Below are 281,765 nucleotides of genomic sequence, written 5' to 3' on the forward strand. Positions count from 1 at the left end.
GGCCCAAGACCCGAGCGCCAACTAACCTGACTCTCCCACGCCAGGGAAAACAAAACAAGCAGGAATGTTCCCGTGTAACTCTCAGCTCCCACCCTCCTTCTCCGTGTCCCGTGCCCCCCCACCCCGCCAGGCAGACTCGCCCCGACTCGCCCCCTCTGCCTCCCCGGGTGGGCCCCACCGAGGAAGGAAAAAGGAAGATAAGCTTGACAACAGTAAAAGGGAGAGAGAGAGTGAAAAGGAGATTAGTACCAGGTCCTGGGCATTGCCACACAGCACAGAGTGCTTAAAATTGTGCTGAGCTGAGGGCGCCCCATTCACAAGGCCCAAACTCAACCCTGGGATTGATGGCGGGTGGGCAGAGGTGGCTCCTGTGCATGTGCAGAGTGCACAGCAGAAAAGCAAAGGGGGCCTTCCAGAAAGAGTCAGCATTGCTCAACTCAAATGCGTTGAAAAGCCAGATTTGAGAAGTCAAGTGAGCTGGCCTTTTCCAATCTTAGTTTTTATTTGTTATTTGTTTGTTTGTTTGTTTTCAATTTGTTGCTTCTCTCTCTCAAGGAAAAATGTGACATGGGTATCATTCTTTAGAGACACCCAGAGTTGGCTCTTCCCCTTTCTCATTCGTGGGATTGTAAGAAGTTGGTCCATCTAGGTCAGTATTGTCCACACTGGCTGGCAGCGGCTTTTCCAGGGTTTCGGGCAAGGGATATTCCCAGCCCGACCTAAAGATGCCAGGGATTGCCAACCAGATGCTTTGCCACTAGACTCCAGGCCTACGAGCCCTTGCCATAAAATAAAAAATAAAATAAAGATCCCAGTCCTCATGATTTTAAACAAGAACCTAGGAAACAGCCTTCTACGAAGTCAGGCCATGGTTGTACTTAGCTCAGTATTGCCTGCACGGACTGGCAGAGGCTCACTGGGGTTTAGGGCAAGGGGGAGGGTGCCTTTTCCCAGCCCTACCTGGAGAGGCTGAGGATTGAATCTGGGAACCTTTGCAGGCAAAGCCCAGGCTCAAAGACAGAGCGCTGGCCCATCCCCTAAAAATAAATCAAGACTCCAGCCCTCATTGTTCCAAATAAAGCACTGATTCACAGGGGAGCACAGGAAGCTACGTTACTCCTAGTCGGACGCTTGTTCCATCTCTAGGGCAATACTGTCTTACAATGACTGGTAGCAGCTCTCTATGGTTTCAGGCAGTAGGGAGGGTGTTCGCAGAATCACAGAATTGTAGAGCAGGAAGGGACCCGAGGGTCATCTGGTCCAACCCTCTTCAACACAGGAATCTTTCGCCCAACATGGGGCTCGAACCCACACAACCCTATGAGTCTCATGCTCTCCTGACCGAGCGAAGAGCCTTAAACTACCCCAGACTGGGGAAAAGAGGCGGACTGATCCTGGCATGGCAGAGCCCCCAGATAGTGAATGCCTGTTAGGGGTCACTTTTGCCACCGGGATGCCAGAAAGCTCTCCCCCAAGCAACTGTCGGCAGGAGAAAGGGCAAACATCACCCACAAGAGAGGTCCAACAAGCAAGGACAGGCACCCAGGCCTCCGGGCATCTGTAGGGCACAAGACCGGGCAAGACTCTCTGGGAAGAGAGAGAAAATAGAGGCCAAGGCAGCAGTCAGGCCTAAAGAGGTTCCGCCAACCCAGCCAAACTCTGCCACCAATGCCACGCCAACCTAAGAAAATGTGTTTTTTTAAAAAAGCCTGGCAGACTCTCCTGCCAGGTAGTTCAAGGGGGAGACACCCCCTTCCTCCCCACATTAACTGGATGAACAAACGGCCAGCTGGGGGGCGGGGAAGAGAAGAAGGGGGGCAGAGGCGAATTTTTTATGGAGGGAGATGGGGGAAAGGGGGACGGCACCTGGGAGGCCGCCAGACAAAGAGATGCTGAGCGCGCAACATGAAGCAAGCTTGGAAAGGGGAGGTGGGGGAGGAGAGGCAAGCCCCTCACCCATTTCTTTCTCTCCCCCCCTCCCCACAAGTCCCACCCCACCGGCCTCTTTAACCAAATCCTGCCCAGGAAAAAACGCGTTTAAGAAGGGCCTGGGGCGCGCGGCGGCGAAGCCTTACAGGATCTGAACCCCATTTTTTGGGGGGGGGGGTAAGAGACAAGAAGGAACAAAGTAGGGAATCTGCACCCCTCTCTCCCGTCGAACAACAGCAAAAAAGAGTCCCGTCCAACAAACCGCAAGCAACGATCCAGAAAACTTGAGGATCTAGGTTGTGGGAGGAGGGGGTGCACGGCGGCAAAGGCCCCCCAGGGGCGCAGGGGCCTGGAGGTGGGGCAGGCGGATGCGTTTCTGGGAGGGATCGGGGCGCAGGTGAGGCCTAAACGGGGATCGAGCAGGGATGGGAGCCACTGGATCTCTCCCTCCCTCCCCGTCTTTCTTTTCTTTTTTAAAAAATACTTTTGGTGCGGCTGCGTTACCTGTGGTTGCTGGCGTTCCAGTAGACGCTGTGGCGGAGGCCCCGCACCTGCTGGCCCAGCAGGGCCCCCCAAAGCACCAGCAGCAGCCCCCAGGGGAGCGCCCCAGCCGGGCGCATCGCTCCTCCGCCGCCGCCCCTGCCGAGCCCCCGGTCGGGGCAACTGGACGGACTGAGCGCGCTCGATCGGCCGGACTAGGGAAGCCGAGCGAGGGGAGGCGAAGCCAGCGGGGGAGAAAGTGGTGCCGCGGCCACGCCCCCAATCACGGCCAGCTCTAACTTTCCACCAATCAGCGGCCGGGGCTCGGCGCGGAAAGTAGCAACTCGGAGCAAAGGAAGAATGAAAAGAAAGAAGAAAGGCGAGGGGGGAGGAGGGAAGTTCGGAGTGTTAACCCCTCGAGGCCCGCGGCGCTCCGAGAAAGCCCCCTTTTTCTCTACATCTCTCGCTTCATTCGCCCGGCGGAAGTCTGGATGAATATGGGCGGGAGGGGTGGCCAACGTTGTCGGCTCGCCTCTGCTCCGGTGCTTTCGTGCTCGACGGGCAGATATTCCCGAGCGTGGCACCCCTTTTTGGGGGTGTTTGGTGCGGGGGGGGGGGGAGAACGCGATTTCGGGGCATCACCCCCCCACACACACACATATACAGGGGTGCCAACTTGAAAAATAAATAAATGGCGGACCAGGTAATCGATCACAAGACGTGGCACACGAGCACCATTGGTATGGCAATGCCCATCAACTTTGGGGGGGGGGCGGAGCCCTCAAATATTTGGGGGGGGAGAAGGGGCCTCTGGGGTCCTCCTTATTCCTCCATCCCTTATTTAAATCGTAATACACCACACCTCGGGATGTAGCCTTTGCGGCTACTGTATATCGATTCATGAGAGGAGTAAACCGGGGGGGGGGGGGAATCCATACCTGCTCCCTTGCAGGATATCTCTGGAAGAGAAAAAGCTAAGGAGTAAACCCTGCACAAATCCGGAGTGGAGCCCCTAAAACAGTTGGGTGGGTGGCGCCTTGTATGGCTCCTTCCTGCAACTCTTGCAGCTAAGCTGGTGCCAAACGTCTTGCTCTGCTTTCCTTCGGGAAAACGGCACCGAGATGGGGGTCTTCTTGTCTGGGCAGCCCAGGACCTTCATGCACATAAACCATGTGCATAAACTTCCATAAACCAGGCCGCAATGATACCTTTCTACGCCCCCCCAACCCAATTGTCCTCCTCATCAAATCATCATTTTATCACCACAGGCGTAATTAATCCTCCAGGCCAAGCGGAAAATTCGGAGTGCTTTTGAGACTGGTCCTGAGCACAACATATTGGAGTGTTTAGTGTGATTTAAGTTTCTTCTCTCTTCCACAGGCCCAAACTCTCAGCAATAATTGAGCCGTGCGTGTCTGTCTGTCTGCTCTTTTCCCTTCTTCCTCGACTCCATTATAGTACAGTATGCAGCAACCCCATCTTCTGTTACTGGGGAAGCTGGGCTGGGGTCTCCTTCCTCGCATAAGAAAGTAAGAATAAGAGCCTACTGGATGAGGCCCAAGACCCATCTAACCCAGCATCCCATTCTCACAGGAAGCTCACAAGCTGGTCCTGAGCTCAACAGCTTGCGATCACCAGGCATCGTTTTATAAACGTTGATCGTGTTGTGACTTATTTGCCTTTTCCCTCAATTAAAAAGTATTTAATGCTGCGCTACTTTTTTCTAATAGGGGAGTCGCTCCTCGATAATTTTGCTCCCCTTTTTCTGAACCTCTCCCTGCAGCGCATAACTCGTGTCCCCCTCCCGTTTTATATACAGGTAACTTGCTGATTTTGCCCACGCGATTGCAGGTTTGCACGGGTGGCGGGAAATAAATAAGGAAATGGGAAGTGAAAATAAATTTAAAAAGGGAAGGAATTCACCATTCACCACTCTCTTTTAATTATTCCCACCTACCCATATGGGGTTTCCTTGCAAGGATGGGCTGTTCCAGAGATTATTGGGTTTATGAGTTTTTGCACTTAGGTGTGGACCCCCGGAACAGAACCCCTGCATAAGAGGCGAGTTAATCTATATTCACAAAGCAAGAAAGACATATACTCTCATTAGGAGTTATGGCAAAGATCAGGCATCCCCAAACTTCGGCCCTCCAGATGTTTTGGACTACAATTCCTATAATCCCTGACCACTGGTCCTGTTAGCTAGGGATCATGGGAGTTGTAGGCCAAAACATCTGGAGGGCCGAGGTTTGGGGATGCCTGGCAAAGATGAAGGACCTGTTGCCCCACCCCCAGATGTTACATTGGACTCCAGCTCCCATCAGTCCCAGACCCTAATCACTGGCCGTGCTGGTCAGAGCTCAGCAGCAAATGAAGGTCCACAGCTGTGCACCAGGACATAAATTGTACAGTGTTCAGTTATAATCCTCTGTATAAATTCTTTATTTCATCTGGAGCAGGAAAGGATGACCTCCCTAGATCTGTCCATTAGGGGCAAATCTAGCCAGTGTGGTGTAGTGGTTAAGAGCAGTAGACTCGTAATCTGGGGAACCGGGTTCGCGTCTCCGCTCCTCCACATGCAGCTGCCGGGTGACCTTGGGCTAGTCACACTTCTCTGAAGTCTCTCAGCCCCACTCACCTCACAGAGTGTTTGTGGTGGGGGAGGAAGGGAAAGGAGAATGTTAGCCGCTTTGAGACTCCTTCGGGTAGTGATGAAGCGGGATATCAAATCCAAACTCTTCTTCTCCAGGGTGACACACAGTCTATCTCCATATACATGCAAGACGTTTTGTTACGCCTACGCTGGCTGGGTTGCAGGCAGGAGACGTTCCCAGTCAGACCTGGAGGCTGGAGCTGCTAGGGATTGAAGCTGGGTCCTTCTGCACTCAAACCAGATGTCCTGCCGCTTCCCAGTCGCTGAATGGAGAAAACAGCAGGCGTGGGCTTAGAATCTCCAAATCCTTCTTGTAGGTTTTTCCAAAGACAACTGTATTGGGCCGGGGGGGGGGAGGACTCCAGCCTTGGACCTGTAAGCTATCCAGGACTCTCAGACTTTCCCCCCACGCCCATGCCACACCCTTTAGCTGGACTTCTTCAAGTGCTTTAAGCCAGGGTAGAAGGTGTCTTCCAAGTGTGATGACAATGCTTGATTTTCTGGATGGAGAACAGGAGTTTTGTGTGTGTTTTGCACAGTCGCAACGTCAAAACATCGCCTCCTGCAGAAAATAAAGGGTTTCCTCTTGGGGTATCTGGCTGGCCCCACAGCATGGGGCTCGAACCCACAACCCTGCAATGAAGACGCTTGTGCTCTACCGGCCTCTTCCATATTTCTTTTGGCAGTTCAAAGCTGGGATCGATTATGATTGGCATGTCCTGCGGGACCTGGAACACAGCCCGGCGGCCCATAGAAATTCCAGGTGTTGGAGAATGCCCTGTCATTAAGAAAACCCTTCTGAGAGTTTTCCCACGTGGAGATCACGTAAGGAGGCTAAGGAGCCGGGTGCGAAACACGGTGTGCTCCATTACCAACACACACACACACACAAGCCTTTTTGATGGGCAACCTGTCCCTCCCTTCATCCCCCAAATATACCCACCCCATCCCAAATCCAGAGGCTTCAGCAGAGCCTTGCCAGCGCCAGCCATGCCAACGGCCTCCTTCCCAAGCTAGCCAGCACATGATGTGGACTGGCAGCCGGGGGCTCCTGTTGAGAGTCACGTACCTGGTGAAATTACAGGGTTGGGAAGCCCCATAAACATGGATCCGCGTGGCTGGGCAGGACAAGGGAACCTTTGTTCTCACGGGGGGGGGGGAGGTTTTTGAACCGTGGGACACACACACAGAGAGAGAGAGAACTTGTGCCAAAGTGCAAGGTCAGCACGCATTTGCAGTGCGGGCAACAGGCCCTGATCCCCAGCGATTTCAATTTCACCCGAAGCTCACACAGGGGTTGCGTGGCAGAGCAATCCCCCTTGCCCAAGTCTCCTTCCGAAACTCTTGCACGTCCCGTGAAACGCAGCCCGTGACTCAACCTCCACGTTTCGCCACAGGATGCGTCCTGGGAGGTGAAACTCAACAGCGATGGCAGCCAGGAAGACGCCACCTCCGACAGCAGCAGCGTAAGACAAGGGTGAGGGAGCCTCAGGCCCTCCAGGGCTCTCTGTCCGGCCCTCGGAACTCTCCCCAGGCCACGCCCCTTTCCCCTCAAGCCACACCCCTCTCTGGCTCTGCCTTGTTCTCCCTCCTTGAGTGACCTTGCTTGCCTGGGGTTATGCCTTTTGCCGGCCTGGTTGGGGGATAGAGGGGGGGTGGGAGCTAGCCCACGGACGCGACTCCCCAGCGAGGTAGGGTGGCAACCCTTGGGAGCTCTCGAGTTTAGAGAAAAAGCAGGCAAGAGGTGGCATGGCATAAGTTTATAAAAACAGGGCCTAGTTAAACTGCGGAACTCACTGCCACAGGGACGGCCACCGACTTGGATGGCTTTTAAAGAGGATTAGGGGCACCTAGCCACGTGATGCACTCATATACTAAGTAAAGAAGGAAGGTTTACTGTCTTTCTCACCTCCCCCCTCTTCTTCTTTTCTCTATTTTCTCCTCCCCTACCCCGCTCTGCCCCCCTCCACCCCTCAATGCCTACCACAAAAATGTCTGAGAACGACTGTAATTGGCCTGGATTCTACGATTTGAAAACAGACACTGAATGTACCTTGATTACTTAGGAAAGTCTGTTAATACAAATGTTTTTTTAAAAAAATTTAAAAAAAGATTAGGCAAATTTGTGGAGGACAATATGGCTGCAAGTGTTGGCTAAGCTCTTACCCCTTTTCTCTCCCCAAGCAAAGAACTCAGTGTTGCCATCAAAGCTTACGTACACATTACGCCCCAACAGAGGTCCTTGCAACAGAAGCCTCTGCTACTACCTGCACTGCCCAGTCTTGAAATCTCTAGGAACAAACCAAGTATGGATATTTAGAACTTTTGCTGGGGGGTGATGGGCTCCTAGGCTGGGCTGCCACCTAGTGGCATAGCAAAGCAACCACCACTTGCTTGCCAAAAGGTGGAGGACACAGAGCTAGGGACACAGAATTATCCAAGGTAAAACAGAGGTGGCCATTCTGAGATTTTTTTTGGGGGGGGGGAGATGGTGGGCTCCTGGATCCAACTTTGTGCCTCCTTCAGGCATTTGCAGGACTCAGACTCCTTATCAACCCCTGCCAGCATGCACAATCGTCAGGGGAGTCCAATGTCGGGGGTCCAAAATATCTACGGACAGATTAATCTGTTAGTTTCACTTTCTCCAACTCTTGTTTTCTGGCTGTCTACGGCAAAACAGACGCTGGACTAAATGGGCCCTTGGCCTGATCCAGCAGCCAAACGGTTCTTATGCTCTATAGCAAGCATCCCCAAACTTCGGCCCTCCAGATGTTTTGGACTTCAATTCCCACCATCCCTGACCACTGGTCCTCTTAGCTAGGGATCATGGGAGTTGTAAGCCAAAACATCTGGAGGGCCGCAGTTTGGGGATGCCTGCTCTATAGATAGATTGCTGGTATTTTGGTAAACTTTACATCAACTGGCTTTTGTTGTTTGGTTTTTATCTGAATCTTCTAACTTTTGCTTTACATAAACCGCTCAAGAGGATTTCATTCATTCGGGCAATATGTAAATCTTAGAATCACAGGACTGTAAAATAAATGTCTAAATCTTGTTAAATGAATGAACATTCATCGTCAAGATCAGACCGAAAAAGTCCCCCTTTCCTATCAAGACAATTGAGTCAAACTCCACCGCTGGGAACATTTTATCTAAACATGAGCGGCTTCGACGTGCTGTGGGCACCCCATATGGCTCCGCAGCATGCCCAAATATGATCACATACGCCTGATTCAGAGCAGAGCTCTTTCACCTCCTCTCCCCAAAGGCCTCACCTTTACCAGAAACACATCAATAACACCTGCATCACCTGGAGACATGCAGGAAGGAGGCCCTGGGGAGAAATTCCACCCGGACTTCATCAACTTCCCCCCTGCTCCATCCACCTGAGCCTGGACCAGTCCACAAAACAGGTTGCTTTCTTGACAACACTGCGGAGCTACGGGATGGGCACATAAAGCTTGGTTCTCACCTGCTCATGCACACTGGTTAATTCAAGACTGGATTGCTGCAATGCACCCTAGGTGGGGCTTCCCTTGCGCTTGATCCAGAAGCAGCAGTTAGCATAAATGGCAGGGACGTCTGTCGGCATATAACTCCTGTGCTCAAGAAATCTGCACTGGCTGCTGATTTTCTACTGGGCCAAATTCAAGGTGTTCCTATCAGTAGAAAAAGCCATTACCAGCTTGGAACCAGTTAACCCCCTTATACGCCACTTCTGTCTGTGGAGCTGGCCCTGCTACAGGTCCCCACATAATACCCATTCTGCATTTGTAAGCAATTGATCTTTCAGTGTGACAACAGTTAACTTTGGAACTCCCCGCTGATTGATATCATGCAGGCATCTTCCCTGTACAGCGGTACGTCAGAAGCTGTTCCAGAAGTCCATTCGACTTCCAAAACATTTGGAAATCAAGGCGCAGCTTCTGATTGGCTGCAGAAAGCTCCTGCAGCCAATCGGAAGCTCCATCAGACATTCAGGTTCCAAAGAACGTTCGCAAACCAGAACACTCACTTCCGGGTTTGCAGTATTCGGGAGCCAAAACATTCAACTCCCAAGGAAGGCGTTTGGCTTCCAAGGTACGACTCTACTCTTTTTGGTTCCTGCTGAAATATTTTTTGTTCACACAAGCGAAACCCAGGCATGTAGAATGTACTTGGCATATGTTTTAACCCGGTTTTTAGCTTATTGCTGATTTTAATTATTTTTTGTACATTCAGAAAAGTTGTTTCTATTGGTCCTTATTGACAATTTCATCGCTTTCTTTTCATAAACCGCTCTGAAGGTTCCACTTCCCCCGCCCCCATTAAGCGGTGTAAATTTTTACGAAATGAATAAATAAATATAATTTGGCACTTCATCCCAGAAATTCACAGATAGCTATGTGCTATGTCCAAGCTAGACCACCCAAAGCTCTGGCCCGCCAACTGAGATCCGCAATTCCTGTTTGAACAAGACTCTTAGGTTCCAGAAAAGCACGATGCCTTGTGCCAAGACAAACGCAACCATGAGGCAAGACCCACAAATACGAAAATATACTAATGTACTCCAAAGAAACAAACATAACACGAAAGGAACAATGGGCGACAAAAGCTACAGAACAATTGGTTATAGATCCGTTTCTGCTCTTAAGCCTGTTGCAAATATGTACCAATTAGTCCTTGGGAAAGGTTTTCTAAACAATCTTCTTTGGGGAACGTGTCCAAATGATTCCTCATGTGCATCAGCTTCCCAGGACAAAAGGAGAGTCTTGGTTATGACAATTTTTTTGTCAAAAAGGGTGGGTGGGGGGACCCAACCTGCCTCTCAGAGAACAGCCTCTCTGCAAAAAAATGGTTCACCAAAACAGGCTTCCAATCAGCCGCTTGATGTGCAAGAATAATTATTATTTGGACACATCCCCCCCCAAAGAAAACTGAACGCAAAATGAATTCTGAATGCAAAATAAAATTTCTCACTACAGTTACACATAAAGCAGGTGGGTTCCAAACATTGCGCCAAAGGCAATAAGGAAAGGTGACAGCATTTGGGAATTTTTCGTAGGCACACAACAGGAGACATGATAGAAGTTTATACAATTATGCATTTCACAGAGAAAGTGGATTTTTAAAAAATTGCTTTCCTCCCTCTCTCATAACACTAGAACTTCTGGGCATCCAACATTCAGTTCCACTGGAAGATTCAAAACAGACAAAATAAACGACTTCTTCTTAATGCAGCACACAGTTAAACTGTGGAACTCCCTGCCACAGGAGGCAGTGATGGGCACCAGCCTGGATGGTTTTAGAAGGGGATTAGGCCAATATAATAAATAATACATTATTTGTACCCCGCCCATCTGGCTGAGTCTCTCCAGCCACTCTGGGCGGCTCCCAATCGAATATTAAAACAATAAAGCATTAAATATTAAAAACTTCCCTAAAGAGAGCTGCCTTCAGATGTCTTTTAAAAATAGGATAGCTGCTTATTTCCTTGACATCTGTTGGAAGGGCGTTCCACAGGGCGGGTGCCACTACCGAGAAGGCCCTCTCTCTGGTTTCCTGTAACCTCACTTTTCGCAATGAGGGAACCGCCAGAAGGCCCTCGGTGCTGGATCTCAGTGTCTGGGCTGAATGATAGGGGGTGGAGATGCTCCTTCAGGTATACTGGACCGAGGCCGTTTAGGGCTTTAAAGGTCAGCACCAACACTTTGAATTGTGCTCGGAAACGTACTGGGAGCCAATGTAGATCTCTCAGGACCGGTGTTATGTGGTCCTGGCGGCCGCTCCCAGTCACCAGTCTAGCTGCCGCATTCTGGATTAATTGCAGTTTCTGGGTCACCTTCAAAGGCAGCCCCACGTAGACCGCATTGCAGTAGTCCAAGCGGGAGATAACTACAGCATGCACCACTCTGGCGAGACAGTCTGCGGGCAGGTAGAGTCTCAGCCTGCGTACCAGATGGAGCCTGATAGACAGCTGCCCTGGACACAGAATTGACCTGCGCCTCCATGGACAGCTGTGGGTCCAAAATGACTCCCAGGCTGCGCACCTGGTCTTTCAGGGGCACAGTTCCCCCGTTCAGAACCAGGGAATCCTCCACTCCTGCCCGCCTCCTGTCCCCCACGAACAGTACTTCTGTCTTGTCAGGATTCAACCTCAATCTGTTAGCTGCCATCCATCCTCCAACCATTGGCCGCATTCTGGATTAGTTGTAGTTTCCGGGTCACCTTCAAAGGCAGCCCCACGTAGAGCGCATTGCAGTAGTCCAAGCGGGAGATAACCAGAGCATGCACCACTCTGGTGCATGAGGCCAATGAATGGTGGAGGACAAGGCTATGGGTGGCTACACTTTGCCTCTACAATGGTGCTCGGGTCCTGCTTGCCAGTTTCCTACTGAAGCATCTGGTTTGCCACTGCGAGAACAGGATGCTGGACTAGGTGGGCTGCTGGTCTGATCCAGTTTGGCTCTTCTTATTCATAAGTGAAGAAAACAGCAACCAGGGATGCAGAGGCGTTTTTTAGGAGGTGGGACTTTGGGCACAGCTGCCAAGTCTCCCGTTTTCCCCGGGAAACCCCCGTTTTTACTTACCTTTTCCCGGTGGTCCCCCGTATCACTTCGTCTCTCGTTTTTCTCCGTTATTTTCTCCTGCCGGCGGCCATTTTTTTTCCTTTCTGATTTGCCCTTCTATGGGCACAAAAAATGGCCGCCGCCGGCTTCAAAAGTCGCATCTACGCATGACCGGAAGTGCGTAAATGCGACTTCCGGTGTCGGCGGCGGCCATTTTGGTGCCCATAGATGGGCGGGGTGACACCAGAAGTTGCGTCGACGCACTTCTGGTCATGTTTAGACGCTACTTTTGAAGCCGGCGGTGGCCATTTTTGGTGCCCATAGAAGGGCAAAGCGACACCGGAAGTTACGTCGACGCAACTTCCGGTGTCACACGGCTGCCGGTCCCGCATTCTGCAGTCCGGGAATTGGAAGGTAAGGACTTTGGGACTCAGGCTCTTTTCTGCTGGGCACCAGATCTCCTACCACTTCCCAAACACCCCCTTAAAAGAAACAGACACCACTTTTTCCCTTTGCTTACACGGCTGCCGGGTATAGTGCGAGAAAGACCCTGGACTGTCCGACATCCTAACACCAACTGGGGATTTGTGGCCCAAGTACCCAACACCACAGCTGCTCCGACAGAACGGGACGGGGTGGCAACTCCCCTGCCCCGCGGGTACATTTGCTAAAAGATGGTGGCGCCTTCAGATGGAGCCTGAGGCAGGCCTTCTCCCCATACCTGCCAAGTTGCTGTCAGAGAAATAAGGGACCGGGCAGGAAATAGCAGACCGGAAGTAGCGCTGCGGCCATTTTGGAGCTGGGCGGAGCATGCTCAGAAGTGACTTTTGATGCTGCTTTGCCAGTTCCAAAATGGCCACCGCGCCAGAAGTCGCACTGCAGCCATTTTGGAACTGGGCAGAGCAGCATCAAAAGTCGCTTCTGAGCATGCTCCGCCCAGTTCCAAAATGGCCGCCGCGCCAGAATAAACCGGGGGGAAACAAAAAAATCCGTTTTTTCAGCTAGGAACAGCTGGAAAAACGGGGATTTCATGGGGAAAACGGGAGACTTGGCAGCTATGCTTCTCCCTGGTGGTCAGCCCCAACCTGGATAAAGAGGGAAATAAAGAGGCGCTGAAAGAAATAAGTGGAACCAGTCCGTTTTTATTACGAAGAAAAGAAACGGGCGATTTCCAGCCAAGATTCGTGAGGGGAGGATTCCCTTAGGGAATGACATCCCTCATAAACTCAGAATGTCACACACACACACCCACACACACCCACACACACACACACACACGACTTCTCTCTTTCTCTCTCTCTCACACACATACACACACCTTCGCCCTCCTTTTTCACCAGTGCAAAGACTTGCTCCCTTTCCCCCCCACCGAGTTCCTTGTGTCCAGGTTCCGAAACCAAAAGCAGGGACTTTTGAGCCAAAATGGCGGAGGTTTCCAGCCAAGCTAGGAGTGCGACTTCTGGGCAACAAAACGGGGGTGGAAACAAAATGAAACACAGCCCTGCCTTCGCAAGGGTGCAAAGCTGCCCTCCCGTAAATCCGAAGCAGCCAGCGAAGCGAGTGCCAAGAAGGGGCTGGGGTTGTCGCCCTCATCGCCTGTTTCGGGGCGCCGCAGGAAGAGTCCGTGGGCCTGGCCAAGCCCGGGTTAGATATTGTGGATGTGTAATGACGGGCCGGACACCATGGGAGGAGGAGGAGGAGCTGGCCTGCGTGGGAAACAGAGAAAGAAGGAAAGGTTCGTGCTGAGGCGTACGTGTCGGAACAAGTTCTTTTTTTAATTAACTTCACTAGAGCAGGGCTAGGGAGCCTTCCAGATGTTGCCGGACTACAACTCCCATCATCCCTGACCATTGCCCATGGTGACTGGGGGCTGATGGGAGCCAGAATCCAGTAATGTTAAGTTACAACACCCCTGCACTGCATTTTTTTTGGGGGGGGGTAAGGTTATTTTTTAGTTTGTTTCTATTTATTTGTGCATTTATCTTGTATTTTTATTTTGTGAACTCCTGAGATCTTTCGATGAAGGGTGGTATATGAATCCTAATAATCTTATATATATATATATATATAAATGTAAACTGGGTATGTTCGTTTGTCTCCAATGTTCAACAAAACCGCTTGACCGATAGTGTTGAAATTTGCACACAAAGTCAAATGTGACTACCCGAGTGACCCCATACTGTTTTCAAAGACAGATGTGTCACCTACGCCAGGTAAAACCCCAAACCCTTCATGTTTCAGAACTCACAAATCATACGAAAGTGCATGCTGGGAGCACAGGAAAGATTGCAACACAGCGCCCTCTAGTGACGGCTACAATGGTACTGCACCTAGGAAAGCTTCCCTCTCCACAGTATCTCGGTTTGGCTTTGCAGACTAGGCCGCTTTCCAGACTAGGCCGAGTGGAGGGGCTTGCCTGGGTGGGGGATGGGGGGAAGGGACAGGATAGGTCATGGGTCAGGACAGGGTGGGCCTAATCACAGAGATGAGCAGGTGGGGGGGGAGGAGGGGGCGGAATAGGTAATGGGTCGGAACAGGGTGGGGGGAGTTACAGGGATGTGCCTGTGAAAACATAACACACATAAAACAGGGGGACTCTGAAGGTGAGGGGAGTCTGAAGGGGGACTCTGAGGCTCCATTTAACACACTGAGCCCCAGCAACGCGTGGCAGGGCCAGCTAGTAGTACCGGTAGTATAATAATAATAATAATAATAATAATAATAATAATAATAATAGAATTCCCAAGCACATTGGGTACGAGGCTACTATGAAATGAACCATTATTGCCACATTTAAGCAAATCTAATGCACCATCAAATATAATGCACACTCTAATTTTTGCAACGTAATTTGTCCAAAAAAGGTGCACATTACATTTGAGTAAATACGGTATTGAGAACATCTAAAACCACCCGCAGCACCGTCGAAAGGGAGGGCTTCCCAAACCTGGGTCCCCGGTTGTTGTTGGACTACAACCTCCATCATCCCTAGCTAGCGGGACCAGTGGTCAGGGATGATGGGAACTGTAGTCCAAAAGCAGCTGGAGACCCAAGTTTGGGAAGCCCTGGTTTAAGCAGGCCCACCACCCCTCTCCTCCAATTCCCCGCAGTTGGAAAAGAAACAGCCGTCTCCCTCTTGGCCTCTCCCACCCCAGCCGCCTCCCGTTCTCCCACTCACCTCGATGGCAGCATCTGGACCCGTGGGTCATAGTTGGGAACAGCGCACAGCTCGGCCCGGGGGGGATCCGAAGGGAGCGGTTTCTGGGGAGGCGGAGGCTTGGCAGGGGGCTGAGAGGAAAACAGAGGAAGCCTGAGTTAAGGGAGGCGGGTTGCGATGCGTGCTCAAAACGCTTGCGCACCACCTCACGCTAGCAAGGGGGCTGAGGCCGGAGAGGTGCGAAACATTTATTTTTAGACTTTTCATTAAGTGCGTGGGTGCGACATCACACACACACACAAAATGCAAAAGTAACACTTGTGTACGAGCAATTTTTTTCTGACATCTTTGCGAGGGGGCTGCCTGCCGCTCACTTTAATTAACCTTACAAAACGGTCAAGGATTCTCTCATTTTTCTGCTTGCTTTGACGTCAACTTAAGTACGTACGTAAGAAGACTGGATCCTGTTCCCACAGCAGCCAACCAGGTGCCCCTTCTGGGAAGCCCAATGAAAGAATATATCTGTATTTCCATGCCTGGTATGAAGCTAAATGATGCTCAGAGAGGGAACCACGCAAATGAGCTCTGTGGGCCTCTCTTCACTTGTGGGCCTCAGCAGCTGAATAGTGTGGAGCTCTGCGCCATTACAAGTTTCACTTCTTTTCCCCGGGAAAAGGGATTGTTACCCTACTCTGGGCAGGGAATAGAAGGGCCTGCTAGCAACTCTCAGCGCCCTGGACAAGAAAACAGCTCCCAGAAGTCTTTAGGAGAAGCCATGGCTGCTCGAAGTGGTACACGGGGTTTTAAACACCACTGACTGGTTGTTGTGTCCCGTGCCTAAAATTTGCCTCAGGCCACATTCGCACCATGCATTTAAAGCACTTGGAAAGCCCAATAAACAGCCATGGCTTCTCTCAAAGAATTCTGGGAGCTGTAGTTTGTTATGGGTGCAGAGAGCTGTTAAGAGACCTCCCCATTCACCTCACAGAGCTACAATTCTGCGGGTGGCTTAACAATTAATCCCTCTTCCTGGGGAAACTCGGGGAATTGTAGCTCTGTGAGCAGAACAGCTTTCTTCTCCATCCATCTGTCTAATCCTCTTTCAAAGCCACCCATCTCGGTGGCCCTCTCTGCCTCCTGTGGGAGTGAGTTCCACAGTTTAACCATGTCTTTCCTTTCGTCTGCTTCGAACCTCTCGACATTCGGCGTCCCTGGATGGCCGCAAGGTTCCAGTATTGCATGAGATGCTAAAGAGGGCTGCGTCTCACTCACGGCAACGCTAGGCACTCATGGGAGCTTCCCATCAGCCGCACTTCCCAGAATGCTTTGCTCTATCGCACTGCTCTATTCCAAGAAGGGCAAGTGGCACAAAAAAAAAGCACCAGCTCTCCAACAGCTTTCTGCTTTTGGCCCACAGCAGGGTGAGAGCCAGGCAAGGTGAAAATTATGGGATAAAAATTCTTCCCCATTGGACGGGGAGGATAGGGCTGGCATAGGTCTGGAACTTCCTGGACAACTGGGAAATGGATTTCAGGTGGAATTTATCGATATTTGGATAAAATGTCCGGCTGTATGGAGAAGAGGGATCGTTCCCTGTTTCCGGAGGGGGAACTGGGGGAGGGCGTTCCCCCAGCCTGAACCGAGACCTTCCCATTTACCCCCACAGCTGTTCCCATCCACCCACCCTCCCCAGACAGACCACCCTCCCCCCTCTCCGAAAAAAACACACACCACCACCAGGAATGGCACCACGGTGCCAGTTACCTGAGCATCTTTAGGAATGGGGTCAGCAGGCAACGGGCGCGTTGGGGGCGCTGGCCTGTCCTGGACCGAGGCCTGGGCAGAAAGAGGAGGTACAGCAACAGACAAGACATGCTTGGGTGAAGAAGAAGAAAAAGAAGAAAAAGAATGGGGAGGGGTGTTGTATGTTGGGGGAGCAGCCCTGGAAGAAGCTTGGGAGGGCCTTGCTGTTTACTAAGAGCAGGCAGATCTGGTTTAAGGGAAGGGATGTAGCTGAGAGGTAGAGCATCTGCTTGCATGCAGAGAGTCCCAGGTTCAATCCCCAGCATCTCCAAGCAGGGCTGGGTGGTCTTACTCAGCAGCAGGCAGCTTCCTATGTCTGTATTTGTTCAGAACCATGAGGACTGGAACCTTGCATGTTTTTAAGGTTTGGCTGAGACTCAGAAACAGACCATGCAGAAGGACTCCGTTTCAGTCTCCAAGGAGGGGTGGGAAAAAGGCTCTCTTGTCTGAAAAACTGGAGTCAGCTTAGACCAGGGATGAGGGAACCTGTGGTCGGTTTTTGCTGGATTCTAGTCCTAGTTTCTTGTTTAATTTTTTTTAATTACAGATTTTCTTGTGCTACAAAACAAACGAATAAACAAGGAAAAGTGCACACAGTACCTCCACTTTCTATTATTATTATTATTATTATTATTATTATTATTATTATTATTATTATTATTATTATACCACCCTATACCGGAAGGTTTTAGGGCGGTTCACAGAATTCATAGGGACTTTTTTCACAGTCTGTTGACATTCAGTATGAGACACAGTTGTCAGACATTGTGCAGATGGGGGAAAAGAGGGGGGAGAGAGAAAAATAGGGAGAATAATGACCTTTCATTCTATTGCAGTGTTTGGGCAGGGATTTTGTGCCAGCGTCACATGGGTAGGTCTGTCTATCTATCTATCTATCTATCTATCTATCTATTCATTGGCACTGCGAGAGATTGAAGGGTCCAGAGCTTCTTGGTTTCTTGCGTTCAGCTGGTTGCAGTGTCATTTGTTGGTGAAGGGGGCGCATTGATGGGTCAGATTAGTCATATTGATTCGTATGCTTGGGGGGGGGGGTAGGTCACTGTCTTGTTGTGCAGTGTGTGTAATAAAGGGGGGGTCAAACTGGGGAGGGGGGAGGCATCCTCCTTTGCTTGGCCTCCCCATGCTAGTTTAAGTTTGTTGGCTAACTTTTTAGTAGGGTGGTTAGTCCTCATGGTTCTGCATAAAGCTCCGATTTAAAGAGGAAGCCAGGAAGTGTTTTTGTTTTTTTTTAAATACCAAAGTTAGTCCATTGTGTCTATCTAGCTCAGCACTGTCCACACGGACTGGCAGCCTCTCTCCCAGGTTTCAGGCAACATTTAGCTGGAGATGCCACCCGGGATAGAATCTGGGACACCTGCACACAAAACACTGATGCCCTGCCATTGACCGACAACTTTTCCTCCCGTCGCAGAAGACCATGCAATGGGGTCAAGGAAGAAGCTGGCCCTGCCCCCCTCCTTCCTCCCACTCCATTACCTGTTGACCCTTTGGGATCGGGTCAGGCGGAAGAGGCTTGGATGGTGGGTCAGGTCGAGAGGCATCGGGGGCAGCAGGCTGCAGAGAGACGGAAGGGAGCGCCACAAGGAAACCAGAGAGAAGATTGGAAGAGATAGAGAGAAAGAGAGAGAGAGAAAAAGATAGAGAGATAGAGATAGAGATAGAGATAGAGATAGAGAGAGAGAGAGAGAGAGAGAGAGAGAGAGAGAGAGAGAGAGAGAGAAGGTGTTATCATTCCGGCCTGTGGCATGCATGGCTAGGGGTACATGAGAGGCAGGCACACATATTCATGCAAATGCAACCGTGCAAGGAGAAAAGAGAGACAGACAGAGAGAGAAACAGGCACCCCGAAATTTCTCGTCCATTTAGGAATTAAATTCTGAGTCTTAGACCGGTCCCGGCACATGTGGCAGAGGCTCTGCCGCAAACACCTTGCGCGAGTAAGAAGAAAGGGGTGTCCCAGAGCACGTACAGAGTGCCTTGAGCTCCACTGGGTTAAACTGCCACCACCCAGCCTGAGGCTGGTTTGGGAGGCTTAGGAAGGAGAAACTAAAGGGCGTTCCAAAATTAAGGAAGGGGGTCTTCTTCTAGTCACATTTTAAAGAATCCCACTAATCCTCAGGAATTAAAAAAAAAAGCATTTAGAGGTCATATCCAGCCATGTTCTACTCAGAACAAACCCACTCAAATTAATGAACCTAAATGAGTCACATCTATTCTGGCTTAGAACCAGGTTTCTACAAATCTGGCACAGGATTTGGGTGAATTATAGAGCATTTAAGTCCAGTAACGGCAGGGCTGGGGAAGATGCGGCCCTCCAGATGTGGATGGACTATGACGCCCATCATCACTGGACACCAGCGCTGATGGGAGTCGGAGTCCCACCTTTGCAGTAAGCCTTTACTGTACAGTGGAACCTCGGTTTATGAACACCTCGGTTTATGAATTTTCGGTTTATGAACGCTGCGGACCCATCTGGAACGGATTAATTCATTTTCCATTACTTTCAATGGGAAAGTTTGCTTCAGTTTATGAACGCTTCAGTTTATGAACAGACTTCCGGAACCAATTACACCCATGCTTCAGTTTATGAACGCTTCAGTTTAAGTACTCCGCGGACTCGTCTGGAACGGATTAATCCACTTTCCATTACTTTCAATGGGAAAGTTCGCTTCAGTTTATGAACGGTTACTCCGCGGACCATCTGGAACGGATTAATTCACTTTCCATTACTTTCAATGGGAAAGTTCGCTTCAGTTTATGAACGCTTCAGTTTATGAACAGACTTCCGGAACCAATTGTGTTCATAAACCGAGGTACCACTGTACTGAGGAGGTAGCACAAGCTGTAGTGACACTCTCCAGCCACTTGAGGGCGCTCCTTAGCCAGTCCTATCTACACGTCTACCTGTTTTTTCACAATACTGTACCATAGTATCACCAGGCAACACCTCCCCCTTTTTCTGGGGAAATTTTCCATTCTGAAGGTTTGCCTTTTATTCAGGGCCATGTTCACAGGGAGAGGGGGGTCTGTGGGTGATTCAGCTCCCTTATGGACGCACCGGGCCCTCTCTTCCAACTTAAAAATTAAATACAGTGGAACCTCGGTTTATGAACACCTCGGTTTATGAATTTTCAGTTTATGAACGCCGCGGACCCATCTGGAACGGATTAATTCACTTTCCATTACTTTTAATGGGAAGGTTCGCTTCAGTTTATGAACGCTTCAGTTTATGAACAGACTTCCGAAACCAATTACACCCATGTTTCAGTTTATGAACGCTTCAGTTTAAGTACTTCGCGGACCCGTCTGGAACGGATTAATCCACTTTCCATTACTTTCAATGGAAAAGTTCGCTTCAATTTATGAACGGTTACTCCGCGGACCGTCTGGAACGGATTAATCCACTTTCCATTACTTTCAATGGGAAAGTTCGCTTCAGTTTATGAACGCTTCAGTTTATGAACAGACTTCCGGAACCAATTGTGTTCATAAACCGAAGTACCACTGTAAAGGGGTTGTGCAGCAACAAAAATGTTGCAGCACATCCCCAGCTCCTAAGAAAGAGCACTCCTGTTCAGGGCTCCCAGCCAGCCAGCCACACCGCTGCTTCTGGGACACTGAATTCCATGCCCTCTACCAGGATACTCCATTGCAAAGCCCCCCCCCTCAACTTCCTTTTCTTGTTTTTAACCCACTACTTGGCATTTGGAGGGCAGGCCCAGAAAGTTAAGCCCTGTTGGCATTTCAAACTGAGAAAATTAGAATATCGTCGAAAAGTGCATTTATTTCAGTAATGCAACTTATTATTTTTAATTTTTCTTTTAATTTTTACAAATGCTTTCTTTTGGAAATTCCACAGTAATAAAACAAAGTTACAATAATACAAAAATAAACATTGCTATTACATTTCATTAATTACATTCCGTTTATAATTGACCCACCTAACGGCAAATGACAATGGCAACAAATAAAGGCTTGACATATCTTGCTTTGCAAGTCATGCATCTATCTCATATATTGGTTTCACCTTTTAAGTTGCGTTACTGAAATAAATGCACTTTTCGACGATATTCTAATTTTCCGAGTTTCACCTGTATGCAGCTGAGTTTATATTAAAATATTACATTTAGCAACAAATGCTTCCGGGCTAGCGGGGTAGAAGGGAACTTCTTTTGGTGCAAGGGGTAATTGCTTCTCTTTCCCCACTAATCCCCCCCCAAAAAACCACCCCAAACCCACAAAAAAAACAAGGTAACACTCTCAGGATGTAACAGGATTGAATGATCTGTAAGCCCCGCCTCCCAACAGTAACTGACCACTCCCACAGCCAGCCATAGCAACAGTTTCTAAGCCCCGCCACCTGTCAGCAACAATTCAGCCAATCACCCGTGGCAACAGCTCAACAGCCCCGCCACCATCCATGACCCATAGCAGCAGCCTAGGAGACAGGCCCCAAGCCTCCAGTTACCATGGCAACCAACACACAAACGGACCAATTATAATCAGTGAAAACTTCAGAGCAACCTATAGCTGATCTAGACAGATATAGATCTAAACATGCACACACGCGGTACACAAATTGACTAAACACAAATTTACTAAACGTTTTATCTGCAACCTTGGAATTCAGAGTTTGCAATGTCCATGAGGCTAGATAGTACAACTTATCACCAGGAAACAAAATTTGACAACTGGGTGTGTGGAGACTATGCGTAAAAGAAGATTATTAGATTCTGGCTTTCTTCACTCTGCACAGCTGCCAGCTCCCCGGTTTGGATCCATCGTATTTAATAAGTTACTTTTTTAAAAATAAATGTAATAAATATAATAAAGAAGAACTGGGAGAGGTAATTTTTCTTAATGCTAAAATAAAATAAAATTGTTGCTCTTGGGGTGGAAGGGAGAGAGTGCTTCAGTTCAGTAATTTTAAAACCTACCTCCTATATATATTTTTTTTGGGGGGGGGAGGGAATTGTTGCTAAAAACACACACTAAAAATTCCCCTATTATTTCCAAGTTCCTTTTGCGGCACTAAAACACCTTCCTCTCATCCAACAAAAATGCAGTTACAGTATCATATAACTACATCACACACACGTAAGCCGAGAGCCTGCATGGTGCGGTGGTTGTAAGCTGTGTGTCGGACTAGGACCTGGGTTCAAATTCCCACTCAGCCATGAAGCTCACTGGGTGACCCTGGGCCAGCCACTGCCTCTCAGCCTAGCCTACCTCGCAGGGTTATGGTGGGGATTAAATGATGAAGGGTGAGAATCATGTACTCCACACCCTGGACTCCTTGAAGAAGAAGGTGGAGGTATAAATGTAATGAGGGACGTAGGTGGCGCTGTGGTCTAAACTACAGAGGCTTGGGCTTGCTGATCAGAAGGTCGGCGGTTCGACGGGGTGAGCTCCCGTTGCTTGGTCCCAGCTCCTGCCAACCTAGCAGTTCGAAAGCACATCAAGGTGCAAGTAGGTAAATAGGTACCGCTCCGGCGGGAAGGTAAACGGCGTTTCCGTGTGCTGCTCTGGTTCGCCAGAAAGCGGCTTAGTCATGCTGGCCACATGACCCAGAAGCTGTATACCGGCTCCATTGGCCAGTAAAACAAGATGAGCGCCGCAACCCCAGAGTGTCTGCAACTGGACCTAACGGTCAGGGGTCCCTTTACCTTTACCTTTATAAATGCAATAAATAAATAAAATATCCCACCCTAGCCCTGAAGATGGAAGTTTAGACCTTACATCCAAAATAACATCCAAAGAACGTACGTTCCTACCCATCAGCAAGGAAGGCGATACGCAGCTTGCGTTAACCACAAGGTTTTATAGCGTTCGGGGAGCCCTCTATTCATTTTTAGCCATGTGCATGAAAAGGAGGTGTATCGATTCGTGGCAAAAAGGTCTTGGTGCTTCAAACCTTGTGCCAAGTTTAGTTAGTCAGTCCCCACCTCCCAAACAAGTGCTTATTTGCCAGACTTTATTGTACCACTTTGTCAAAGCGGCACCCTTCCAAATTCTTCTGGTATCTCCTTATTACAAGTACATACCCTCCAACATTGCTCCGATGAAAACAGGGACGTCCCATTCCATAAAGATATAATTTTACTATTTATAGCCTGCCCAGCTGATTGGGTTGCCCCAGCCACTCTGGGCAGCTTCCAACATATATAAAAACGTAACACAACATGAAACATTTTTTTTTAAAAAACTTCCCTACACAGGATTGCCTTCAGACGACTTGGAGCATGGGTAGGCAAACTAAGGCCCGGGGGTTGGATCCGGCCCAATCGCCTTCTAAGTCCGGCCCATGGATGGTCCGGGAATCAGCATGTTTTTCCATGAGTAAAATGTGTCCTTTCATTTAAAATGCACCTCTGGGTTATTTGTGGGGCCTGCCTGGTGTTTTGACATGAGTACAATGTGTGCTTTTATTTAAAATGAATCTCTGGGTTATTTGTGGGGCATAGGAATTTGTTCATTTTTTTCCTTCAAAATATAGTCCGGCCCCCCACAAGTGGACAGTGGACAGGCCCCTTGCTGAAAAGGTTTGCTGACCCCTGGAGGGTCGGATAACTCCATACCCTCCAACATTTCTCTGATGTAAAAAGGGACGTCCTAGGGAAAAGTGGGAAATTCCGGGATCAAAACAAAAACCGGGACGGCTTCTCCAAATCAGGAATGTCCCTGAGAAATAGGGACCCTTGGAGGGGCTGCAAGTAAGGGGTTTGAACCGTAAGACGATATTGTAATAATCTAACGAATTAGGAAATGTAAGAAATGCAGCGACCACAGGTGTCACAGCCAGGCGACGCCCACGTACAAAGGTGGGAACCCATCACTTACCTTGGAAGCCGGCATGAGCTGGAGTTCGGTGTTCTGCCTGAACTGTGGGGGTCGGGGGCGCTCTGGGGGGGCTTGACTGTAGCTCCGAGGCTCCGGGTGTGTAATCCTGATGGGGAGGACAGGAAGGCCTCGGCCTCGGTATTAGGGGACATATTACAGGCCAACACACACATATACACACACAGAGAGAGACCGACACGCTTTTGCCCCTGGCTCCACCCAGCGCTGGAATGCGGCCCCCCATATGTCATCCAGAAGGGAATGCGGCCCTCGGGATGAAAAAGGTTCTAGAGTCTTCGAGCAGCCCTCAGGCCCCCAAGGACTTGGATTTCGCCCCAAAGGAGAGGAGAGAGAGAGAGAAATATATTTGCGTAGAAGCACCGAACCCAGGCAAAGCACCAATCCAGCACCGGGTAGGAAGGGGGGGCCTCCACCATTTCATTCACACCCAAAGCTCAGCTGTTGCAGGAACAGCCATATTACCCTCTTTGTTCAGCTGGGCAGATGAATCGCACCCGGGACTCTGCCTCAGTGCTGCAGGGTGAGGGGAGCAGAGTTAGTGTTGCACAGCAGTGTGCGACATTGGGGAGAGGGCGGGGACAGAGGTCCCTTTGTGGGGCACGGGATGGGTGCATGGGGACAGAAATAGCCAAGAGTCAACACAGTGTGAGGAAACAGATGGAAGTTAGGGTAGGAATTATTATTGGATGGCATCCAATTACACTCTAAGTAGGCCCATTGAAATTACTGGACCTAAGTTAGTCATGTTGATTAAGGAGTCTGCGGGGGTGTAGTGGCTAGAGTATAGACTGAAGACCTGGGAGACCAGGGTTCAAATCCTCCGCCCAGTCGTGAAGCTCACTGGGTGACCTTGGGCCGGTCACTGTCTCTCAGTTTAAGCTACCTTGCAGGGTTGTTGCAAGGATAAAATGGGGAGAAGGAGGAGCTGTGCATGCCACCTTGAGCCGCTTGGAGGAGAGGTGGGATGAAAACATAATAAACAAATAATTTCAGCGGGTCCACTCCGACTAGGGCTAAAGCGGGATACAACCCACCTCCACAAACAGCTATTTGACTTCTCCATTGCTTGCTGCAGACAAGTCTCCAAGCAACTTCCAAAAGGTTCAAAACATTAAAAGAAATCATAAAAATAAGACATTCTGATAGAGCCATTGGAGATAGCTCATAAAGAAACCCACTGAAAACATTTCTGCAGCAAGAATATATTCCCACCATGAAGGCCACCGTCCAACACACTCCACTAGGAGACCTGGAAGGAGAGGGGAGTTTCAGCCTGATGCCAATAAAAGAGGAACGATGGCAGCAGGCGGACCTTGGCTGGAAAGAGCACTCCCCAACAACAGAAAAGGCCCCGTTCTTTGGTCGCCACCCTCCAATACTCCTTCAGAGTGAGGAGACCTGGAAAAAGGACTCAAATGAAGACCAAGGGGGGAGGGGGGCGGAATCCAGATAGGGTCATATCGGGAGAGGTGCTATGAAAGATATTGTGGCCCTGAACTGAAAACCAGCATTGGGAAGGAGATCCTGGCATGACGGCTTTGATCCACCTCAGTAATAATAATTTAATAACAATAATTTATTATTTGTACCCCGCCCATCTGGCTGAGTCCCCCCAGCCACTCTGGGCGGCTCCCAACCGAGTGTTAAAACAATACAGCATTAAACTTTAAAAACTTCCCCAAACAGGGCTGCCTTCAGATGTCTTTTAAAAATAGGATAGCTGCTTATTTCCTTGACATCTAATGGAAGGGCATTCCACAGGGCGGGTGCCGCTACCGAGAAGGCCCTCCGTCTGGTTCCCTGTAACCTCACTTCTCGCAATGAGGGAACCGCCAGAAGGCCCTCGGCGCTGGATCTCAGTGTCCGGGCTGGACGGTGGGGGTGGAGACGCTCCATCAGATATACAGGACCAAGGCCGTTTAGGGCTTTAAAGGTCAGTACCAACATTGTGCTCGGAAAGGCACATTTTGGCCTTTAATGGGAAGGAGGGAGGGAGATTCATATCTTTGCTAGGGCAGCCATTTGGAGGGGATGTTGGGGGGAAAGTGGGGGGGTCATTTCACGGGGGCACCGGTGGCAAGCAGGGCAGGGAACAAAGGTGCGGGGCAAGGAGGGTGTGCCATCCGTTACCTGTACTGGCAGCTGGTGCCCTTGCCGATCTGCCAGAGGCGCTTGTGGAGGCCGACCCGCTTGGTGCAGTAGATCCCGAGGCAGAGGACCAAGACGAGCAAGAGGGCTGTCAGCACTAAGGCGGTCGAGGTGGCACTGCCCCCTGGGAAGGAGGGGGGGAGGGGAGAGGAGAAGAGTGTTATTCAGTGCCAGGCAGACACACGGTCCACAATGCCCCATGCCAGGCTGTATATTCCCCCACTTGCATTCCCACTAACAAAAGAGGCCTTGTTCCCAACTCAAGTCACCAGCTCTGAACGCCCCACGCTGTTGTATACAATACGGAGCTATCCACCCACCCGGCAGGAGGAGAGGGGCTGGGGGCTTAAACCTCCCTTCCCAATAGGCTCGAAGCGACTCTCCTCTTCCTTAAGCCGAGAGAAAAGACAACTAAGAGGTGGCACGATGGGAATCTATAAAATTATGCGTGCGTGGAGACAGTTGTTCTCCCTCTCTCGACATACGAGAGCTGGCAGGCGTCCGTGGGTGCCGAATGTTGGAACATTCGGGACAGATCAACAGAAAGTCTTTCTTCACGCAGAGCAGTTAAAACTATGGAACCCTCTGCCACAGGAGGCAGGGATGGCCACCAAATTGGATGGATCTGAAAGCTGATTAGATGAATTTGCGAAGGACAAAGCTGTGCTTGGCTGCTAGCCACAATGGCTGTTGCTCTGAATACTGGGAGTTCCTGGGAGTCACAAATGGAGAGAGCTGCTCTCGCACTCGGGTCCTGCTCGCAGGCTTCCCACAGGCATTTGGTTGGCCCCTGTGAGGGCATGATCCTGGGTCGGATGATGCCCCTCCTTTGGCCTGATCCAGTTGCACGGCTGTTCTTAAGTTCCTATGAGCAACAGTGGGCTCTTTCCTTTACGCCCTGCCTGTGTTCTTCCTGCAGGCATCCAAGTGGCCACTGTGAGAACAGGATAGTGGACTAGATGGGTCCCTGGCCTGATCCAGCAGGCTCTTCCTAGGATCTTATGGCTTATTCCCTAGAATCTGGCCTTGATACTGATCTCCTCTTGCTATGATGCACTAGGGGTTCCTCCAGACAGGGGTTTGCATCCACTGAAGTCAAGTGACGCAACCAACTTAGACAAGAGTTATTTAAAGGGGTCTACTCTCTGTAGGACTTCGCTCGGGACAACCCTGGGCTGCTGTGCTTTGCAGCTGTGTTCTGCAACATTAAGAACGTGAGGCGAGCCTGCCTGGATCTCCTTACGTTCTTCTCGTCAATGAAAGAAGCATGCATTCGTGGCGGATTTTTACCCGTCCCCCACGCCATCCTCCTTTTAACATTAGGAAGAGCTTCCTGACAGTAAGAGCTGTTCGGCAGCGGAATTTGCTACCAAGGAGTGTGGTGGAGTCTCCTTCTTTGGAGGCCTTTAAGCAGAGGCTTGACAGGCATATGTCAAGAATGCTTTGATGGTGTTTCCTGCTTGGCAGGGGGTTGGACTGGATGGCCCTTGTGGTCTCTCCCAACTCTATGATTCTATGAGCAGTTCTGCAATGCTTCCCCAATGGTATTGCCACCTGGAGGGGGGAGTCTCATGCTATTATACCGTTAACAAAAGCGGGACATAAAAGAGACGCAAACAGCATCAAGAGCAGGATCGCACCCAAAACCGTCCTGATGCCATCAGGAGCACAAACGGTCAGGAATGCAAGATAAAATGTGTGCCTGGAAGGGATGCTAGGGAGATATAATGACCAAGTGGCTGGTTTGTATATGCATGAGTGTCCTTCAAGGCTGCGTTGACCTTTCACTGGGACCTGCTTTCTGGGTCTAAGAATTATGTGCACCTTCAAGTTTTTTAATTTGGAAAAGGAAAGGGGAAAAAAGCCAGCCTCGGGCTACAGCACATTTGGGAAATCACTGTTGTAAAAGAAAGCAGGAGAGAAGAGCAATTGTCTGCCTCCTTTTATGGTATTTTCCATTGCTGTTACTGATGTTTTATTTTTAAAATGGTCTTGCCTTGCAACTTTTACGGCTTCCAGAAGAGGCTTTGAAGACATTGCGTTTCAACACATGACTATGATTTAAATAATGGTGATTGGGTAGATAATAAATAGTAAGTAATAAAATAAAATAGAAATAAGTGATAGAAATAAGACTCCTGGCTAACCATGCCTTTCTTGAGCCGACCGAGTTTTTAAACAGGCCCAGAACGGGTGTCAGATAGGAACGTAAAAACAGCATGGCTGCTGGATCAGGCCAAAGGGTCACCTGCTTCAGGATCCTGTTCTCCCAGTGGTCAACCGGGTGCCCCTAGGGGAACCCTGAAAGCAGGACTTGAAAGCAGCTTATCAATGGCAGCAATGGAAGCTAACGCCTAGAAAAATAGTTGAAGGCCTTTTCAAAGGTTTTGAATGAGAGAAGTTTGTCGAGTCGCATTTAAAGCACTGTGATGCCACTTTAAACAGTCATGGCTTCTCCCAAAGATCCCCAGGATCCGGGGTTTGATAAAGTTGACGAGAGTTAGGAGCAACCCCTATTCCCTCCAGAGAGCTACAATTGACCGTTCAGCCTCTTTGAGAATTGTAGTACTGTTTAACACCAGCAAAATTAGCTAAAATGTATAGGATGAGTAATAAAATGTGCTGGAAATGTAATGAGAAGGAAGGAGATTTTTATCATATGTGGTGGAAATGTGAAAAAGTTAAAAGATTTTGGGAAATGATATATAATGAACTGAAAAAGATTCTTAAGTATACTGTACTTTCCCCAAAAAACCAGAGGCATTCCTATTAGGAATTATTGGACAAGAGATTGCAAAGGAGGACTATACAGTATTTTTGTATGTGACAACCGCGGCTAGGACTTTATTAGCCAAAAAATGGAAAACTCAGGATTTACCAACGATTGAAGAGTGGCAGACAAAAATGATAGACTATGCGGAACTAGCGAGACTGACTAGCAGGATCCGGAACCAGGGGGAAACATGGTCCCAAAAAGACTGGAGTAAATTTGTGGACTATATGGAAAAGAATTGTAGAAGTTTAAAGACACTTGCAGGACTGAAATAAATCCTACGAATTGATTTTATATGGATGGAATAAAGGAACTGCGAGATAAGAGCTGAATAGAAAACCAAATGAGGGGAGGGAGGGAAGTCAAGCTCGGCAGAGCATTGAGAAGAAGAAATTTGGAAAGAATTGTTAAAAAGATAGTTGTGTGTGTTGTATTTGTTTTTGAATGTTTGTTTGTTTTGTTTATTGTCTTAAATGTGTTTATTTGGAAAATTCAATAAAATGCTTTATAAAAAAAAGAGAGAATTGTAGTACTGATCCCCACCCACTGGGCCCCACGGCTACTTACTTGACTCCGTAGCAGCCGACCCGCTGTCTATGCTGCCCCCCGACCCACTGCTCAGGCAGTTCGGAGGGGCCCAGCCAGACTGACAATGGCAGTGTCCTTTGCTGTTACATACCTGCAAACAGGGAAGAAGGACCCACAGATGGAGGTGACTTGGCAGAATCGGAAAAGGCCAGAGCGCTTTCTTTTCCCCCCTTCACTTCCGCCACATCGTGGCCCATGAGCATCCATAAAGGGGTTGCCCTCGAAGGCCGCAATCCGCCTCTATGGGAGACGAGGCTGCCGAAACTCAGCCTCCATCCACGCAATACAGTTAAATCAGTACCATACCACTTTAAATGGGTCACAGCTTCCCCCCGAAGCATCTTGGGAAACTGCAGTTTGTTAAGGGGACTGAGAGTTGTTAGGCAACACGCCCCGCCCCCCATTCCCCTCACAGAGCTACAATTCCCAGAGGGGTTTAGCAATCTGTCGTCGCAGGGAACTCTGGGAATTGTAGTTCTGTGAGGGGAATGGGGGGGGGACGGACTCCTGCCTCCTAACTCCCCTCCTCCCATACAGTAGAGTAGTGGCAGGTTCAGAGGTGCAGAGGTTCATGATAGTCACTGCCACACCCTTTCCCAAGATTGTACATTAATCTTACAATCCTACTCTGGCTGGTTTCCAACAGAAGAAAAACACAGCAAAACATCAAACGTTAAAAACTTCCCGATACAGGGCCGCCTTCAGGTGTCTTCTAAAAGGCATATAGTTATTTATCGCCTTGGCATCTTACGGGAGGGCGTTCCACAGGGTGGGCGCCACTTCCAAGAAGGCCCTCTGCCTGGTTCCCTGTAGCGTCACTTCTCACAGTGAGGGAACCGCCATAAAGCCATCGGAACCGGACTTCAGTGTCCAGGCTGAACGATCAGGGTGGAGATGCTCCTACAGGTATACAGTCGTACCTTGGAAGTCAAACGGAATCCGTTCCGGAAGTTCGTTCGACTCCCAAAACGTTCAAAAACCAAAGCGTGGCTTCTAATTAGCCTTTCAGCCAGATCTACTATTTTCTGTGCATATTCATGGGCAAATAATTTGGGGTGCTCCGATATCTTCTTTCAGAATGACTTCAGTTGCGTTTTCCCTGAAAGTCCCATTGTCCACAACAGAACATGCACGCCGCTCTCTCGAAACTGAAGCGCCTTGTGATTTCAATGTGTTCCTAAAAGCTTAGCTTTGGAGCATATACAGAACAAACCCCCCCCCCCTCAGTGCTCAGAGAGCCAGGGTGGTGTAGTGGTTAAGAGCGGTAGACTCGTAATCTGGGGAACCGGGTTCGAGTCTCCGCTCCTCCACATGCAGCTGCCGGGTGACCTTGGGCTAGTCACACTTCTCTGAAGTCTCTCAGCCCCACTCACCTCACAGAGTGTTTGTTGTGGGGGAGGAAGGGAAAGGAGAATGTTTAGCCGCTTTGAGACTCCTTCGGGTAATGATAAAGCGGGATATCAAATCCAAACCCTCCTCCTCTTCCTGAGCACCTTTTCCCCAGAGTGACCCTGGGAGCCCATCCTCAGAGGCCGACTCCCCTCCCTTCACTCTGATTGGCTGCTGTCAGCACAAAGGGTGAGAAGACTTCTTCCCAGCGGCTAAAAAGCTCTCCTTTCATGTTGATTGGCTGGCTCTAGGATCCTGGAGGTGGGGACTGGGCTGCAGAAATCCCAATAGGTTCTTCAACAGACACACACAAACCCTGCAACCCCGGACCACTACGGCTCTGCCCCCCAAGTCCTTCCACTTACCCCATGGCCGTTGCACTGGCATGCTGGCAGCTTGAGCGAGGAGAGATTTCGACACCGTTGGTCAACACACACCTGCAGCCAGAGAGGGAACATACGGACCATCTCAGAGGAGGCTTGCCCACCTGCCTTGGCATTCCAAGCAGTTTGCAGGGGGGGAACCTAGCAAGATGCACCCCCTGCGCCCACACGATGCCCACTCACCTTGCCAGCCCCACAGCCTGTGCCGGGCAACACCATGGCCAGATCCAGGATGTCATCAACAGGAGTCGGGGTGTGATGTGGGCATTCGGGAGCCCTGGTCGTTCTATTCTGTTTTCTAGCATTGGAGCTGCTGGGTTGGCACTGCAGCCGCCCACACAGGGCGTCCCTGCCAGAAAGGGATTGCAAGTCTTTCACACACTGGTTGCGCTTTACTCTCTCCACGTCAAGTCTCTAGCCCTCAAGTTTTTTCAAGTAAATGAAGCAAGACTTCTAGTGTCACTGCGGTATAATAATATGGGGGCTTCGGCCATTGCAGAGGAAATAACTCCTATATCCCATGTGTTTCTATGGGTAAGGAAGACTCGGGACATTTCTACGCCGTTCAAATGGGATTTCATTTCTTACCTATCAAACGTAGGAAAACTCTCTCCCTTTCATGGAAAGCTTCCATAATGTCTTTTGTTGCTTTTATTTTTATTATCTCCTCTCTATTTGGAAAAATACAACCTCTGTACTGCTCCCATGTTTGGTAACTTCAATTCTGCTTTTGTTTGTCTATACCAGGCATCCCCAAACTGCGGCCCTCCAGATGTTTTGGCCTACAACTCCCATGATCCCTAGCTAACAGGACCAATGGTCAGGGATGATGGGAATTGTAGTCCAAAACATCTGGAGGGCCGAAGCTTGGGGATGCCTGGTCTATATACCTTTGAGCTTACATTATTACTACAATTTTTTTAAGGGCTTGGGGTTTGACCTGCAGCATTTCCAGGTAGAACTATATTGGAGAATAATATATATGATAAGAATAATATTGGAGAAAACTGGGTATTGAAACTTGCTTAACCTAAATCATATATCCCAGTTTCCAGCGGCCCTTTAAAGTACGCTTCATGCAGAGTATACGCAGTCAGAAGTTGATCTGGCTAAGAAAACACCACCAAGAGCGTAGGGAATTATCTCCCTTATATGAAACCCCTTATTAGCTGCACACTTGTTAAAGTATGCAGATGAAAATACAAATGGTTGGGTTTCTTTAACTGAAATACAAACTGACTCTAAAGAGACTTTAAACTAAAGATAAATGCTTTCTCTCTTAGCAACATTCCAACTTTCAACCCATTCCAAACCTCCCACAAACTCCCACATAACTCCCATTAAACTATCCAAGAATTAACAGCAAACTAGCTTTATAACTAAGCAACTCTCATACTAAGATTCAACTGGGAATCTCTTAAACTGAGAGAGTGATTTACTTAAGAGATGAATCAAACTGAAAGATCTAACTAAGAGATGCAGAAGGCTTTCTGGCAGAGCCTTATATACAAGGAGCAGAGCCCACGCCTGTGGGCAATTAACAGAAATCACCTGCACCCGTTTCTCTTAAACAGACAGTATTTACATTAGACTGGCTCTAAAGTAACTTGACTATTCAAAAAATCCAACAAACTAGGAAAGTTATACCTGCCAAAAAACCAGGGGAGCTAGTCTCGCCTGCCTGTACAAGGGGCGGTGAGCCTCAGGCCTAGGGGACAGAATCTGCCCCCCCCCCCGCTTGATCTGGTCCTTGGAAATCTTATCAGGCCACACCCCTTCTAACAGGCACGCCCCCTCACTGGCCCCCATCCTTACAGGGAAAGCACTCACTTCTCTGAACACGGCAAATAGGAACCATTGCCTTGCTGACCACAGTGCCCTTCCAGGTCACCTCTGCCATTCAAAGAGGCCACACAGGCGTCCGAGACAGGGACTGAACCTGCCAGGGGAGACAGAGAGAGAGAGACAGTCAGGACAGCCAACGACAGCAGCAGCATGATGCCATTTTAATAGTCACGGCTTGAGAATAAATGGAAAAAATTAATGGGCAAAAGAACCAGATAAATCTTTGTTAGCAACTACGAGGGAACTTTCACCCAAAATGGTGTATGTGTGGTTATTTAACACTGAGGAACCTATCCGATAGCTAGATAGCTCAGCTGGTTAGAGTGTGGTGCTGGCAATGCCAAGGTTGCAGGTTCAATTCCCGTATGGGACACAGACCTGCATTGCAGGGGGGCTGGGCTAGATGACCCTCAGGGTCCCTTCCAAATCTATGATCCCGGGATAATAACGAGGGAAGCGGAAAAGAAGTGCACAGAAGCAGTTTGAGCCCGCTTGGGAAACATCCAGGAGAGGAGGAGCCTTGGAAAGGGCGGAAGGCAAGGAGCATCAGTCCTGGCAACGGGTTCACGGGGGGGGGGGGCAAGGCCTACTGGGAAGGGTTGAAGAGCTGGACATTTGTTTCCTTGGATAAAAAGTTAACTTCACTGACAACTGGCTCTGCTTCTTTGTGCTGACCTGCATCTGACTCCAGCCCTGGAAAAAGGGAGAGAACTGGCGTGCTCGGATCCTGCCTGCAGTTTCCCCAGTTGATCACTGTGAGAACAGGATGCCGGCTATTAAGATGGGCCATTGGCCTCATCCAGGAGGCCCTTCTTATGTTCTTAACTGTTCTGAATTATGGATTTTAAAGTGGCGTAAGCATGCTTTGAATGCATGGTGCGGTTGAGGCCAAGAAGCAGACCGGGCTTTCTTGGGCGCTTGCCCTAGCCCAACCCTTGAAAAAAAACCTCCCACCTGCACAGAGCCCCAAACACCAGCTCACCTGGGCCCCAGAGTTCTTGGCACTGGCTCAAGTAATTGGGGCAGACCCCACCATAGCAGACGGCCTTCCCGTCCCCACACGGCGTCCCGTCTTGCTTGTGGAAGTTGGCCCGGCAACGCGGGGAGGTACCGTCGCAGTATTCGGGGAGGTCGCATTCGTTCTGGGCTTCCCGGCAGGGAAATCCTGCGCTGCGGAGCTGCCAAAGGGACGAAGATGGTGGGAAGAGGGACACAGGTGTTGGCAGGGCCTACAAGGGGGGAGGGGTGCGCCACACCTCTGGCCCCAGCCGCACCCAACATTTAAAGCGCTATGAATAGTCATGGTTTCCACCCAAAGAATTAGTTAAGGGTGCTGAGAGGTGAAAAGAGACCCTCTCATCCCTCTCACAGAACTACAGTTCCTGGAGCAATTTAACAATCTACTCCTCTTCACAGGGAACTCTGGGAATTGTAGCTTTGTGAGGAGAATCAGAGTTATGTGGTGAACTGCCCTGAGATCTGTGGATGAAGGGCTGTATACAATTGCTATTAGTAGTAGTAGTAGTAGTAAGCCAGAACACAAAAATTTTATTTCTCGTTGTAACTGATTTTCATACTTGCAAACTGCTTGGAAGCCTATTGCAACATTAAGCAGTATAATAAATTAGTGCAATAAATCAAGTTTCTGGCCATCAAGGAGGTGGACAAATCACAAAAGTGCCTGTTAGGAGTTGCCTGCTGTAAATACACCCCTAAATTATTATAATTCATAAAACTTATTTGTCAAAAAAACAACAACTCAAATACAGTGGTGCCTCGCTTAACAAATGCCCTGCTTAACGAAATTTCCACTTAACGAAAGGATTTTTCGAGCGGAGGTTGCCTCGCTACACGAATTCGTTTTACGAAAACTTTGTCTAGCGAATCGCGGTTTCCCATAGGAATGCATTGAAATTCAATTAATGCGTTCCTATGGGCAAAAAAAAAATCCAAAAAAATTCAATGCATTCCTATGGGATTCGCTAGACGAATTTTTCGTTATAAGAAAAGACCCGTGGAATGAATTAAATTCGTCTAGCGAGGCACCACTGTAATGTACTACATCAATCAAATAATATTGACATCAAAACCGTCACACAAAAGAGAAAAATCTGGAACACATTCAAAATTTTAAAAGGTAGAGTTAGAACATCGCATGCACACAAAGAGGCTACCGAGAATTAAAAGCTGAAGGCCTGCCGGAAAATATATGTTTTTGTCTGGGGTCTAAATGTATGTATTGATGGCCCCAAGCAGGCCTCTCTGGGGAGAGCATTCTGCAAGCGGGGAGCCACCACTGAAAAGTCCCTGCTCTCACACATGGGACCTCTCAGGGAGGGGGCACCCAGAGAAGGGCCTCAGATAACTATTGCAAGATCAGAGTTGGGGGCTCAAAAGGGGGCCTAAGAGAAACTTGGGGTCAACATGCCTTGTCAGTCACAGGTCTCCCGCATGGGTCAACGACATATACAGATCTTTAGGTGGAACATGCAACTGTGAGCTTTCACTGAACAACTTACCTTGCACTCATGGCAACAGGCTCCCCCCGTGGCACATTGGGCTCCGGGCATCAGCTTGCAGGAGCTTGCATTGCAACATGGGTCTCTACAATCCTGAAAAAGGAGAAAGGCATAAGTTCAGTGAAAAACCCACTGGGCTGCCCCAGATCCTTGCTTAGGCTTCACATGCACAGCTATACCGGGCCGCAGTGAGATGAGCAAAGCCAAAGCAGGCTCTTAGCAAAACGTAGAGGATGCATGCGTCACACCAATTCCAGCTTTCTCACCAACGCTAACTTACTCCTCCGCCAATTACACAGGAGAACTCTCTACTTCAAGGGGACCCTTTTCGGCCTAGGCTTCTGTGCTGAGGCCTCTATATGGACGAGTCATACATGAGGGGACTTAACCTCAAGGCGGCGTGCCTTGGAACAACCCAGTCAGATAGATGGGGTACAAATAATAAAACTTATTATTATTATAAATATTATTACTACTACTACTACTACACAGCTAGGGCATCTGGAAGCTGCATGGGGCAAAGCTGCTGACCTTTAAAGCCCTAAATGGCCTCGGCCCAGTATACCTGAAGGAGCATCTCCACCCCCATCATTCAGCCCGGACACTGAGATCCAGCTCCGAGGGCCTTCTGGCGGTTCCCTCCCTGTGAGAAGTGAAGTTACAGGGAACCAGGCAGAGGGCCTTCTCGGTAGTGGCTCCCGGCCTGTGGAACGCCCTCCCATCAGATGTCTAGGAAATAAACAACTATCTGACGTTTAGAAGACACCTGAAGGCAGCCCTGTTTGGGGAAGTTTTTAATGTTTGATTATTTATTGCCTGATGATGATGATGATGTTGGGAGCCGCCCAGAGCGGCGGGGGGAAACCCAGCCAGATGGGCGGGGTATAAATAAAAAAATAAAATAAAAAGAAGGAGAGGAGGAGGAAGAAAAAGATGGGGAGAGATGTGCCCTTCGTACCACCAGGAGGCCGCAATCGCACTCCTCCTTTTCCTCCACAAGGAAGTTCCCGCAGCGAGAATCCACCAGGCGCCCTGGATCCGGCACATCGAGGAGGCACCACACCCGGTCGCTTTGCAGGATCTGCTGGAGCTTCCGGTGGCTGCAGCTGCTGAAGGCTAAACCGGGCATGAAGCTGGCAGAGAAGAGGGAAGTGGTCAAAGGCGGGGTGTCCTCGAATCCCCTGCGTTTCAGCAATCTACCCAGCCAACCGGGGGGCGGGGAATCCCACGTGCGTGCAGAGGCTCACCCCGTCAGTGGCTCCATGATGCAGCTGCGACCAGGGGGGGAGTTAGGGCCAGAGCCGTCACAGCTGCAGCCAGCGCCATCGTGGTCGAGGCCCAGGTTGTGGCCTAGTTGGTGGGAAAGAGTCGAGGCAATCATCAAGGGGCTGACCGAGTGGTCCTGGAAGAGGGGGAAAGACAGCTGGAGATTGTTCTGCGACTCCCTTTGGTTCGCATTTTTAAGCAAGCCAACCCAATTCGCACTCCTCCTTTATTCATTCATAAAAACGCTTGCATATACCGCTAACTCATAAAGAATAAAGATCCTTAGGTAAGGGCTGGAAAAAAAAACCCTGTGGGAAAGGAAATGGAAGGACACAGATGGATAAAACGACAGACATAATCCGGAAAAAGAGAAAACACATGAGAGGGGAATATATAATCCATGAGAAGAGATGGAACTGTTTTGTGGTCTATTGGAAAGAGCATTGTGTGGAGAGACTAGAGATTTGTTCATCTCGATTATGTACTTGTTTTTCTCCCTGCTCTCTCTTCCCTTTCTGTAGTTCAGTGTACAAGTAAAAAAAAAATTATGTGCAAACTACGGAAGGTTACCTTATATATGTAAAACGACATAAAAAGCATACAATAAAATAGAATCAGATAAACATTGTGGAAAGGTGTCTTGTTAACGGCCTCCATAAGCTTGATGAAACAGAAAAGTTTTCAGCAGGCGTTTAAAAGCTGAATTTATTTATATTAGAAGAAATTATATACTTCATTTATTCTTTGTTTTTACTTTTATACTATTCTTCCCAGATCACTCCGCTGGTGATCTTGAAAAAGTGTTCTGCACACTTTGTATAAATTACTTTTACATTGCAATGTAGCCAAAACAAAATGTTAGTACTTGGCCAATAAATCATTATTCTATTCTATTCTATTCTACTTCTGCTAAGCAGATCAGGACTGTGACCCTTTCTGTTTTGTTCCATTTCTCCATAATTCACCCCAAACTCAAAAGCGTATCCATCCATCCATCAATTTATTACGGTCAACAGGCCAAAAGAAACACACCATATGAAACAATCTTGGAGCAAAACAGATTGTAAAGTACTGCACAATGTAAGAACCATCCTATACAGCTACAATAATTGCACATTAGTCCCTGAAAAAAGGCCCTTACAGTTTCAGGCGGCGAGATGTTCCCTTGCTCCCAGTGTTACTGTCAGAAATTCAGCCACTGCCAGTGATATCTTGGGGTTTTCCTTCCATTAAATATCTAACATAAAACTGAACTGAACTGACCTTCCCGGAAGTTTGGCCAGCAAAAGGCCAATTGTCTCCTGCCGAGCTCCAGCATCTAAGTCACTTAAACAGAAGGACAGCTGTCTATAGGTCCCAGCTCCTGACTATTACAGGCCATAATACCCTTAAGGAAAGAGGACCACCAGCATCCCTGCCCTGAAGCACTTGGGTCGAGAGGATATTAAATCCGGCTGGAACAAAAAGCTCTGCAACATTTAACAACACAAATGAACACAAAGATGCAAACTAGGTCAAACGTCTACACAAATCCAGAATCCTGATACGCCTGGTGGGTCAGTCCCCCCCCCCAAAAAAATATCAGAAGCGCTGCTCCACAGCAACCCCAAGCAAGGCTTTCAATGAGGCTGCTCTGGTTCCGTGGAACAGATAATAATACAACGGGCACCCGCTTACCTAGGCCTCCCAGAAACATGCCGCTACCCCGGTCTCTGAGAAAGCAAGGGGCACTATTGGAGGCGGTTTTTCTCTGATGGCAGAACCACGAGACAAGAAGAATGGCATAAAACACTCCAATAAAGGATTTATTTTAGCTATACAAAAACAACAAACATAAAGCGTGTGGGTCAGGCATCCCCAAACTGCGGCCCTCCAGATGTTTTAGCCTACAACTCCCATGATCCCTAGCTAACAGAACCAGTGGTCGGGGATGATGGGAATTGTAGTCCAAAACATCTGGAGGGCCGAAGTTTGGGGGTGCCTGGTGTGGGTGTTCTTTTCCTGCAGGCAAATTCAAACTGCCACTTCTCCTTCTTTTGTACTCATCACCAGCTGTAACTAATCAGCTCAGAACTCACACCCAGAACTTAGAAATAGTTCTTTAAAGTTACAATCATCTTTTCTGTTTCTTTGCAGGTTGACTCCTAACAGGCACAAGCACTCACCATGCTGACTCCGCCGGAGCGATGGGAGCAAATCGAACCCTGCGTGGCCGTTCCTATTGAGCCTCCTGTGAATGGAGATCCCCTATGGGGCAGGGCAGGAGAAAGAAGTGTGGAAGAAGATCACCAAAACGGGGCATGGGGGGGGGGAGATAGGTTTAGCACAAGACAGAGCCAAGAACACATTGGGAATCCTGCCACAGCTGAGTGGGCAGGCACGAAGGGGGCAGGCTTCTGGATAGCCCCGCCCACAGCCCTGGTTAGTGTCAATCCCTGCCTATCAATAGTGCAGGCCACAATCCCTGCCTGGCCAAACACACAGCACCCATAACCCAGGCTAAGCCCCTGGCACTCCTGGGGCAAGTACCCAGTATACCTAAAGGAGTGTCTCCACCTCCATCGTTCTGCCCGGACACTGAGGTCCAGTGCTGAGGGCCTTCTGGCAGTTCCCTCTCTGAGAGAAGCCAAGTTACAGGGAACCAGGCAGAGGGCCTTCTCGGTAGTGGCACCTGCCCTGTGGAACGCCCTCCAACCAGATGTCAAAGAGAAAAACAACTACCAGACTTTTAGAAGACATCTGAAGGCAGCCCTGTTTAGGGAAGCTTTTAATCTTCAAGAAATTAGTGTATTTTAATATTTCTGTTGGAAGCTGCCCAGATGGGCAGAGTATAAATAAATTATTATTATTACTACCCAGAATGCACCAAACGAAGACCCAGGCTGCTGCGGCTACCTCACTTCACCGGTCCAACCCCTCCAACACTCCCCCACTAGAGATTCTCTGGAGCCCTTCCTAATAATAATAATAATAATAAACAACTTTTATTTGTATCCCACCCTCCCTGGCCGAGACTGGGCTCAGGGCGGCTAACCCCCAGGCTCCTTACATGATAAGCTGGATGCTGTCGTGTGGGATCCGAGGAAGCAGTTCCTCCTGCCTCCACCGCAGGAGCCGCTCCAGAACCGCCCGGGGGGAACCGTCCACAGAAACACGGTTCCCCTTGTTCCAGACTTCGAGGCCGACGAGAGCCACCCGCAGACCAACCGTCCGGTAAAACTGGGCAGGGGAGGGGAAGAAAATGGGAGAGAGAGGGGTTTTTAAAGGAAGGAAAGGGAAAAGCCAGAGAGCAAGAGAAAAAATTCATTCATTCATTCATTCATTCAAATAATTATTAATTTTGCAAGGCGGTACACAGACAAAAAAGTACAAGATCATCATAAAAGTGTCAAGCACATCAGTCAAAGCTGCTTGGCAAAGATTTGCACATTCGAAAGGCCCTGTCTGAATAATACAAGAGGTTTCTTTTTTTAGAAGACATCCAAATACCAATCAGAGATGATTCCTGTCGAAACTAGTGGAAGGGATTTCCACAGGTTGGGACCCTGCCATACAAAAGGCTCTGCCCCTGGCAAAGACGAGCCGGCCCTCAGGAGCGTCAGCCATCAAAGTGTCCCCTCAGAAGACCTCAGCCCAGAAGGCAGAGCTGAAGAAAACAGCAACCCTTAAGGTTCTTGGGTCCTAAGCTGCAAATTTCCTGCCGAGCTCTCCCCCCAAAATTACTCTCCGTGCGAGGTAAACACTGAAGTATTTGGAGAAATGTCTTTTAAAAGCAAAAGCAAAGACAGTTCCCCAATATATATGAAGCTGCCTGGCATCAGGGGAGACAATTGGCCAACTTAACATAGAACTGCCTAGCCAACCTCCCCTAACCTGGAGGATTTGGACTACAACTCCCATCATCCCTGACAATCAGCCAGGCTGATGGGAGCTGGAGTCCAAGGACGTCGTCAAACTACACTTCCCACATGCGCCACCCACATCCGCCTAGGGCAGCCACTCACCCCATCCATGTGGCTGGCGATCTCTAGCATCCGTGTCTGCGTCCAGTTGAGGTCGGGGTTCAGCTCAAACTGAAAAGGAAACAGAAGCGGAGGTGGTGGGAAGGGACTTCTGACACTGGGGGCCAAGCTCAGCCCTCTGCATCTCTCTGTCTGGCCCTCAGAACTCTCCCCAGGCCACGCCCCTCCTCAAACACTTCTGCCTGGCAGCAATGTGCGCATGAATGCTGTTCATGCCTCCTGCTGCTCTGCCCAGAAGGTGGGGAGTGTGCAAGTACAAAGAAAAACCTCAGATTTCCTGCACGACAAAGTTAAGGCCCTATCCTGTGCCACATGTTTAAAGCCCAGATGCTGGAACAGGTCTGGGTTCGCTATGGAATTCCTGTATTTATATACAGTGGTACCTTGGTTGTCGAAAGGGCTTGGCTCCCGAAAAAATCGGCTCCCAATGCCGCAAACCCGGAAGGAATTGTTCAGGTTTGCGAATGTTTTTAGAAGCCGAACGTCCGACGCGGTGTCCAATTGAGTGCAGGAAGCTCCTACAGCCAATCGGAAGCCACACCTTGGTTTTCGAACGGTTCCGGAAGTCGAACAGATTACTGGATTGGATTAAGTTCGAGAACCGAGGTACCAATGTATACATATTTTAAGTTTTTCAAACATTTTCACAATAACCTTCAAATCAAATAATTACATTCCTTTGTTAGTTGACTTTCTGACCCTCATCTCCACAGTGTTTTTACTCGAACCTTTTCTACTTTACTTTTTATCTCCAATGGAATTCCTGTAATTTTATTTATTTTCTATAATTTACACACCGCTCGGTTTAAAAACAAAACAAACAACAACAACCCACCTCAAAGCGGTTTACGGAGAGAATAAAACGAAGGAATCATCAGCATAAATGGTTAAAAACAATTTTAAGCACAGAAATGAAACCTGCAATAAACAGGCTAAAACATACATTAAAAAAAACCTCTAGGTGTCTGGGTAGGAACGCCTAAGCAGAAATGTTTTTAGCAGGCGCTGAAAAGAGTCCAGCGAAAGCGTCTGCCTGATGTCAAGAGGCAGAGAGTTCCAAAGTTGCTGGTGCTGCTACAGGAAAAGATCAATTTCTTACGAATGTGGAGCGGGTATTATGTGGCACTTGTAGTTGTGCCAGTTACACAGCTTGGCAAGTGGGCACGTCTGGGGCCACACGATCGACAGGTAAACTGGTCCCAGTTGTTAAGGGCTTTATAGCTTGAACTTGTTGTTGTTGTTTAGTCGTTTAGTTGTGTCCAACTCTTAGTTGTGTCCAACCCCATGGACCAGAGCATGCCAGGCACTCCTGTCTTCCACTGCCTCCCGCAGTTTGGTCAGACTCATGTTGGTAGCTTCGCAAACACTGTCCAACCATCTTGTCCTCTGTCGTCCCCTTCTCCCAGTGCCCTCAGTCTTTCCCAACAGGGTCTTTTCCAGGGAGTCTTCTCTTCTCATGTGGTGGCCAAAGTATTGGAGCCTCAGCTTCACGATCTGTCCTTCCAGTGAGCACTCAGGGCTGATTTCCTTCAGAATGGATAGGTTTGCTCTTCTTGCAGTCCATGGGACTCTCAAGAGTCTCCTCCAGCACCATCATTCAAAAGCATCAATTCTTTGGCGATCAGCCTTCTTTATGGTCTAGCCAATCAGAAGCCGCGCTTTGGTTTCCGAACATTTTGGAAGTCAAACGGACTTCCGGAACGGATTCTGTTCGACTTCCAAGGTACGACTGTACTTAGAGCAGCTCTGTATGCCACGACTTAAAGACCTATAGATTTCTTTACCTTTTCAACCAGTCACCTTACCAGATGTACCATCTTTCTGTGTACCACGACTGCAATAGATTTACCAAACGGCAACAGATTTAACCATCGGAAACATTCAACGCAGATTTTCCCGGGGATTTGGTTTCCGGTGGGGACGGTGAGGGAATGAAGAGAAAGAGGGAAACCTCTCCTCATTGAAATCTGGCAACTTGAGGAATCGGACCATTGGGAAATGTCCCTCACTGGGTAAAACTGCAGATTTGTGATCCGTTTTAGAAGAGACACACTTCCTTTCTGGGAAGCTACGAGGAATGTGTTTGTGTTTGTGTTAAAGGCTTTGCCATGGAGGGCCGGGGGGTGGGGGCCGGTAGGAGCATCATCTCACCTCTGCCTGGTCAGCCACCATCACCAGCTCCACAAATCCACGTTCAGGCTTCGCCTCTCGCTTCGCCTGGGAGACGGGGCAAAAAACACTGTTAAACACCTGGATTGCTACTGCCGGTCAGAGTAAGCAGCACAGGGCCAGCGGGGCTGATGCTCTGGCCCAGGTGTTCAAAACGTACCCTTTGTAGCCAGCTGCGCTCGGGCTGAGGCCGCGGGTGGAACTGTCCCCGGGACAGAGACACCAGCACACATTCCCCTGTCTCTTGCCTGACCGACTCAAGTCTGTAGGCCCTCGTACCCTGATTCTCTTCTGCGCTGGACTCCAGGCTGTAGCTTCTGTCGCTGGACACAACCAGCAGACCACTGGGAGGGCGGAAAGGGGAAAAAACAAACCATCAACTTCCAACCCCATTTTTGCCCACGGAAAACCACAAGAGGGAAAAGAAGCTGCTCAGCCGCTCCTCATACCTTAGCCCAGAGCAAACGCAGACATTGGCCCAGGAGTCTCGGTAGCCCTGGATCTTGCCTCGATAGCAGCAATTGCCCTGGAAGACGGAGAAAGCAGGGAGAATAAGCACAGCCTCCCAAGTTTGGCATTATCAGCCCCACCCCCCGTCCCCATCCCCTGCTTTTCTCACAGGAGATTTGCCCCATCCCCTTGACCACAGTGGCCACATGACCTGGGATAGCTCAGTCGGTACAGAAAGAGACTCCTCATCTCAGGGTCCCCACATTTGGGCAAAGGATTCCTGCACTGCCGGGACCTCTGCAAGTCTGTAAACACCTGCACCATACATTGTAAAGCACTGTGATGCTGTTCCATGGCTTCCCCCAAAGAATTCTGGGAGCTGGAGTTTGCTAAGCGTGCTGAGCGTTGTCAGGCGGCCTCCCTACTCCCCTGAAGGAGCTGCAATTCCCAGAAGGGTATAACAACAGATTCCTCGTCTTCATAGGAAACTTTGGGAACTGAAGCTCTGTGAGGGGATCAGGGGTCTCCTAGCAACTCTCAGCACCCTTCACAAACTACACCTCCCAGAATTCTTTGGGGAAAGCCTGACAGCTTAAAGAGCTTTAAATATAACCCATAACCCTTCCCAGCTCCAAAATAAATAAGCTTTTTTTGAAATACAACAACCAGAACGGTACAGAGTGTGGTTGGACTATGAAAGCTGCCTTTTCCCCAACGTGAAATCTGCCTTTTTCAGAGTTTCCGCCCGCAGGCCGGACCTTATTTCCGCAAACCCTCTGCTGCCGTGACCCCAATCTCTCTTTCCTGGCCAATCGCTGCCCGCTCAGATCCCAGCCTGCTGCTCCAGCCCTGGAGCTGGCACCTCCGCTGAAACTTCTGCATCGTGGCAGAGTCCCAGCTGGCAGAGGAGGTGGGTTCAGGAATAAACATTCCCCAGGCCCCGGATCTCGGAGGGGATGGGTGCCAGCAGAGGAATGGGCTACGCAGAGCCAGAAAAAAACAGATGCCCACCTCCGTGCTCGTCGGACGCGTCGCCCTCTCCCCGTTGGACAGGCAATAGACGAGTCCTTGGGTGCCTGCCAGCAGCTCCCTACGATGGAAGACATACAAATCAGCAGGGACAGACCGTGGATTTGGAGGACGCAGGAAGGTTGCGGGGGAAAGATGGCAGCAAAGCTCCTTTTTTAATAATTCGCCCCTTGAATCAGAACCACGAGGCTGGAAGCTCAATTGATTTTTAGGCGAGGGAACCCTAGCAGAGAACCTGCCTTGCATGCAGAAGGTCTCAGGTTCAACCTCCAGCAGCATCTTCAGACAGGGCTGGGAATATCCCTTTCTCTGAAATGCTGGAGCACCACAGGTTAGATCAGACTGAGCTTAGATGGCCCTTTGGCCTGATCCTGCAGGGATCTCGGGTGGTTACTGCGGCTCTCAAGCTCTTTTCTCCAGGCCACACTTTCAGAATAAACATTTGCTCGTGCCACACTGAATTTTTCAACGGTAAAGAAATGCAATGGAAAACGAAAAGATCGCAACTGGGTTTGTCCTCAACGTTGCTCGACGCTCTCAGTTTGAGAAGATATCTGGCCATATTCTGCAATTTTTATTTTATTTTTGATACTATACAGGCAACGGCCGTTTTGCACGGGGGTTACAATCCTGACCCTTGCATGTGTTGGAGGAGCATACAAAAGCCCCGGCCTTCCCCCTTTTCTGGCCACTTATGGGTTTGTTGCGATAGTCACACACATATTGGACCAGCAAAAAAAACCCAGCTGTCGCCTGTACTACACTGAAATGTTTAAACATTTCTCTGATTCTCCTTGCCTCTCCCTGCCACACTTGACACCCTCTGCGTGACACCCTTGGAGAACCACTGGATTACACTAAGATTTGGGGAGGGGGTTAGGATAAAATGGTGGACATGACCCCCTGCTTTATTTCCTGTGGGTTGTTTTAACAATGTGATGGTGGCTGCGGAGTATGGAAGCAGGAGCCAAAATAATTCCAGGGGCAAAGCTAGAGATTTCTTGTTAGAAGGCCCTCATCACTTCTGCCAATGATGCTAACTTGAACTCACCGATTCTGTACCAAGTCCAGGAGGAGGCGATTTCCCTCGACCTCCAGCGCAACCCTCAGCCGAGCTGGGAAGCCCTGAGACCCCTGAAAAGGAGAGATGCCCAAAGAGGTGATGGTTGGCAAAAGGAGACATCATGTTTTTTTCTGTGTGGACAGATCCCACCCGCCCCTGCTTAGTAGGAAGGAATGGAAAGCGTAATGCTGGTGGTCAACAAAAGAGGTTTAAAGATTGTCTCAAGGCAAATTTTTTAAAAATGTAGTATAAACACCGACAATAGGAAAACACTGGCCTGCGAGTGCTCCAGTTGGAGAACAGCCTTTTCCAAAGGTGTCATGGGCTTTGAAGACACTCGAACTCAGGACGCAAGGGAGAAACGTGCTAAGAGGAAGGCACGCTTGGCAAATCCACACCATGATCAACTCCCTCCTGGAAGCCAATGTCCCCACTGTGGATCCAGAATTGGCCTCCACAGTCACTTACGGACCCATTGTTAAAATCGTGTTTATGGAAGACAATCTTACTCGGCTACGAGTGATCGCCAAAGAAAGAAAGAAAGATCGCTGTGAGCCAGAGCAAGTGACTGAGACCACCCACTTGTGCCAGATCTCTGCAGGCTAAACTCTTTCCAAAACCTTCACCAAGGCCAAACCTAGGGCAGGGGAAAAAAAAGCTCCTTTTGTCCCCTTGATGGCAGGAAGCGCCTCGCCCAGCTTAGCTCATTGTCCTGCAGGCGTGAAGGGGAGCGGGGGGGGGGGGTTGTACGCGACCCAGCATGCTGCACAGGGGTGTCTGCTTCCCCCCACCCACCCCCACCCAGCCTTTCCTGCCCAGGAGTAATACCCGGAAATGCTTGGAGGTCAGGCATAGGACTGGGAGGGCAGGCCGAAGGCTTGGAGAGAGGGGGAGCCGAATGGCACCGGTTGCAGAGCACGATGAGCTCATTTGGCCAGCTCAGCTCGAGGTCACGGCGTCACCGCAGCTGCTCCACTGCCCCCCTTTCCGACTGCCTCCAGCTTTTTTCTCCCAGTTAACAGATCTCTCTCCAGCCAGAAAGCCGGCAGGGAAACTCACCAAGGCTGCCTCCTTCAGGCTGACAGGCTGCCCACCCTGCAGGATCGTTGGTGAGATGGGCCACGAACAGGTCCTGTCATCCCATGGCCGCTGAGTCCCAACATCTGAAATTGGGAATGGGCAACGGGTTACACTCTAGTTTCATCTTTTCCTGCAATCTTAAATTTGGCTCACCACTCCAATCTACGATTAATTTTTTTTCAAGCTCTCGTGGAACTTCACCAGCTTTTCAGCATCAATTTCTCCCCACGAGGTTTTGTTTCACTATACAGTGGTACCTCGGTTTGAGTACACAATTGGTTCCGAAAGTCTGTACTTAACCTGACACGTACTTAACCTGAAGCGAACTTTCCCACTGAAAGTAATGGAAAGTGGATTAATCTGTTCCAGACAGTCCGTGGAGTACTTAAACTGAAGCATACTTAACCTGAAGCGAACTTTCCCATTGAAAGTAATGGAAAGTGGATTAATCGGTTCCAGATGGGTCCGCGGAGTACTTAAACTGAAAGTACTCAAACCGAAGCGTACTTAAACCGAGGTATGACTGTATAACACATATAAAACCACAGGGACTTAACAAGTGAAAAATGAAACCACAAAATAGGCACGTAGAATGAAATCTAGTAGCACATGGGTTAAAGCAGGCATCCCCAAACTTCGGCCCTCCAGATGTTTTGGACTACAATTCCCATCTTCCCCAACCACTGGTCCTGTTAGCTAGGGATCATGGGAGTTGTAGGCCAGAACATCTGGAGGGCCGCAGTTTGGGGATGCCTGGGTTAAAGCAACAATCAAGAGTATCACCGTTATCTGACTATCAAGTTCCAGATTTGCCAGGAATGAAAACGATGGTTTTGCCGCATGCGTGATAAAGGGGTGCCATATCACATAAAAAGTGTCTGGAGGTTCTCATCCTTGTTGATTTCAGTGCTAATTTCTCGTGCCTGTTTTTTTGGTATGCAATTTCACCTATTATTTTTGCAAAACGGCCTTTTCCTAAACACAATGCACTGCGCTGCATGCCTTTTTGACTAATGTGTGCATTTTGACGCCCACTATGTCCTGGTATATGTATTTGAAGACCCCGTAACTCAGCTGGAGGACGGAACTGCAAAATTTGGAGAGCTGCGCATTTCAAAGGAGGGCGTTCTGGTGTGCAGATTGTTCTGGGAGGTGCAGATATGGCAAGTTCCCCTTTAAATGCAAACGGAAACAGATTTCTTCTGCAGTGCCACATGGAATGCCAAAAAAACAAAGCTTTCGCCGCCCCCCCTTCCCTCTTTGCTCCATCCACTTGAAAGCCCTTCCCCCCCCCCCCCGCCCCACCAGCTTTTATGCCCAGCCATGTATTAAATCGGTATCTTGGAAAGTCTGGATTCCCCATGGTGAAAGCTTGCTATGCCGTCACCTCAATGAATAATGCAAATGGACACTGTTATAAACAGTTGCAATGCCTAATTGGTTCAGCTTCTGAAAGGCGTGGAAACAGTCGCAGGCAGAGCTTCGGCCCTGCAGATATTGCTGGGCTCCCCAACTCCCACCGTCTCTAACCACTAGCCATACTGGCTGTGAGGCCGATGGGAGGCAGAGCCTTGAGTGCTGGTGGTCCGACCTTTGGAGGGGGCCACAAGTCCCCTAGATCTGCCCTACCTTCTGAGTCTCTCTGCAGACTTTGAAGATCTTATGGACTAGAAACCTGTGTGGTGTTGTGCACAGGTTTTTTTTAAAATTATTACTACTCTTTTGCACGCACGAGCAGCCTTAGAACTGAAATACAAGCAAGATTATGCCACAATACACTTCTCCCTCCCCTCCTTCCAAGGAACTAAAGAAAGGACTTCCTTTCTTTGTGGGGTTCTGCTGAATCACTTGACACAGTGCATTGCCAGCCGAGGTGTGCAGCAAATGAGCCTTTGCTCAAACAGGCTTAAGGGCTTAAATGGTGCTGGAAAGGGGAGGGTGGTGAGTTGAAAGCGGGGAGTGGGGGGGGCAGAACAGGTGACTAACATTACAAGCCCATGCATGTTTATTCAGAACCATCCCCTGCCTCTATTCGATGGGGCTCATTCCCTGGTAAAGGCGCAGCTGATTGCTGTTTGACCTGACATGTAGGTGCACAGATAAAGGAAAACGTCTTTCTAAATCAATCTTTGACCCGTCAACATCAGGATTGATCACACTAGCCTGGGAATTTGGGTGGACTAAGCTCCTTCCTACCCTGTTTCTCCGAAAATAGGACATACCCATAAAATAAGCCGTAGCAGGATTTCTACGCATTTGCGCAATATAAGCCATACCCTGAAAATAAGACATAGTGATAGGCGCAGTTCTGGAGGGCGGCAAAGAAGAGGCTAGGCTGGCCATGGAATTAAAAAAATTAGACACCCCCTGAAAATAAGCCACCGTGGTTTTAAACAGGAAAAATAAATATAAGACGGTGTCTTATTTTTGGAGAAACACAGTACCATCTATGAAGCTGCCTTATGCAGATTCAGTCCATCAAGTGCAGTATTGTCTACACTGGCTGGCAGCAGCTCTCAGCGATTTCAGACAAGAGTCACTTTCAGATAACGGGAGCTGAACGCTGTGATTCTGCAAGCACGCTGCCGCCGAGTTCTGGGCCTCCCCTAGAAATGACGCAAGACCCCAGCCCCCATCGCTCAAAACGTATGGCTGAACAGGAACCTTGGAAGCCGCCTTCTGCGGAGTCAGAACGTTGTTCCTTCTAGCCGAGTCTTGCGTACACGGGCTGGCAGCAGCTCAACTGGGATTTCAGACAAGTGCCTCACCCCACACTACCTGGAGATTCTGGAAACAGAACCTGGCACCTTCTGCATGCAAAGCAAGCGCTCTACCAATGAGCTACTGCCTGTTTGCTATACTATTTAAGGACTGTGAAGACTGTCTGAGTGAAGGTTAATAAAATAGTTCAGTTGGTGAGAGCATAGTGCTGACAACGCCAAGGCTGCAGGTTCAATCCTGGTAAAGGACAGCTGCATATTCGGGGTTGGACTAGATCAGGGGTTCCCAAACTACGGCCTGTGGGCTCCCAATCCGGCCCGCGACGACCCCCGCCGCCGCCGCCCGCTCTTACGGCTCGCAGCGCGGCGGCGCTCTTCCAGGTCGGGAAAAAGCGCCGAAAATCCTTTGTGTGCATGCGTATGGGCCTCTCCCAACCCAGAAGAGGTCATTTCTGGTGCACTTCCGGGTCGGGGGAGGCCCATATGCATGCGCACAAACGATTTCCGGCGCTTTTTCCGACCTGGAAGTGCGGCGGCGCGCCAGTAAGCACCCGTGCGCATGCGCACGGGCGCACACTCCCCCACCCGCTGGCCCGCACGGACGCACACTCCCCCGCCCTCCGCGTGATCGGCGCGGTGGGAACCGGCCCAAAGCCCGGTAAGTCTGGGGACCCCTGGACTAGATGATCCTCACAGTTCCCTTCCAACCCTACAGTTCCGTGAAAAGCACATCAGAAGGGCCCAGCTGGATCAGGCTAAAGGCCCACATCCTGTTCTCACAGCGGCTGCTAGCCAGATGGAAGCCCGTATTCCTCTGCTCACTTTGACATCTGGCCCTGCCCACCCCTGGCATCTGGCCCCCAGAAGGTTGCCTGGAAGGCAATGCAGCCCAGGAGCTCAAGAAGGGCAAAGCCAAAATCCATTGTGGAGGCACCAATTAAAAAAAATTAGCAGGTGGCCAAGGAGAAACCACATGGATTTCTGTGCAGCACTTAGGATAAGTTGAAAGCCAGAATGAGGATCCTCTTGGACAGGCATCTCCAAACTTCGGCCCTCCAGATTTTTTGGACTACAATTCCCATCATCCCTGACCACTGGTCCTGTTAGCTAGGGATCGTGGGAGTTGTAGGCCAAAACATCTGGAGGGCCGAAGTTTGGGGATGCCTGCTCTTGGGAGATTGCATCCAATCGAGGAGAGCACAGTAACGTAAACAGAGCGTTGTTATTGGAGAGGCACTAGAAGCTGAGTGTGTGGACACACAATGCCCCCATCACTTCCAAGAGGGTCGAGTAGATTTTAAGGAGTGCAGTAAAAACCTCTACCAGCTCCCCCTGATTTCTTAGCTGCCAAAACCATAGATGTTGGTTGGACTCCAACTCCCATCAGCCAGTGCATCTAGTGGTCAGGGATGATGGGAGTTGTAGTCCAACACTTTTAAGAGGGTCGCTGGCTCCCCGCCTTTGCCCATCACACGTCCCAACCAATTGGGGATCACAGGTTAACTGCATTTACTTAACAGAGGTGCGAAGCAGGGATGGAGAGCCCCAGCCTTCGTGACATTGCTGGACTCCCGACTTCCATCAGCCGCAGCCAGCAATGGCCCACGGGTCAGGGAAGGTGACAGGTGGAGTTCAGCACCATCTGGAAGACCGCAGGTTCTCCAGCTCTGCTTTTTAGGATCCTAGGAAGCTGCCTTAATCCAGATCAGTCTCAGAATCACTTATCCTGGGCTTGGCAGCAGCTCTTTCACACAGGAAAGGGCTGGACTGCCGCCTTCGTTCTTTGAGATCTCCAGAGGAATCTGACTGGCCACTGTTGGGAGAACAGACAGATAATGGTCCAGAGATGGGAGTTTTGCTCTGATCCCACAAAATTCCTCTTATATCCCTAGGCATAAATTCTGAAATGCACCGTGCGCAAAGCAGCCTTTAACCTCCCTTCATCCTAAACTTCTCGATCCCCCACTGTTTTGGAAGCGGAGGACCAGGCTTGCCAACTCTCAAACAGGTAACTATAACAAGGAGGATAGAAGACAATGGAGCCTCCAGGGTCAGAGGCGGCCAACCTGCCGAAAGAGCAGCCACACCCAACCTTGGTCCCCAGATGTTGCTGAGACTACAACCCCCTTCATTCCCAGCCATCGTTGCGCACGGTCAAGGGATGGGAGTTCTGGTCTCAACTGAAGTAACCAAGGATGGGCTAGAGATTAACGGTGGGGAGAGGGCTCTTGGATTCATAAACTTGTTGGAAAACAAACTCATGGATGTTTGGTTTAGGGTTGCCAACTTCTGCAGCTGCGCCTTTAACAGCAATTTGACCTGAACAGGTGATCGTATTCCTTTCCATGTCATGGAAAGTACACCTGCTGATTTCTCCATCTCAAACCACTGTTAAAAAATGGAGACACACACACGCACCCGCCAGGTCCTCCGCACCTGTCTTCTCTGGCTATCAGCAACCTCCACCCAAGATGGGGAGAGGAATATAGGCAGCTGCCTTCTTCCGAGTCAGGCCCATCAAAGCTCAGTACTGCCTACACTGACTGGCAGCAGCTCTGCAGGATTTTCAGAGAGGGAGTCTCTCGCAGCCCTACCTGGAGATGCCAGGGAGGAAACCTGAGACCTTCTGTGTGCAATGCAGTTGCTCCGCCACTGAACTATGGCAAAAACTGGCTCTTTCAGCTGCTGATTCAGAGGGCTAGGGTAGACCACACACACCATACAGGAAGCCCAGACTCACACAACCAAGGGTGCAGTCAGAAATCAGTGCCAACCCTGGCTTTCTAGATGAGCAAGACACGTTCAAAGAGGCACCTGTCTATAGCGTTTACTTCAGTTAATTTTCCAGGGCAGGGCAGTTAAGGGCTGCAATCTTATCATCACACTTACTTAGGAGCAATCCCATTGAACGCAATGAAAACATGTTTAAACAACTCAGTGCTTAATTTGTAAGGGGGGTTTAAATATGTTATCAGTGACTCCCCACTCCGTCCATTTGGGAAACTTTCCCTCTAATATTTGATATGGGTCTAATTTACTGCGTGATAATGCAAATGCTCTCTGAACATGCTCAGGGGCACCTTCATCTTGTCTGACAATCACATACTCCAATGAAGAGGGTTGGCATTAGATCCTGGGCCAATGGCTCCATGGTGGGATAAATTAAACCACAGGCAGAGATGGGGAAGCTGTCACACTCCAGATGTTGTTTGGCTCACATCAGTCCCAGCCAGTTTGGCCAATGGTCAGGGGCATAGGTGCCCAACTCCCTGGGGCACTGGGTGCCCGAGCACCCTCAGAATTTCCTATGAAGGGGCTGGGCACCCACAAATTTCGGAGCCGGGTCATGCACACTGCATGGCACCCATGGTCAGAGATGATGGGAGATGTAGTCCAGCAACATCTGCAGGTCTACAGGTTTTCCACTCCTGTCCTGGACCAATCATGTCCTAACCCAGGCATCCTCAAACTTCGGCCCTCCAGATGTTTTGGACTACAATCCCCATCTTCCCCGACCACTGGTCCTGTTAGCTAGGGATCATGGGAGTTGTAGGCCAAAACATCTGGAGGGCCACAGTTTGGGGATGCCTGTCCTAACCAACCAGGGATCACATAAAAATTCATTTACAGAGGTCAAAAGGATGTGGCCCTCCAAATGATGTCGGGCTCCAGCTTCCATCAGCTCCAGCCAACACGGGATGATGGGACCTGGAGTCCACAAACATTTGGCAAGAGAGAGAGAGATACACAGGTTTCTCAACCCTGGTAAAACAGCGTAGAAGAGAGGCTGCAATTCTATTGCCACTTACCATCGAATCCAACGGGATTTACTTCTTTGTAGATATGAATAGAACTGCAACTTGAGTCATCAGGAAATTCCACTCCTACCTCTCCCACCTCACTACTGACAAGCTGCTGTTTTCTCTGCAACATGCAATAACGCTGCCCTGATTTATTATTGTGAGCACCTGCTCTGCATGCAAAAGGCTCCAGGTTAAATCCCCAACATCTCCAGGTAAGCTTGGCAATAAAAACACTTTTGCTGAGAGCTGCTAGGCAGCCAGTGTGGACATACAGAAGATGGACCAATGAACTGACTTTAAATAAGGAAGCTTCACAATAACCCACCTACCTTGCAGGGTTGTTGTAGCAGCGGATCAAAACAAACCAAGCTAGGCTTCCTCTTTTTTTTATATAATGCTGCAAATCTTCATGCGTGTTCCCAACACTGCCGCGGGTTTCTCGCTTCCCGGGTCAGCCTGCGTGGTAGCTGACTGCAAACGGACCCGCGCTTGGGAAGAAGTAACGTGTGAAGGCGGCCCCAAGGGGTGGCGGGGAAAGGGGTAAACGGCATACGCCTCTCTGACTCACCGTCCTTCCGTGCTGTCGAAGTGCCTTCGCGCCGCTCCGGCGCCGCTCCGGGGGAAAAGCCGCCAACCCCGAAGGGAGCGCAGGAAGCCAGAAGTACCCCGACCCCCCAAATCAGCGCCATGCGTCTCTCGCAGCCGCCGGGGAACCGCGGGAAGAGGCGCCCCGACGGTGCGCCCTAGCGCGCAACAACCGCCGGCTCTTTGGAGAGGTCCGTGCGCCCTTGGCGCCGCTTTCCGGGCGTTCGCTTGGAGAGCAGCCGGAGATCGGGGCGGCCGGGAAGGGGAGCAGCTTGGCTCCGGAGCAGCAACGAGGGCAGCAGCCAAGGCTCCGGCTAAATCCCTCCCCGGGGCCGGGCTGCAACGGATCAGGGGCCGCCTCCTCCTCCTCGGCCCCGCCGCCTCCGCCCGCCCTCCCGCCTCGCATTGCAGCGCAGCTGCTGGGCCCGCCCGAGAACTGGAACTTCCTGCCCAAGCGACCTTCAGCCTCCGCCCGGCTGCGCGTTGCCAAAGCCCGGCCCGAGAAGCCGCGGCGCGCCCGCCCTGCGCAGCTCGCCCTCCTCCCCGGCTGGCGCAGAGCCTGGACGCGCCCAAGGAGGGCGCACCGGGCGGGCGAGACGCCAGCTTCTCCGCCCGGCCAAAGAAGGGGCTCCGCTCCGGTGCTGGAAAGCGGCGCAGCTTCCGGAAAGGGATTGGCACCGAGCAGCAGCGGGGAAGGGGGGCGGTGGAGAGCTTCGGGATTTCCCTGCCCCAGAGGGAAGGACAAGGCATGACATTTTGGACCTGACAGGAGTTGCCAAGCATCATAATAATAATAATAATCATCATCATCATCTTACTTGCGAAATCGCCTTACCCCAAACACGCCCACTCCGTTGCTCCAATCTGCAGAATTGGCCCTGTTGCAATCCTCGCATAACACCCTCATAGTCGTCGTTCCACATTTGTAAGAAGTCACCCTTTGGAACTCCCTGCCTATTGATGTCAGGTCTTTTCCGGCACCTGCTAAAAATATTTTTGTTCAAGCAAATCTACCCAGATATGTAGAACGTTGGCCGATTTTTTTAATTTGGTTTGTTTGTTTGTTTTTTAGCTTACTGTTTTGCTTTTCAGCTTTTCATTTTTACTGATGATTTTATTCTTTCATTCTTCTTGTAAATTGCTTCGAGGGCTTTATGACGGGTAAGCAGTATATAAATCTTGTGAAATGAATACATTAAATAAATAAACAAACAAATATTAAAAACCATAGACCACACAGCATGAAGCCTTCAAATTGGTGTACGGAATGCTGGCTCCACATTTTGCGAGGCTTACATTCCTGGGTACTGCGCATATTCGTGAAATTTGGTAGGAGCACTGCTGGAAAAGCCTGTGAACACCCTCTCAACCTCTGGAAACGATTGAAAAACCCTTTAGAAAACCAGCAGCACGTACCAGACTCCCTCCAAACCTCCTTTTTCAAACTCCAACTCTCCCCAGGCTCCTGGGATTGCTAATCGCTCTTTTTTGCACAATTTTCGCCATTTTCACGCACTTTCCGGGCCGTTTTTGCGCCATTTCTGGGTTTGAATTGAATTGTTTGTTTGTTTCCCGATGCCATGCGTACGTATATGCAGTCACCTCAATCACACCTAGGTGGGGAGTTGCCTGCATCCAGGAAATCAACAGCAGGCTTTAGCCCAGGGGTCAGCAAACTTTTTCAGCAGGGGGCCGGGACTATATTTTGAAAAAATATATAAACGAATTCCTATGCCCCACAAATAACCCAGAGATGCATTTTAAATAAAAGGACACATTCTACTCATATAAAAACATGCTGATTCCCAGACCATCCGCAGGCCGGATTTAGAAGGTGATTGGGCTGCATCCGGCCCCCGGGCCTTAATTTGGGGACTCCTGCTTTAGCCTAATCATATATATATATATATATATATATATATATATATATATATATATATATATATATATATATATACACACACACACACACACACACACACACACACACACACACACTGCATCTCTCCATCCAGGCAAGCACCATTATAAAAGTCCAAAGACTCATCCCAGCCAGACCAAAGGCACTTGTGGAAGTCATGGCCTTGGAGAGTGGGTGTGGCCTGCAAAGAGGCGTGGCCTGGGGAGAATCCTGAGGTCCAAACAAGGTAGCCTGGAGGGCCACATTCAGCCCGCAGGCTGGAGGTTCCCACACCCCTGTGTTAAGAAAAAAATTGAGATTAGGGCATAACATCCAACTTTCAAATTGGGAAAGGTTATGGAAAATGGATTTGAAATTATCAGCGTGCTGTACATTGAAAGAAAACTATATGAAAATGATGTACCAATGGTATTTGACTCCCAGTAAGTTAACAAAAATGTATAAGACAGGTACAAATATCTGCTGGAAATGTAAAAAGAAAGAAAGAGAGAGAGAGAGAGAGAGAGAGAGAGAGAGAGAGAGAGAGAGAGAGAGAGAAAGAAAGAAAGAAAGAAAGAAAGAAGGCACCTTTTATCATATGTGGTCTTGTAAGGTAATAAAAGCATTCTGGGAAATGATATATAATGAGTTGAAAAAAATGTTGAGATTAACTTTTATTAAAAAACAAACAAAAAACCCCCCAAAGGCTTTTCTATTAGAAATTCCAAGGGAGCAGAAAAGACTTTATGTATGCGACGACAGCCACAAGGATGCTATTAGCTCAGAGATGGAAAGAAGATAAAGTCCCTACCAGAGAAGAATGGCAAATTAAACTGTTGGACTATGCCGAAATGGCGAAACTGACTGGAAATCTCAGGAACCAAGAAAACCAAACTTTAACAAAGAATGGGAAAAAATAATAATTTATCTTGGAGACCACTGTAAGCAGATGAAAACATTAGGAGGATTGCAATAACACAGGCACCCCCAGACTTGGCCCTCCAGATGTTTTGGGACTACAACTCCCATGATCCCTAGCTAACAGGACCAGTGGTCATGGATGGTGGGAGTTGTAGTCCCAAAACATCTGGAGGGCCAAGTTTGGGGGTGCCTGCAATAACACTTGTAATGTAGCAAGTACTATGGAGGTAATGGCGTTATATAAAACATAAAATATGGACTATTAGAAAAGGTTTAATAATAGGACCCATGGAGGGGATGGTGGGAAGCCTAGAGATTTGGAAAAATCCTTAAATGTGGATGTTGATGGTTGTATGGTTATAATTTTATATTTGTAAAATCGAATGAAAATTATTTTTTTAAAAAAAGAAAAATCAAGATTAGGAAAACGAACAACCAAACCAATCATTTAATAACAAAACAAACAAACAAACGGGGTGGGTGCTGTTTTGACTGCCTCAATCTGCGTAGCCCGTCTGGTCCTCGCTGCTGTCGTCGGAGGACAGGAGCTCCTCGGGGCTGCAGGCAAAGCAGACCCGCCCCATGTCCTGCCAGCACATCCGGCAGTAGAGGGTCCCGCACTCCGGGTCTGGGCACAATTTGGAGTTGCTGGATTGGGGCAGGCCGCAGAGGATGCAGCGCTTGCGGAGAAATCGTTGGAGGAACGGGAGCCAGCGGCCCAGCCTGTCCAGGAAGGGCTTCTCCTGCAGTGGGAGGAGAGGAGGGAGGGAGGTGCTCAGCCCCAGCCAAAAAAGGAGCTATTCACCTACGTTATATCATAGAATTAGAGTTGCAGAGTTGGAAGGGACCCCAACGGTCATCTAGTCCAACCCCCTGCAATGCAGGAATTTCCACTGAAGGGAAAGTTGTTTTGTGTGTTCGCCACATGTTTCCAGATGCCTCTTAACGATATCCTTGCTAAGGATTTCACACAGCAGTTCCTGCAATCAAAGGTGTGAGTCTTCTTCTATGTTTGGATACAATTGGGCGCCATTTTGAATCAAGATGGCCGACCGAACCTTTCAAAACGGCCCTGATTTTAACCACCAGTTTCAGAACAGCACAGACTTTTTTGGGTGTATTTCTTAGAATCCTTCAACGAACGCCTGGGGAAGGAAGGAGACTGCTGGCTGGAAATATAACCAAGTCGAGAGGGTGCTGCTGTTGACATCAACATTAAATTACACAACAAAATCGACAACCTTCACCAAAATAAAAATTGAACAACCCATTTCAAAAAGTTGGCATTTGACAGTCTCTTTTAGGATCCAACTTCCAGAGCCATTTAAAATGGCATTTCCCCCCCCACCCCGCACCTGCAATCTGAAGTGGTACAATCCATGTGGAGTTTGCTTTCCCCCTCTTCCCTCCCTGCGCCTTTTCCTTTTCTGTGTCTTGTTTTTCGATTGTAAGCCTGCAGCCAGGGACAATCTTGCTTGCATGTAAGCCGTTCTAGGAGCCTCTGGCTGAAAAGCGGGGTGCAAATGCTCTAAAAAATAATAATAATGCCACCCCTCCATTCCCCTGCAGGTAGAGAGATTGGCCCAGGGGCCAATTGAACCAGCATTTCGTATAGTCGCAGTTCAGAAACAGAGCCTGAATGGGCCTTGTTTTTCAGCCAAGCTCCTAGAATGAAACTATCCAACGCTTGCCCTGCTAAATCATCAGGTGCTTAAAAGCGCCCGGCTAGGCTGCTGGTTTACTCAGTGGTCCCCAGTGGGAAGGGAATGGGCGGAGGCCCATCAGCTGAGCCAAGAGGAAGCCTTGCCCCGAGGTCCCCGTGCAGCAGGGGAGGTGGGGAGGTAGGAGGCTCAAGTGGGCAGGAAACGGGGGCAGGGTGTTGCCTCCGTGCAGAGATTTAATGGATTGCACAGAACTGCCCAAACACTCATGCGCTAGATGGACTGGGGGCAGAGAACAGGTGCACACAAGCAAATCCGCACTGGGAGCAAGCATGTTTGGGGAAAATACTTCCTTTTATTCAATCAAAAACATATTTTTCAATAGCACAATTGAAATAAAGAAGAAGCGAGATAATATGAGGAACGGCGGATGGAGTTGGGTATGCCTAACCTGGAGTAGAGAAGCATGGTGGGTGACATGGGAGCCATATCTAAAGGGCTGTCACATGGAAGATGGAGCAAGCTCATTTTGGAGGACCCAAACCAATTGGCTTCGAACTGCAAGAAAGGAGATTCCGACTAAAGGTCGGGAATAACTTTCTGACAGCGAGAGCCGTTCCAACGGTGGAATGGACTTCCAGGGAAGGACTCTCCTTTCTTGGACATTTAGAAGCAGAGGTTGGACCTCTGTTTGGGATTCTTTAGCCGTGGTGCCTGCAGTGCAGGGGGCTGGACTAGATGCCCCCTGGGGCTCCCTCCCGACTCTACAATTCGGCAAAGCTGCCTGTGTTCTTCCACTCACCAGTCTTTTGCGCTGCCGCACGCGCAGGATGATGCGCTTCCGCTGCACGATGATGAAAGCCATCCTCTGCCGGAGCATCTCGTTGTAGAGGAAGAGAATGCGCTTCTTCTCCCTCTGCCAGAGAGAGAGAGAGAGAGAGAGAGAGGCAGGGCGAATGTGGGGCTGGGGAGAAAGCGCTATTATTATGCCGTCCGGCCGTTCTGGCTGCAAATGGACGTCACCCACCCTGGTAGCCAGGGCTGGATTTAGATTTGATGAGGCCATAAGCTAAGGTTACCAGATTTTTTTCAATGAATCTGGGGAAACACTTCAACTTCAATGGATTTTGTATGGGGACGGTTTGTAAATCCAGGGACTGTCCCCGGGAAATCTGGTAACCTTACCCTAAGCTACTGAAGGTAATGGGGCCCTTTATATGTCCAACTGTCCTTTGTCAACAACAAATTGTCGCTATTTTAGGGGTTGTTTTTAAAAGCCTAGAACGGATTAATCTGTTCTGCATTACTTTTTATGGGAAAGCGCGCCTTGGTTTTGGAACGCTTTGGTTTTGGAATGAATTTCCGGAACGGATTAAGTTTGAGAACCAAGGTGCCACTGTATATAGCAGGGGTGGCCACCTCCCAAGAGACTCTGATCTACCCACAGTTAAAAACTGGGAGTGATCTACCCCCTTTTGGGGGGGGGTTCAGGTCAAAGCTGTTGAGTTTTTTTATGGAAGGGAAGCCCTGTTTTTTGGGGTTTAGGTCAAACTCGTTGAGCTTCTTTTAGGAGGGAGGGAGGCCCATTTTTGTTTAGGGCTTCAGGTCATAGTTAAGCTTTTTTTTAGGGAGGAGGAAAATTTTGGGTGAGCTTTTTTTAGGGGTGCCAGTGATCTAGCAGTGATCTACCACAGACATCCAGTGATCTACTGGTAGATCACAATCTACCTGTTGGACGTGCCTGGTATATAGAAATGAGCAAACCAGTGATATTTTAGGGAGCAGGCCATTACTTACATCATAGGAGCCTACACAACACAAAACACTGTTGCTGTATGTAGGTTTTATTTTATTTGTTTTTTATCTTATATTTTGGAAATGTACACCCTGGTTTTTTCCCCCTTTAGACTTTTTTGGGGGGCCCCCAAGAGCGTGGGGCCCTGAGCTATAGCTTGTATCTTATACGTAAATCCAGCAGTGCTGGGAGCCCTCACGGTGCAATGGAGAACATTTCTCGTGTTGGGCAGGGTGGGTGCATTTAATCTGGGGCCCGGCGTCCCAACCTTGGGGAAGAAGAAGGCAGCGATGACGCGGCGGATGCGGAAGACGTAAACTTGCGCAATGCACAGCAGGATCAGGGCGCCCAGCGGGGTGACGCAGCTCACATACTGCTCCTTGCTCATTCTATGCGCTTCCGGCAAGCAGTCTGTGGAAGAGAGAGAAAGAGAGAGACGGGCAGGAGGAGCAACCATTGGCAGAGCGCAATAGCCATAGTCAGGCAGCCTTGGCTCTCCAGATGTTTTGGAACTACAACTCCCACCATCCCTGACCACTGGCCCTGTTAGCTAGGGATCATGGTAGTTGTAGTTCCAAAACATCTGGAGAGCCAAGGTTGCCTAAGCCTGGCCATGGTCTTTTTCAGTCCCGGGTGTAGGCATGCAGGGAGCCTCTCTCAGCCCAAACACCACATTGCCTTCTGGGAAGACTTCCGCTGGGCAGGGCCAGGGGCCAAAGTGGACAGGCCTCTCAGGGGCCACCTGCTGCTAGATATTTAGACCCATATGCAAGTGATTCATAGGCAGCCACTCTGGAGGCTAACCCCTGGACCATGGGGTCTTATCCCTCCCCACTTCCAGGAAGACCGTGCAGAAAATATTCCCCCCCCTCCATCTTATGGTCTCCGTCCTCTGCACGGCGCCCTTGCCTGGACTCCTCCCCAACTTACGCAGGTTGTTTGTCTCCATCACCATCTCTGAGGAGGTGTTCAGCGCCCCGATGGTGCTGCGCAGGAGACGGGCCATCATGGTGTTCCCTCCGACTATGACTTCCAAGTGGTGGCTGCCTGCGGAGAGGAGCAGGAGAAGGGATTTAGCTAGTTAGCTATCACCCGCTCTTCACCCCGGCCATCCCAGGGGTGGCTCACAACATTAAAACACAATGTTTTTGTTTTGTTTTTTTAAAAAAAGAAGTTAAAACAGCTTGCGACCACAAAAATAGTAAGCGTCAAACGCCGGGGTGAAAAGGGGCGTCCTCAACATTTGCAAGAAGCTGCGTAATGAAGGCGTGAGACATGTCTGTGTGGAGGGAGTTTTGGGGGCATAGCTGTCAACCCTCCCTTTTTTTGCGGGAAACTCCCTTATTCCAAGCCACAGCTGTCAGCCTTCCCTTTTTTTGCTGGAAATTCCCTTATTCCGGCGCCGTTTCCCGCTGCTATCCTGGATTGTTAGATATACTGTAGACCAGGCATCCCCAGACTTCGGCCCTCCAGATGTTTTGGCCTACAACTCCCATGATTCCTAGCTAAGAGGACCAGTGGTCAGGGATGATGGGAATTGTAGTCCAAAACATCTGGAGGGCTGAAGTCTGGGGATGTTTTGGCCTACAACTCCCATGATTCCTAGCTAAGAGGACCAGTGATCAGGGATGATGGGAATTGTAGTCCAAAACATCTGGAGGGCCGAAGTCTGGGGATGTCTGCTTTACACTGTCCCCAGGACAGGTGAGGCTGCTGCTGATCCCTTATTTTCAAATCCGAAAGTTGACAGCTATGTTTGGGGGCCACCAGGGAGCAAGCCCTCTTGCAGCTCACCACCACCCCAGGGGTCTGCAGGTGGAGGAATGACCAAGAGGGACCCCTCTGTCTATCACAGCACCCGAGGGAAGAAGGCAGCCTTTCAAGGTATTTGGGGCGTGAGCCATATCGGGCTTTAAACACCAACATAAACACATTGAAGCAGTGGCATAGCGTGGGTAGCAAGCGTCCGGGGCAAGGCGGGGAGGGTGTAGGAGAGAGGGAAACAGATGGGGTACACATGTGCATTCAACTGCCCACCATCCGTGTCACCCAGGAGATTGCAGCCACAGGAAAAAGAAGAAGAAGAGTTGTTTTGCTGTTGGGTGGGGTCACTTCCTGCTTCACACAGAGAAGCCATTTTCAACAGAAGCACGCAGCTGTATGGAGACAGCACCAGGTGCTGAAATTTTGTGACCCTAAGAATGTTGTGCCCTGGGCTACCGCCCCTGTGCCCACCCACCCCCATGCTACACCACTGCCTTGAACTGGACCTAGAAACGAACTGGCAACTGGTGCAGGGGTTATAAAGGGTAAAGGGACCCCTGACCATTAGGTCCAGTCGTGACCGACTCTGGGGTTGCGCGCTCATCTCGCATTATTGGCCGAGGGAGCCGGCGTATAGCTTCCAGGTCATGTGGCCAGCATGACAAAGCCGCTTCTGGCAAACCAGAGCAGCACATGGAAACGCCGTTTACCTTCCCGCTGTAGCGGTTCCTATTTATCTACTTGCACTTTGACGTGCTTTCGAACTGCTAGGTTGGCAGGAGCAGGGATTATACAAGATCTAAATGGAACCCCAGCCAGGAATCTGGTTGCTGCCTTTTGGACCAACTGATGTTTTTTGAGTCGTCTTTGACGGCAGACCCAGGTAGAGCACATTGCAACAGGGCTGTTGATTTGTATCCCGCTTTTCCAACAACAAATGTTGCGCTCATAAGACCTTCCTGCTCTTAAAATGACTCTGTGCCTGGGAGTGGTGCTGAATTACCACACAGTGGTACCTTGGTTTATGAACACAATTGGTTCCGGTAGTCTGTTCATAAACTGAAGCGAACTTTCCCATTGAAAGTAATGGAAAGTGGATTAATCCGTTCCAGACGGGTCCGCGGAGTACTCAACCTGAAGCGTACTTAACCCAAAGCATGGGTGTAATTGGTTCCGGAAGTCTGTTCATAAACTGAAGCGTTCATAAACTGAAGCGAACTTTCCCATTGAAAGTACAGTAATGGAAAGTGAATTAATCCGTTCCAGATGGGTCCGCAGTGTTCGTAAACCGACAATTCGTAAACCGAGGTGTTCATAAACCGAGGTTCCACTGTACAGGCATGTGCTGAGGGCACCAGCTGAGCAAGACCCCCGAAAAAAACCTAGAATGGTATTTATTTTAAAGCATTAAAGTAGGGGGTGTCCCACCAACACACATCAAAGCAAGGCAAGGAAATCAGATCCAATTGTGTGTTGCAATAACTTTCTTCTGAGTTATACACACTTGATTAGTTTCTTTCGCAAATGCATAAAAAGAGCGTACGTCGTGCAATTTGCTCTTTTATTTCAGATAACTGAGATAAGAGGCAGGATGGAACGTAACCAATGCCATTTTATTTTATGGTTCAGCATAGAGGCGGCGGCAGACAATTGCCCGTTCTCGGGTCACCGCAGGTTTGCCTTGTAGTACATGAACGGTTCTCCCATCCTTGTAGTAAAATAAAGGAAATTAATAAATATTTGCCCGTTTGATGTTTTCCAAATATCCAGCTGGTGTTTAAGGCAGGGCTGGAGAGGAGGGGAAAGGGGAACCTCCCTTCCGGGGTCATAAAACTTACTGCGGAAAGAATACTCCACAAAGGAGTGGTGTCTGATGGTGCTGAATATGGTGTACAGCAGGAAGTCAAGGACGCAGGCAGTTATCACGAAGAGCGATGCAGGCAAGCAGCCCAGTAATTCTGACATCTGGAAAGAAGCAGGGTGTGTGTGTGTGCGGGAGGAATAAGTGTGGGTCAGTGACACATATGGGGCTGATCAGCCCCCAGATAGAGGACATCGCCCATGTTTTACAGTAAACAGCATGAAACACCTACATGAAAAGCGTTCAGAGAAATCTCGAGAGGAGGAGGCTACCCCCAGCAATAGGAGTCAGGTTAAGGAACTTGTTGTCCGGCTTGGGCAACAATTAATAACAGAGGTCTCAGGGCGGTTCACAACAAGACCACAACATATAAAATCAAACCAAAAGCAGTAACCTAATTAACCCCGCCCCCCCAAAAAGCCATATTCTAAAAGGGTGTTGGATGCCAATAAGATCAACCAAAGGCCTGATTAAAAAGGAACGTTTTTGCCTTCCTCCCCATTTCTCTTCCTCCCCATTTTATCCGCAAAAAAAATCCCGTGAGATAGATTGGGCTGAGACGCAGTGACTGGTTAAAGGTCACATCCAGTGAGATTCATGGCGGAGTAGGGGATTTGAACCCTGGTCTTAGCCCGGCAATCTAACCGCTATTCCACCGCTGCCTCTCCAAAGAAAGAGGGCACCACTGGACATATAGAGCTCACAGGGAAAGCTGCTGAACTTGGACAAGGTCATGCGGTCTCCCTCGAGATTTAAGAGTCTGGATTTTTATGCCTGCTTTATATTGTACATCTCTGGGCAGTGCAAAATTTGAGGGGTATCAGGCACAACCTATGCATCACCTGTGTTTCCCTTTGGAAAGGAGGCGCAGTGCAGACTGTGGCATCTCTATGATATATGGTTTATTTACACATATATACAACCTGGTCCCAAGAGGGTCTTATTTCCCCCATAGCTGCAGCCCTGGATTCTAATAGACATCAGACACAGCTCTGACCCTCTCTCTAGTTTGCCGCCTTTACCAAACTGAAACCTTTTCTCTCCCAATCACATCCCAGCCAATGCTAAAACTCCAAACCCTGGTTTTCGTTCTTCTAACTAGCTCTGAACTGAAGGAGGGGCCCCACTCACCTGCGTCTGGCACAGAGCCATCTTAATTGCTTTCTTAATGGCCCATTACTTTCCTTTTGTTTTCTTAATGGCTCATCTCCCAGGTGATTACCTCATCAGGAGACTAGCCTGGGTTATATTTTAACCCTTGCTGGATCCAGGGGTTCAGGAGGCTTGGTTAAATTCTAACATCTACTGGATCCAGGAATTTAGGGGCGTCTGGTACCCAAAAACGCATAATGATATATTGTAAAGGTCACATTTTTGTTTTTGTTTTGTATAATTCCTATGAATATTTTTATGTTAGTATGATTCTGCTTGGCTACAACCTTCATTTGGTTGCCTTATTAATAAATCTGAAGTTGGTATGAAAACAGCGATGGGGGTGCGGGGGTAGACAAACTCACAGGGCCAACCCCAGGATGAGAACTGTAGCTGTGTGAGGGGAATACAGTGGTACCTCTGGTTGCAAACTTAATTCGTTCCAGAGGTCCATTCTTAACCTGAAACTGTTTTTAACCTGAGGTACCACTTTAGCTAATGGGGCCTCCAGCTGCCGCCATGTGATTTCTGTTCTCATCCTGAGGTAAAGTTCTTAACCCGAGGTACTACTTCCAGGTTAGCAGAGTCTGAAACCCGAAGTGTTTGTAACCCGAGGTGTTTGTAACCTGAGGTACCACTGTACAGGGGTCTCCTGGCAGTTATCAGCACCATAGCTGCCAAGTTTTCCCTTTTCTCGCGAGGAAGCCTATTTAGCATAAGGGAATTTCCCTTTAAAAAAGGGAGAACTTGGCAGCTATGATCAGCACCCTTGACAAACTTCAGCTCCCAGAATGCTTTGGGGGAGAAGCCATGACTGTTCAAAGTGATATCATAGTGCTTCAAAGGTATGGTGCGAATGTGGCCTAAGAGAATTTAAATGGACAGATCCTGCAATCCCTAATAAGAATAGACCCACTGACATCAATGGACCTAAGTGAGTCATGTCATTGACTTCCATGCGCCTACTCTGAGTAAGGCTGGCACTGGATACACAGCTCACAATTATTAAAGCATAGCAGGATCCCAATCCTCCGGTTTCCTGCCTCGGTGCCTCCCTCTAACTCCCACCACCCCCAACTCTGCAGGTCTCTGCCCCCAAAGCCCACCCACTTACCATAGTTTTGGTCTCGGGCGGCTGGAAAGCGAGGCGGAGGGGGTCGATGAGACCACTTTGCTCGGCACGCCGCAAGGGCAGAAGCGTCCGCTTCTTCTGCAAGGTTTACAGGGAGGGAGGAGGCAGTAGGAGGGGGGAAGAGTTGTCATCACCCTGTTGCCATCACCCAGCACATTACATCCAGAGGTCAACTGCCTCTGGATGTGGAGGTTCCATTTCAGCTCTTGTGACTGAAAGGCTGCTGAGGGACGTATCCTTCACGGGTCTGAGAACCCCACAGGGGCTCTGCTTCCTTCCCCCCGAATGCCCTTTGACCTCTGCCGCCTGCAACCACAACCCCCTCTGGCTGTGACTGCTGACCATCACCACCCAGCCATGTAGCCAAGCCGCAAACTCTGGCTGCTCCTACCTGCTTCCGACGCCGGGCGTCTATCTGCCGGAAGTAGCGGGATATGTAAATATTGTCAAAGCGGATGTCCTGCGTGTAGCTGTTTGTGTAGGAGAACGCCCTGAGGGAAAGGAGGATGGAGATGGGCTGGGGAAGAATGTGGGGAGGGTTGTCTGCCTAACCCACCGAGCCCCACTCCCAACCCACCACAGCCCACCGCAAAAGCTCCTGCCAAGGCCTGTGATACAGCCTCTTTGTTAAAAAAAACCCACACTCAACCAATGACACAGCATGCAACTAGTCCTCAACATTCAGATCACAGCTGCCTAAGGCTAAAAAGCCCTGGGTCAGGACTGCTGCTGGTTGTCAGCTTTGGTGGCCAACCCACCATTGGTAGAAATTCAAAATCCATCCCCATTGCACACCTGCTTATTGCACACCCCCATTGCACACAGCCGATGTGGAGCACCACATATAATTCTTCTTGCACAAGAGGGGAACTTGTGGCCAATGGGCAGGGGAGGATGATTCTAATCAAGCAGCTTCTGGAGGGCCACAGGTTCTCCACCCCTGTCTTGGACACACATCCCAACCAATCAGGGACCACATGTTAAATGCCCTTGCAGAGGTGTGAAGCAGGGATGGGGCCCCTGCAGCCCTCCCGTTGTTTGATGGTACAGTGGATGCTCGGGTTGCGAACATGATCCGTGTGGGAGGCACGTTCGCAACCCGCAGCGTTCGCAACCCGCAGCGCTGTGTCTGTGCACGCGCGGGTCGCGATTCAGTGGTCTGCGCATGCGCAAAGCGCAATTTAGTGCATATGCGCATGCGCAAGCGCCCAAACCCGGAAGTAACCCGTTTGGGTACTTCCGGGTTCGGCGTAGGATGCAACCTGAAAAGACGCAACGTGAAGCGTCTGTAACCCGAGGTATGACTGTACTAGTACTCCCATCAGGGATGACGAGAACTATAGACCGGCAACACCCAGAGGGCCACAGATTCCCCTTCCTTGGCTTCTTTCATTTTCATGCACGGAATAATGACAGAACACGTTTTCATGCTGCAGTCAATGAAAAGCCAGGTGTCGAAAGCTCGCCCAGAGGCTTAGGAAGGTCGGTAGGCAGGGCAGAGACATAGTTTCTGTTATTATTGGCTCCTGCTTCTACAACAGGGGCGAAGGCCCTATAAATTAGCAAAAATTTATCATGTGCATGATAACTAATGCTGGAAATGTAAAGCTGTGGAAGGAACCTTTTACCATATGTGGTGGACTTGCCCAGTAGTAAAGGACTTCTGGGAAAAGATTTATAATGAATTAAAGAAAGTGTTGAAAAACACAAATATTAAGAAACCAGAGGCCTTTCTATTGGGCATAGTTGGAAAAGAAATCCCCAAGAAAGATGTTACTTTTTTTCTGTATGCCACAACAGCAGCAATAATATTGATAGCTACCGGTAAGAATTGGAAAACACAAGAAGTACCAACTGTGGAAGAATTGCAAATGAAAATGATGGACTATATGGAACTGGCTGAACTGACCAGGAGACTACGCGATCAGGGAGAAGAGTCGGTGGAAGAAGATTGGAAGAAATTTAAAGTATATTTAAAGAAATATTGCAAAATTGATTAGTATGAAGTGATTTGGAAGTGTATAGAAACTGTAGGTTTCAAATTTATAGGTTAATTTTTGAGGAAAGTTTAATATAAACTGTGTATGAGTTAAAGTTAGGATATAGAAATTGCTAAAGATGATTGTTAACGAAGCGCAGATAGGGGGGAACTCGAGGAAGTCACCCCAAAATGTGAAGAAAAGATTAAGAATTGAGAAAGATATATTATTTTGTTTTTTTGTGTGTTTATTGTTATGTATATGTTATATTGTGGTTGTTGTTTTATTGTGTGCTAAGTATAAAAAGAATAAAAATTATCTGGGGGGGACAAAGAAAGAAGGCCCTACGGCCCTCAAGACGTTTGAAGGTTGCCAACGTGCCGAAGGCTGCCCAAACTAGGGCCTCAGGCTTGCGAAGCGTTTGCTTGGCACAACCCAAGTAGGTTCCCTGCCCCCACCCAGGAGCCGCCGCGCCCCCAGCCCAACTCACGAGGCAAAGACGATGATGAACATGCAGGAGAGGAGGACTCGAAGCACAGACATGGAGGTGCTCAGGCGCTCGCCCTGCTTGGCCACCTCTTCGTTGACTTCATCCACCAGGTGTCTGTGGGAGAGGTTGGCACCAACCAGCATGGTCTGGTGTTCTTCCTGGACAGGGGGAAGGTGGGGGAGAAGAAAGGAAAGGAATATCATAAACACCCAAAAGATCTACACTGGTTGCCGGTACATTTCTGAGCACAATTCAAAGTGCTGGTGCTGACCTTCAAAGCCCTAAACGGTCCCGGCCCAATATACCTGAAGGAGCGTCTCCACTCCCATTGTTCAGCCTGGACACTGAAGTCCAGCTCTGAGGGCTTTCTGGCGGTTCCCTCCCTGCAAGAGGTGAGGTTACAAAGGACCAGGCACAGGGCCTTCTCGGTAGTGGCACCTGCCCTGTGGAATGCCCTCCCGTCAGATGTCAAGGAGATAAAAGAATTATACAGTGGAACCTTGGTTTATGAACACCTCGGTTTACGAATTTTTGGTTTACGAACGCCGCGGATCCATCTGGAACAGATTAATTCACTTTCCATTACTTTCAATGGGAAAATTCGCTTCAGTTTATGAACACTTCAGTTTATGAACAGACTTCCGGAACCAATTACACCCATGCTTCGGGTTAAGTACGCTTCAGGTTGAGTACTCCGCGGACCCGTCTGGAACGGATTAATCCACTTTCCATTACTTTCAATGGGAGAGTTAGCTTCAGTTTATGAACGCTTCCATTTAAGTACTCCGCATACCGTCTGGAACAGATTAATCCACTTTCCATTACTTTCAATGGGAAAGTTCGCTTCAGTTTATGAACGCTTCAGTTTATGAACAGACCTCCGGAACCAATTGTGTTCATAAACCAAGGTACCACTGTATGGCATTCAGAAATGAGCTGAAGGCAGCCCTGTATATGGAAATCTTTAACGTTTGTCATTTTATTGTCTGTTTGATATTTTGTTAGGAGCTTCCCAGAGTGGCTGGGGCTTGTTTATTTTTTTAATTGTTTGTTTTTTAATTGAACTGTAAGCCTTGCTAGGGGTCATAGCTGCCAAGTTATCCCTTTTTTACAGGGATTTTCCCTTATGCTGAATAGGCTTCCTCGCAAGAAAAGGGAAAACTTGGCAGCTATGTTAGGGGTATTTTCAGCTGAACAACAGGGCGGAAGTGCTTTAAATGAATAAATTGACCCCTACCGCATCTGCCATACGCACCTTGACCGCTAAACTGGCTGTGAAGTCCTGGTTCAAACTGTCCACGGAATCGTTCACCCGGTCGTAGGTTTGGCCAAAGTTCCCTTCCACGGGAATCTTGTCACGGCACCAAGTGTGCATAACTGCAGAGGAGGAGGAATAGGTGGAAGAAAGCAGCTGGAGAGCAAAGCTGCGTTTCAGAAGGAGAGTTAAGTGCTCAGCAAGGATGTGGGCAGGGATGTACCACTTCAGACGGCCAGGTGGGGGGGGAATGTACCACTGCTGGTGGCAGGTGGGGACTCCCAGGATGGGATGCCCAGCCTCAGGGACCCTCTACTGGAAAGCACGTGGCTTGGATCGGGATTTGAGTCTGACACGCCAGTCTGGTTCACACAGTGTGCTGAGCCAAACCTTGGTTTAGGGAGGTCCAGCGTGGGTTCCCCTGCCCACCAAATATCCCTGGGAACTGTAGTTCAGCCTAGGCAGCAAAGCCGTTATCAAACAGCCCATTAGCCACACAACAAGGAGCCCCTACTAGAGCAGCAACGGCCTCACAGCGGCTTTTCTTCTCTTGTCCTTGGCTGGAACTCACGCTTGGCAAAGTGGCAGAGGAAGCTGAACTTCATAGGGATGCAAAGCAGGTGGTTGATGAAGGGCACGGCAATTGTCCGCATGCAAGATGCATGCTTCATTGCAAACCAGCTCTGGCAGCGCTTGATGGCTTCGTCTATAATGTCTAGAAGGGGGGAAAGGAAAGTGTTGACAGTGTTGTTGTTGTTGTTGTTGTTGTTGCTGCTGCTGCTGCTGCTGCTGCTATTTTATTTGCTAAACTTCTTTGAAAATGCAAATTGAAAATAAATCAAACCAAACAAATGCAAGGGGCAAGTCATTCATGTAACAGGCTTAAGGCAGCTATTCACACTTAATACTTCTTTTCCCTTTTACAGTTTCTGTAACAGGGTTTTCCTCGCTAGATTTTTCTTTACAGGGTCCGAGAAGAAGAGATGACTTTAAAGGTCTGCAGTCTAGGAGGTCTTCAACTGGTGAATCGACATCCCCTCGTGGGTCACGGCCTGGTCCGAGGTGGGTTGCGACAGGAGCACTCACTGCCATGCAAATATTTGGTGAAAGGTTCAGAAATGGGTCCACAAATGAATGTTTGGGCTCAAAGTGGGAACTGGAGTGAAAAGTTTGAAGAGTAGAATCATATAGTTTGAAGGGACACCAAAGGACATCTGGTCCAACCCCCTGCAGTGCAGGAATCTTTTGCCCAATGTGGGGCTTGAACCCTGAGATTAAGAGTCGCACGCCCTAGTACAGCAGAGCTTTCCAAACTTTTCATGTTGGTGACACACTTTTTAGACATGCATCATTTTGCAACACAAGTAATTCAGTTTTACTAGCAAACCAGAGGTTAAACTAACCCCTTTCCAGGCCTAGGGAGAGCATGGGGAGCGTCCGCACACTGCAGCCGACACACTGACGCGTCGTGACACAATTTGGAAAGCTCTGCTGTGCAGTCAATAAATGCTTTCCATATTTTCTCAGATGGGGCCTTTATCCGTTGCCCCCTGGTTGCCCTAGATTTTTGCACAGTGCCAAACTTTTCGATCCCAGGTGGCGCTGTGGTTAAACCACTGAGCCTAGGGCTTGCTGATCAGAAGGTCGGCGGTTCGAATCCCTGTGACGGGGTGAGCTCCCGTTGCTTGGTCCCAGCTCCTGCCAACCTAGCAGTTCGAAAGCATGTCAAAATGCAAGTAGATAAATAGGAACCGCTACAGCGGGAAGGTAAACGGCGTTTCCATGTGCTGCTCTGGTTTGCCAGAAGCGGCTTTGTCATGCTGGCCACATGACCCGGAAGCTGTACGCCGGCTCCCTCGGCCAATAATGCGAGATGAGCGTGCAACCCCAGAGTCGGTCACGAATGGACCTAATGGTCAGGGGTCCCTTTACCTTTACCTTTAAACTTTTCGATACCACTGTTCAATATGTATGCATCTTCCAGTTCACTCAAGTAGCCGAGAGTAAAAGACTCAACAGCTCCTTATGGTTAAAATCTAGATTTCTGTTCAAGAACATGCTTAGAATCATAGAATCGCAGCGTTGGGAGGGACCCCGAGGGTCATTTATTCCAACCCCCTGCAATGCAGGAGTCTCATCTAAAGCATCCATGACAGATGTCCATGCAACCTCTGCTTAAAAACCTCCAAGGAAGGAGAGTCCTATTTAGTAGAACAAAAGTCAGAGATGGACACATCTGTCGATCTGAGTAATTTCACTCTCAGCTGAACCTACCTCACAGGGTAAAATGGCTAGGAGGAGAACTATGTAGGTCACCTTGAGCTCCTTGGGTACAATGTAATCAATCAATCAATCAACCAATCCCACCCCTCATGGGTGGATGTACCAACTATAAAACACCCTCTCCAATATATAGGGGAAAGATTAGGATTTATCAGGAATAACTTCCTTGGTGTCCACTGCCATTTTTTATTTGATGTTGTCAACTTTTTAATGCTCTATATTTTTACATTTTCTGGGCGGCATCAACTAAGTTTTACTTGCAGTAGCCCCAATGAGATGAATGAACAAAGACGGCTTAGAGAGACATTTGGGGAAAGCCATGACTGTTGAAGTGGTTTAAGAGTGATTTACAGTAAATGGGTGGTGTGAATGTGATATTAAATGCAGGTTTGAATGCAGAGTTAAATGTGGGTTTAAATGCATTAATAATAATAATAATAACCTCTGACAAAGGTGGAAATGGGACAGAATTGATGGTGAACACAAGCAAAAGGGATGCTGACCAGATACTTGATCCTCACGCCCACCCTTAGAATAATCTGTGCTCACAATACGTGTCCCTTTCCCATATGCTTACGGGTGCAGCGCATCCGGGTCTTGGCCTCGTAGATCTCCTGTGTGGAAGGGTTGGCTTTGTGCACCGCCGACCTCACCGAGCGACCCCCAAGGCCTGCCTCGCTAGCCACTTGCTCGTTCAGCTCCGAGAAGGAACGTCCGACGTCCCTAGTTTCGGACCTCAGGGTCTTGCCACTCCTCTGGTGCAGAAAACAGGGGTGGGGGCAGAGGGGGTGGACTAGAGATGGCAGCCCCACAGATGGAAAAGATCGCCTCGTATATATTTTCCCCAAAGCAGCGGGGACAGCTAGCACGATGGGCAAATTGCAGGGCTCCCGTTCTACCATTCTCACGTCGCATGAGCGCAGGAAGTGAACCCTGATGGATGGGGCCAGTTGTCCATGTAATCTAGGGAAGAGGGGATCTGTGACGGCCCCCCAGGTGTTGCCAGACCACATGTTCCATTATTCCTGGCCATTGGTCATGCTGGCTGGGACTGATTGGAGTCCAGCAACACCCAGTGGCCAGGCAGATGGTCCAAGAGAACTAGCAGCACCCCAGCTTGGAGAGCCAAGCCATTCCTGGAAAACTATCCCCTCTGTGTTGAGCTGCTTTCTTAAGCCTCTGCCTAGACTCCTTAAAAGGCTTAAACGTCTCAAGACCGCAATACCTCAAAGACCACCTTTCCCCATATAAACTGTCCCCGGACCCTGAGATCATCCTTTGAGGCCCTTCTTTGTGTGTATCCTTCCACGTGAGGTCTGGAGGGTGGAAACACGAAAAGGGCCTTCTCCATAGTGGCTCTAATAATAATAAATTTTATTTATACCCCGCCCTCCCCAGCCAGGACCGGGCTCAGGGCGGCTAACACCAAATATAAAACAGTTAATTAAAATACAGCTTAAAAACAAGATTAAATACAACATTTAAAATGCAGCCTCATCAGAAAAGGAAAAAGGGGGAGGGGATCAAGTTGATTCCAGGCCAAAGGCCAGGCGGAACAACTCTGTCTTACAGGCCCTGCGGAAAGAAATCAAATCCCGCAGGGCCCTGGTCTCATGAGACAGAGCGTTCCACCAGGCCGGAGCCAATGTTGAAAAGGCCCTGGCTCTGGTTGAGGCTAATCTGACTTCCTTAGGGCCTGGGATCTCTAAGGTGTTGCTATTTATGGACCTTAAGGTCCTCTGTGGGGCATACCGGGAGAGGCGGTCCTGTAGGTACTTTATATGATGAGTTTTGCGTTTTTAACTTGCATTTTTATACTGTGAACCTCCCTGAGATCTTCGGATGAAAGACAGTATACAAATTTAATAGATAATAGTATATTATTAATCAATCACACCAGGATTTCTCCCTGCCACTAGCAGTACTGCCAACCCTGGGCCCACCCCACCTGGCGACCTAGTGAACTGCTTCTCACCACCATGTCCTTGAGAATCTTGCGTAGAGGGGACAGCGACACCTTCCAGGCACGCTTGGCATTGTCGATCTGCATCTCCACGGTGCAGCTGATGGAACGCACCACTTCGCCCAGGTTTTGCCGGGTATTTGCCACCGGGCCTTGGTGGGGAGGAGAGAGTGTGGCAGGAGGAAGGAGACAAACATCATGCAAGAAAGAGGACTGCTACCCTTTGTGCCAAACCACCCAGGAATGCGGCAGAGGCCTCTGCTGTGGCTTTCTCGGCACCGGCAGCAGAGTTGGCACCAGAAGTTAGGCTGCTTACCACAGCCTCTGTGGGTAGCCCTCTGGTTCAGCCAGAAAGAAAAACTAGGGATGGTCAAACTTGCCCCTGTTAATAATCTTTACTGGTCATATTCACCCCATACACTCTCTTTCTTTCTTTTTTGCATACTATCAGCAACAACACAAACTGCAGCATGACGACATCCTTACAACCTTATTATATAGTAAGTTGTATTATACAGTGGTACCTCGACTTATGAAGGCGATCCGTTCCACGGCGCTCTTCGTAAGTCGAAACCTTCGGATGTTGAAGCGTCCATTTTGCGCATGGGCGAAGCACGATTTTGCGCTTTGCGCATGCACAGAACGCACGTGCAGCGAAAATACTTCCGGGTTTGCCGACTTCGTAAGTCGAAACCTTCGGAAGTCGAAGAATTCGGAAGTTGTACCACTGTATACACACAAGCGCACACACATTATCATGCTGGGTAGAGGCGTATAAAAATATATTCAGTATAAAATGCACTGAAAACAACAATCAATAGCAACTAAACACTACAGCCCAGCTACTGCAAAAACCCTCATAAATTTATACAGTGTGAGATTACTCCTTTCCCTTTCTCTTATCCTGTACAAAACAGGGCCCTCAAAATACAGTAAGATCACAGCATGCATTTAAAGTGCTCCTCTTTCACAGCCATGGCTGCTTCCCCTCAAAGAATCCTGGGAACTGTAGCTTGTGAAGGGAACTGGGAAACTGTGGTTCCCAGGATACTTTGGTAGGAGCCATGATTCTTAAAAGAGTCGTAAGAGTGCTTTAAATGTATGACGTGAGCATGACTATTGTCTCACTATTTTTTTCTGACAGCCCAGATAGAAAGGACTGGAAGGCCACATTAGGCCCTGGTGCCTGAGGCTTCCTAAACCTGCGCTAATAGAAACACCCCGTTAAAAATTTGCTGACGAAGGATCCAATGACAGACCAGGGCAGGAAGATGAGAGTTCCATGGTGGGAACAGGGAAAACAAGGTGGGAAGGTCAGTAAGACTCTTAGGAACATTCGGAGACACTGCCTAGATCCGGTCAATGGCCCATCCTAGTCCTGCATCCTAGAATCAAATGATTGTAGAGTTGGAAGGGAGCACGAGGGTCATCTAGCCCAACCCCCTGCAATGCAGGAATATGGGGCTTGAAACCCACAGGAGTACTTTCCATAAACTATACAGTGGTACCTCGGTTTCAAGAACAGTCCTGTTTACGAACAATTCGGTTTACGAACTCCGCTAAACCGGAAGTAGTGTCCCGGTTTGCAAACTTTACCTCGGTTTAAGAACGGAATCCGAACGGTGGAAGGCCTCATTAGGGAAAGTGCACCTCGGTTTAAGAAAAGTTTTGTTTTAAGAATAGACTTCCGGAACAGATTAAGTTCGTAAACCGAGGTACCACTCGATATCCCCGAGTTTTATAGTGTTACATGAGGAGAAAAAAAATTCTCCATTCACTTTCTCCATATATCAAGCTTAATTTTACACATTTCTCTCATGCAGTCATAGATAGGAGTATTAATTGTACCATCAAAGACCCTTGCCAAGACATAGGTGAGGATGTAAATCCGTCCTTCTTTCCCCAGGAATTTGGGTATCACCAAGAGGCTGGCACAGCGGAAGTGTGGGGACGTGCCCCAGCCCAGGGCAGCCACACCTAGGGGAGGGAGATGGGGGAGACTGTCAGTTTTTATGCTGTGGGGTGCCCCATGCTCTTATTAGCACTGGGGATGAATTAGCTCGATCTAAACCACAGAGCCTAGGGCTTGCCAATCAGACGGTCGCTGGTCCCAGCTCCTGCCAACCTAGCAGTTCAAAAGCACGTCAAAGTGCAAGTAGATAAATAGGTACCGCTCTGGCGGGAAGGTAAACAGCGTTTCTGTGTGCTGCTCTGGTTAGCCAGAAGCGGCTTTGTCATGCTGGACACATGACCCGGAAGCTGTCTGCGGACAAACCCTGGCTCCTTCGGCCAGTAAAGCGAGATGAGCAGGGCCGGCTCTTCGTAGACCCCCGGTGGCGCAGGGCACCATGGCGCCGGCCCGCCAGGAGGGCACCGCGAGCTGCGCCCGCCCGCTGGCCAGCCGGTCCGCTGGTCCGCTGCGCAGCTGCGCGCGGCGCCCACCTGCCCACCGCGCTGGGAAACAGGGCGGGAGGGCACCGGAGAGATCGCGCTGTGCCTGCCCGCCCGCCGCGCAGCAGCGCCGTGCCCACCCGTCCACCGCGCTGCAAAACGGGGCGGAAGGGCGCCAGAGAGATCCGGCGCACCATGGCGACAGGGGCGCTTAAGACGGCGCTGGAGATGAGCTCCGCAACCCCAGAGTCGTTTGCAACTGGACTTAACTCTCAGGGGTCCTTTACCTTTTTTAATTGCATACACATTGCACTTCTGAAGAAAGATGGTTTGTTTAAACCACTTTTTGGAATTTCAACACACGCACCCATGGCATGTTCATTTATTTATCTTAAATTTACCACCTGCCCTTCACCAGCAGATCCCAGGGGAGGTTCAGCAATTAAAAAAACTAAAAGTTAGGAACAGTAAAAGCAGATTACAATAACGGGAACAGAGTGGGCGCTGAAAACTTACACACACACACACACACACACAGAGAGAGAGAGAGAGAGAGAGACAGACAGACAGACAGACAGACAGACTCAGATTTATTTGAAAACCATTGAAAGTACTCAGTCATCTGAGGTTATGCCCCCTGGAGAAGCCTGTCCCCCCAACCCAAGCCTGTCCCATGTCCTCTTTTGGGGTATACTGTATATTTACCCATGATTCCCCCCCAAAAGGCTCAATAACCGGGGGTGGGGGCATCTCTTTAAAAAAGCTCAAGAACTTGGGCTGCCCCCCCTCTAACAAAAACTCTGGCTATGCCCATGCCACGCGCCCTGTGGTAGCCATTTTGTGTCCTGCCCCGTCCCCGTGGGAAACATTGCGAGTTAGCATCATTTTACCAGCAGGTCCCATGAGCGGGGGTACAACAATTCAAAATTCAAAACCAAAAACAGTTGAAAACGATTACAACCGCAGGGACAGCGTAGGCCAGGCTTCCTCAACCTCGGCCCTCCAGATGTTTTTGGCCTACAACTCCCATGATCCCTAGCTAGCAGGACTAGTGGTCAGGGATGATGGGAATTGTAGTCTCAAAACATCTGGAGGGCTGAGGTTGAGGAAGCCTGGCATAGGCCTTGCAAACATGCACCTCAGGTGTCAAAAGGCCTGACACACCCCGTCCGTGGCGGCCCTTTTGTGCCATGCCGCGGCCCCCACGGCGATTTCTCAAATCTCCAAATATGCCCACTGGCTCCCAGATAAGCATAGCTGTCAAGTTTTCCCTTTTCTCGCAAGGAAGCCTATTCAGCATAAGGGAATTTCCCTTAAAAAAACGGAGAACTTGACAGCTATGGATAAGCCTCTTCCAGTGTTAGACCATGCCATGTTTTTGGTTGTTTGCATGTAGGTTTTGGGTTACAGGGGTATTTGCAGAAAGCCAATGGGAACCAGGGGCCTCTGCTAAAAGGTCTCCCAGGACAGTGGGCCCTTTACGAATCCTTCCGCCGCCTTGGCACCTCCTCTTTCTCCCCAGAGCCTCCGCCGTCCCTCCTCACCAGCCATGCCACACATCAGGTCGATCTTGTGCTCTTCGGAGATGGACATGGGGAGAATCAGCATCCTGGAAAGGCCTGGGAATCAAGACAGGCGCCTGGGTCACAGGTGTGACACCTGCAGCTCCTCTTGCTTAGAGTTCCCCAAAGTGAAAATCCTGATTTATTTATTGATTGATTTTTTTAAAAAAGCATTTTTGTAAAAATAAATAAAAATCCCCCTACTTGACATACGGCCAGGTTTCCCTAGACATTTTGCCAATCAACAAAAATCTGTGCGGACGCCATTTTGTCAGCCCAGTTCTCGGATGTATGGCAGCCCTCCTCTGTCTTGCCCTCCTCTGTCTTGCTTCTATCCCTTTAACGAACGGTGCATCGTCTTTTCTGGTCCCCCCCACCCTTGGAAACCATATTTATTTTGGTCCCACCACCCTCTACCATTGGCCACATTCACACCATGCATTTAAAGCATTTTGAGACAGCTTCCAACAGCCATGGCTCTTGCCATATTTCAGAAAGTGAAAATCCAGTTTTGCCCAAAGTTGTTGAGCTGAGTATCCCCACAGCTGACAATCTGCAAGGGTCTATCTCAGCCCCCCAGGCCCTATAAACTCCTAGCCTCAGAATATGCTTGTCTGATAGGAGACAGGCGACTTCCTCATACCAAGTCAGAGCACTGGTCCATCTACCTTAGGAATGTCAACACTTCATGCTCTGCTACTGTGGTACTGTGTGTCTAAAAATAAAGTTAAGAGTCCAGTCCTCATGGTTGTTTTTTTTAATAAAGGAGGTGATTTTTAAAAGGAGCACAGGAGCTGCCCTATACCAAGTCAGACCAATTGTTCTTTCTATATCAGTTCTGTCTGTGCCAAGCAGGGTTTTAGACAAGTGCTCTACCTCTGAGCTACGGCCTTGATTATAAAGATACCAGTCCTCATGGTTCTGGATAAAGGGGTGACTTAAATGGCAACATACGAAGCTACCATATACTGAGTTAGGTCCGTGTAGCTAAATGAATGAATGAATAATCGTCTTCCGAAGCAACTACAGTACAGTGGTACCTCTACTTACGAATAACTCTACTTACGAATGTTTCTACTTACGAACGAAGCTCCGTCTGCCATCTTGGATGCGGTTTAGATAGGATTTTTTTTCTACTTACGAATTTTTAGATAGGGTTGCTTCGACTTAGGAATTTTTTCTCCCAATGCATTCCTATGGGATTCGACTTACAACTTTTTTCGACTTACGAATGTGCGTTCGGAGCGCATTAAATTCATAAGGAGAGGTACCACTGTACTCTATTCCGAACTTAAAAATGGAAAGCGTAATGCTGGTGGTCAACAAAAGAGGTTTAAAGACTGTCTCAAGGCAAATCTAAAAAAAATAGTATAAAGACTGACAACTGGGAAACACTGGCTTGTGAGCGCTGCAGTTGGAGAACAGCCTTTACCAAAGGTGTCATGGGCTTTGAAGACACTCAATCTCAGGTTGCAAGGGAGAAACGTGCTAAGAGGAAGGCATGCTTGGCAAACCCACACCGTGATCAACTCCCGCCCAGAAACCAATGACCCCACTGTGGAAGGACGTGCGGATCCAGAATTGGACTCCACAGTCACTTACGGACCCATTGTTAAAACTGTGTTTATGGAAGACAATCTTACTCGGCTACGAGTGATCACCAAAAGAGCTAAATACTGTCTACCTTGTGTGGCAGCAGTTCTCCAGGGTTTCAAACAAGGAGTCTCCCTCAACCCTATCTGGAGATTATTATTATTATTTCCTGAATATATATACTGTACCGCCCTATACCCAGAGCTCTCAGATGATGTCAGAGATTGAACATGAGAGCTTCTGCAAGCAAAGCAGGTGCTCTGCCACTGAGTTATTGCCCTTCTTTGCTTCTCTAGAATGCAACATTTGCCTCTTATGGACTACCCACCTGCTTCCAAACTGTTTCATGGGACCCTGATAGTTTGGGACCCGACGTTGGCCGAGACCATTTCAAAATGCACATATATACCTCAGTCTCCATTCACGTTTCCAGCCCTTACTGGATCAAAGTGGACTCACCCAGAGCATACAAGCTCCCGATTCCAGCCCCCAGGAAAAACTTGGCAGCCCAGAATTCGTCCGGCTGACTCCAAAGGAACGTGATGCAGAAGCGAGGCAGGAGGAAGCTGAGAGCGCGTTTCAGAGCTGCAAGAGAAGTTTATAAAACTACGCTTGGCACGGAGAGGGTGGATAGAACTCATGGAAGTACAATGAAGCTGAGTGTTGGACGATTTGGGACAGATAACAGAAAAGACTTCTTCACACAGCGCAAACTATGGAACTCACTTCCGCAGGAGGCCATAATGGCCACCAATATGGACAGGTTTAAAAGAGGATCGGACAAATTAATGGGGAAGTCTGCCAATGGTTACTAGTCCTGGTTCCTACGTTCTTCCTCCACTGTCAGACCCAGTGAAGGGTATGGCCTGGGGGAGAGGGAGCATGGCCAGGAGAGAGTCACTAAGGGCCTGAGAGGGAGGCTTGGAGGACATTGTTTTGACCCTCGAGTGTGCGTACCCCACCTCTCCTCCGAGGCTCGAGTGGAGGCAGGGGCTCAAAGGGGGGGAGACTTACTGGTGTTGGGGGGCTTTTGCCTCCGGCCCTTCTGCTTCGTCACTCTTTGGTACTTTCCTTTGCCATCTGAGTGCCCCATAGCACCTGTCTCCTGATGCAAAAAAAGGGCAGGACGTTGTCGAGGAAAATTAGAATGGTCAGGGTGTTGTTGTTGTTTGTTAATTATATGCAAGAACCTCGTGCACAGTAATTAACTCCAACAGGCTGTCAACTCCCTCCACTGTCATCTATCAGCAGTTGGGTAACAGCCGGAGTGGCAGAAAGTCCCACTAGCCTAGCCTTCTTCCTGACAGGCTAGATTTCTAAGTGCAGTGATTCTTTTATCTTATTTGTGCAGATGAGCATTCCATTGAAGGGGGAACCCCTCCCCCCAACACACACCAACAAGTAACCTGAAGCGGAGCAGCTCCAAACACAGCTTGACCCCTTCCGTGAGAATTGTGTCATCACAATCTGGGTTCTACGTTGCCGTGCAAAGTGTGTTTACAAGGGACAGGAAAGATGCACTGCCTTCTCTCTCAGAATTTCACCTCTGCTGAGTCATCTGTTGAGATCATTGGATGAATAGAAGCAAGGTTGATTAAGTTGCAAGAGCAGAATTGATTTGAGTTGATTAAGCTGGGTTAATGCGGCAGCCAGACTGGTGACTGGGAGTGGCCGCACCGTTCCTTAAAAGACCTGCATTGGCTCCCAGTACGTTTCTGAGCACAATTCAAAGTGTTGGTGCTGACCTTTAAAGCCCTAAATTGCCTCTGCCCAGTATACTTGAAGGAGCATCTCCACCCCCATCGTCCAGCCTTCTGGCGGTTCCCTCCCTGCGAGAAGTGAAGCTACAGGGAACCAGGCAGAGGGCCTTCTCAGTAATGACACCCTTCCATCAGATGTCAAGGAAATAAACAACTATCTGACTTTTAATGTTTTTAATGTTTGAAGTTTTATTCTGTTTTTAGTGTTCTGTGATGGGCAGGGTATAAATAATAAAATTATTATTATTATTATTATTAACAATGCCCTTTCAAAGGATACCCTCTGAGGTTCTAGAGCAATTCATGGCTTGTCCCTCTGATTTAAGTTGCCAAACACTGATTTCACAAATTTAATATCCTCTGCATAATGCTGGGGGTTGGGCTAGGGGGAGTCACCCAAAATCAGGGCAGGGCTTAAGTAAATGGATAGGAACAGACTTGCAGTGGAATCTGAAAATACAGTAAGTGTTTTTAGCGAGTGATGGGAGGAGCCAGGGCAGAAAGTGGGTGGGACTAGGGGCAAGGCTGGGACAGAATTTGGTAAGCCAGGGGAGGAGCTAGTGTGGAATGTGGGTGGGGCTAAAGTGGAGTCAACAAGGAATCCAGCAAGTGGTGGGAGGACCTAGTGTGGAATGTGGGCGTGGCTAGGGTGGAGTCAAGAGAGTATCCAGCAGGTGATGGGAGGAGCTACTTAGAATGTGGGTGGAGCTAGGGACAGAATCTGACATGCTCAGTGTGGAGCCTAGCAGAATCTCGAGACTACTGGTTTTTCAGATCTCTAATAGGAACCTTGGTATAGTTGTTGGTGCGACAATGACACACTGACTGGAGACTTTCTCCTTTCCTGGCTCCCCCATTCCAAATATCTTACCACCCCATAAGTTTTCAACACAGTGTGTTTTACCAGACACACTTCTAAACCCATCGCAGACACCGACCAAGAAACACCTTCTGCTCTGGTCCATGCAGTAGTCTATTGGGTAGCCTCCCTGAAGCCATCACTGCCATGGGTCTACTGTCTATTTTCTCACTGCGTGGGGGTCAAAACAGGAAGAGAAAGAAGCCACAGGTCCCATGGGTGGTCGAGGACACCCTGAGCCGGTCCGTGGCCCGTAGCGTGGGTGGCTTTGCCGTGGGCATGATCCTTGCCACAGCCTATGGGGCAATGGTCATTTTCGTGCAGGGGTACAACATCTGGTACTGCCTTCTGTCGACCATCACCCTGGCCCTTGGCCTTGGCCTTGGCATGGCCTTCTCACGCAAAGTTCGTGTCACCGTCCTCCTCATGCTGCCGCAGATCTTCTCAAGTAAGTGTGGGGAAACCCAAGACAAGTGAAAATAATGCAGTCCCCAGACAGAATCCACCATTTTGGGAAACGACCCACAGCAAAAGCTGCTATTATTTGGGGGATATTCCTACCCCTAATACTGGTTACTTCAGAGAACAAGGGCTGTAGTCGCTGGGAGAGCATCTGCCTTGCATACACAAGGTCCCAGTTTCGATGCCTGGCATCTCCAGGTAGGCCTGAGAGGAGAGAGCTGCAAACAGCCACACTCCCCACTGCAACGTTTTGTTGAAGCGCCTCACTCAGTGCTGTTGGCAGGGCCTAAGAACTGGCTGGCGACATACAGCTGCGGTTCTGGGGCAGGGGGAGAAAGGCTTCTGTGAGAGGGACCCCCACTCAGCCCCTGACGCTTTTCTATTCCTTCTCCCATCTCTATCGCCCCCTACAGAAGAAGGCAAGACCATGCTGTTGGTCCTGGCATTCGGCTTGGCCATGGAGGGCCCCTTCGCCAACATCATCCGCAACTTCACCCGCTGCGCCGATGCCGTGTCGTGTGGCGCTGAGCTCGCCCTCAACCAGACGGCAGAAATGCTGCAGAGGGCCCGCGAGCCCCTGATCAGTGAGACGACGGGGTTTTGTTGCTGCTGTGCTTGCACCAGCCGTGCACTTTTATTCCTGGCTGGGTTGGAAGTGTATTTTTTTTTAAAGGCAGGGGTTGGAAGATCTCTGTCCACAGGAGTTGAATGTGGCTCTCTAGGCCTCTCTGTCTGGCACTCTGAATTCTCCCCAGGCCACGCCCCTTCTCCCCAGGCCACGCCCCCTCATCACCCCCAGGCCACGCCTCCTCAGAAGCCCAGGCCACGCCTCCTCTCCCCAGGCCATGCTCCCCTCAGCAGCCCAGGCCACACCTCCTCTCCCCAGGCCACGCCCCCTCAGCAGTCCAGCTTCACATCTTCTTTGTGTTTTTTTCTGACATGCTCCCTTGAAGAAGAGGAATGCCTATTGCTTGCCTTACTTGCTCTCCGCAAAGGCAATATTTATCTCCGTGGCCCCACCCACTTTTTGTCTCTGACATCGCCCACCACTAGCATGTGATTCCGCACAAGTTTCCGGAGGAGAGATCTTGCGATCCGCCCTGAAATCTTGTGATGAAGGGCAGTATATAAATCCAATGAATAAACAAATAGCAAAATATAAATCAATCGTAGAATCACAGAATTGTACAGTTGGAAGGGACCCCTGGGGGGGGGGCACCTGGGCCAACCCCCCTGCAGCGCAGGAATCCTCCCCACAGACATCCCTACGTGGGCTCGAACCACCAACCTTCTGGTTAACAGTCAGACACACAATCAAACAAACAACCCGCAGATGCATCTGGTAAACCCCAAAGCAGGACAGAGTGCGGCAGCAACTCCCACCAAACTGGTACCGGTAATTCAGAGGCACATGAAGGCCTCTGACATTGGAGGCAGAACATCTCTACTGTGTCTGGTAGCCATTGCTAGCCTCTGTGATTTTGCTGAATCCACTTTTAAAGCCATCTAAGCTAGTTGCCATCACTGCCTCCTTTTGGAGCATATCCCTTACGTTTCTGTACTGTGTGGACATCCATTTATCTGTCCCGAATTTCCAAACTTTCATCTCCCTCGGGTGCCCAACGGTGTTGATGAGGCAGCCTATCTGCTTTCTCCACGCCAAGCACCCTCATTAACCATCCTAACAGGAGCTGGTGTAACTTGCCATACGTCAGGAAAATTCCTGACACGTCTTGGTTTTCGGGTGCAAAAACGGCGCCAGGGGGGAATTTTGCTGAATTGGCAAAATGTCAGGGGAAAAGCCGGGTGTATGGCAACATGGTGGAAAAAGCAGTGGAAACAGCTCAAAAAGCTTAGAATCACTATTTTTGGGTTAGGTTTCCCCCCCAAAAAAGCTCCAGAATCTGGCAACCCTATCTAGCAACCCTGGCGCTGTTCTTGGTTCTTAGTAGACACCGACCATAATTAAGGTGGGCTGTCTCTCTCTCCCAACATCATCTGCCTAGATGCGCTACGAAAAATCAAGGACATCGCTCAGAAGGCAAAAGTGGTTGGTGACCGCGTCCGAAAGCTTTTCCGATCTGTCATGGACTCTGTACGGCATGTGGGTGAGCTTGCAGGGGCGCAGAATGGGTTGGGATGGGGGGGGATGCGAGAAGCCAAGGAGATGGACAAAAGGGGTTGCGCCCTATAATAAGAGTTTATTATTTATACCCTGCCCATCTGGCTGGGTTTCCTATGGTGTCACCCGTGGGATTAAAGGAGAAGAGAGCTTTTGGCTAATTCCAACCTATCACAAGGCAGCTAATTTACCCACAGAGACTGTCTGTCATTATTACGATTATCATCCTTATCATCTTTGAATTACTAATCACCTTCCAAACAAATGTACAGGTAATAAAAATTAAATGTAATCATAATAATATGTGTTCGTTTGTTTATATACCAAAAGTGGCTTTGGTAAAAAAGAAAAGAAAAAGCAATCAATAAATTTACCGTAATAATAATAATAATGAATGCATCTATAACTCAAAGCGACCTATGGTATATAAACAAACAAACAAACAAACACATCCATTAAAGCTGGCACAAAAGAAGAGAAAAACCTAAACCACGATCCACTTTCCAGTAGGCAGGAATAAAACATCCCACCCAGTTAATGAGGCCACAGATTACTATTATTTACTAATTAGCCGCCCTTCACCCTAAGGTATGATTTACAACATTAAAACAAAATATTAAAAACGATTTAAAACAGCCTACAAGTTACAAGCTAAAGGCCTGGTGAAAGAGGATTGTTTTTTCCCCAGGGCCTAAGATGGTGTCAGGCGGGTCTCTCTGGGGAGAGCTTTCCACAAGCAGAATTAAAAACAGACAAGCAAAGTGCACACTTGTGGAAAAGACCCATTCATCCGGCTGGAAAAACCTGTCAGAACAAAAATATATTCAGTTGTTTCCAGGAAGTGCAGCTAATGGGGTGCCTATCATATCTGGACAGGGATACTGTTCCACAGAACAGGTATAGGCCCCCTAAAAGCCCTGCTCTGAGAGAGTGGATTTCTGAAATCTTTGAGATTTTTAGGAGAGATCCTGCCGCAGACCACAGTGATCTCCTGGATGATGTATAAGGGGTAAGGCTGTCTCTCAAGTAACCTGCTTCCTGAGCTGGAGAAGGACATATTATACCTTGAACTTGGCCCAGCAGAAGACTCGCCGCGAGTTCAAATCCTGCCCGCAGGGTGTTACTGGCCGGCAGCCACAAGCCCCCCCAAGTAGCCTAGCTGCTGCGCTCTGCACGTGCTTCCGACAGGCAAATTCACGCCTTTCTCTTCTGTCCCTTCCTTCCGAGCAGCTCACTGCCTGCGCAACGTGTGGTACTTCCTCCTCAACTTGGGCGAGGTCTGCAACGAGGAGATGGGCACCCCCTACCGGAAGTGCGCCCGTCTCTTTGACGACGCCAAGGACACGTGTGAGCGGGCCATCCCCTTCCTCTACTTCCTCTGCTCCGTCGTCCTGCTCTTCAAGTACCTCTGCGGCCTGGCTAATAGTGAGCATGAACTTTGACCCCTTGACCCTCCTGTCGCCCCTCCAATGGCTGCACTTGACCTCTGACACTAGGGCAGCGGTCAGTGGGATTCTGTTGTCTCCAGCCCTTCATCCCCATACCTCTGACCCTTAGCGTGACCCCTGACCTCTCGTCAATCTAGCCACTGCTTACTGTGACCTCTGACCTCTTGCTAGGCTAATCGCTGTTTAGCATGACCTATGGCCTCTCATTAACCTAGTCCTTGCCCAGTGTGACTCCTGACCTCTGACCCCTGGTTCACTTAGTTTCTGATTAGCATGACCCCTGACCTATGACCTCTTCCGACTTTTCACTGCTTGGCATGACTCCACGTTAGTCTAGTCACTGTTTGTGACCTAGCCAGCACAAACTATGCTTATTCATGATAGACACGGCATAGCTCCTCTAGCTCCTACAAGCCTGGTCACTATTTAGGATGACCCCTGACCTCTGGCCCCTGGGCAGCTTTGTTTCTGCCTACTGTGACCCCTGGCCTTAATCACAGTCCATGAACTGGCCTCTGAGCCCTTCGTCCACCTGCTTAACGCTATCTTTGACCTCTCATGAGCCCTGCTTTGTGTAACCTCTGACCTCTGACCCCTTCGTCATGCTAGTGTGAGCCTTGACCTCTGGTGTCTGTGGCAAATAGCTAGCATGACTCTGGTGCTTCTTCACAAACTCTGCATGGCCCCAACCTCAAACACCGCCGGAGCTCAGCCCTGGAGTCCGACCAGGCCAGACAGAGATGGAATCTAGACACATTTTTAAAAATGCTGTAAAAATGCTTTAAAAAAAAGTTTAAATATATATATTGAATTTGCCAATAGCTCACCATCACCATCTATTGTCACATTTGTATAATGCACTTAAAACGTTATGTTTGCAACTGTATAGCTGAATCCAGAGAGATTTGCAGAAATCAGCCATTTAATAATATATTGTTGGGAGCTATTGGGGCGGGGGAGACTGGTGTGTTATGGTTGTGTTATGTGCTGGCAAGATATATGGTAGCTGCTGTTCATTAGCTTTTCAGACCCCGATTAACTGACAAGAGAAGGGATCGTAATACCAGCGTACCTTAGAGGACTGTTGCATGTGGGCGAATGAGATAATGTGTTGAACTTGCTTTGACCTCACCGAATCACTATATTATTGCTTAGGAGTAGCAGTACTGCTGTGGTTGAGACCAGCCAATGAATGAGTGTGCGGCTGGGAGCTAGACCACCTTGCCCTGCCCTCCTAATGGTCTTGTCTTTTCCTCCCACAGTCCTCCTGGTCTTCTGCATAATCCCACAGTACATAGCACCGTTCCTGCGCCGCAAGGTTGTTGAGCGTGAGTGTGAAGAAAGCTTGGGGGATAAAGCACCTGTCTAGCTCAGGTGGGCCTGAACTGGTGTCTGATCCAGCAGGGCCTTCCCTGAGTTTTTAAGTGGACACCTTTACTTATACAGTACATAGCATCTGATACCGCAAAAGGCTTCCAGAGCAGCCTACATACAATCAAAGCAAGGCAATCCCTACTCCTAAGCTTGCAATCTTTTTTTTTAAAGACACATAAGGTAAAAGGCACAGGGAGGGCAAAGGAAAACTAAACCCAAAACTCAGACCAGGCATAGGCATAGGCAAACTCGGCCCTCCAGATGTTTTGAAACTACAATTCCCATCATCCCTGCGCACCATGAAACAATTGGATGCATAAAAACTGACTCCTTTTGGAATAAAAATTGCCCAGACCTATGAATATGATTTAAAGCTTTACTGACCATGACTCCTTCAAAACAGGTACAAAAACGATCAATGACACACCCAGAAAGTAGTATGAAGCATATGCATATTCAAGCAGAGGTTCTTCTTCTTAAATATATAATATAATTACGATCAGAGCCAAAATCTCTGCCATAGCTGCATCCAGCATAAGGTTATTTGCTGCTGGAGAAACATCATTACCACATCCGTTGCTCCCTGTGGCTTCCAGAGAAAGACTAACAGGCAGCTCCCTTCAGAGATTTGCAGTCAAATACCCCTCACATGATCTAAGGTTAAACACTCACGATACAGCTATCAGAGAACACCAGCAGTTAATTATCAACCTGTTAGAGCTCAGGAAGCTCAAGTGGAATATTCCAACAGTAAACCCTTCGCAATATACATACAGGCATTCTCAATCTCACTGTGCTATTAAACAATTATACTTAACAGTCTTGTGGCGCTGTGAGTCACCAAAACGTGACCTTTTAACAAAGCGATTCAAGCCCCCGCTAGAGTTGTAGTATAGACGTAGCCACCCTTGTTCTCACACCCTCCCATCTCCCCCAATATGCACCAGCGATTGTGGATGTGCTGAACCGCGTGCGACAGGAGTTTGAGTTCAACATCACAGCTGTGCACCACTACGATGTGACCGTCAATGCCAGCAAGAGCCTGTCCCAAGTCGCCTTTGACATCATGGAGGACGTCTCCAGGCGCCTGCAGCCTGCGAAGGAGGCTGTGGGGCTTTTTGGCTATATGTCTACCTTGGTCATTCTTTACCTCTACGTCAAGTGAGTCACAGCAAGGAGGCCAAGAAGAGTGAGGAGCTTCTTTGCCATTCCTAAGACAGGGCTAAGGACTGTCCAGCGGTGGTGGACTACACCTCCCATCATCCCTCACCATTGGTCTTACTAGCTGGGGCTGATGGGAGATGGAGTCCAACACATACCTGCCAAGTTCCTATCTGAGAAATAAGGGACTGGACCGGAAGTAGCAGACCAGAAGTAGCGCTGCCGCCATTTTGGAACTGGGCGGAGCATGCTCAGAAGCGATTTTTGATGCTTCTTTGCCCAGTTCCAAAATGGCCGCCACGCCATAAGTCGCACTGCAGCCATTTTGGAACTGGGCAGAGCTGCATCAAAAGTCGCTTCTGAGCATGCTCTGCCCAGTTCCAAAATGGCCGCTGCGCCAGAATAAACCGGGGGGGGGGGAATCCATTTTTTCAGCTGGGAACAGCTGGAAAAACGGGGGTTTCCCGGGGAATACGGGAGACTTGGCAGCTATGGTCCAACAACCTCCGGAGGATCACCTCTATAAGTTCCATTTGGCTAAACACCACTGTTAAGTTCAATTTGATATGTGATCCCTGATTGGTTGGGAGGACATTTAGACCAGGCGCTGGAAACTGCAGGAGAACAGTGCTTTTTATGCTTGGGTCCCACTGTGAGAGCAGGGTGTTGGGCTTGATGGGCCATTTGCCTGATCCAGCAGGGATCTGCTTATACTTGCGGAGCTAACCTATCAGCCTTTCTCCTGTGAAAGCGACATGGAAATGTCAGCTGCTTGGCTTCAACAGGGCTCTGCTTTACCGGAAGCATTATTTGCACGAGGACAGTTTTGACAACATCTTCATCACCAAGCCATTCCTGGAGATGGACGCAATGCGGAGGAAGAACAAGAAGCCCACTGTCCTGCCATTGTCTGCGAAGGAGTGTACCAAGTACATCCGCCCAAGTAAGGCAGCAACTCTAGAAAGACCCAGCCTGGATGTTCTGGTCTCTGGAGATTATTTACTAAAATGAGAGGCGTTGGGTGGAAACATGAATATGTAGGGTGCAGGGAACCGGGCAGAGGGCCTTCTCGGTAGTGGCGCCTTCCCTGTGGAACGCCCTCCCATCAGATAAATAGGAGAACCACATAACTTTTAGAAGACATCTGAAGGCCGCCCTGTATTGGGAAGTTTTTAATGTTTAATAATAATAATAATAATAATAATAATAATAATAATAATAATGATAATATATTTATACCCCGCCCATCTGGCCGAGTTCCCCCAGCCACTCTGGGCGGCTTCCAACAAAATATTAAAATACAGAAATCCATCAAACATTAAAAGCTTCCCTAAACAGGGCTGCCTTGAGATGCCTTCTAAAGGTCTGGTAGTTGTTTTTCTCTTTGACCTCTGGTGGGAGGGCATTCCACAGGGTGGGTGCCACTACCGAGAAGGCCTTCTGCCTGGTTCCCTGTAACTTGGCTTCTCGTAGCGAGGGAACCGCCAGAAGGCCCTCGGCGCTGGACCTCAGTGTCCGGGCAGAACGATGGGGGAGGAGATGCTCCTTCAGGTATACTGGACCGAGGCTGTTTAGGGCTTTAAAGGTCAGCACCAACACTTTGAATTGTGCTCGGAAACGTACTGGGAGCCAATGTAGGTCTTTCAGGACCGGTGTTATATGGTCTCGGCGGCCGCTCCCAGTCACCAGTCTAGCTGCCGCATTCTGGGTTAGTTGTAGTTTCCGGGTCACCTTCAAAGGTAGCCCCACGTAGAGCGCATTGCAGTAGTCCAAGCGAGAGATAACTAGAGCATGCACCACATTTCATTACGTTTTATATGTGTTGGAAGCCACCCAGAGTGGCTGGGGCAACTGAACCGGATGGGCAGGGTATAAATAATAATAATAATAATAATAATAATAATAATAATAATAATAATATTGCATTACACGCCAAGAGGCCTGTCTGCACTGTACATTTAAAGCAGTACCAAACAACATGGCTCCGCCCCCCCCAAGAATCATGGGAAATGTAGTGTGTTAAGGGTGCTACACACAATGGCAATTTCCAAAGTTTAGCTCAGTGAGGGGAATTGGGAGGTCTCCTAATCATTCTCAGCACCCCAGACAGACTACAGCTCCCACAATTCTTTGGGGGAAAGGATGGTGGTTTAAAGGGGCACCGTAGCGCTTTAAATGGTGTGAATGTGGCCTGAGAGAGAGGCAGATTTCCCCTCACCCTGTGCCCTCCCAGCTGCTATTGCTTCTTCCTCTGCAGCCTCGCTCATATTGCCCCGCAAAGAGCAACTCCGCTACACGCTGGCCATTGTCTCCCTCTTCCGCCAACTGATTCTTGCTGTCCTGCTGATCATTGCTGACTTTTCGGTCTTCTGGCTGTTGGACTTGGTGCGGTATCTGCTGCATGGAGAAATTGTTGCAAGAGGTAACACAACTGGTGGGGTGGTGGCCAATTGTGCAGCCCACCCGCCCCGCCAAAAGAGTACAAGGGTGGACCTGTTTTTGCACTAATTATGGGTGGAGATTCAGGGATTCAGATTCAGACATAACGGCTCCCGTTCAGATCAGGGCCTGAGCCGTGTCTCCCCGCAGCCCCTGTGACGTTGAGCGTCAGTGTCAACGGGACGGGCTACACCGGCGAGATGTACCGCGACATGGTCTCGGCCTTCGAGGTCCTGCAGCGGGGCAACGTCAGCGTCCTGTCCCGGAAATGTCGCCTGCGCCCGTCGGAGCCCGATTACGACGGCTACATCGTCATTGGTAACTGGGGGTGGGCTGGGAAAGGCTTCCTCCCCAGTGGTGGCTGCCTTTGGGGACTGGTAGGACTGGAGGTCCAACAGTAGGTGGAGCCAGAGCAGAGATAACGAATGCTAGCTTTGTCCCCATCTTCTTCCTGGAAGTGCCATCCCATTAGATGCTCCCAGGGAGCCTATCAGATGGGCAGGACACGAATAGCCCCCTCCTGCTTCCGTTCCTGCCTCTGTCCTGTAGAGCAATGGTTTTCAACCAGTGTGCCGTGGCACCCTGGGGTGCCTTGAATTATGGTCAGGGGTGCCGTGGGCAACACTGGCCTCGGACCCTCTTTCTTTCCTTCCCTCCCTCCTCTGATGCCCTCTTGCGTCTCTGCCTCCCAAAGGCTTGCACAGCTGTTTGTTGCAAGCGAATGGCGCCTCTGGGGCTGGCTAGGGGGTGCTTCCCAAGCCCCTGTGGGGCAGTGTGAGGAGGCACCTTTATTTGGGGTGGGGAGGTAGCTCAGAAACCAGGGGCAGTGGCTGTGGCTGCCCAAAGGACTCCCAAGCAGAGGGGAGAAGAGAGGAGGCCGAGGGGACACTTCACAAGGGAGGGTATTTGAAAAAGGGTGAGAGGCTGCCAGCTCTGCAGGCAAGGGGGGACAAAACAGGGCTCCCGAGCCCCCACAGCGGTGCCGCAGAAAGAATGTAGTTGGTCAAGGGAGCCATGGACCCCAAAAGGTTGAGATCCTCTGCTGTAGCGTGGCATGGGGAGGCCAGCAGTAGGTGGCAGCAGCGACAGTGACAGGCAGAGCCACTCCATAATAATAATAATAATAATAATAATAATAATAATAATAATTTATTATTTATACCCCTCCCATCTGGCTGGGTTACCCCAGCCACTCTGGGCAGCTTCCAACAAAATATTAAAATACAATGGCCTGTTAAACATTAAAAGCTTCCCTAAACAGGGCTGCCTTCAGATGTCTTCTAAAAGCCTGGCAGATGTTTTTCTCTTTGACATCTGATGGGAGGGTGTTGTACAGGGTCGGTGCCACTACCGAGAAGGCCCTCTGCCTGGTTCCCTGTAACTTGGCTTCTCGCAGCGAGGGAACTGCCAGAAGGCCCTCGGCGCTGGACCTCCGTGTCCGGGCAGAACTCCAGGACTGGTTGTGGGAGGTTGTGGGCTGGAGCAACCTTCACGAACCTGGCACCCTCAAGATGTTTTGGACCACATTTCCCATCGGCCCCAGGCAGCCGGGCCATTGTGGACTACAACTCCCATCAGTCAATAGCCACGGTGCTCAGGGACGATGGGGAGTTGTAGTTCAAAACGTCTGGAGGGTGCCAGGTTGGTGAAAGGCGGACTTGAAAGGTCCCTATGGGATTGTGGCCACAAGTCTACCTGTAAGGTAGAACTTGGCCACCAGCATCAGGGAAGAAACTAGATGGGGGGGGATACAGATGTCTAAGCCGTATCACTCAGAAGAAAGCGCACCAGAACTTCATATCAGTGACAAAGTACATTAGCTGGAGGAGAGGAAGATTCCCTGGACTGCTGAACTGCTCTGGTCCATGGACTCTCCCATTAAAAGCGCGAAGCTCTGCACCAGCCTCTTGTGGCTGCTTCTGGAATTGCAGGGTGCATGAAATGTTCCGCAAGGGTACAACAGGGGTGTTAGGGGAGCAGGAGTTGCATCGTGCTCCTTCTAGGCTAGTTTGTCCACCTTGGGTCCCCACCTTGCACCCACCTGTCACCTGTGGCTCTTAGAAGCTGCGTCAGCGTGTGACAGCAACCACACTCCGGGAAACATATTTGACTGGCCGGCTAAACCAAGTGAGGGGAGCCGATGGGTCACAAACCCTCGGTGAATTTGGGAATGCCCCTGCGTGCAAAGACAGGCTCTGAAGGATTGAGTGGGCAAGTCCAAGAGTGGGCCCGACAGTCAAGAAGGTGATTTCTGCACCTGCTTTAGAGGGAGGTGAGGGGCAGGTGGGGCTCATATCCCTTGGGAGGCAGAAAACCTGGGAGAAGGAAAGCTCTGATCCCAAACCTCTGCTGCCTTGTGGGATATCTCCGGGGGAAGAAAAGGCTCAGGGACAAACCCTGCACAAATCTGGAGTGGTGTCCCTGAGATGGTTGGGTGGTGCCTTGTAAGCCTCCTTCCGGCAAGCTGGTTTAACAAACTACAGTTCCCAGGATTCTCCGTGTGATATCAGAGTGTGGGGCAGTGGTTAGAGCAGGCATCCCCAAACTTATTAGCTAGGGATCATGGGAGTTGTAGGCCAAAACATCTGGAGGGCCGCAGTTTGGGGATGCCTGGGTTAGAGTGTCGGGCTAGGACGGGGGGGGGGGAGAGAGAGACCAGGGTTCAAATCCCTACTTGGCCATGAAGCTCACTGGAGGACCTTGGGGCAGTCGCTGCCTCTTGGCCTAACCTGCCTGCCTTGTTGTGGGGATTAACTGAATTGAACCATGCACGCCACATCAAGTTCCGGGGGGGGGGGGAGAGGATGGATATAAATGCCCCAAATAAGTAGATAAAGTAAGTGGTGTGACCCGGCAGTTGCTCCTTCAAACCTCTCACTCACCCATCTCCCAGGTCTCATGTACGGCGTCTGTTTCTTCATCGCCATCTTCGGCACTTACATACAGCGCCTGCGGCGGGCGGTGTGTGCTTGGTACTATCCCTCCCGTGAACAGGTGAGTGACTCTACACACACACACACACGTCCTTTGATCGGGGAGGAATTTAGCTTTAGGTGGGCTAATAAGCCAAAGATGTATGGAGTGGGAGGAGTTTGTTTCTCTTCCCTTTCCTCTGCAATCGATAACTTTGGCTTCGAATTACAAGAAAGGAGATTCCGACTAAACATCAGGAAGCACTTTCTGACAGCAAGAGCTGCTCAGCAGTGGAAAGGTCTCCCTCGAGAGGTGGTGGGGTCTCCTTCCTTGAAGGTTTTTGGTGTGTGTTTTTTTAAAGCAGAAGTTGGATGACCATCCGTTGTGGATGCTTTAGTTGAAATTCCTGCATTTGAGGGGTTACACTAGATGGGGGTCCCTTGCAACTCTACGATTCTAACCACAGCACCACCTTGAGCCACCTGTCCACCTCAACTCCTGCTTTTTTCTGCATGCGGCCTTCACCCCAACTAATTCCCTGGGCGCCTGGTCTCCTGCTCAACCCAGTGACCTTATTTCCCCGCAACGATTCTCTAGGAGCGCACCTGTTACCTCTACAACACCATCCTGACACGAAGGACGGGGCTGGCCCAAGCCGTGCTAAAGGCCGTGAGGAATCGCTCAGCAGATGGGGGACACACCAACATTTTGCTGGTCCTCGCAGCTAAGTAAGCCCCCAAACCCTTTCCCCACAATGGAAGGAAAGAGTTGTAGTCTATGATGGTCGTGCCAGCAGGGGCTGATGGGACTTGTAGTCAAAAACATTGGACACACAATTCTGTTGTCGTCGTTGTCAGAAATGCTTTCCATCCGATATCCTTTTCCTTCTGGCCAGAGCACAGGAAATACAACCTATCCATCATCCTACATTTGAGAAATATATTTTCAGGACACACTTTGGTTGTGATTCTGATTTGTTTCACGCTGATTTTAATGCTTTATTTTATACTGGTGTAACCTGCCCAGGGACCTTCTGGTGAAGGGCAGGTTGTAATAATAGGGTTGAGGAACCTGCAGACAGTTGTGGCTGATGCCCTGGGATCTTTGGATAAGGGTGGTATATAAATCAAAACGACGACGTTGCACCTGCACAGAGATAAAAGCAGAGACTGATGGTGCTTTTGCAGAATCTTGACATGCAGTGTGTTGTGTCTCCGTTTGTGTGTGTGAGAGAGAAATAGACATCCCCCATGGGTCTCCTCCGCAGGTCTCGACTGTGCTCGTGGCTGGTCAAGAAACTGGGCGTGCACGAGTCCTACTGCATGGGCTGCGGGAAGATCCGCAAGGACACGGACAGCGAGGACTTTGTCACCTGCAGTACGCAGGGATGCCGAGGTTGGAAGCCGGGGCAGGGAGAGGGAGGCTGTGGGGCAAAGGCGAGGCCCAGAAAGGCTGTAAAAGGCGGGTGGAGTCGATAATATTCTGCAGGATGTAGTTACTGGCCGCTGCCGCAGGAGTAGGCAGCCTCAGGCCCAGAGGGCTAATGCAGCCTTCCAAACCTCTCTATCTGGAGCGTTCCCCAGGCCACAGCCTTCACCAAGCCTGCTCCCGACCCTGCTTGCATGTTCTTGCCTGGCCAGACTGTGTCCTTGAATTCTGATCCTGTTTCTCACTTGTTTGGACGGAGACTAGAGCGCCGGGCGGGGTGCGTGGCAGTGAGGGTAGGAACTAGCTTGCTGTAACAGGTTAAACTTATACCCTTTGCTCTGTCCATTTTTACTTAAGTATTTTTATTTATTCATGTGATTTTGGCGGTTGGGGGTGGGGGGCAGCGAGCTATGCCCATGTCTTGAGCTGAAAAAGTTTCCGTATGTACCCTTGGGATTGTCCCCCAGGAAATCTGTACGGCAGTGGTGGGAGAGCACAGTCCAGGAGGCAAATGCGGCCCTCCAAGCCTGTCTGTCTGGCCCTCAGGACTCTCCCCCAGGCCACACCCCCATCACTGGCCACACCCCTTCTCTCCAGGCCACACCCCTCACTGGCCTTGCCTTCACACCCTGATCTTTCCTGGATAAGAGGAGTGTGTGGAAAGTGAACCACCTTATATTGCTCCTCTCACTCTGCCATTGCTCTTCCTATCTTTGTCTCTGCCCCCGCCCACTCAGAGGGTTGATAAAGGTATCCCAGCCTAGCTCGCCTTACGCCCCGTGACTCTCCCCATCCCGTCTCCGCAGGTATCTACTGTCCGGACTGCTACAAACTCCTGGACAACATGTGCTCCATCTGCATGGCACCCTTAACCTACCAGGGAGACATGGACGAGGAGGTGTGAGTGATAAACTTCATGTTTCCATTGCCCTCACTTAGTAAATCATGTCAGCCTCTCTAGGAGCTAATTCTGCAGCGCCTCTCCTGCCGCACCCATGCATGCACGCAAAGAAGTGATGAAATGATTTAGAGCTTACACGTCGTTGGCGCTGAAACCATGGCAAAGGAACTGTGGCGTAGTGGTTAGAGCACTGGGGTAGGTCCTGGCAGTGGAGTAGTGGGGGGGGGGCAGTGGGGCTGTTGCCCTGGGTGCAAAATGGGGGGGGGATTTCAAAAGAAAAAGAACCATATTGAGGGGGTTTTTTAAAAAAAAATCAAGCAGTGTAAAATTTTCATGAAACTAATAATAACAATAAAATAAACGGCCTCTACTGCTCCTGTCCCCTCCCCAGCTTCCTTCTCCCTGCTGAGAAGACCCTTCTCCGCCACCATTGCTGCTGCCGTCCGGCCCTGACAGGAACCATGGGTTATGGGGCGCAATACTTGCCTTGCCCCAGGTACTGGCAACCCATCGCTACACTATTGGGACCTGGGAGACCAGGGTTCAAATCCCCACTCTGCCAGGATGTTTCCTGGGTGACCCTGGGCCAGTCACCGCTTCTCAGCCTAACCTACCTCGTAGAATTGTGGAATCGCAGAGTTGGAAGGGACCACGAGGGTCATCTAGTCCAACCCCCTGCAATACAGGAATCTTTCGTCCAGCGTGGGGCTCGAACCCCACAATTCTGAGGTTGTGAGTCTCATGCTCTACCGACTGAGCTTCTGGGGAGTGTATGCCACCTTGAGCGCCCCCTCATTTTTACATATGGATGTAAAAATAAGTGATAATTTTTTTAAAAAAAAACCAAAACCAAAAAAATCATAGAAAGTCACCTCACACCCAGTGAGACCGCTGGTCCCTCTTGGCCAGTCTTGAGACTGGCAGCAGCTCTCGAGACTTTGAGGCAGTGTGCCTCCCCCTGTCCTACCCAGAGATGCATGCAGAGCAGGTGCTCCACTCACTAAGCCACACAGCCCTTCTCTTTCATCCAGGGATTCCAGCGACGAAGAGGCCATGGCTCTGTGGACCAAGGCAGTGCAGTCGCTCAGCGGGTCGCCAGACAAGGAACGGCAGAAGCAGCGGCGACTGCTGAGGGCACGGATCGAGCGGGCCGTGAAAGGGCGCGGGGGCTGCCGCCGGTTACCCCCTGAACTGGCCAAGAAGATCCTGGAGCAGCTGAAGGAGCAGGAAGGGAGCAGCAGCAGCAGCAGCAGCAGCGAAGACGACGACGACACATCTAGCAGCTCTGAGGAAGACGGCTCCTCGGGGTCGACATCCAGGTGAGGGCAAGGCATCGTGGGAAAGTGCCTTATTATCCCAGGAGTCACACCATTGGGGCCATCTAGCTCAATACTGTCTACACTGACTGCCAGCAGTTCTTTCGCAGCCCACTGGGAGGGCTGGCACCTAGGAGCTCCCAGGAGCTGGAGCTCTGGGGCCTTGTCTCTAGAAATAAAACAAAGATGCCAGTCCTCAGGGTTCTGGGCTGGTCAAAACAGTAACACAGGAAAGCTGCAATCTGTGCCCCGCACCGGCAAGCAGGGGCTTTTCAGGGGTTCAGATAGGGAGTCTATCCTAGCCTGGCCTGGAGATGCCAGGGAATGAACCCAAAGCAGAGGCCCCCCCCCATTAAGAGCCGCCGTTGTTCATCCCAAACACTGTTTTGTGCCATTGGCAGTTGTGGGACAGACAGGCAGTCAACCGGCAGCACTGTGGCCCAGCCACAAAGGGGCGTGCCAAAGCCACAACTGCGCCTGTTGAATTCCTGCCTGCCGGACAGCTCATGACAGCAGAGAATACACCAGGGAAGGGGAAATTCGGCTCTTCCAGGTGTTGTTGGATGCCATGGGGGAAGTCGTGTGCATAGTTGTAGCAACCTCTGAGCATCTGGAATGCTCCACCCAATGTGCCTCTGGTTCTGCCCCCCACATGCCCCCCACAGAAGGTGGTGTGGGAAGCAAACCTTGACCTTACAGAGGGTTTTTTTTTTATAAAAAAAAACCCCTCATCAAGCCTGAATCATTTCTTAAAATTATTCTGCCGAGATCGTCTCATTTTTAAGACGTCCCTTTGCAAGCAGCTTCAAGCACCTCGGGCGAGCGGGAAAAGTGAGGCTATGAAACCATTTAAAATTAAATGAGATTTCCTATATCACCCACCCCTTTCTCCCCCCTCCCCCCACTTCCAGCAGCCTCGATTTCAGCTACCAGAAGGAAGTGGAGACCAGCAGCGGTGAGGAGCTGGAGGAGGTGAAAAGTGAAAAGAGGTCTGGCCCAAAAAAGTAGGGAGGGAGGCAGAGAACGAGGTTCTGTCACCTCCCATAAAGAGAGGAAGTATGTATGGCAATAAATTAGGTATCAGTGCCTTCTATTTTCAATATACAGCCAGGGCATGCTGGTCCTTAAGCAGTCAGAATTGCACCATCCACCCGCAAGCAGGAGGGAATCTTGGTTTGCCAAAATGTCACACACATCCTGAGAGGTATTTAGGAAAAGCCTAAGGGACATGGTATGGGATGCAGGTGGCGCTGTGGGTTAAACCACAGAGCCTAGGGCTTGCCGATCAGAAGGTCGGCGGTTCGAATCCCCGAGACGGGGTGAGCTCCCATTGCTCGGTCCCAGCTCCTGCCAACCTAGCAGTTCAAAAGCACGTCAAAGTGCAAGTAGATAAATAGGTACCGCTCCGGCGGGAAGGTAAACGGCGTTTCCGTGTGCTGCTCTGGTTCGCCAGAAGCGGCTTAGGCATGCTGCCCACATGACCCGGAAGCTGTCTGCGGACAAACGCTGGCTCCCTCGGCCAGTAAAAGTGAGATGAGCGGCGTAACCCCAGAGTCGTCCGCGACTGGATTTAATGGTCAGGGGTCCCTTTACCTTTAAGGGACGTGGTGGAATACCCTAGGAATACCCTAAAATCAGTCCAGTGAGGACTGAGCATTCTCAGTGGCCGCACAGTGCAGGAATTGCGGCTAAAGTATCTGACAGATGGCTGTCCAGGCTCTGTTTGAAAACGTCCGATAGAGAGTCCACCAGCTTCTGAGGTGCTCCATCCCACAGTCAAAAAAATTCTTCCTAAGGTTTAATAAGAATCTCCTCTCTTGCCACTCGAATCCCTGCGGCGTTTTGCTGGAGGTGCTACATGGATATAATTATTACCCTCTCCCACATCCCCATGTGGAAGCCACAGCCAAAAAGCATGGTCACCCCTCAGTAGTAGAAGGAGGAGGAGTTTTGCTCGCCACATATTTTCCCTTCCAGGGCAGGAATTTGTGCAAGACGTGTATATAGAATCATAGAATCATAGAGTTGGAAGAGACCACAAGGGCCATCCAGTCCAACCCCCTGCCAAGCAGGAAACACCATCAAAGCATTCCTGACAGATGGCTGTCAAGCCTCTGCTTAAAGGCCTCCAAAGAAGGAGACTCCACCGCACTCCTTGGTAGCAAATTCCACTGCCTAACAGCTCTTACTGTCAGGAAGTTCTACCTAATGTTTAGGTGGAATCTTCTTTCTTGTAGTTTGAATCCATTGCTCCATGTCCGCTTTTCTGGAGCAGCAGAAAACAACCTTTCTCCCTTCTCTATATGACATCCTTTGATATATTTGAACATGGCTATCATATCACCCCTTAACCTTCTCTTCTCCAGGCTAAACATGCCCAGCTCCCTAAGCCGTTCCTCATAAGGCATCGTTTCCAGGCCTTTGACCATTTTGGTTGCCCTCCTCTGGACACGTTCCAGCTTGTCAGTATCCTTCTTGAACTGTGGTGCCCAGAACTGGACACAGTACTCCAGGTGAGGTCTGACCAGAGCAGAATACAGTGGTACTATTACTTCCCTTGATCTAGATGCTATACTCCTATTGATGTGTATTGTGTGTGTGTGTGTGTGTGTGTGTGTGTGTGTGTGTGTGTGTGTGTGCGTGTGTGCTTTTGTTTTTCTTCTGGGGGGACATAGTACATATACCCCTAAACATTTTGTGATTCTTTGTACTTTTGTCCATTTACTGTATTTATTTCCCCCGATTTGAACTATAAAATGGTGGTTGAACTATAAAATGGTGGTTAGAGTACCCCTAAACATATTTTTTTAATAGAAAAAAGCACTGCACACACAATGTGGCAGCAGCCGGCCTAGTGGCACCTCCTGGCACAGGTAATGCCACGTGCAGCAGGTAATGCAAGCCACCTCGCTCCACCTTTTCTGGGAGAATTTTTGACCATGAAGGCAAGGCTACAGACACCAACGCAAACCCAAAATTTCCCCTGCTTTCCTTTTTTATTGTCAAGCAGCCTCAACGGACAACAGTCACCGGGAATACCAGCACATTAATAATATTAAAAAACAAATTAAATGGGCGGGAAGGTGAACACCCCATCCGTCTTTTCCACATACCTGCCCCCACAGCCATCTGGGAAAATATGCACATTTTTGCTAGCGCGCCCAGAGAAAGGCAATGAGGGGAGTGTTTTTTTCCCATTTATCTCCAGCTGTCCCCCCCCCCCCCCAAATCACCAAATCGCTGCTGCAGGAAGAGTCTAAGAGGAGGGGTTTTTCCAGACAGGGAAGACAGGGTGAGGTGTAGCTGAGGTATTGCAGGGTAAGGTGGAAGAAGCGGTTTTTCTTTGCACTTCAAGTAGGCTAAAGATTCAAGTTTAAACATACAGGCACTTTTTTTTAAAAAAAGGGAAGACGACATGGGGCTCTCACCAGAGACCCGCCCTCCCTCTTTTCACCTAACGAGAGGCTCCCCAAAAAAACACCTGCGGGGAGGGTGGGGGGAATTGCGACAGGGTTGGGGGTGGAAGGGAAAGCAGAGTTTGGGGAGGGGGGAATAATATATTACATCATCTCTTAAATATAGATTAAACTCTGTGCTAATACTCTAGGGACGGACTTTCCCCTGTGCTCCCCAAACGCCACCTCTCTCTAACCCAACCCACCGGCTGTTTTGCCCCCTCCAGAGAGATGAGGGGGCCCCCAGAAATTTTAGGAATGTGCAAATGGGGGTGAGGGGTTAGACCTGATTCCTAACCACCACCGAGGAGTGTGTCAGTCCGAACCCTCCCCGCCCTCAAATTGCAGGCAAAAACCCTAGTGCAATGGTGGAGGAGGAAAATTAAAGTGGGGTGGGGGGTGTTGTGTCAACACAACGGGGTCGTTGCCTTTTTGTGCAAAGGTTTACCTGACACCTGTTGCTGTGGAATGAAACTTCTGTGGGGAGGGGTTTTTTTGGGTGGAGGAGGCAAACCCCAAGTTGATGGTCCGTCCCCCGCCAAGTGCTAAAACCAATCTTCTTGCAAGGAGTTCTGGGTCTTGGTGTGGAAGAGCTATGGGGATGTGGGTCAGAAGCCTTGTTTCGGGGGCATCCTCCTACCCCCAAAAAAACAAGCTGGGGGGGGGGACGGGTTGCTGCTGGGACCAGCCCATTGCACTGTGCAAGGACGCCACCAGGAAGCGTCGAGGGCCGAGCAGGGGGCTCTCTGTGCAAAAAAGGAGGTGCAGTCGATATAGGGAGCAGGCACCGTCCCTGGGTGGTGTGGAAAAAACACCCCCTGCTTTCCCTTCCCCACCATGCAAAGGTAAGGGCCTCCCCCTCACCCCCTCCTCAAAAAGCAGGTTCCAGTCTCTGGGCCCAGAATAATATAAAGATCTTCTTTTCTTTCTCCTGCCTCCTCAGAAATAAAATTCTGCAGGGATCAAAGCCAGGAAACCTGGCACACTCCTAAAAAGCTCCTCAACCTGACATTTTCGCCTTAAGAAAAATAAATAAATCTAGTCGTCCCATCCTAGCCTCCCTAATGTGGGGGTCAGAGCACCCCCCAAAAGTGCAGGGTCTGGGGGGGCCACCAACCACTCCCCCCCTTCCCAAAGTTATATAATTCTCTTGTTTTCTTAGGGGAAAAAATCAGGATTCCCTCCCACGCCACCCCCCTCCCAAATAGCGCTACCCCTATTTAATTGCTTATTTCATTGATCCTGAGCATATGAACCCTCTCCCTTGCTTTTCTGCCCTCCCACCACCCCAACCCCACCTGCTTTGGTTCATTAACTGCCCCCTTACACCTTTGAGGGGCTGCTAAAGGCACCAAATCAGTGCGCCAGGGAGGGGCGGGTCATAGTGCATCTCGTCTCCGTCGCCGCGGCAACAGAAAGGGTGGGGAAATAGTGCATCCAGGCCTGGACCACGGCCTAGTCCCCGGAGTCGCCGTGGCAACGGCCAAAGCAAAGAAGGCCTGAGGCCTAGTCTGGGGGGGGGAGCCTACGCCGTTTCCGCCTCTGCCTCCGCCGCCGGCCCGTCGTCCGTCGCCATTCCCTCCTCGAGGCCTTCCTCCTCCTCCTCTTCCTCGTCCTCCTCCTCTTTGACGTGAGGAGACAGGGCTTGCTGGGCGCGGGCCGGATCCCAGTAGCCGCGGGCGAGCGAGAGGCCCAGCCCCTCCGCCTGCCCGTTGGTCAAGTCGTGGTCGGCCGAGGGCGTCCCCGCGGCAGGCAAGGAGTCGGGCTCGGGCCCGCGGCGCCGGCGCCTGGTGCGCACCTCCAGGCAGTTCTGGCCCTTGAGGTGGCGCTGCAGGTGGTCGTCCTTGGCGAAGGCCTTGTGGCATAGGCAGCACTCGTAGGGACGGGCGCCCGTGTGGAGGTGCAGGTGGTTCTTCAGGTCGTAGCTGTGCAGGAAGCGGGCCGTGCAGTGCGGGCAGGAGTAGGGGCGCTCTCCCGTGTGCTTACGCATGTGGATCTTGAGCTTGTCGTTCCTGCGAGGGGGGAAAGGGGGGAAGACAGGAGATTTTCATCAGCAAGAGCTTAGGGAAACCTCTGCCCACGACCCAGCAGCATCTTCCTTGCTTGTGGGCAACCTCCGCTTCAAACAAGAGCGCTGCTAGTCCTTATGAAGCGGAGAGGAACCCAGCGGACCACACGGAATTAAGGCTGGGTGATATATTATTTGAAACAGGCCTGAAGTCCACATTGTGATACTGTATCTGTTTCATAATTTTCAACCTGGCAATGTATCAGACCCTATTTTCCAGGGACCTTCCCGGATTTACAAAAAGCCATCCTGGTTTCTGATTTGATTCCGGAACGTCCTGCTTTTCCTTAGGAAGTTTCCTAGTTTTCACTGGAGAAATGTTAAGAGGATATGGAGTTATCCAACCCCCAAGCCATCTAAAAGTTTTAAAATGTTTAATGTTTTATTATGTTTTCATATATGTCGCCCAGAGTGGATGGGGCATCATAGTCAGATGGGTGGTGTGAGGGGCAAGGGGTATCGCGAAGCCCCTCCCCTCCTGAGTTCCAGCCCAGCCCAGAGCACGACTGAGAGCAGGGAAAGCTCCAGCTCCAGTGGGGAAACAGGAAGTGGGATCCAAGGCTCTGGCAGGGTAGAAGAGCCAGCGTCCCAGGTGGGACAGGAAGGAGGAAAGAGGGGGGGCAGACCCATCCCCCCAACTCCGGAACTTCGCAGAAAGCGTCGGGGAAAGAGGATGGGGCTCCCCAAGTTGTTATGCTGGCGCAAGACGCGCCAAAAGCCATTCGGAGGTTCTGATGAAAGCTGAAGAGATGTGTCTCTGTAAATAGCTCTACCTTTAGCACTGTAAATAAGCAGCACCAATAAAAAGATAAAATGCAGAGCGGTGCAGAGTAGTTACTCTGAAGTAGTCCCATCCGACCACTGTGACAGCAACCTCCGAATCTTTTTTGGGCTACTTTGGAGTTGCCGGGATGAGCGCGCAAGAAGCGGAGACATGGCGGCAGATCGCGGAGAAAGCCCAGCAGGACCTGCAGGAACTGGCGTTGCAGGCACAGGGGGAATTAAAGGCTGCGAAGCAAGAAACGGAGAAAATCAAAGAGGACAGGCACAACCTTGCTGAACAGGTGAGAGCACTTCAGGAGAAAGAGCAGCAGTTAAGGGCGGTAGCCGTGGACCTCCGAAACAAGTTGGATGCAGAGAAAGCCAAGGGAGGAGAGGGCCAAGGAAGCGTACAAGAAGGGGGCAGATCGCCACAGGCGACCGGGGGAGGTCATCAGGGTGGGGGACAAGGTTTGGTTTTCCTCGGAGGGCCTTCCCACCAGAGGGAGGTGCAAGAAGCTGGCACCCAGAAGGTTGGGCCCCTTCACGGTCACGCAGCAGGTAAACCCGGTGGCATACAGGCTGGCACTGCCAGAGGACATGAGGGTGCACCCAGTGTTTCATAGATCGCTGCTGTCTCCGTACAGGGAAAGTAGCAGGTTCCGAGACGGAGCACAGACCCCCGAGGGAGGGGGGGAGAGAGGAGGCAGGGAGCCACTCAATGAAGCAACGGCCATCCTTGATTCACGAAGGGGGGTGGGGGGCCTGGAGTACCTTATGGCATGGGAGGACGCCCCGCCATCCCAAAATGAATGGGTCCCAGCCACCCAGATACAGGAGGAATTCTTAGTGGAAGAATTCCACGCCCTCTTCCCACACAGGCCCAAGCCCTGGCACATGGAAAGGGAGGGGGAGGAGGAGGAAGCACAGGAGGGGGAAAGCAGTTCACCATGGAGATGGGAAGCAGAGTTTGAGGACACGGAGGAGGAGATGTGGGTATCTCCGAGGTCCACTCAGTCAGGAGAAGAGGTGGACTGGCAGCAGATTTTCACCCCCACCAGCTCTGAGGCCACGGACTTTTTGGGCTTTCCCTCTTCCCAGGAGGAAAGAGGGGGCCAAGGGAACTGGGGGGAGGTGTTCACACCAACCGGCTCGGACAGCACGGAGTTTTTAGGCTTTCAGTCACCACCGACACCCGTGCAGCCGCCCGGGAGGGAGGAAGGGGGGCCTGGGAGGGGAATGGATGTGAGGGGCAAGGGGTATCGCGAAGCCCCTCCCCTCCTGAGTTCCAGCCCAGCCCAGAGCACGACTGAGAGCAGGGAAAGCTCCAGCTCCAGTGGGGAAACAGGAAGTGGGATCCAAGGCTCTGGCAGGGTAGAAGAGCCAGCGTCCCAGGTGGGACAGGAAGGAGGAAAGAGGGGGGGCAGACCCATCCCCCCAACTCCGGAACTTCGCAGAAAGCGTCGGGGAAAGAGGATGGGGCTCCCCAAGTTGTTATGCTGGCGCAAGACGCGCCAAAAGCCATTCGGAGGTTCTGATGAAAGCTGAAGAGATGTGTCTCTGTAAATAGCTCTACCTTTAGCACTGTAAATAAGCAGCACCAATAAAAAGATAAAATGCAGAGCGGTGCAGAGTAGTTACTCTGAAGTAGTCCCATCCGACCACTGTGACAGCAACCTCCGAATCTTTTTTGGGCTACTTTGGAGTTGCCGGGATGAGCGCGCAAGAAGCGGAGACATGGCGGCAGATCGCGGAGAAAGCCCAGCAGGACCTGCAGGAACTGGCGTTGCAGGCACAGGGGGAATTAAAGGCTGCGAAGCAAGAAACGGAGAAAATCAAAGAGGACAGGCACAACCTTGCTGAACAGGTGAGAGCACTTCAGGAGAAAGAGCAGCAGTTAAGGGCGGTAGCCGTGGACCTCCGAAACAAGTTGGATGCAGAGAAAGCCAAGGGAGGAGAGGGCCAAGGAAGCGTACAAGAAGGGGGCAGATCGCCACAGGCGACCGGGGGAGGTCATCAGGGTGGGGGACAAGGTTTGGTTTTCCTCGGAGGGCCTTCCCACCAGAGGGAGGTGCAAGAAGCTGGCACCCAGAAGGTTGGGCCCCTTCACGGTCACGCAGCAGGTAAACCCGGTGGCATACAGGCTGGCACTGCCAGAGGACATGAGGGTGCACCCAGTGTTTCATAGATCGCTGCTGTCTCCGTACAGGGAAAGTAGCAGGTTCCGAGACGGAGCACAGACCCCCGAGGGAGGGGGGGAGAGAGGAGGCAGGGAGCCACTCAATGAAGCAACGGCCATCCTTGATTCACGAAGGGGGGTGGGGGGCCTGGAGTACCTTATGGCATGGGAGGACGCCCCGCCATCCCAAAATGAATGGGTCCCAGCCACCCAGATACAGGAGGAATTCTTAGTGGAAGAATTCCACGCCCTCTTCCCACACAGGCCCAAGCCCTGGCACATGGAAAGGGAGGGGGAGGAGGAGGAAGCACAGGAGGGGGAAAGCAGTTCACCATGGAGATGGGAAGCAGAGTTTGAGGACACGGAGGAGGAGATGTGGGTATCTCCGAGGTCCACTCAGTCAGGAGAAGAGGTGGACTGGCAGCAGATTTTCACCCCCACCAGCTCTGAGGCCACGGACTTTTTGGGCTTTCCCTCTTCCCAGGAGGAAAGAGGGGGCCAAGGGAACTGGGGGGAGGTGTTCACACCAACCGGCTCGGACAGCACGGAGTTTTTAGGCTTTCAGTCACCACCGACACCCGTGCAGCCGCCCGGGAGGGAGGAAGGGGGGCCTGGGAGGGGAATGGATGTGAGGGGCAAGGGGTATCGCGAAGCCCCTCCCCTCCTGAGTTCCAGCCCAGCCCAGAGCACGACTGAGAGCAGGGAAAGCTCCAGCTCCAGTGGGGAAACAGGAAGTGGGGTCCAAGGCTCTGGCAGGGTAGAAGAGCCAGCGTCCCAGGTGGGACAGGAAGGAGGAAAGAGCGGGGGCAGACCCATCCCCCCAACTCCGGAACTTCGCAGAAAGCGTCGGGGAAAGAGGATGGGGCTCCCCAAGTTGTTATGCTGGCGCAAGACGCGCCAAAAGCCATTCGGAGGTTCTGATGAAAGCTGAATAGATGTGTCTCTGTAAATAGCTCTACCTTTAGCACTGTAAATAAGCAGCACCAATAAAAAGATAAAATGCAGAGCGGTGCAGAGTAGTTACTCTGAAGTAGTCCCATCCGACCACTGTGACAGGTGGGGTATAAATAGTAAATAATAATAATAATAATAATAATAGTAGTAGTAGTAGTAGTAGTAGTTACAGGTAGGTAGCTGTGTTGGTCTGCCGGAGTCAAAGCAAACAAACAAAATTTTCTTCCAGTAGCACCTTAGATACCACCTAAGTTTGCCATTGGTATGAGCTTTCATGTGCATGCACACTTCTTCAGATAATTATAATACGGCCCTATTTTCATCAGAGAAATGTTGGAGAATATGATATATTGCAAATCATGATTTGTGTGTCTGCGTGCTATGCAAAAACCGCAATGCCTGAGCATTGTCCTTGCTAGCAGGGGCTGGTGGCAAATGGGGTCCAAAAATAGCCAGAATGCCCGCCCCCCCCCCCTGCAGTAATTGCTCAGTTAGATAAATGCAGAATGGCCTCTAGAGGGAGCTCTAGGAAAGGAGAAGAAGCCTCTTTGAAGTTTGGCTATAGGCAGACTCCCTTGACTGCTACAGATGGTACAGTCCTCGCTGCCTGTCTCTTCACCTGTTGACAGTTCTAGGAGAGGGAGCACCACTTTGTGCAGGGTTAAAAGGTACTGTTCATTTTAAACTTCTGTCCCCCTTCTGCACAGTGGGGTGGGGAGGGGACACACACCAAGTAAGACATCTGGGATAGCTCAGTAGAGCATGAGACTCTTAATCTCAGGGACGTGGGTTCGAGCCCCATGTTGTGCAAAATATTCCAGCATTGTAGGGAATTGGACCAGATATCCCTCGTGGCCCCTTCCAACTCTACAAATTCTGTAATTCTAATAAAACCAAGCCAGTGCGGTTTTAAAAAAACACTGGGCTGGATTCAGTACCTGAGTCACTTAAGCCCACCGATTTCAATGGGTCTTTTCGGAGGGTGACTAATGGCCCATTTACAAACAAAACGGAAGGAAGCTGGGGGCCAGCTTTTCAGCAGAAATGGGAGTGATAAGGTTTTGCCTAGGCCCCATCTGCACTAGCCATTTAAAGCAGTGTTTCCCAACCAGTGTGCCTCCAGATGTTTTGGGACTACAACTCCCATCATCCCTAGCTAGCAAGACCAGTGGTCAGGAATGATGGGAGTTGTAGTCCCAAAACATCTGGAGGCACACTGGTTGGGAAACACTGATTTAAAGCACTATGATACCACTTTAAACAGCTGTGGCTTCCCCCAAAGAATCGTGGGAAGTGTAGTTTGACAGGAGTGCTGAGAGTTCTTAGAATCAGAATTTCAGAGTTGGAAGGGACCCCGAGGGTCGCATCTAGTCCAAGCCCCTGAAATGCAGGAGTCTTTTGCCCAACATGAGATTAAGAACCTCATGCTACACCAACGGAGCTGTTAGGAGACACACACCCGTTCCTTCCTCCCCCTGAGTGGTTTAACCACCAATCCCCTTTTCCTGGGGGATTTGCTGCATCTACCCCTGGGCATGCCAGCCCCCAGAAGGTTCCCTGCAAAGCAATGGGGCCTTCGGACAGAAAAAGCCCCCTTCCCCTCTGATCTAGAACCTCTTCCTCCCCCTTTGCAAGGAGCTGTGTTTTCAACAACATGGCCAACATCAAAAGGAGGAAGTTGTGGTATTCCTCCCCCCCACACACACACCTACACTCCCATGTGGTACAGTCTGTTCTCTTGCACCTGCCTCATCCTGCTGCCGGCGCCAAGCCAGGCTGCAGCGGGCTGGCGGGCACAGCGAGCCAGATTCGAAAGAGAGGGGGCAAAGGCTCACCGTGTGAAGCGGACCCCGCAGACCTCGCAGGCAAATGGCTTCTCCCCGGTGTGGGTGCGCATGTGGCGAGGCAGCTTGCCTGCGCCGTGGATGACCTTGTGGCAGACGGGGCACTCCTGGGGCATCTGCGAGCGCCGCTTGCGCACCAGCTTGTCCGGGGGGTCGAGGCCCAGGGAGGGCACTTCCGGGTTGAGCGCCCGCATGTAGGACATGATGTCGTGTTCGGTGGCCTCTTCGTCCGAGCCCAGGTCTTCCGGCGAGAGGCCGGGGGCGTACGGGTACGGGAAGGCGCGAGAGGGCGCCAGCACCTCGTCCTCGTGGGGGTGCGCGAGGACTGGCACCGGAGAGGCATGGCTGGGGGGGCTCGGCCGCTCCTGCGTCCCCGTCGACGAAGGGGACGGCGACTGCGACAGCTCGGCGAGGTGGTTGTTGAGGCGGGAGCCCTTGGCCTGTAGGAATTTGCGGATCTTCTTGCTGCGGCGGGGGGCCGGGTAGACGGGCGGCTCGGGCAGGTCACCCTCGGCGTTGGGTAGGGTGGCAAAGGCCTCCAGGTAGCGGTGGGCACGCTCGCGGGCGGCGTCATCAGGGACGGGTGCTTCCAAGCCGTTTCCCTGCAGGATCTCGACACAGGCCTTGATGACGCAGGGGATCTCGAGGAGGCGCGCGGCCCGCAGCACCTCTGCCAGGCTGCCCGTGCTGATGGTCAGGGTGGCAGTGTAGGCAAAGTCCAGCAGGGCGCCCAGTGCCTCGGCCCCCACAAAATCCAGCTCGCAGACGCCCATGCCGGGCCCCGCGAAGAGCCGCCGGAAGTAGCGGCTGGACGCTGCCAGAACTGCCCGGTGGGTCCGGTACTCCGATCCCTGGGCCCGTAAGGTCACGTCGCAGAGAACTCCCCTCCGGCGCTGTTCGTTGAGGCTGCCCAGCAGGTCACTGCTGTGTTCTGGGAAAGGGATCCCAATCAAGTCATCCTCGGGGCTTCCCATTGCCTCACCTGCAAGGGCAGGGGGAAAAGAGCGGGGTGGGGTGGAGCAGGGATGTTAGCACCAGCCAATACAGACAGCATTTAGGTTTTGTATTTAAAAGCCATTCAAAGCAAGGTGTTTGGGGACGGACAATATTTTGAGAAGAGAAGTTTTGATCAATTAATCCCTCAAGTTGCAATCCGTTCCTTAAACTCGCAATCATTTACTAAGGCTAACAGAGGGTTGAGTTAGTCCTGTTTATACATTTCTTGCATTTAAATCCCACCATTTCCCCCCAGGTAGTGTACATGGTTCTCCTCCTCAAACTGATCCCCACAATAACCCAGGTTAGGCTGAAGAGCAGTGGCGGGGCCTAGGTCACCCACAGTGAGCTTTGTGGCCAAGACGGAGGCGAGATTTGAAGAAAGGCCTTCTTAGTGCAGGATTCACCTTTCCCGCCTGCCTCCCCTCCAAGCCTAAATAAAAAAAGGGGTTGTGTTTCGCTCACTTTCTTCTTCCTTCCACATGCCTTTCCCCTTTGTGCCATGTCTTCCAGAGTGCAAGCAGGCGAGCTGCGTTACAGTTGTTCGTTTTCTTAACTGATCTTACGTAAGCTGCTCTTAGAACCTTTATCACAGAATCACGGAATAGCAGAAGGGATCTCGAGGGTCATCTAGACCAACCCCCTGCAATGCCGGAATATTTTGGCCTGACACCTGAGATTAAGAGTCTTACGCTCTCTACTGAATGAGGTGGGGGAGAGAAGACAACGTGGAAGCTTCAATTAAATAAAGGAATAAAAGCCAGGCCTCCTTCAGGGAAGATGGCAGATGTACGTGAAGAAACTCAAAAAAGATCAGACACACACGAAAAGGAAGTGTGCAGACTCAGAGAGAGCACAGCACTGACTTCTTCTCAGAGCGGGAGGAAGTCCCTCGCCCCCAGACGGTGCAAAGGAGATCAGGGGCCTGATAGAGACAGAGTTAGAGGCAGATTCCTAGGAAAGATAGGGCGGTTCCCTCCTGCCGCCCACGACCCATGGCACTTGCGAGCCTCAAACCCTCCACTCTCAGGGTGCCCGAGGAGAGAGAGAGGGGACCCAGAGCGAAAGCTACAGGAGGAAGGAGGGGGAGAGGTCTCAGGCGGCCCTTAAGGCCTCTCAGTCTGGCCCCCGGAACTCTCTCCCTAGGCCACGCCCCTCACGGACCCTGCCTTCACACCCTTGCTGGCTGGGATGCAGCCTTGGACTCCCATCATGCCTCAGGCTGGCCTGGATTTAGGCAAGAGACAGAGAGGGGGATGTGGTGGTTGGAAAGCAGCCCATACCAAATTTGAAGGCAAAATCCAGGACGCCATCTCCCCAGACGTACTATCTTCCCGGTTTTTTACGGAGAGAGCACGGCCGTCATTTTGGTTGCCGTGCCCTCGCACAATTTTGCACCGTGGTCTCCCTCCACAAAACCGCGCTTTTTATCCAGGCAAATCACATCTGTTGCTCCACCCAGTTTTACCCCTGGCCCCGCCCATCACTGGCACGTGCCCCCCCCCATGAAGGGAATGTGGCCCTCAGCATAGCCTCTTCAGCCAAGCCGTTCCCTAGATCAGCCTCCTGGCCTCCAGAGGTTGTGAATGACCGCTCCCAACCTCTGGAGGGCATTGGCTGCCCTAGATGTTCCTAACAAGGCTGCGTGGCGCTTCCCAGGTAGAAATCCTGATTGTATGTGCTATGGGGCACTGCTGTTTCTATGCGCCAGAGTACAGATCAGGGGTAGGCCGTGCTGGAATCATTTCATATGTGATCCCTGATGGGTTGGGACACGGTCCAGGACAGGAGAGGGGGGCCTGTGGCCCTCCAGAAGTTGCTGGACTACAGCTCCCCTCATTCTCTGAGCCCTGGTCATGCTGACTGGGGGCTGACAGGAGTCTAGAATCATAGAGTTGGAAGAGACCACAAGGGCCATCCAGTCCAACCCCCTGCCAACCTCCAGTAGAACTATAAAGACCCCTGTAGGTGAGGTCCCAGGTGCAATTTCCCAAGAAAGAGGGAGAATTTCGATTCACTTCACATTTTAAGGCAACCCTACCTAATTTTTGCACTTTCCGAAATGATGCGAGAACTGAAACGCCTTCGAAATTTGCACTCGCCTGAATTTTGTGATGCAGTTTCTCCAGCATATTCAATCTAGGCCACGGCCTTCTTCAGCTTTGGCTCCTCCCCAAGCTGATGCTGGACTACAACTCCCATTGTCCCCAGCCAGCTCAGGCAATGGTCAAGGATGATGGGAGTTGTAGTCCAACAACTTCTGGGGTATGGGAAAGGATGATGGTGCAAACACTGTTGAGGGTAAATTGTGCTTTGGGGTGCATGTATTCGTGAAAACACCCTACCCAAACATGCATTATATTAGGGGGAAATGCTCTGCAAAGAAAATGTGCCTCTCTGGCAAACTGCACACAAAAAAATGGGCACAGTAGGAAAAATTCACACGGAACGAATTTTCATTTTTTGGGAAAACAAAAAACCGAACAGTGGTAGAAATGAGAAACTGAAATGAAAAGGGTTAGCTCGCCCCCTAAAATGTCCAGTCGCAGACGACTCTGGGGTTTCAGCGCTCATCTCGCTTTATTGGCCGGGGGAGCCAGTGTACAGCTTCCGGGTCAAGTGGCCAGCATGACAAAGCCGCTTCTGGTGAAACCTATTCATCTACCTGCACTTTGACGTGCTTTCGAACTGCTAGGTTGGCAGGAGCTGGGACCGAGCAACAGGAGCTCAGCCCTTCGCGGGGATTCGAACCGCCGACCTTCTGACCGGCAAGCCCTAGGCTCTGTGGTTTAACCCACAGCGCCACCTGCGTCCTCTACCCAATACCAATTAAAAGACGTCAGTTTTTAAGAGAGCGGCAGTGGTGGCGAGAGCGTCAGACTAGGACCTGGGAGAGACCAGGGTTTGAATCCCAACTTGGCCACGAAGCTCACTGGGTGATCTTTGGTGCCAGTCACTGCTTCACAGCCTAACCTACCTTGCAGGGTTGTTGTGGGGAGGGGGGAGCAATGCATGCCACCTTAGGCTGCTTGGATAAAAACGTGGTATATACAAATGAAAGTAAAATAATAATAATATCTGCCGCCCTCCAAACTCCCTCCGGCACCCTCTAATAATGTTTCTCCCGCTGCATCCTGTTCTCCCACCCACCTTTCGCCCAGATAACCTGGGTGCCAGCTGGGCAAAGATGGTGGGGTGTGTGGGGGGAAGCGAGAGAGAGACTCGTCGTCATGCCTCGCCTTGTTCTCGGAAGTCGGAATGGGGCTGCCTTGTGGCCGCTCCCTGCCCGCTTTGGGTGCCAGCCAGCTGGGCTGTGTGTTTGCCTTCGACGGGGCAGGGGTGGGTGGGAAGGGGACGGGCTCCAAGCAGGGGCAGCCGCGCCCCTCTCTGCCAAGCAGGCTCAACCGGCCGGGCAAGGGGATGGGCAGGCGGGCAGGCTGGCTCTGCGGGGAGGGGAAGAAGAGCGGTGGGAAGGCGCGGGGGGGGGGAGACGGATGGGGACCTGCCAGGCAGGCGTGGCTTTTCTTCCTGCAGGAGCACTCTGACCCAGGAGCTGGGCGCGGTCCGCGTCATGGCAACGCCCGGGGGATGCCAGCTCAGCCAGAACTTTGCTAGCCCCTGCCTGGCATGGAGGAGCGAGGGGGGGGGAAGAGAGAGAGAGGCTGGCTTTGATTGCCTTCCCTCAGGGAGGGGCGCAATGGGGCAAAATGCCCAGGCCAGGCCTTGCTCGGTCTCCTCTCCGCGGTCTCTCCAAGTCCCAGCTAGCAGCCGCCCTGGATCTCCCAGTGCCCCACTCCTTTCCCACACTGCACGCCCGGCCCTCTCCCCACCCCCCCACCCCAAGCCTCGTGGCTCTGATTCCTCGTGTCTAAGTGCCACTTGCCTTTGCCCCCCTCCCCACAGGATGTCGAGATGTCAGGCAGACATTGACGTGATCTTCCCTGCAGAGTAAAGATTGTGTGTGTGTGTGTGAGAGAGAGAGAGAGCGAGAGCGAGAGAGCTTTTCCTGTTGAATTCCTGCCTGACAGCTCTGAGCGCAGGCAGAAGCTGAGCAATTGCAGGTCACCAGTGTCTGTGTGGCACTTTGCCTGTCGAGTTTCTGCCTGGCCGCTGTGAAAGAGGGCAGAAATTGAGCAGTTCTGTGATCTTCGCAGCAGGGATCAGGTGTGGGGAAGAGGGAGAGCTGTGTTTTCCCTGTTGGATTTCTGCCTGGCTGCTGTGCAGGGAAACCAAACTGAGCAGCTGCACGGCCCTTCCCTACTGCAGAGAAAGGTGACCCAAAACAGCACTTTGCCTGTGGAATTTCAGCCCGGCTGCTGCAAAACAGCAGGGGGAAGAAAACAAGGCAGCAAGCCTTTGCTGAGAACACAGAAACCTCCGCTCTCGATTCCCCTCCCCTCCCAGGGCTGGGAATAGAACCCAGGAGTCCTGAGATTACCCACGAGGCCTTCTCCACCTGCCCCTGCGGGCACAGGTGGGAGGCAGAGGGACGGGCTGAGCTGCAATTAAGTCATCATGACCCTCTGGGTTGACAAACCCTGACAAACGCCAATCAGATTAGGAGGGATTAGCAGGAGGAGCAATCGGCTGGGATTAGAGGTGGTGGCTGTGGCACAGGCAGAAGCCATCAGGGTTCGGAGGAGAGCTCTGAGGGGAGACTGGCAGGGTCCAGAAGCCATCAGCTATAAGAGCTTTGCAGGCAGAGGGCTCTAAAAACTGCACAGCGGGCAGAAATTTAACTGGTGCAGCCATTTCTGGGAAAGCTTCACCTGGTGCACTGCTGCCTGCTAGGCAGTTTATTGAAAGCATGGAGCTTTTATCAGAAAAAGAGCAGCAGAAGGGGGGCATAACTCTGTAACTGCGGCAGAGCCGGCGCAAGGTCAAATCCTTTGCTCACCCCCAAAGAGTGACATTGGGTTGCCTCCCCTTACTCTGCCTAACCTACCTTGCAGGGTTCTTGCAAAGAAAGCATCAAAAATGAGTGGTAGCATTTTTTTAGTTTAAATGCAGCGCAGTTAATCTACGGAACTCCCTGCCACAGGAGGCAGAGATGGCCACCATCTTTAAAAGAGGATTAGACAAGTTCATGGGGGAGGGGGAGGAAGGGCTATTGCTGGCTTCTAGAGGGCGACAGGTTCCTCACACCGATGTAAACAAATGCATGTTCAATACCCAGGATCCCCTCTACAGTATTGTATAGTCAGGGTGAGCACAACCCACTTTTATCACCTGCACATCCGTACATGCTATGGAAAGTGCCCTTGAGCATGTCAAGAGCATCGCCACGCTGCAGGAACCAAAGACAACATGCCCAGTGTTAGTTTGAGATAGGAAAACAGGGCAGTTCCAAGGTGTCAAGCAGAAAGCATAGACCGGGGGTCCCCAACCGTGGGGGGGGGGCAGGGGCATATAGAGAAGTGGAAGGAACTGCCAAACGCCCATTTCAAAGGAACACCCCCCTGAGCAGAAGTCAAAATGCCCACACCCAGCCCAAAACAAATAGAAAGCAGGCACACCTATTTGCAGGAGACAACCCCCAACCAGTCAGCGTAGACAACGGCAAGGTTTAAGTCAGCTCCCCTATGTTCCCAAGGAAGGATCATTCCCATAATACCACGAATGCCATAGTCTGAAATTACCTACATGCGCTACTAAACTGCATCATCTATGACCCAAACTCACCCTCTGCTTAATATTTCACGGAGAAAAAACATGGGGGCAATTGGGCAAACACCTCGATGCTCCCATTATTATATTTTGCCTGCATGTCGCCTTCACACTGTTCCCACAATGTGGCTCAGTGAGCAGAGCATCTCCAGTTCAATCCCCGCCCTCCCCCAGAAGAGCTGCTCCCATAGATCAGGGGTCAGCAACCTTTTTCAGCCGTGGGCTCATGTGGTGGACCATGTGGTGGGCCGGACTATATTTATTTGGGGGGAAATGAACGAATTCCTATGCCTCACCAATACCGTAACGCAGAGATGCATTTTAAATAAAAGGGCACATTCTATTCATGTAAAAGCACGCTGATTCCCAGACCGTCGGTGGGCCAGATTGAGAAGGTGACTGGGCCGCATCCAGCCCCCGGGCCTTAGGTTGCCTACCCCTGCCATAGATTATCATGAGGACTAGAATTCTATGTGTTTCAGCGAACGCCAGAGCTCCTGAGAGGTGGGATTGATTCTTAATGCACTCTGGGAACTGTAGCTCTGGAATGGGGAGGGGCGCGCGATCCACCTAACAACTCATGGCATCCATAACAAACTACAGCTCCCAGGATTCTTTGGGGGAAGCCATGACTGTTTAAAGTGCCATCATAGTGCTTTTAACTTATGGTGTGACAGTGGCCTCAGTGGACAACAGATGCAGCTTCTGTAACAATGCTGTAAAGGTAAAGGGACCCCTGACCATTAGGTCCAGTCGTGACCGAATCTGGGGTTGCGGCGCTCATCTCGCTTTACTGGCCGAGGGAGCCGGCCAGCGTACAGCTTCCAGGTCATGTGGCCAACATGACAAAGCCGCTTCTGGCGAACCAGAGCAGCACACGGAAACGCCGTTTACCTTCCCGCCGGAGTGGTACCTATTTATCTACTCGCACTTTGACGTGCTTTCGAACTGCTAGGTGGGCAGGAGCTGGGACCGAGCAATGGGAGCTCACCCCATCGCGGGGATTCGAACCGCCGACCTTCTGCTTGGCAAGCCCTAGGCTCTGTGGTTTAACCCACAGCGCCACCCACGTCCCTAATGCTGATGCGGAGTCTATTTTGCATGTCCTCTATTATAGTTTTTATCAAGAGGTGAGAAAAGGTTTAATATATCCCATAATACAGTCCCTCCCTGGTCCCTCCTCCAAGCCTCTGATGATCGTTTTGCTGCAGGGTTCCTATAAGTCAACCACTCATCAGGAGGCAAAGTTTTTGGGCACAGCTATCCTTCAAAGACTTCTTAGGATCGCCTGAAAATATTGCCTGAGTGTCTAGTATTTTAATTCTGGTTTACAGTTGCATTCACGTGCATTCAGTTGTTATAAAATGTTTTAATGATCTGTTGACTGCTGATAAAATAAACTTCTCTTTCAATATGATTTCTGTCCGGCCAATTTGGCACCCCAAAATCTTCATCCAGATGTTCTGGACAATATCTCCCATCAACGCCAATGGTCAGGGATTATGGGAGTTGTAGCCCATCTGCACCTGGAGGATGCGAGGTTTAGGAAATGCTGCTCGGGAAATGCATTTGTGCCTAAAGAGGCAGTGTTGTATAGTTGTTAGAGAGCTAGAAGATCCGGGTTCGAATCCCCACTCAGCCACTAGGCTAACTGGTTGACCTTGGGCCAGTCAATGCCCTCTCTCAGCCTAGTCTACCTTACAGGGTTGGTGAGATAACAGAAAGGGAGGGGTGTAGAATAATGTAGGTAGGGCCCCTTGAAAGGTTAGGGCAGGGTACACATTTAACAACCCAAATAATGTAAATAAAAATTGCCCAAACGCAGGAATATCCAGCTCAGTTCCAAATAGCCTGGTTGACAGACGTTTGGGTTAATTTATTCCGGTTTAACTGTGCATTTGATGCAAGATTTAAAGATAAATCAGGTCTGCGGTGTATTTATTTTTAAAATAACATGCCCTTTTGCAGCTCGCTGGCAGAGACAAAATTGAAATGGAAACTAGGGAATGTGGAGATGTTGTGTTCATATGTTTTTGCCCAAGTTGTTCTGGATTCATTGCTAATAGTAGTAGTAGTAGTCCAGATTGGAAGGCTGTGGAACATGAGGCATCGAGAACTAGGCTTTCAAAGATGAAGGAACAAGCCAGTATCCAAAAGGTGTAAAAACCAGAGGAATAAAACTTGTCTCTGAAACAATCTTAAAATTATGGTCCAGGTTAGTCATCACAGCCACTCGGAGCACTGCCGATTCCATTTCACAGGTGGGGAAAACTGAGTCTGAACAAGCCCACTTATTCCTTGGATGAGCAGGCTTTCAAATCAGGCTCTCGTCATCCAAAATGAGAATTCTTATCACCACACATTCCGACATTTGTTTGCCTTGTTTTAAATGAGAAGTCCTTGGGCCCCAAACCTGCAGTGCCAGCAAGGCCTCGGTGCCAAGAGAAAGGCACTCTGTGCATGCTTGCTGGCATTCTAGCCTTACACATTCATCCAAAAGAGGGAGACGATCATGAACGACGGTGTGTCGTGCCGCCTTACCCCACTCCAAGCAATAAACTCCAGCTACTTGCTGTGCTCAAATCATTTCCCCACCTATGGCAGAGAGTTTACACACCAAGATCTGATACAGCAGCCATTTGGCTCAGGCTGGGGCGGTGAAGCAATCTTGCCCTGAGCCCAGTCCCACCTGTGAGCTTGCGACTGCACCCTTTTGTAATGCAGGATGGAGGTGTATTGCGAGCTCAGTGGGAGAGCACCTGCTTTGCATGCAGAAGGTCCCGGGTTCAATCCCCAGGCTGGGAACGTCCCCTACCTGAAATCCCGGAGAGCCCCTGCCAGCCCGTGTCGACAGTCCTGAGCTAGATGGGGCAGTGGTTTAGACGACTAAGCGTAAGGCAGCTTCCTGTGTTCGGATTCAAATCTGTTCTCCTAGATTCATGAGGACCAGAACCTTAGCTTATTTCTAGGGGAAAGGCCATGACTCAGTGGTAGGAGAAGGCCCTACATTTCAATCCTCAGCATCTCCACGGAGGCCTGGGAATCTCCTATCGGATACCCTGGACAGGTGCTGCAAGCCCGTGTGGACAATCGTAGAATCACAGAGTGGGGCCATTTAGACCAACCTTCTGCAATGCAGGGATTTTTTTGTCCAATGTGGAGCTCGAACGCTGAGCTAGACGGCAGTTTCCCATCACGAATGCCCCGGATGCGATCAAGCTGCCATTCTCGGCCGAAAGACGGTCTACAAGGGGAAATATTCGGCAACAAATCTAGCGACACCCAAGCCAGATCTTTATGGAGCAACCCCCCCAAAAAAACCTCACCCCCCCTGCACCTTTGACGTGGGAGCTCTGGGGTTTGACACCTTTTCCTGTTTTCAGCAAAAGATTTTTTTGCTGCGGCAGGCCAAGGGTGGGGGGGGTCTGTGAGAATCGTGCGCCTGGCGGCTCATCACACCCACGACCTCTCAACCACTCGAAAGCTGTCTCCTCCGTCACCCAGGAGGGAGATTTCAGAGCCCAGGCTTCAGAAACGATCCCCTCCGACATCTGATGGGGAACAAATGACAGGGGCCTTTTGGGGCCCCTTAGAGCATGGCCGAGCGGGCAAGGTGAATGTCTCTGCGGGGTTCAGCGTTGCGATGCCCTGCCAAATGCTCAGAACTTATCCATTGGGTTTGGCTACTTATTCAGACTGGCCATGAAAGGAACCAGAGGTTCCCAACTTCAAAGCCAACCTGGCTAGCCAATCCGCACAAAACAGCCCCTTAGAGGCTCAATAACCCCCCTGGGACAGACAATGGAGCCGAACCCGTAGAAGGCAGTGTTAGAAATTAGCCAGGCGTGTTTTGCTACTGCCACAGGTCCAATTGCGACCACATGCAGATTTCTGGGTGCCAGGCTAGCTAAAAAACCTCTGCCTTGCTCCATACTTAATACCATTTCCATTTCCCCTGTGCGTGCTTCTCCTTCTTGGGGCAAGTGAATTGCTGTAAGGGCAAGTGATGTAGTTGAGATCATGGAATCGTAGCGTCGGAAGGGACCCGGCGGTCATCTAGTCCAACCCCCTGGCAAATAAAACATTCTATTGCGGCTACCTGGATTCAAGGTGCCATTTGGCACCTAGCCTATATACTTGAGTTTCTATCACTGGGAGCCAGCCACCGTCTAGGCTGCAAAGTTAAACAGGCCCACTCCTCTTTTAAAGCCATCTAGGTCGGTGGTCTTCGCTGATGGGGGCTCCCGGCTCCCACTGACCTCCCCACACATACAGCCTACGCTCGGGGATGATGGGAGTTGTAGTCCCTCAATGCCTGGAGGGTGTCAGGATTGAGGGAAGGCCGGGGTGCAGAGAGCGGGGGACAGACGGACGAATGTCGCTTCCAGGCAGTTGTTCACCTCCGTTTTAAGAAGAATTTAAAAAGTGGGCGGGTGGCGGATGTTGCAGCAGGGCTGAGCTATCCCGGCGGTGACTGGAGGAGGGGTTTTTCCACCTCCGCCGCTCTCGGGGGAGATGCTGAGAGATAAGGGCCGGGAGGCCAGGGCCAAAAGTGCACATCTATGGGCGCTGGGGCTTTGCGCATTTACGGGAAGCGCTGAATATGAAGGGCGACCAGATGCAAAAGCTGGGGGAAAGAAAAAAAAGGATGAATGCAGCGAAGGGGGAATTTGGAAAGTGCCGTTTGCCGCACAGGGGTTAGAGAAAAGCTGCCTCAGCTAGAATTCCCCCGAAGTGCGTGACTCTTGAAAAAGAGACGCTTAAGCCCTGAGGTTCCCCTTTGCATTTGTGACGGCCCTCCTGGGCATCAGAACCAGCAGACGGCAGAAGTAACAGCAACGTGCAAGGGGCGGAGCCTGGATGGGAAGGCGGGGCTTGGTGGGGTGGAGGCGGGGCCTAGGAGACTTTTCAGCTAGGGTGGAATACCAGGCATGGTGGGGGTGGAGCCTAGAGGGATTTGGCAGGTCATGGAGGATCAGAGGCGGAGCCAGATGGGACAAGGGGCGGGGTCAAGGGTTTAAAAATTTGCGCATTTTTCAGTCCAGCTTGGAATTGTGTTGGGTTTTCAGGGTTGTTTTTTTTGCTCCAGTTGCCTACCTGGGATTTACTGGAGCCGCATTGGATATTTAGCAAATCCGGCTCCTTAAGCCGCTAGTCCTCAAGAGGCAATGGCAAACGCACACATCTGAGCCAAATTTAATGCAAAGAAGAAGCTTCGCAAAAACCAAAGCTTTTGTTGCCGAATGTTCCCATTTAGCACTCTGCAAGTATGGAGAAGTTAATTAAGGCAGAAGCAAAGCACCGAGCGTGGAAGCGATCTCAAGTCTCGGGTGCGAGTTGGATAGTCTTAAGATTCGAATCTCACACCAGCCAACGCATGACACGGCCCGGGGGCAAAGCTGCCCTGTTCTTGGTCTCCGCCGCCCCATAAAGGGGACAGCCACGCCAGCCTACCTCACAGGGCTGCAGCCAAGATTGGCCAGATAAGTTCAGAGAGAGAGCTTTGAACTCTCCAAAGCATCTTGTAATTAATCATCTTCATGTCGTAACGGAGGGCACACACACATCCAAACAATTGAACAATTTCAATCCTAAAGCAGCACCAAAGGATCTGAGTGTCCTGAGACAACAAAGCCTTGTGCGGTTATAAAATTCCTGGTTCTCACACCCAGGGGTCTTTGTAAGCCATGCGCCCTGCTGCCTGTTGTACACTTGTTGTACATCCACACAACTTCAGACTTGCAGGATCTCCTTAGTTTTGAGTTTCAAATCCACTAACTGAAGCCAAGCGTATATGCTTAGAACTGAAATAATTCTGCGCTTGTCCGGCTGTGGAACTCACAGTCCTTCCACACACAAAAATCCTGGTTTCCTTGCCCAATCCACCCATATTTCTTTATTTGATTTATTTCAGCAATATAATAGAGAGGGGGAGAGAACAGTGTTTCTTGTTGCTATTGCTAAGACAAGTGCGTTCCTGCATTGCAGGGGGTTGGACTAGATGACCCTCGGGGATCCCTTCCAACTCTGCGATTCTACGATTGTCAACACAGACTCTCCAGGGTATCAGATAGGAGACTCCCAGACCTACTTGGGAGATGCTGAGGATTGAATGTAGGGCCTTCTCCTACCACTGAGTCATGGCCTTTCCCTTAGAAATAAGCTAAGGTTCTGGTCCTCATGATTCTAGAAGATAGATTTGAATAGGAACACATGAAGCTGCCTTACGCTGAGTCGTCTAGACCGCTTCCCCATCTAGCTCAGGCCTGTCGACACGGGACTCCCAGGGGGAGTCAGGTCACACCACTGCATTTAAAGTGCATGGCTTCCTGCAAAGGATTCTGGGAACTGTGGTTTGTAGCGCTGTGGTGGGAAAACTACAGATCCCAGGATTCTTTGGTGGGGTGGAAGCCATGATTGCTGAAGTGGTAGAGGTGTGTTTTCGATGTATGTTGTGGGCGTGACCTCAGGCATCCTAGCCAATCGGCACATCACAGACGTCGTCGACATGACGTGATCCAACTTCTCCTACGATGGGATGCAAAATAAGATGGCCAAAAAGCAAAAGTCTCCCTTTTAACTTAAAACGAAACAACACCTCACAGAACCGATGGGGTTCGACTTATTACAGAAGAGACACGTTTGCCAAATGTTCACCAACTCAAGCAGGCAGCTCCGGGTGCTGGACATTAGGAAATTAAGATGCAGCCGCAGTACAAGTTTGGGATTTCAAAGCGCCTTTGCTGGTGGGGGGTTGGGTCGGCTGCTTAGACATGCTCAAGGGCCTGACTGGCTTAAGAAACTCAAGAGAGACTTCGCTTCTGGCTCAAGGGATGGGAGCTGAAAGCTGAAGAAGTGAAGTATTCATGGCAAAAGCATAAAAGGGACAGCTGTCAGAAAAAGAAAAACATTCCTTAAGTCGAGCGGGACGGTTAGACACGTGCATTACGTCCCTGTCTTAAGCTTCACCCAAAGGGAATGTCTATAGCCTTTCCTCCAAACAGCCCTGCAAGGTAGGCAAGCCTGAGAGATACTGTCCAGCCCAAGGTCACCCAAAACCAATACCCTTTATGGATTTGAACCCAGGTTTCTGTGCTTCTCTAGCCCACAGCTAGAGGTTGTGGCTGGGGTTGGGGGAGCTGGGAGTCAGGAACAGGTTCCCCGTCTGTGGGCTACCCTGACTTGCAGTGGGTCTCCAGTACAGTCGTACCTTGGAAGCTGAGCAGCCTAGTTCTCGGACGTTTTGCCTCCTGAAACCCGGACTTGACCCCGCAGCCAAATAGGAAGCTTTGTGTAAGATGGCACACTGCCCCTCTTCCAAATGTCTCCCTCCCAAACCAAAGACCCAAGAGCACCTTTGATCGCTGTCCCCAAGGCGTCTCAGGGAGCGTCTTAGAAACACCTGTGTTGCGAGAAGCCGCAGTGAAGCGCCCAGGAAAAGACTGGGCAACAAAAGGCAACCCAGTAGCTCCTGCAATCCCCAAATATTAGCTGTGCGAGTTAATAGCTGTATGTGTCCATTAGTCATTTCCAAACCTGTGTGATGCAAAATTGCCCCAAGAAGCAACGCCTATGCATTGAGGAGGAACGCAGGAATCATAGAATCATAGAGTTGGAAGAGACCACAAGGGCCATCCAGTCCAACCCCCTGCCGAGCAGGAAACACCATCAAAGCATTCTTGACATATGCCTGTCAAGCCTCTGCTTAAAGACCTCCAATGAAGGAGACTCCACCACACTCCTTGGTAGCAAATTCCACTGCCGAACAGCTCTTACTGTCAGGAAGTTCTTCCTAATGTTTAGGTGGAAGCTTCTTTCTTGTAGTTTGAATCCATTGCTCCGTGTCCGCTTCTCTGGAGCAGCAGAAAACAACCTTTCTCCCTCTTCTATATGACATCCTTTTATATATTTGAACATGGCTATCATATCACCCCTTAACCTTCTCTTCTCCAGGCTAAACATACCCAGGCTAAACAGGAAGCCGCCATCTACGGTGTCAGCCTAGCGCAGGATTCGCTACACTGACTGGCAGCAGCTCTCTAGGATTTCAGGCAGGGAGTCTCTCTCTCCCAGCCCTACCGGGAGATGCAACTGGGGTTTGAACCTTCCGCATTAAAAGATCGACCACTGAGCTACAGGAAGAGGAGGGGGCCCTTTTGTGTCTCTGCATGAGTTTGCTGTTCCACCTTCTCCCATCTGATCCTGCCATGCCTCGACTCCAGAGCCTGGCCTGCCTCTTACAGGAGGCTGCCTGCTGCTGCTCAGCATGAGTTGCTGTTCTGCATCGCCCTCTTCCTCCCTAGCGCACCCAGCTGCCACAGGCTCTGCCCAGTTGAGTAAGGCCAAAGCCCTTGCAGCCCTCGCACAGTGGCCAACCAGATGCCCCTCTGGGAAACCCACAAGCGAGAGGGAACGAGACGGAACAGCCCTTTTCTGCCAGAGAGAGTTGCCCCCAAACAGAACTGGGCCTGATGAACCAAGAGTCTGAGCGGGATCAAGGCAGATTCCTAGGAAGCTTAAAAAGCAGAGGTGCAGGATCTGCGGGCCTTAGATGTTGCTGGACTACAACTCCTATCATCCCTGGTCATATTGGTGCTGCCTGGTGCGAGCTAATGGGAGTTGAAGTCCTGCAATGTGAAAAGAGCCCGCTGGATCCAACCCATCTAGCACACCTGGAGGAGGATAGCACAGGTAGCTCTCTCCTGGGTTGAACCCCACCCCATCCCAAAAGCAGGGAGGGGGAAGGAGGAGACTCGAGCCAAATTAGGACCTATTGAGGCCCCTAAGCACTTAAAATAATTGGGTGCCCCCCATATATATCCAATTCAAACTATAAATAATAATAAACCGTAGAACAAAATTTTATTTTTCGAAACAAAACAAAACCTACAGCAAGATGGAAAACAATGTTTGTTTCTGTATACTTCCAACTTTATGTACATCTGGAAAACCTTCCTCCTTTTTCTAATTGAAAAGTCTTTGATCAGATCCTTATGTAGACCATCTGCTTCAATACTTAGTGGAGATAAGGCACCCGAGCCCGCTTTGCCGCAAAGTTGTTCTGTTGCGATTTTTTTTGTATACTTCAACTGAGAAAATGAATATTCAGCTGAGCAGTTTGTGACCATTAATTTGATTAAAATAGGGAAAAATTGTGCTGCCCTAAGCACATGCTTAGAATCACAGAATTGGAGAGTTGGAAGGGGACCCCCAGGGGAATCTAGTCCAACCCCCCTGCAATGCAGGAATCTTCAGCTAAAACATCCACAACAGATGGCCATCTAACCTCTGCATAAAAAACCTCCAAGGAAGGAGAGTCCACAACCACCAAGTTTATTTTGCTTAATGGTTAATCCAGCTCTGCTTGAGCACAGGGAAAATAAAATTGAAAAGAGGTCTCGTGTCAGGCTAACTCAGGCATCCCCAAACTTCGGCCCTCCAGATGTTTTGGACTACAATTCCCATCTTCCCCAGCCACTGGTCCTGTTAGCTAAGGATCATGGGAGTTGTAGGCCAAAACATCTGGAGGGCCGCAGTTTGGGGATGCCTGGGCTAACTCAACCATTTCCCAATGGGGCATCTAGAGAACAGGAGGACCGACCAGATGGGTCAATGGCCTGATTCGGATAACCAGGCTCCTCTTATCAGAAATTCCCAACTTGGGTGTGGCGCTGGGCTCCGGCTGTGGGCGTCAGGATACTCTCATCTGCCTAAGTCAAGGAAGCGGACTGCAGGGCAGGGAAGACAAGGGTGGGAACACCTGGGCACTGGCAGGCAGCCTCAGGAACCGGGTGTACTTTTCCCTGCCCAACGCCCATTAATCCCTCTGTTGCAAGCCGGCCCCGAAGGACGGAAGGGGGGGGCCCTTTGCGCCAGCTCCCGAGTGGTGCCAGGCAGGCGATGGGTGGGAAGGGGACGTGCCCAAACAGGTCCTGGGAACGGCCCCCGGTACACGCAGCGCCTCTCCCCTGGGTCAGGAGGACCCTGGCAAGGAAAGGAACCCGCCTGCCAGAGAGCTGGGAGCAAGCGGGAGATAGCAAGGCTTTCGTACCATAAAACACACACACACAACACAAGGCAAAACCACACAGCCGCCCTGATGTGACTTTGCTGCTAGCGAGTTCCCAGGGGAAGGGAGTGTCTCAAGATGGGTGGGAGGATTCCCAGCCCCTAAACAACGTGGTCTCTTTAAGGAAGGGGGGGAGAGAGAGAGACTGAAATAGTCATACACTTCAGGAACATATTAAAAAATTGTCCAGTAGCACAGTTGTTGCAGCTTGCAGGAAGAGGAGCGCTGGCTTAGACTTGGAGAGGGGCAGCCAGCAAGCCAAGAGAGAGAGAGAGAGAGAGAGAAAGAGAGAGCCTGTTTAGTTTGTCTAGCGGAGGGGTGTGTGTTTGAATCAGGTCCGAAACAGATCAGGCGCTGAAAGTAGAAGAAAGCAAGTTTCTGTGTTGCAAGGCCCCAGTGCATGAGGCTAGTCCTCAGCGTCTCAAGAACGCCAATAGCCTATCTAGTCCAGCCTCCTGTTTTCTCGAGTGGCCAACCACTGGGGAACCAGAAAGCAGGACCTGTGCCCGGGAGCAACCCTCTCCTCTTGTAGTTTCCAGGTCGGTACTCAGAAGCATCACTGCGTCCTGCTGTGGCTGCAGAGCGCAGCCACCATGGCTAGCAGCCATGGGTAGCGTTCACCTCCGAGAATTTGTCTAACCCTGGTTTAAAGCCATCCAAGATGGTGCCCATCGCTGCCTCCTGCGGCAGGGAGTTCCGCAGTTTAACTACACCACACATTGCTGCCTCTAGCTGTGGAGGCGGAGCATAGCTAAGTAGCCAGTCGAGAGCCTTATCCTCCATGAATTTGGGAGAACAAAAGAGAGAGATAAGGCTTCTGTTTCTCTCTCCTTCCGCCTTCTTCCCACTCTACCCCTCCTCCTGCCCCCGATTCCTCACTTCCAGGACCTGTAGGACCCCACTTCTCACAGCCTGAGAAGAGGGAAGCTGTGTGGGACCTGCTAGATTTTTCCGAATTTCATCTCCCATCCCCCTCCTGACCATTGGCCATGCTGACTGGGGTTGATGGGAGCTGTGGTCCAATGACATTTGATTCCCCCAGCTTCCCCAACCTTGCTTTACAGCTCTGTAAATGCCTGATTGGCTGGGCCATGTGTCCAAGGCTGGGGTGGAGGACCTGTAGCCCTCTAGATTCCCCCGAACTTCATCCCCCCTGGCTATTGGTCTGGCTGGCTGCCGATGGATGGCAGCTGTGGTCCAACAAGGTCTGAAAGCATCCTGAATAAGGACGACAGTTATTTCTTTAGGAGACAGTCTCTGGGTTTTGTTTTGGTTTTTTTAGAATAAAAAAAATAAAATAAAACCCCACACTGACTATTTGGATTGTCTATTTTTAAAAAAATAAATAAAATAAAATTAGATAAAAGTTCCTTTCATTGCCATCGCTGTGTTTGCTGATGCTTTGAAGTGCTACTTTCCGAGACAACGGAAGCCAAGGGTGCTTCTGTTTCGGTCTCCAAGTGAGACAGAGATCGCTATTCTATTTCCTTTCCAGTCGCAACCTCGTAACACGCCAGCTGGCAAAATGCAAGCGTAGCTTCTCTCCCTCCCCTCCCCACAGGAGGCAGTGCGGTGTAGTGGCTAGAGGGTTGGACCAAGACTGGCGGGGTTTGAGTTGAACGCCTCCCCCACCTGGCCACAAATCTCACTAGGTGACCTCGGTCCGTTATCTCTGAGGCTCACCTACCTCGCAAGGTTGTTGTGAGGATGAAAAAGTGGTGGTGGTGGGGACTATGTAAGCCACTTTGACCTGGTCCTCCCAAGGAGATGGTGGCGCACAGAGACAGCGCATGTTGCCAAATTCCAAAAACCCAGTAAGCCGAAACTCCCAGTAGCCAAGGTGCATTGAATTCTGCCCATGAGAAAGCTCAGTTTTTAAATGGTGAAAGAAACAATATGATCATCTGTCGAAGGAGCCCATGTCAGTGGGTTCTGGGCGCACCAGGGAGAAAGAGGGAGGCTGAGGACAGCGACTCATACAGTAAGGGGCAGGCAAGGGTTAAGGTAAGGTCATAATGCTCTGGAGGGCTGGATGGTATCTGGTTTTCAACTCCGTGATATATCACCAGCTAAACATCGCAATATACTGATATATCACAATGCCTGAAATAAGGATGGAGCTAAGCTTCATGGTTTGCCCCACATTGTGGCTTTTTGCAAAGCACACGCACATGTCTTGATTCACAATATATTGCAAGGTCAAAAACTACAATACTGGTATCACAATATGGACTTCAAATCAGTTTCGGACGATACAGTGGTATCTTCGTTGTCGAACGGCTTGGCTCCCGAACAAATCGGCTCCCGAATGCCTTAAACCCAGAAGTGAGTGTTCTGGTTTGCGAACATTTTTCAGAAGCCGAATGTCCGACGTGGCTTCCGAAGCTACACCTTGATTTTCATACCGTTTCGGGAGTCGAACGGACTCCCAGAACGGATTAAGTTTGACAACCAAGGCACCACTGTATAGCGATACATCGCCTGGTCCTAATGGGAGAGCTTGCGGAACCACAACCTCATGCAGAGACACAACAGGCCTCCCTCTTCTTCCTCCTTTGGGAGAAGTGCCATAGCTCAGTGGTGTAGAGCCTTGCAAGCAGAAGGTCCCAGGTTCAACCCCCAACTGCGTCTCCAGGTAGGGCTGCCTGAAATCCTAGAGAGCTGCTGCCAGTCAGTGCAGTGAATCCTGTGCTAGATGGACTCGCTATATTGCAGCTTCCTGTGTTCCCCCTCAATGCACGGGTGTCACTTCTTGAAGCAATTTTGCAACACACGAGTTTGGAAATGACTGGGCGAAAGCACACACAGGCCCACACAGCTAATATTTGGGGATTGCAGGACCCGCCAAGTTTCCTATTCCTGTCCAAACTTTCCCGGGTGCTTCACCCCAGCTTCTCACACGGTGAACGACTCAGGTGTTTCCCTGTTGCTACCTGTGACGGCACGAATATCTCATCGGGGGCACCAATCCATTGCAAATGGGTTCCTGGGTCTTTGGTAAGAGAGGGAGAAATTTGGAAGAGGGGGAGCATGCAGAGTAGTCTATCGAAAGGCTCTGAGCTTGCTCCCACTGGAAGTAAGCAATAGCCACTAACTTGGATGGCATTAAAAGGGGGGTCAGACAAATCCATGGAAGCAAAGGCCACTGATGGCTGCAAGCAACAACAGCTGTGTTTCCCCTCCTCTGTTGGAGGCAGTGATGTGCCTCTGAATACCAGTTGCTCAGGTTTAGTGTTAGAAACTCGGGTATGTAAGCTAGGTGCCAAATGGCACCTTGAATCTAGGTTGCGGTCGCCACAGCAGTATGTCCACTCGCAGAGGGGGTTGGACTAGATGACCCATGGGGGTCCCTCTTCCAGCGCTATGACTCCGTGATCTCAATTACATCGCTTGGCTGTAGCTTGCTCTTACAACAATTCGCTCGTCCCAATAAGCAAGGAGGAGAAAAGCACAACAGGTGGAAATGGAATTGGTACTCAATATGGAGGTACTTGGTACTCAAGGCAGAGGTTCCTAAACTGCGGTCGCCAAACCTGGTACCCAGAAACCTCCACGTAGAATCAGAGAATTGTAGAGCATCATCTCGTCCAACCCTCTGCAATACAGGAATATGCAGCTGTCCCAGACAGGGATCAAAGCGGCAACAGTGGCCACTGTCTTGGATGGCCTTAAAGGAGGACTGGACAAAATGAATCATTTGTTGCTGGCTACAGGTCCCAGGTGGCGCTGTGGTTAAACCACTGAGCCTAGGGCTTGCTGATCAGAAGGTCGGCGGTTCGAATCCCTGTGACGGGGTGAGCTCCCGTTGCTTGGTCCCAGCTCCTGCCAACCTAGCAGTTCGAAAGCACGTCAAAATGCAAGTAGATAAATAGGAACCGCTACCGCGGGAAGGTAAACGGCGTTTCTGTGTGCTGCTCTGGTTTGCCAGAAGCGGCTGCTTTGTCATGCTGGCCACATGACCTGGAAGCTGTACGCCGGCTCCCTCGGCCAATAATGCGAGATGAGCACGCAACCCCAGAGTCGGTCACGACTGGACCTAATAGTCCGGGGTCCCTTTACCTTTACCTTTATTACAGGTAAGGACAGGTACACAGCTGCCCCATCAGCAATCACAAGACTGAGCTTGACGGACCGAGGACCCGATTCTGCACAAGGCAGCTTCCTACACTCTGACAAAGCCTCTTTTGAGAAAATAAAAACCGACATCCTTTTGCAGCGTTCCTCCTCGTCCTCCTCCCAAGCTTTGCAACATTGCACACTTCCAGGTGCTCAGAGTGGTAAAAACAGGATTGGTCCCCTGAGCACTACAAAGGCGCTCCCAACCTGCAAACCACAGTGGGGCAGCAGAATTAGTAACTACTTTCCTGGACAAGGAGACCTAACTTCAACCTAGGATGGGTTTCACATCATTTCCCAGCAGCATCTCGTGACGAGTTGTCAAAACATCTTTGCATAGATGCGGAAATCAGCACTGACTGCCCGTTTAAGGCCCGATTTCAACTGCGTCTGGAAAATTTCAGTTTCCGGGCCCGATTCAAGCCAGCACCCAAAGGCCTAGGTGACTTAGGCTCCAAATATCTGAGAGGCCTCCTCCTTCCCTACAGACCCTCCTTGGGGGGGGGCACCTTGGTAGTTCCACCTCCCTGAGATGTTTGGGGTGGCAGTGGCAAAGGAGAGGGCCTTTTCCGTGGCAGCCCCTCAGTTGTGGGACTCCCTCTCCACAGAGATAAGCCTGGCTTCTCCACTGCACAGCTTTCTGGGGATGCTAAAGGGGGTTGGACTAGCTGTCCCTTGGTGTCTCTCTTCCAACTCCACAATTCTATGATTCTACTCTGGCCTACAACATCTGAGATGTGTGCTTTCAGGGCCCACCCTGTTCCTGAGACTATAATCGGTTCAAACTATTTTTAATACCAGATTTGAAATCGTCATAACATCCCCTGGGACCTGCCGGTGAAGGGCTGGCTGCTTGCTGGCGGTGGTCGGTAATAAATTTAATATAATAATACGAAAATTCTGAACTTGGACTCATCCATCCCAATAGCAATCTGCTTGCCCTTCATAAGTTTTTGAGGTCACTTTTTTGGTTGGGAGGTGGGCAGGGAGAGTTTGGGAGTGGGAAACTGGAGATGAACAGGACGAATTGAAACAGAAATACGGGAGTTGTGTAAAACGGGTTTATGTTGAAGTAACTTTGCTGGTAGAATCTACGTATATGTAAAAAAAAAAAATCTGCCAACTTGCCATTTAATAAAGAAAGAAGGAAACTGAACTACAGAAAGCGGAGTTCCCCTCGCAAAACATGACAATGGCACCTTCCCTGCTTTTGCCGGAAAAGCTTTTCACAGACCTCTGCAGTTTCTCCCCCGCAAACACACACACACACACACACAGAGGACTAGAAGCATGGTTGATGTGTCAAACTAAATCCAGAGGATTTCAAGGAAGCAAGCAAGCAAAACCTGTGCCACAACACCGGAGATATGAAAGTCCTGCCAGAGCTCATTCTTCCTCCCCTCCCACCAACGCCTCTCCAAGGGTGAATCAGTTTGTGCCAAATTTCAATTACAGAAGGAGACGGTGGATCCCAGTTACGGAAGGGATCCTCCGGCAGCAGGAGACCGAGGAAGGGAAAGCACCCCACAGAGGGGGCACAACACACACACACACCCCACTCGATCTGGGGTGTGGGGGGAGAATTCCAAGGGGATGCGGCAATTGTCACATTTTGGAAAATTACCCAGGCGGAAATCATATATTACGAAATGGGGAGGGGAAACCGCAGAGACCCATAAGCAAGCGGTGGAAACGTGAGGGGGGGGGCTAGGATACATACGACGGGGCGGTTAAAGGATGCAAAAAACAGCAACTTGCCTAGGTTATGTTTGATCCTGAAATACACACACAATTTCATCATCTTCGGAACGTAAAAACAGAGCCAGTTTAAATGCTCTACCTTCACCTCCAAACAGCCAGGCTCCACAGTTGGGGGGGCAGAAACCCCTTGCCAAGCTGCCGCAACAAGAGGGTAGCATGCGGCAGGGAGAGGCCCACCCCCCCCTTTGCCACCACCTGAACCCAGCACCTATAGCTTCCAGAAAGGGCTAAAATTGCAGTCTCCCGACACTTTTGCAGGGCCTTCGACTAGCTCTGCTTGTTTCTGGAACGTCTCCAGAGAACCCTGCCAGGCGGGCACACATTTCTGGCAGCCTCAAAGGCTGATCTCGGGAGGGCTGGCACCCCGAGCGCCCCAGCACTGTTCTCCAAGCTCCCCTCGCCCAAACACACCCCACAGCCACCCCTGGGGATTACTCCTCCCCACTTACCTCTATCCTCCTCCTCTCTCTCTCACTCTCTCGAAGGAGCAAACAGTTCTGAGCAAGGCAGGCAGGCAGGCAGGATCCCACCTCAAACAGGAGGCAACGCCCACACCCCAGGTTGGGAGCACCCCACCCTCGAATCTTCTTAACCCTTTGCCACGCTCTCCAGCCTCGAACAGAGAGCCCGGCAGGGGGGATTCACCCTGCTTTCTCCCTGCTCCCCGGAAAGACACCCACCTGGGGGAAAAAACACCAATCACCACCAGCAAGCAGCCAGCCAAGTTGCGGCAAAGGCTACAAGTCAGGAAGCAGTCCCCGGTTCGAATCTCGCCACACGCATCCCTCGCAGGCCTTGCCGTTTCCCACTCGCCCTATTGGGGTGGGGGGAGATAACGCCACGTGCCTGCCTCGCAGGGTCGTTGGGACGCGAGGCAAGAGGTGCAGGGACCACTCGGAAGCCGGAAGCCTCTGAAAATGTGAAATGGTGGCTTGTGACATTTATTGGGAAGTCGCACCGGTTCGAAGGCCTCGCCTCTAAACCCACTCACCCACCCAGGTGCGGGAGAAGCAGTTGTGGTGAGCACAGAAGCTACCTGGGGCTGATCAGCAAGCAGATAATTGAGAAAAGCTTGTAAGAAAAGCGAGGCGGAGGTTCCTCAGTCCTTTGGCATTCACACGCGCACACAAGCTCCTAGTAGACTCTGTGCTCCATCGGTAGAAACCCAAAGCAGGGTTGCCAACTGTCCTGGAAGGCATGGCTTGGGCAGCTCCTGTGCTCCAATCTGTGGAAATCAGTGTGTGAGAGAGACGGCGTGGCATCCCAAAGCGCATGGATCAAAGCACAAATGCCTGCCCATGGCTACAGATCATCCTGTTCCCAAAAAAGCCACAGCTGCGGAGGCTGTTTCGGAAGTTGGCAAGCCTAGGCAAATGAAAGGAAGAGCCGCCCTCCTCCTGGCATGCACCCAGCAGCTGGCACTCGGAGGTAGACTGCCTCTGAAGTGGGAGGTTCCATTAATGGCTAGCCAACTCCAGAGGCTGCTGCAGAAGCAGCGAGCTGTACAACTCACAGACACATGCATACAAAAGTCAGCGGAGGCCTCTTAGCTCAGAGGTGGGGAGCCCCGGGCTCAGGGGTTGAATGTGGCCCTCGAGGTATCGCTATCTGGCCCTCAGGACTCTCCTCAGGCAACACCCCCCCCTACTGCCCCCTGGCTTCACACACTGCTTGACTGCTTGAGTGTTTCTGCCTGGCCAGAATGTGCCTTTCAGCTCTGATCATAGAATTGGAAGGGGTCCTCAGGGTCATCTAGTCCAACCCCCTGCAATGCAGGAATGTCAACTAAAACATGCCTTATTTGCTTGCCTGGAGAGAGAGAGAGAGAGAGAGAGAGAGAGAGAGAGAGAGAGAGAGAGAGAGAGGCATGTGAGCAAGTGTAGAAATTAGCCCCATGCTCAAAGGCAAAATTTATATTTGCTGTCCCTCCCACTTTTGCCTCTGACCCTGCCTACTGCTAACACACGGCCCTTGGGAGGCTGCCCAGAACAGAATGCGGCCCTCCGCTTCCCCACACCCAACTCTGCAGAGTGACAAAAATAAAGCTGCCATCTGCGTGACATCCTCAAAGTGCAGTCATACCTCGGTTTAAGTATGCTTCGGTTTGAGTACTTCCAGTTTAAGTACTCCGCGGACCCGTCTGGAACGGATTAATCCACTTTCCATTACTTTCAACGGGAAAGCTCGCTTCAGGTTAAGTACAGACTTCCAGAACCAATCGTGTACTTAAACCGCGGTACCACTGTAGAGCCATCTGACCTTGAACCCTTCTCCCCAGCTCTTCCCTATGGGGTTAAGATCGATAAGGACGGGAAACACCTGGGTTCAAGTCCGCACTCGGCCATGAAGCTCACTGGGTCACCATGGGCCAGTCACCATCTTCCAGCCTAACCTACCTCGCAGGGTTAGTGGGGGGGGGGACTCTGTACGTTGCTTTGAGCTCCTTGGAGGAGAAGGTCGGAAGATTAAATGTTATGAATATATAAGTAAAATGATTTTCTGGTTTTTTTGGGGTGTGTGTGTGTGTGCCCTGTTCAGATTTTGCTATATGTGACTCCCTGCTTTTCCAGGCTCTCTGAGAGTTAACATCTTAGAAGCGGGCGGGCCTCGTCTCCAGGACACATGCGTGTTAAGACACAACAAAGAGCGCCACCACACAGCCAGCCACATCGCACAATGCCCGGGCTCGTCCCGGCAGCAGACAATTGCGGTTTTGGTTTGTTTCAAACCCTCAAGGAGGTGGCAGCAAAGACCCTCTTGGCTTTTTGAACAGGGTAGGACGGGTTATCGCAGGATAAATCTACGCCTAGCAGGAAGACTCTAGTTCCTATCAGCCCCCAAGGATGCTGGGAGTTGTAGTTTGACAATGTTCTTGGACTCCAGCTACCATGAACCACCCCCCCCCCCCAGTCAATCTGGCCAATGGCATGGGATGCTGGGAATTGTAGTTTGGCCAATGTCCTTGGACTCCCACCAGCCCCCAGCCAGCCGGGCCAATGGTCAGGGATGATGGGATTTGTAGTCCAGCAAAACACCTGGAAGGCTGCCAGTTCCCCCATCCCTGGTCAACAGCATACAGAAAGGGGAAGAGAGCCTTCAGCCACATTTGCTGGGTAGGCATACAGATGGTCTGAACAAGAATCTCAAGACAAGGATTTTACAACGTTGACCCTATTTCCACCTGTGAAACACCAGGGTAGGCGAGGGGGGGGGGAGGCAAGCAAGGAAGCATGACCCCTCCACACAGACACTTTTATCAAGCACCAACCACACAGAGGCTAGCAAATGGGCACGTTGCAGTGTGGAAAGTACACTCTGCACATGCCCCAGAGTCGTCGTCCCCCCTTCCACAAAGGTCGAACCAAACCTTTGGAGAGAAGAAGAGGGAGGGAATCTCTCAATATCCTGCTTCAAATCACAACCCTGGCGACCCCTTTTCCTCCCAAATCTCCCTTGGGGAGGAAAAATGGACCGCAAGAGGGGGAAACGAAAGAAAGAAGCAAGAACGAGAGCACACTTCTTCTTATCTGTGCATGTTCTCTTCCCCAGCACCCATTATCCACAGATACACTGCCTTTGAATATGGAGGTTCTGCTTAGAATTCCCCTCTGGAACTCTCTGCCACAAGGTGTAGAGAACGCCACCCGCTTGGGCGGCTTTAGAAGGGGAGCAGCCAAATTCCGGGAGACAGACGGCTGCCAGCCATGATGGCCGATACTCTTTCTCTGCTGCCAGGAGTGACGACGTGCCTCTGAATACCAGCCACCAGGAATCATGGGGGGTGGGCCCTCTCCTGCCATCCTTACGACACCTGCCCCCAGCAACCCAGAAAGGGTGTCCACCGCCAGCCTCGATCCTCGCCCTACTTCCTTGCCTCATGCCCCACTTCTCCAAGCTGCGTTGTGTCACCTGCCGGGGCTGAGCCAAGCCAGCGTGCCCCAACCTGCCCTGCCGAGCAGCCCGGCAAGGTGGGCGCTGCCCCTGCTGAGCCAAGCCGCGCCCCCACCCAGGTCACTCCCCGAAAGTGCTGGCTTGACTCAGCCTGCAGGGTAGCAACGGCGCCAGCAGAAAAGGGCTTCTTCCCTCCTGCTGTGCCCTGAACAGATGGGGCAAGGCGGGCAAAGAACTGCGCCAGGGGAGATGCCAAGGAGAGAGAGGCCTGGCACCGGACGTGGCTAGGATACAGGATGGGGCTGCCTTATAAACAGGCAGGCCACTGGTCCATAGAGCTCAGTGTTGCCTGCACAGACTGGCAGCAACTGTCTAAGGTTTCGGGCAGGGCACACCCTCAGCCCTAGCTGGAGATGCCGGGACTTGAACTCGGGACCTCCTGTATGCAAGGCCACTAGGCTCCGGTTTCCCAGCAGGGCTCTTCCTCTGTCCTTATGTTCTTTCCAGCAACTCCCTCTACCAAATTAGAAGTTCCTAGTCCTCATGGTTTTGCATAAAGGAGTGGTTTAAACTGGAACCTAGGAAGTTTTGACCATTACTCAAAAGAACATAGGTAGTTGCCTTCTACTGAGTCAGAATCTGGTCCATCTACCTCAGGACTGTCACCAATGACTGATAGTGACTCTCCAGAGTTTGTGGCAGGGTTTGTGACATGCTCTGCAAAGGACACTCCTTGTCTGGTTTCGTCAAATCAAAATTTTGTTGGAAGATGTAAATAAAATAAAATAAAATAAAATCTTCCTTCCCTTGTCCTGGCAAGTACTAGGTGGGTAATTTCGTAAAGGTACTCGTGTTGAGAGCTGCCTGGGAGAAACGCCCTGACAGGCAGGATGCGGCCTTTGAACTCTGAACATGCTCAGAAACACATCATTTCACAGCCTGGCACTGGAAGTGGACTCCGTTTGGGCCCCTCAAAGGAGGTGCTCTGGTCATAGCCTTCTGCAAATCTAGTTAGCAGAAGGTCGCAAGAGACTAAAAAGAGCCCAGCAGGATCAGGCCACGGGCCTGTCTAGTCCCAGCATCCTGTTCTCACAGAGGTCGAGCAGGTGCTCCGCTGGGAAGCCCGGAAAGAGGACCATGAGCTCAATAGCAGCTCTCCTCTTTTTTTTTTTTAAACATAATTTTTATTGATTTTACAAATTACAAAAGATGGTACATACATATACACCTTTTCCACCTTCTTCCCACCCCCCTCCATGGGTCCTCCCCTGCCACAGAAGTATCCCACGCAGGTGAACAGTCAGAAGTGGTCCATTTTATGATTGGGTTTCTGTCCTCCTCCCCCTCCCCTGCCCCCGAAGCCCCCCCCTGCCACCAGGGAGCTCCAGTGAACCAGGGCAGTACGCAGGAGTTCATCCATCCAACCATCTATTGTCATACCAAAAAAAAAAGAAAATACAAAAAGAGAAAAAGAGAAAAAAGAGAAGAAAAAAAAAGACAAAAAGGAAAAAAGACAAAAAAAAAATTCATCATAATTGTTAAATTCATAATTGTTAAACCATATTTTGTGGGCTTCCCCACCCTCCCCCCTTCCCCGATTTTCCTCCCTTATTTATCATCTTCAACAATTTCATAGTTCATATTTTATAACATACACCTTTATATCTTGTACCACTTTTAAACTAACTATTATCATTTTCGCCTATTGTCCAATCACTGAGAAATCAAACTCCCATTTTTTCTTCCCGTGCCTAATTTTTACCCCTCTATAGGCCTCCATATTTTCACCTTTTTCCAGAATCAATTCACTTTTTAAACCTATAATTATTCCCAAACTAACCTTACACCCCCCCCCCCGAGTACCGGCTCCACCCCACCAATCCAGCAAGTTCCATAGTCAGCAGTCCAGTTATAGTCCTATTAACCCATCCTTACAATCACAACTTCACTTTCCCTTCACCCCACCCCCTGTTTACAGTCTTTTGCCATCCAGGCCTCCATATCAGACCCCTGAGCTTCTTCTCTTCTCTGCTTAATTTTTCCTTCTTCCCTGTGGTCATTCTGGAGTTCCAGTAAGTCCAATCGTGCCCCCCTCGAAGGGGAGGCACTCCATCCAACTTTTTGTAGAGTAAAATCATCATTTTTTTCGTGATGGGCTTCATTTTGTGTTAAGTCATCACAGTCCTCATCATTGTCATTCTCACATTCGTCTTCTTCAGTTTCAAAAGCTTCATCTTCTAAGAAATCATATTCTGCCATCATCATCTGGAATCGTTGCTGTAACACTTGCCGTTGTGTCTCCTCTTGACATAGTTCTATTCTTGCTTCCCACATTAAGGTCAAAACAGTCCGCTGAAACTCAGGCGGGTACCTTTTTGTTGACATAGTTCAGTCCTGTCAAGGTCAAAACTTGTCACATGGGGTGGAATATAATCGCAGTCTATTTTCTCGACTCCATTTTAACAAGCTGGCTGCATTCTTAAAAATAAAGTTCGAACTCACATTTCAAAAGTATATAAACCAAAAAAGAATTTCCAAAAAGTCCAGAGATAAAGATAGAAATAGAATTTAACTATAAATCCTGATCAACTCACTGGATTGTCTGGGCTGCCGGCTCCCGAGGAACAGAAAGGTCTTTCTTAGTCTTAACTTCTTTCTGCAGGGCAATCACAACCACAGTCTCTCTCCCCTTTTACCCTGCATTTAGGGGAGATTCTCTTTGATGCCTTTGAGGAATCCTTTTAAGTTGAAATCTTCTGTTTACGGCTTCGGGTTTCTGTTTACTGTCTCTTATGTTACCGTAGGGGGGGGGTGGCTTCCTCTTTTCCCCTCTCTCCCAGGTCCAAATTGTTGCCTTAATTTACATTCCAAAGAATCCAAATTACTCACAGTCTATTCATTTGCTGAATGTTCTTTGAAGAATTGGCCACCTCCACTTCCCAGACTCGCAGCTTCGCACTCTCAGAGCAGCAATGTCAGCCTGTCCGCCGCGGTTCACCTCCTCGCTCTCGGGGGCTTAAACAAAGCCGATCCGGGGAGGAGAGAGCCCGCTTTTGGCGCCGCCAGGCAAAATCTGTCCCCAAAAAGCTCGATTTGGGGCTTTTAAGGAGGTTTCGCTTCGCTGGAACGATTCCCTCCACCTCTGAAGCGCCGAGGTCCGCTCCGCTGTGCGGACCCCCGTCTGAGCAAGATGGCGTGGTCAACCGGAAGCAGCTCTCCTCACTTGCAACTGAGAATGAGGTAGACTGCTCCTGAAACAGGAGGTTCTAGACGGCTCTTGTGGCTATTCACCCTTCAAAATAATCTGAGCTGGTTTCTGCCCGTATCAGAACGTAAGATGAGGCTTCTAGATCGGGCCAGCCTAGCATCCTGTTCTGGTTTGTCCGCCGGTAGTACCTGACCAGATGCAGGCTGTGAGTGTGTGATATGGAAAAAGCAGTGGCTTCGTATGTTTTCATTTTTATTCCACCTTTCCTCCCAGCAGCTGCTTCCCACTCTCCTTTTATCTTCACGACAACCCCACGAGGTAGGTCAAGAGGCAAGAGTCGGCCCAAAGTCGTCCCTCAACTGGATAAGTGAGGATTTGAACCTGGGTCTCCCTAGTCCCAGTCCAACACTGTGTGTGTGTGTGTGTGTGTGTGTGTGTGTGTGTGTAAAACAACACACCCTTGACCAACTAAGTCAGCTGCCTATGGGTAATTTTGCCCCGGGACTCTGCCAACCCTCGAATCTGTTTTTTAAAAAACAGACAAACCAGGACTCAGTCCGATAGAAAGCAAACTAAGTTACGCCCGACATCTGCACTATGTATGCATTTAAAGCAGTTCCATACCAATTTAAACAGCCATGGCTTCCCCAAAGAATCCTGGGAAACTGTAGTTTGCTGTGGGTGCCGAGAGTTCTTAGGAGACCACCCATTCCCCTCACAGAGCTACAGTTCCCAGAGTCCCCTAGGTCCTAACAGGCCTCCGCACCCTTTCGCAAATGACAGTTCCCAGGATTCCTTGGGCAAAGCTGTGACCCTGCTTTAAATGTTCACGGCAGATGGGCCCTTGGACCAGGATCCCCAAACTAAGGCCCAAGGGCCGGATGCAGCCCAATCGGCTTCTAAATCCATCCCGCGGACGGTCCGGAAATCAGCATGTTTTTACATGAATAGAATGTGTCCTTTTATTTAAAATGCATCTCCGGGTTATTTGTGGGGCATATAGGAATTTGTTCATTTTTATTTTTTCCCCAAAATATAGTCCGGCCCCCCACAAGGTCTGAGGGACAGTGGACCGGCCCCCTGCTGAAAAAGATTGCTGACCCCTGCCTTAGACTCTAAGTATGCGGGTGGGAGCGGGGAGGGAAGTCCCTTAATCTGCTCACCACCAAACAGGTGCCTCCGCCCGGACACCTGGGTTCCCCAGGCAGGCTTCCGATTCTTCTTTCGCCCACAGCTGCAGCGTGGGGAGCCAAACCGCTTTCCCCCCCCCCCAACCCCGGTGAGGAGAAAATGAACAAGCCAGCTGGACAAGAAGAGCCCACCCAGGTGGGGGAAGAGAGAGAGAACGAAAGAGAGAGAGAGAGAGAGAGAGAGAGAGAAAGGGAACGAGGAAATAAGATTGTCCGTTTACTACCCACTTAAGAAGAGCAGCTGATATGAAAGAGGAACTGCTGCGTGGCGGCTTGCAAAAGGGGGGTGGGTTGCTAACAGGGCTAGGATAGGTTGGAAGGGCATCGGACGACATGAGCCTCGGGAAATGAAAAACATGCTCCATTGTGCAAGATGCCCAGCAAGGGATGGGGGGGCACAACTGCCTCTGGGCACCAACACACCCTGGGCCCATTCCACAGAATCATAGAATTGGAGAGTTGGAAGGGACACCAAAGGGTCATCTAGCCCAACCCCCTGCATGCAGGAATATTTTTTGCCCAACGTGGGACTTGAACCCAGGACCCTGAGGTTAAGAGCCTCATGCTCTACCAGCTGAGGTATCCCAGGGATACCGCCCATGTCCTGCCTTTTCCTCCAAGGAAGTGGCGTACGTGGCTCTCCCCCCGCCTGGGTTTAATTCCCACAACTACCTTGTGAGGTGGGATATGGAAGAGAGAGCGACTGACACCCCTCCCCTCCAAGGCCACCCCCAGTAAACTTCATGGCCAGGGTGGGATTTGAACCCAGGTCCTTGTCCAGAACCACGACACCAATATGTCCTGAGAGTGGGGACATGCAAGACTCCAGGCCCGATGGCTCCAAAATGGCACCCTAATGTTCATAGCCTATGGTGGTCCTACTCGAGAGTCAACACCCATTAAGGTGAATGTGCACGGCTAACTGAGGCCAGTTCCTTTCAATGGGTTTGTTCCGAGGAGGGTTAGCGGAGGAGATGGCCGCATGCCCAACGAGGGCACAGGGGCGAAGGCGAATTGCCATCTCCCATCCAACAGGCTTGGCTCTCTCCCACCCTTCCCGTTCCAACTGCAGCCTAGAGATAGCGCCAGTCCGCTCTGGAGGGCTGTTGTGTGGCCCGCTGAGATAAGGGGCCCCAAACGGCTGAAAATAAGGTTAATTTAGAAGTGGGAGAGCTACTTTCCCAAAAAAAAAAAGAGAAAGTGAGTGAAAAGTTCCTATAGTATACCCCTAGGCTGGAAGGGAATGGCACTCTGCCTTTGGTATGGCCTAGGCCAGTGCAAGGCTACCTCGCAGGGGTGTTGTGAGGATGAAAGAAAAATGAGAAAACCACGCCTGCCACTTTGAGCTCCTGGGAGGAAATATATAATGGTGTATAAATGGAAGAATAAATATCGAATAGATGAACCCTTTCCTCTTCAAGACTCTCTCCAAGTCTATTTCTCGAAGGAGATGTGATCAAGTCGAGGGACCATAGCGGGTTTTTTCAAATACTGATAATAATTTTATTATTTATAGCCCGCCCATCTGGCAGGGTTGCCCCAGCGACTCTGCACAGTGTTTGCTTTGCTAATGTAGACACAAAATGAGCTTGATGCAAGACAGCCTGATCTGGAGTAAGGCAGCTTCCTATTTAAATCAGTCCTTTATTCAGAAACCTGAGGACTAGAATCTTACTTTATATGGAAAGGCTCCCCAGTGGTCTGACTCTCTCCATATAAGGCAATTTCTCCCTCCCACCAGCACCCAAGGACCTCTCCCTATGCGCTTCAAATGCGCTCGAGCATTCGTCCCAGAGGCCTCGGCAGCGAGGGTGAGCCCAGGATACAAGGGTCTAGCCCCCAAAAACGGGCGCAGCGGTGGAAAGGGAAGAAGAGGCAGTTGCCAGCTTGCGCTGCAACTCCCTTGCGCAACGATGCCTAAGATGGCAACAGGATGGGCTGAGGCCGTCTCAAGGACCGGCTAGCGGCGCATAGCCACAAACCGCGACAACCCACACCTCCCTTTCCCTCTGTGCAACAATTAGGCTTGGGAAGTGCCTCCAAAGTGGATCAGGGCCACTGAGTCCCTTTCCCGACAGAAGCCGGTCTAGGTGTCTCTGGGATGGGGCGGAAAGAGGAGAGGCCTGTCTTTCTGCCCCTGCCGGCATTCCAAGGTAGGCTGCCCCCATCCATGGAGGCTCTGCGTAGTCAGCCTGAGGCATCCAGCTTTCAGAGGATCTCTTCTGCACCATGGGCTTTGACTCAACATTTTGCCCCAAAGCACAAAGGGCAACGACAGTCACCTCCTGTTTTATCCCCGCCCACCTGCTATTCAGGGGGTAGACAGCCCTGGTAACCAGAGGCTCCATATTTAGCAACGCTAGCCAACCGCTTGCTGCTTCATTCCCGTCCACCTGCTACTTGGAGGTGGTATATACTATAACAGAGGGCTCCACTCCTCTCTGCTAGCCAACAACTTCCTGGTTTCCCCACTGCTATTCAAGGGGTACACTGCTCTTGCAACTGGAGGCTCTGTTGTTGTTGTTGCTGCTGTTGTTTATACCATCCTTCATCTGAAGATCAAAGGGCAGTTCGCAACATAAAACTACAAGATGAGAACATAAAATGCATAATAACTAAAAACAACAACTCAATACAGTCATTCCTCGGGTTGTGAATGTGATCCACGCACGTTCGCAACCCGCAGCGTCCGCAGCCTGAAGCGCTGCATCTGCGCACAAGCGTGACGCGATTCAGCACTCCTGCGCATGACGTCATTTTGTGTTTCTGCGCATGCGCGAGCGCTGAAACCCAGAAGTAACCCATTCCGGTACTTCCAGGTTCGGCGCGGTCCGCAACTCGAAAACGCGCAACCCGCAGCGTTTGTAACCCGAGGTATGACTCTAATCCCCCTTCACGCAAACACATTTTTAAAAGCATTGGACGTCAATCAACCCATGGCCTGGCGCCTAAATGAAGGCGCCACCTGAACCTCCCCGGGGAGAGCGTTCCACAAACGGGGAGCCACTGCAAAAAAGGCCCTGCTCTCATGCTGCCACACTCAGAACATCTCGCGGAGGAGGCACACGAAGAAGGGCCTCGGAGGATGATCTCAGAGTCCAGTTGGTTCATATGGGGCGTGACAGTCCTTGAGATATTGCAGCCCACAACTCCAGCCTCGCCTCTGCCTCGGTGAAAATCTTTTAAAAAGACATTTTTAAAGCAGCCACAAAAGCCGGGCAGTATAACCACTCCCTGTCCTTTTGCCCAATGCAGCTGCCACCACCACCCCCAGCTGCTACCCCACACTCTGGTCGCCGCCGCCACCAGCCAGGTCATTGCACTTCCTGGAAATCCAGGTGAGGCAAGCAGGGAGATAAGGAGGGCGAAGCAGGCAAGGGAGAGGCCAAAGCACCTTGTGTGGCAAGGAGGGTTCAGGGTGGTACCATGGGGGGGGGGGGAGAGAGAGACCTCCTGGAGAGGCCCGTGACTCAGCCTGGGTGGGAGAGACTGTCGCAAGTGCTCTCTCTCTCTCTCTCTCTCTCTCTCTCTCTCTCTCTCTCTCTCTCTCTCTCCTTCTCTGTCGCAAACCAGAAGTGGTTATTAAGAGAAGAGACGTCCCGGGACCCCACCCTGGCCTTAGACTCAAGGCCTCATTCAGACACGGAGCCTGTTGCCTTCGCTTTCTTGATTATAAGGCAGGGGTCAGCAACCTTTTTCAGCCATGGGCCGGTCCACCGTCCCTCAGACCTTGTGGTGGGCCGGACTATATTTTGAAGGGGGGGGGGAATGAACGCATTCCTATGCCCCACAAATAACCGAGAGATGCATTTTAAATTAAAGGACACATTCTACTCATGTAACTAGTACTCATGTAAAAACACACTGATTCCTGGACCGTCCACAGGCCGGATTGAGAAGGCGATTGGGCCGCATCTAGCCCCCGGACCTTAGGTTGCCTATAAGGCCACTGCTTCCGTCCCAATTTTATATTTTCACGCTGCAATACCTTGCTGTGTTATGGGGCTTTTTGATCAGAAATATATCACCATGCCAGGCTAAATTTCAAATGGCTGTCCCTCCGCCCCCGGCAGAAGTGGGTTACCGGGGGGGGGGTCTGTTTTCCCACCAGGAGATGGGACCTTGCGCACAGCAATGAGCTGCTGCCCTCCCTGTAAAAAAAAAAAAAAAAAGATTCTCGTCCTCAAGCTTATGAATAAAGGGCTGACTTAAATAGGAAGATGCCTTAGAACAGTGTTTCCCAACCTTGGGGGTCTCCAGCTTTTTTTGGACTACAAATCCCATCATCCCTAGCTAGCAAGACCAGCGGGCAGGGATGATGGGAATTGTAGTCCAAAATCAGCTGGAGATCCCCCAAGGTTGGGAAACGCCGCCTTAGAATCAGCACAGAATTGTAGCGTCAGATGGGCTGGTCCAACCCAGCACGTCGCAGAAATCCTTTGCCCAGCGTGGGAATCGAACCCAGGATCCTGAGATTAAGAGTCTCATGCTCTACCAGCTGAGATAGTGACTGATGTGGGGGCACTGATGGCCCTCCCAGCCTCTCTCTCTGGCCCTTGGGACTCTCCCCATACACCTCCTTCCCCACACCAGCCTTGCTTCGCAACCTCCTTGCTGGTTTTTGCCATTCCTGAACTCTGACATATGCCTCTTCCTTGCTTGGAAATGGAGGACAGAGTGGGGCGTAAAGGACTTTGTGTGCATAGAAAATAAGTCTATTTCACAAAGGTAAAAATCTATGATAGTCGCTCCACCCACTTTTCGCAACTGGCCCCACCCTCTCCCAGAGAGCTACAATTCCCAGAGTTCCCTGGGAAGAGGGATTGATTGCAGAGCCACTCTGGGAATTGTAGTTCTGGGAGGGGAATAGGGGTGTCTCCGAACAACTCTTAGCACCTCTAACGAACTACAGCTCCCAGAATTCTTTGGGGGAAGACGTGAGTGTTCAAAGAGGCATCCTGATGTGGCACCTTCATTACTCGCCATCCTACAAACCACCACCGCTGTATTTTATCTTGACTTTAAAAATCTATACCGGGGGCTCCCAGAACTACGCTTCATTTCAGGTGGCCCACCCACGCCATTTCTTCGGCTACATCATGAAAGACAGGAGACGGCGTTTTCATCGCATGAAATATCCATATTGTATTTTTTTTATCGCTTCGTTTATTTCTTAATATTTTGTAATGCCGTTAAATGCAATGCGGAAGAAAGAATAAAAATTCAAAATCATACAGCGTCTACAATTGCTACAATGAGAACAAAAATCATAAAGTGATCCAGTAAGGACCCCCCCCCCCCAGCAATTTTCAAAGAGTTTGGTGGGAGGGGAAAATTGGAACCAATGATACATATGGTAAATATTCATCTTCTTTTCTTAAATAAATGGATGAATTATCTCTAAAATATCAATACCAAATATTTAAACGTTTGCTTGTAAAAAAATGAAAATATGCTTAAATTCATTTCCTTTCAAAGGGCAAACATTCTGACCCTTTATCTCTTATTATCTGCGGTATGTCTCTCTCTGTGTGTGTGTAGATAGATGATAGATGATAGATAGATAGATGATAGATAGATAGATAGATAGATAGATAGATAGATAGATAGATAGATACACAGACACACATTTGTTGACTTCCATTTAACCATTTCCTCCCTTATAATTTTATTTGGACATATCATCCCAGTTGTAATTTCCAGCTGTTCCCAAATCTTGCAATCACCTCTTGAAACCCGATGTCTGACCTACCTTACAGGGCTGGCGCAAGGAGCAAATGAGGATGGGGAATTCCACAGTTGCACCCCACAGCCACACACACACCCCCACACACATACCTGCAGCCTGAAGTGGCACACTTGCTGTGCCCCACCACTCCCAGCTCCTCTCCAAGCACTGTGGGATTATTCCTATTTTCACCACCTCGTTCTGCTATCGGGGCTGATCAGGCCCCCCAGCTGACCTTACAACACCCTTGTAAGGTAGGACAGAATCACAATTACTGGCAAGGAGAGCCTCAGAGCAAAGAGGCTGGCCTAATACCTCAAGCCATGTCCCCACCTCACCCTTCCAGGTGTACCTAAACTCTTTGCAGAGAATCGATAGCTTCCTGGGTTTGCATGCCAAGGACGGGCACCGCCAATCTTCAGGTCAGCAGCGGCAAGACATTGGCACCATCTGAATACTTTAAGTTGTTTTGCAGAGAGACATTTTTTTAAAAGAGGTGGTTAGGAGAAGCAGAGATTTTCATGAACTGACCCAGATCGTCCCCCGAAGACTTTGTCTGTGAGCCCCTTCCAGCAGGAGGGTGGCAACATGAGAACAGGGCCTTTTCGGTGGCGGCTCCCTGCTTCTGGAACGCTCTCCCCAGAGAGGCTCTGCTGGCATCATCACTACATATCTTTAGGCATAAGGCAAAAACTTTTATTTCCCGTCAAGCTTTCATTTAATCTGCGAGCTCCTTCAGTGGGTGGGTCTTTTTAGTCCTGCCTTTTAAAAATATGAACACTTTTTTAGGTTTCTCCCATTTTAGATTTATGCTGGTATTAACATGCACTGTTTGTTTATTGCCTGAAGCCACTTTAAGCTATTTTTTTGTAATAAAAAGGGGGGAGGGGAACCCAACCAATAAGTTAAAGTAAATAATATTTTGGTTTTTTTGCAAGGGAGTGGAAATCGGTGCAGCTTTGGCGATACGCACCATGCGCTGCCGTCACCCCCTGCGACCCTTCTCAAAAAAGGAAAACGCACAAGGAGAAAAAACGGAAGGCATGGCTGGAAGAGTAGAGAAAGGAAGGAGCTGGTGAAACAGAACCCAAGTCTAGGAAATGGGAAGGACAAATTCGATTGGCCACAAGCCACCACCCCCCCAGGGGGTGGAGAGAGAAAGAAAGAAAAATGTATTGCCCACTTTCTTCCTCTTGTGCACAAAGACCTCAGTGTCGCATTCCTGAGGAGGCCAGAAAAATTATAGCTGTCCTGCTGGTTGCAGGCAGTTAGAAAGGGCAGAGAACTCTCTGCACGTGCTCAGAGGAACACTCCAATTCCCTGGTTTAGGGACTAGCTAGCACCTTGAGGTCGTACCTGGCTAAGTCCTGCTCAAAAATCTAGCCACGTCCATTTGTTTCAGCGGGGTTTACTCCCGAGTAGGAAGCGCACTTGATGCAACCCCTTCCAGCATGTTGGCTGGTTTGTCCTACCGGGCAAAGGTTTCCCCCACCCGCTCTGCATGCTCAGGGCACAGCTGGAGGGAGAGATTGCAAAGTGTTTCATGAGCCAGGAGGGGAGCAGGAAGGAGGTGGAGTCATTCAGGGAACATTACAGGGTGGGACTTGGCCCCGAGGGACTCGGGAGAGGCGGCTGGGTGGGGTCCGCTGCCGAGTGGGCGTTGAGCCGGGTGCAGAAAGGGGCAGCTTGGAAGAACACCGTGTGCCTCTGTTGTCGTGTGCATCTCTGCAGGACAAGGGTAGCCGGCCCTGCTGGACTCCAACTCCAAGCAGCCCCAGGGAATTATGGGAGCTGGAGTCCATCAACATATGGAATAGCAAAGACAAGCGTCCAAGGACTTAGAAGCAGTTGCTGGGGGGTGGGGGTGGGGAATATCCTCAGGTTCAGCAGCTCCCCCCAAATTCCCCATCTTCACAGAGCAGCTGGAAACTACAAAAATTGTTGTTATTAAAATTTGCATGCCAACCTGTACCCGTAGATTTCAGGGCTGTTCACGACATAAAATTGCAATATAAAAAAAGTCAGCTGGGGATGACAGGCTCCTATAAAAGGATAAGAGAGGCAACGAAGAACTGGAATTGGGTACCTATAACTATGTATATCAATTTGAATAAACAAATAAATACCAGGGGGGAAAGGTCAGAATGTTTGCTGCTGTAAAGTTACAGGTAGGTAGCCGTGTTGGTCTGAGTCGAAACAAAATAAAAAAATTCCTTCAGTAGCACCTCAAAGACCAACTAAGTTTTTATTTTGGTATGAGCTTCCGTGTGCATGCACACTTCTTCAGATACTACTTCTTCAGATACTTCTTCAGGTCTTTAAGGTGCTACTGAAGGAATTTTTTTTTCTTTTGCTGCTGTAAAGGAAAAGGTTTCTCACTTATTCACAAGCAAATGTTTACATATATGATACGGAGATTTCAAAGGTAAGTCATTCATTCATTTCTGAAAAATAGATTTCATATATGCACACATACCTCACAAGACACATACATTTGTGTGTCGGACCAAGGTTCAAATTTGCACATGACCCTGAAGCTCCCTGAGTGTGACCTCAGCCTTCTCAGCCTAATCTGCCTTGCAGAGTTGTTGTGGGGATTAAATGAGGAGGCGGGGACCATTTCGACCTCCTTGGAGAAGAATCTGGGATAGCGACATGGGCGTAGCCTGCCTTTATTTTAGTGGGCCCAGCAGGCTTTAATTTTTGGGGGCGGGGGGGGGCAGAACCGAGATACCTGTGATGCAATTGGTCAGTTAGTTAAATATTGCTACCCAAGGATAGCAATGGACTAGATAGATAGATAGATAGATAGATAGATAGATAGATAGATAGATAGATTCCTCTCTAACCTCATCCACCCAAACAGACCCCTGGGAAAAAATTGCTGAGAGTTTTGGCCGACCATGATTTTCCACGCCTGGTGTAGCAATTGTTTTCCATTGTATTTTTTAATCTGTGAGATCCAAATGGTGAGACGAGAAAACACGATATAAGAAATAAATAAATAAAAAGGAATCAAAATCAATTTTAAAAACCAGCAAGGATCGTTAATGCAAACATCTGGATGAAGCCATTGAGCCAAGAATGGTCCACAGACCACAGTTGGAAAAACTGGCGTTTTGCATTTCGTGTTTTTTGGGGGGGAATAGTGGAAACCTACTTAAAAATAATATATATTTACCTACTGCGGTGTGTGTGGAGGGGAGAATGGTAGTGCCCCCAATTCTTCAAGATTAGATCCATACCCTTGGGCATCGCTAGTGGGCAGTGCCAAGGCAAGTGCGCCCGTCCCACTGCAAGACTGCCAACTCTTTTAGGGCTGAGCTTTTTGGGGCTCAAGACTGTGGCATCTCAGACAAGCATCCCACAGGCGAAGCTATCCTTATCTAGGGTGGGTCCTTGTCTAGGGTGGGGAAAGTTTACGTCCTTGTCTAGGGTGGGGAAAGTTTACCTGTTGGATTCCTGCCCATTAAACTGCTGTTAGAAAGCAATTCACCTCGCGCTAGGAAGAAAGGTGAGACTGACTCCCACCCAGGACACAGGAATAAGGTCAAAAGTGCCTCCCTATAAGACTCTCCCCGTATAAGTTCCTCCAAGGTCCGGGGGAACAGGAAGTCTTGAGTGGTTTCTTCCAGGTGGGGCAACTATATATAGGACCAAACCTAGGCCAGAAACCCTTTTCTATGCCAGGTATGCACTTCTCTCTGACACAAAAAACAATAATAACCAAGAGTGCATCTGAGCATGCAAAGAGTTCCTTCCACACTGAGGAGTAACCACAGCCTGGGAATAGGAGACAGAGCTGTCAGTCAACCAAGCTGTGCTTTCAAACCACCACTGAGGGGGGACCCCACCCCAGAGCCTCACATTTTTTGAAATCCAGCACCCAAAAACAGGTGGGTTTTTTTTGGGCTTTCCCCAAACCAGCACCCAAAACACCTTGACCACCAGGGTTTTTCTCAACTTCTGGTGTGGAGCGGGAAGTAGACAGAGCCCTCGTCCCAACCTACGATGCCTCCCCAGCACCTCACAAAGTCACCCCCCAAAAACAGCCATGATGATTCTGGCACTCTCTCACACACAAGAGTTAAAATCTGTCTTGACCCTCTCCTCCAATTCCAAGCGGCTGAGCCAGCCAGAGGGAGAATTGCAACAATAATCCCACAGCCTGTACACCAACCCTGAGTCCCACCCACGGCCACAGCTTACAGCCACCCACAATTGCGCAGTGCGCACACTCAGCCAGGCCCCAAGCAAAGCCTCCTTTTCCCAGCAAGGGAGTCCCAGTCCTCACCCCACAACAAAGGCCGCACTCTCCCTTTGCCCAGTTTAAACCGCAATTAGACCGCTTCAACCACTGTAGCTTCCCTTACAAGAATCCTGGGAACAGTGTCACATACAATCTAATGGCCAAACAGCACCATCAACTTGGATCTCGGCAACCGGAGATCTCCACGTGGTCGCAACTGGACTTGCGCCTGGTAACACAGCCTGGGAACTGTAGCTTTTTTTTTTAAGGGTGCCGAGCGTTCTTAGAAGCCTTCCATTCCCCTCACAGAACTACAGTTCCCAGAGCTCCGATTGCTAAACCATTCAGGGAACTGTAGCTCTGAGAGGGGAAATAATGGGTTTCCTAACAACTCTCGGCACCCTTCCCAAACGACAGATTCCCAATAATCTTGTGGGGAGGAAGCCATGGCTCCTTCTTTGCCACCCCAAACCCACACGGTGGAGGGTCATACGTCTCCTTTGTTTTATACACCTCTGCAGTGCGGGTCCTAAGGGTGCCCACAGCCTAGAACCAGGGCGCCACAGGTCAATGCCCAAATATTGGTGGGTGGGGAGGGGGAGGCAATCACCGCCACCCCCCAAAAGCCACACATCCATGCTACACTGCCTTTGCACATGTCCTCGAATACCAGGGAATTATAGCGCCTCGCACGCAATCACTGTTAACTGATATGTGTATATGTATGAATATTAATTAGGCAATTTAGGCCAAGCTGAAAGGAACAGCGAGTTTCCTGGGAAGAAGAGGGAACCATGCAAGCTCTCTCTCTTTCACACACCTACCCTCTCTGCCCCACCCGTGCCCCACAGCAGTGACCTAAAGAACAAGGCTGAGGGGTGCAATAATCTGTAGCAGCAGTGGGAATGGACCTGCGGCCCTCGGTATTTGGAGGGCCGCAGATCCCCGACCCCATCCTATATGTCCCAGCCAATCAGGGATCCCATACCAAATGCATTTACAGAGGATGAGGAAGCAGGGATGAGGAACGACCAATGTTAGACTCCAACTCCCATCAGCCCCTGCCAGCATGGCCAATGGTCGGGGAACATGGGAGATGGAGTCCAGAAGCATCTGCAAGACCCTCAGTCAGCCTGGCACTCCACCCCCCAGCCACTGACACCTCTCATGCCAGGGATGATCGACTCTGCACACTAATGATCAGGAACAGCCACCCGGATCGGAGTTCGAATCCCCCCCAACTTGGTGTGTCACGAGGTGGAGCGAGAAAAACCAAGCCGGGGGAGACGGCAACGAGAGGTTCCTCTAAAAATTTTAAAGGCTAAAAATTAAGACAGAGTGATCATGGGAGCCCCTGGGGGGCAGCCCAAAGGCAGGAAATCCTCCTTTACCCACCCACCCCCCAAAACCCTGGGCTCTCCAGTTCTTACCCCATCCGGTGCCCATGTGGCTGGTGAAAGAGCAGCTGAAGTGTCAGGAGGGTTGTGGCAACAGTGCCCGCCGAGCCCTGCCCGGCCCCGGCACAGCAGCAAGGCCTGACCCACTTCTGCTTCCGACTCGTCACCTGCTCTCTCTCTCCCCCCACCCCACCCCACCCGCCACCCCAGGGAGGGGAACTTTGCCAAGTCATACCAACTGTTGCCAGGGGAGGCTACCCACTTTCTTTGCGCACAGAAACAAGCGCCCCCTCAAATATCAGTTTGCAAACAGGATTCTCCCCCTTGCCTTTCCATTGCCTCCTTCAGCCGGGCACAGTGGCACAAGTACTGGCAACCGGTACTTTTTTCTTCGCCAAGTCGCCTTGGCACTGGTGCTGGGGGCAGGGGGGGGTAGCACCAGCAGCGGCAGCAGCAGCACGCAAACTGTTTGGTGCTCCCAAGGAAGCTGCAGGAAAAAAGAAAGGGAAAGGTTGGTGGGCGAGCCCTCCTCGCCCTCCCTCGGCTCGGCTGTGCCAACCGGTTGGCACTGCGCCCAGTTCGTCGCAGGTTTCCCCCTGCCAAGCCAGGCTCCTGTTACAGGCCTCGCCTGGGGTACGGCAGCCAGGCCGGGGATGTGTGCCACGCAGGGTTGCCATGGAGCGCGGAGGAGCTCAGGGGCAGCGTCGTCCCCCACCCTGGGGCGGCGAGGGAGGGGGGCACCTCCAGCAGAGAACAGGGCGCGGCACACGGAGGGAGATTTCTCCACGGTTTCATCAGCCTCCCCCTGAGGAGGCTGGCTGCTGCGAGGCGGAATGGCTGCTCCCGCCTCGCAGCAGAAGCCGAGGCTCCCACGGCAACCAGGCCACGTTGGGCGCAGCCGGCCCAACTAGGCCACGGCTCCAAAACCAAGAGCAGAAAGCGGAGCACCAGCCAGGCCGGAGAGCGGGCAGACATTGTGGCGGACCCTGTTGCATCACTGGCCGTCCCTCGGGCCTCCGAAACCCCAACCTCCTCGCCCGTCAGCGGTTTCAAACCTGGCATTTGGAGTCACCAGCAAAACACCCACACACCCACACCCTTTTAACAGATAGAAAAAGCAAAACTTTCAGGAAGGACATGGGTTGGTGGGGAGGGGAATGCTGCACCTGTTGAATTTCTGCCCAGGCTGCAGGAGCAAGAAGCAGGGAAGGAGTCCCCAAAGACTCAACCCACGAGACCACCCAGCTAAGCGAAAAGCAAGGCCAAAAATAGGCCATAAGTGTAAACGCCCCCTCCCACATCCCAGGGCTTTTTCTTCTTTTTATTAGAAAAAAATACTAAGTGCGAGTCTCAAGCAGTGATGCAGCTGGAAACCTGGGTTTCGACACAGCTGTTTCAAAACCATGCTTAGTCGACACCCGCTCTCTATCAGAGAAGAAAGGAAGGGAACTTAGCGCATGCTCTGAGGATCGTTTTAAAATCTGCATTTCCCTCTTAATGCATGCAAATGAACTGAGGGCTTTACAGCAAAATACACTGCAAGTGTAGCTGGCGATATCAGAATATTCACACACACACAGTGGCAATTTTATCTGCTTAGTTGCGTTTCTAGGTGCACATCTTCGCACACAAACAGGCTGGTGTCTGAGGCAAATAAGTACTGCATCTGATACTCTGCACATGCTCAGAAGAAAGCCTAACCAGTCAGCCAGCACAAAACGCCATCATTATGGAAAAGCTGGTGACATTCAGTTACGTTTCTCTCACAAGCACCCACTGAAATTAATGAGCCTTAATCACGCATATCACTTTTAAGGGATAAAGCGTGGCTGAATAACACCCAGCTTCCCGTCATTCTAATTAAATTTTTTTAAAAAATATATTTTAAATCATTGTTGTTGATTGGTCTTCTCGAACCATTTAACTGTTTTTGTACACAGTCTTTAGGCTTTTTCTCTTTTTTTAAAAAACAATCAAGCGGTGCACAAATCTTACCAAACGAACAAAACAAAAGTGTGGGGGGGGGAGTTAAAACCAAGACGGGCTGCCAAAGAGGTACCAGGGGTGGGGCTCAGTTTAATTTTGGGATGCCTTAATCCCAGCATTTACCTTCCTCACGTCCTTGCCTGCTATTTATTGCTCTTCCCCATCCACACACACACACACACACACACACACACACACGCCAACCTACAATCCACTTTGTTGCCTCACAAGCCCCCCCTCCCCCCACCTCCGGCACATGAGGAGGACACCTGGGGACATGGCGCAGGTGTATTCTTAGCTGCCTCCCCACCTTGCTCACCCTTGTGCTGCCGGTTCAGAGCCCTCAGGGAGGTGGGTCTGCGCAAACAGGCGGGTGAGCCTGGCTCGCCTCGCAGCCTCCGCAGGTCAAGAACCGTCACCCTTCCTCCTCTGCCATGCAGGTGGGCAAAGAACTGTGTGTCCACCTTTACACACGAGAAGAGCTTACGATCCATGCTCTCGTGCCAGATGGGTGGGGTACAAATAATAAATTATCATTATTCTTATTACTGTATTACTTCAGCAGCCAAATTATTCTTCTTCCCCCAAAGAATCCTGGGAAACCGTAGCTTGCCAAGGGGGCTGAAAGTCATTCGGTCACTGAGCTACAGTTCCCAGAGTTCCCTGGGAAGGGAGATTGCTTGTTAATCCTGGGAACTGTAGTTTGCTCAGGGGGCAGAGTTGTTCGGCGACCCCCTCATCTTTGCCCTCACAGATCTGCAATTCTCAGAGCTCCCTGGGAAGCGGGATTGGCCGCCAATCCTAGAAACTATGGTTCTCACCTTCACAAAGCTACAATTCCCTTGACAGTTCCCAGGATCCTTTGGGGCAAGGGGGTAGCCCTGATGGTTCAAGTGGCATAAGAGTGCTTTAAATGTATGGTATGGACATGACCCACGTCCCGACTGGGGCAGTGAGTGCTGCGTGGGTGCGAAGGACCGAACGTCGAGACGGAACGGGTGGTTATGAGGTTGCATCCAAGCTCTTAATCATACCCGGAGTAGGCACAGCAAAACGAATGGGCATGATTAACATTGGGCCAGTGGGTCTACTCTGAGTATAACTTAGTTGGATGCGGCTCACCACTAATTCTCTGGTTTTCTGGAGACAGTGTCCAACTGAAGCCTTTAGAACTATTAAGAGCATCCTATTTGTGAAACAGAAATCACAATATATATACTTAGACAATATAATATAAACATACCGGTAGAAGTCAAAATCAGAGTGCTAAAATAATCTAGCTGGGGGGAGACAACCTCCCAGCCGGCATAAGAAGCAGAGACTTATAGGAACATAGCAAAGCGGCCTTTGGTACATCCAGTTCTGTACACCAGGGTTTCCCAAACTTGGGTTGCCCACTATTTTTTTGGGACTACAATTCCCATCACCCCTGACCACTGGTCCTGCTAGCTGGGGATGATGGGAGTTGTAGTCCAAAAACAGCTGGGGACCCAAGTTTGGAAAACACTGGTAGCAGCCCAGGTTTCAAGTAGAGAGCATTCTCGGCCCTATCAGGAGATGCCAAAGAACTGAACCCGAGACCTTCTCCATGCAACGTAGATACACTACCACTGAGCTAATATCCATATTTCAATGATGTTTAAAAAAGTATTAAGGTGTTGTGATAAGGAAGAAGAGAACGTCAGATCCACACGAACAAAACCGTCAAAGACCCCACAAAATTCTGATGCCACACAGACAAGATCACACCCTGCGTTCAGTCTCCAGGAGTAACCACCACTTCCAAGTTCTGGATTCCGAGTTGCTAATCTGGGTCATTAACCGGGCTCACCAGCCTAGGAGAGATTGCCAGTCCAACAACATTGGAACATAATAGCTTATAGTACTGTATTCATCAGTCTTATCAATCAGACTTGTTTGGCCATATGGGCCATCTATATTATTCTGTACGCTGAAATAAGACGGATGGAATAGTTTTATTGTCAAGGGGCAGAGGATGGTGACTCTTTCTTGTGGGCTGTATTTACAAGAAACAAAAGTGGGAAAGGGCTGTTTTCTAGGAGCTAGCAACTCTTGCCAGGCTCGGAAACCACCACAGCTATGATGGGAGATTCCTTAGTTTAAAATACATAGCTAAGGAATCTTCCATTGTCATATCATGATCGATTTGAAAGTTTTATTCAGTGAGCCAATAAAAAATATATGTACTTCAGAAAAGAAAACAGTTATTGGATTCAAATTATCACATTTTTCTTCCTTTTTCTCCCCGTCCTTGTAACTCTCTCACTCATCGACTTCGATGTTAAGCAGACTTCCTAAAAGTAGGAATACTCCTCCTTATTTTAATATGTTTAAAGCACTTTCCTTGTAGTGCTACCAATAATATTGCTCTTTTTTTTTTTACCATCTGGACCATAAGGTGCATTTCATTCCACTGAAAGTGGAGGAGGGAGAGAAGGAAGCTCCCCCTTTGTCCTAACTTTACAAACTTGTTTCAGGACACCCCGGAGGGTGAGGAAAGCCGAACAGTCAGGAGAAACCCCAAGCAAAAGTCCCACCCCAAGAATCAAGGCTCCCAATAAGAACAGAAGAGGAGGCCAGCTGCCGGATGAGGCCAATGGCCCATCTAGTCCAGCATCCTGATCTCACAGCGGCCAACCAGTTGCCTGTAGGAAACTCACAGGGTGCTGCCAGTCTTGCCAAGGTGAGCACACCTATACACACATCCCTGTTAAGGGAGGGAAGGGTAATCAGTGGGGCTGGGTGTAACTTGGGAGGGCAGAGTCCAACTAGTAAAGTTTGCCCAAAAGGAAAAGGGAAAAAAAGAGAAGCCACCCACTCAATTCTTACCAACACAGCACCCAAGCAAAACGGGCACCTTAAGAATCATACCCTTTGGATTCCAAAGGGCACTTCTGCATTTGAGACAAGGCCTGCTTTCACCACTCGCGTGCCAGGCAGGTAAAACAGCTTTCTGCTTACTTGCCATTCATTCCCCGCTTGCGGGTGGTAGAGAGTGAGAAGCGGGGATGGAGGCACATGGGACAAGATCCCAGTTGGGCCCCTCCCTCCCTGGCAGCGCTGAAGCCACAGGTGCCACCCCAGCTTCTTCTTGCTCACAAGAATGGCTGGGTCTTAGCTTCAGTGGGATAAGGTATTTGGAGTCAAATACGGAAGCAAGGAATCCTGCAACAGCAGCAAGGTGGGATCCAAGCCCGACAGCAACTCTAGCTAACAAGGAAGCTCACGTCCTAAGAAAGTCCCCCCCCCCAGGTTACAGTCCAGCAACTGGGCACTCGTGGGGCACTGCCTGCTCTCCTTCAACCATGCCCACCTGCCCTTAGCACCATCTCCAGCTCAGACGAGGACAAGTCATGGTCATGTCTCACCCCTATTCAAACCTAACAGGTCCAACAATTAAAACCAGCTCCACCATTATTTGAACGACGCCTTTTTGGCGGGCACACGCGGCCCACCCCCTGGCAACCTGCCTGCCTGGCTGGACAAGAAGATTTTGTGACAGGGGGTGTGGGTGGCATATGATGATGGGGGGGGGGGGAACTGCACACAATAACATGCCCACAGTTTATGCCAGGGCAGTGCAACCCACAGCGCAGAGAGGGCAAAGGATAAACAGTGGAGAGGATCCTGACCTCTCCAAAGTCGCCAAGGCCCAGGCGTGGCAGGAATACCCTGGCACCAGCCACGTTGCTGGGAAACCTTTGCGAATTGGTAAAAATAGCCCCCCAAGCTGGGAATCTTCAAACTCAAGAAGGGGGGGGAGTAAACAAGGAACCTGTCAAAGGAGGGACAGAGTTCATCCACTCTCAAAAGGGCCTGGAATGGTGGAGTGATCCCCCCCCCCAAAAAAGAGGGGAAACATCCCCCTCCCCAGAAACGTAACTCTCGATCCACAGAAACAAATAGTGCAATATACCCATACAATCAATTGGCTCCATTCACTGGTATGAAGCCAGGGAGAGAGAAAAACGGGCGTGACTTCCAAAAGATTGCCCTCCCCCCGACAAAACCAGGCTTTAAAAAACTGGGGTGGGAAAACGGCTCACGCCCGCCCCGATCTTATCCCCAACATGCCTTTTTGCGTCCTAACATGATAACATCACCTCTTATTGGGAAGTGGGGGTGGGGGAGAAGAAGGGATCTGGGGAAAGCAGGTGACCGGGGGGGGTAGTGGGGAGGTGGAGAGGAAAAAGAGCCTTAAGGAAATTCCCACCCAGCCACCCCCCACGCAGCTTGCTATGTGGGGCTCGACTTCTGCTCTCGGGGTCTCCGCGTGTGTGTTTAAATCTCCGGGAAGCAGAGAGGAAGTTTCGAAGGAGAAATTGGGGGGGGGATTTGAATTTCCAAATTCCTGGTGAGCTTCAGTTTTGGGACCCAGCCGACTAGTCAGAACCCCCATCTACAGAGGATCGACGCCCCGCCGCGGAGGATCGGACTCACCCCAATTTTTTCCCCTCCCGGCCGGGTTCTCGGGACGCTCCGTGGACACTTTTCAATAGATACCGAGATCTCTCTTGCGCTCGTCCCGCGCGCGTGTCTGCGCTGGCCGGTGTCGGCGGCGGAGTGTCGCGCACGATCCCCTCTGCCTCTCTGTGCCCCCTCCCGGCTCACCTGTCCTGGCCACGCCCCCGGCTCACCTGTCCTTCCTCCCCCGCCCCCCTCCAGCTTAGCAACCCAGCTGCGCCAGGCGACCTTAGCCTCCCACAACCCGGAAAAGGAGGCCAGCCCTCCCCGACTCTCCCTCTCTCCAACCCCCACCCCAACTACGACATTGCGCGCCCGTGTACCCCCACCCCACCCCACCTGCGCCAAGCCCCGCCCCCACCTGCGCCAAGCCCCGCCCCCGAGCCTCCCGGCGCCCCGCCTTCTCCGCACCTGGCTCGCGCAGTTCCACTCGCCATCTCATCCTCTCGCTGTCGCGTCCTATTTTTCCCTCCTCTTCCCAAGACAGCGGGGACGATCCCGCCTGCGCCGCCTCGCCATTGGACGGAGCGGACGATCCTTCGCCTCCCACTGGCGGGACCCGCCGCCCTTCATCCCTCCGCACCCGCCTCCTAAGCGCCTTGGGTGGGTTGGGTGAGGGGAGAGGGTTATTTCAGGTCGTAAAAGCTGGCGGCCATCAGATCCCTTTCTCTCTTTTTTTCCCTTTATCCGTCGGACGCCTGGGTTCTCTGCAAAGGCTCCCCCCCTTTGCTGGGAATCCTTGCAAGGGTTAACGGGCTTCTGCAAACTCGGGGTGAGGGTGGACTGGAGATCCGGCCTGGGTAGGTTTGGGGGGGCCGTCATTTCGGTCACTTGAGGAGAGAACTAGGAACAGCTGAATCATCCGAGGCTGCGGAAGAGAAGTTTGCAAGCGGAAAGGATGATTTAATCCTCAGGCGGTGGGGCAGGGGAAAGTGGGGAGGGGACTTCCCACTTGGAAGGGATCACCCCCTTCTCATCCTCCCCCCCCCCCCGCGCCGCAGCGCTTGGCCTGGATGATGCAGCCCGCAGCGAAGCCATCTGGCTCCGGATCAGCCCAAAGCGCGCACACGCCCTAAGCACCATCTACAGGCCACGTGGAGGCCCACCGCTCCCTCTTCATGTTGTATTTATGCAGCCACTTCTTTGGAGCAATAACCTAGCCTTCGAAAAGGCTCCCCAGAGCTGCTGCTTGCAAATCAATAATAATGAAATAACCCTGTGCGCAGGCAGCTTGCTGCCTTTGGAAAGGCATGGCGCAAAAGGAAAAAGGGAGGGGGAGGGCAGAGGTGAACAAGCGAGCTCGTCAGGCCCTGGATTCCTCCTGCAAGAAAGTGAATAAGCGGCCTCTACGGAACCCACTCAACCTGGCGAGATTAGGAGGTGCCAGCATTGGCATGCGTAGCCGGACCGTTGGAACTGAAGGGGATGGTTTTGCTTTCAAAGTCCAAAAGGCTACATTTCTGCTTCAAGAGACTTAGGCCCCATCTGCACTACAGAGCACTCTGGTGCCACTTTTAAAAGTGTGGCTTCCCCCAAAGGATCCTGGGAACTGTAAAGGTTGCTGGGAATTATTTTGAGACCCCTGTTCTTCTCACGGGTCTGAAATTCCCCGAGATCCCTGGGGAGAGGGAAAGAGGGGTCTCCTAACAACTCTCAGCACCCCTAACTAACTACAGCTCCCAGGGTTCTTTGGGGGGAAGCCGTGACTGTTTACAGTGGCATAAATGTGCGTCAAATGACTATCATGCAGATGGGGGCTTTGTTGAGAGATTTTGAAAACGCTCTTTTGCTCAGAGTCTGATCCGCATTCTCCAGGTACTTGTTCACATTACATGCTTAACAACTGGGCAGCAGAACTCCTACTATTGGGCATGTGAAGGGTTAAAGAAGGGTCAGGTGAAGCTGGCCAGGATCATCCAATTGGAATCTGGATTCCTGCATGCAACACAGGAGTTTGAGAAGGGAGTGGGAACTTGTAAGCACCGAAGTGACATCCCAGGGGCGCCACCCAACCGTCTTAGGGGCTCCGCTCTGGATTCGTGTAAGGTTTACTCCTCAACCTTATCTTCTCCCAAAGATATCCCACAAGGTGGTTTACAATGGAGGGAGCAGGATGAGGGGAGGGTATCTGGTGGACCACCCCACTAGAAGCAGAATGAGATTGGGTTCCTTGTGTTTTGGGATTGAGGAGGGGCTAGCAGAGAGAAGACTTCTGGGACACCAAAGCCTAGAAGATTGGCAGCAAATAGTTGGGAAGAGGATCTCTGGATTCTTTCCTATCTGTGGACTCCAAACACGCTGCAAATGTGTTTTGTATTAACGGATCCAGAGTGATTTTCAAGAAATTGCAGAACTGGGGGAGGGGGTGGGGGGTAAGAGAGAGAGGTACATGGAAAGGCGGTCCTATCCACAAACCATCTTCAAGATTTGCCTGCTATACGATGCTAGAGTGCAAGGCTATGGGATCCTGGGAACTGTAGTTTGCTAAAGGGCGCTGGGACCTGTTCTGTGAGGGGTGAACTACAGTTCCCAGGATCCTTTCAGGGGAAGCCATGAGCTTTAAATGTGTGTAGGCAGCCGTTTAGATTATGTAATATGAAATAAGCCCAGGCTCCAGAGTGCGAGGCCTGCCTTGAATGAACCACGGACCCTGCCCCACAGCTGGTTGTGGGGTGCGGATGGGGAGGGGGTTGATCCAGCAAAGTGCCCAGGCGCTGATCCATGCAAAGGAAACTCTCCAGCCATGCTGGGCAGGGTGGCGTAGACTCCCTTATCCCTGCTCAACGCCCCCCCCCGCCCCTTGCAGGTAACTGGGTGGGGTCACACACACAGGCCCAACCTGTTTGGCTGCCGCCTGACGGGCGGGTGGGAGAAGAGCTCACCGTGTTCCTCCTCGCTTCACACTCACCTGGCCTCACCTGAACAGACCCTCCCGCCCCACCCAGTGCGCAGCCAAGAGCTTCGTCCTCCCCCCCCCCCATGGAAAAATTCCTGGCTCTGCTTCCCAATCCTGTTCCCTTCCTTCTCAGCCTGAGTCAGAAACAGCCACACGCAGGAGAGCATTTTAAGCAGAGCTGGGCGGAAAGCTTGGAAGAAGCTCACAGACCCCTTGCCAAGGCAAATAGGTCCCTTTGCACAGACATTATCTCACTGAAGTGCCTGAGCCCAAGGCCCCATAGCAGTGGGGGAGAGCCCGTTCCAAGAGGGAGGCAGGATCTGGGCCCAGCAAGGCTCGGGTGTGTGCCGACTCCGAGGGATCACAAAAGCCCAGCCTTAGCGGTTGTTTCCCCACCCCCACCCCAAGCGCACACACCTCTCGGGATTAGAGCTCAGGCCGTATTGTTCTGTTGCTCTGGCACGGTGTAACCAAAGCAGCTCCCTGCCCCGAGGAGCTTACAATCTGTGTTGCAAACAGAGAGAAAGGGAGAGGAGCTTGCGATGGCCATGCGCTCTGCCTTCACATAGAGTCATAAGAGTCGGAAGAACGGATGTGTGCGTTTCTCTGCATACAATTTCCTTACTGGAATTTGGCAGGGGCAGAGTGAATTTCAAGGTAGAAAATGCCCTGGAGCACATAGAGAGGGCGCGCTTCAGCAAGGACAGGGGGAAGCGTTCCTGAGCATGTGCAGAGTGGTATAGCGGCCTGCACAGGGTGCATTTTAAAAGGCAGTGCCCCTGAGCCGGTGGAGAATGCATCTCAATTAAGACAGGTGACAGTGGTAATTTGGTGGGTGCAGAGTGCATTTCGATTCAAAAGGGACAGATTAAAGTACTTACATAGCAGTAAGAAGCACTGGGCATGCTTCTGAGCACGTACAGAGTGCATTTCAGTAAGGACAGGTTAAGGTTTCCCATGAGCACATACAGAGTGTTGTTGGGGTAAGGAGAGGTGCAAGTTCTCCTGAGCATGTACAGAGTGTTTCAGTGGGTGCAAGTGACTATATACCTCCCTGAACCTTAAGATCCTCTTTGGAGGCTCCCAGCTGGATGAAGTGAGGCTGGTGAGAACCAGAGAAGGGGGCCTTTTCAGGAGTGGCTCCCTGGTGACCGAACAGTCTTCCCAGGGAGTTTTCTCCAGAACCATCTTTGTGATACTTTCATGTTTACCCAGCCCTTTCCATGAATGATGTCATCAGGGTCTATCCCTGCACTTTAACTTTGGAGCCTGGCGAATCAGGGAATTGTAGAGTCGGAAGGGGCCACAAGAGTCATCTAGCCCAACCCCCTGCAATGCAGGAATCTCTTGCTTAACGTGGGCCTCGAACCCATGACCCTGAGATCAAGACAGAGCCATCTCGAAGTTTGTTTGTTTTGTATCTCTAGAACTTTTGACTCAATGGTTTTTTGTCTTATTTTCCATTTATTTGGTAATTGAGGTTTTTGTTCTGCTTTCTTTTTATTTTTTACTTACGGTATTTACTGTATGCCACCTAGCCCAAGCTCAGCAGAATGCACTCTGCACATGCCCAAAGTCATGTTTGTTTGTTTGTTTATTCACAACATGTTTATGCTTCCACTGACCTGGGAGAGAACAGGTTTCAAATCCCCACTCAGCCTTGAAGCTCTCTGTGTGAGACCTTGAGCCAGTCGCTCATACTCAGCCGAGCCTACCTCACAGGGTTGTTGTGGGGACAAGGGGAGGGGGAGAAAACTACCTGCACCACCTTGCGCTCCTTGGAGGAAATATTTTATAATAGTAATAATTATTATAAGTATATACTACGTGAGGTGATCACAGTATTCTGCCCTGACTCTCAGAGAATTACTGAATCCTAGGCACACTAGATTTCAAGCTGATTTTACATATGAAAGTGTTTCTAATTTTTTTAAAAAAATTGTTATAATTGTTTTTACTATTAATTGTTTTTAATATATGAAATGGCATAATTGTTTCGATGGCTGTTTTTATTGTGAGACCGCTTGGAGATGTTTTGTGGGAAGTGATTCATGAATGGAATGAATGAATGAAATGAATATCTTGAGTTATTTGAATTTGCTGTCTGTATGTGTTCATCGCCCAGCTATCCACAACTTTGCTTTTAGTACACAGGATGTAAACAAAGCAAAAAACGAACGAATAAACAAACAAGGTGCATAGACCAGTGGAAGAAGCGGTCTGACAAAGCATTGCTGTTGCTGCACACCGTAAATTTAAAGCATGCCCGCTCAAAGAATACTGGGAAATGTCGTTTGTTCAGGGTACTGTAGCTCCAATTAGGAGTAAACTACAGTTCCCAAAACTGGTGGCTGGGGATATGCTTTCAACGTGCTTTAAACACTTGGTGTGTACACAGCCAGGGTGATTTTCAGGGGGGCGCCCCACCTTCCCAAATTGCTTTGCTGCACATTTCCTGGTTGTGTGATCTTAACACGTCCTGCACAGCCCCACCCTCAAAGGTTTACTCAAAAGTAAGTCCCACTGTCATCATCTTAGTCGGTATCTGTATCGGATTTGAGATTGCAGTTATTTAAAATTTAGGGTTCCAGTTGGTTTTAATATGTTTATTCTGCATTGTGAAATCGCATTGAGGTTAATAAAATTATCATCATCATCATTATTAGTGTTCAATGGGGCTGACGCATGTAAGTGTGCACAGGGCTGCCTGCTTTGCATTAGCTCCGCCTCTTCCCAACCCTAGCTCCGCCTCCTGTCAGATGCCCCGCCCATGCCCCAGTGGTCACTAGCTGCTGCTACAGACCTACATATTTAGTGAGTCGCTCCCTGATCCTGTTCCCCTGGAAGCAGCTAGTTCTGATTGCAAATTCTGAAACTGAGTCCTTTTAATTAGTAGGTTCCTCTTTGCAGCCATAGTGAACTGCTTTCTTCCTTTTCACTTTTTCTCCTGTTCTTCATTGGCACGAGACCTAAGGCCCATCAAAATGCAAGAGGCTGTGGATCAAAAAATGTGAGTTCTTGTTAGGGTTGCCATAATACGTCCGGAATTTCCTGGACATAGCTGGATTACTGCAGCCAGAAGCAGTGCCCGGCCGGAAATTGCAAAAATGTCCGGGAAAATCCGGATGTATGGCAACCCAAGTGTCAGCAGTGTCGTTTTTGGCGATTTCCCTTAAAAATAGCTCAAAAAAACTATTTTGCCAAATAGTTGCCAAAAAAAGGTTGCCCAAAAAGCTGAACATCTTTGGGTCAAACTAAAAAAACCTGTGCCCCTGCTTGCCCTGATCCCCTAACCAATGGATTCAAGTTACTAATTTTTGACTATAGATCAGAAGAACTTTCTGACAGTAAGAAATAGTAATAATAATATTATTATAATAAATTTTTATTTATACCCCGCCCTCCCCAGCCAAAACCGGGTTCAGGGTGGCTGACACCAGTAAAATTACAATAAGGCATAAAAAGAAAACAATTAGTTAAAATACAGGTTAAAATACAATTTTAAATGTAGCCTCATTTTTTTAAAAAGGCCCAAGTCCAAAACCATAAGGGAGGAAAACATAGGGGTCAGACTGAGTCCAGCCCAAAGGCCAGGCGGAACAGCTCTGTCTTGCAGGCCCTGCGGAAAGATGTCAAATCCTGCAGGGTCCTGGTCTCCTGTGAGAGCGTTCCACCAAGTCGGGGCCAGTACTGAGAAGGCCCTGGCCCTAGTTGAGACCAGTCTAACCGCCGTATGGCTCGGGATCTCCAACATGTTGTTATTTGTGGACCTTAAGGTCCTCTGTGGGGCTTACCAGGAGAGGCGGTCCCGTAGGTACGAAAGGGGAAGAGGTTGAATAGCAACCTCTATTAGTGGTCATTCAGATTCCTCCGGGGAGGTCCACAGGCAAGGCACGAAGACACTGATACGCATAAGGAGACCTCAGCTGGATTAGCCAAAGGCCCACCTAGCAGAGTTGTCAAGTTCTCCCTTTTTTTAAAGGGAAATTTCCTTATGCTGAATAGGCTTCCTCGCGAGAAAAGGGAAAACTCGACAGCTATGCCACCTAGTCCAGCACCCTCAACTGGCAGTGCCCAGCCAGATGCCCCTGATGGGAAGCCCCCGAGCAGCCCCCAACTGCAGCAGCGCCTTCCTTCCCCCCCCTTCCGATTCCCAGTACACTGCCTCCGACAGCGGAGGGAGGCCTTGAAGCCGCCGACTCCACTTTATGGCGTGCACTGATTTGAAAAACCCCACGCGGCAGGAGGCAAACTCTGTGGCTGAAGGGATCTAGCGGCGCTCGCTTTGGGGGGGCGTCCGCCTCGGGTGGAGGGGAAGCTTTCCTGTGTCAACCACTTCAGAGGGGCTGAGGAAAGAACGGCGGGCTCAGGAGAGGCATGAAAGGCAAGCCACACTCGGAGGCGTACGTAAACCACTCTGCGCCTCCAGAAACCGACCCTGACACCTGATTTCTAATTTTAGGCCCCGTCAGAGAGGAACAGTTCCTGCAAGGGGGAGATAGGGTGGGAGCCCTCTGCGCTTTTTTTCACCTCTTCCTCCACTGGCCCAGACTGTTGGTGGCATTATACCGGTAGATTAAAAAATGGGGTTGGCTTTGACATCAAGGGACTCGGTGTCCCCGAAGTCCGCTGTCAGTGAGAGAAGAATGGGTGGAGGCAGGATCCAGAAAAAGCAAGGGAGATCTTTATTTCCCTGTTGCAACAGAGTCCCCTCTGCTCCTTGCAAGGAGGCGAGAGACCCAGAACAAAGGTATACTGTACGTACAAGGACCTTTAAAGACTTCAGGAATTGGCAAACCCCTTAGCCAAAGACCACCCAGACATCACAGAAAGAGGCGGTTTACAACAGAAATTTGAGAGTGCGGCTTCTCTCCTGTCTGCCAAGATACCTGATAAAGGCATTACCTGGCCAGCCTACGGTAGCCAGGGGTGGCCAACCTCCAAGAGACTGCGAACTACTCACAGAGTTAAAAACTGGCAGTGGGGGGTTCAGGTTGAGGTTGTTGAGCTTTTTTTAGGAAGGATAGCCATCCATGTTTTGGAGGGTTTGGGTTAAAGTTGAGCGTCTTTAGGAAGGAAAGCCCTGTTTTGGGGGCTTCAGAGCACAGATGTATAGCTTTTTTAGGGGAGCCAAAGTTGCTGAGCTGCTTTGGGGAGAGCCAGGGATCTACCACAGATTTCCAGTGATCTACCAGTAGATCACGATCTACCTGTTGGACATGCCTGGCCTAGGCGGTTCTTTTGAGATGGTAAATACTTTAGTTCTTGAATCCAGGTCACAGGCCTACCCTATTCCCTACACAAAACACGCCCCTTAAGACAGCATTTGTAAGACTTGTAAGTGAAAGAACCATTTGGAGAAAGTTTCTCCCATATTTTCCCTCCTGTCAAGGAAATGTTTTAGAGTCATTAAGAGTCAATATGGGTTCAGGATTGCCCTCCTGTATGGGCAAGGCTGGGAGAGACCCCTGCCTGAACATGCTGGAGAGATGTTGCCAGTCAGTGTAGACAATATTGTGGGACTCTGGGCCTGCTTGTGGGCTTGCCCTACATGTATCTCTCAGGGGCACACTTAAAAACCTGCCACAACACACTCTTTGCCCGACAGTAGAGCCGGCTACCTCTGGTGGTGGGGAGACTCCTGCAGTTAGACGGAAACATAAAGGGATAATAGCTCAGTCAGTGGAGCACGAGACTCTTAACTTTCAGGGTTGTGGGTTCGAGATTCCGTCATTGCAGGGGGGTGGCCATATCACCCTCTGCAGTTCTCTGAGTCTTTCTCATCTTCCTTCGGCTACCAGATGTCTGGGGATCCAAGCCGCTGCCCCGTGGCCCCTCCAGCAGTCAGATGACAACACAAAGAAGTTTATTCTGGCTCGCTCTCTTCCTCCTCCACCCCCACCCTCTGTTTTCCTTTAAATCTTTCAGTTTCTCTGAAGACTCGAGAATCACGCTGCGGGTTGTGGGTGGGCAGGGGAGGTGCGGGGGGGGGGGAGGTTGGGAAGCGGCAGGGAGGAAGCCGTCACTTCCCCCGTCATGCACAGCCGTCTAGGAACATGAAAGGCCCAAAAATGGCTCATATCACAGCCACAGCCGGGTAATTTTAGATTCTGGGCTCCGTGGTCTCCCAGGCGGGGAGGGGGGTTGCTTTTTAGATCAAGGAGGGGAATCTGTTTCAACCCCAAGGGCCACGTTCCCCTCTAGGCAAGCTTCTGGGAGCCACCTGGCTACGGATCTGGCCTTTAAGCTTTGCATGAGAGCTGTAAGGAAGCACATCTACTCCCATCGCAGGTTTCTGGCCCTTCCCCTTAAAGCTGAAGTAAGCTTCTAGTCCTCATGGGCCCATATTAAAGACCTGGCTTTAATAGGAAGCTGCCTTAGGAAGGCTGCACTTGGTATTTGTCTACAGTTTGGGGGAAGAAAAGGCTAAGGCGTAAACCCTACAAAAGTAGAGTCCCTAAGATACAGTAGTTGGATAGCAACTTCCGGAAACTCCTGCAGCCAAGAGGGGCCACACCTCTTGCTCTGCTTTCCTTTGGACCCCTTTGGAGAGCAGGTCTATAGCTCAGCGGATCTGCTCTGTGTGCGAAAGGCCCCAGGTTAAATCCCTGGAGAGCTGCTGCCAGCCTGTGTAGACAATATTGAGCTATATGGATCCCATGACTCCGGATAAGGCAGCTTCCTGTATTCCTATATAGTACATGGACTCTGTAAAGTATTTATGAAACGTTTGGTGCAGCTGGGGACACACCGCCCCCTGGTGGCAGTCACAGAGATGCCACTTTGAGTACACTGATTTCAAAGAATAGGAGAGAGGTTCCTTAGGAAGATGTGTGGGACTCAGAAGCCCACCTCCCTCTCCCTTGGCACCCAGCCTGCTGACTTCCTTCCTTCCCATTTCCAGACGGGCTGGATCCGAATGAATTTGTGGCATTGGGGGGGGGGGAGATTCATTTCGCACATGCTCAGAGAAGCCCTTTCAAGCACATATCTCCACAATTGCTGCAAAAGCAGCGCTCTTACTTCCTTTCTTTGTGCCGCTCTGCACATGCTCAGAAGTACTCTTGTCGCAAGCATCCATTCCCTGGGAAATGTATACCCTGCCTTCCAGCTTCGCTGGGGGAAGCAGCTCCAGGGAGGGGGCGTGTCTTGACAAAAGGACCCTCCAAAGGCCGGAAAGGTGCAGTCAACTCTCCTGGGCAGAGAACGTACTCGGAGGCACTTAACCTTATGCCTGCCCACCTGACCTCCTAATTTGCTCCTGGTTGCGATTGGTCAAATTTAGGGTTCCAGTTGAAGGTCTGTAGCTCAGTGGTAGAGCTTCTGCCTCGCGTGCAGAAGGTCCCAAGTTCAATCCCCGACATCTCCAGAAATTGTGCCTGGAGCCTGGGAGAACCCCTGCCAGTCAGTGTAGACACTATGGAGCTAGATGGACTCAATGGTCTGGCTTGGTATAAGTCGGTTTCCTATTATCTTCTTAGCTGTACATTTTGAATGATGAGGACTACCGGTAGGATCTTGCAAGCAGAGAGGCTTCTGCCTGTCTGTGTTGGCAATACTGAGCTAGATTGACCCAATGACCTGGCTCTGTATTAGGCACCTTCCTATGTCCCTATAGAACACTTGTTCGGCATTGTCAAGAAATCAAACTCCCATAGTGAGGATTCGCCGGCACTTTGGAACTCCCTGCCGATTGACACCCGATTGCACCTTTGGTGCACTCTTTCCGGCGCCTGCTAAAAACTTGTGGTTAGGAAAGCCCGGCTAGAGTTGTAGAAGGTTAATCTGGTTTTCGGTTTATCATTGGTTTTAATTAGTCCTTTGAACGTTTTAAATAGCTGCTCTTAGCAGATAGCTCTGCTGCGGAGAGCGTGGGTGCTGATGATGCCGAGGTTGCAGGTTCGATCCCTGCATGGAACAGCTGCATTGCAGGGACTTGGAGCCCCGGAGTCCCCTCCCAACTCTCATGATTCTGAAACAGTCTGCATTAATCATGCTATTCGCTTTATTCTTGTTGTAAACCTCTTCCGAGGGTCGCTGGTTTCCTTTTACAATCGAGTGGTATAAAATTTTTATGAAATGACAATGAAATAAATAAACTGGGTATAAAATTGCTTGGCCCGTCACACCTACAAAAGGTATTGTAAGGCTCCTACTTTTGTTATAGTACAACTTCCTCCGGCTCCCACAACCACCACCCATTTCCAGTCCCTTCCAGCCATCCTGCCTTCTCCTGCCCCGGCAAACCTCCCACCTAATTTATCTATCTTCTCTGACCCTCTCCTCGAGACCCACTTTCCCATCCTCACAAACACCCCTTCCTCCTTCTTTCTCATTTCAGGATCCCTCTGAACGCCCTCTCTCTCTGCTCAAACAGAGATGGGGTTCACAACTGGTTTCCACCACACACACCCCCCCGCACAAATATCAAGTTATGTGTTCTATGCAGCGCACTAGAAATAAATGTGGCACACTAATAGCAAAAGAGAAAAGGAGGCAAAGATAAGGAAATGTCTCAGCCGAAGCTGGGCTCTTACTTAAGAGATCCAAAAGGTCAGGACACAAGCAAGATTTCCCTCGCTATTTTTTTGCTTTCCGACGTGCCGTACTTCCCCAACAACTCTGGGACATCAGACCAAAGGGTGTTTTTTTCCTCAGCCTGGCGTCCTGTCCTCAAAAGGGAGCCCACCAGAGGTTCACAACGGGTACGGCATCTCCCCTGCATGCAAAAGGTCCTGGGTTCAAATGCTGACATTTTCAAATGGGCTGCAAATGACCCCGTCTGAAACCCTGGAGTGTTGCTGCCATCGGTGTATTGATAATATTGAGCTAGATGGGTCAAGGGCCGGGCTCACTTTAAGGCAGCTTCTGTTGTTCCTCTTTAATACACCAGTTTATTCAGAATCATGAGGACTGGAATTTTAGGATTTCGTTTTATTACATAAAAGACCTTAGCTACGGGGTAGAGCGCCTGCTTTGCATTCAGACAGGTCCCAGGTTTGCTCCTGGTTATCTCCAGGCAGGGCCGGAGGAGAATCCTGCCAGGGACCCCAGATAACTGCTGCCAGTCAGTGTAGATACTACCAGGCCAGATGGACCAATGGACTGATTTGGTATAAATCGGCTACCCGTGTCCTACAAGCGAGGTGGGAAGCTGTGGGTTGTTTCCCTTGCTAGCATGAGGTGGGAAGCTGTGGGTTGTTTCCCTTGCTAGCTGTGGGTTGTTTCCCTTCCCCAGCATGTGATATTCAGAGGTAGACTGCTTCTGGAACTGGAGGTTCCATTTACCCACCACATTTAAGAGACGTCGGTGGGTCAATTCTCCTCCAGGAATCATTCCAGCCCCGTTTTCTAAGGCCGTCTAAGCCAGCAGAACGTTCCCTACAGTGGATACTGTCAACTGACAGCAAAAAAAACCCCACCTTTGCTTCTCCAACCTGCACTTATTGCTGTTCAGCTTCACGGGGTGGCCCCAAGTCCCACCCCTTTTACAAACCTGAATTTCTGCCCCAGCAGACTGCTTTGAGTAGCTGCCCTCCATCGCCAAAGCAGCAGCTACATTTACACGACAAATCCAGTTTGAAAGCAGTTTCGTGTTGTTGTTGTTTTTAAATAACCCTCCTTGAGAACTGTAGTTGTTGTTTTTTTTCATAAGGGAGAGGGATGCTGAAACTATAAAACTGCAGTCGCACTAGCAGAAGTGCTAAAATTCCCAGGGAGGAATCTGCTGAACTGGTTGAACTGGTTTGTGAACTACAAAAAAGAAGAAAAGCGGTCTGCTGTGAACCTGAGTTTCTTGGGCCCTGCTCTAATTCCGCCTTGAGACTACTTCTAACTTGCTCGCCCTCAGGCTACCTTCTCGACTTATATATATATGACACTACCTTCTCAACCCGTATATTTATAAGGAAACAGATAACTTACAAAAGCCACCCGACTCTCGCAGAATCCTCTCTCTCCCCGCGCGAGGAAGCTGGGAAATATATGTAGATCTTTCCCGGACTCCCCCAGGGCTCAGAGAGGGGGTTCCCCCCCACCCGCAAAACCAGCCCCCTTTCCTGGCTCCTTGCCCCCCTCTTCATCTAGGGATGCTCAGCAGAACTTCCAACCAACATGGGCAAGAGGTGATAAACCGCCGCGAGTAGCACAGGCCCCAGCCTTTGCCAAAGCTGATCCGGACGCTGTGGGCATCGTAGGGCCCATCGTGGTGGCCCTGCCAGCTGCCCAGGTTGCCCGCACGATCGTAGTCAAACACCTTGAGGGAGTAGCCAGGAAGGAGTTTGTGAACAGCCGGCCCGGAGCCGCCGGGAGGACCCAGGGTTGGGGAGCAGACGAAGACGGGGTGGTCGCTGCGGTTGTAAGCCCAGACGCCGCTGCCTTCGCGGCTCAGGAGCAAGCCTTGCCCGATCTTGGCCCGGGCTCGCTGCACGGCTTGGCTACGGTTCCTGGAGCCCAGCTGGCCCAGGCAGAAGCCGCTGCCGGCCGGGAGGTCGGCGAAGATGTTGACGTGGTCGTCGTGGACGGGGAAGAGCCTCCCCACTCGAAGGCGGTATTCCCAGTAAGCCAGTTTGCACCAGTGGCCGTCTCTGAGGGAGCGCTGGGAGAGGCTGGTGTCTGCAAGGGGGGAGGAGAAAGGCATTTGCTTCAGAACTTTTTTAAAAAATTTTTTTTAATTGGTTTTACAAAATAAATCTCACATTTAACACGTTGAGATTTCAAAATTAAACAAGATTCTTCCGAACCTTAGGACCCCCCTCCATGGGTCCTTAGTAGGTATATCTAAATCAACTGCATATTGTAATTCTTCCACATTAAAGTCCTCCAAGAACTTTTTATTCTAAAAGAAATTATCAGCTTGTTAACTAGTGAAAAGCGCAAAGATGACAAAAAGAAAAACTTAGTGCAGATACCCCAGCCGTATTTTTAAAAATGGAAACTTGGACATAAAAGTTTTTGCAAAATCTCTGAAGAAGAAGAAGAAGAAGAAGAAGAAGAAGAAGAAGAAGAAGAAGAAGAAGAAGAAGAAGAAGAAGAAGAAGAAGAAGAAGAAGTTGAAGAAGAAGAAGAAGTTGAAGAAGAGAAGGTTAAGGGGTGATATGATAGCCATGTTCAAATATATGAAAGGATGTCATATGAAGGAGGGAGAAAGGTTGTTTTCTGCTGCTCCAGAGAAGCGGACACGGAGCAATGGATTCAAACTTCAAGAAAGAAGATTCCACCTAAACATTAGGAAGAACTTCCTGACAGTAAGAGCTGTTCAGCAGTGGAATTTGCTACCAAAGAGTGTGGTGGAGTCTCCTTCTTTGGAGGTCTTTAAGCAGAGGCTTGACAGGCATATGTCAGGAATGCTTTGATGGTGTTTCCTGCTTGGCAGGGGGTTGGACTGTGGTCTCTTCCAACTCTAAGATTCTAGAAATGCCATTCACTTCATATGGCTGCTTCACACCATCCAAAACAATAAGGGAACTGAAATGCACACTTCGAAGAAGAAGAAGAAGAAGAAGAAGAAGAAGAAGAAGAAGAAGAAGAAGAAGAAGAAGAAGAAGAAGAAGAAGAAGAAGAAGAAGAAGAAGAAGATCGCCAAAATCTACACTTCTGACATGGGTTGCCATACGCCTGGATTTTCCTGAACATTTAAGCAATTTCCGCCCAGAAGCTGTTTACGAGGGCCAAATCCTGGCTACATTCAGGGAATTCCGGACATACGGCAGCCCAAGCATATTCCTACATTGCAGGGGCTAGGCTAGATGTCCCTCAGGGTCCCTTCCCACTCTCTGATTCTGTGAGCAGTAAATTTAAATTATAAAGCGCCGCAGCCTGGAAGGACAAAAGTGCAAAGAAAAAATGCGGCTTAAAAGGTATCACAAAGTATTAACTCACACGAATAATAAAGATTTGTAAAAAAAAATGAAAGTATTCACCAACTGTGAGTTCCATCATTACTGAGAATAAAGGTTCCAACAGAGGTTTAAATGAGCTAAACATCTTCGCAAGCTGATGGCAGTGAGTGAGCAGGCACCTCAATTGGCGTAGTGGTTAGAGGGTTGGACTACTAGGACCTGGGAGTGCGGGTTCAAATCCCCACTCAGCCATGAAGCTCACCTTGGTTCAGTCACCATCTCTTAACCTAACCTACCTCACAGGGTCGTTGTGAGGAGCAGAACCCTGTAGACCATTTTGAGCTCCTTGGAAGATAAAAGTGGTATATAAATGCAATAAGAAAATATAAATATTTGCATAAGAAATAAGATCATATATATGAATGAGTCATTCCAGCTCTGCCTTTTAGATACTTTTCGTTTAGGAGATAGGAAGGGCAATTTGCCAAACGCTTAAAAACCAGCAATGCAGATGATTAAGTTTAAAAGTCTTCCAGGATATTAGCGATGGAGCCCCTGGGCTGCTGTTAAGAAATGAGAAATAAGCTCTTTCCTTTCCAAAACCTGTTCCGTTTCCACATACAGCCTCAAAAAAGCTAGGCGGAAACATGGAAATGTTTTAGTCTGTTAACAAAGAGATCTCAGCAAAACACCTCATTCCAAAATTCATTTGAGAACTTTTAAGGAGAGCCCTGCAGGATCAGACCACAAAGTTAAGGTGGGCACTTCTGTGCCACAAAAAAAAGAGAGAGAGAGAGAGAGGCAGAGATTTTCATGCGCTGGTGCATATATACAGAAACAAAAGCATAGATAATGATGCTAAGTTAAAGTGAATTGTATTGTACTGGAGGAGTCTTCGAAGGGGAAAAGGCTGTAGAGCAAGTATCCCCAAACTTCAGCCCTCCAGATGTTTTGGACTACAACTCCCATCATCCCTGACCACTGGTCCTGTTAGCCAGGGATCATGGGAGTTGTAGGCCAAAACATCTGGAGGGCCGCAGTTTGGGGATGCCTGCTGTAGAGCATCTAGCTTGCGAGTGGAAGGTCCCGGGTTCAATTCCTGCCATCTCCAGGTAGGGCTGGGAACAGTGCCAGATTAACATATAAGCTAAACAAGCTATAGCTTAGGGCCCCCTCTCTTAGGGGCCCCCAAAAGGAAGAAAAAAACTGGATGTACGTTTCCAAATTATAATATTTAAAAAAACAAATAAAATTAAAACCTACATACAGCAACAGTGTTGTGTTAGGCTCCTATGATGTAAGTCATGGGCCCCGCCTGCTAGCCCGCTCCCTAAAATATCACTGGTTTGCTCATTTCTATATATAGGGTGCCTACCGGTACATTCTGCATGGACTGGTTGCATGGCAACATGTGCAAACGGCTTTAGATACCTACGGTATTAGGTCCATAAATTACCATATAGCATATATTCAACACAAAAAACAGCGACCATTTGTGTTTGACAAAGGACAGCGGGACATATAAAGGGCCTCGTTACCTTCAGTAGCCTAGGGTCTCATCAAACCTAAATTAAGGTTACCAGGTGTTTCCCCCCCCCCCCAATGAATCCAGGGACACTTTTCAACTTCAATGGATTTTGTATGGGGACTGATATGTAAATCCAGGGACTGTCCCCGGGAAACGGGGACGTCTGGTAACCTTAACCTGAATCAGGCCCTGCCTGGGAATGTCCCCTGCCCAAAACTCTTGGAGAAGTCATTGCTGGTCAGTGCAGACTAGTGATTCTCAAAGGGTGTGGCAGGAGAGGGTGGCAAATACGGTAGGAAGGGAAGATTCAAGGACCACCAATATTATATTCTGGGAATGAGTCATGTTCTGACCACATGTTCTGAGTCATGTTCTGGGCACCACAGTTCAAGAAGGATACTGACAAGCTGGAACGTGTCCAGAGGAGGGCAACCAAAATGGTCAAAGGCCTGGAAACGATGCCTTATGAGGAACGGCTTGGGGAGCTGGGTATGTTTAGCCTGGAGAAGAGAAGGTTAAGGGGTGATATGATAGCCATGTTCAAATATATAAAAGGATGTCATATAGAGGAGGGTGAAAGGTTGTTTACTGTTTCTCCAGAGAAGCGGACACACAGCAATGGATTCAAGCTACAAGAAAGAAGCTTCTACCTAAACATTAGGAAGAACTTCCTGACAGTAAGAGCTGTTCGACAGTGGAATTTGCTGCCAAGAAGTGTGGTGGAGTCTCCTTCTTTGGAGGTCTTTAAGCAGAGGCTTGACAGCCATATGTCAAGAATGCTTTGATGGTGTTTCCTGCTTGGCAGGGGGTTGGACTGGCCCTTGTGGTCTCTTCCAACTCTATGATTCTATGATGTAGCTGCATTGCTTCATAGTTTCCACGTGCCCCGTGGTCATATTATAATGTAGTTGTGTTCCTTGTTATAAATCAAGCCCCGCTAGGAGTTGTATATTTTTGTTTTCCCATGCATTTCTTATCAATGAAAAAAAAAAACCGTGTGGCGCGAGCAATTTTTATTCTGAAAGCGTGGCCCAAAGAAAAAAAAGCTTGAGAACCACTGGTGTTGACTAGGGTTGCCATAAAATTGAAAATCCAGACACAAAAGTTGTTGAGTTTTTTTTTAAGTTTTGCCCAAAGTGGTTGAGCTCCCCCCCCCCTCAAAAAAGGAAGTTGTTTTTGAGCCATTTTTAAGGAAATTCGCCAAAATTCTGAGGTGGGTTGCCTTACGTCCAGATTTTCACAACATTTAAGCTATTTCCACCCGGACACCGTTTACGATGGCTGAACCCTGGCTGTGTCCAGTAAACCCTAGCAGACAGTACTGAGCTCGATGTGTAAGGCAGCTTCCTATTTAAGTCGGCTATTTATCCAGATCCATGAGGACTAGAATCTTCCTTCACTTCTAAGATAAAGAAATAGGTAGAGCTAGTGACCTTCTGCATCCATAGCAGACACCCTACGACTGAGTTATGGCTCTTTGGCCCCCCTTTGGCGGCAAGGCACAGCCCCCAAAAGCAAAAAAATGAGCAATTTTAATTTATTTTTTACTAGGGACTGATAGAATTAAACAAATAAGGAATGGACTGTTCCTCCTGGTCAAGGAGACTCCTGGGTTTCTGCTCAGACAAAGGCGCCCTGGGACAATGGGAGAGGGAAGTCCCACGGGGCCCGGCTGGGAGCGCTGAGAGGCGGCACGTAGGCCCCACAGTCTCTCGCTGGGGTCCCACATCTTTGGCTGGGACAGAGGAAAAGCCAGCCCAGGCGCCGAGAGCTTGCTCAGACGTGGCGGCGTGGCCGGGCGCCAGATCCCAGCCTGCATTGTACGTCAAGGCACATTGTCTGTGTCTCTGCGGGCTGCAACTTCCTCCCGGCCGCCGGGAACCAGAAATAACAGGGGCAGCCGTCTGTCGTCGTCCGTCCCTCGCTTTTTGAAAAGTTTCTGCTCTGCAAAGCATCCAGGAAGGCCTCTGGGCTGGGCTCTTCCCTGCCAGCTTTTCATGCTCCTCGCAAGAGGGCAGCACAATCGGCGTGCCCGGGATCAAGACCTCTAACTGCAGGAGGGTTTTCAAGCAGGGTTGGGCCCACTATTCAGGGTGGTGCCGAGAGAGGCAGGTTTCAGTCCACACACGGCCAAGAATAAGAAGTGCACTGCTAGATCAGAGCAAATTCCCGTCGAGCTCAGTCTCCTTTTCCCTGTCTCTCAGAAGCCCACAGATGGGGCGTAAAGTCAAGGACCTAATTATATTAATTTTGAGTATTTGTACCCCACTCTCTGTCCAAAAAGGCTCCGAGAGCGACTTACCTACAATCAAAGCAAGACAGTCCCTAGCTGCAGGCTTGCAATCTTTAAGAACAAAAAATGCACAGCACACAAGGAAAGAGGGACAGGGAGGGTAGAGGAAAACCCAAACCCAAACTATTGCCCTATATAATGACCAAACGTGGGCACAGTTCAGGGGCAGGTGATTCCTGGTGGAGCTGGGCCTCCAGCAAAGCTGATGGAATAAACCTTCTGCTTCGTAACTCTCCCTCTGAGGCAGCCTGATGAAACCAAGGTGACCGCAGAACATACCCTAAAGTTAGCAAGTTTTTTTCTATGAATCCGGGGGCCCTTATTGATTGCTATGTACATGTGATTGCTGAGAAAGCTGTGAATCCGGGGACTGTCCCCGGGAAACGGGGACACCTGGTAACCTTAACATGCCCCCAAACTGCCCTGGCAAAAATGGGACATTCAGATTTTTCTTGTGAGAGGAGAGCGGCCAATATGGCCGCCGCGATCTCGCGTTATTTGGGGCTGCACTTTTCGTGGCATGGCAGCCCAAAGTGCGTGTTTAGAGGTGATGCGCAAGTTTGCTGCCCCCCCAAAGCACTTTTGGGGCACTGTGTCCAGAAAAAAGCCCTTTTGGGGAGGGCTGCAATCTCGCACGGGTCATGAGAGCTGAGATCTCCCAAATGCAAAGCAGATGCTCCACCCCAGGCACCCCCAAACTTCGGCCCTCCAGATGTTTTGGACTACAATTCCCATCTTCCTCGACCACTGGTCCTGTTAGCTAGGGATCATGGGAGTTGTAGGCCAAAACATCTAGAGGGCCACTGTTTGGGGATGCCTGCTCTACCCCTTCGAGGAGTCACAGCAAGCTGAGAGCAACTGGCGGACCGACCAGATCGGAAGCTGGTTCCAATCCCTGCTGGGAAAACAGCCTGGACACAGATTCAGCCATGCGCAGGATCAGACCCTCTCTTGCACCTTCTTACCGAGGCTCCCGATTTCTCACCTTGCCATATTTTGCGGTTGTTGTTCAATGTGTTGGCGCACTTCAGAGGCGTTGCGAAAGGAGAGATCTTGCCGTAGGGGGGAAGGGGGGTCTCTATAAAAGAAAATAATAATAAGAAAAGGCATGAGCCGCTTTTAAATCCCTTGGCTCATATCTTGAGGATTAGCTGGCAGTGGGTGGGCGAGGCCTGCGTTTTTGCTGCCATGAGAAAAGTCCAGCATGCTATAAGCCCCAGCCAGATTGGATAATGGACAGGGATGGTGGGAGTTGAATATGGAAGAACATAAGAACATATTGAGAGGCAGTGTGGTGTAATGGTTAGAGGACCTGGGAGAGCAGGGTTCAAATCCCCACTCGGCTCATGGTTGTGACCTTGGGCCATTCACCATCTTTTAGCCTAATCTACCTCACAGGGTTGTTGTGAAAATGAAATGGGGAGGAGGAGAAACTATGTACACCACCTTGAGATCATTGGAAGATAAAGGTAGTATATAATAATAATAATAATAGCAGCAGCCTGCTGGATCTGGCCGATGACCCTTCTAGTCCAGCATCCTGTTCTCACAGTGGCCAACCAGATGCATCATGGGAAGCTCTCTAGCAGGGCCTGAATGCAACAGCAACTTTCCCCTCCTGTGATTCCTGGCAGCCGTTATTCAGAAGCAATGCTGCCTCCGACAGTGGCAGGAGAACACAGACGTCGTGGGTATTAGCCGTAAATAGGCTTAACTTCCAGTGTGTCCAATCCTCTTTTAAAGCCATCCAAATCGGTGGCTGTCTCACTGCCTCCAGTGGGAGGGAGTTCCATAGTTCCAACTATGGATTGCATGAATGAGCACTTTGTTCTATCTGCCCTGAATCTTCGAGCGCTCAGCTTCATTGGAAGTCCACGCAGGTTTGGCCAGAGCAGGTTTGGCCCCCGGGGAAAATGGAACGGGGAAGCTGTGGCCCTCATGAACTTTCTGGGCTCTCCCAACTCCTATCAACGCCAGCCAGTATGCCTGATAGCCAAGGATGATGGGCGTTCTGGTCCGCCAGATCCAGCCAGCATGGATCCCATTATCCCTGGCCATAGGCCAAGCTTACGAGGGCTGATGGGAGTTGTAGTCTGCCAACACCTGGAGGGTCAAAGGCCCCCAACACCGCCTGATTTGCCTCCGGCGTTCCTCACCAGGTACGGCGAGCCGGCTGAGATGATGCGGGTTGCAACAGTGGACGATGCCTTCTCCGCCGGTGCTCTTGCAGAAGCTGAGGCGCTTGAGTTCGTGCGGGTGGCGCAGGTCGGGCCAGCGGAAGAGCCGGCACAGGAGGAGCGAGGCGGGGGGCCCCGGCTTGGAGCCTCGTGACTCCACCCAGACGCAGCCCGACTCGCCCGCCCCCCTGCTCTCCACCGCCCACAGCAGCAGCTCCAGCTCCTTCTCCTTGAGCTTCTTGAAGAGGGCCAGGGCTGCCGGCTTCAATGCCCCGTGGCTGTCGTCGGGGCCGGGCGTGACGCAGCGGTGCCTCCAAAGCCGTTGTGCTAAGCTGGCTCGCCGAGACCGGAACATGAGGCTTTATGGAGACATAACGACAAAACCACCATTTTATTATTATTTTTTGCACGTGTTCAAAGCATCTCCTCAATCGTTGGCACCGCATCCCTGTAAAGTAGCCTGTTGGAAGTGCAAGGATCATTCAGTTTGTAATTTAAGGGTTAATTCTGCGAGTGTGGCAGTCAGCTGAACAGGAGGTGGTGGAGGTGTTGCTTAGCAACCTGACAGAGCATCATGATCTTTGCTGAAGTTTTTTGGGGTTTTTTTGCGGGGAAGAGGGGGGGGGAACCAGATAGAGGGCTTCCTCGGTAGTGTGAACTCCCTCCCAATCAGATGTCAAACAGATACAGTGGTACCTCCACTTACGAATTTAATGCGTTCCGAACGCACATTCGTATGTCAAAAAAAATTGTAAGTCGAATCCCATAGGAATGCATTGGAAGAAAAAAATCGCAAGTCGAAGCAACCCTATCTAAAAATTCGTAAGCAGAAAAAATCCTATCTAAACCGCATCCAAGATGGCGGACGGAGCTCCGTTCTTAAGTAGAAACATTCGTAAGTAGAGTTATTCGTAAGTAGAGGTATCACTGTAAATAATTGCATAACCTTGTGAAAACATCTGAAGGCAGTGCTATATAGGGAAGCTTTTAATGTCTGTTGGTCTGTTGTGTTTCCATATACCAGGCTTCCTCAACCTCGGCCCTCCAGATGTTTTTGGACTACAACTCCCATGATCCTTAGCTAGCAGGACCAGTGGTCAGGGATGATGGGAATTGTAGTCTCAAAACATCTGGAGGGCTGAGGTTGAGGAAGCCTGCCATATACAGTGGTACCTTGGTTCTCAAACACCTTGGTACTCAAACACCTTGGTTCCCAAATGCCGAAAACCCGGAAGTAAGTGTTCCGGTCTTCAAATGTTTTTCAGAAGCCGAATGTCCAATGCAGTTGTCGGCTATTGTTTCTGGGGCGCCTGCACCAATCAGAAGCTGCGTCTTGGTTTTCGAACACTTCGGAAGTCAAACGGACTTCTGGAACGGATTAAGTTTGGCGCTTTTGTTTTTGCTATTTATTTTGTGTTTTTGTTTTTGAGGCTTTTTCGGTTAACTTGTTTTTGGGACTGTGTGGAACCCAGTTCAGCTACTGATTGATTGGTTGGTTGGTTTGTGTGACTGCAAAAATGGATAAAAGCCCCCCATCCAAACAATGACTATCATCTCCAATACCGTCTTGTTTATTTTATAGTACAATATATTGATTATTGCATTCATTTTATGGTTTTGGAATGCTTTGTTTTTTGGAACGGACTTCCAGAACGGATTAAGTTTGAGAACCAAGGTACCACTGTATAAAGGTAAAGGGGACCCCTGACCATTAGGTCCAGTCATGACCGACTCTGGGGTTGTGGCGCTCATCTCGCGTTACTGGCCAAGGGAGCCGGCGTACAGCTTCCAGGTCATGTGGCCAGCATGACGAAGCCGCTTCTGGCAAACCAGAGCAGCGCACAGAAACGCCGTTTACGTTCCCGCCGGAGCGGTACCTATTTATCTACTTGCACTTTGACATGCTTTCGAACTGCTAGGTTGGCAGGAGCTGGGATCGAGCAACGGGAGCTCAGCCCGTCGCGGGGATTCGAACCTCCGACCTTCTGATCGGCAAGCCCTAGGCTCTGTGGTTTAACCCACAGCGCCACCCGTGTGGCGCTTTTAATGTGTGATGGTCTGCTGTGTTTCTGCATATTCTGTTGGAAGCCGCCTAGAGTGGCAGGGGCAGCCCAGTCAGATGGGTGGCATATAAATTTATTATTATTATTATTATTATTATTATTATTATTCAATGATAGAGCATTTGCTGTGTGTGCAGGAGGTCCCAGGCTCAGTTAGAGCTGGGAGAGACTCTGCTGCCCGAAACCTCAAAGAGCTGCTGCCAGTCAGTGTAGCCAGTACTGAGCTACATGGGCCAATGGTCTGACTCAGTATAAGGCAGAAATTCCTAACTATTCACAAACAGGTGGACAGTCTGCCCCTTGAGAGATGAGGAGATCTCCTCTAGAGGCTGGAGAGTCATCTGTCAGCGGAGCCGCAATGGTATCAAGCAGAGAGGTGGACTAGATACCGTAATTTCTGAGACCTCCTCTGACTCTCAATTGCGCAAATGCTTCCTCATATCTGTTGAGAGTCAGCTAGGCGGCCCAGCTGAAAATCCCAGAGCCTGCTCTGCTGATTCCCTGCAAACAGCGGTGGCACAACAGCACAAAGCGACCAGCATCCGTTGTGCATTACAGCCACATTCTAACCCACATGGACTTGTGCAAACAGAGGCACACCAATGGAAAAGAAACCCTATCTATGCATGTAACAACCACAGCGAGAATTCTTTGAGCCCCAAAATGGGGAAAAAAGCAAGAAGTACCAACGAAAAAAGAGTGGCAGATGAAGATGATGGACTTTGCAGAACTGGCGAAGCCGACAGGAAAAATCTGAAACCAGCACGATCAAGTATTCCAAAAGGATTGGAGTAAATTTATACAATATTTCAAAGATTATTGTAAGCGATTAACATCACCAGCAGGGCTGTCCGATGATTTGCAATGTGATTTTTTTCTATCTTTCTATATTTATTTAAATTTTGAGGCATTCTGTAATAAGTCCACCGTAATTGGAATTGGAAAACGTACAAATTGCAATGATATAATGGTTAATTTCGAAAGCCAGGAGGCAGGAGGGAAGGAAGTCGATAGGCTCTAAAGAACCAGGGTGGCATAGTGGATAATGACAATGTGAATGTATAACATTAAATGGAAAATAAATAAAAATTATATATATATATATATATATATATATATATAGAGAGAGAGAGAGAGAGAGAGAGAGAGAGAGAGAGAGAGAGAGAGAGAGAGAGAGAGAGATGGGGGGGGGGACCAACCTCACTGACCCAACCAGAGGCCACATTCACAACCTCCATTTAAAGCACTGTGTACTGCTTTAAACAGTCATGGCTTCCCCCAAAGAATTCTGGTAACTGTAGTTAGTTAAGGGTGCTGAGAGTTGTTAGGAGACTCCCGTTTCCCTCACAGAGAACTATAGTTCCCAGAGGTTCCAATGAAGAGGAGGGATTGACTGTTAAACCGCTCTGGGAATTGTGGTTCTCAGAGGGGTCTGCAGGGGATGGGGGTCTCCTCAGCACCCTCCACAAGCTACAGCTCCCAGTATTATTTTAGGGAAGCCATGACTGTTAAGAGCGCTGAGAAGAGAGCCCTAGTTCCCAGCACCCACCAGCTGCTACGATTTCCACAGCAGTTTAACTAACAATCCCTCTTCCCAGGGAATTATGGGAATTGTAGCTCCGGTAGAGGAACAGGGGGTCTCCTATCATCTCTCAGCACCCTTAACAAACTACAGCTCCCACCATTCTTTGGGGGAAGAAGCCATGGCTGTTTATAGAGGCATCACAGAGTTTTAAATCCCTGGTCAGCAGGGGCTCCTTCCCACACCAACCTCTGCCCTTCTCAGCACATTACCACCAGTGCCAGATTTACGTATAAGCTAAACAAGCTATAGCTTAGGGGTCCACTCTCTTGGGGGCCCCAAAAAAATTAAAGGAAAAGAAGCCTGGATATACATTTCCAAAATCTAAGATAATAAAATAAAATAAAATAAAACCTACAGCAGGGGTGAGCAAACTTTTTCAGCAGGGGGCCGGTCCACTGTCCCTCAGACCTTGTGGGGGGCCGGACTATATTTTGAAGAAAAAAAATTCCTATTCCCCACAAATAACCCAGAGATGAATTTTAAATAAAAGGACACATTCTACTCATGTAAAAACACCAGGCAGGCCTCACAAATAACCCAGAGATGCATTATAAATAAAAGGACACATTCTACTCATGTAAAAACATGCTGATTCCTGGACCATCCGCGGGCCGGATTTAGAAGGCGATTGGGTCGCATCTGGCCCCCGGGGCCTTAGCTTGGGGACCCCTGACCTACAGTTATTATTTCATATTATAGCAAGTTTCTAGAGACTAGATGATGAGTCTTTGTAAACTGTGTTTCGAAAGGAACTTTTGTTATTGCCAAATGTCAATGTGTTTGCATTATTAAGTTTGCTATGAATAAAAAATAATTTCAAGTTAGAGCTTAATAATTATTTCACTATTCATATACTTCTTCTTAATGGTATTTCACTATTAATATACTTCTTCTTAACTGTGTTTCAGTTCAACATTTACTTTGATAAAATACATACTTTGTTATGTGCAAACGGCTTTAGATACCTATTAGGTCCATAAATTACCATATAGCATATAGTCAACACACACACAAAAAACCAGCGACCATTTGTTGTTGCCAAAGGACAGAAGGACATATAAAGGGCCCCATTACCTTCAGTAGCTTAGGGCCTCATCAAACCTAAATCATCCGGCCCTGGTCAGCAAATTATCACCCGTGCACCCCGCGCAAGCGACACGCGTGTGACAGTGCACGCGCGCCGGCATCTAACATGTGAATGCGCCCACCCCGCTACCCAGCAGCAGCAAGCAGGTTCCCTAACTGCGCGGAGAGTTAGAGACGTCTGTCCAAAAGCGAGATAGGGCGGATCACACTCACTGTGAAGGCAACGAGCGGCTGAACACACCACTGGGTGCAGACCCCGCCAGGAGACCAGGACGGCTCAACCCACAGACTTCCTGGCAAGCACTTTTCTTGCGGGCTGTTCCCTCCCCATATTTCCTCAGTCCAGCCTCTTCTCTCTCTGCGTGGGAGGCAGCAAGCAGGGGGAGGAAACGGGGCGTCAGTGGGGTTGGGGGAGCTTGGGGAAAAAAAAACCTTGGTCTGGAGGGATCTCTGCCAGGGCGGGTCATGCCAATGGGCAGCAAGCAGCTGCCAGGCTTGACCTGGAGGTTTTCTCGGTGCCTGGGATGTCAGGGGAAAAAATGTATATTCCATTAAATTAACTTTGGGGGCATAAAGCGCATTAAACAATCCTGCCCAAGCGATGTTTATTCCAGCAGGGTGCACAAGCAGGAAAGCTTTCTGCCTACACCATATTATTCTTTGGCGATCACTCGTAGCCGAGTAAGATTGTCATCCACAAACACGGTTTTAACAGCGAGTCCGTAAGTGACTGTGGAGGCCAGTTCTGGACCCACACGTCCTTCCACAGTGGGGACATTAGTTCCCGGGTGGGAGTTGATCATGGTGTGGATTTGCCAAGCGTGCCTTCCTCTTAGCAGGTCTCTCCCTTGCGTCCTGAGTTCGAGTGTCTTCAAAGCCCATGACACCTTTGGTAAAGGCTGTTCTCCGATGGGAGCGCTCGCAGGCAAGTGTTTCCCAATTGTTGGTGTTTATACTACATTTTTTGTAAAAAAAATATTTGCCTTGAGACAGTCTTTAAACCTATTACGCTTTCCATTTTTAAGTTCGGAATAGAGTAATTGCTTTGGAAGACTATCATCAGGCATCCGCACAACATGACCAGTCCAACAAAGTTGATGTTGAAGAATTATTACAGTATTATTATTATTATTATTATTATTATTATTATTATTATTACCTGCCCTTCACCAGCAGATCCCAGGGCAGGTTCCAATGATTTTACAATTCAGAATGGATAATAGCAGGGCTTTTTTAAAGCCAGAACTCACTAGAACTCAGTGCCGGCACCTCTCAGGTGAGCACGGGTACCATTATAAGAGAACAAGGGAGGCGTTCATGACGAGTTCCGGCACCTCTTTTTTTTTTTTTTTTGAAAAATAGCGCTGGTTAACAGTTAACGTTATCCAGCCCTGAAAAGATACTTCTGAGGTGTCAGCAGTGTGTCTTCAGCATTCATGGAAAGCTGCAGAGTGGAGGTGCCAGGCAGGGTACATCTGGGGAGGGAGTTTCGCAGCTTAGGGGCCACGACAGAGAAGGCCCTCTCCTGGGCCACCCCCACATGAGGTGCTGGAGGATTTGCTCTGAAGCTGACCGAACGCTGGTTGGTGAGCATAATCGTGCCCGTAAGTGACTGTGGGGGCCAATTCTGGATCCACACGTCCTTCCACGGTGGGGACATTGGTTCCCGGGCGGGAGTTGATCATGGTGTGGATTTGCCAAGCGTGCCTTCCTCTTAGCACGTTTCTCCCTTGCGTCCTGAGTTCGAGTGTCTTCAAAGTCCATGACACCTTTGGTTAAAGGCTGTTCTCCAACTGGAGCACTCACAGGCCAGTGTTTCCCAGTTGTCGGTCTTTATACTACATTTTTAAAGATTTGCCTTGAGACAGTCTTTAAACCTCTTTTGTTGACTCATTGTTAAAACCTTGTTTGTGGAAGACAATCTTACTCAGCTACGAGTGATCGCCGATCGCCTTTTTGGCAGTGCGGGCTGCAAAAAGGGCTCAAGCTATAGCTTGTATTGCATCACCATCGTAGTTACGGTATATTATTTATATGTTGCCCGTCTGATTGGGTTTCCCTAGCCACTCTGTGCGGCTCCCAACAAAATATTAAAAACACAATAAAACATCAAACATTAAAAACATCCCTATACCGGGCTGCTTTCAGATGACCTAAAAGCATAGCTGCCAAGTTTTCCCTTTTCTCACGAGGAAGCCTATTCAGCATAAGGGAAAATCCCTGTAAAAAAGGGATAACTTGGCAGCTATGCCTAAAAGTCATTTAGTTATTTATGTTTGACATTTATCTGGGCATTCCACAAGGAGGGCGCCACTACCGAGAAGGCCCTCTGCCTGGTTCCCTGTTAATTTCACTTCTCGCAGGGAGGGAACCGCCAGAAGGCCCTCAGAGCTGGACCTCAATGTCTGGGATGAACGATGAGGGTGGAGACGCCTCTTCAGGTATACTGGGCGGAGGCCGTTTAGGGCTTTAAAGGTCAGCACCAACACATTGAATTTCGCTCGGAAACATACTGGTTTTATATGGTCCCAGCAGCCGCTTCCATTCCCCAGTTCAGTAATGGGGGGCAGCAGTGGAACTCAGGCTAAGATTAAACTCCCATCGGTCTGGCACCTGCTATAGCAGCATAGGGGGAGAGGAGAGAGAGAAAAATCTGGCAATTGTGCAGCAGCGGGAAAAGGCTGCCCCTTTAAGGGCGGAGGGCGTCCAAGTCTGATGGCTCAGAGCTGGCTATCTCTTACACTTCCTCCTTCAATTTTCCAGGGAGATAAGCGAGATTTGACTGGCGCCCGGGGCTGCCCCCATCCTCTTTGAGCAGGCAGCTCCAAAGATTTTGGGGGGGGGATGGGTGGTGACAAACCCGTGAGTTTTCCCCCTCCCGCTGTCCTCACCCGCCCCCTCAAGGGGTGCCCTTGTCACAATTAAAATGTATCTTGCATTTTTTTTTAGCAAGTTGGCCACCCTAATAAAGCAGAAGCTCTCAGGCTAACTTGTGTACTTGGCAACCTAGTAAGTTAGCGTTCTTTGGAGCTCTTTATGCATTCGCAGAGAACGCCTTCATCCTTCTTCTATCCTTTGAAAAGTTGTGTGTTTTAACCCTATACACACACCATACAGTTAAATCACATCCCGTCGCCCAAGAACCCTGGAAACTGTAGCTTACCCATTCACAGAGCTGCAGCTTCCAGCACGCTACAGTTCCCGGAATTTGTTTTGCATGGTGCGTGTGTGCGCTTTAAATATATGTTGTGTACGCAGCTTTGATCTGGGAGGGCCCTCTTCCCTCTCCCCCAAGCATGTGGCATTCCTCAGAGAATCCTGGGAACTGTAGTTTGCCACTGGGTGCTGGGAAGTGTAGCTCTGTGAGGGCCAGACTACAGTTCAACAGAGCGGGAGAATGTGCTTTCAACCTGCTTTTAAACGCACAGTGTTTATGGGCTCCAGAATTGCAACAGAGGCAGGGAACTGTGCTTTGCAAGGCCGGCCCAGGCGGGCGCCGCCAAGTCATACCAGCACAGAACAGACGGTTGGCACCGGTTGGCACCGCCGGACCTGGTTCAAGCAAAGTGATGTGGAGCCCCGGTTCCTACAGGGGAGTGCCCTGGGGGCGGGGGGGGGGCAGCTGCATTCTTAGCCAGATTTCAGGCCTGTCCAGGCTGTGACCTTTGCGGAGAGCTCCAGCAAGTCTGGGATTTTGCAGAGAGAGAGGATCTTATCAAGAGAAGCAGGAAACGGCCTGGAGCTGAGCTGGAGACAAGCCGGCCGGAGTCAGGAATGGGGAAGTGGCAACTGAAAGGGGAAGAGGAGGAGGGGAGGAGAGAATAATGCAAGATCCCAGCAGCGAAGCTGAACGCTGGAGGGATTGGGGCAGGGAAGCATAGAATTGTAGCATTGGAAGGAAGGGACCCCGAGGGTCATCTAGTCCAACCCCCTGCAATGCAGGAATCTCAGCTAAAGCATCCATGACAGATGGCTATCCGACCTCTGCGAGAGCCCACCACCTTCTGAGGGAGTCTGTTCCACGGTCGAACAGCTCTTGCTGTCAGAAAATTCTTCCTGATGTTTAGTTGGAATCTCCTTTCTTGCAACTTGAAGCCATGGGTTCGAGTCCTGCCCTCCAGAGTGGGAGAAAACAGGCTTGTTGCCTCTTCCATGTGACAGCCCTTGAGATTTATTTATTTATTTATTTATTATTATTATTATTATTATTATTATTATTATTATTAGAATTTATATACCACCCTATACCCGGGGGTCTCAGGGCGGTTCACAGAATAAAATCAAGATGTAAAACCACAAAATATCTAATAAAAATAAAAACAGCAACCCAATAGCCCCCCTCCCATTTTTTTTAAAGGGCATAGGATGTAAATCGGATCAACCAAAGGCCTGGTTAAAAAGGAACGTTTTTGCCTGGTGCCTAAAAGTGTATAATGTAGGCGCCAGGCGAACTTCCCTGGGGAGAGCATTCCACAGGTGGGGAGCCACTGCAGAGAAGGCCCCGTTCTTGTGTTGCCACCCTCTGGACCTCTTGAGGAGGAGGCACACAAAGAAGGGCCTCAGAAGATGATCTCAGGGTCTGGGTAGGTTCATATGGAAAGAGGCGGTCCTTGAGGAATTGCAGTCCTGAGTTGTTTAAGGCTTTATAGGTCAAAACCAGCACTTTGAATTGGGTCCGGAAACTAATCAGTAGCCAGTAGTCGGACCAGGATCGGTGTAATATGCTCAAACTGTTTTGCTCCTCACTGCTGAATTCTGCACCAGCTGAAGTTCCCGAACCATCTTCAGAAGCAGCGCTATGTATAACGCCTATTAAGATGCCTCTCCTAGCTCCTCTCTGTCTCCCCTTCTCCGGGCTAAACACACCCAGCTCTTTCAAAAGGTCTTCTTCATGCAGCACTTAATTTATGGCATTTGATGATGGCCAGCAACCTGGGACGGCTTGAAAAGACGATGGGACCAAGTCATGATGGGAGCGAACTCTTAGGCACCCTTCGGCTCCTCCAATAAAATATTTGAGTGGACTGGCCTCCTTCCCAAAGTTGATGGGCACTGCCATTCAAATGGTATGTGTGTGCTCCACATCTTGGGATCAGTTATGCAGGGCGGGGGGGGGGCTTGCCTCCCCTCCACGCCGCATTATTTTATTCAAGTTGGCTAGGGTTGCCATATTTCAAACAGTGAAATATGTGTAGTTTTTAAGGGTGGTGAGAGTTGTTAGGAGAATATTCCCCTCAAGGAGCTACTGCGAAGGAGAGTCGGCTGTTAAACCACTCCGGGAGTCTCCTAACCCCACTACTAAATCTACTTTTCATTCCCAGCTGATACTCAGCTCCAACAACAGTAATCTGACAGTAATCTGTTCATTTTGACTACTTAAACATCAGTTGCATAGAACTGTTAAGATGATCTCCCCTTAAAGCTGTGGAAATGGAGACCGTTTTAAGTTCATTTACTGAAACGGGAAGAGCTTCCCCTGGAGCAGGGTTTGCCGATGTGATTCCTGAGGGTGCAAGGGCACTCTTGAGGTCTCGCCCACCCACCCCATGAAGCCTTTGAGCCCACCCCAGCCCACTCACGAGGTGGTTACCTTGTCCTTCCTTGAAAAAATGCACAGAGCTCACAGAGAAAGTTGGAAGAGTGATGCTCTATGCCAGACATCCCCAGACTTCGGCCCTCCAGATGTTTTGGACTACAATTCCCATCATCCCTGACCACTCATCCTCTTAACTAGGAATCATGGGAGTTGTAGGCCAAAACATCTGGAGGGCCGCAGTTTGGGGATGCCTGCTCTATGCCATGCCCTCTTTGAGCACCATGTGCTCTCCGAGACTCATATTAATTCTACTGGATCCACATTTCAACCAGATCACCTGGAAAAGCAAAAGTTTGAGTGTGCGCACTTTTTTTTTTCTGGGGAGGGCTGATCTGGGGAGGGAGAGAAGTGGCATGTTGTGCCCACGGCAACATGCTCAGAAATCGAAATCTGCTCATGACTCTATAGTGCTTGGTGATCCCCAGTCTTACAATGTCACGAATCACCACCCTGCAGTAATTATTCCATATATATCTCATTGATTTATTAACATTAACTTGGCAGATCAGACCAATAATCCATCTATCCTAATATCCTGTTTCCAGCTGTGGCCAGGCAGATGCTGTTGGGAAGCTTACACAGGTTACGTAGTAATAATAATAATAATAATAATAATAATAATAATAATAATAATAATTTATTTCCCCAACCACTCTGGGCGTCTTCCAACAAAATATTAAAAATACAATCAAGCATCCAATGTTAAAAACTTCCCTAAACACGGCTGCCTTCAGATGTCTTCTTCTAAAAGTCAGATAGTTGTTTATTTCCTTGGCATTCCACAGGGCGGGCGCCACTACCAAGAAGGCCCTCTGCCTTGTCCCCTGTAACTTGGCTGCTCACAGTGAGGGAACCGCCAGAAGGCCCTCATGCTGGACCTTAGTGTTATGAAAATGATGGGCATTAACTGTTGTTTGTCCTTACCGCCTGCTATTCAGAGACAGACTGCTTCTCAACATGGCAGTTCCATTTTGATCTCATGGTTTATCATTGTCGATAGGCTTAGCCTCCTCTGCTAGCGTACCTAATGCTTCTTTAAAAGCCATCTGAGACAGTTTTGATCATTGCCACCTCTTGTGGAGGGGAGTTCCGCAAGTTCATTGTGTGAAGAAGTGCTGATCTAATGAAAATATAGCCAGTGTTCAAAGATACTTTATTGGCTTTTCAGGCTACATGAGCATTTATTAGAGACAGAAAGGATGAACCATGAAGCTGGAGGAGTTGGTAGGCACTGCTTCCAAGGAATGGGGCAGGAAGCACATTCAAATGACACCTTTCCACTCTTGGGTGCTCTGGGAACTCACTTGGGGAACATGGGAAAGGTCAGTCCATCCAATCCCAGGACACCCCAACTCCATTCTGATTGCAAGAAGCCAACTTTGCAAACTGTGAAGCCACAGGAACCCATTGGTACAGAGAGGCAATATAATGACCTTGTGTACATGGATCAGAAACACCACAAACCTCTCTAAAAATCAGATTTAGTCTATAATCACCGCAAACATAGAGCACTTCAAAATGCCACTGTGTATGGTGGTTTTATTGCAGGCGGCGGGGTCACATAAATCTCCCCCGCCCTATAAAAATCAAAACAAAACTCCCTGCATGAAGAAAGCCAGCACCGCAGGGGTGCCTTGACACAGTATGTTTCTACATGCAGGGAATTTTGCTTTAACATGGTTCATATGTGTGTGTGTGAGAAGCACTAAAACAGGCTGAAATCATCGTGAGAACATGCAAGGTAGGATAAGCCCCCCCCCCCCCGCCTCTTCAAAGCTGCGTTGAAGAGGGCATTTCAGCTGCCTCCCCTCCAATCCTCATCTTGCAAAACCACCGCCAGCAGCAGCTGAAATTCCCTCTGCCCCATGAGCCCTGTTTTCCTAGGCATATGATGTTTCCTAGGACATCTCCAGAAGCTGTCAGACTCCAACTTCCAGCATGGCCAATGGCTCGTGGAAGATGGGAGTTGTAGTCCAGGCACTTTTTTCCACCCCTGTCCTAGACACATGTCCCAACCAATCAGTGAACACATCTCAAATGCACTTCCTGGCATTGTGCTGGAAAAGAGGGGGGAACGGGGGTCTTTCCAGCCGGTGTTGGACTCCATCTCCCATCAGCCCCAACCCAGCACAGCCTGTGGTTTGGGAAAGCTGGGAATTGTAGTCCAGCCACATCTGCAGGTTTCCTATCCGTGGCTAAGCTACAGTGGTGGAATTCCAGGATAATGTACATGCCATGTTGTTGCCCCCCCCTTCCCCCGGAATGAGCCACCCGGATACAGGCTGGGAGTCTGTATATCTTTGTCTGGAGTCTTCTATTTCTGTTGAGTCGTCCCCAGCCCGGCAGCTGACGGAAATCCATCGCAGACACCGGCTTTTTTGTCTCTCTCCTTTTCCCAGAGCCAAGCCGTCGTTTATCCTCATCATTCTTGGAGAACTGGGTTACATTGGTGCTTGGGTGTTGCTGGTTTTTTTCATTTTGGTCCTGTTTACATCTCGGGAGCCTGAAACGGAATAGAAGTTCAGTCGGGGAGGGAGACGCCGACTAGCCTGCCCTAAACTCCTGTTCCTCTGCTCAGACGGTTCCTGGTGAGAATCTAGTGAGCAAAACCCAGCAGGGCTCACTGGTTGCCTATACTCCCGCCTGTCACTGGTTAGCATACTTGGTTTATTATTTATTTGGGAAGTTGGCTTCTCCAGCAAAAACTTTCCTAGTCTCAAACTCCTGCCCTTCTCACTCATATGTGTGTTGTTGTTGTTTTTTGCTGTACACACCCCTTTTCCTAGAGCAAACAGAAGTTTTGGGGGTACTACCGTAGGCTTATTTTCTTTGGATGTGTCCCTGTGGCATTTGCTCTATTTACAAATATACAAGTACTGTAGAACACAGCCAGAATAGCTCAGTAGGTAGAGTGTGAGACTCTTAATCCCGCGGTTGTGGGTTCGAGCCCCATGTTGGGCAAAAGAGTCCTGCATTGCAGGGAGCTGGACTAGAACATTGTGGTCCATTCCAACTCTACAATTCTATGATTCTATGATCTATATCATCATCATTTGATGCTGGTGACCCCATTTTTACAAGGGTTTGAGTGCTAGCCCAGGATCTGGAAGAGACCGGGGTTCAAATCCCATCCCACTGGGTGACCTTGGGCCAGTCACTGCCTCTCAACCTAGCCTACCTTGTTGTGGGGATTAAATGAGGAAGATAACTATAAACGGACCTTGAGCTCCTTTGAGGAAAAGGAAGGATTTAAATGTAGGACACTGAGGTCCAGTGCCGAGGGCCTTCTGGCGGTTCCCTCCCTGCAAGAAGCCAAGTTACAGGGAACCAGGCAGAGGGCCTTCTCGGTAGTGGCACCCGCCCTGTGGAACGCCCTCCCAGCAGATGTCAAAGAGAACAATTACCATCATACTTTTAGAAGACATCTGAAGGCAGCCCTGTTTAGGGAAGCTTTTAATGTTTGATGGATTATTGTATTTTAATGTTTTGTTGGAAGCCACCCAGAGTGGCTGGGGAGGCCCAGCCAGATGGGCAGGGTATTAATAATGATATTTTTATTTTTATTAAATTATTATTATTATCAGTAGTAGTATTAAATCATAATTGTCTGTTATTAAATAGTAGTAGTAGTAGTGGTGGTGGTGGTAGTGGTGTTTTGATTTCCTACTCGCAATTTACCTTAACGTCCCAGGGCCCCTTACAGCCATTTAAAAGACCACATTAAAAAGATGCTGTTGGATCACAACTCCCATCATTCAGAACAATTGGTTAAGCTGGCAGGGAATGATGGGAGTTGTAGTCTCGCATCATCTGGACAGGGCGTCAGGCTGAAGAAGAGCAATGTGGTTGGTAACTAGAAGGACCTCTGCCTGAGATGCTGGAGAGATGCTGCCAGTCAGAGTGGACATTACAGGTGAGATGGATGCATAGTCAGACCTGACAGAGCAAAGTTATCCATTTCTGCAGTCCCAGGCAGGTAGCAAAAAAACCAGCACGCTTATGATCACTACCTTCCCTAAGCTGGTTCCCTCCAGATCTTTTGGACTACAATTCCCAGCATGGCAAATGACAATGGACGATGGGAGTTGCAGTCCAGGTTGGTGAAAGCAGCATTAAGGCAATTGAGAAGCGTAAAAAAAACAAAAAACAAAAAACTTACATGATATGGTGGATTACAACATAACAGCCAGGAGGAATCCTCAAGATCTGGAAAACCTGGGGCAAAGGCTCGCCCGGAAGGGTAAGGTGGCACAAGGAGCCTGGCAGCTCAGCACGGCGCAGCCCACAAGGAAGGCCAGGCACCCACGGGAGACGGACACCCGTCAGTCCAGAATCTCCTTCAGGCACCAGCAGCAGAGGAGGACGTACACACATTCGCGGAGAGCTTGCAGGGCCCCGTAACCCAGACTGACCACATTCCCGCTTTTGTAGTAAGGGAGGGCAAGCAGTCGTGCAGCCCTTGGACGGCCAAAGTGGGTACCCGTGGGGGCCGCCGAGACCCACAGACGTGGGGCTGCAAACATCTGCAAAGGAAGATGCATGTTCAACTCTGGGGAGGTTGGCTCAGAGCTGGCTTTTAGCAAGCGTGTGATGCCGAAGCTGTCCTTTTGTGCAAATTGCTGGAAACTTCTCAGTTATCCAAGAGGTCACAAGCCCGTTTTGGGTGCTGCCGAGGCCTGGCCCTCGCTAGCTAACCTAATGCCACAACAGTCCTCCCTCTGTCACATGCGGAGAGAACCCCCCCCCCCCAATCCGGAAACTCTTTCCAAATCACAGTCACATAATCCTACATTCTAGTGCTGGAAAGCCCCATCACCAATTCTTTCAAACCGGGTTGTTTTTTCAGGTTTATTATGACAAGGCGCAATCCGTGCTTGTTAGAAAAGCAGCCTGAAATTCGACAGGTGACCTAAGCTTCCTTCCCGTTATGAGAAAACCACTGGTTTGAGGTCTGTGGTGCCGAGGGAGTCTTCCTTGCGCGCAGCGCAAGCTGTTAGCCGCAACGCAGGTGTGAAGCGGGGGAATGCACCACCATAATTTTATTTTTCTAACATTATCCGCAGCTGAGGGGCTAGGCAGGGCAGCTTCGATCTGAGCAGGGGCATGAAAGGAGGCCACTCTTAACTGCTTTCACAACCTAAATTGTTCCACCCTACTGAAATTGATGCCCACCCCAGCGTGGGGGTGAGGGGCAGATCCCCTTTTTGTGCTTATCCTCCCCATTCCTAAGAATATTAACAATAGAGTCAACATCTGGCAGCCTTGAGCTGCTGAGGTCCCAACGCCTGAGGTTCCCCCCATAAATTCATTTTAAACTTTGACCCACCCTTTTAACTTCCCATAGTCCTTGGTGTTCTGTAACACTGGGGCATTATGGGAAATTTAAAAGGCTGCCCTGAACTAGGGCTGGGCACAGCGGTCAGTTTCAGTGCCAGCTCTCTGCTTCTCTGCTTTCCAATATTCAGTCCTCCACATCAGTCTGCAAATCTGTTTTTAAAAGTCCTCATAAAAATAAATACGGTACATGCTCTAGTGCAAATTTCTCCCAGTACCGTATAAACATTTTTCTGTGCAAAGGTTTCCCCTAACAGAATGCATTTCAGTATGTTATTTTCACTAATACAGTATATGCATTGCTAGCCACGTTTTAGCCTAATAATATTTGTGTTGCTGTATGTAAGGTAAGGGTAAAGGACCTCTGGATGGTTAAGTCCATGCGGCTGCAGCGCTCATCTCGCTTTCAGGCCGAGGGAGCCGGCGTTTGTCCACTGACAACTTTCCGGGTCATGTGGCCAGCATGACTAAACCGCTTCTGGTGCAACAGAACACTGTGACGAAAACCAGAGCACACTGAAATGCCGTTTACCTTCCCGCTGCAGTGGTACCTATTTATCTACTTGCACTGGTGTGCTTTCAAACTGCTAGGTTGGCAGGAGCTGGGACAGAGCAACAGGAGCTTACTCTGTCGCAGGGATTCGAACCGCCAACCTTCAGTTCAGCAAGCCCAAGAGGCTCAGTGGCTTAGACCACAACACCATCTGCTGCCCTTTACCTTCCCTTCCCTTGTTTTTTGTATTGCTGGCCTGAGAATTGCAATGCAAAATTCAGAGAAGTGTGCATTTCAGTTCCCTTATTGTTTTGGAAGGTGTGAAGCAGCCATATGAAGTGAATGGCATTTCTAGAATCATAGAATCATAGAGTTAGAAGAGACCACAAGGGCCATCCAGTCCAACCCCCTGCCAAGCAGGAAACACCATCAAAGCATTCCTGACAGATGGCTGTCAAGCCTCCGCTTACAGACTTCCAAAGAAGGAGACTCCACCACACTCCTTGGCAGCAAATTCCACTGCCGAACAGCTCTTACTGTCAAGAAGTTCTACCCCGTCCCTAAGCCGCACTCGGCTCGCTAGACAGAGGAGGGGGCTAATCAGAGGACCTTTTCCCCAGGACACCCTCAAACCTAGACCCAGCCTCGTTGAATAGCTTCTAGAGAGAATTCTGATTAAATAGGTTTGAAAAACAGACTTGGGCCCCATTCATGCCAGACATTAAAAGCAGTATCCTATCACTTTAAACAGATAGAATCCTGGGAGCTGTAGTTTGTAGCCCCTCACAGAGCTCCAGTTAAACCACTCCAGAAATCGTTAGCTCTGGGAGGGGAACAGCGGGGTCTTCCTTGCAACTCTCAACAAACTACAGCTCCCAGGATGCTTTGCGGGAAGCCGTGGCTATTTAAAGGGGGATCCCTATTGCTTTAAAAGTATAGTAGCAGATGGGGCCTTTGGTTCCAGCACTTAGCACAGGGATGGGGAACCGGAGACCCCTTCAGATGTTGCCAGACTCCCAAGTCCTATCAGCTCCAGCCAGCATGGCCAGTGGTCGAGGCTGATGGGAGCTGTGGTTCAGCAACCTCAGGATGGCGCCAGGCTCCCCCGCCCGATATGGCAAATTTGGGGGTTGTGGGAAGGTCAAAGAAAGGATTCGAGGGCCACTCTTTGGCACCATCAGACCCTGCGGAGCCCCTCTCTCACACCACCTTGCCCGCACTCCACTGTTAAAACACACAGCAAAACATAACCCAAAGAGGCAACTGAAGAACTAGTTTATTTCCAGGGCCTACTGTCCCCTCACGTGATGGATGGAATGGTGCTTACAACCAACTGTCACAAGGACAGGGCTGGCCGATCACATTGTCGGTGTGAGAGCAGCCCAGCGGTAGTAGTGGCACCGGCGCCATTTTGCCTCGTCCTGGCCCAAGCCTTAACCAAGCTAGGCTTCGGGCCTTGTCAGCTCTCCAGCGCTGGCCAGCGGTTGCCGGGGCAACGAGCATCAGGCCTAGCCAGGCTTCAGTGGCGGGAGTTGCGCTCGTCCTCTTCGTTTTCCAGCTCATAGGCCGGCCGGTAGCATTCCCGCCCTGCGGCGTCCGTATAGCGCAGGGCCAGATTCTTCTGGGTGTTACTCATGCTCCCGAGCGAAGTGTAGCTGTCAAGAGGGATCGGGATGGGGGAGAGAGACAGGAGGGATTTAAGCCACAGCAAGTAAACTTTAGTTATTACCCTCAGGGGTGCTTCATGTCCAATGGGCTTTGGAGCATTTATTTATTTACATTTATTCCCTTGCACAAAATGGTAACCAACCGCTGGATTGTAAAAATAAAAACCCATGAAGTGGTTTACGAAACAATGAGGCAAGAAGAGTGGAAAGCAGCTATTTAAAACGTTCAAAAGCTAATTAAAATCAACAATAAGCTAAACAAAAACAAAAACCAGATTAAAACGCATGTCTACATGCCTGGGTAGGCTAGGCTTGCTTAGGCAAAAATGCGCTGAAAAAGAGTTCAGCAAAGGGAGCCTGCCTGATGTCAAGAGGCAGGGAGTTCCAAAGTGTAGGTGCTGCCACACTAAAAGATTGATTTCTTACAAATGCAGAATGAGGTTTATGCGGCACCCGTAATGGTGTCGGTTCGGCAAATCGGAGCGGTTCGGGTGGGCGTATATAAAGGTAAGACGATTTCACCAGTAAATCGGTCCCAAGGTGTTATGGGCTTTTAGGGTTGCCAAACTCAATAGAGGACAGGACTTCTGTGCCTTTAATTGCCCTGCTCTCTTTTGAGTCTGGAAACCTTAAAGAGAAACCAGCAGACCCTTTGTTTAATTTTCAAGCAAAGGGTCTGCTGGTTTCTCTTTAAGGTTTCCAGACTCAAAAGAGAGCAGGGCAATTAAAGGCACAGAAGTCCTGTCCTCTATTGAGTCTGGCAACCCTATGGGCTTTATATGCTAATGGTAACACCTTGAATTTGTGGCAAGCGGGGAACCAGCAGAGGCGCTATGTGCTGAAAAGGTCCCGCTCCTGTCAGCAATTGTGCCGCAGCATCCGACACTAGCTGCAGTTTCTGGGTTAAGCTGCATTCCTGGATCTATCACACCCAGACCTTGGCTCCCAAATCCCCCAGCTGGGGTAGAGTTGATATGTTGGTATTGCTATATTATTATTATTATTATTATTATTAATTCTCCATCTGTTCTTACCCCTTATCATAAAGAATGCAGTACGGGATGTAGAGCATGCGAAGGAACTTCCATATATCCCGGTAGGTCCAGTCCTAGGAAAAGGAGAGCAACGTAATCAGGAGGGCTGACATTCCTTCAAACTCCTCTACTCTAGGAAGCCATTCAGCAAAGGAAGGTAAGTTTAGACCTATATAACTTCCTAGGCACAGAGGATCAGAGGAGGGCCAGAGGCACGTAATGCGGTGTCTAAGAAAGGCAGGGAAAGGGTTTGCACTCAGAAAGGAAAAGAGAAGTCTAACTGGGTGATGTCTCCTCTAGTGAGTAGAATGGATCAGATCGAGCCCCCCCCCCCAATCTGTGCAATACATTTAAAGTTGTATCATATCACTTTAATATGTCATGGCTATCCCCAAAAACTCCTGGGTACTGTAGTTTGTTAAGGGTGCCATTAGGAGACCCCTATTCACCCCACAATTGGGCAGTGTTCTTGGTTGGACAGTGTTCTCGAAGCCACCAACATGAGTCTGACCAAACTGCGGGAGGCAGTGGAAGACAGGAGTGCCTGGCGTGCTCTGGTCCATGGGGTCACGAAGAGTCGGACATGACTAAACGACTAAACAACAACAACATTCACCTCACGGTGGATTAATATCCAACATCCTTTTAAATGTATTTATTTATGGGAGGGGGTGGTATCGTTTTGTTTTTTCTGCTTTAACTATTTAGTTGTTGTCATGCCTTTGGCACGGGCAAAGTTCATAAATGTATTTAGTTTGTATAGTTTGTATACATAAATGTATTTAGTATTGTACTGGGTAGCTCGGCTCCACCTACTGGCCAAAAAGAATATTGCAAGAACGGCAGTTGCTGACAGTTGGCCTGAGGGGTTAGAGAGGAGGAGTTCAGTGGTGCGAGGTACCAGAGGGAGTGCTGTTACATGTTCTCCACCTGCAAGATAGTATCGTTGTTTTACCTCATTTAATACTTGTCTTCACACTTATTATTTGTCTTATTTGATTTATTTTACCTTGTCCTTGACTGTTAATAAAGTATAGGATTAAAAGTAAAAACAGTATCTTTCCTTCCATCGAAGACAAGAAGGTTTAGCTGTATGTCGAACTACCTAGGTCACCAGGCACGGTAGTGAGGACAGAACAGTAAAACAACGGCTTTCCAGCAAGTGGAAAGAGATAAGACTACACAGACCTGCTATTCTGTCAACCCACACGCCTGCATACGACAATAGCAATAGCAAGCTCTAAACAGTCAGACATCTCCTTAACAACATGTCTCAGAGTCGGGCATCTTCGGGAAAGGCAAGGTCCCAAGTCTCTGGTACTTCTAAATCTTCCACTGTGAGTAATGCACTCGCCATCGCTCGCGCCAAGGCTGAAGCGGCTAAAACACGAGCAGCCTTCGCAGAGCAAGAAATAAAGATGAAACAGGAAAAGGCTAGGTTGGAAGCAAGCCTAGAAAAACTCATTGTAGAAAAAGAAACAGCAGCCGCCATAGCTGAGGCAGACGCCTTAGAAGCGACTTTAATTCCTGTCAGTGAACGCAACAGTGTACTCAGCCCAGATCTGGGACTACAAGATCCCCTGCAACGGACTTCAGAGTACGTTTATCAGCATTCCAAATCAAGTGACTATGTACCTCTGCAACAACCTAGAGAAGAGGACATCAAAACGGCAACCCAAGACTTTTACACGGTGCCGCTGCAAAACAGAGACAAGCCTATTACTCTGAGCAACCCGGCAAACTCAACCTTCAAGCCGGAGCGGTACAACAGAGATCACATGAAATCAGAACCATCAGAAAGGTACGGTTATCCCATACCTTTGCATCATAGTGACCCTCACCACACTGATCCAACCACAATAGACTTTGCCAAGTTCCTTGCTAAACGTGAACTAGTCACAAAAGGACTTGAAAAGTTTAACGACCAACCTGAAAGTTACAGAGCCTGGCGCGCTTCCTTTCAAAATGCTATCGAAGGCCTAGACCTATCGTGCTGGGAAGAGATGGACCTCTTAGTCAAGTGGCTTGGTAAAGAGTCTGCCGAACACGCCAAAAGAATTAGAACAATAAACATTAATTACCCAGGCATCGGCCTTAAAATGATTTGGAATAGACTTGAGGAGTGTTACGGTTCAATAGAAGCTATAGAGAACGCACTATTTAAAAGACTCGATAGTTTTCCTAAGATACCTGCCAAAGCTTACCAGAAACTCAGAGAATTGAGTGATTTACTAATGGAACTTCAAGTAGCTAAATCTGAAGGAGACTTACCTGGACTTACGTTTTTAGACACAGCTAGAGGTGTCAACCCCATTGTACAAAAGTTACCTTACAATCTACAAGAACAATGGATTGCACATGGTTCTAAATTTAAGAGAAAACACAACGTTCCATATCCTCCCTTTTCTGTTTTTGTGGATTTTGTGAACCAACAAGCTAAGATGAGGAATGATCCCAGTTTTGATTTCTCACTGTCAAGTGTTATTTCCCACGGACTGAACAAGCCCCCAATATCAGTACACAAAATTAATGTAGACTCTCCAGATTCTCCTTTCAGGTCTGCTAGCTCTTCTCTCACGGAGGCAAGAATTAAGGTTCCTGATAAACAGTGTCCTCTACACCGCAAGCCTCATCCTCTGCAGAATTGTAGAACCTTCAGAGAGAAGCCTTTAGAAGAACGTAAGGCCTTCCTAAAGCAGAACAACCTTTGCTACAAGTGCTGCTCAGCCTTTCACTTATCTAAGGATTGTAAGGTCAGTCTGCGATGCCGAGAATGTGATAGTTCAGATCACAATACGGCTCTACACCCTGGGTCTGCCCCATGGTCCTTACAACACACAGACAGCTTCACTGAGCATGGCGGGGAGCAAAAACACACTCCTACAACTACGCCAGAGATTACCTCAAAATGCACTGAGGTCTGTAAAGGAACCATAACTGGCAAGTCCTGCTCCAAAATCTGTTTAGTTAGAGTCTACCCTGTAGGTAACAGGAATAAAGCCATCAAACTATATGCCATTCTAGACGACCAGAGTAATAAGTCTCTAGCCAGCCCAACCTTCTTTGATATGTTTGATATCAAAGGCCCTAGCTTTCCATACTCCTTGAAAACGTGTTCAGGTAACGTTGAGACAGCGGGGAGAAGAGCATCCGGCTACAAAGTAGAGTCCTTAGACGGCCAAACTTCTTTAACTCTACCAACCCTCATTGAATGCAACCAGATTCCCGATCAAAGATCTGAGATTCCGACCCCAGATGCAGCACGTCACCACCCACATTTAAAACGCATAGTGAATCTAATACCTCAACTAGACCCGCAGGCTCGGATTATTTTACTCCTGGGGAGGGATATCTTAGAAGTCCATAAAGCAAGAGCCCAGATTAATGGTCCTCACAATGCCCCTTACGCCCAGAAGCTGGATTTAGGATGGGTCATTATAGGAGACGTCTGCCTTGGAAGCATGCACAAACCAAACTCTGTCAACAGCATGCTCACAAATACATTAGATAATGGTCGCCCTTCTCTTTTCCAACCATGTCAAAACCACTTCATTATAAAGGAATTACCTCAAAAAAATCATTCAATTTGCCCTGTCGTCAACCTCCCTAACGAGGACGTCGGTTGTGACAGCGACACAGATCATCTAGGGTGTACAGTCTTTCAAAGAACCAGGGACGACAATAAGGTGGCAATGTCTATAGAAGATAAAATGTTTTTACAGACTATGGAACGGGAATTTGTTAAAGATGATACAAATAGCTGGGTCGCACTCCTTCCCTTTAAACTGCAGAGACGACGGCTACCTAATAACAGAGATCAGGTGCTCAAACGCCTCTCTTCTCTCAGACATACCGTGTTTCTCATATTATAAGACATGTCTTATATTTATTTTTTCCTCAAAAAAACACACTATGGCTTATTTTCAAGGGATGTCTTATTTTTTTCCTCCTCCTCCTGCCGCGGCCGGCATTGCTGCTGCGCCTATCACTATGTCTTATTTTCGGGGTATGGCTTATATTCCTTGAATGCTTAAAAATCCTCCTATGGCTTATTTTATGGGTATGTCTTAAAATATGAGAAACAGGGTAATTTACAAAGGAAGCCAGAGATGAGAGATCATTTCTTCTCCTTTATGGACAAGATATTTAAAAACCGTCATGCGGAAATAGCTCCCATCCTCAAAAACTCCGAAGAGTGTTGGTATCTGCCAATATTTGGAGTGTACCACCCCAAAAAGCCAGGCCAGATTAGAGTAGTATTTGACTCCAGTGCCAAATTTGAAGGTATCTCCTTAAATGACGTCCTTTTGACAGGACCAGATCTCAACAATAAACTTTTAGGAGTACTCCTCCGTTTCAGAGAAGACTCTATTGCCTTCACAGCAGATATTCAACAGATCTTCCATTGCTTCTTTGTTAAAGAGGAAGACAGAAATTTCTTGAGATTTTTCTGGTTCAGAGACAATGACTTCTCTAAAGACATCATAGAGTACCGCATGAAGGTACACATCTTCGGTAACAGCCCCTCTCCCGCAGTTGCTATCTATGGACTTAGACGTTCAGCACGTGAGGGAGAAGCAGTGCATGGCACAGATGTTAGACAACTCGTAGAGAAGAATTTCTATGTGGACGACTGCTTAAAATCTCTGCCTTCAACTGAGTCCGCAATCAGTCTCCTTAAAAGAGCGCAGCAGATGTTTGCCTGCTTTAACCTCGGACTCCACAAGATTGCTTCAAATAGTAAAACTATAATGGAAGCTTTTCCTACTCAAGATCACTCCAACGAGCTAAAAGATTTGGATTTGGGAACGGATTCTTTACCTATCCAACGCAGTCTTGGTCTGCTTTGGGACCTGAAAGCAGATTCCTTTACCTTCCAGGTAAATACAGATGAAAAACCCTTTACTCGCAGGGGTATCTTATCTGCGGTAAACAGTCTGTATGACCCACTAGGTTTCGCAGCTCCTGTCACTATACAAGGTAAAGCATTACTTAGGGACTTAACTCGTGGGACATCTGACTGGGATGCTCCACTACCCCCTGAAAAAAAAATCTCATGGGTGAACTGGAAAAATTCCCTAGCTGCTTTGGCTGAACTCCAGGTTGTACGCCCATACGCAACCATACCCTCCACGAAAGTACGAAACCAAAAACTCTGTATATTTTCTGATGCCTCTACCAAAGCAATAGCTGCTGTTGCTTACTTGAGAACTGTAGATTGTGAGGCACAGTGCCATTTAGGATTTGTCATGGGCAAAGCAAAACTTGCTCCTCATCCTGAGCACACTATACCCAGGTTAGAACTGTGTGCTGCAGTATTAGCGGTTGAATTAGCCGAACTTGTCACTTCGGAACTGAACATCAATCTTAAAGATGCTGAATTCTACACCGACAGTAAGGTAGTGTTAGGGTATATCTACAATGAGAGTAGACGCTTTTATGTCTATGTTAACAACAGAATTCTACGGATTAGGAAATCCACTTGTCCAACTCAATGGCATTATGTACCTACTGAACACAATCCTGCAGATCACGCTACAAGGGCTGTTGCAGCTGGTCATCTCAAAAACACCACATGGTTGACAGGACCTGCTTTCTTGTACAAGACAGAGCTGACTGCCCCTCAGAATGACATATTTGAACTAGTGAACTCAGACCTTGATTCTGAAGTCCGTCCTGAAGTTTCTGCACTTCAGACAATAACTACAGTCAGTCATCTCGAGTCTCACAGGTTCAGTAGATTCTCGACCTGGAAGTCACTCATTAGAGCCATTGTTAGCCTAACCCACATAGCTCATTCATTTAAACATGTCACACCTTCAGTAGAGAGTAATTGTAAAGGCTGGCATCTGTGTCCCAACATCCGCACACCATCAGAGCATCAACATGCGCAAAATGTGATCATTGGCATTGTGCAACATGAAGTCTATGCCAGAGAGATTAACTGTATCTTGAACAAAAAGGTTATCCCTAAGGACAGTACTCTTAGGAAACTTGACCCATTCCTCGGTCGAAATGCCCTGTTAAGAGTAGGTGGTCGTCTCAAGCAAGCTAAATTAGAGTTGAATGAAAGAAACCCTCTAATTATACCTGGCCAGCACCACATCGCTTCTCTGATTGTACTGCATTACCACCACCAAGTCAGACATCAAGGACGTCTATTTACAGAAGGAGCTTTACGTTCTGCTGGTTTTTGGATAGTGGGAGCCAAACGACTTGTGAGTACTGAAATTTATAAATGTATTACTTGTCGTAAGCTTTGTGGCATACTTCAAACACAAAAGATGGCCAATCTTCCAGCTGACAGACTCAGCACAGACCCTCCCTTTACCAATGTAGGCCTCGATGTCTTCGGCCCCTGGTCTGTTTCCGCACGTCGTACTAGAGGAGGTTATGCAAGCAGCAAGCGCTGGTCAGTCTTGTTCACCTGCATGTCTATTAGAGCTGTCCACATCGAAGTGATTGAGTCTATGGACACGTCTAGCTTTATTAATGCTTTAAGACGTTTTATTGCTATTAGAGGCCCTGTAAAACACATTCGCTCTGACAGAGGCACTAATTTCATTGGTGCCACCAAAGAACTGAGCATTCTCTCAAACTTAGACACAAAACAAGTAGAAAGATATTCGAGCAGTCAAGCTTGTACATGGACCTTCAATCCACCGCATTCTTCCCACATGGGAGGAGCTTGGGAAAGAATGATAGGAGTGGCTCGTAGAATCTTAGATTCCATCTTCCTACAAATAGGGAATACTAGGCTTACTCACGAGAGTCTGACAACCTTCATGGCAGAAGTTGCAGCAATTATTAATGCCAGACCTTTAACCCCTCTCTCCAATGACCCAGAAGAACCCTTTTTGTTGACACCGGCAACTCTCCTTACTCAAAAAATTGAAGTAGTCAGTACACCTCCTGGTGAGTTCACTAACAAAGACTTGCATTTGCGTCAATGGAGACAGGTTCAAAGTCTTGCAAACACCTTCTGGGATAGGTGGAAGAAGCAGTACATCTCTATGCTACAATCAAGATCTAAATGGCAAACTGCCAAGCCTAATCTAAACGTTGGTGACATCGTTCTTGTTAAAGACTGTCAGTCTCAAAGGAATGAATGGCCATTAGCCTGCATCACCAAAGTCTTTCCAAGTGAAGATGGAAGAGTCAGGAAAGTGGAAATTAAAGTATGCAAAAACCAACAAACAAAGTTGTTTCTTAGACCAGTCTCTGAACTGGTTCTACTGTTGTCATCGGGGGAATCAAATAGTGGTATCTGTTGATACCAAGCGGGGAGTGTCATGCCTTTGGCACGGGCAAAGTTCATAAATGTATTTAGTTTGTATAGTTTGTATACATAAATGTATTTAGTATTGTACTGGGTAGCTCGGCTCCACCTACTGGCCAAAAAGAATATTGCAAGAACGGCAGTTGCTGACAGTTGGCCTGAGGGGTTAGAGAGGAGGAGTTCAGTGGTGCGAGGTACCAGAGGGAGTGCTGTTACATGTTCTCCACCTGCAAGATAGTATCGTTGTTTTACCTCATTTAATACTTGTCTTCACACTTATTATTTGTCTTATTTGATTTATTTTACCTTGTCCTTGACTGTTAATAAAGTATAGGATTAAAAGTAAAAACAGTATCTTTCCTTCCATCGAAGACAAGAAGGTTTAGCTGTATGTCGAACTACCTAGGTCACCAGGCACGGTAGTGAGGACAGAACAGTTGTACTTTCGTATTTTTTATCTCGTGAACCGCCCTGAAACCTTTTGATGAAGGCAGGTGCATTAAACAAACAAACAAACCAGTTACAATTTCCAGAATGGGTTAACAATCAGCCCTGTTTAGGAAAGTTTTTAGTGTTTGATGTTTTAGAGCTTTATTATTATTATTAATATTTTGTTGGGAGCTGCCCAGAGTGGCTGGGGAAACCCAGCCAGATGGGTGGGGTATAAATAATAAATTTATTATTATTATTATTATTATTATTATTATTATTATTATCATCATCATCATCATCATCATCATCTCTGCTTACTGGGCGAGATGCCTCTGAGGAACCCCAACTGACCCACCCAGCCCCCTTTGACATGCCATGTCACCTTTGCTACATACCAGGAGAGGGTTGACCCGCATATATTGGGGCCAATCGGCGTCCGTCATGCAGAAGGGCGTCAAGGTGCGTGAGTAAGGGTCCGTGCGACGGGTGCCCATCAACACAGCCTCTAGCTGCGGCTGTTGCGCCTTCAGGTCGCCCAGCGCCTGTTTGATGTTCCCATGGACATGACACATCTGAAGGTTGTACCTGCGGGAGGTGGAAGAGGGAGCCTCGCCTGATGCCAACGTATTTTTTTTTTGGTGCCGGACAAAGAAGACCTTTTCGTTCGCAACAGATTTAATAACAATGATGGCGATGCACTGAGGACTGGTGCATTTTAGATCTGGGTGGAAACAGCAAGGAGCCCTGCCGGGATGTTGGGGCCTCAGCAAATCCCCCAGAATGCCAGCAGACAGCGCTGTTCCCGCTTCCAAAAAGTCCTCCAGGTGGTTCTCAAAATGAAACAAACACAAAATACGGGAATACAACAAACGAAGGTGCCGATCGTTTTGTTTGTTGCCTGTTAAGGGACTTTACAGTGACGCGGGTGGCGCTGTGGTCTAAACCACAGAGCCTAGGGCTTGCTGATTGGAAGGTCGGCAGTTTGAATGCCCGCGACAGGTGAGCTCCCGTTGCTTGGTCCCAGCTCCTGCCCACCTAGCAGTTCAAAAGCACGTCAAAGTGCAAGTAAATAGGTACCTCATGGTGGCCACATGACCCGGAAGCTGTACACCGGCTCCCTCGGCCAATAAAGTGAGATGAGCGCCGCAACCCCAAAGTCGTCTGCGACTGGACCTAATGGTCAGGGGTACCTTTATCTTTACGGGACTTCACACCAGCCCCCTGGGAATGAAAGTACAAGTTCGTACCGCTGGGCTGTGTCTTCGATGAACTCCTCCATCTCGGGAAACGGGGACACAATCCGGATGTAAAGAGCCTGCAGCTTCTCCGACCTCTCCGGATACCGCCTGGGTGGGAAAGAGAGAACACGGGGCCCCTTCATTTCTGCCTTATACCAGGGTTATTTGTCCATTTAGGCAAGAATTGTCTACTCTGACTCGCAGTGCATCTCTCCAGGGTTCTCAGCCAGAGAAGGGTCTTCTTCCCTTTTAGCAGGTAACTGGTTTTATTTTTAACTGGAGATGCAGGGCTTGAATCTGGGCCTTCTGCATTCCAAGCATGTGCTGCATTAATGAGCTATGTCTGCCCTGCCACCCCCAAAGCACCTCATTCCTCATGGTGGCCAGCTTCTGGGAAGTCCACAGGCAAGGAAAGAAAAGGTGCTTCCCCCTTCCCCACTTGCAAATGACACCCAGAGATAATAATAATAATAATAATAATAATAATAATAAATAATAATAATAATAATAATAATAATAATAAATTTTTATTTATACCCCGCCCTCCCCAGTCAAAAACCGGGCTCAGGGCGGCTGACACCAACAGAACCACAATAAAACATAAAAACAATTAATTAAAATACAGATTAAAATACAGTATTAAAATTTAAAGTGCAGCCTCATTTCAAGTAGGCCATAAATCCAAGCCATGAGGGAGAAAAAACACAGGGGTCAGGCTGAGTCTAACCCAAAGGCCAGGCGGAACAGCTCTGTCTTGCAGGCCCTGCGGAAAGATGACAAATCCCGCAGGGCCCTGGTCTCCTGGGAAAGAGCGTTCCACCAGGTTGGGGCCAGTACTGAAAAGGCCCTGGCTCTAGTAGAGGCCAATCTAGCCATCTTATGACTCGGGATCTCCAGAATATTATTATTTGTGGACCTTAAGGTCCTCCGCGGGGCATACCAGGAGAGGCGGTCCCGTAGGTACGAGGTACACTGCTTCGGAATAAGGAGATTCTCTTTAGGTATCCTTGTTAACAGCTGCTGCCTTTGCAGGCAGAAAAATTTATGCTGGACAAGCCCTTGTCCTCAAAATGCCACAAATTGGCACCTGCCCCTCCTGATTTGTGCGTGTGTGTGTGTGTGTGTGTGTATTTCTTCCAATAAACGTATCTGAATTGGGGAAAAGAGAAAGGAAGAATAAAAAATACAGATAAGCCAGTGATGAGGACTAGAAACTTGTGCTGCCTTGTTAAAAAAAATTCCACAAGTTGGGAAACGACTAAGCTGTGTGATTTGTTATGCAATCAGGGCTAGAAAAGGCTTTGAAAAAAAGAACAACCCTTGCCTGGTACCAATCTAGGGGAGCCCTAATGAGAAATACTGAAAGAAGAGGGTGCAAAGTACCTCTGCACAGCAGCATGGAAGAGGTGAAGCAAGGCTGTGCAGTCCTTCCCCCCATTGAATCCCACGCAAAGCTTTGGCAGAATGTACTTATCCAAAGCTTCCTCAATGGTCCGAATTGCTGCTGCCACCTTCTGGCCAAGAGGGGAACCTACAGAGAGATAAAAGCAACTAGGATGAAACAGGGTCTTTTTTAAAAAAAATGTTGTTTATTCCTGCGTATAAGACTACTTTTTAACCCAGGAAAATCTTCTCAAAAGTCGGGGGTCGTCTTATACACCGGGTCGTATTTCTTACACGTATTTTAACTGGAAAAGTCGGGGGTCATCTTATACGCCGGAATATACGGGTAAATAAAAACATTATTACTTTTATTTATTACATTTATATGCCACCTTTTCCTCCAAGGAGCTAGCAAGGGGGTGTGCATGGCTCTGCCCTCCATATTTTATACTCACAACAACCTTATAAGGTAGTTTAGGTTGACAAGACGTGACCATTCGTGAACTTCAACATCATCATCATCATTATTATTATTAAATTTCTATACTGCCCTTCAACGGAAGATCACAGGGCAATAATATAATATAAAATATAAAAACACAAAAATACTTACCATAATAACAAACAGAAACAATTCCCCGCCCCCAGTTTAAAAAGCTGTGGGTTGTTTAATGAGCCAAAGGCCTGGGGGAAGAGGAAGGTTTTTGCTTGGTGTCTAGAATCACAGAATTGCGGCGTTTGAAGGAATCACAAGAGTTATCAAGTCCAAACTCCTGCACCGCAGGAACCTTTCGCCCAGCGTGAAGCTCGAACCCACGGCCCTGAGATTAAGAGTCAGCCAATAAATGAAGGTGTCAGGCGAGCCTCTCTTGGGAGAGCATTCCACAAATGGGTTGCCACTGCAGAAAAGGCCCGTTCTTGTGTTGTGCTACCCTGCGGACCTCACATGGAGGAGGCACATGAAGAAGGGCCTCAGAGGAGGAATGCAGAGTCCTGGAGTGTTTATATGGAGAGAATTGCTTCTTGTGGTCCTGAGCCATTCAATTATAGGTCAAAACCAGCACTTTGAATTGGGCCTGGAAACTAATTGGCAGCCAGCGCAGTCGAGCCAGGACTGACGTTAAATGCTCAAACTGCACCAGCCGACGTTTCCAAACCGTCTTTAGAGGCAGCCCTACGTACAATGCATTGCAGGAGTCTAACCACGTACAACACATTGCAGGAGTCTAACCTAGAGGTTACCAGAATGTAGGCCACAAAAGTTAGGGGAGCAGCCAGGTCAGTAGCTGAAACTGATTCTAGGCATCATCTCTGACCATTGGCCATGCTGGCTGGGGGCTGATGGGAGCTGGAGTCTGAGAACATCGCTGAACTACAAATCCCACCATCCCCGACCACAGGCCACGTGGAACTGATGGGAGTTGGGGTCCAGCAACATCTACAGGGACCACAGGTTCCCCACCCCACCCCTGCTCTGCCTAATACACCACGCTGCCTCTCCTTTCAGCCCCTGCACAGTCCCGCATTCTTAACCTCGTGGTCCTCTATCCCCACAGATCCAGCCGCACGCCAGGCGTTATTCCCCTACCGGATTCCGCTAAGGCATACACATCCTGGGCTGCCTGCGAGACGGGATTGGCCACTAGGGGCACCACGATCCCCGGAGGCAGGTGCTTCATAAGGAAGGCGACTGCTTCCTCCAGGTCCTCCTCCGAGTCGGAGTCCAGAGTGAGCTTGACCCGGAAGTAGTTGCTGCCCCAATCTGGGTAGGAGCCCAGGCTCGTGCGGCGTCTGAAGTTGGCATTGGCCCGGTCAAGTATGGGCGCGATGAGGGTCTCTTCGGAGTTGACAAATATCTCCTGTGAGCAGAACTGGGTCTTCTCGTTGCGGAAGAGATGGCCGAGACCATCCAGCGCTCGCCTCATCAGCGACGGGATGCCTGGGAAAACGTAGACGTTTCGGACGCTGATGAGCGGGTAGGGGAAGCGGCGGCCCGTTTTCTCGTCCTCGCCGTAGTTGAGCAGCGACGACGCGGGGACTCGGGCCAGCTTCATCTCGGGGCAGTCGGCCCCCGTCTTGCCAAAAAACTTCTTCACCAGCTCAACCATCTCTGGGTGGGCAACAACCTTCTCTCCGAACGCCTGGGCGACTGCCTCGAAAGTCACGTCGTCATGAGTGGGGCCAATCCCGCCCGAGGTCAGGACGTAGGTGAACTTGCTGGAGAACGACGAGACTTCGTCGGCGATGGCAGCCACCTCGTCGGGAACCACAGAGATCTTGGCCACCTTCACACCCAGCGAGCGAAGCCTCTTGCACATGAAGAAGGAATTTGTGTCTTGGGTGTAGCCCTGCCAAAACGAGAGCTGTCAGTACGAAGAGGTCGGCTACAAATATTGCCAAATCCTGCATCCTATTACATATTTCACTTCATAACCCACATTGGATTACCGCAATCCAGTCTGCGTGGGGCTGCCCTTGAGGAGGACTCAGGAACTTCAACTGGTCCAAAAACGCAGAGGCCGGATTATTAATTTATTTCACCATATTTGCATACTGCTTGATTGCAGAATGCCTCACAGCGGTTTACAAAAAGGAAAGAACAATAGGATTACTGGTTAAAAACAAATAAAGATATAGTGCTGAGGGAGCATCTTGTCGCTTTCTCTCTGTTCCTTTTTTCTTTAGTTTCTTTCTTTTCTTTATTTCCTGTAGATTAGTTTCTTTCTTTTTTATAGCATTGTTAAAACTTCACTAATAATCCCCCCCATAAAACATTTTTTAAAAAACCCACCAAAACGCCCCCCCCCCACACACACCATGAATCATATAAATATCTGGGTAGGCTTGTCTAAACAAAAATGTTTTTAGCAGGCACTGAAAAGGATACTGTGAAGATGCCTGCCCAATGTCAATAGGCAGGGAGTTCTAATTTAGCTCTTGATTTTGTTCCACTTTGGTTTTTGTTATCTTCCTTAATCCTCTGGGTTAGGGAGGGGTCTGCATGCAGATGAAGGTGACGGGTGGTTGATGAAGGACCCTGTGTGAGAGGTAGGGAAGGGAAGATCTCCCAGGTGAGAGCTGGAAAGGTCTCGCCTCTTTTTTTAAAATGTTTTTTAATTAAAGATTTTCTTGAGAAGTATGTGCAATGTCTCTCTCTTTTTTCCAAGTAACATTTTTTACAGATCAGTTTTGTTTGTTGAGACATTAGGAAGAAAAGAGGGCGAGAGGTGGAGGGGGGAGAGGGGAGGGGAGGTGGGGGGTCGGGTGGCGATCTTTCTATTTTACTTAATATATGTGGGGTTTTGTGTCAGCGTTGCTTGTACAGGTTCTTTGCTATTCACTTGTGTTCCCTTGGTGGTGAGAGAGGTTGGGGTTGGCCTCGGGTGTGGTTGTTCATTTGTGGTTGGCTGTGGTGATCTTTGTTTTCATGTGTGAGTGGGGTGGGTAGGTGTTTTGGGTCAGATTAGCCATATTGATTTGTACGCTGTTGGTGGAAGGTCTTTGTGTGTGGGACAAGAGTTAAGATCTTCCTTTGAGAGAGGACGTTGCATTCTTCTTTTCCTTTCTTTTTTCCTTTTCCTTTTGTTTAGGTTCCTTTTGTTTTTATTTATTTATTTTTAAATCAATTTTTATTGAATTTCCCAGGTTCATTTTGTTTTTAATTGTATTATGAAAAGTCTTAATGAAATCTTATCAAAACAAAAGATCGATTTATATTACCGGCTGGGGTTCCATGTAGATCATATAGGCTAAATTGCATTGCCTCTCGCAGGAAGGAGGAGGATGGGGAGAAACCTAGAATCCAGGCTCCGCCTATCGCTGCCTCTGGCTTTGCCTACTGTTGCCCTTTCTGCCTCCAGCCTCACCAGCCCCCAACGGGCATCACAAGCCACCACTGCATCTAAGACAAGGGCCATTCGCGTGAATGCCTTTCCGTCCTCCGTGTTATCTGGAAGGCTCAGAGGCATCTCTTACCAGAACAGGCTCTGCACCTGTGGCCAGAATGTACCTGACTCTTTGGACCACATAATTTTGGATCGCCCTCTTTTTAACATCTTCTGTGATGATCCTTCGATGTCCTCTCTGTGGCTTGGGCCCCCCGCCAATAAACAACACGTGGTGCAGTCTCTACTGAGAGATGACTCTCCTGTTCTCACTAGAGTTATGGTACAATTTTTGACCAGGATCTTTGAAGTTGAATCTGGGGTAGTTTGGCCTGTATAATAGTGATTGCCGGGGATTCCCTCTTTACTGTATGTTTCAGAATTATAACACATATGGACGGTCTATATGGTTTTTATTATCTTATATATGCCAATAAAAGTGTTGGATTGAATTGACAAGGGCCATTGTCACACCTTCTCGCAGCTCACGCACCTTTAGAATCTCGTCCCCGATAACTATGATCCCAGCTGTCACGGTGCTATCCGTGGCTCCTTTGCTGGTTTCGGGAGCGGCGGCGCTGCTCTGTGTCGCCATGGCTCGAAGATACCCGCTCTGCCGTCCTGTGTGCAGAATGCCCTGGCACAGCCGGAGGTTCAAGCGCATCACTGCCAGCGCTCAACAGGGCGCAGGGGGGTCCCACATGGCGAAGCGGTGAGGCTGGCACAAACTAAAACTTGGGAACAAGCAAGAAGATCACAAAGCAGGATTCTGTTTACCTCTCCTTGCGATGGACCACTCCTTGTAAGGTACATTTAAAGCCACCCAGACGCAAGAGGGGAGACTTGGGCGAGCTCTGGCTGGGTCACCTGCGTGGGGTTCCTTCTCGCCTACGGCGACCAAGCTATGGCATAATGCAAAGCTGCCACCAGATTCTATGAAACAGCACTGATTTAAGATTTAATAAACAGTGAGAATGAGCACTGAAATGTCCACAGGGCAGGAGCGAAGGTTATGGCTGTGTACACATTAAGGCACATTGAAAGCACATTCTGTCCCTTAAATAATTCTGGGTACCGTAGTTTTCTTCCTCCGCCCCAGCAACCCTTAACAAACTACAGTGTCCAGAATTCTTTGCAGGGTGTGTGTGTGTGTGCTCGGAATGTGTTTTAAAAGTATAGCCACCTGGTGTAGGAGTCCCCAACCTTTTCTTTTTGGGGGAGTTCCACGGGCACATTTGGAAACCTGAGAGACTGCAGCAGGCCTCGCAAAATACCCATTTCACAGAAGAGAAACTGACGATGCTCAGAAAGGTCCTCTCCAAAACAGGCAAAACATCCTCCGTGTCCCCAAACAAACAAGACACATGCATAAAAGGCAGGTAACATCCCATCCCAAAATGAGGGAAACAGTCGAAAACACCTGGAAGCTTCCAGGTTGGTGAAGTCAGAGCTACACTTGCCCTTCCCTCTCAAGGAATTCAGGAATCCAAGCTCCCCAGCCAAGCTACATAGCAGAGGCACCTGCAGAGAAGATTCCATCTAAACATTAGGAAGAACTTCCTGACAGTAAGAGCTGTTCGACAGTGGAATTTGCTGCCAAGGAGTGTGGTGCAGTCTCCTTCTTTGGAGGTCTTTAAGCAGAGGCTTGACAGGCATATGTCAAGAAAGCTTTGATGGTGTTTCCTGCTTAGCAGGGGGTTGGACTGGATGGCCCTTGTGGTCTTTTCCAACTCTATGATTCTATTATTCCTTTCTCCCTGCTTTGGGCCTAGAATCCAGGGGTTATCGAGCATGGGTGCCAACCGGTCAGAAAAAAAGGAAAGAAAGCTCCCAGCCTTAACCACATGAGCAACATTAGCAAAGTTTTGATGCACATATTATTATTACTATTATCAAATTTACTAGTCGCTTGTTCCTACAAGCGACTTGCATTAAAAAAAATAAGCAAAAATGCATTGAGCCATTAAAAAATTGCATAAAACATTAACACCCTCATAAAACACCTACACGCACACACAAATGAAACACCCCAGCCCACCTTATTGACTGCAATATGTTAAAATCAATATATATGTGTGTACTGTAAATAAATTAAAACAAGTATTACATTATCTACAATGGCACTTCCCAAACTTACAATAATTGGGTTTGAAAATTTAGTCTTACTGCCATGCCCCTTCTTGGAAGATGATTTGGGGGGAGTTTAATCACGTTCCATTTGAAACCCTTTCCTGTACCCCCTGGGGTATGCGTACCACACTTTGGGAAACACTGGTCTACAATATTCTTTGAGAGGAAAGGGCAAGATAGTAATAATAATGACCTATATTTATATGAGTAACCACTGAGAAGATCCATAAAAAAGCAACTGTACCAAAAAGAATTGTTGTGAAAATAAGAAATATTTGGGTGGGTCCGCCAAATTTTGTCCTCCCGCAGGGCCTCTGCCCCAGTATATATTGTAATATATATATTATATAAACTCTGCCCCAGTATATATTGGAAGATCAATGAAAATAAGTATTGTATTGTATATAATATTGCCTTATTATTATTATTATTATTATTGTAAAAAGCAGGTAGGAAATCCGAAATTAAATTATTATTAATACTGTAAAAATTAATAACAATAAAATCAACAATAATAGGTGAAGGTGTGGCTGTCACGGGAGATAAACAAAATCCTTTGCCGATCGCTGCAGTTCCAGCTGTTCTTAAAGGCACAGCTTCAGGGGCCAGTGCGGAAGTTTGGCAACCTTCAGCCCACTCCATGCTACATGATTTCTGCTCTAACCCTGTTCTGTGTCCCCTGGGAGGAAAAGCACTCTGCACGTGACCAGTTACTCTCCTTCGCCTCCTCCAGGACACAGAGAGGAAGGGGATGGCCCTGAAAACACATCCTGGGACGGAGCCTTGCCATACCTGCCTTGCGAAGCCCCCCAAACTCATATTCGAAGCAGCCTCCCCCTCCCTCCCTCGCTCTTCCTACTCACCTCCCGTCTCAGATCAAAGCTAATCGAATCTCCCCGCCCGCCTCTTTTCCATTGGCCGCTCTTTCGACGTGGCCCCGCCTCCTCCGCCTCCCATTGGACAGTAGGTAAAGGGGCGGGGGTGAAGAACGGCCTATGGAATGGAAAGAAGCCGATTGGGCAGAAGCTTGGTCTGATGCGCCTACTAGAAGAAAGATGGAGAATGAGCAAGAGACCCTTGGGGAGGGGGCGGACTACGATTCCCATCGTGCTTTGCGGCATTCACCTTCGTTCGAGGTTGTCTTTGAAAGGCAGGAGGGAGGTTGGGCTGGTGGTCTCTTAGGGCGAGAGATAGCTAAAAGTAATGAGATGAAGGATGATCATGAAAATAATATTAATATTAATACACTACAGACCATCATCAATCTAGGAAGGTGTATCAGCAGGCAAGGTTGGCAGATGTATGAAAAAATTTGGGAGGGGGAGTCAGAAAAGGGGGAGGAGGAGAGACTAAATCTCTCAAAAGTTCAATAAAGATTGAGTGTGCTCAGTGGCTACAGAATTGTAGAGCTGGACGGGACCACGAGGGTCATCTTGCCCAACCCCCTGCAATGCAGGAATTGTTTTTGCCTAACTGGCGATCGAACCCACAACGCTGAGATTAAGAGTCACATGCTCTTACCGACTGAGCTATCCAAAATTTTTGGTGGGGATGGAATGGAGTGACTGAGCACACTGTACAGGAGCACTTCATGCTGCCATCTTATATAAATATAAATCCTCCGTAGCAGCAGTTTTCAAACTCTGTTGGGAAAGAAAGGCTATCTTACGGATTGCCTGGGACTACCAGTTTTCCCTTGCAAGAAGCTGTGAGGTGTGTTTCTAGGGCACAGTTGCAGCCAGTGTAGGCCAGTGATGAATCCCAACCGGTCTATCCAGTAAAATGAGTTTGTACCTTGCTCCCAGAATCCTCTGCATGTGGTCAGCACTTCCTCAGCTGACGTTCTCACTTGGAAAATATTTCCTCAGAGGAGAAAGTTGTGAAACATCAGCTTGTCTGTTCACTATGCACACACACACATTAGAAAAGTACTACAGCAAGAGTTTTCAGATGTCCCCTTCGTGACTCATAATGCGAGTTCACTCTGGCAGACTTCTTTTGTGTGTGTGTGTGAACTCTCGCTACGGTACAAAATGTTTTTGAGTGCTTCTATTTCCCCTTAGTAATGATGCCCAGGCCAGGACATGTCAGTCAGCTCACCTGCTCTGGTGCATGTTTAAAATTAAACTATGCTTCAAAACCATTTAAAGTTCTGCTTGTGTAGAACATGATAGCCTACTTTGAGATCTGGGTGAAACAGATTGGTTATCCGGAAACTCTGTTCCGGTGATATTTGGTGACAGACTATGTATATATCAAACATTCGAATTATTCTACCGCGACTGGTGAAGAAGATTCAGACACTTTGGTTGCAATTTCTGATCATTTGTATTAGTTTATAAATAGTGTTTAGTGCCATTGTTATTGGCCATCGTGTTGTGTTATTTTTGTTCAGCCACTCTTGTATTAAAGGCAGCTGCAATGGCTCTACCGTCAATTAGGGTGCTTGCTGCCCAATTCTAAGCTTACAAAAAAAAAATCAATTCCTTCATTTGTTCATGCTAGCAGCCTTGCCAAGTCTTTCCCCAGAGGTGGGAAGTTGCCTCTTGAGGGGGGAAAAATACTGTGCAACTGAATGCACATGAACCAGCACCCACTTCTTCCTATGCCCACTTAAGTATTAAGAAGAGGCAATGGGATGCCTAGAGAGGTAGCTATGTCCTTTCTTTATGTGTGAAGTTTGTTTGTTTTAAGAGACAGTGCCATTTCTGCGGAAAGGCCTCAGAAAGAGAAGCTGTAACACACGGTACAAAGATGTTGTCACATTTGCAGACATCAACCCTGCTATGTGGGAATTCCTTGCAGATGACCGCGGTGCCTGGAAACAGTCAGTCACGCCGTTTTTGCATAGCAGTAACCAGAGGAGGAATGACAGCTGGGATGAGCGCAGAGAGAAGTAATGCTGTGGTGCATCTACAGCAGCACGACCGGATGCCTTCATCTGCCCCACCTGCAATAAAACATGTCTCTCCCATATCGGTCTCTACAGCCACAGCAGGCACTGCAACTTTCCAACAGTTTGACATCACTTCCAAAGGCATACCCCTCCACTATCTCCCAAGACAGATGGATGCCAACAACATGCACAATCTCATCTGCAGCTTATTTTTTAAATACTTCTAGCTCAGCTTTGTAAATAAACCCATAAAGGTTACTCACCAGCAGAAATAAAATGAATTAGTAGCCTGCTAAGAGGTTTGTTGTTTGCATTGTTATGGTGACCATGGAGAATGGAGGTGCTGCCCCAGGAGGCACAGAAATAACCCGATTGGAGAAAATATAGATATCTACCCAGCACGCTGACAGATCTTCCCCTTCTCTGCTTGTCCATTCACTTGTCCGCATGCAATTCCATGCACTTTGCACATCAGCTGTTAATACCTGTGTTTCCCCTTTTTTAAGACACCGCCTTATAACTTTTTTCCCTCAAAAAAAAAAACCCCACAAAAAAACACAGTGTGGCTTACTTTCGGTGGGATATCTTATTTTTTTATTACTGGTACGGTTTTTACGGCTCAGGGTGCTGCTGGGCTCTCTTGAGTGCTCGGCGCTGCAGCAGCCACCAGTTCTGGGAGGCGGGGCAGCAGGCGTCCTTGGCTGGGCCAGGCAGAGGCCGCTGGCTCAGGCGCTCCGCCCGCCGCTGCAGGGCGCTCCAAGCTCCTTGGCCGGGCCAGGCAAGAAAGAAGCAGTGAGCCCAGCGGTGGCGGCAAGCACAGAAGCGGCAGGGACAGCAGTGGACAAGAAGGCGGAGCGCGGGGATGCAGCCAGCAAGCTGGGAGCGCGATCAGCTGTGAAGCGGAGCTCTTGGAGCGGCGCTTTACAGCTGATTGCACTCCTGCAGTGCCGGCCACATGGAGTAACTCTGTGAGTGGAGGTGCCTGTGGGGGTTGGTTTCCGAGGCACGGAAGTATGGCTTATTTTCAGGGTATGTCTTATATTTCTCAAATGCTTAAAAACCCTGCCATGACTTACTTTATGACTATGTATTAAAAAAGGGGAAACAGGATACAAAGCTGTTCAAGCCACATTTGAGATTACAGCAACCAGAAGGTTTGAGGGTGTCTATGAAATAAGCAAAAGGGTGTGTAAAACCTTGGTGCTTTATTGACAGACCTTGAAGAACAGTCAAATCAAGCATGACTTTTAAAAGTTCCAAAGGATTAACATGAAATACAAGGTTTTAAAAAGAGATTTAAAAAACATAGATTAGAAATATCCAACCAGGGAAACACACTGCATTCTCCTGGGTTTAAAAACCAAACCAGCCCTGCAGTGTGGGATAAAGCAGGAGCAAGGCTTCAGCCAGTGTAAAAAAATATCAATCTTTCAGCAGCTAATACCAATCCTTTTCAGCAGACAGTCTTTCTGCAGCAAGCAAAGCTTTTCTTGTCCGGCATTAACTGTTGCATTCAGTGGCCTTTTCTTGACAGACATAGTGAAAACATTTGTCAAACTTTTCCAAAAAACACAGTTGCTGGGTTTTTTGTTTAAAGGTGCTTATAGCAAAAACATGGGGAAAGGCCCAAGCACATCATTTTTCTGGCTTCTTCGGCAACGGCCGTCGGAAAAGCAGGATGTGGGGCTCTGCAAGGAGAGAGGAAATGGCATGTTAAAAAATGATCTAGAAAGTAATATTGAAAGGCCAGGTGACTCAAGCCTAACATGGGTGTTTCTAAGCATATGTCAAAAATCAGATGAGCACTTTGCACATGGCACAGTCACAGCTGTGTTGCAAACATGACCTCCAAAACAGCATCTGATACATCCTTCAGCTTCCTCCAAATCCAGGTTTTGATTTGAAGTTGTTAATCCTCACTGCAGCAACAATAAGCTTAAAGCTACAACCATGTAAGAGCAGCAGTAGAACAGCAGAAGGTCCCCAGATTCAATTTCTGGCATCTCCAGGTGTGGCTGAGAGAAACCCCTGCTTGAAACACTGGGGAGCCACTGCTGGTCAGTGTAGACAACACAGAGAGAGAGACCAATGGTCTCTCAGTATAAGGCAGCTTCCTATGTTAAAAAATCTGCAGGCAGAAGGGACCGGGAGAAGCAGAATATTACGCTTGTCACAGGTCCCTCCCCTCTTCAAAAATCGTGACTGCAGAACATGGGAAGTTGTTTTTGATGGTTAAAATATTTCTAATATTTCATTTTTTCTACTTAATCACATTAATTTTTATTGATTTATCATAAGCATATGTATAAGCCAATATATAACCATACAAACAATAACAGAACCATAAAGGTAAAGGTAAAGGTAAAGGGACCCCTGACCATTAGGTTCAGTCGTGACCGACTCTCATCTCGCTCTATTGGCCAAGGGAGCCAGCGTACAGCTTCCAGGTCATGTGGCCAGCATGACAAAGCCGCTTCTGGTGAACCAGAGCAGCACACAGAAACCATACACAGAGCATATTCAATATAAAAACAAATTACAGAGTCAAGTATTTAAGAGGAGTCTATATAGCACAATTACAGCAAGGTGTGAGTTATAGGAATAGTTCTTAAATCACAGAGTCTAGGGCTTGCTGATCAGAAGGTCGCGGTTCGAATCCCTGCAACGGGGTGAGCTCCCGTTGCTTGGTCCCAGCTCCTGCCCACCTAGCAGTTCGAAAGCACATCAAAGTGCAAGTAGATGAATAGGGACCGCTCCGGCGGGAAGGTAAACGGCGTTTCCGTGCGCTGCTCTGGTTCGCCAGAAGCAGCTTTGTCATGCTGGCCACATGACCCGGAAGCTGTCTGCGGACAAATGCCGGCTCCCTCGGCCTATAGAGCGAGATGAGCGCCGCAACCCCAGAGTCGGACACGACTGGACCTGATGGTCAGGGGGCCCTTTACCTTTACCTATTTATACAATAAAAAATGGCTGCATCAAAACTCTGATTTGGCTTTACCACAGGACACTTTCTCTTCTTGATATCCCTGGCCAGCTCCCTGTCAGTTCAGACCTTCTGTCACCCTATGAGTGACAGGCCAACCCTGATGGTGATCTGGACTAGGGGAAGACGAAAGTAACTGCCTGCTTTAGTGGAGGTAATGGAAACTCCCGACTATGGCTGGTGCTCTGCCAAACCGAGAGGCAAGATATGCAGTATATGCCAGGATTCCTTTCATCTTGTCATATTCAATCATATACCAAGGGTGGTGAACATTATGAACACCAGTAAACTGGGCCATAAGGAGTACTTTATTAATACATAAACTCTGCTCCTAGGGGAGGCAGAGGCATTTACTTAAATAGAAAGCAGTGAGGAACTAGCAACTTTAAATCAAAACTGGGAATTGCAAGAAGCCTACAGAAGCATTGGATGCTGTTTTTGAAGCCACATTTGTGTGCTTTAAAAACACAGGCTTTATACAGGGCAGTGGCTAAATATCTTTATGTCTGAATAGATATACAGTCTATACCAGGGTTCCGCAAACTACGGCCCCCGGGCCAGATGCGGCCCAATTGGCCTCCCAATCCGGCCCGCGACGAACCCCGCCGCCCGCTCTTACGGCGCGCGGTGGCGATCTTCAAAATCGGCAAAAAATCGCCGAAAATCCTTTGTGCGCATGCGTATGGGCCTCTCCTGAGCCAGAAGAGGTCATTTCCGATGCACTTCCGGGTCGGGGGAGGCCCATACGCATGCGCACAAGCGATTTTTGGCCATTTTTTTCCGACCGTGTGCGTGTGCGTGTGCGCACGGGCGCGCACTCCCCCGCCCTCTGGCCCGCTGCGCGTGCACTCCCCTGCCCTCCGGCCCGCCGCGCAGTTGGCGCAGCGGGCACCGGCCCGAAGCCCGGTAAGTCTGGGGACCCCTGGTCTATACAGTCTATACTGTTACTGAGATTGTAACTATAATTTGTAACAGTAATCCGCACCCCTCATTGCCTCCCTTTGAAAGGGATAGCTCTCTGAAGAACATAAGGAGAGCCTGCAAGATCCTTCCAGGAAGTCCACAGGCAGGGCATAAAGACAAAAGCCCTCCTTCACTGTTTATCCATAAGAACACAAGTAGACCCCTCTGGATCAGGCCAATGGGCCACCTAGCCCAGCCCAGTGGGCAACCAGATATCCCTGTGGGAAACCTGCAAGCAGGATCTGAGAACAAGAGAACTCGTTCCTCCTGTAGTTTTCAGCAACTGGTACTTGGAACCATTACTGCATCCAGCTGTGGAGGCAGAGCATAGCCACCATGGCTGATAGGCATTGATGACCTTCTACTGCCTGCCTCCTGTGGGAGCGACTTCCTTGTTTTAAGTCTGTGCAGTGTGGAACTAGAGGAGTTGTTTATATCAGGTCAGACTAGTTGTTCATGCAGGGCAGGGGGCAGAGAACTTGTGGTCCAATAACCGGAGGGGCACATATCTCCCACCCCTGCTCTAAACATAAGAAAACCAGCAGCCTAGAATTCTGTCAGGGCACAATGATGGCACAACTCAACTTGGTGTTTAAAACAGCTATTGTAGTACAGCTCTTTTTGGTCATCAAGAAGAAGAAATGTATGCATGCGCAACAGAGAGATAGCAGGTCTCATATCCTGCCCAATCTATTTCCTGCTACCCTGATACCAGAAAGCCATTTTCTCAGCCCTTCCCCTCAAGCAAGGTCTCTTAGCATTTGCTCCAGGCCTCCTGTGCCATTGTGCAACCTACCTGGCTCGTGGATCATGTAGTGAACCCAGCCCTGGCTTTGCTGGACCCCCAGGTTCCGCCACTCCGACTCGGACATGAGGTGGGTCTTCGGGACCAGCTTGGCAATGTCCTTTGGAAGCATCACGTGCCTGCAGCGGCAGGATCAAGAGGAGAGAATGTTAAAAGAAGCACAGGAAGGATCGCTGTGAAATAGTTTGTGACCATTAAGTCAATCATCAGAAAGTAAAGAGACCCAACAAATTGGACCCATGGCCCATCTGGTACAGCAATTACCGTATGTTCAATTCATCCAATATATGGAGGGAAAGCCTATCAATGGCTACAGTCTACCAACACAATCAGAGGAAGCAATGCTTCGTTCTGAGTATCAGTTGCTGAAAACCGCAGGAGAGAGTTCTGTATTTGGTTGGCCACTATGAGAGCTGGATGATGGACAAGATGGACAAGATGGGCCACTGGCCTGATCCAGCAGGGTCTTACATTTCTGGGAAGCCCACAAGCCTAGACTGGAAGGAAATGTCACTTTCCTATTGTTATTCTTCAGCAATTGTTAAGCATGCTGCCTCCAATACTCAAGGCAGTATACAGTGGTACCTCGGGTTAAGAACTTAATTCGTTCTAGAGGTCCATTCTTAACCCGAGGTACCACTTTAGCTAATGGGGCCACCGCGCGATTTCTGTTTTCATCCTGAAGCAAAAATTTTAACCCAAGGTACTATTTCTGGGTTAGCGGAGTCTGTAACCTGAAGTGTCTGTAACCCGAGGTACCACTGTACATATAGTAGCCATTGGAAAGCCACCTCTCAATCCAAACCACCCGCACAGTGTAACAAAGGAAGTATATCAGAAACTTCCTTTTTCCTAGTACTGAATCTGCTGCACCCAACAACCCACAATCATAACTGGTTACTGTATTCTGGTTACAGGTAGGTAGCCATGTTGGTCTGAGTCGAAACAAAATTATAAAAACTACTGTATTTTAATACTGTATTCTGATTACTGTTCTGAGAGATTATTCCTAAAAACTGTCCCCTACACCAGAAATTATGACAATAATGACAATGATGTTGTTAGATTATGAGCTCCAAATAACAGATTATGAGCTCCTTTCCAGAGCTGCTCCCCAACCTACCATCAGAACTGCTCATTATTCCGAGAGATTCCTCCTGAAGTTACAATATTCCATTATAATATTACGTTGTGACACCACCTTTCCTTCCAAGTAGGCTGATGGAGTAAATGGTTCTCTCTCCCCCTCCCCCATTTTATCCTCACAACAACCCTGCGAGGTAGGCTAGTTTGAGAGGCCAGTCACCACCTGATGGACTTCATGGCTGAGTGGAGGTATTTGAACCCAGGGCTTAGTCTTCACCTTCTAACCACTACACCACACTGCCCACCTTCTAACCACTACACCACACTGCCCACCTCTCTTTTATGGAGGATTCTTTCCCCACCTGCTCCCGTTAGCCACCCACTCATCCCGGGCTCCGCCCCTCAACGTAGCCATAGCAACCCCGAGCCACGCCCCTCCTCTCCCTCTCCGGGCAAACCCCGCCGCTTCCCCGCCTTAGGCCTCGCCCTTTCTCACCGGTACTCGAACTCCTCGTCGTCGTACTTGTCCGAATAGTAGATCTGATTGTGAGCCATGAGAGGGAAACAACAACAACAACGATAAATAATAGAAGAGAATCCCGTCACTGAAGTATCCCGGCAGCCCCTGCAGCACCAGCCAACGAGCGAGCGGCGGCGCGCGCTCAGGCCTCTCTCACTGGCGCCCGTTGGAAGTGGAGGCGGGACGAGAGAGGTGCCCGGCGCGAGACCTCGTTTCGGCGCGTGCGCGAGGGCGCCTGCTGCCCTCTCACTTCCTTCCCCGCGCTTCAGACACGCAAATACACACACACCCCTTCCTCAACCGCCGCTTTTCAAACGCCGCCGCCGATGGCGCTGATTGGGCGGAGGAAGCGCCGGGGGGCGACGTTTGTTGACGTAGAGAAGGCTGATTGGCTACCATTGGCATTGGCTTGGGATTTCCCCTCCCCTTCCCCTACTACTCGCTTGCTTATTTATTTATTTTTATAATTTATCGCTGTCCGTCCTCTGCGCAGAAGTAGAAGAGAGGCAGGGAAAATCAGGACCTTGTGGGAAAACATTTATTATTGGGTTATTGTTTATATAACATGCAATTTAAATATCATATAAGAAATAATAAAGATGTGTTTTTAAAGCTTTAATATTTTATTCGTTGGTAAATTGCTGTCTCGCCTTTCGGCCTTAATATAATTTACAATATATGTACAAATGTAAACGATACCGTCAAATACTAAGCATATTTTTATAATAGCTTAGAGTTGATTATATCAGTTAAGCGTGTTCTAATAAATCATTCCTTCAGTAGCACCTTAAAGACCAACTAAGTTTTTATTTTGGTATGAGCTTTCGTGTGCATGCACACTTCTTCAGATACAGTGAAAAAAGGTTTTTCACTGTATCTGAAGAAGTGTGCATGCACACGAAAGCTCATACCAAAATAAAAACTTAGTTGGTCTTTAAGGTGCTACTGAAGGAATTTTTTTTATTTTACTTCGATCCAGACCAACACGGCTACCTACCTGTAACTAATAAATCATAATATTTTAATATGACCCTAATATAAATTACAGGTAAATTGTTACAAATGTTATTAATAATTTATATTGCTATAAAAATAATGCATTTATTAAAACATTTTAGGTCACCCTTTAGCCTTAATGTAAATTATTAGAACCAACAACCTTTTCAGGCCCAGGACTCGCTTCATTTGGGGACCCTTTCTTATTTTTTACCATATATTTACAAGATGGTAGTGCTCCTGTTGTGGCCCACCTTGAATCAGACTGCAATCAAAGGGGCTCCCAACCACCAGTTGAAGACCAGTGGGCCTAATTTGACACTCAAAGAGTGAACACACATACACTCATTTTCCCACTAAGTCAGATGTGTCCTGGCTATTGCCGTCCTTGGTTCCTGCATAACAGAATAGGATGAGCTGTAGGATGAGCTCAGCAAGAAGAGGTTTAATAATTCTGCAAGCAGGATGGAGGGGGAAATACCCGATTTAGTAGTGTGTGAGTGTGAGTGTCCCTGAGAGCACTAAGCACACATAGCAGCTCTATATATATTAAATCCATTTCATTTATTTTAGAACGTTGCTTTCCTTGTACTTTATGTTGTATATGTATCAAATGTTCAGTGAACGAAAACAAAAGCCAGAGCTTTCCAGTTTTGTGGAAGGGAGGGAAAAGGAGGCAGAGCAGAGTGACAGCAGCAAGAGACCCAAGGCAGAAGAATGACGCCTTGGCTTTACAGTTGCCACAGAATGAGTCTTCATGGCACTTATGGGGAAACAACAGCTGGAGGGCTGCAGGTCCCATCATCCTCTGCTGGCTGGGATTGATGGCGGTTTGAGCTCAACAGCATATGGAAGGCACATCTATGCACTACACCATGTTCTGGGGTTTCTTGGAAATATGAGGAAGAGATGAGCAGGAAATAAGGTATCTCCATAATCTGCCACTTCTCTTAGGGACGGTATATAAATTGCCTATTGAAGGCTACCTTCCAGTCACCCAGGGGGTGACATCTGAGCCTTTAAAAGCTTGTATGGCAGGTAAATTTCTGACACATGCAGCTTTCCCTATCATTGCATCTCTATCCTGAGTGGGTGGCTGTGGTCCAACCTGCACTGCTTATATTTGGTAAAAAGAGATTTGCTTCCCTGCCCGTCTCACACAATTCAGTCTACACCCTATTAATAATAATAATAAATTTTTATTTATATCCCGCCCTCCCCAGTCAAAACCGGGCTCAAGGCGGCTCACACCAATAAAATTACAACAAAACACAAAAAGCAATTGATTAAAATACAGTATTAATATTCCATATGCCACACCCATCTCTCGTATTGGGGGTGGTCCCTACTTCCTGGTAAATCACAGAATTGTAGAGTTGGAAGGGACCCCAAGGGATATCTAGTCCAACCCCCTGCAATGCAGCCAGGAATCTCAGTTAAAGCATCCATGACAGATGGCCATCCAACCTCTGCTTAAAAACCTCCAAGGAAGGAGAGCCCACCCACCTCCCAAGGGAATCAGTTCCACTGTCGAGCAGCTCTTTCTATGGGAGGGGAGGAAGAAATAAAACAACCCCATTAGGAACTTTAAATAAGAGTTGTTGTTGTTTCTTTTAAAGAGCCTTCTGACTTTCAGGTTGCGCGTGTCACTCTAAACTGATTTCTATCTCTAGCGGGGTTAGCAAAGGGTTGGTTTTTTTAAAAAAAAGAGGGGCGGAGCGTGCGAAACAGAGTCGGGCTCGAGCCAGAGAGGAGGAACCGGAAGTAAGCCCTTGAAGCGCGGAAGTGAGGTTCTGGGGCGGCCGCAACCGGAAGAGATAGACGGGCCGGAGGAGGAGGAGTGGGGCCCGGGGCCCAGCTGAAGTTTGCCGAGGAGCTGCTGCGCGACGGAAGGAGGCCGCCTCTGCCTTCCGTTAACGACACCCATGGTGCCGCCGCCCCGGTAAGAAGCGCGGGCACGCCCCTCCCTCGTAGCCCCGCCCCTCCCTCGTGATTGACTCCGGACGATTCCTCCCCCCCCCCGGCGCTCTAGACTCGTCTGCCCCCTGGACTTGGGTCTTCTTCTTCCTTTCTTCGTGTTTTGCGAATCGTATGTGTGTAGCAAAGGAGGCGGCCGCCCTCCTTGGAATCCTCGGCACAACCCTGTAAGGTAGGCCAGGCAGGCAGGGAGGGAGGGAATGGTTACAGGTAGGTAGCCGTGTTGGTCTGCCGTAGTCGAAACAAAATAAATTAAAAAATTCCTTCCAGTAGCACCTTAGAGAGCAACTAAGTTAGTTATTGGTATGAGCTTTCGAAGAACTGTTCATGCACAGTAAAGCTCATACCAATAACTAACTTAGTTGGTCTCAAAGGTGCTATTGGAAGGAATTTTTTATTTTGTTTCGAGGGAGGGAATGGGTTAAACTGAGCCTTGTGGCGGATTCGAACCTGCGCCTCTCCCCTCCGACCCGAGATCTCCGCATATGAGTGGTTCTCTCGCATGACAGGGGGACTTGGAGTCATCCAAGACCCAGCAACAGATTCAGGGTAGGCTACTGTCCTAACTCTACTTAGTGGTGTGGTGTGTTTGTGTGTTCAAGCCCCACTGAATTCAACAGGAGTTGTCTCTGAGCAGACATGGTGAAGATTGTGCTGGTAGCTTCCTTTAAAAGGAGATCGGGCAAATTCATGCAAGAGGTGGAGGAGAAGTCTGCAAACAGCTGTGTCTGTGAAACAGAACCTCCAGCTTCAGAGGCAACTTACCTCTGAATACTAGTTGCTAGGGGACAAACCAGGGAAGGCCAGGCTCTCCCTGCCCTAGTTGTAGGTTTCCCAGAGGAATCTGGTTGGCCACTATGTAAGAAACAGAATGGTGGAGTAGAGGCAGCCTCTGTGTCTAATCTACTCGGTCCGTTAGTGTATTAAAAAAGGGGGAGGTTGAGGGGTGTGTGGGCTCTTGGCACAGGGCGACTGCTATGGAAAGGAATCTTAAACTGAAATGGAGAAGCACAGCATTTAATCTGTGGTGGGGGATCATTATTTTCCAATGATGATTGCACATCTTAAAAGTCTTGAAGTTATCACACCAAGTTACCTCGGGGTTCTTCACAAGATACAGTGATGTGCCCTCTTTTTCCAGGGGTAAAATTTGAGACAAATTGCATTTATTTGCTTTGAATTGCCGTCATCGCGTCCTCTTTTTCCTCTTCAAAATATGGCAAGTTCACGGTGGATATAAGTGGCCACAATGGCTACGTTCTCCCTTCGCTGTCGGAGGAGGCAGTATGCTTCTGAATCCTAGCTGCTGTTGATCACATGTGGGGAAGGTTGCTGTCGCCCTCATGTCCTGTTTGCAGACTTCCCATTGGGGCCTCTGGTTGGCCAATGTGGGCACAAGAAGCTGGACAATGAGCCTTTGGCCTGAGCCAGCGGGGTTTCTCTTTTGTTTTGGATTCCTTGGGGGAAAGCAGTGTGCTTTAAATGGGCATTGAATGTGCTTTCAATGTATGGTGCGGATTTGATCTGTGTTAATACCACCTCATGAGAAGAGAAGACTCCCTGGAAAAGACCCTGGTGTTGGGAAAGATGGAGGGCACTAGGAGAAGGGGACGACAGAGGACGAGATGGTTGGACAGTGTTCTCGAAGCCACCAACATGAGTCTGACCAAACTGCGGGAGGCAGTGGAAGACAGGAATACCTGGCGTGCTATGGTCCATGGGGTCACGAAGAGTCGGACACGACTAAACAACAACAATAGCTGTTTAGTATTCTATGAAAGCTACAAACATGCACAGGCTTAGACAAGTTCATGAAGGAGAAGGTTATTAGGGCCTATCAGCCACAATGACTATGATCAGGCAGCCTGAATACTAGTTGCTGGTGGAAACTGCAGGAGGGAAAAGCTGCTGTTGGGCTTCCCACTGAAGCATCTGGTTGGCCACTGTGAAAACAGGATGCTGAACTGGATGGGTATTTGGCTTCATCTAGCAGCTAGGCTCGTATTGTTTTCTGAAATTCTTCACAGCACTGTCTCTCTCATTGATTGGGTCAGTATTATCATCCCTGTGTTGTGGAAGGTGGTCTGAGAGAGAAGACCAGCTTGCTTATAAGGCAGAGCTGGGGAACTTTCGGCCCTCCGCAGATGTTGCTGGACTACAACTCCCACTGTCCCTAACCATTGGCCATGCTGGCTCTGTGGCTGATGGGAATTCGAGTCCAACAACACCTGGAAGGCAGTGTTAGAAACAGAGATATGAAAGCTAGGAGCTAAATGGCAACTTAACCTTAGGTTATGGATGCAACAATGGAATGTCTAGGTGGCTTTTTTATAACAAGAATGCAAAGCCGAAAATGAATGAACTGCAGTTAAAATATTATGTTCATTTTTCACATGGTCTAGTCCTTCCCCTGCCCACCCCCCCCCTAATATTTTTAAGAGGGTCTCTTCTCCAGTCTTCAGAGAGTAGCTGGAAGTGGGGGAGGCAGAAAAAGGTCCTCCTTTCCTTCCACTCTGCAGTTTTAATCTGAAATCTTAGGCTCAGTACTGCGCCCAGAGCTCAGAAACTGCTCGAGCTAATGGCATTCCCTGTCACAAAATGTGCCTAAAACAATAGGAGTTTTGAACACTGCTGGAAGGGGCAAAGGTTCTCCACTCTTGCTCTCAGTTAATGAGTTCATGGCAGAGGCCAGGTCTGCCGTGGCCCAGCCTCTTTGTTACTTTGGCCCGATAGCTCTCTTACGGGAGAGCAAGTCCTTGTAGCAGACCTAGAGAGCAAGGAGACACAATGGCTTAGGACGGCCATAGGTAGGAGAGGGGACCTCTGGCTGTTTATGCCGCTCCTGTGTCAGATATCCCTGCAGTGCTATTGGTGTGGCGGGGAGCAAGGGTAGGGGGAATCCTTTGCAATCCAAGGGCCGCATTCCCTTATGAGCAGCCTTCTGAGGGCCACATGTGAAAATGGGCAGAGCAACAGGTGTTAATTTGTGATACACACATTCACACACCATCAAAGCAAGCAAGAGGTGTGATCAGTGTTTAAGGACACATTCCAGCCAGGCAATAACACTCAAGGAGGGTGCAGAGCAGGGTCACTGAGGGCTGTGGCCTGGGGAGAGTTCTGAGGGCCAGATAGAGAGGCCTGGAGGGCCGCATTTGGGGCCTGAGGCTCCTCACTCCTGGCAGAGAGGAGTACCATCTCTCTTTCCCCCCCTTATATCCTCCTTTTGGCAGTTGCTGTGCCATTTTCTCTTATAGTCCTTCACTAGGTGGGTCTGAGTTTTGTCTCTTTCCCATCAGCCTGCCTGGTTTAAGCTGGAATGGGGGTTGAGCAGGTGGTGGTAGAGGGATGCAGTTCTGGCTGGGTACATGAATCCCACCCCATTGCAAAATGTTTAGCTTTTGGGGGGGGCGGTTTAAAGGACGTGAGTAAGCAATGAGTAATATCCCATGATTACAAAATAGCAGATGTATAGCTTTTCTCTTCCAGGCAGGGTCCTCCCTTGGGGGCAGAGAAGGCAAATATTCAAATCGCAAGCTTTGGCAACCAAATCTGTGGGGTTTTCCAGCCTTGCATGTGGCTTTCCCTCCTCTGCGGTGGCTTCTCCTCGTGCCCTAGCCCATTGGTGTTTCCCAAGCATTTGATAGTTGCAGCAAGCTTTGGACCGGATTTAAATTAGCTGGTGTTCTTGGGGTCCCGCCCTGCCTGGTTTATTTTAATAATGTTTTCTTCTTTCGGATGAGCCCCCTCCTCCCTTTCTGTGTGTGTTGCTGTTTAAAAGGAACGTGTGAGGCTGCTTCAAACAGATCATCCATTTCACCCACTATTCTCTACTGCAAAAGATGGGGAACCTGTGGCCTTCCAGAGGTTGCTGGACTCCAGCTCCCATCAGCCCCAGCCAGCATGGTCAGGGATGATAGGAGTTGAAATCTAGCAACATCTGGAGGGCCACATGTTCCCCATCCGTGTCCCCAGCCAGGCACATGTCCCATCCAATCAGGGATCACTTTTGATTGGAGCCAAGCCTGCAAATCCTTGGCTATAGGTTTCTGGCTGATGATGATCCTGTTGGCTGCCTGCCTGACTTGTATCACAGCTCAATCTGCTGCGTGTTAAGTGTGCCGACACTCTTCAGCCATGGAGTTGATCCTGGAAGCACCCGTGAATCCTCCCTCTTCCAATGCTCTCCTTCTCTTGAACCCTGTGGCCCCTTTCCTCCCACACAGTTCTGCTACTTCAGCGGAGATCTGACAAAACACTGAGTCAGGTTGCAGCTGAAGTTTGGGAAATGCTTGTTAAATTGGGAAAAGGAAGCCTCCTCCGTTGTTAAGGCTTTTGGGGCATCTTGATGCCTGACAGAACCACCACAGCCCAGTATCTGCTATGCATGCAGAAGGTCCCAGCTTCAACCCATGGCATCTCCAGGTAGGACTTGGCATGTTCCCTGCCTGAAACCCTGTAGAGCAGGCACCCCCAAACTGCAGCCCTCCAGATGTTTTGGCCTACAACTCCCATGATCCCTAGCTAACAGGACTAGTGGTCAGGGATGATGGGAATTGTAGTCCAAAACATCTGGAGGGCCGGAGTTTGGGAGGTGCCTGCTGTAGGTCAGTGTAAACCAGGGTTTCCCAAACTTGGGTCTTCAGCTGTGGTTGGACTATAACTCCCATCATCCCTGACCATCCTGTTAGCAAGGGATGATAGGAGTTGTACTCAAACCACAGCTGGAGACCTAAGTTTAGGAAACCCTGGAGTAGACCATACTGAGCTAGATGGACCAGTGGTGTAATGGACTAAGTCAGCTTCCCACATTCCTATTCATGGGAATCCTATCCTTTGTCCAAGATCATGAGGGCTGGAATTTTACTTCCTTTCCAAGGGAAGGGCCATGGTTCAGTGGCAGAGCATCCGATTTGCATGCAGAACTTCCCAGGTTCAATCCGCAGCATCTCCAGCTAGGGGTGGGAATGCCCCTGTCTGAAACCCTGAATTGCTGCTGCTAGTCAGTGTAGACATTACTGAGCTAAATGGTCCAATAATCTGACTCAGTACAAGGCAGCTTTCTTCACTGATCTACAGTTACAAGGATCTTTTAAATCAGTGCTAGAAACTCAGGTGTTTAATCTAGGCACCGAATGGCTCCTTAAACCAAGGTTGCAGTCGCCAAAATGAAATATCTAGTTGCCATTTTGGGGCAAGACAGGTCTAAAGTCTTGTTTTTCAAATGATGGACTGCCTGTGATTGACTCTCAGTTAAACATCTGGCTAGTCCAGATGACAACCCTGAGCTAGGTTAAGAGCTTTGAGAAAAGTCCCTTGATCCAGAAACAGTCCACATATATATTGGCCTATTCTGAACTCTCTTTCTTAATGGTGACTGCTCCTGCTCAGGCTGCTTGGAAAAAGGACTTTGGTTCCAGAAATTCATTCCAATTGTGCTGATAAAATATACAGTAACTGGTGGGGTATTAGTGTGTGGAAACAGTCCAGATCTAAGGATCCTCGAATGGTGGAGATGTCAGGCGCCATCCTAGCGCCCAAGCATCTTCACTTAGTCGCAAGTGGTTTGTTTTGGACCTGGCACCTAGGTAATTCCAAATGCTGTCTCAAACAGCCAGGCTGGAAAAGGGAGACTGTAAGGAAAACCCTAAGAGACCAGGGATAAGGGGCAGGAATTTTTCTGGGGAACTTTCCAGCCTTCTCTGGGGGAATTATTCCATTAATAACGACAGATGCCAACTGCAGATTCTGTGTTACATCGTTTCTGGCAGAGGGGTATTCCCAGCCCTACCTGGAGATGCTAGGGATTGAACCCGAGGCCTCCTATATGCAAAGCAGGAGCTTTGCCTTTGAGTTACAGGCCTTCCTCAGGACGTCTAGCATTGTTTTAGAAATAAAAGTAAAAGGAACATTCTCTTTATAGGGCAGGGCTGGGGAACTGGATCCAGCTGGCAAATCAGATCCTTTACCTCTGCACATACCTGCAGAGCCACCCTCCTGTCAATCACCTGAGAACAACAACCTTCATAATCCATGGCCGCTGGTCATGCTTGCTGGGGCTGATGGGAGTTGTAGTTCCGCAACATCCAGAGGGCCAAAGTTTCCCCATACCTGCCCTAGCTGGCATCAGAAAATGTTTTGATGCAAACTGAAAAAAACTCTCTTAATCGAATTTTCCTAATATGTGCATGGAAGCTTTTCCAGTTCAGAATTTTCTGAAAAAGCCACATCGCTTGTAAAAGGTCCAGTCAGGGCTGGACAACACATGGGAAGACGAGGCAAAATACTTCAGTGACTCCACCCTTGCGAGGGATGGGCCTACAACTTCCAGGGGTGATGGGATTTGGAGTTCAGCAACATCTGGAGCGCCAAGGCTGCAGGTTCCATCCCATTATGGGACAGCTGCATATTCCTGCATTGCAGGGGGTTGGACTAGATAATCCTCAGGGTCTCCTCCAACTCTGCGATTCTATAATCTGAACTTTTAAGGGAACAGGACGTGGGGAAGCCTACCTTATCCCAAGTCAAGACCCCTTGGTGTTTCTAGCTAGGTATTCTCTACACTGACCAGCAGCTCTCCAGGGTTTCAGACAGGGGTTATTTCTCCATCTTGCATGCCAGGGATTGAAGCTGGGGTCTTCCATGTGTGTATCAGATGCTCTGCCACCGAGCTACGATTCTTCTCCTTGAAATAGCGCAGGGTCCTAGTCCTCATGGTTCTGAATGAGCATCTGGTATATAGGAAGCATATTATTAGTCCGTCTACCTAGCTCAGCATTGTTTACCCTAACTGGTAGCAGCTCTCCAGAGTTTGACAAAGGTTTTTCCGCCCCCTTTGTAAAGATTCTGGAGCTTGGACCTGGGACCTTCTCTGCGCAAAACAAGGTCTTTACCACTGTGTTTCTATCAGCGACACCCTTTTCTCTGGTTACAGGTAGGTAGCCGTGTTGGTCTGGGTCGAAGTAAAATAAAAAAATTCCTTCAGTAGCACCTTAAAGACCAACTAAGTTTTTATTTTGGTATGAGCTTTCGTGTGCATGCACACTTCTTCAGATACCCTTTTCTCTGATCCTTTAACTGCATCCTGCTGAACTTTGTGAAAGAAAGAACGACCAATCCTTCCAGGTACATCCAGTAAAAGTTTGAAAACAAGGCCATTGTGAGTTCCTTCCATGGTCTGGTTGGGTTGGTCACCTGGGGGACCTCTGAGAACAAAGGAATGCCTGAGCTACTACTGAGATATGGGGCTTGTCTTGTTGTTCCTGCCCAGAGAGGGTTGGCTGATATCTCAGATTTCAGGGCTTGTAAAATCAGGATGGCCTGCAAAGGGGGGGGGGGGAGAAATGAAGAACCAGAAGCAGTTTTAAGTTAGGGAAACCTAACTTAGGGAAACCTAACTTCTAGGAAGAGGAGGAGCGATTCCTGAAGGGGTGAGGCTGTAGTTCATTCTCTCATGTTTGCTCTTGCTTTCTGAGACGGGTGTTAGAAAAGTGTGTGTGTCCAGGCCAGATATTCAGCAGGACAATTTGCTATCTCCGTTCCCAATCCGTCTGTGCGAGGGATCGTCACCCTTTCGTAAGTCAGCCGCCCGGGAGGAAGAACTCCTTCCTGGCTTTGCCGAAAGAGAGTGCCTTGTGCCAGCGTCCATTCGGAAGGGAGTATGCTTGGCCTCTGCAGAAGGCGCAGCCTGCAATGGCACTCTCAGGCTGGGGTGTGGGGTTGCTGTTTCCCATTTCCTTATTTCTGCAAAAGGTTGACACCTCTGCAGCTGAGTTGGAGAGCCTTTTTAAAAAAAGAAGCAAAGTTTATATATGCCGCTAAACCAAAAAGTAAGCTTTGGAACGCCCCGAGTCTTACATGTCTGAGGAGATCCCATAGGAACATAGGAAGCTGCCTTATACTGAGTTAGACCACTGTGTAAGGTTTTGGGGCAGTGTCTCCTATCAGTCCTGCCTGGAGATACGGAGGATTGAATCCAGGGCCTTCTGCACGCAATGCAGGAGCTCTGCCACTGAGCTACGGCCCTTCCCTTCGTTGCTCTGAGTGGAGCGATCAACACCAAGACTTGAACCCATGGCAGCAGAACTTCCCTACTTACTTATTATTTATTGCATTTTCTATCCGGCCTTCTTCTCCAAGGAGCTTCAGGTGTGCCAGACAAGGTTCTCCCCATCCTCGGTCAAAGAATAATAGAATTGTAGAGTTGGAAGGGGCCCTGAGGGTCATCCCCACACAACCGCCCCGTGAGCTGGCTAGGCTGAGAGGCAGCGCCTGACCAGGGTCACACCCCTTGAGGATTCGAACCCTGGTCTCTCCCAGGTCTGACACTCTAACCACTACAGCACTCTGCTTCTCTGGGCAAATTGTTCATGCAGTTCCCCCCCTTTTTTTAATGCCGCAGGTCCATTTGGTCAAGCATTCTGCTTTCATGAAAATCCCCCAGTCATGTGATGGAGCCTCTCACCCCTGTTTGTCCCCCTCCATCTGGCATTCTGGGGTAGACTTCCTTTGAACATGTGGGCTCCACGAATCCATAGAACCCACCCCCCCTTCTCAAAAGCTACATAAGCTATTGGGAGCCGGCACTGGGCACCCCGTTCTGCCTTCCCTCCTGCTTTCAGGCCTCCCTGGCTTGCTCCCCCCCCACTAGACAGCTCATTAATCATAGCTGACTTTCTCTAGCCTGCTGCGTTTTCCTGCTGCTCCTCTGAGCTCCCCTTATCTGGTAGCCTCCCACTCTAATCTCTCCCATCAGCCAGGCTCCATGCCTGGGGCGAGGTTAGGGGCCCAGATAGAAAGGCTTGCTTGCTTCCAGCAGCAACACCAGGAAGTTCAAATCCTGTTTGTTTGCCTCCCGCACAAGCATATCTTGGACTCTGCATTCTTCCTTTGGAGGTTACTGGGGAGGGGACTTTGCCACCATATCAGCCCAAGGCTGTGGGAATGTCTATGAGGGGTGTGGGTGTATTTCACACAAACACACACACACACTATTCATTTTGAAAAACCAGAAAATGTACAATAGTGTACGATAAGAACTTCCCAAAATCCTTAGTTTATCAAATACAATAATCAGTTTATATACAGCTTTTATAACCATAATCATAATAAAGTCCCCACTGTGGAAGGACGTGTGGATCCAGAATTGCCTCCACAGTCACTTGCGGACCCATTGTTAAAATTGTGTTTATGGAAGACAAGCTTACTCAGCTACGAGTGATCGCCAAATAATAATAATAATAATAATAATAATAATAATAATAATAATAATATTTATTAGTTATATGCTGCCCATCTGCCTCGTTTGCCCCAGCCACTCTGGGTGGCTCCCAACAAAAATAGTAAAGCACGACACAACATCATGCACCCAAAACTTCCCTGAACAGGGCTGCCTTCAGGTAGCCTCTTCTCTGAAAGACTCTTCTCAGGTTGACACTTTGGCTGACAAGAGTACTCAGTTCTGGGCTGCATGGATAAACAGCATCTTGTGTGGGAAAGCTCCTGTCCACACAATACATTTATAGCAGTATCGTGCCCCTTTAAAAAGCTGTGGCTTTCCTGCAAAGCATCCTGGGAGCTGCAGTTTCTTAAAGTTGCTGACGCTGCTGAGCGTTCTTAGGAGACCCCTGTTCCCTCTGAGAACCATCATTCCCAAAGTGGTTTAGCCCTTCCCTTCCAGAGAACTCTGGGAGCTGTAGCTCTGGGATGCAAGGGAATAGGGGTCTCAGCACCCTTAAACTACAGCTCCCAGGATTCTTTGGGGGAAACGGCGACCGTTCAAAGGGACATGGCGCTGCTTTAAAGGTATAGCGCAGTTGGGGCCTCAGTCAGTTGTTCAAGCTCCTCTCTAGCACCTGAAATTTCAGGAGGTGGTCATGAGGACTAGGCACTTGAGGAAGGATGGGGTAAGGTGGGGGGGTTAGAAGTTGAGATTTCCTGGGAAGCTGAATCTGCCACCCATAGAGCATTCTGTTCTCCCATGAACTTCTCCTTATATATACCCCCAGCAATGCTGCCTTTCGGGTTTTGGCTCAAAAGAGCTTTCTAAGGCAGCTTTGAGAAGGGTTGGGAACAGAGGCGTCTCCCTGATGACATCTACTCTGCAATACAGTCCCATGCACACCCCCAAACCTCTTGAGCCTGCACAGAGCAGTTTCCTGCTTCTTTTATGAGAGCATTTCCCATCGTTCCCTGATTTCCAGACCCTACCCCACCCTGCTTTCCAGCATATGCCATGGCTCAGACTGTCCTGGCTAATTCCCTCTTTGTCACTGAACCGCAGGTCTCATTCCCAAGAAGAGGGGCCCTCCGGCATCTGCCTGTGATGGAGTACACGGTAAGGCCGGCTGCCTCTCCCTTTCCTGGATGTGGTGGAGGGCGGTGGAGGGCCAGCTGGCTGCAACGGTGGCGGGTCAGCCCTCTGTGTCCCCCTCCCTTCCCGGTGGCGTTGATCCTGGTCTCTCTTCATTCATTCACTCATTCATTTTATTTGCTTTTCCACACACGGGGGCAGGGAAAATCACACTCGAAAAGGCTTGCAGTAAAGACAGCAGGGGTGCATTTCAAAATCAAACACCGGAAAAACAATTTCATACCAACATAATAAAGCAACGACTCAATAGCAAATATCACAGCCCGCAAAACAATAGCAGCATTTTGATACTGCAGTTATGACCAAGTTACATTAACAGCATCCAGAAATAGCAAGGGAGCTTGACAGTCTCACCTTCGTCCTAGAAACACCTCACCTCTGATGTCGCTCGCTGTCGGTCCCCTGCAGCAACTTGCAAGCAGTGTTAGAAACTCAGGTATACAAGCTAGGCGCCAAGTGGCTCCTTAAACCAAAGTTGCAGTCATCAAAATGGAATGTCTAGTTGCATTTTGGGGCAAGACGGGTCTAAAGTCTTCTTTTTCAAATGATGGACTGGCTGTGATTGATTCTCAGTTAAACATCTGACTAGTTCAGATGACAACCTTGAGCTCGGTTAAGAGCTTTGGGAACTTAAAAGCCCCTTGATCCAGGGACAGTCCACACATATATTGGCCTACAGTATTCTGGGGTGTTTTTTAAAAATAATAATCTTTATTTGTTTAAAATCAAAACAAATAACATTTAGGAAAAAAAGCAAAGAAGAAAACAAAAATAAAACAGACAAAGAAATAGCAAAAGTATACAAAAGAAAAAATATACAATACATATTGGCCAATTCTGACCTCTTTTTCTTAATGGACCATTTATAACGTAGGGATATTCTTCACAACTGGGAGCAGGGCAGAGGGCTGGGTTAAGTGAAGCCACGCTGCAATAATTAATTATAACATTTTTCATTGCTCATGCTCAGGCTGCACAGAGAAAGCATTTTGCTCCCGATATTCTTTCCGATTGTGCAGATAAAATCTAACTGATAGAATTCTACAGGATGAGGTATTGGTGTGTGAAAACAGTCCAGATCCAAAGATCTCCAGGCCTGCACCTCCAGATGGTGGAGACACCAGGTGCCATCCTGGAGCCCAGGCATCTTAATTTGGTCACAAGTGGCGGCCAATAGCCAGGTGCAAAATGTCCCTGGCACATTTCAAACACTGCTTCCAAAGCTGGAAACTGTCCCCCTACTGCATGATGCTGCTCCTCCTCTGATCAGGGGATATGGCAGCATACAAGCTTTTCTAGGCCATTGGGAGTTGTAGTTCAGCAGCACCCGGAAGGCCAAAGGTTCCCTGCGCCTGACACATGTTATCAAGGGAGAAGGCAATGCATGAATCTAGGGAAACGGGAGCCTGTGACTTAGTGCATGTTGTCCTGACCACCTTGAAATAATAGGGCAGAAACGAAATGGAAATTTATAATTGGGGCAAAGACTGAAAGTGGGTTGCGAAGGCTGCGCAAATAGGTTGCAGGCTTTACAAGTAAACCCCAAATTATTACTGCATGTGACCTTTAAGGGGCACGATGAGCACCCCTTACAACGTCTTGTTTCGTTGGTGAATTGCAATGCTGTCGTTGACTGCCTTTATTGTGGCACGTACCACCAGAAAAACAACACTCCCTTGATTCTTTGCTGGCTTCCAATGTTCTGCGCTGCAGCGACCCCGTCTTGTGGCCAAATGAGAACATTGCTGCTCAGCCCTGAACACTTAACAAAGGAAGGCATGTATGGGTGGGAATTTCACAGGGACTAGCATCCTGGTGCCTGAGATTTGGCAGGTGGTTTCCACCTTGCATTTTATAGTCCGCCTGCTCACATTCCCCTCGGCGCTCTGATCAGACCACGGTGGCTGGTCAGTCTCACTCACTATTGCCTACACTGACCGGCAGGGTTTCAAACCGCAAGAGTTTCCCACCTGGAGATCTTGCAGGTGGATCCCAGGACCTTTTGCACCCAAAGTGGGTGCTCTGCCACCGAGCTGCGGTCCATCTCCTAGTAACAGAAGTTCCTAGCCCTCATGGTTCAGAACAAGCAGCAGGCTTTAAACGGCAGCATAGGGCGCTGCCTTGTCGTGAGTCAGACCATTCGTTCCATCTAACTCAGTAGTAGTGTCTACACTGACTGGCAGCAACTCTCTGGGGAATTGAAGCTGTGACTTTCTGCACCCAGAGCTGGTGCTCTAACCACTGAGTGCTTGCCCTTCCCCCTTAGCTTTATGTTAGGAGAACCCCCCTCCCCAGGAAAACTTTATCCCCGGACAAGAAACCACCTAGGAGGGCCATGGCTGCTCTTTCCGCCCCCTCCCAAAGCCCCTATAGGAATAAGGCCCAGGGGGCCTCCCGCACAGGGTGTGCCTTCCTGCCTCCCTGGCCCCAGGGTCCTTGAACTGGGGCTGAGAGGCCAAAGGCACATCCGGTAGCATTATTTAACCTTCCCTCCTCCTTCCCTTCCCTTCCGCTTCTTCCCTCTTTCAGGTCTTTAGGGTCTCATGATCCTGCCTCCCTCTCTTTTTTGGAGGAAGGAGCGGGCGGGTGAAACTCTGCCTCCTTCCTCCCCTTGAGAGCTTCTTCTTTTTAAAGGAACCGGTTCCAGTTCACAGTCCAAAGTGTTTAAAAGAAAATGAACACACACACACACACACAGATCATGTTTGTCCCTTTGCAGAACGAACCGGATCGGTTCGTGTTCCGTTTGGCGGGTGGGGAAAAGGCTAACCAAAATGACGTTAGCCAGAGATGAGGAGACAGAAGGTGATTAAATTTATGCATAGCCACGGAGAAAGTGGATTGAGCAAAAGTTTTTCCTCCCTCTCTTATAACGCTCGAACTCAGGGACGCCCAATGAAGCTGAAAGTTGGAAGGTTCAGCACAGAAAAAGTACTACCAGTATTCATGCAGCATGTAGTTAAACTACGGAACTCCTTCCCACAGGAGGCAGGGATGGCCACCAGCTTGAACCCTGGTCTCTCTCTCCCTGATCAAAGGCTTTAAACACACACACACACTGATATAATAATGGTTTAATTTCTTTCTCCTGACAATTTTGAACTTTCAACTTAAAGGCTCAAATAATTTTTAAAAAATACATGGTAAGAAATGAACTAGAAATTGTTTCAAGCTTTGTCCCCAAATGGACTTAATTCAGTTCCCCCAGCGATTTGGTGAACTTCACTCCTCTTCCCACCTGGGCTTTTGACCCCTTACGAACTGTCAGCACCTAGCGTATACATACCGTGTCTTTCTAATGCTGCGATCGGCCTGATCCAGCAGCCAGGCTCATCTTCTTATAGGACTAGACAAATTCAGGGAGGACAAGGCTCTTGGTGGCTGTTGGCAATGATGGCGACACCCTCCCTCCGTGGTCAGAAGTGATATGAATGCCAGTTGCTGGCCATTGCAAGTGGGGAGAGTGGCTGTTGCACTTTAGGAGTATTGTTTGGCCTCTGGAAAGGCAGGGCTAGAAGGGCCATTGGCCTGATCCAGGTGGGCTTTTCTTTTGTTCCCATGAGTGGCAGGGAGGGAAGGGGGGGCTCTTGCCTGTGGACTTCCTGGAGGAATCTGATTGGCCCCTGTGAGAACAGGATGCTGGGTTCCAGTGACCTGATACCAGGAGCTCTGCTCTTCTGATGTTCTTGGATACACAGCAGTATTTGTTGATCATCATTGGCCATACTGGCTGATGGGAGTTGTAGCCTTAACATCTGAAGGGTGCAAACTCAGAAAATCATATACCTGAAGGAGCGTCTCCACCCCCATCGTTCTACCCGGACACTGAGGTCCAGCGCCGAGGGCCTTCTGGTAGTTCCCTCGCTACGAGAAGCCAAGTTACAGGGAACCAGGCAGAGGGCCTTCTCAGTAGTGGCACCCACCCTGTGGAACAATAATTGCCAGACCTTTAGAAGGCATCTTAAGGCAGCCCTGTTTAGGGAAGCCTTTAATGTTTGATGGATATCTGTATTTTAATGTTTTGTTGGAAGCCACCTAGAATGGCTGGGGGAACCCAGCCAGATGGGCGGGGTATAACTAAGGAATTATTATTATTATTATTATTATTATTATTATTATTATTATTATTATTATTCATAGAATTGTAAAGTTGCAAGGGACCCGAAGGGTCATCCACTCCAACCTCACCCTGAAAAACAACAACAACTTGGCAAAGGCTGGTTTATACCTTTTCTCCTGGATTGAGGGAATTCGGTGCTTAATTATGGGATTAAAAATGGGATTTTAAAAATGCAGGTTAGCATGCATTTGCAGGTGGAGTGGGTGGGTGGGTGGAATGGTTTTGTGAGTAGTGCAGCTCGACTGATTGTGGGCTTCAATGCTATTGGCTCCTGCCCCCCCGTTTTTATTTTTATTGTGAGGATTTGCAGTGGTGATTTCGAGGTGAAGAATCGCTTCGTTTGGCTGGAATTGTCGTGATGAAGGGAAGGCTTTAAACGCTAAGAAACTGGGGCTGCCAGCGGAACCCGCCTTATCTGGGAGGAAGCCCCCTTGGATTCAGTGGGACTTGCTTCTGAGTAGGCCTAGGTGGGGTGACAGCCTGAGTCGTGTGTGAAGCCTGTCTCTCCTTTCGAATCTTGCTTCTTGCAGATTACTTGGACAAGGCCTTCCTTTGCTTCTCTTTCTCTCTCTGTGCAGGTGCAAGGAAATTAACAGTGGCCTACCTTGCAGGGTGTTGTGTCCACTTTTATGTCCTAAAGCGTTAACTAAGAAAGAGGGAGAGGGGGTGCTCCTATGCCGTAAGCAGGACACTCTAAAGAACTCCTGCAAAACCAGAGGTGTTGTCCAGTGGATTCACATGCAGAGTGGCCCATATTGGATCGGGAACCACCTCGTTGCGCAACCGGGCCCCATTCTCTCCTCTTCACCCTCTGCTCTTCCTGCCTGTGTCATGTCTCCTCCCCCCTCGCCCCCCTGTGCTCTTCCCACCACCCCCTCCAGCCTAGCTGCCGGAAAAACCTCCCTTCGCTTCCCTGTGCAACCACTGACCTTGATTTTCACAAGTGTTTGTGTGCTGCCGCTCCAGCTCTCTTCCCCCACAAGGCCCCACCTCCCTCCCTCCGCATTTTATTATACAGATGCCTTGTCTTCCTTTCCGCACATGGGAGAGCCGGGGGGGGGGGCAGAAGCCGAGCTCTTGTGAGTCAGCACTGCCCTACCATTGGCAGCGGGGGCTTGGTCTCTCTCTCTCTCTCTCTCTCTCTCTCTCTCTCTCTCTCTCATTCCACCGCACCCCCCCCCCACCCGCGCCCGCGCCTGCTTCTTCCCCAGAACAGGAGCCGCAGTCACTTAGAGCCCAGCAGAGATTGCGAGCAGGATGCGGTAGCAATTAGCTTCTCTCTGCTCTGGAGGCAGCAACTGCAGCCAGGAAGAGGTGTGGGGAGAGCCGAGATCGGGGCTGCCTGCTGGTTCCCGAAAGTGAGGGAGACTCGGATTCCGCCTTCTAGCCACCCCTTTGACCAGCCGGGTGCAGGGGGGCCACCACCCGTTTCCCCTCCTCTTCGGCTCCCGGCATGTTCCCAGACCTCCATCTCTCGGAGAGAGGCCGGCGTCTGCCGACTGGTTGACACGTGGGCTCCCGTGACTTCACAGAGGAGCCTTGTTCGCGTTCCTGGCAGACCCTGCGGCCGCGCCACCTCTCCGGTCCCTGCCAAGCTGGGCCCAGCTGGAAGGCGCTCCAGGGCCTCCCTGCTCTTGGATAATATTTTTTCTCCTTTTCAAATATATCTACCGGTACATTGCGCATCCATTCAGCGGAGCGGCAGGCGAGCTCGAGACTGGAGCATCCGCCGTTCTGGACGTCGGCCGCTTTCTGCATCTCAGCTGTCTTCCCCCTCCCTCCTGGGCTGTGTGAGACCTGCTGGCGGGGCGTGGGGTGCCTGTGACAGTGCCTTTGGCAGGCGGCCCCAGAGCAGGGGTTCCACAGGTGGCGTGACGGCTCTCCGGGGCGTGTGCCAGCCACTCCTCCCTCCCGGCCATCACTCCGGCCTCAGGGACTAGTCGGCGGCCTCTCCCTCTTCCTCTCGAGCGCAGCAAAGCTGCCCAAAGGTCGCTGGTCATCTGGTGGTGTTGTCAGGGGGCGGGGGGGCACGGAGCAACGTCTGGTTGATTCTGCGCCCTGTGACGACAACGATCTTTCACCTGTGGCACAGTGTCCCCAATTCCGCTGCCCTTATTGCGCCAGCACCTCTCTCCTCCGCAGCCATGCCTACAGGGGGCCGGCCAGGAGTCGTCTTGCTCGGATCCGTTCTGACTTTCGTGGGCTCCTGAGTTTGGTGCCAGACCCGCACACCATCGCCATCTCCTGCTTCTCTCTCCTCCGCTTGGTTTCGTCCCGTCTCCTCCGTCGGTTTGGGGCATGGATCTGCTGCAAAAGAGCAAATACAACCACTTGCGCAATGACTCCCTTTCCTCCTTGGAGGAGGGCTCTGTGGCGGCCGATGGGGACTCTCCCCTGGAGCCCCTGGTGGCGGCCCCCTCCCTGCCCAGCTCGCTGTCCTCCTCCTCGCTGAGCCCCATGCTCCCCCTGGGTGAGCTGTCGTCCGAGTCGGAGGACAGCCCCACCACCCTGTGCTCCTTCTTCCCCAAGATGGCCAACCTGAAGCTCGCCAACCCGGCCACTCTGCTCAGCCTCCGTGCCTTCTCCAAGGAGGCGGGCAGCTCCGGGGAGCATCCGCCGCCAGCGGCACCACCACCACCTCCTCCCCCCCTCGCTGCCGCGACTCCCTTCCCGGACTCAGCGGGGACTGTCGGTCTCTATTCCCAGGATATGAACAAGTTGGGCTGCCCCAAGAGGATGCGGGTGGAAGGCGGCCAGCTCGGGGGAGACGAGTGGACTCGGCACGGCAGCTTCGTCAACAAGCCCAGCCGGGGCTGGCTGCACCCTGACGACAAGGTGATGGGCCCCGGAGTCTCCTACCTCGTCCGGGTAAGTTTGCGGGGATAGCGGGGGGCGGGGACAGTAGGTATATCAGGGCATTTGTGGGTCTGGCAGCAAGTCCCAATCGCTGGGAACCCTGATTGGTTGGGACGCGTATGCTGGCTGGGATCGAAAGGGGTCAGAGTCCAGTGACACGTGGAGGGGCCGTTGGCTGGCAACTAGCTGGCGCTGCAGGGTCAGTATGGGAAAGCGGGCCAAGAGCTTTTCTCCCCTTCCTAGTTCAGCATGTTACTTGGGGTGCACTGACTGGCCATAGCTGCCTTTCCCTGCTTTCACACACCCCTCTGTTGCTGTGGGGTGGGGGGATAGTTGATGCCACTGAGAGAGGGGCTCGGATTTGATCTTGGGGGGTCTCCAGTTGCCAAGACCTAATGTGCCGGGGACATATTTTGCTGAAGTACGTGTGTGTGTGTGTGTGTGTGTGTGTGTTGGCAGTGCCTCTTGAGCTAAGAAAACAGTGCCTCTCCAGAGCATACAGAGAGCCTCTTTTCCATAGCTGGCCTCTCTGGGAACAGGGTAGGTTGTTCCACGTGGAGAGAGGACGTGCATGACCTACATAAGATGGGAGAGGGCTGTTGCTCCACAGCAGAGCATTGAAGGCCCCAATGGCATCTCTGGGTAGGGCGGGGGGGGACGGGACTGTCCCTTCTGAAGCCCTAGAGAGCAGCTGCTGCCAGTCAGCACAGACAGTAATGACCTAGATGATCTAATGGTGTGATTCTGTATGAGGCAGCTTTTGAATTCGGCTCCGCATCTTTCTTGATTCCTAGGAGGACAGTGCCTTGAAGGTAGTACCACTGCTTCGCATGCAGAAAGTCCCAGGTTCAGTCCCCATGGGCACCTCCAGGAATGTTCCCTGCCTAAAACCCAGGAGAGCCGCTGCCATTCGGTACAGATAGTACAGAGCTAGATGGACTGACTCTGTATAAGGCAGCTTCCTATATCTGTACAACACAGGTCAGGGCATCACTGCTATGAGGAAAGGAACATACTGCAACAGTCCCCAGCATCTCCAGGTAGAATCATGAGGACTAGAATCTTCCTGTTCCTTTTCAGAGGCAGGGCTATAACTTGACTGAGGGAGCACATGCAGTGTTAGAAACTCAGATATACAAGCTAGGCAACAAATGGCTCCTTAAACCAAGGTTGCAGTCGCCAAAACGGAATGTCTAGTTGCCATTTTGGGGCAAGACGGGTCCAAAGTCTTGTTTTTCAAATGATGGATTGGCTGTGATTGATTCTCAGTTAAACACCTGGCTAGTTCAGATGTCAACCCTGAGCTAGGTTAAGAGCTTTGAGAACTTAAAGAAGAAAAGCCGCTTGACCCAGGGACAGTCTACATATATATATATTGGCCTATTCCGACCTCTTTTTCTTAACGGGGACTGCTGCTGCTCAGGCTGCACAGAAAAAGCATTTTGGTTCCAGAAATTCATTCCGATTGTACAGATGAAGTATAACCGATAGAATTCTACAGGATATGGGGTGTTAGTGTGTGAAAACAGTCTGGATCCAAGGATCCCCAGATGGTGGAGATTTCAGGCACCATCCAGGAGCCCAGCCATCTTCACTTGGTCGCAAGTGGTTGAAAGCCAGGTGCACAATGCGCCTGGATAATTTCGAACACTGAGCACGTGCCTGATGGTCTCAGTTACCAGCATCTCCAGGTAGGGCAGGGAGTATCCCCTGTCTGAAACCCCAGAGAACAGCTGCCAGCCAGTGTAGGCAGCATTGAGCTAGATGGACCAGTGATCTAAGTCTCTGTATGAGGCAGCTTCCTATCTTAACTTGTCATTTCAAGTCTGTTGAAAAGACCACCAAGGAGAGTCTTGTTGTTCCCTTCAGCCCTCCTCCCCGTCTCCCAAGAAAGGCAGCGCTGCGGAGAATCCTGAGCAGGGGCCACCTCTTACTCTGGCCTCTTTGTGCAGAGATTGGGGGGGGGGGCGGACACACAGCCCCTTTTGCGCTTTTCTCCCCACAGAGGCTGCGACTGTGTGGCCTCCCTGGCAGGCATCTGTCCCGGGTCTTCTGCTCTGCCACATGATTGCTTCTGACAAGCGTGCGCCCGAGCGTCCATCCCCCGGGCCACAGCGCACATGCGCCAGGCGCATCGAGTCGACCGGCATTCCTCTTCCACTTCCCCCGCCCCCCCCTTCCAAGCCTCTGGCTGTGATGACCGCCAGCCCCAGATCTCCGCTTTGGGAGGCTGGGGCATCCCTCTGGTTTGCCGGAGTCCAGGGATTGGTCAGTACGTTGCTGCTGGTCCAGGTCCAGGCCTCTGCATCTTCATGCTGCCCGCAGGCTGCTTGGGAACTGAGATTATCTGGAAAGAAGGTCGTTCCACCCACCTGCCTGCCCCAGGTAAATGGTAGGTCTTGGTGATGTCTTGATACATCGCCCAGGACTGGTTTGAGGGCCTAAGCACGATGGCACTTTCACCCACGATATATCACCAGGTGAAGGCTCCATTGTGTTCTGGCCCTCAAACTGAGGGAGGAATAAGCTCCGCGGTGCCGTGGCTGATGGAGCACGTTTACTGCCGAGGGAGCTGAGTTGGTTTCACCTTGATGCCTCGTGGGGCCGGGCCCAACGCAGCTTGTTCCTCTCAATGCTTTCCAACGCTGGGAATGTATCACCATATTGCGATGTTTGGCTGGTGTTTGGCCCAGCTCTAGTGAACGGAACAGGCAGCCTTGCGTGTAAAGGGCAACCAGAAATGTTAAATAAACTCCCCCCTGATGGCGTGCAGAGTGCGTGCCTTGCTGTTCCCCCATTGGGTGTTAACGCACGATGGTCTGAAGTTGAGTCTGAACTGCCGAGTCAGGCCATTGCTCCACCAAGCTCAGTATTGTCACACTGGCTGGCAGCAGCTCCAAGGTTTCAGGCAGGGGTATTTCCCCCAGTACTACCCAGAGGTGCCGTTGGGGATTGAACCTGAGACCTTCTGCAAGCAAAGCAGATGCTTTGCCACTGAGCTGTCGCCCTTTCCCTGAAAAGAAACCAAGATTCTAGTCCTCATGTTTCTGATTTAATAGGAACATAGGAAGCAGCCTTATAGCAAGTCCGTCCATCTCGCTCTGGATTCTCTACACTGACCGGCAGCAGCTCTCCAGGGTATTTCCACAGCCCCACCTGGAGATGCTGGGGATTGAACCCGAGACACCTTCTGCACGCAAAGCAGATGCCCTGCTGCTACACAGACTCCTTTTAACCTCTGACGCCACACTGTGCCTTTTCCCCAACCCTGGGCTGAAGCCTCACTGAAACCTTTGTCTGGTGAGGGGCACACCACCGTGTCACTGGGAGTGTCTTTGCCCTTGGTGCCCCAGTGCCGACTCCGTACAGAGAACAATTGGTTGTACCCTTAACGGGAGAAGGTGAGCGGTAGGAGGACTAGAGTCCAGATCCGGGTCTCCAGTCCATGTTTTCTCGACCTCCGTTGCTGGTGCAGCACAGGAAGGGGGCCGGTTTTCCAATACCCTCCTCCTTTTCCTCCCCCTGCCCTTATATCCTTTTGGATTTATGCGGAAACAAATTCACACGCAAACCCCTGCAACCCACCCAGGGGGGACGCCTCTTCTCCTGCTCCTTTCCTGCATCCTTCTATGATCTCCAGGGTCAGTTTCAAGACTGATGTCTTGGAGGCAGCTGTGGCTCGGTGGCAGGACACCTGCTTCGCTTGCAGAATGTCCCATGTTTAATTCTTGCCCTCCCCACATTGGGCTGGCAAAGATGCCCTGCCTGAAACCATGGAGAGCCGCTGTCAGTCAGGGTTGACAGTGCTGAACTCAGATGGAGCAATGATCACAGATTCCTGTGTTCCTGTAGATTCAGCATCACGAGGACCGGAATCTTACAGTTATTTTTAAGGAAGGCCATAGCTCAGGGGCAGAGCATCTGCTTTGCTTGCAGAAGGTTTGATCCCCAGCATCTCCAGGTGGGGCTGGCTATGTCCCCCTCTGCCTGAAATCCTGGAGAGCTGCTGCCAGTCAGGGTAGACAGTATTGAGCTGGATGAACATCTGATCTGACTTGGCGCAAGGCAGCTTCCTGTTTTCCGAATTGCTGCTCCGTTACAGAGCCCGAGCCTTAAGTGTCCTTGGCTTAACCTACTCCATAGGGCGGAGACTCTGCAAGAGGACAAGTCTGCTGCCTCTTGAGTGCCCGGGAGGGTGGCAGAGGATTGGAAGGCGAACAGTGCCCTGAGAGCGTTCAGAGACAGGGTCTGGCAAGCAGCGCTTGCGTTGCCACTTCCCCTTCTCTGACTCATACTGGTAGCCTCGCCTTGCCTTGCTGGCGTCGCTGAAGTCTTTGTGTCTTCCCACTGCGCACAGCCGGCCTGGCAGGTGCCCAGTGGCACATCCTGTGCCAGCTGCTTGCCCCTTCCGCCCTCCCTCTTTGCTGTCGGTTTTTCATCCCAGCTGACGATTGCAGCAACGAATCTCTCCTGCGCCCTGTTCCACGAGCAGCAACAGAAAGGCTGCGGCTTAGTCGGCAGAGCACCTGCCTTGCATGCAGAAGGTCCCAGGTAGGGCTGGGAGAGACTCCTTTTTTGAAACCCCGGAGAGCTGCTGCCGGACAGTGCAGACAATACTGAGCTAGATGGATGGACCCAATGTTCCAAGGCAGCTTCCTGTATTGATAACCAGCTGGAAATGCCACCTTGTGATCAGGACCAAGAGAGGCTCCTTCTCCCAGGCTCTGCTGCGTGTAAGAGGTCATGGGAGCTGAGTTTGCTTTATCCAGATGAAGGATACAGTGTGTGTGTGTTTTGCTTCTCTGGGTGTAGAAACTAGCTCACTGCACAGAGGTAAAATTTGCATCCGTTCCTCCGCCCACTTCAGAAACGAGTCGGATCGGTGAGGAGTCACGAGTGTCTCCCCCTCCTGCTGCGACAAGCTCCCCTCCCACCTGGCCTCCCAGAACCAGAAGAGGCATGAAAAGGGCAGAGCAGGCTGCATGCAGGCACAGTTTCTGATTGTTTGGGGACATCCCTGAAGAGGAGGGGGCTTAGGCAGCTGTGGGGAGGCAGGGACTTTCAGTCTGGGCAGTTGATTCATGGGGGGGAAGACCGACCAGGGATAAGCTGCTGTGCTCACTGTATGATAGGAGGTGGCCTGGAACTGGGCCTTCTCTGTGGCAGCCCCCTAAGTTCTGGAATTCCCTCCCTGCAGAGGAGCGAGCCTCTGGCATTTCCACTATACAGTGGTACCTCGGTTTATGAACACAATTGGTTCCGGAAGTCTGTTCATAAACTGAAGCGTTCATAAAATGAAGCGAAATTTCCCATTGAAAATAATGGAAAGTGGATTAATCTGTTCCAGACGGTCTGCGGAGTACTTAAACTGAAGCGTTCATAAACTGAAGCGAACTTTCCAATTGAAAGTAATGGAAAGTGGATTAATCCGTTCCAGACGGGTCCGCGGAGTACTCAACCTGAAGCGTACTTAACCCGAAGCATGGGTGTAATTGGTTCCGGAAGTCTGTTCATAAACTGAAGCGTTCATAAACTGAAGCGAACTTTCCCATTGAAAGTAATGGAAAGTGAATTAATCCGTTCCAGATGGGTAGGCTTCGTTCATAAACCGAAAATTCGTAAACCGAGGTGTTCATAAACCGAGGTTCCACTGTACAGCCTTTGACCCCTGAGATGGTTGTTTTCGGGGCCCATCGCCCTATTCCTGCGGCTGCATTTGGCTTTAAATTGTCGTCGCGCTCCTTGGGTCCTGCTGGCAGAGGGCAGAAAATAAATTCAGTGATGGTGGTGATGACTAATAAGGATAATACTGCAACTTGGAAGTCTTCCAGGGGCCCTACCTGTCCTCTTGTTCCCTTAGGGAAAAAAGGGGAGGTGAGCAGGGTGGAGGTGGAATAATTGATTCAACATATCTGGATGATGGGGATGAGGGTGAATGAGAACAGAAGGGACTTTGGGACCTAACAGGCTCTCTCCCATTCTTCCTTCTCCCGTCAGTACATGGGCTGCGTGGAAGTGCTCCAATCCATGCGGGCTCTCGACTTCAACACGAGGACCCAAGTCACAAGGTGAGCTGCACAGTCATCCGGAGACCGGGGGTGGTGGTGGTGGTGGTGGTGGGGCAGGGGAGGTCAGACGGGAAGCTTATGTTGTGCTGCGCACAGGCTGCAATCAATCACTCAGGGTCACCAACTGGTTGGATGCATGGGAACGGTGAGGAACCAGCTGGGGAACCCCCAAGGGAAGAAGGCTCAGAGCCCTGGGCTTGGTGGTGGGGCGACGATGCAAGTGGTCAGAGGGAGAAGACTAGAAAGAGGAGGTGTCGGAAGAGGAAGAGGTAACAGGGTTTAGGAGAGTCAGTAGCAGAGAGGAGTCCAGAATCAGAGGCAGGAGAGTGGGGTGAGGGAGGCCAAGAGGCGGAGATAAGACAGGCTGCTGAAGAGTCACAGGTGTCTCCCGTGACCAGCTCCCTTCCCCATTTGTCTCCCAGAACCAGAAGAGGCATGAAAAGAGCGGAGGAGAGGTTGGCTGCATGCAGGCTCTCAGTCTCCGATTGCTTGGAAAAAAACATGGGGAGGAGGGGGCTTAGGCAGCTGTGAGAAGGCAGGAACCTTCAGTCTCTGCAAGTGCTTCATGGGGGCAAGATGAGTTGCTGTGTTCATTAAGCCCGGAACTCCTATTCGGACTCTGTTTTTTGCTAATAAAGAGTTAACTCCAACTTGCTTGGGTGATTGACTGCCGCCTCGCTCCTGTCACTCACTAACTCCTATAACCTTTGAGAGGGTGTGTCCCATTGTGTCTCTGCATGAGTTGCCGCTCTGGGCTTACTTCCTTTCCATATCTGCCTCTGTGTGTATGTGTGCAGAATTCTGCTGTACCTCTGCACCGTACTGGGTATGGCTGCATAGGGAACATTGAGATACACATGTCTCTACATGAGGCTTGTCTCATGCATCTCTACATGAATTGCTGCTTTGTGTTTGCCTCCTTCCAATGTGCATTTTTTCAGTGGAGGTCATTTAGCTTGACGGTGTGATCCGATAGTCTTTCCTGCCCTCAGAGGAGGCTGCCTGTTGTGTCTCTGGATGAGTTCCCGCCCCAGGTTTCCTCCTGCCAACTGGCACCTGTTGGGGAGCCAATTTTGTGGCACCTCTCCATTGGCTGTGTATTGGCTCAACCAGTCACTCCCAATGCAGAAACACTGTGGAATTACCCACTGTCCGGGGAGGCTGCCTGTTGTGCCTCTGGATGGGACACTGTCCTTCCAACCAGGCTTTGCTGGGGGCCAAATAATTCTGTTATGCCTCTTCATTGGCTCAATCTGTTGTCCCAATGCAGAAATGCTGTAGAGCCACCCACCATTAAAGGAGGCTACTTGTTGTGTCTCTGGGCGAGACGCTGCCCAATCAGACTGTGTTGGGGGCAAAGTCATTCCGTGGTGCATCTGCATCAGATGCAAACTGGGTCCCTGGTGCAGCAAGATAAGCTGTGTCTCCCCACCCCTGTTAATTAAATCCCAAGAACCGAGCCTGTAAAACCTGAGACTCAGTAATAATATTAATAATAATTTTATTATTTGTACTCCGCCCATCTGACTGGCTTGCCCCAGCCACTCTGGCCTTGGGAAGCCAAAACTGGCTGCAGAGAGGCAGGCTGCCCCAGCTCATATCCTCTACACAGCCTTTAGCAGCAGCAGGAAATAGTTAAAGCTGGGTTGGAGGGGGGAGCAGAGAGGCGTGTGTGTGTGTGTGTGTGTGCGTGTGCGCGCACTGTAAGCCTGTCCATTACCGGTGGCAGACGCAGGGTCTGGAAAAAGGTGACCGGAGGGAGCAGCCAGCAGGAGATGGAAAGGCTTCAGCAGCCAAGCCCCAAGCCTGCTATCAGCGGCCGGCGTTTTTGTTTTTTGTTTAATAAAAAAAATTAATCCGCTAAAGACAGGAAGCGTTTATACAGCATCATCAAATATTAACAGCTCTCGCTCGATTTCTTCCCCCCACGTCTTCTTCCATCCTTGCTCTGCTACCAAGGAGCCAGGAGACACACACACACACACACACACACACACACACACAAACCAAACAAACACACAGTGTGTGTTTGTGTGTGCATGGGCTGCCTGCAGGGGTCACATGTGGCTCTTTAGCCAGCCCTGGGGACCACACACCCCCTCCCCAGGCCACGCCCCCCCAATCCACCTTGCTTTGCATCCTCTTTGGGTGTTCTTTCCTGCCCAGAAGGCGTCCTTGAGCCCTTGCTTGAGTGGAAGGGTGACATGCGAGAGAGTGTGTGTGTGTGTGTGTGTGTTTAGAAACCTCTCGACTCTCGGGTGGCTGGCAACGTAGCCTGCTGGGCAAAGGAAGCAGAGCAGCGACGGGGCAGTATCTCGTCCAGAGGTGCCCTCCCTTAATGGCGGGCAATTCCACAGTGCTTCTGCACCCGGAGCGATCGGTTGAGCAAGTGCACACCTGACATAACGATACTACAAAGGTAGAGAGTCCTAAGAGCCCTTGTGGGTGAAGCCAGCAGCCCGCCTGGTCCAACTCCCTCTTATTTATTTAATTTATATACCGCCCTTCATCAAAAGAAGTCAGGGTGGTTGGCCCATGCTGAGAAATCAGGCTGCTCAACATGATGGCAGGTCTTTGTCCTGTTCCGGCAGGGCAGTTCAATGAAAGAAAATGGGCGAGGGTCCAGGTGAGCTCGTCTGCCACTTTTTGCCAGTACATACTTGAGATTCCTGCATTGCAGGGGGTTGGATGACCCTCAGGGTCCCTTCCAGCTCTACAATGCTAAGATTCTATACACCCACCCCTCATTTCTCTCCTCTTCCTCCAGGGAGGCTATCGGCCTAGTCTGTGAAGCTGTGCCTGGTGCCAAGGGAGCCGTTCGCAGGAGAAAGGTGAGGTGGACAGAGAATACTTCATTGTTGCTGTTTTGCTATTTGGCTCTCTGTGGTCAAAATTCTTCGCCCCATACATCTCAAGAGCTCCGGCGCCACTTTGAAACTGTCATGGCTTTCCCCCCAAATACAGTGGCACCTCGGTTTACGAACTTAAAGTCGGTTCTTAAACTGAAACCGTTCTTAAACCGAGGCGCGCTTTCCCTAATGAGGACTCCTGCCGCCGCTGCCCTTCCACCGTTCGGCTTCCGTTCTTAGACCGGTGTAAAGTTCGCAAACCGGGGCGCTACTTCTGGTTTTGCGGCGTTCGTAAACCAAATCGTTTGTAAACAGGACTGTTCTTAAACCGAGGCACCACTGTATTCTGGGAGCTGTGGCTCATGACGGGTGCTGAGAGTTGTTAGGAAGCTTCCCTCTTCCTCTCCCAGAGCTACAATTCCCAGAGGTCCCTAGGAAACGGGATTGATTGTTAAACCACTCTGGGAATTGGCAGGTAAGCGAAAAGAAAAGGAAAAGGAAAGTTTCCAGGTGAGAGATGGGACGGTGCCCCCACTTTCTGTGTGAGACAAGGGTTGAGAACTACTTTTGAGAGAGAACGCTGCGTTTTCTCTTTCTCTGCTTTTTTATTTTTATTTGGATTAGTTTCCTTTATCTTAACCATATCACAAAAAGCTTTAATAAAAAAATCTTGCCAGACTGTGTTGCTTTGTGTGCAGCTACAAATTGGATTCCTCATGCAAGACAGCCTTCCGCAGTAATCCACTGGTAATCCACTCTCCTTTCAGTGCAGTGCATGGGTATAGTATACTGCAGCAGAGAGAGAGAGAGAGAGAGAGAGAGAGAGAGAGAGAGAGAGAGAGAGAGAGAGTGTTACAACTGCTCGAGTCTATTAGGGTATGATTCTGAGAGCACCCTACAATATTTCACATATTCAAGGGTGTAACTTGTAAAAATGTCTGTGTTTTTAACCTATCACTGTTTTCCTGAAATGGGGTGGGGGTGGGAATCCCCACTGGGAATTGTTATCTCTGGGAGGGCAACAAGAGTGGGCTGGGTCTCCCAACGATCTGCAGCCCCCCCCCCCAAAAAAAATGTCAGGTACCTTTGGGGAAGCCATGGCTGTTTATGTTGGCATTGCGGTGGTTTAAATCTGTAGTTTGAACAAGGCTAGTGTTGTTGTTGTTGTTTAGTTGTTTAGTCGTGTCCGACTCTTCATGACCTCATGGACCAGAGCACGCCAGGCACTCCTGTCTTCCACTGCCTACCGCAGTTTGGTCAGACTCATGTTGGTAGCTTTGAGAACACTGTCCAACCATCTCGTCCTCTGTCGTCCCCTTCTCCTTGTGCCCTCCATCTTTCCCAACATCAGGGTCTTTTCCAGGGAAGCCCAAGTATTGGAGCCTCAGCTTCAGGATCTGTCCTTCCAGTGAGCACTCAGGGCTGATTTCCTTCAGAATGGATAGGTTTGATCTTCTTGCAGTCCATGGGACTCTCAAGAGTCTCCTCCAGCACCATAATTCAAAAGCATCAATTCTTCGGCGATCAGCCTTCTTTATGGTACAGCTCCCACTTCCATACATCACTACTGGGAAAACCATAGCTTTAACTATGCAGACCTTTGTCGGCAAGGTGATGTCTCTGCTTTTTAAGATGCTGTCTAGGTTTGTCATTGCTTTTCTCCCAAGAAGCAGGCATCTTTTAATTTTGTGACTGCTGTCACCATCTACAGTGATCTTGGAACCCAAGAACAAGGCTAGTAGTCTGTGCAAAGATCCCCAAGCAAGCAAGGCAGAACCAACCACAGAGGACAGAATAGCTCTTAAGGGCTTGCGATTTGGGTAAAAGGAGCTGGTGTGAGGATGCGTTCAGCACACCCCAGATGGAACAGCAACACTCCAGAGTGCGAGATGCGTGAGAGCCGTGCGTGCTTTTCAGGAAAGCTTGCACATGTGTCTCTGCGTGATTTGATTTGAGGTCTCCAGCCTCGGCCCCCCTTTCCCCCTCAGGCTGGGAAAAGGGGACCGAGTTGCTGCAATAAAGGCCCGGCGCAGGCGAGGCTGATCAATAGATAACCATAACAGCTCGTCTAATGGACGGAGGAAAGTGGAGGGGCATGCACAGGGTGGGGAGGTGAGGGGGCTGTTTGGTCATCAGCCCATCTCCCTTTTGTTCCTTCTGCCCTTCCCAGGCTCGCTCTTTCCTCTTCCCGCTGTGCACCTTCTCCCTGATCTCTTAGGAATACAAGGAGCTGTTGGATTGTTTGATTGATTGATTGCCAAGACTTCCAGCTCAGTTATATCTGCGCTGGCTGGCAGCAGCTCTCCAGGGTTCAAGCAGGGTTCTCTGCCCAGCCCTGTCACCTGTCTGCCTGCCTTACTTAACAGCCAATCCCAGGGGCCCTTGGCTCTGGCTCTGCCTACTGTGGGCCTCCCACCCCCCAGTCCCAATGGCTACCAATCACCATTTCCGAATAGGAACACAGGGAGCTGCCTGATACATACTGTAGAAATAAAGATCCTAGTCCTCATGGTTTTGAACAAGCAGCTGCTTTTAAATAGAGCCTGCCCTATTCTGAGCCATACCATTGGTCCACCTAGCTTAGTATTGTCCGCACTGGCTGGCAGCATATCTCTAGGTTTTCAGATTTCTGTTCAGGGATGGATTGAGACCTTTAGAGGCTCCTAAGCACTTAAAAGGTTTTGGTGCCCCCATAGATCTAATTCAAAACAGAAACAATAAAATAATTTTTTGGTTTTTCAAAATGAAACGAAACCTACAGCAAGATGGAAAATGATGTTTGTTTCTGTATACTTCCACTTGATTTATATTTGAAAAACCTCCTCCTGCTTTTTCTAATTGCAAAGTCTTTGATCAGATCCTTACATAACACATCTGCTTCTCTACTTAGTAGAGATAAGGCATCCAGCTTGCTTTGTTGCACTGTATGTAGTTCTGTTGGTATTTTTAATACGCTCCAACAGAGAAAATGAAACACTCAGACGAGCAATTTGTGACTGTTAATGTTAGAAATCCGGCAATGGAAAATTTCTGCCGTGCCCCCCCCTTCCCTTGATGCCCTAAGCATGTGCTTATTTTGCTGATTGGTTAACCCAGCCCTGTTTCAGGCCCCATAGCTCAGTGGCATGTAGAAGTCCCCAGGTTCAGTTCCCCGGCAATCCTGGGATGTTTTACAGAGAAGGGCCATCGCTCCGTGATAGAGCATGTGGTTTGCACACAGAAAGTCCCAGGTTCAATCCCGGGCTTCTCCACCCGGTGCTGCTGCTAACGGCCTTGGGGTGCGTCTCTCTCCCTCTCGGCAGCCCTGCGGCCGCTCGCTCAACTCCATCCTCGGCAAGAGCAACCTGAAGTTTGCCGGCATGCCAATCACGCTCACCATCTCCACCAGCAGCCTCAACCTCATGGCGTCTGACTGTAAACAGGTGAGGAGATATCTTCCCTCCCAACCTCTTCCTCCTCTGGGACACACTGTCTAGGATGAGTGCTTGTACCTCGGCGACAGATAGGGGTGTTGAGGATCATGGGCACTTCCACGTGGCTTAGACAGCCTTCCCCCTTGCAGGATGTGACCCTCCAGATGTTGCTGGTTTGCAATTCCCTTTGTCCCTTGACCATTGGCCATGCTAGTGCAGCTGTACATCTCTCCATCCCTGCTTTACACCTCTGCGAGTGCATTTAATGCGTGATCCCTGATTGGCTGGGAAATGCATCTAAGGCAGGGGTAGGCAACCTATGGCCCGGGGGCCAGATGCGGCCCAATCACCTTCTCAATCTGGCCCACGGACGGTCCGGGAATCAGCGTGTTTTTACATAAGTAGAATGTGTCCTATTATTTAAATGCATCTCTTGGTTATTTGTGGGGGCTGCCTGGTGTTTTTACATGAGTAGAATGTGTGCTTTTATTTAAAATGCATCTTTAGGTTATTTGTGGGGCATAGGAATTTGTTCATCCCCCCCAAAAAAAAATATAGTCCAGCCCACCACATGGTCGGAGGGACGGTGGACCGGCCCACGGCTGAAAAAGGTTGCTGACCCCTGATCTAAGGCAAGGCTGAGGTATTGCTGGGCTCCAACTCTTATTGTTCCTGACCACTAGCTGTGTCAGCTGAGGCTGATGGGAGTTGGAGTCCAGCAACATCTGGAGGGTCAGAAGTTCCCTATCCCTGAACTGGACCACTGTTTGCCTTCTCTAAGCTAATTCTCTGATCACAATCCTATCTTCTTCTAATGTGGGGAAGGGGAACTTGTATCCCTTCCAGCTACTGCTAGGCCACAACGGCCATTGACCATGCCAACCGCGTCAGGGGTGCTTCCCACACACGGAATGCGCACGGCAGAGTTTATTCTTATCGTCCAAGATAACACTTACAGTTGCTTCTACGGCTCTGGATACCTGCACACAGCAATTTAACATCTAGGCAGCTATTCCTGGGTCATTGCTCTAGGGGGCGTTGGCAGCAACTGGGGATGACTCCCCCTCCACCAGTTTATATACCTTACCCTAATGGACTGTGTTCATGTAGCCAGAGACTGCGCCTGCGCGGACGCCGTTTCTGCTCTTCCCACTTCAGCTCTCTCCTGGTTCTGGATGTCAGTGCTACAGGAGAGGGTGGAGAAGCACCCAGCCCTTCTCCTGCCTAACTTGCCTCTTCCTCCAGCTCTGCCTCCTGCCTCCAATTCTTGCCTCCTGGCTGGTACAGGCCCCCACAGACGACTGCCCCCCTTCCCCTGGTGCCCACTTGCCAGCGTCCTGCCAGTCCCTGCCAGGGCATCAGGTTGGAGAAGCCTGCCTTGGGGAGCTAAAATCTGGTTACTCCCACAATCCAGGAGAGCTTGACTTTACTGTAAGAATTTCAGGAGGGTGAGAAGGGGCGGGGAGGAAGTTCGTTTTGTGTTTTTTTGCTGTGCTTTGCGTCTCATTTTCCCTTCTTCCTTCCCTTCCATTGTTCAGATTATCGCCAACCATCATATGCAATCCATTTCTTTTGCATCCGGAGGGGATCCGGTGAGTGTCAAGAGGGTTTTGTGGATGGGTTGTTTTCAGAGCAGGGCTAAGGATTTCTCCTTCCCTGGTAGAACATTCTCCCCGCTCCCTGGTTTGCCCCCTAACTTCGTTCTGGGGTTTCTGGAGACGGGGTGGGATGCACATGGGGGAAAACCTCCTGCATTAATGCTAATCCTTACACAGAAAATTAGTTGAGTACCATCCTCTCTGCATGTGGCCAATGCATAGACTCTCCCTGTGGCTAGCAGAACCTGTGTAAATTATGCAGATTAACGCTGTTTGCATAATTTATGCAGGTTGCAGAATTCCAGTGATACGTGCTGTGGAATTTTTAGGGTCTTCAAGCAGACTCCATGCAGACTGTATTCATTCCACTGCACCCCAGTTGCTAGATCCTTTGACTAGCCATTCTCCCCTCCAGCAGGATTCAGATAACTTCTTATTACCCTCCTTCATGTCAGGGAAACTGAGAGCTGGTGTGGTGTAGCATTGAAGTCTGGGGAGAGCCAGGTTCAAATTCCCACTTGTTCCCAAAGCAAACTTTGTGACTTTTGGCCACACACACGTACACAATCCTACCTTGCAGGGTTGTTAAGAGTAAACCAGGTAGGAACAATTTACACGCTCTTGAGCTTCTTGAGGGAGAAAGGTGGGGGATAGATAGATATAGCAAATAAAGCAGCGCCAATGAAGGGTACTTGTGGGGTCCTTTCTCTTCGCCCCTCTCTCCTCTTTTTAATCTGGCATTTATCAAGTCTCCCATCTTCCCAGGACACGGCCGAGTATGTTGCCTACGTTGCCAAAGACCCTGTCAATCACAGAGGTAAGAGGTTCTGCGCCAACCAGAAACTTCCTGGGGCCGGGATAGCTTCGACTGGGTTTAACAGATTTGCATCCGGCTTTTCCAGCAACCGTGTTCAGCTCGCTCACAATAATGCCAGCAGCGTTTTTTTAAAAAACCGAGCGAGCATTTCAATCAGAATAATCGTGGGGTTTTTTTAATTAAAAAGTCTCGGCTCCCGACAGACATGCCAGCGACTGGGGGGGGGGCAAATTAGGAGGCCTGGTGGGCTTGATCTAAGCCTGTGGGCCAAAGGTTCCCCACCTCCAGTGTAAACAGTCCTGAGCTGGACGAACCCAACGGGTCAGGCTTGGTAGAAGGCAGCTTCTCGGGAGAAATGATCGGTGATGGCGCTCGACAACATTTCATGAGCTGTTCGTTGATATTCTGTTAGCATGCACTGTTTGCTTTGTTTTTGCTTTGGATATGAATAGATAAATAGATAGATAGGGGGAGGAGAGAGAGAGAGAGATTCTAATTGCTATTAGATTTCATTAAATTTATAGATATAGGTATAATGTGTGTGCAAAATATGTATTTACGTCGGTTTGTAACTGATTTTTTTATCCCAAATTTTTTTATCGTGCTTTCAGTTTGCTTGGGTTTATTTCATTGTGGGGTGTTTTTTTTTGCACTGCTTCTACTCTTGAGCACCCAAAACAGCATCGGATACGACCTGTTAGCTTATTCTGCTTCTCCCTGCCCCCCAACAGCCTGCCACATCCTGGAGTGCCCCGAGGGGCTGGCACAGGACGTGATCAGCACCATTGGGCAGGCGTTCGAACTGCGCTTCAAACAGTACCTCAAGAACCCTCCCAAGCTTGTCACCCCTCATGACAGGTAAAGGCAAGCCAGTTTTATCGAGCAACAGCTGGAGGGAGGGCCCCCAACCCCTTTCCTAGACCAGTCATGCCCCAACCAATCAGGGATCACATATTAAATGTGTGTACAGTGTTGGAGAATATAGCGATTACATGGGAAAATCACACACCGTCTGAAACTCAGACAAGGAACAGAATCTCCAGGATCCTGTTTATATGCTGTGACATCTCTTTGTTTTTTATAGCAGACAGCTGTCATCAGGAGCATTTGCAAACAACACTTGAACTTTTTATTTTACTCTGATGCTTTATTTTTTCCTGGAGCTGCTTCTGATTCTTCCTTTTTGTAACTATAAACTTTTGCATGACTTGTCTTTCTTTACAAGACTTGCCTAAAATTTGCTTGTTTCCCCCCTCCCCTTTTCAAATATTTTTTATTGAACAACTGCAGGCAAGAACAGCAATGAAAGGAAAAATAGTTTTATTTTAAAGAAAGGTTAGTTGTCAATAAAAAAAAATAAAGGATGCAGCTATGTGATTTACTGAATCGATAAGAAAACATAACCAAGAGGAGAGAAGGACGCGTGTTCTGTGATTAGAAAGGGTTCCATGGTTTTTAAATCAAAATCATTGCCATTTTTTTGAATTTTCAATTTTATGTAACCTTGGACTGTACTAAGTCTGGACGCTTGCTTAGACCTGTGGGTACCTAGCCCTCCTGAGCTGCTGTTTGTATATAAAATTATACCTAATGTCAAAGAAGCCATTAGGTCCTTGGACACTCAAGCGAGATTTCCGCCCCCCTTTTTTCCAAGAAAAAAACCATGCAAGGTTTTTCAAGAAGGACAATTCGCACTTCTTTCTTTCCTGTGGCTGTCTTGCATCTTGTTATCTGCCTATTAAAACGAAATAAATCTTGTTTGCGGAGGAGGAGGAGTAGCAGCAGGAGAGGACTATAGACTCTGTGCCCTGTTGTCTGCCCTCCCTAAGGCATCCGATTGGATCGTGTGGGGATGCTGAGCATGTGATGAGTAACAAGTAACTAAAGAGTTAACTGTGTACTGTAGCACCTGACCACTGAGGAAGATCATGTTACAGAATGTACCAGAAGTGTTTCTGTATGTTGCAGTTGGTTTCGTTTCTGCCTGGGAGACGGTCGCAAGATGTCTGCGCTCTCACCAGGTTGTTTGTTATTTTTCTCTCTAGAATAAACTTAAGTAGTTATTAGAACACTTTGGACTCTGTGTGTTCTTAAGAGGCTTTTTATCCAACGGCTATACAAGCTTTCGCTGTGTGAGAAGAAGAACTCTGCTGTGTGTGTTTTACTGCCAGCCCGGTTCTACGGAAGCAGAGAAGCGGAGAGGAAGCGCGCCGGGCGATAATCAGAGGCTCCTAATTGAGTCATAAACAACTCAACGGAGCCCTATACCCGTCACAGGTTATGGGAGATAAGGGGTCATAGAACCTAATCAATCACCAAAGCAATAAAAGGTGATTGCAGCTGTAAAAGCCTTGGAGAAAGCCGGTGTAAAGAGCTAGCTGGGAGAAACCTGTTGTTTTGCAGTCGGCAATCAATAGATGCACTCGCTAGCAGAAAGACCCTGTACCAGAAGGCTGGGATCCGCAGTCTACCCGGAGGAGCAACGTCAGCTATTCTGAGTGAGTACACAGACACGGAGCCCGGGGGTGGACAAGATGGCGGAGCAGCTACAGGAGTCATTTGTCGTGCCGTTCCAGAGGTTGAATGGCGACAACTATGCAGAGTGGAGAGAAAGGGCCAGAATGTGGTTGCTGGGAAAGGATTTGTGGACTTGTGTGTTAAATCCTCCAACCCCTGTCGCTGATAATTCAGCAGCTGAAGCACAGAGGTTTGCAGCAGAAACCAGAAAAGACAATAAGGCTCTATGTGCCATTGCCATGAGCTGCGATGCTACACAACTGCCCTATGTGCAAAATGCTGAAAATGCCAAGCAAGCCTGGGACAGTTTGGCGGATGAGGAACTGAGACGCCAGAAAGAATCGACTGAGAAGGGGGGCCGTGGGCACAGAGAAGCCAGTGGGGGTGCAGTAAAAAGCACTGAGGAATCCACTGTGAGTGCGTGCGCAACAAGGCTTTGCTATCGGTGCCAGCAGCCTGGGCACGTAGCGAGATTCTGCCCAGCTCCGGAAGCAGCCAAGGTCACTCAGCCAGGTGCCAGGCAACCCAGCGGACGTGGTCGTGGGACCAGCCAGCAGCGCCAAGGCAGAGGACGTGGGAAAACTCCAGATAAGCCTGTCAGCCGTCTTTCTGCTGCCTTAGCAACGATTCGAAACAAAGGACAGGACAGTTTCACTTTTATTATCGACTCAGGCAGCAGCCATCATCTTGTACCTCCTTCAGGACAGATCCTGAACTGCAGGCCACTTGAAGATGAAAAGAGCCTGCATCTTGCTGATGGTTCTTCTGGAACAATTAAAAGCAAGGGTGTTTTTTATATGCAATGCTTAGACACTAACCTTGATGTTTATGTTGTACCAGGCATGGAAAATGGTCTTTTAAGTGTGTCTTGCTTATTGCGTGAGGGCTTTGAAATAAGTTTTGCCAATGGTGTTTGCAAAATTGCCAGAGATGGGGCTGAGCTGGTAAGTGTTACTGTTGGGTCTGATGGTCTGTTTGTCCTAGATGGGAGGGGGCAAGCAGGTGGAAGTAACACTGGTGATGCTCAGGCTAAAAGTGCCAATACCCCAAAGGGCACAGAGGGCGCCATCCATAAGGATTGTATTCATGCTTGGCACAGAAAATATTGTCACATGTCTTTTCCTTATGTGCAAAAAGCCCCTGATTTTGTCAAAGGTTGCAGGTTCAAGCCATGTCAAAAACACCTGCAATGCCGAGCATGTGCGAAAGCGAAGACGAAGAGATGCTCTTATCCTAGGTCTGAGAGGAAGAGCACAAAGCCATTTCAGTTAGTGCACCTGGATATTTCTGGGCCTATGTCAACGTTAAGTTTAGGTGGTTCAAAATATGTTTTGTGTCTTCTGGATGATTTCAGCCATTTTTCCTGGGTCATAACACTGAAAGAGAAGGGGGAGGCTGCCAGAGTGATACAGGAGTGGGTAGCCGAGGTAGAACTGCAGTTCTCCGTCACTGTCCAGTGTTTCCAGAGTGACAGGGCGGGAGAGTTTTTGAGTGCAGAACTACAAGGGTTTTTCCGAAGCAAGGGAATTAGGCACAGAAAAACCGCTCCTTTTAGTCCACAGGAGAATGGTTTAGCTGAAAGGAAATTTAGAACGCTGTCTGAACTGGTGGAGGCAACGTTGTTTGATGCAGGACTACCCCAGAAGTTTTGGGGGGAATGCTATAAATTTGTGAATTATTGTTCAAACCGCGTTTTTAATTCAGTTGTGGACAACACACCCTACTACATGTTGTATGGCAAAGTTCCGAAGGTGCACTATTTCAGAACTTTTGGGTGTGAGGCTTGGGTTCTAATTCCAAAGCAGAAGCGCAGAAAGGGAGGATCAAGATCCAGAAAAATGATCTTCTGTGGTTACGAACCAAACTCAAAGGCTTGGAGGTTTGTACCAGCAGAGGGGGACCAAACCCGCGTTCACATTAGCAGGAGTGCTACGTTCTGTGAACAAGAGGGCTGGAGACGCATTCATGCTAACCCCGAAGTTCTTCTTGACTGGTCTTCAGGTTTTGACCAGGAAGAGGAAACTCAGGTAGCTGATGCTGGAGTTCCAGGTGCTGCAGGACCAGATCCAGGTCAGGCAGCTGGTCCAAGTGGTGTAGCTCCTAGGGAAGTGGAGCAAGTAGTCAGAAGCGCACCGACTTCACCCCAGGTCAAGCCTGGGAAGTACAGCAAACGTGGTAGGTCACCCACTTCACCCAAAGCAAGCCCAGAGGGGGCTGCAAAGCGTAGTAAGTCTCTTGACAGTGCTGCTAGTCCGAGAGAGCCACAGTCAGAGACAAGCAGTTCGGATTTAGAGGGGGAAGATGCGGGACCAAGGCGTTCAAAACGCACCACGAAAGGTAAACCGCCTGAAAGGTTTTCAGCTGTCAGTGTATGGGCGAACCTAGCAGTGTGTGAGCCTGAAAGCTTTGAAGAGGTGCAACAGTTATCAGTGGAGGAAGCTAGTAAGTGGAAAGATGCAATGGAGAAAGAGTTGAACTCCATGCAATCTCTTGGTGTGTATAGCCTAACACAGTTGCCAGAAGGTAAGAAAGCAGTCAGTTGTAGGTGGGTCTACAGGCTGAAACCCACAGTGACTGGAGAGCCTCAGTACAAGGCTAGATTAGTGGCTAGAGGTTTTACTCAGAAGAAAGGAATCCACTACACAGATGTCTTTAGTCCGACTTCGAGAGCGGAATCTTTCAGGATGCTTTTAGCGACTGCAGCGCAGAGAGGCCTAGTGGTCAACCACTTTGATGTGGACACCGCTTATTTGAACTCTGACCTCCAGGAGGAGTTGTACATGCTGCCTCCTCCAGGGTTTGAGAGTGACGTGCCAGGTCAGGTGTGGAAGCTGCACAAGTCGATCTATGGTCTGAAGCAATCCGCTAAAAATTGGAATTCATGTCTTGATTCTGTTTTGAAGAGCCTAGGTTTCAGGAAGAGTCTAGCTGACAGTTGTCTGTATCTCAGAGGTGAAGGAGAACAGCAAGAACTGTTGCTTGTCTATGTTGATGACCTGATCTGCTTAGCAAAGAACCAGATGCAAGTGCAGAAGTTTGCAAAAGAGCTAGGCAAGAGGTTCAAACTCAAGAATCTAGGTGCAGTGAATGTTTATCTAGGTGTGCAGATAGACAGAACTGAGGATGGAAGTTTCTTGCTCAGTCAGAAAGGCAAGATTGAACATTTGCTTGAGAAGTTCAGAATGTCTGACTGTAAAGGGGTCAGAACACCTATGGAGACAAACTTTGTGAAAGATTCACAAGTGAAGGACAAAGTAGCGTTTGAGAGTCCTGAAGTGTTTCAGTCAGCGCTAGGGAGTCTGTTGTATTTGTCACAATGGAGCAGACCAGATATTGCTTTTGCAGTCAATTTGCTCAGTAGAGAAGCATCGAAACCTAGCGTGCATGCTTGGAATGGCATTAAGAGAGTGCTTAGGTATTTGCAGGAGACCAAAGAGTATTGTTTGGAGATGTCAGCGCAAGGTGAGCCACAACTCACTTGTTTTGCAGATGCTGATTGGGCCAATCAGGAGGACAGGAAGTGAGTGACTGGTTTGGTAGTCAAGTTTGGAAATGCCCTGATTGGTTGGCGGTCGCGCAGGCAAAGCCTAATAGCAATGTCTTCCACGGAAGCCGAATTCTGTGCGTTGTCTGCGACATGCACTGAATTGGAGTACTACAGATGTTTGGTCCAGGAAATCTGGGGTGATTGTAGCCAGCCCATCACTGTTTGGGGCGACAATCAACCATCTTTGAGACTGGCGGAGTCTGGACAGTTCAAAGCCAGAACCAAACACTTAGACATCCGCTTCCGAAACGTATGTCAGAGCATACAGGTAGGCTTGGTGAAGTTGAGGTATTGTCCAAGCCAAGAGAACCTAGCAGATGGGTTCACAAAACCCTTGAGTTTCCAACGGCATGGGGAATTCTGTGAAGGGTTGGTTTTGGGGTAAGTTTGGATACCCGCTATCCCCAGTGTTCAGGTGAGAGGGGGTGTGATGAGTAACAAGTAACTAAAGAGTTAACTGTGTACTGTAGCACCTGACCACTGAGGAAGATCATGTTACAGAATGTACCAGAAGTGTTTCTGTATGTTGCAGTTGGTTTCGTTTCTGCCTGGGAGACGGTCGCAAGATGTCTGCGCTCTCACCAGGTTGTTTGTTATTTTTCTCTCTAGAATAAACTTAAGTAGTTATTAGAACACTTTGGACTCTGTGTGTTCTTAAGAGGCTTTTTATCCAACGGCTATACAAGCTTTCGCTGTGTGAGAAGAAGAACTCTGCTGTGTGTGTTTTACTGCCAGCCCGGTTCTACGGAAGCAGAGAAGCGGAGAGGAAGCGCGCCGGGCGATAATCAGAGGCTCCTAATTGAGTCATAAACAACTCAACGGAGCCCTATACCCGTCACAGAGCATGATGGGAGCTTCCCTGGTCCGATCCACCAGGGCTTCTCTTGCATTCAGTGTCTGCCCTCTTTCCTCAGGATGGCTGGATTCGACGGCTCCGCTTGGGACGAAGAGGAGGAACCGCTGCCAGACCACCAGTACTACAACGACTTCCCGGGGAAGGAGCCCCCCCTGGGAGGCGTGGTAGATATGCGCTTGAGAGAAGGAGCTTCGGCGGCTCTGATGCCCAACCACTTAGGAGCCACCCTGGTTAGTGCGCCAGCGTTCCTCTGCCAGCTTGCTTGCTCGCTCACCTGCATGCAGTTCCTAGTCGCCATAGATGTAAGAGTGGTGGGGTGCTCTCCGCAAGAAATAGAGCTGCTTACTCTGAGCTATACATATTTCAGTCTTTATTTACATATGTACAAAAGCAGTAGACATCATTCAGCCATCCGTACTGTCGGACACAGATCCAGGAAGTAACTTTTGGCGGCTTTTTCTCCAACATAAAAGTTTAGGGAGCCCTAATCGGCACCTCTGTGTTCTACGTTCCAACTCCCGCCTCTCCCTTGGCGACGGGACCTGCGTAGCCTCCCCCTCTGTTCCCGAGCTGGTGGAGCGGTGTTGGGGCTCTGGCTTAGCATAAGCGAGCCCCTTCACTCCGTGACTGCTTCCTGCCACCCCCTCCCCTTCTCCTTCTGCCATTTCCTGTCCTCCTCCTCCCAGCTGTTCCTGCCTAGCCGCCTCCTCCCTCTCTCCCCTCAAGGTGTTGCTGGGCAGTGCCATGACAATAGACGACCAGGCTGGTTCTTAAATAGGTACAGTGTGGGGAAAGTGGACAGGGGGGCAGTTTCTCTCTCGATCTCATGACACAAGAAGCCAGCAGGATTATCTGGGGCAGCTGAAGGTTGGGATTCCTGCATTGCAAGGGGGTTGAACAAAATGACCCTTTGGGTCCCTTCCAGTGCTACAGTTCTGTGACAATCCTTCTTCTCACAGTGCATAGTTAAGCCCTGGAACTCACTGCCACTGGAAGCAGCGACAGCCACCAAGAGAATTAATGGGAAAGGCTGTCAAGGGCCACATTGGCTATGCTGTACCATCCCGTTGGAGGCCATGATTTGCCTCTAAGCATCGGTTGCTGGGAATCGTGGATGAAGTGGGTTGCTGTGGGGCGCAGCGCCTGCTTGTGGGCTTCCCATTGAGGCATCTGGATGAATAATGTGAGAGCAGGGCGCTGTAATAGATGGGCTACTGACCTGATCAGCCAGGGCTGTTCTTGTATTCTGAAGCCCAGAGTAGCTCCATCCTAACTGCAGAGTCATCTGGTGCTGTTCAGGACTACAAACTCCCATCACTGCACCATTGGCTAGGCCAGTCAAGGATGATGGAAGTTGGAGTCCATAAACAGGTGAAGGGACATTGGGTTCCCCATCCCTGATCTACAGGTATAATAAGAATGTTATTATTTATACCCCGCCCATCTGGCTGGGTTTCCCCAGCCACTCTGGGCGGCTTACAGCACATTAAAAAAACGTAAAACGTTAGACCAGGGGCCAGCTACCTACGGCCCATGGGGCCGGAAGTGGAGATCGTTTGACTGGCCCACAAGCCGCCCCCGAACTGAGCTGCCAGCTCGCGTGCTGTGCTAAACCGGCATAGTGTGGCGTGGGGGCTCGCTTCCACGGCGCCAGAAATCACGTCTGTGCATGCACTGTTGCCAAAAATTGCACCTGCGCAGGCACAGGTGCCAAACATCGCAGGTGCACGCTCTCTCTCACATACACACGATCCGGCCCACAGAGGAATCTCCGCAGGACCGATCCAGCCGAGGCAAGATAAACCTCGCTGACCCCTGCATTAGACATTACAGTGGTACCTTGGTTCTTGGACTTAATCCGTTCCAAGAGTCCATTCGACTCCCGAAACCATTCGAAAACCAAGGCGCAGCTTCCGATTGGCTGCAGGAGCTTCTTGCACTCAAGCAGAAGCCACTTTGGATGTTCGGTTTCCAAAAATGTTCACAAACCGGAACACTTACTTCCGGGTTTGCAGCGTTTGGGAGCCAAGCCAAGGTTTGACTGTAATGTCAAGCGCATCTTTAAGCATTTGAGTACAGAAGCAGGAAGCTGGCTTCCTGAGGGCCCCTCTCCCTCTACCGAATCCAATCGAAGCTTAGATGCCTCACTCGCTGCCTTTCTCCCTTCAGCCTGTCTCCCAGATGTCTGCCGGGGACTACGAATCCAAGAAACCGCACCTCGCAGCACAGGGTGAGCTTCCAGGCCGCTGTTTTGCCTTAAGCGGGAAAAGGGAACCCTTTGCAGCCAGTGATGCTGTAGGGCTTTGGCTCAGTGGTCTCCGGTTCAGTCCCCGGGACCTCCAGGGAGGGCTGGGAATGTTCCCTGGCCAAAACCCCAGGGAGCCGCCGCCAGTCAGTGCAGTCTGCCCTGAGCTAGGTAGACCAATGGACTGGCTCAGGATAAGGAAGCTTCCTATTTAAATTTGCCTTTAGCTCTTGCTTTAATTTCAGGGGAAGGGCCATAATTCAGTGGCAGAGCAGCTGCTTTGGGTACAGAAGGTCCCGGGTTCAATTTTTGGCAACTCCTGATAGGGCTGGGGGAAAGACCCTTGTCTGAAACCCTGGAAAGACTCTGCCAGCCCGTATAGATGGACAGGAGGGTGTGAATTAGTTTAAGGTTCCTGCGTTCCCATTCCCCGCCAGAAGTGGTAGACCCAGGCTTTTCCTGGTAGGCTGCCTCTGGACACGGAGGCTCCTCTTAGCTACCCTTGACCTCCTGAGCTCCCCATCCTGTTTGCTGCCATGTGGGGCTTCTGTTGGTTACGGTCTTCCTGTGTGTTTCCTAACGCTCTCTTCTGTACCCTCTCGCAGGAAGGGAGAGGGGCCCATCCGGGCGCACGGATCTCTTTGACGACCCCTCCTACGTTAATGTGCAAAACCTGGAGAAGGCTCGGCAGGGGGCTCCGGGGGCCACCGCCAACGGCAATGCCCAGCGTGATCTCTTTGACATGAGTGAGTGTCGAAAGGCATGTGCGTGTATGTGTATGTGCAAGAGACTCGTGGGCACAGGGGCAGCAGCCTTGCAATTAAGCACTTGCCTGGTAGCCACAGGCGGGTAAAGTGCAGGCAGGTGCTATCTTAAAAATAAAAAAGACACGCAAGGAAAAGGTGGAAGGGAGGGAAATCGAACTCGTCACTAATTCATAGAATCCTAGAGTGGAAAGGAACCACAAGGATCATCTAGTCCAACCCCCTGCAATGCAGGAGCCTTTTGCCCAATCTGGGGGGTCAAACCCACGACTCTGGAATCTCATGCTCTACCAACTGAGCTATCAAATCTAATCTTTAGTATTACGATCAATGAGCAGCATTAAGAAACCGGCATTGAGCACATCATCTTAACTGTGTTATGAGGGAAGGGGGAAAAGGGTGGAATGAAATTAAGCGAATGAAAATAACGCAAAATAAGGTAAAACGGGCCCCAGCATGATTGCCAGAGTGCCTGAGGTCACACGGCACATGAGGGAGAAGCAACAGGGAGGGAAGAGGGATAAATCAAACTTGGGCACATTCTTAAACCATTGGGTGGGTGGCGCAGGTCAGGAGCTGGGCCTCCAGCAGAACTGAGGAAATGAGCCTTCTGCTCCCGATCTCTCCTGCTGAGGCAGCCTTGTGGGATGCCTGCCGCTAAGCGATAGCAGAGGGGAGAGGATGCTGTGGGGAGAGCCTTCCATGAAGTGTGGCTTGAGGTTGGGAGGTTGCTAGTAATTTTGGTGACCTTATTTAAAAGGCTTATTTACAAGTGTGTTTCAGGCTGGAGGATATTTGTTTGATTGATTGATTGATTGATTGATTGATCGATCTACCGCCCTTTGTCACAAGATCTCAATATTTCTGTATAAATAATCTAGTAGTGTTAATTTAACTGCTCTCTCATCTCAAGATACACACCTGTTCATGCAGAAGTGCATATCCCATTCAAAAGAGATGATTAAGAAATAGTGTTAACATGTTTCTGACTTGGAACCATTCCATTTAAACTACTGTGGTATTTGTGGGGTGCCCTGTGATGTGGGGTTTTGTTGGGAATTTTTGAATTGGGAGTAGTGGGAGAGTTCCTAATGCTCTAAATCAGGCTTCACCAATATGGTGGGTTGGGCTCCAGCTCCCACCATAAATCCCTAATAATAATCTATATATAAAAATGTAAACTGGCCATGTCCGCTGGTTTCCACTTTTCACGGAAACCGCTTGAGCGATAGCTATGAAATTTGGACACAATGTCACATGCCACTATGTGAGTGTTCCTAGCTACATGGGGTATACAAATGTCACACCTGCGCATGGTTAAACCCCATTTTTAGGACCTAAGAAGTCAGCCAGGAGACCCTGTTTAGCATGCTGGGAAAAGAACCAGGTTACAAAACATCGCCCTCTAGCGGCGGCTATACTGGTACTGCAGCTACAAAACCTTCCCTCTCCACAGCACCTTGGTTCGCCTTTACAGACTAGACCAGTGATGGGCAACCTTTTGAGCTTGGTGTGTCAAAATTCGCCAAAAAACCGAGCATAACTTGGGTGGTGTGTCACTTCGAGAGAAAAAAACATAATTTCGCGATATTTATGCTTTAAATAGCAAAAATATATAATTGTAATATATAACTGTATTTAATAAACCAAAAACTAATTATTTAACAAAAAAAACAAAAAACAAAAACCCCTTATTTATCACAAAGTGCCCAGAGTTGTTGAGCTTTTTGGGGGGAGCTGCTGACCAAAGTGAGGGCTCTGCGTGTCACGTCTGACACGCGTGTCATAGGTTCGCCATCACTGGACTAGACCGATTGGAAGTGGGGACTTGCCTGGGTGTGGGTTGGGGGGAGGAGGGGGCAGGATACGTCATGGATCGGGACAGGGTGGGGGGTATCACAAGGATGAGCCACAGCAACGCGTGGCCGGGCCAGCTAGTAATTAATAAATGAATAAAATTATGAGGGAGCTTTCTGCCCTGCTCTATTTTTTCCTTCGTGGGCTTCTGCTAGCATCTTGTGGTTCCCAACCAATTATATCTTGCTGGCACTGAAAGGAGTTGTCAAGCTCCTAGTCCTCACTTGGCTGTTGTGCCCCTCTCACCGCTTGCCTCTCTCCCCAGAGCCGTTTGAGGATGCCTTGCGGGGGCCGCCACCTGCATCACCAGCCCAGCTGGTGGCCTCCATGGAGGAGCAGCTCCGACGGGAGCCCTGGTACCATGGCCGGATGAGTCGCAAAGACGCCGAGAAGCTGCTGCAGGCCAACGGGGACTTCCTGGTGCGCGAGAGCACCACCACGCCGGGGCAGTATGTGCTGACCGGGCTGCAGGGGGGGCAGCCCAAGCACCTGCTCCTCGTGGACCCCGAAGGAGTGGTGAGGCTTTCTTCTTCTGCTTCAGGGTGTGGGGCGAGAGGGGCCAAGTGCGACCTACAAAACAGCCCTTCCTGAAACAAATCCCCGCTTTGCTGGTTGCCCCCTGTTGAGACTAGTAGGGTGGTAGGTCGGGAAACCCAACGGTAGGCGGAGCCAGAGCCCAACAAGAGGTGGAGCCAGAGGCAGACGGACAGGAGGCAGGGAGACCCAAAGGTGGGCAGAGCCAGAGGCCACTAATTCTTGTTTTGTCCCTCTCCTCCTCCCATGGGCTCTTTTGGGGGGTTTTCCAAAACCAACCCCCAGGCCAGTTTTGTGGGGTAAGAGGCAGGAATGGGGGGGAGCCCCATTGCGCAAGCAGTGCATTTCAGGTTTACTTAAAAAAAAAAAAAGCCTTACAGCCAAAGTCTGCTTCCCCCGCCTGCAGGTCCGGACGAAGGATCACCGCTTCGAGAGCGTCAGCCACCTCATTAGCTACCACATGGACAATCGGCTGCCAATCATTTCGGCGGGCAGCGAGCTCTGCCTGCAGCAACCAGTGGAGCGGAGATCGTGAGCAGCGAAGGGGCCAGGGTGTCATCCTAATCCCCACCCCCCCAAATCCTTCAGTGGAAAAAAATTTGCCGCCTTGCCCCTTCCAGCAGCTTCACCTCAGCTTCTCCTGCCTTTTACGGGTGTTCTGTTCCTCACACATGTGTTGCCTGTACACCAGGCATTAATGGCTCCCTCCACCACAGGCCAGAGCGGTACCATCTCTGCCAAAGCGCCTCCCTTTTAATGCGAGCTGGACACCCTCCTCACTCTACAAATCCCTCTTTGGTAGAAGATGCTCTCTGATTATCAACGAACTTTCCTTATCGTCACCCACGTTTCATTTCTCACAAGGAGGCCCTGGGACAGCACCGCTTCACCTTTGCAAAGCCTGCGCAGGGCGCTAGTCCTCAGCGAGGGCGCGAGGGTCTCGGTTTCTCGTGGCCCTTACTGGATCCCGTGCCTGCACAGCTTCACTTGGGGCAGAAGAGCCCCAAACTTTGCCTGCCTATTTACCCCCACCCCCAGTTCAGGTAACCTCACCCTTCTTCTCTTGACTTTTTAAAGCGGCTGGGCGTTCCCATCTCTATTTGTAGCAGCGCCTGATTGAATCTTTGCCCAATGGATTCAGCTAATGCCAAAGTTGCTGATCGTATTTTGTTCTTTTGTGGGGGAGAGGGGGGAGGGAGGGAAACAATAGCCTCTCACCCCCCTTTTTTGTAAAGCACAAAAAAGAGAGCGCAATTCTCCCCCTGGACCCAGATGTGTAACACACACACACACACCCAAATCACTAACTTTACATATTAATTAACTCTGTGTGCCTTGACCCTTTTACAGGTCTGAGATTTTATGCAAAATCCCTCTCGCTGTGGTGGCCTGCTTTGGAGGGTGGTGGGGTAGGGGCGGGAGAGAAGAAGGCTGTTGTTCTCTTCCCCTCCCCACTCCCCCCCCCCCAAGTCTCTAGGACCTGCACAGCCCTGGCAGGCACTCCTACAACCCTGTTGGCAAAAGGTTGAGGTGCCCTGCGGGGAAGGTGGGGGAGGGGGCGGGATTACTCTGGGCTACGCCCTACACTACAGCCCCTCTCCTCGCCTGCATTGCAGGGGGTTGGACTAGATGGCTCTCAGGGGTCCCTCCCACCTCCGTGATTCTATGAAAGCACAGCCTTAGCAGCGCTGGGACCCCTCAGGATTTGTGGGACACTCGTCCTTGAACTTGAGGACCTTCTGCAAGGAGACAATATTGGGGTGGGGAGCACAAAGCTTTCCAGAGCACCCAAAGAACCCAGGGAGAGAGGAGGTGGGGTAGAAGAAAGCCACATCTCCTTGCAGTGCTCAGGCTGCAGCCACACCTCCCTCCCCTCCCCAGGTCTGTAAATAAGTTTGATAACTTTAGTGTTGCATGTACATTGTTATACTCCAGAAGCCAAAGTGTAGCCCCCCCCTCCCTCACACACCCCACCCCCACGATCACTGTGCCTGTCCCCCCCCCAACCTGGGGGACTTCATTTCCACCTCACGTGTGTCCCCCCCCCTTCCCAATTCCCCCATCCTATACACACACTTTTTATCGGTTTGATTTTATCTTGATTATACCAAAGGAACCCAATGATTATTATTATTATTATAATTATTATTATTAAAAGTTGGTATTTCTTTAACGCTGCGGCTGCTGGAATCTCCTTTTTCGTTTCTTTGCTTGTTTAGCTTCAGGTGGGGCAGAGTGGGGGCACCCAGCAAAGTGTCTTACAGTACTGGGAGAAAAATAAAAAAATTCCTTCAGTAGCACCTTAAAGACCAACTAAGTTTATATTTTGGTATGAGCTTTTGTGTGCATGCACACTTCTTCAGATCTGAAGAAGTGTGCATGCACACGAAAGCTCATACCAAAATATAAACTTAGTTGGTCTTTAAGGTGCTACTGAAGGAATTTTTTTATTTTGTTTCGACTCAGACCAACACGGCTACCTACCTGTAACTAGTACTGGGAGAAGTTATTAACTGTCCCAGAGCATATCCCAAGGCTCCGTTTTCAGGAGAGGAGCTGCTGGCGAAGCACCCTCTCGTCCCCACGTCGCGTGGAATTCCAGCTGCTTCCCCAAACTCTCCACGGGCAGCCGCTCGCTCCCACCGCCTCTACAGTAGCGAATCGCTTGTTCGTATTCGTTCCTACAATTCCCATGATGCCTTAAGGCAGAACCTAAGCTCCATTGGCTAAGAGCGTTTAGTTTCTTGCTGCTGATTGGCCAACGGCCGTGCCTGTCAGGATTAAGCCTGTCCTTCGCCTCCTGTTTAGGAATATTCCACAGGGGTAAGTAGGGGTCACGAAGAGTCGGAAACGACTAAACAACAAGGTAGAGAGAGGATCCGTGTCAGCCGTTCTGGGAAAAAAGTGGTTTTAACCTTCCGGCTGTGCCTTGATTTCATTCCGCCTAAGGAACTTTAGGCAGGGTTAGGATCTAAAAGTTTATTCCTACCCCTCCCCCCGCTGACGAAATGGTACATCCCAATCTCCTTTCACTCGCTTCACATCCAAGCTCTCTTTTTATTGGCTAGGTTCCTTGAACCATAGAGAGGGGGAAGTAGAGTGTCCCTCCTTTCACTATTGAGCGCAGCTCGCCTTTTTCTGTCGTCATAGAGCTGCTTATTCCCTAGAGCGGCACCGCGACGCGCATTCTCTTTCCAAAGCCGGTCGCAGACGGAAGCGGAAGCGGTGCTCTGTCCTTCCCCTCTGCCACTCAATTCTATGGTCTTGGGCTTCCGTTTCCTGTTCTCGTCGCGATGGCGCGCGCAGGGCCCCTCCGGCGCTCGTAGCTGCTCTTCCCCTCCCCCCCATTCTCCCTTCCCCCTCCCCCCTTTTCCCTCTTATGGCGGCCCCGCACCCCGACAAGCTGGAGGGGGGAGTCGGCCCAGCTCCGCCTGCTCCGGGTCCGCCGCCTCCTCCGCCAGGGAACATCTCCACAGGGCCAGGCCGCAAGCAGGGCAAGGCCGGTAAGGGCCCGGGAGGCGGGCGAGGGTGGTTGCCATGGAGACGGAGGCCTTGAGTGACAGGGGAGGGCGCACGATGATGATGATGATGATGGGGGGGTGTCTTGTCTATGGGTGGAACCCCCTTTTCCCTCTGGAATTTAAATATATGCTATCTTTTAAAACGTACACGTTGGGTTCGGACTTAGCTGTTCTAAGATCTGATTTAGTTGTTCTAAGATCAGATCCATTAAAATCAGTGAGACTCGGAAGTTATGCTTATGGAGTTGGCACGTTTCGAGTGGCAGCTCCCTCCGCCCTTGAAATCAATGGGACTTGCAAGGGCTGAAGCTGCCTTGTGTTTAAGCCCTCGCCTGGTAGCTCTAGGTCCTTTTGAGTTCAGTGTGATAGTGTGAACCCTGGTGAGTTAGAAGGAACAGGGCAGTCGGGGGAAGGGCTGCAGCTCAGAGGCAGAGAGCATGTGCTCTGCACGCAGAAGGTCCCGGGGCGGCTCCCCAATGCTGGGAATGTCCTTTTCGAAATCCCGAAAAGCTACTGCCAGCCAGGGTAGGCAGTGCAGAGCTAGAAGGACTAATGGCCTCACTCTGGATTAGGCAGCTTCCTGCGCTCCTCTTTAAATTGGCCCTTTGTTTACTACCATGAGAGCCAGGGTGGCATAATGGTTACAGTGTTGGAATACCTGGGAGACCAGGGTTTGAATCCCTGCTCAGCTATGAAGCTCATTGGGTGACCTTGGGCCAGTCACCATCTTTTAGACTAGCCTACCACACAGGATTGTTGTGAGAGGATGAGAACCATGTACACCACCTTGAGATCCTTGGAAGAAAAAAGGTGGTATGTTAATGTAGTAAGTGAAAAGGAAGGGGTGTACTTTGCATGCAGGAGGTGCAAGTTTGAAACCCCCAGCAGCTCCACATAGGGCTTGGAAGGTCCTGTGTACATCCCTGGAGTGCTGCTGCAAGTCCGTGTAGTCAATACACTAGATGGGCCAGTGGTCTGACTCAGCATAAAGCAGCTTTCATGTCCCTTTGTTATAGGGAAGAGCTGTAGCTCAGTGGTGGAGCATCTGTTTCACATTTGGAAGGTCCCAAGTTTAATCCTTGTTTCCTCCAGGTGGTTTTTATTTTAGTTTTAGTGACAACTACCAATGGACAAGTGTGCCATGAATTTATCTAGTCCCTTACAACAGGAATGGGGAACCTGTGGTTCTCCCAGGTGTTCATAGAATTGTAGAGTTGGAACGAATTCCAAGGGTCATCTGGTCAAAACCCTGCAATGCATCCATGACAGATGGTCATGCAACCTCCGCTTAAAAACCTCCAGGGAAGGAGAGTCCATCACCTCCCAAGGGAGTCTGTTCCACTGTCAAATAGCTCTTGCTGTCAGAAATATATTCCTGGTGTTTAGTCGTAGTCCCCTTTCTAGCAACTTGAATCCCATTGGTTATGGCCCTAGCTTCTGGAGCAGGAGAAAATAAGCTTGCTCCATCTTCCATGTGACAGCCCTTCAGATGTATCTCCTCTCGGTCTCCTTTTTTACCTGGCTAAACATCCCCAACTCTCAACTGTTCCTCCTAAGGTTTGGTTTCATCTTGGTTGCCCTCCTCTGCACATGTTCCAGCTTGTCAATATCCTTCTTAAATTGTGCTACACAGAACTGGACAGAATAAGCCCCAGCCAGCATTGCCATTGATAGGAGCTGTAGTCCAACAACATCTGGAGGGCCACAGTTTCTCCACGCATGCTTTAGAAGACTCTAAGAACTGTTCTGCTTAATATGAGCATGGACACATTAGTAGTAGTAGCAGTAGTGGTAACTCAGTGTATATGCCGCCCTTCATCTGAAGATCACAGGGTGATTTTTACCCACCACCCAGTTTTCCACAGTGCCCAGGCAAGTATTTCAGCAGCGCCTGAAGGCAATTTACCCTCTCATACTGTTTGTTCTCCTCCAGCACTTCCCCAAAGCGAAATCTGTTCAAACGTATTCTGCCTCTAGACCTGGAAGTTTTGTTTAGCTGTCACAGCTAACAAGCCTAGTGATAGCCCAGCCCATCTCATTGTGTCTGTCTGATCCCCTTTCTAAGCATATTAAAGGTGGCGGCTTTCGCAACATCCTGTGGCACTTAATTCAATCATGCAAATTTTCAAATGTCTCTCTTAAAGATCTGGAAAAGCAAGGTTCTTCCCTCCTTCCAAGGAAGCAAGCAAGCAACTAGGCAGGGAATGATCTTGATGCAGTTGGTTTTGTTTTTGAAACACAAATTTCTAGCATAGTTATCTGTAGACAGGCAAACAGGGTGTTTGTTGGGTTTAGTGGTCTAGTGACGTGGGCGGGCTTCCAAGGCGGTGCACCGGGATGTTCAGGCTGTGACTGACCACCCAGACTTTGCATTAGCTTGCCAGTGCTGCATCTACATTTCCTTTTCTCCTCCTAATTAGGCCTTCAAATGAAGAGTCCCGAGAAGAAGCGCCGCAAGTCCAATACACAGGTAACGTCCCTGGGGTGTGTGTCTGTTTGAATCGTATATGAATCAGCGTTAATACATCTCTACAGAGCAGCCTCTGAGAATTACTGTCTGGTTCCCTTCTCCCTTGCGTGCACCTTAATTTTCTTCCAAGTAAGGTTTCTGGATCGGGGTTTTTCCTTACTTCTTCCTGCTCCACACAAATCCTACCGCTTTGGTGCGTCCATTTTCTAATGCTTCAGTCATTTCAAACGTGAATTTATTGCCTGCTCAAAAAGCAGATTTGCAACTGTCTTAAAGCTGAAGTAGCAGCTGCAAAAGAATTACCGTATTTACTAAAAATCTAAGGCTCACCTTTTCTGGCCAAATCACGTTGCGAAAATTAAGGCGTGCATTAGATTCGATGGCACATTTACATTCGCCAGGAAATACTTTTTTTTTGTTTCAAAGTTCTGAAAATTGAGGTGCGTATTAGATTTGATGTCGCATTAGACTTGAGGAAATATGGCCCAAATATGGGGCGCGGGGGGCGCTGTGGGTTAAACCACAGAGCCTAGGGCTTGCCAATCAGAAGGTCGGTGGTTTGAATCCCTGCGATGGGGTGAGCTCCCATTGCTCGGTCCCAGCTCCTGCCAACCTAGCAGTTCGAAAGCACGTCAAAGTGCAAGTGGATAAATAGGTACCGCTCCGGCCTTGATGGTAAATGGCGTTTCCGTACGCTGCTCTGGTTCGCCAGAAACGGCTTTGTCATGCTGGCCACATGACCTGGAAACTGTACACCGACTCCCTCTGCCAATAACGCAAGATGAGCGCCGCAACCCCAGAGTTGGTCACGACTGGGCCTAACGGTCAGGGGTCCCTTTACCTTTATTAGATTTGATGTTGCATTAGACTTGAGTAAATATGGTCATTATCTCCGCTTCCCCCCTGTTAACTGTGGCACATCTTTCCCTTCCAGGGCCCTGCCTACTCCCACCTCTCGGAATTCGCTCCCCCTCCCACGCCCATGGTGGACCACCTGGTGGCATCAAACCCCTTTGAGGATGACTTCGGGGCCCCCAAAGTTGGCTCTGCCTCCGCACCTTTCCTCGGCAGCCCCGGACCCTTTGGGAACTTCCGCATGCAGGGGGCGATGGGGCCGCAGGTGCCACCCGGCTACGGCGGGGGCCCACAGCCCATGCGGAGGCAGCCGCCCCCTTTTGGACCAGGCCAGATGGGTCCCGCCTTCAACATGCCTCCCCAGAACCCCGGGTACGTGCAGTCCGGAGGGATGGGCTTTGGCGGCCAGCCCTTTGGCCAGCCCCTGGGGCAGAACTTCAGCCCCCCTGGGGGGCAGATGATGCAGGGCCCCATGGGCGGCTTCGGCCCCATGATCTCCCCCACCATGGGGCAGCCTCCGCGTGGAGGCGACATGGGTCCGGGCCCCAACCTAAACCCCCCCGGGGGCCCCCCGATGGCCCAGCGCTTCAACCAGCCAGGCAACCTGTTCGGACAGTCCCCCATGCAGCGGCCCAACCCGAACCTCCCCAACCTGCCCCCCAACCCCAGCTCCTTCCCTGGGCCTGACCCTGGTTTCCCCCCTGGCGGCGGCGGCGGCGAAGACAACGGCGGGGGGGAAGCCGCTCAACCCGCCTCCCAGCACCTTCAGCCAGGAGCAGCACAGCGGTTCGCCGGCAGCCATCAACGGCACCCAGCCCCCGTTTGCGCCCAACAGCACGGGGCACGGCGGGGGCGGCACTCCCGAGGCCAACAGCCTCCCGCCCTCCAGCAAGGCTTCCGGGAACTCGGGCCACCAGCCCCCGCCCGGCCTCGTGTACCCCTGCGGGGCGTGCCGCAGCGAGGTCAACGACGACCAGGACGCCATCCTGTGCGAGGCCTCATGCCAGAAGTGGTTCCACCGGGAGTGCACGGGGATGACCGAGAACGCCTACGGGCTGCTGACCACCGAGGCCTCGGCCGTCTGGGCCTGCGACTTCTGCCTGAAGACCAAGGAGATCCAGTCGGTCTACATCCGAGAGGGCATGGGGCAGCTGGTGGCCGCCAACGACGGCTGAGCCTCCGCCGCCACTTCCCTCTGCCTGGGCATCAGAGGTGGTAGCATTCCTGCTCTGCACCACTAGACACTCTTCGGCTTTGTCCGTGGATTCTGCAGACTGTCCAAGGAACACGGGTAGCACATTTTCAAAGCCTCCCGGTTATTGAAAGAATTGGGTGGGAGGGGAGGACAGAGTCTTTGACCTTCTGTGACCTCCGGAACCTGGAGCTGTTCTTCCTAAGCCTTCCAGCATTCCGTCTCTTCCTCCTCCGCCTTCTTTACAGCTGCTGCTGCATTTTGAAGCCACAGAACAGCCTGTCTTGGGCAGCAGATATCCAGCAGACGGCAATTTAGCATAAACTGGAGAGCGGTTACTACCACGATTTGGACCATTTTCTTCACTGGGGGCGTCTATGCTCTCTCTTCTGCTGGCGTTTTCTTAGAAGAGGACCACCACCCCCTCTCCTCAAATGCAGCACAGTTCCCTCAGTTTCCCATTTTCCTAGAACTACTGCCAGGTGCGAGTCTGCCAAAGCCTGGACCCTGTGGGGAGGGTTGGTATTTTGAGGGTTGACAGGCCCTCAAGTAACGGAGAACAGACCCACCCCTGCCCTGAACCTCTTTCAGAGGACATTTCAAGAGAGCCATGCAAGAGGAAACACTCTTGGACATCTTTTTTGGTTTTTTAAATTTTTTACTTTTAAAAACAAATTGGCGGGTTTGTGTTTTTTCTCCCTTAGACCCAGACCTTTTTTTGTACTTGTGTGTGTTTTGGTCAAGTGGTTACTGGTGTGATTTTGATAATTGTTTTCTTTAAAAAAAATCTGTTTTGTCCTGCTGGACTTTTTGAAAAGAAGGGAATCTGGGGGAGTAGGGAATCATTGCTGTACATATATATATATATATATATATATACAGACACATACAGCGTCTCTCTCACTCTCTTGGTTTTTATGTGAACGTATTAAAAGAAATTTTTTGTACCATGCTGTTATAAACTCAATTTGAAAGCTGGTGGGAGGGAGCAATGGCCTGGTTGCTTATACCAGGGGTTCCCAACAAAATTTTCTCAAGGACCCCTCATCGAGCCGCTATTGTGACAAGGACCCCCATTAATTCCTAATCCTAAATCTAATTCCTAATTCCTAATCTGATTTTTCCAGTAAGCTTAACACTGATCTTGGAAGGGTTAGGTTCAAGGGACGCCAACGATTTAGGTTCAATGGACACTGACAAGATCGGTTCGAGAGTCACTGACTTACTTGCTTGAACATCAAATGCATTATCTTCCTCTTCATCTGTAGGCCTTTGTCGTTTTAACGAACCACTTTTTAACCAACGGTCCATTTTTAGCTACGCGAACTGTAGTTTCCGCGAAAAACGCTTTGTTTACAAACACTACTGTTTTGCAAAGAGGCAGCGCGCACCAGGGAGGAGGGAGGGGAATTGAGAAGACAGGATACCTGTGTAGTAGCGCACAAATGAAGCCGACGCGCGCAAAGCATCTTGGGGAGGTGAGCGTTAGTAGAATGCGCGCACTGCCTCTTTGCAAAACAGTAGTGTTTGTAAAGTGCCACCTAACTGCATACAGCAGAACTACTGCCTCTATCTAATTCTAGTTTTGCGCTAGACTCTGCTCATGCAGGAAGCGGCCAAAACAAAAAATCTGTTATCATACGAAATATATTTAATATATTTTTTATTCTAATAGCAGCTTGCGGACCCCTCTGGCATAGCTCGCGGACCCCTGGGGGTCCCCGGACCACCTGTTGGGAACCACTGGCTTATACATTCATGTGTGTATGAATTAGTGGTAACATACGAAGGGCCTTGCCGGATCAGGCCAGTGGCCCTTCTAGTCCAGCATCCTCTTCTCCCAGTGGCTGGCCAGATGCCTCAACGGGAAGCTCACAAGCAGGAACTGAGTGCGACAGCAACTCTCCCTGCTTGCGATTCCTGGCAGCTGGTATTCAGAGGCATATACCGCCTCCCCCTTCCGAAACCCTTCAGAGCTGCTGCCAGTGTGGGCCGTATTGAACTAAATAGGCCAGGGGCCTGCCTTTGTAGATGGCAACTCCCTTTGTGTACTGTAGGAAATGGGATGCTTGATTAGAGAGACAACTGATCTGATCCTGTTGGAATAAGCACACAAAGATAATTTACAGACCAGACCTTCATGCCCTTGCTCTATTTTTCTGACCCCAAACATGCTGGCTGAGCGTCCCCTCCACATGCCAAAGCCACAAAAATGCCCAGTTGGACAATCCAAGGCTTGAAAGAACAGAGTCTACTGAGACGCACCCCCCCCACACACACACAAAAAGGCACCCCCCCTTCTCTTGTTTGCTTCCTTGACAAAGTGTCACCTCTCAGCTTCTGCTTCCTTTCAAAGCACCCCCTCCCCCTGGCTGGTTGCTGAAGAAACAAAGCCCCAAAGCCACTCAGCTGCCAAGGACAAGCCTTGGATTTGCCAAGAAAGAAGCTGGCAGGGGACTTGGAAATCTAAAGGCAAAATCTCTGGTTTTGGTTTTTTTTCCTGGCTGCGGTGCTTTTAGGGGAAACCTTCCAACAGTGGAGTAGAAGTTAAGGGGGTGGGGGTGGGAGGAAGAGGACAGAGTGAACCATTTCCATGGTACAGAAAAGAACACTGGTGAAATGTCATGGCCAAAGGGGCCCTCGCCTGATTCCGCAACAGGTGTGCATCTGAGATAAAATCTACCTCCCTTTACAAGGTTGCTGAGAGGATTAGAGAACTTCCTGTTTTTCCAGGAGACAGACTGCAACGTGGTTTTATGAGATAAAATTGACCTCCTATTCACGGTTATTGTGAGTGCTGCGACCACTCCCAAAAAACCTTACATAAATGAATGCTACTATACATATACATTGAAAGCTAATTGTTCACTTGGGTGCAGGTAATTTGGGTTGAGATTTATTTTGCTGGCTTATCAAAATGTCCCCATCTATTGCTGAAATCTGCAAGGGGTTTGAGGTGAGTGTTGCAGAGATTTAAGTGTGGCAGGTGTGTCTGCACCCCCTTCTCAGGATGGCGAAGGCTGAATCGCCCGGTCTGAAGGGTTTGTTTTGCTTTCTCAGCCAAACGCATCTCTGAAGCCAGAAACCATCCAGTTACAGAGCCAACATGCTATAGGATGCAGATCAGGTATTGGAGCTGCTGGTCAGATCTGGGATCCCCTGTTCACCTCCTTGGAGAGCTTGCTCCCTGGTTCAATCCCTCTGCAATTCCAAAGCTCACCTGATGATCCAGGGTCAGCATCTTTCAGCTGAGCCTGCCTTGCGGTTTGTTTTTGAGAGTGGAAGCCTCTACACTCCTTGGAAGCAGTGTTGCAGGGAAATAATTTTGGCCCAGGGAAGAGGAGCATAGGGGGATGTAGTTCTCTGGAATTTTACAAGACTTTCCGCAGGCTGGCTGTTATTACCTGGCTGGAATGTGTCCTTGAACTCTGACAATGAATGCCTCTTGCTTCCTTGGGGGGAGAATAGAGCTGTGGGTGTAAGAGACAAGCCTGCTCAAGAGATATTTGTTGCTCCACCCACATTTGCCTCTGGCCCCACCCACCACTCAGATATGGTCCCTAGAAGGGAATTTGGCCCTCAAGCTGAAAAAAAGGCTTCCCACCCCCTAGCCAATGGTTTTCTGGGTGCAGGTGGTAGCCTCTTTAGATATCAAGATCGTGTTTTTTATAAGTTCTTCTGTTCCCTTTGCCTGTCTTGTCTCCACCCCCACCCCCGGGGTGCTAGTCAACAATGTTTTACTCAGGGTAAAGGTAAAGGGACCCCTGACCATTAGGTCCAGTCATGGACGACTCTGGGGTTGTGGCGCTCATCTCGCTTTACTGGCCTAGGGAGCCAGCATACAGCTTCTGGGTCATGTGGCCAGCATGACTAAGCTGCTCCTAGCGAACCTGAGTAGATATATTTAAATTAATAGCCATGTTCCTCAATTTCAGCAGGTGCACTCCTGTGCAGAACCCAGCATTCTCAAATTCACTCC

At 49.8% G+C, this 281,765-nt stretch overlaps 10 protein-coding genes across 28 annotated transcripts in view; 3 read left to right on the forward strand and 7 right to left on the reverse strand.

Moving 5' to 3' along the window:
• Window positions 1-2,645, reverse strand: part of EFNA4 (ephrin A4) — a 29,474-nt gene extending 26,829 nt beyond the window's left edge. The window contains exon 1 of the mRNA XM_035098619.2: window positions 2,434-2,645. Coding sequence (XP_034954510.1) covers window positions 2,434-2,549 — 116 coding nt within the window. The 5' untranslated portion in view covers window positions 2,550-2,645. The remainder of the gene's footprint in view (window positions 1-2,433) is intronic.
• The window catches only part of ADAM15 (ADAM metallopeptidase domain 15), a 365,789-nt gene extending 312,120 nt beyond the window's left edge, over window positions 1-53,669 (reverse strand). Inside the window, exons 1-25 of one of the 9 annotated variants that reach the window (XM_035098435.2) lie at window positions 53,268-53,666; window positions 46,156-46,259; window positions 45,085-45,167; window positions 44,016-44,094; window positions 43,004-43,080; window positions 42,715-42,898; window positions 42,537-42,602; window positions 40,368-40,436; window positions 39,413-39,582; window positions 38,529-38,610; window positions 36,345-36,499; window positions 36,056-36,230; window positions 35,098-35,190; window positions 33,561-33,756; window positions 32,564-32,672; window positions 30,917-31,082; window positions 30,716-30,787; window positions 28,941-29,052; window positions 25,583-25,724; window positions 23,915-23,965; window positions 23,432-23,537; window positions 18,068-18,145; window positions 16,532-16,603; window positions 14,789-14,898; window positions 12,733-13,316 (exon numbers count right to left, since the gene is read on the reverse strand). In XM_035098435.2, the coding sequence (XP_034954326.2) occupies window positions 13,256-13,316; window positions 14,789-14,898; window positions 16,532-16,603; window positions 18,068-18,145; window positions 23,432-23,537; window positions 23,915-23,965; window positions 25,583-25,724; window positions 28,941-29,052; window positions 30,716-30,787; window positions 30,917-31,082; window positions 32,564-32,672; window positions 33,561-33,756; window positions 35,098-35,190; window positions 36,056-36,230; window positions 36,345-36,499; window positions 38,529-38,610; window positions 39,413-39,582; window positions 40,368-40,436; window positions 42,537-42,602; window positions 42,715-42,898; window positions 43,004-43,080; window positions 44,016-44,094; window positions 45,085-45,167; window positions 46,156-46,259; window positions 53,268-53,388 (2,733 nt within the window). In that variant the 5' untranslated portion in view covers window positions 53,389-53,666 and the 3' untranslated portion in view covers window positions 12,733-13,255. Of the gene's footprint in view, window positions 1-12,732; window positions 13,317-14,788; window positions 14,899-15,295; window positions 16,643-18,067; window positions 18,146-22,257; window positions 23,538-23,914; window positions 23,966-25,582; window positions 25,725-28,940; window positions 29,053-30,715; window positions 30,788-30,916; window positions 31,083-32,563; window positions 32,673-33,560; window positions 33,757-35,097; window positions 35,191-36,055; window positions 36,231-36,344; window positions 36,500-38,528; window positions 38,611-39,412; window positions 39,583-40,367; window positions 40,437-42,536; window positions 42,603-42,714; window positions 42,899-43,003; window positions 43,081-44,015; window positions 44,095-45,084; window positions 45,168-46,155; window positions 46,260-53,267 lie in introns of those variants that run through there. The other 8 variants (XM_060269338.1, XM_035098439.2, XM_060269335.1 and 5 more) reach the window with 8 other exon arrangements.
• A 2,933-nt stretch (window positions 53,670-56,602) lies between these two features.
• On the reverse strand, window positions 56,603-80,079 carry DCST1 (DC-STAMP domain containing 1). The gene is made up of 16 exons (XM_035098880.2): window positions 80,001-80,079; window positions 79,446-79,571; window positions 77,376-77,450; window positions 75,289-75,417; window positions 73,453-73,592; window positions 72,055-72,232; window positions 69,766-69,909; window positions 69,195-69,316; window positions 67,940-68,097; window positions 65,862-65,961; window positions 65,453-65,548; window positions 63,164-63,290; window positions 60,492-60,608; window positions 59,830-59,972; window positions 58,569-58,682; window positions 56,603-56,848 (listed from the first exon to the last, which is right to left on the reverse strand). Exons 1-16 carry the CDS (start codon window positions 80,077-80,079, stop codon window positions 56,603-56,605), a joined length of 2,094 nt encoding a protein of 697 aa, XP_034954771.2.
• A 1,673-nt stretch (window positions 80,080-81,752) lies between these two features.
• On the forward strand, window positions 81,753-98,177 carry DCST2 (DC-STAMP domain containing 2). Its single transcript, XM_035098882.2, has 15 exons — window positions 81,753-82,053; window positions 82,481-82,651; window positions 84,074-84,175; window positions 85,420-85,614; window positions 86,900-86,965; window positions 87,959-88,172; window positions 88,958-89,115; window positions 90,430-90,594; window positions 90,762-90,929; window positions 93,505-93,605; window positions 94,122-94,252; window positions 94,792-94,919; window positions 95,759-95,852; window positions 96,885-97,172; window positions 98,081-98,177. The coding sequence occupies exons 1-15, from the start codon at window positions 81,753-81,755 to the stop codon at window positions 98,175-98,177; spliced, it is 2,379 nt and encodes a 792-aa protein (XP_034954773.2).
• ZBTB7B (zinc finger and BTB domain containing 7B) lies at window positions 96,170-157,634 on the reverse strand. Of its 5 annotated transcripts, none has more exons than XM_060269745.1 (3): window positions 157,583-157,634; window positions 108,420-109,410; window positions 96,170-102,636 (listed from the first exon to the last, which is right to left on the reverse strand). In XM_060269745.1, the coding sequence occupies exons 1-3, from the start codon at window positions 157,611-157,613 to the stop codon at window positions 102,150-102,152; spliced, it is 1,509 nt and encodes a 502-aa protein (XP_060125728.1). In that variant the 5' UTR covers window positions 157,614-157,634; the 3' UTR covers window positions 96,170-102,149. The 5 variants fall into 5 exon arrangements, with proteins under 5 accessions (XP_060125728.1, XP_034953558.2, XP_060125729.1 ...); XM_035097667.2 differs by lacking the exon at window positions 157,583-157,634 and adding an exon at window positions 157,148-157,334; XM_060269746.1 differs by lacking the exon at window positions 157,583-157,634 and adding an exon at window positions 150,734-157,334.
• Window positions 157,635-168,050: 10,416 nt separating this feature from the next.
• On the reverse strand, window positions 168,051-182,954 carry LOC118075617 (mothers against decapentaplegic homolog 6). The gene is made up of 4 exons (XM_035097669.2): window positions 182,853-182,954; window positions 177,885-178,264; window positions 176,714-176,806; window positions 168,051-170,681 (listed from the first exon to the last, which is right to left on the reverse strand). Exons 2-4 carry the CDS (start codon window positions 178,258-178,260, stop codon window positions 170,146-170,148), a joined length of 1,005 nt encoding a protein of 334 aa, XP_034953560.1. The 5' UTR covers window positions 178,261-178,264; window positions 182,853-182,954; the 3' UTR covers window positions 168,051-170,145.
• A 12,366-nt stretch (window positions 182,955-195,320) lies between these two features.
• Window positions 195,321-214,012, reverse strand: FLAD1 (flavin adenine dinucleotide synthetase 1). 3 transcript variants are annotated; one of them, XM_035097671.2, is made up of 8 exons: window positions 213,973-214,012; window positions 211,473-211,713; window positions 208,684-209,443; window positions 207,096-207,243; window positions 205,722-205,820; window positions 204,870-205,059; window positions 196,764-196,837; window positions 195,321-195,717 (listed from the first exon to the last, which is right to left on the reverse strand). In XM_035097671.2, exons 2-8 carry the CDS (start codon window positions 211,641-211,643, stop codon window positions 195,582-195,584), a joined length of 1,578 nt encoding a protein of 525 aa, XP_034953562.2. In that variant the 5' UTR covers window positions 211,644-211,713; window positions 213,973-214,012; the 3' UTR covers window positions 195,321-195,581. The 3 variants fall into 3 exon arrangements, with proteins under 3 accessions (XP_034953562.2, XP_034953563.2, XP_060125305.1); XM_035097672.2 differs by lacking the exon at window positions 213,973-214,012 and adding an exon at window positions 213,902-213,926; XM_060269322.1 differs by lacking the exons at window positions 211,473-211,713; window positions 213,973-214,012 and adding an exon at window positions 209,534-209,870.
• Window positions 214,013-217,006: 2,994 nt separating this feature from the next.
• On the reverse strand, window positions 217,007-222,574 carry CKS1B (CDC28 protein kinase regulatory subunit 1B). The gene is made up of 3 exons (XM_035098615.2): window positions 222,339-222,574; window positions 220,748-220,875; window positions 217,007-217,693 (listed from the first exon to the last, which is right to left on the reverse strand). Exons 1-3 carry the CDS (start codon window positions 222,395-222,397, stop codon window positions 217,641-217,643), a joined length of 240 nt encoding a protein of 79 aa, XP_034954506.1. The 5' UTR covers window positions 222,398-222,574; the 3' UTR covers window positions 217,007-217,640.
• Window positions 222,575-225,143: 2,569 nt separating this feature from the next.
• SHC1 (SHC adaptor protein 1) lies at window positions 225,144-271,921 on the forward strand. 5 transcript variants are annotated; one of them, XM_035097929.2, is made up of 14 exons: window positions 225,144-225,300; window positions 235,618-235,671; window positions 242,534-242,695; window positions 248,681-248,751; window positions 251,519-251,582; window positions 254,903-255,022; window positions 256,552-256,605; window positions 257,377-257,428; window positions 258,160-258,286; window positions 264,407-264,578; window positions 266,518-266,578; window positions 267,199-267,339; window positions 269,480-269,730; window positions 270,155-271,921. In XM_035097929.2, the coding sequence occupies exons 2-14, from the start codon at window positions 235,660-235,662 to the stop codon at window positions 270,281-270,283; spliced, it is 1,416 nt and encodes a 471-aa protein (XP_034953820.1). In that variant the 5' UTR covers window positions 225,144-225,300; window positions 235,618-235,659; the 3' UTR covers window positions 270,284-271,921. The 5 variants fall into 5 exon arrangements, with proteins under 5 accessions (XP_034953820.1, XP_034953821.1, XP_034953822.1 ...); XM_060269761.1 differs by lacking the exon at window positions 225,144-225,300 and adding an exon at window positions 232,675-232,910; XM_035097930.2 differs by lacking the exon at window positions 235,618-235,671.
• Window positions 271,922-272,947: 1,026 nt separating this feature from the next.
• PYGO2 (pygopus family PHD finger 2) lies at window positions 272,948-280,057 on the forward strand. Its single transcript, XM_035099312.2, is given in 4 exon segments — window positions 272,948-273,251; window positions 275,690-275,739; window positions 276,674-277,318; window positions 277,320-280,057. Coding segments are annotated over 4 exon segments (1,269 nt in total). The 5' UTR covers window positions 272,948-273,127; the 3' UTR covers window positions 277,770-280,057.
• The last annotated feature ends 1,708 nt before the right edge of the window (window positions 280,058-281,765 follow it).

Source organism: Zootoca vivipara, chromosome 17, assembly GCF_963506605.1.
Source record: "Zootoca vivipara chromosome 17, rZooViv1.1, whole genome shotgun sequence".
Taxonomy (NCBI): Eukaryota; Metazoa; Chordata; class Lepidosauria; order Squamata; family Lacertidae; genus Zootoca; species Zootoca vivipara.

Excerpts from the sequence above, each read along its gene's own strand:
- DCST1 (XM_035098880.2), bottom strand. The coding sequence starts at position 80,079 with ATGGGGCACTCAGATGGCAAAGGAAAGTACCAAAGAGTGACGAAGCAG. Across the intron at positions 60,609-63,163 it reads TGTGGAGTATTCTTTCCGCA|GCAGCCACCACTTGGAAGTC; the intron begins GTAAGTTTTATG and ends TCCTCTCCGCAG. Across the intron at positions 58,683-59,829 it reads CTGCCTTCTTCTTCCCCAAG|AGGGAGAAGAAGCGCATTCT; the intron begins GTTGGGACGCCG and ends TCTCTCTGGCAG.
- DCST2 (XM_035098882.2), top strand. The coding sequence starts at position 81,753 with ATGGGTCTACTGTCTATTTTCTCACTGCGTGGGGGTCAAAACAGGAAG. Across the intron at positions 85,615-86,899 it reads CCTCTGCGGCCTGGCTAATA|TCCTCCTGGTCTTCTGCATA; the intron begins GTGAGCATGAAC and ends TTCCTCCCACAG. Across the intron at positions 95,853-96,884 it reads GGAGACATGGACGAGGAGGT|GGATTCCAGCGACGAAGAGG; the intron begins GTGAGTGATAAA and ends TCTTTCATCCAG.
- ZBTB7B (XM_035097666.2), bottom strand. The coding sequence starts at position 112,656 with ATGACGACGAGTCTCTCTCTCGCTTCCCCCCACACACCCCACCATCTT. Across the intron at positions 109,411-112,574 it reads CCAGGTTATCTGGGCGAAAG|GTGAGGCAATGGGAAGCCCC; the intron begins GTGGGTGGGAGA and ends CTGCCCTTGCAG. Across the intron at positions 102,637-108,419 it reads TGCGGGGTCCGCTTCACACG|GAACGACAAGCTCAAGATCC; the intron begins GTGAGCCTTTGC and ends CCCCCCTCGCAG.
- LOC118075617 (XM_035097669.2), bottom strand. The coding sequence starts at position 178,260 with ATGTTCCGGTCTCGGCGAGCCAGCTTAGCACAACGGCTTTGGAGGCAC. Across the intron at positions 176,807-177,884 it reads CAGCCGGCTCGCCGTACCTG|AGACCCCCCTTCCCCCCTAC; the intron begins GTGAGGAACGCC and ends TTTCTTTTATAG. Across the intron at positions 170,682-176,713 it reads CAACCGCAAAATATGGCAAG|ACACCAGCCTCTCCCAGCGC; the intron begins GTGAGAAATCGG and ends CCCCCCTTGCAG.
- FLAD1 (XM_035097671.2), bottom strand. The coding sequence starts at position 211,643 with ATGCGCTTGAACCTCCGGCTGTGCCAGGGCATTCTGCACACAGGACGG. Across the intron at positions 207,244-208,683 it reads GTATGCCTTAGCGGAATCCG|GTTCCCCTCTTGGCCAGAAG; the intron begins GTAGGGGAATAA and ends ATCTCTCTGTAG. Across the intron at positions 196,838-204,869 it reads TGCGGGTCAACCCTCTCCTG|GACTGGACCTACCGGGATAT; the intron begins GTATGTAGCAAA and ends TCCTTTTCCTAG.
- CKS1B (XM_035098615.2), bottom strand. The coding sequence starts at position 222,397 with ATGGCTCACAATCAGATCTACTATTCGGACAAGTACGACGACGAGGAG. Across the intron at positions 220,876-222,338 it reads GACGAGGAGTTCGAGTACCG|GCACGTGATGCTTCCAAAGG; the intron begins GTGAGAAAGGGC and ends CTGCCGCTGCAG. Across the intron at positions 217,694-220,747 it reads CTACATGATCCACGAGCCAG|AGCCCCACATCCTGCTTTTC; the intron begins GTAGGTTGCACA and ends CTCTCCTTGCAG.
- SHC1 (XM_035097927.2), top strand. The coding sequence starts at position 242,126 with ATGGATCTGCTGCAAAAGAGCAAATACAACCACTTGCGCAATGACTCC. Across the intron at positions 248,752-251,518 it reads ACGAGGACCCAAGTCACAAG|GGAGGCTATCGGCCTAGTCT; the intron begins GTGAGCTGCACA and ends CTCTTCCTCCAG. Across the intron at positions 256,606-257,376 it reads TTGCATCCGGAGGGGATCCG|GACACGGCCGAGTATGTTGC; the intron begins GTGAGTGTCAAG and ends CCATCTTCCCAG.